Source organism: Quercus robur, chromosome 2 (assembly GCF_932294415.1).
Source record: "Quercus robur chromosome 2, dhQueRobu3.1, whole genome shotgun sequence".
NCBI classification, from domain to species: Eukaryota; Viridiplantae; Streptophyta; class Magnoliopsida; order Fagales; family Fagaceae; genus Quercus; species Quercus robur.
In genome coordinates this window covers 94,846,480-95,134,837 of record NC_065535.1, presented here as the reverse complement: position 1 = coordinate 95,134,837, position 288,358 = coordinate 94,846,480, and the positions used below count along the sequence as shown (strand labels likewise).

Sequence of the window (288,358 nt, the reverse complement as noted above, 5' to 3'; positions counted from 1 at the left end):
CAGCCCTAGTTTTGATCAGTATTTGGCAAATTATAGTAAAACTACATTATAGTTTTGGATTTATAAAGCATGAATAATTAATTCAGCTTTAAGAATTTGCATTTGATAATTTTAACTAAAAGTGTTTCTTTTTTTTTTTTTTGAGAGAGAAATTTTTTTAGTAAAGAGAGCTTCCCTTTAAAAACAAAACCATATAGAATTGAACACTTTTTTGAGTTAAACAATAATGTTATGGGATTCCGTTCATACTTGTAAATTACCATCAAGTCAAACCTATAATGTATAGTATTAATTTTCTTTTTTTAGAATATGCTACTGTTTGGCTGATTGTTAAATTACCTAATGGTTTGGTACAAAGCCTACATAAAACTTCATTTTCTTATATTTTATTTTCTTTTATATATATCTGGAATTTGAAAACATGGGTGTACCAATTTAATGGGTTTTCCTTTTATCTTGGTTTTGAAAACAGGTCCTATGAGAGAGGTGCAGGTCCAGGCATGCTCCGCCGATCAAACTATCAACATTGTGAACTGTTCAAAGGAGGCATGTGTCAATAGCTGCGTTTCACAACTGAGTGGATGTATTAATTGTATTTGCACCGATGAAAACGCTTGTTGTTGCCAAATATAGAGATCATGAGACTATTAAGATAAGATGAAAATCCTACCTCATGTTGTTATGTTGAAATGAATATGAAAAAATAAAACTAGTTTAAATGAAACCATATCGTGTGCTATGTTTTGAGTTTTTAATTATTGATGGAGTAGCCTACACAGCTACACTACGAATACTTTTTTTTTCCCCAATTCTTCTATAAAAAAAGGAAAAAAAGAAAAAGAAAAAAAAAAGATAGATGTCTTGAAACATTGGTTATAGAATTTCACTTAGAGTAAACTTATGTTAACAATGTAAATTTAGTCATAGTCTAGCAGTCTACCATGGTGAAAGTATGCTGTATAAGGGTTTTTTTTTTTTTTTTTTTTGATGGAATGCCGTATAAGGTTTTGGCATTTCTTCTCAAAAAAATAAAAAGGTATTGATGCTTATGTTAATGCACATGGAGCTCAATTTAAATAAAAAACGATTGATTTTACTCTAACTTAATACTAAGTGCGGAATAGAGTAAATGCAAGCAAATAGACAAACGAGCTACTCTAACTCATAATCATTATAACACATCAGTAAAATGAAAGGTAAAAGAGTAGGGAAGAAGAATGCAAATACAAGATAACACGCCGATGTGTTATCGAAGAGGAAATCGAAGAACTCAGCGAAAAACCTCTCTGCCGCCCTCCAAGCGATAATCTATCCACTAAACAATCAGTTGGGATACATGGGTTAGCAAGAAACCCTCCAAGCCTAATTTACCCGATGTACCTAAGCCCTCCAAGCTCCTACTCCAATAAGGCTTCTTGGAACCGTGTCTTGTCTAGCTCGCCAAATCCCACAATACGCCCAATTACATCTGCCAAAGCATGGCTTCTTCCAATGCTTCCCAGCAGCACCAAAACCTCACTTCACACTTTGAAAGGGTGTGGTAAGTTTTTGGGCTATCAACCTCTCAATGGTATGGAAATGGAGAGGTAGGAGTTGAGGAAAATCCACAAGAAATTGTGTAGAGAGATGTGGGTATAACAATCTCTAACTCTCAAGATTTGTGGCTAGGGTTTTCTCTCTGAAGCACTCCTCAACATCTGTGGATAATATGGGTATATATAGTGTGGGTACAAAAAGTGTGTATTAGATAGGATAATCTAGCAAAATAGAATGTTTTGCGAGTGTCTCGCGGGAAGGCCTTACCCGCAAGCTACTCACAAAACACAGTTGTCTCCATTTGTCCTGACTTTTTGCATTCCAGTCATGTGCAGGGCACATGCATCATTTCGCAAGATGCTTAGTCGCAAGCTACCCGCGAAAACTTTCAGTCTTCAATTTGCTTGAGTCTTCATATTCTCTCTCTCTCTCTCTCTCTCTCTCTCTCTCTCTCTCTCTCACACACACACACAACCTTTACAATTAAATCCCACATTAAATACAAGGTACAAAAGATTGAACATAATTACAATCAAATTCGGCATGGAATTAAAGCCAACAAAACATATAGTTGCAAATTACAACTTTACAATATATATATTATAGGAGCCCAAAAACGCAAAGCCCACTTAGAATAATGGAGTCAGATTCTTTAGGCCCAGTGCAATTAATTTGTTAGAGTATGGACTTGCAAGGTCAACTTTGATGCGTAACTATGATCTAGCTAGAGGGTCAATGGAGTTAGAGCATTAAAGGAAACAAAAGAAACACAACGATAAAGGAATAACACTTCCTCGAATCTAGCTGAGGAGGTAATGTATAAAAGGAAAACTTAAGTGTTTAATGCAGAGTTCAGTTCTTCAGTTTCTGTTCTTTTCTTTCAAGTTTTCATCCCCCTTCTTGGAAGTATTCCTTTCCTTTATATAGTCCTTTGGGTTGTGTCCTAGCTCTCCACTTATACAGCTAGGGTCCATCCTTTGGATGCTTGTCCCATCAGAGTTATGCTAAAGGTGGTAAACTGTGCTGCAAGCTATGAGGCCACTGTTCAAGGGTCATTCCTTCATTAATACGGCTACCTAAGTTGGTACAATGCATTTAATGCAGAAGTGATGGTTGCTTTATCTAGATATTTCCTTTCTTCTTTGTTCACTTGTCTTTTCTTCCTTCCTCCGTTTCATGTCTTGTAGCACCATCAGCTTGCTTGAGAATTCTTGAGGGACGCTTGCTTCTTGGGATCCTCAGGGGGGTCAGCCTCCATATCTCTCCTCCTCGGGCTCAAACCTATGGATCGGGCCAGGATCTGATGTGCGTGTGGCCCTTTTTTCCTCCTCGGGTCGGGCTTACAGTTCCTATTCCATACTCGATTCCTCCCCTCCCACACACACACACACACACGCACACACACATATATATAATTTAAATTTGTAATTTAAGGGTTCAAAATCAAAATAAAAATTTAAATTTGCACTCATAAAGTTTTGAGTAGTTTAGATTTTGTCTGAACCACATATATACAACATCATGAATGACACTACTATCACTATGCTATCACTTGAACCCATATAATTAACTGTTGCGATAGTTTACCATATTGCACTCAATTTACAAATATATATATGTATTATAATCTGATAGTTAGAGAAATGAGAATTTGAGGCATGAATGTCTTCATTGAAAATATCAGGAGGTGTTAGTTGCATTGCAGGACTATTGATCAATTACCAAAACATCAAGTGATTTATTAATTTTTATAATAATCTACTTTATTAGGTTGTAGTTAGTTCAATCATTAATTTTTTTTTTTTTTTTTTTTTTTTTTTGGTGGTTGAATGTCGAACATGGATTGGAATCCTACCAATGGGCAATGGGTACATATTTTTGAATTAATTGGTTCAAATTTTGTGTATACCAAAAACTAATTAATATCTTGATTAGATGATAAAGAGTAGTTATCTACTTCAACTATAACATTATTACATAAAATAAAGTATAAAATTTTAAAATAAATCTATTATTTTTTTATATACAAGATAGAAATTTTTCTTTAGCCTAATCAAAGTGTATATGAGTGTGAAACTCTCTCATGGAGAGTTGAACCCTGGCCCTTGCCCCCCATAATCTACAAGCACTTATACTTGTGGAGTGATCATTGCGCCAATGGTACACGGTGGTTATTATTCATTTTGATTACGTATTGTAGGGACTGGGTTTGAGCACTTCTTCTATTAGATGAGTGGACTTAAGCCCAACTAGCCCAATACAATAAATTTATAGAGAATGGGTTTAAGAACTAGGCCTTAGTGAGGGTTACAACAACTAGACATGGTTATGAGTGGGTTGAATAACAAGGACGTGAACTAAAGTATGAAATTCTGTCCTCGGGCATTTCTTCCAAGGAACTTGTTGCTCTTATTATTTCTTCAGTGCTTGATTACAAAGGTTTCAAAGATCATACAAATTGCTACCGTATTTTCTCTTTCTAATTCCCGATCCCCCCCTTTCCTGAAGGATTTCTCACGTTATATATCCCCTTCCAGTTGATCTTGGCCCTTCATCTGTTGATCACGCAAGTCACTACTCGAGTGCTTGTCTCATCAGCCGCCTTCCCAAACCTTCTGTGAGTTGCAACAACCAAGGCAGCACTGTTCTGGGATCATTTTCTCATTAATGCGGCCAGAACGTTAGTTGTGGGCATTTAATGTGGAGGAGACAATTTCTCCTTGAATTGCTCCTCCACTATGCTCCCATGGCTGACCCACTGTACCTATCCTTTTTCTTGGGATGCTTTGGGAGGTTGCCTTCGATGGCATGCTGCCCTTCCCTTCTATGATCTCGATTGGCTGAGAACAAGATTGTCTTTGGTGATGTTTCTTGGCAATTTGGGCTTTCTTCGTTCGTCCTCGGGCATTTCTTCCTCCTCGGCGTGGGTCTTGGGCTTAGTATAAAGTGGGTTGGGGTTGCTAAATTCCTTGACCCCACAATAGCCCCTCAAAATCCTACTGTTCGGCTCCTCGAACGAAGAGGAGGATTTTGATATCCTCAAGGCTTTATCATGCCTTGTCAAGTCTTGTCCTCCATCAGTGCCAGAGCCTTTTCACTCGTCCAAGGCACGTTCCTGGTGCTTCGATATACGGAGCGTGCCCTCATTAAATTCTAGCGGCTCTGTGCTCCCCTCGTTCAACGGTGTGATGGTAATCTAACGGTCGGGATTTCTTTAACTTTATGGGCGAAAAAACCCACACGGTTATTTTTAATTGGAGGTATAAATACCCATTTGAACCGATTTGCCTCTTTACTTTTACATTCAAGAGTTCTTGCGCACATATCCTGAGTTAAATCAAATCTCTAGCCAAACTCATGTCTCTTTTCAGCATAAAAAGCATGTCCGAGGAGCTTTTCCTCATTTTTGTAAGTTTTCTTCTCTCTCTAACTCATGTTTTCTCTCTTCTAAGTTTCTTTTCCTCTTATTCGTCTCTTTCTTTCGTCCTTCCCTGAGTCTTTTAGCCATTTCTAGGGATGGGTAAGTTAAAAAAGTTGGTTGAGTCCGAAGAGGCAATGGAGAAATTCATCGCCAATTATAGGATACCCAGTAATGTAGGTTTGAGATACTGTGAAGAAGGGGAGTGGCATTTTAGGAGGCAAGAGGGTGAAGTAGTGATTCCCATAATCGCCTTCATAGAAGGTGGTATGAGAATCCCTATAGGGCCAGTGATGAGGGACTACCTTAGGCATTTTCGATTAGCTCCCACCTAGTGCGCCACCAACGTGTTTAGGATCCTGGGTTGTGTGGACGCCTTAAACGAGAAAATGGAGTTGAGGTTAACCCATCACGATGTAAACTGGTGCTACAACCTCCAACACCTAAAGGGTAAATCCTATTATATGAAGACGAGGGATGATAAGGTTCAGCTTATTCAGTGCCTCTCCAAGACCAGCAAGGGGTTAAATAAGGACTTTCTCATCGTGTCTGGGGAGTGGCACGACGGTCTTCATTTTCCGACAGAGGAGGGGGAACCAGGTGGGGTATTCAGAGTAGGAGAGGGTTAATCTTTTGTGTTATCATAGTTTGCATTGTTTGGTTGCTAATATGAATATGCTTTCTTTTTTACAGATCCACATGCCTTTGAACGACACTTTCACTTGTCAACCGGGAAGATTTGGAAACCATCCTTAAGGCGGAGGTTTTTGTGAACGAAGCAATCAACCAAGTTAAAGCCGCTCACAAGATCCTCGGGTACGATCCCATCTAAAAATCATTCTCAGGTCCGAAGTACGTGATTAGAGCTAAAGATCCTCGGCTTCACAAAATCACAGTAGCAGAACATGGGTTCTTGCTTCTCAAAGGATCTCCTGTCCCGAAAGGCGTTCCATTGGCAGGCCCTTCTTCATCCCATCAAGCTACAAAGGCCAAGGGAGGAAGAGTAGAAAGCGAAGAAGAGGTCGCTGATTTGGGTCCGTTCGAGGACGAATTTGGTGTATTCGGCCAAGTTAATCTATCCAAGGATCCCTATGGTGACTTAGGTGACCCTAGTTTGATTGAAGCGGATCTCCTATCAGTGGGGATTTCTTCTCAGGCTGAAATGGGTTTTAAGAGAAAACCTCCAACCAATTTGTTCGACCTAATTAAAGGCCAATCAGGGAAGGATGCGCCGAGGAAGCCGCAATCCCAGCTTCCTCCTCCTCCACCCAAGCTTCATCCTATTCAGACCAGGTCATCTTCCACCCAATCGAAGCCAACATCTCCACAGTCCAAACTTCCTCCTCCTTCTCAGCCGACTCTGCCTCCTCAGCCCGAGCCCGCCGATCCAAAGAGGAAAAGGGCTTCCAAAGGCAAAGAGCCCATGGATGGGAGGAGATCTCGCTCCTTTCAGGAGGAAGATGAAGCCCGATGAGCTTTAAAACAAATAAAAATCAGGCACCAGGGCCAAGAAAAAGAAGTCGCCACACAGGCCGAGCCCCAGGCTAGCTCCTTACTCCAATGCTCCATAGGGAGCCTTTGATGGAAAACGCCTCCTTCAGGGACTTCCGGGGGGTGAAGGCACCTATGTGGTCGATGCGCTGGAGGGGTCCCTGCTACTTCCCGTCGATATGGCCGAGTTGGGGAATTTGAGGAGGCAGGAGGTCTTCCTTAACATCAAAAGGTACTTGGGCATGGTAAGACTTCTAACACTTGTGACTCCGTTGATTTTTGTTCTTTGGTTTCCAACTTATCATGTGCTTGTTTCAATTGGCAGGCTATCTAGGCCACTTATAGATTGGAAGAGGCAGCCAATAACCAAAGCAAGGCCCTGGAGCTCGAGCATGACAAGCGCCTGGATGTTACGCAAACCCTTAAAAACTTTGAGGCCGATCTCTTGAAAGCAAGGAGGATCTGAAGGAGATGACAAGGGCCAGAGATAGTGCTGAATCAGGCCTGGTTGGCACTCAAAAACAGGCCGAAAACCAGACGAGGTGCCTACTCGAAATTGATGATCAGCTGAAGATTGCCAAGGAGCAAATCACTGATCTAAAGAAGAAGCTGGCCGAGGCAGAGGGGGCCAAGAATGTCATGGAATGGGCCAGGGATGAAGCCTTGAGGGCTAAGGAAGAGGCAGAGTTCGCCAGGACAGACGCTAAGAGCTCTAAGGAGAAAGCCAAGGAGGAGGCCTATGCCTTAGAAGTGGCTGAGACCCAGGCCACTCTCAAGGCTTAAGTACCTGGGGTATGTAGGCTCTATTGTTCCCAAGTTTGGAATGAAGCCCTTAAACAAGTTGGGGTTGAGGCGTCATCAAATCTGTGGAAGGTGGAGAATGTATACTACCCTCCTGCCATTTAGGAAACTGCCCCCTCTAGCTCCGAGGTTGAGGTTGCTCCTAAGGAGGCTGAGACTGCTCGACCTGAAGCTGCTCTGGCTATAACCGCTCCAGATGAGCCAACCAAGGAGAGTGAGCTTTCTGGGGTGATAGAAACAAATGAAGGCTTGAACCCTGAAGCGCCCCGGAAGACTGCAGAGTCTACAGCTGATGCTCAGGCCCCTCATGCCAAGGAGTCAACTCTCCCTATTGAGCCCTTTCAGACTATTCCCCCAAGTAAGGGCTTCAAGGATCTTGAGACCGTTTCTACTCAACTCTCCAAGGAAGGAATCAAGATAAATCTGAAGAAATAGGCCATCTTGGCTAGCTTCTATTTTAGTTTTGCCCCCTCCCTTTTTTTTACCATTGGAATCATTGTAATGAGACCTTTAGATTGAATGTATGAAGTTCCTTTTTTACATTATATGTTTATTGTTATTATTATTATTATTAATGTGAATCTCGTGTCTCATGAGTTGGTTATCCTAATGGGTAAAATTAGTTATGTACATACCATATTTGAAATTATACCTTTAAATTCTAACTCACCGGCATTAAGGGGACACTTAGTTTGCGTTTGCTCACATCTTTAGGGGGCTGGGGCCGAGTAGATGATCCGAGGTACTGAGCGTATACTTAGGCTATATTTGCAACTTACATGAATGCTTGATCTTGCTAATTTCTTCAAAGGTTGTGGTCCGAGGATCCGCCCAACATTTGGATTCTACTTGCCACCTAAGCTCTTGCTGGAAGTAGTTAGTTTCCCCATAGGCTTGAGTCTGAGGATCATGCAAGACTTCGGTTCTGTCTAGTACTTAGGTTCTTCTTGAAATAACTAGTTTCCCCATAGGTTTGAGTCCGAGGACCATGCAAGACCTTGGTTCTGTCTAGTACTTAGATCTTTCTTGAAGTAACTAGTTTCCCCATAGGTTTGAGTCCGAAACCATGCAAGACTTTGGTTTTGTCTAGTACTTAGATTCTTCTTGAAGTAACTAGTTTCCCCATAGGTTTGAGTCTGAGAACCATGCAAGACCTTGGTTCTGTCTAGTATTTAGATCTTTCTTAAAGTAACTAGTTTCCCCATAGGTTTGAGTCCGAGGACCATGTAAGACCTTGGTTCTGTCTAGTAATTAGATTCTTCTTGAAGTGACTAGTTTCCCCATAAGTTTGAGTCCGAAGACCATGTAAGACCTTGGTTCTGTCCAGTATTTAGATATTTCTTGAAGTGACTAGTTTCCCTATAGGTTTGAGTCTGAGGACCATGCAAGACCTTGGTTCTGTCTAGTACTTAGATTCTTCTTGAAGTGACTAGTTTCCCTATAGGTTTGAGTCTGAGGACCATGCAAGACCTTAGTTCTGTCTAGTACTTAGACTTTTTTCTTGAAGTGACTAGTTTCCCCATAGGTTTGAGTCCGAGGACCATGCAAGACCTTAGTTCTGTCTAGTACTTAGACTTTTTTCTTGAAGTGACTAGTTTCCCCATAGGTTTGAGTCCGAGGACCATGCAAGACATTGGTTCTGTCTAACACTTAGGCCTTTGGAGTGTCTAGTTTCTCCATAGGTTTGAGTCCGAGGACCATGCAAGACCTTGGTTCTGTCTAGCACTTGGCCGTTAGAGTGTCTAGTTTCCCCATAGGTTTGAGTCCGAGGACCATACAAGACCTTGGTTCTGTCTAGCACTTGGCTGTTAGAGTGTCTAGTTTCCCCATAGATTTGAGTCCGAGGACCATGCAAGACCTTGGTTCTGTCTAGCAGTTAGGCCTTTGGAATGTCTAGTTTCCCCATAGGTTTGAGTCCGAGGACTATGCAAGACCTTGGTTCTGTCTAGCACTTGGCCGTTAGAGTGTCTAGTTTCCCCATAGGTTTGAGTCTGAGGACCACGCAAGACCTTGGTTCTGTCTAGCACTTGGCCGCTGGAGTGTCTAGTTTCCCCATAGGTTTGAGTCCGAGGACCATGCAAGACCTTAATTCTGTCTAGCACTTGGCTGTTAGAGTGTCTAGTTTCCCCATAAATTTGAGTCTGAGGACCATGCAAGACCTTAGTTCTGTCTAGCACTTGGCCGCTGGAGTGTCTAGTTTTCCCATAGGTTTGAGTCCGAGGACCAAGCAAGACCTTGGTTCTGTCTAGCACTTAGCCGCTGGAGTGTCTAGTTTCTCCATAGGTTTGAGTCCGAGGACCATGCAAGATCTTAGTTCTGTCTAGCACTTCAAAAGATTCCGGTTTAGCCCTCGGCTTCCCTGTCCGTAGGGGGTTCAGCGAATCGAAGTATTAGGGGTCTCAAGAGTTAGCCCCTCGACAAGTGCATGGAAGCGCGTATCTGACGTCTGAAGCCCCTTGAACTGCGAAGCATGACCCAAAACGGAGGCTGAGCTATGATAATGGTGGTGTGCTCCTGGAAATGATGGGGGGCTTTCGTGCAACTCACACCACTGCCAAAATGGTCCTTTCGAGGGATTCTTGTTGATAGGAGCTTGATCGTGACTAACTGTCATATTCGCCAACGCATAAGCTCTCCCCACAGACGGCACCAATTGTAAGGTCCGATTTTATCCAACGTATATAATTCAAATTTTTTTTTTTAAACAAAACACATCTCTATAAACAGAAAATTAAAAAAAAAAAAAAAAAAAAAAAAAAAAAAAAGAGAAGATGCAACGTCAGTTGTTGGAAGCACGAGAAAACTTCCGATGTCGGAGGTTGGAATTTGGAAACAATGAGAAGAAGAGATGGTTTTGGGCATTTTCCAACAAGACAAAGGTCGTTCTCGTAGGAACTGGTAATGTTTAGTGATGTATCTCTAAATCCAGCGGTGGTGCTAAGTAGTGGCTGTTAAGCTTTGGAGTTGAGAGAGAGAGTACATGGAGGTGCAAGGTGCTGGTGTGTGCAGTTGTGCCAAAGAGAAGGAGAAGATAATCTTTTGATTTTACAGAAGTGTAAAGCATGTAAAAGGGGCGGGAGTTTGAAAATTTTCAACGGCATTTCTGTACTTTTAATTTAAGTGAGCTAGTATCTGACCTGTCATTTTATACAGGTGTCAAGTTTTAATTGGACCATGAAACACCAACTAGAGTCTGACTTGGTATTCTAGAAACAACATATACTTTCTCCTAGAGGATACAGTTGAGAAGAAATTATTAGGTCCACTAAAAAGACTGATGAAGTGGTCTTCTCTAACCTCTCAATCAATAAAATACTGATATATATACAAATGTGACATCATATACTAATCTTTATTTTTTATTCCTTGTGCTGATTAAGAAGCTCACATATATATTTGCATAAATGACATCATTTCATTAGTCAGGGAGGACCATATCAACAATCCTCCTAGTGTAAATTGAGGGGTTGGTGTGCACATTAGTATGAGTTGTGTAACAATATTCAATCAAGATGAATTAGGAAGGTTTCCATAATAAAGAAAGAAAAAAAATAGGAAGTATATTATGATATTATCTTCAATAAGAAGTGATTTTCGCTCCGTTTGTACATACATGCAACCTAAAATCATGTTTTCAAAACATCATTTCACAATTATAACTAAATCAAAACACAATTTTACAAGACAACTTGCAATTAGCTATGACATCTAACAATAATTAACCTTCTCATATTGAGAGCGAGCCTTGCTTTCATTTTTTTTTTTAATGATTCCCGCTGGCTCATCCAAAAGCTTTACAAGTTTCTCTTTGGAATTTTTAATTGCCTTTCTTTCTTTCAATATGTTACCAAGCGCAAATTTACTACTAAAACCACGCAGATGGAGTTGGATAATTGTGGATGGGGCTGGATGAGCATCAAAAGCAATAGCCAAAAACAGCATAGTTGTGTACATAAAAAGAATTCCAAATTAGCTTCAATGCTCTAATACCAATGAAGCTAATTTCAAATTCTTTTTAAATTTTAATATTGATATTATTATAAAAGTCTTGTTAATTGGTACCTTTAGAGCAATTGTTAAGAAATCATTTTAGGTAAGTTCTGACACTACTTTTATGTGAAATAGAAAAAGTTGTCAAAACATTTTTTTTTTCTTTTCTCATAACAAATTTCTTAAAATGATTCACTAAGAAATGTTCTTAGAACATTTGTTAACATTTTCATTTTTTATAATTATTTTTATGCACAATAATTGTCTGTTTATTATCAATGTAAATAGGTTTTTTTTTTTTAAGCATCAAGGTGTTATTGATTTATATATAGAGTCCTAATTTAGCAAGGATGAGATGTAAAACTCATGTTTTACGGGTAATTATTGGGTACTCTCAGAGTACCATAAATGCGTACTCCCTCCTCTCACATAACTGTGGGTCTCACTAATTAAATTTATGATGAGACCCACAATTCATGTAAGAGAGGGGAGTACACATTTATGGTACTTCCGGAGTATTCAATAATTTTCCATGTTTTACATCATACAATAAGAGATTATCATATCAGTATTTTACTTAAAATTCAATACATCCTACCACACCTAATAACATCTCAATAAACTCCTAATTTGGTTGGAATTTTTCTGGCTATTAGAATTAATTGGGTGTAGTTGTGCCTATTTTTAAATAAGTGATAAGAAGATGTGTTATGTTGAGATTGGATGAGGTAAAACATGAATTTTACACTACATCCTTACCCAAAAAAAAAAAAAAAAAAATTTGAGAAAGACATCCTTACAAAATTTAATCTCCTATATATTATATATTATCAAGAGATTAAATTCTATAAGAACTTGGTGTAAATAAAGACATGACACATAAATATTACTAAAATATAATACATTTGATTTTTTTAAAATTATTGGTTTAATATGTCATCTCTCCCTTTGGAAGTTTTTTATTTGGTGGTAGTTTATGAATTGTCACAGGAATATTTTTGGTAGTTTTGTTTTTGTAGTTATTAGTTATTATGCATTTAATGATAATTACCAAATGACATTATCGAAGGAAATCATTAGTTTAATCTTCTTTTGGAAGTTTTGTTTTTTAATTATTAGTCAATTAATGCATTTTCAACAAAAAATATTAAATAGACGTTGGAAGGGGGATGTATAGAAAATGAATAATAGTAGAGATACAAACTTTTTTACAAAAAATTTTACAAACTGTTAATGTGGTGAGTTGTTTTTGGTAAATGAAAAAGTGATGTTAATGGTAGGCCTAGATAAAAACCAATAAAAAGTTGGCCACATCAACAGTTTGTAAAAATGTTATAAAATAATTTGTAATTGTAGCATTATTCTAGAAAAATAATAAGCAAATAACAAATTATTAAAAATTAATGGTCATAAAGAAGAATTAAAATATAAACATAAATACCATACTAAAGAAATGCATTTGATTCATTCAAATTTTAAAATTAGGTCTAGATTCCAATATAATGGCATACATATCGATATGATAATTATTAATTAAATCTCATTTATTGATTTGCCTAATCTGGTAAAATTAATATTCCATATTACTTATATGGCATAAATTAGGATTGGCTTATAAAAACGAGATTCTTGAGGTTGAAAGCATCCAGCATTTTTCTAAAAAAAAAAAGAAACACAAAGGAGGTGTATTTTTCTTTTTCAAGATGAAGTGCTTTTATTGTTTCGCTCTACTCATGGTGTTTTTCTTGGTTTTTTCTAGTGCTAATTCTGATGTTATCTTAGGTAAGTGGAATTCCTTCGACCTTTTTCTTTATAAATAAAATTTTTACATACATCAATTGTTGAGAGAGAAACAAATTTGAACCTTAAATATCTCTATTAATACCAAGTGGGTTACAAGACTCGTAGTAAGAGTTAACTCTTTTATATAAATAAATATATATAGGGTAATTCTACAGTACCCCCTCTTTTTTTTGGGGGGTACGGTACCTACTAGTAGGCAACCTGCTATATCAAGTTACCAAAACATCACATTTGATGGTACCATCCTCATATTGTGTAGTACTAACATCATATGTGATTGTACTTTTGTCACATTCGGTGGTTCCCTTATTTTTTCTCACATTTGATTGTACTTTTCTCACATTTGATTGTACTTTCCTCACATTATGCAATACTAACATCACATGTGACTGTACTTTTGTCATATTTGGTGGTTCCTTTATTTTTTTTCTCACATTTGATGGTACCATCCTCACATTGTGTAGTACTAACATCACATGTGATTGTACTTTTGTCACATTCGGTGATTCTCTTATTTTTTTTCTCACATTTGATGATACTATCCTCACATTGTGTAGTATTAACATCACATGTAACTGTACTTTTATCACATTCGGTGGTTCTTTTATTTTTTTCTCACATTTGATGTCACCATCCTCACATTGTGTAGTACTAACATCACAAGTGATTGTACTTTTGTCACATTTGATGGTTCCCTTATTTTTTTCTCACATTTGATGGTATCATCTTCACATTGCGTAGTACCAATATCGCATGTGACTGTACTTTTATCACATTCGGTAATTCCTTTATTTTTTTTCTCACATTTGATGGTACTATCCTCACATTGTGCAGTACCAACCTCACATGTGATTGTATTTTGCCACATTTCACATTTGGTGGCTCCTTTATTTTTTTCCTCACATTTGATGGTACTATCCTCACATTGCGCAGTACCAACATCACATATGACTGTGCTTTTGTCACATTCGATAGTTCCCTTTTTTTTCACATTTTATGGTACTATCCTCACATTGCGCAGTACCAATATCACATGTGATTGTACTTTTGTCACATTCGGTGGTTCCCTTATTTTTTTCCTCACATTTTATGGTACCAGTCTCACAAAGCACAGTACTAACATCACATGTGACTGTACTTTTGTCACATTCGGTGGTTCCCTTATTTTTTTTCTCACATTTTATGGTACCAGTCTTACATTACGCAGTACCAACATCACATGTGACTGTACTTTTGTCACATTCAGTGGTTCCTTTATTTTTTTTCCTCATATTTTATGGTACCATCCTCATATTACGTAGTACCAACATCACATGTGACTGTACTTTTGTCACATTCGATGGTTACCTTATTTTTTTCTCATATTTGATGGTACCATCTCATATTGCATAGTACCAACATCACATGTGACTATATTTTTGTCACATTTTGTGGTTCCCTTACTTTTTTCTCACATTTGACGGTTTCATCCTCACATTATGCAGTTTTAACATCACATTTGACAGTTATTTTCTCACATTTGGTGGTTCCCTTATTTTTTTCTCACATTTGACGGTTTCATTATTACATTGTGCAGTTCCAATATCACATTTGACAGTTTTTTTTGTCGCATATAGTGGTTCCTTCTTTTTTTTTTCTCAAATTTGATGGTTTTATTGTCATATTAAGCAGTACCAACATCGCATCTGCTCTGTTTTTGCCACATGTGACAGTTCCTTTGTCATATTGGGTGGTTCTCTTACTTTTTTCTCACATTTGACGGTTTCATTCTCACATTGTGCAGTTCCAACATCACATGTGATAGTTATTTTCTCACATTTTGTGGTTTCCTTACTTTTTTCTCACATCTGACAGTTTCATCCTCACATTGTGTAGTTCAAACATCACATTTGACAGTTATTTTGTTACATTTAGTGGTTCCTTTATTTGTTTTTCAAATTTCATGGTTCCATTATCACATTGTGTAGTTTCAGTATCAAATTTAACAGTTCTTTTGTCACATATAGTGGTTTCTTTATTTATTTTTTCTCATATTTGATGGTTCCATTGTCATATTAAGCAGTTCTAACATCACGTGTGACAGTTATTTTCTCACATTTGATGGTTCCCTTACTTTTTTCTCACATTTAACTGTTTCATCCTCGCATTGTGCAGTTCTAACATCACATTTGACAGTTATTTTGTTACATTTATTAGTTCCTTTATTTGTTTCTCAAATTTAATGATTTCATTATCATATTGTGTTGTTCCAATATCAAATTTGACAATTCTTTTGTCACATATAGTGATTCCTTTATATTTTTCTCAAATTTGATGGTTTTATTGTCACATTAAGTAGTACCAACATCACATGTGACTGTACTTTTGTCACATTTGATGATCCCCTTCTCTTTTTCTTACATTCGATGGTTTCATTGTCACATTAGGCAATACCAACATCACATTAGACCATAGATTTCTCACATTTAGTGATACTTTTGTCACATTTGATGGTTCTTTTTCTTTTTTCTTTTTTCTTTTTTCCTCATCAATTACCATACCTCTGAAACCTAAAAAATGATTGAAATACTCTTAGAATAGGTGGTTCAAATTGTTGTTGTTCTTCAATATGGGACTAACATGACTAACAATATGGTAAAAAAAATTATTAATGAGTAGCTTAAGATGCTACGTGACCTCTCCAAGTAACTCTTTGGAATAGGTGGTTCAAATTGTTGTTGTTCTTCAATTTTAGTAAAACTCATGATAGTGATCTCCTATGAGTTTCAAAATATCAAGAATGACTAAAAAAGCCTCATTAACAGGAGAAAATGGGCAAATACCCTTTTTCTCGAAATTAAACATTCGTTTGCCCTCTTTCTGAAACTAAATAGGGAATTGCCCCTCTTTTGTAACTCGACAATATAGAAATCGAGTTTTAATGAATAACTCGATATTATTATAGTCGAGTTAGTCTGACCTTTCGAATTTTCCCGAATAAAAAAATGTTTGTGTAGACGGCCATAACTCGGGAAACTGGAAATCGAGTTATGTTCAGCGGTTTGAATCAATAGGACCCTAACGTCTCACAACGCTATTCAGTCACTCACTCTCTCTGTACACTCTCTTTCCCTCGCTCTCTGCCATCACTCTCTCTCCACACTCTGTCTCTCTCGCTCTGCGATCAGGCTTCCCCACTCTTCCTCGAGTCTCCATCAGTCGTCGTTGGTTCCCGCCGCCGCTGATTACAGGTACGGTCCTCTCCCTCTGAAATATTTTCTGACGTTGGTTAATGTTAGGTTGCGTTTTGTGTGGGATTTTGATTATTTTGTTGAAACTTAAGGAAGTAGTAAATTTACTAATGAAGATGAGAATTTTGTTGTCTTTTATATGCTGCAATGATGATTTTCTCATTAATGAGTTTAAATGTGCTTGGGGTTTTGATGAGGGGTTTTGGCAAATCGAGTGGTGTTATAACTTATATTTTCATAAATAGTTAATTAATAATTATCCGAAGCTTTAAGAAGTGATTTAAATAGTTCTGAAATAATTTTTTTTATGGCAAGTTCTTATTTATTTAAGAAGTGATGTTGAAAATCTTGTGCTCAAAATATAATGTCTTACTGAATCTATGCTTTTATTTTATATTAAATGTGGTTTACTTGTTAGAAAATTGCTAACAATGTATTTGCTGCCATGTCAGATATGCAGGCACTAGATAGAGTGCGGCCTGGACCCGATGTGGATACCCAGTTGGCCCAGCAGCCGAATCATCGGTCAAGTCCACTTTGGAGGTGCGCCGCTGACGAGGTATGTAGTAGTATTATTAATACATGTTTGTTTTATAATTACCTCGTGTTTAATCTCCTAACAGAATACTCGTCCGTGTGCAGGAGGCGCCTGGCATGATAAAGGTTCGACGCCGTAAATGTGTATTGCCACAGGGTGGGTTAGATCCACGTATCATGCAACACATAGATGCAGCAGGGTTGACTGGTTTATTCAAGGTTCCTGATATGGAGGTCGACCACGCCTTGATCACGGCGTTGGTTGAGCGGTGGCGTCCGGAGACGCACACATTCCACTTACCCCATGGAGAAATGGGTATCACCTTGCAAGATATGGAGGTGATGCTGGGGCTTCCGGTGGATGGGTTGCCTGTCACTGGGAAGACAGACTACAAATGGAGTGAGCTGTGCGAACAGTTGTTGGGCCATAAACCTCCACCCCCGATACCAAACTCAAACAAGTCTACCCTTGCTGGGGCGAGGATAAGATACACCTGGCTTGATGCACAGTTTGCCGCTCCCTTAGTTGTGGACGCTGCTGACGAAGTCGTGCAGCAATATGCCCGCTACCACCTACTTGTACGGATGGGGGCCCTCTTGTTCATGGACAGGTCTGCGGACCGGGTCTCACTGCTGCCTCTGCAATTGCTCAACCCAGTCAGCAATGCGAGACGGTATAGCTGGGGTAGTGCAGCATTGGCCTGGCTGTATAGGCAACTTTGTGGTGCATCGAAGAAGGATGCGATGCAGATTGGAGGAGCACTCTTGTTGGTGCAGCTATGGGCCTATTCAAGGTTCCCACAATTATGCCCTGTTGTGAGGCCGCCTCTACCGCCAGTGCACTCAGGGCCCCTTGCCATTAGGTACGTTCATTGAGTTCTCGTTATTTGTCTCTTTCATATAATTAAAAATATGCCAAACTAACAAACGAAAGAAACTTATCAATGCTTAGTATATGGATGTGAAATATAAAAGCAAAGTTTGTTAAATGTAAGGTTCAGTAATGAGCATTTGTCGACATCTCATGTTTGGTAGGTGGAGCGGGCCAAAATGCACCGCAGAGCATGCCACACACGTCCTTGCTGCGTACCGGGCGTCACTGGCTACAGTACGGGCCGAGCAGGTATTCGGTTAATTTAGTTTGAATTCTTATGACCACGTTTCCCTCAATTCTTATAACTACGGGCCCAGCACGTTTTCCTCAAATGCACCGCACATGCTTTTATTTTCGTTTCCCTCAATTTTATATTATTTTGAATTCTTGGATTGTTGTAGGAATGAGTTGATTTCATAATACCATCCAATCATTTTGTTTGGTACTTGGATTTCCATCCCATCATTTAACTCAATTGGAATGTCCATCGTGAAGTACTTCACATTAGAACTTCCATTTGTAGCACCTGCATGAATACTTGCTCGTCCTTACATAAAGTAAAACAAAAGTAAAAAATTCTTGAATGCTAAATCAAAGGGTTTTTTCCAAATTGGGTTGGATTGAAGGGTTTTTTCCAATGCAACCCAACTAACATGACTCAGGTTAAGTTGGGTTAAATCAATGGGTTATATATAAATTTAGTCATATATATATAAAGTAGAATTTGGCTATATTCTTCATTATGTACGGAAACGTTTGTGATTTACACGGAAAAAAAAAAAAACACAGAATAAATTGTCCCTTTTCCAAGATGTTTGAAGCATGTGCAACATGCGCAAAACATTGAGCATGAAGTCTTCGTTTAGTGCAAGGCAGTGAGTTCAAACTTGTGTTGCAACCAAAAAACAAAAACTCCACCAATTGTTACAAATGTCATTAAGCTGATGCAATGAAGAGAAGACGCACATATTGGATTATGTAATTGGTTATAATTCAATGAGAAATGAATTTACCTAATAGTATACCAAAGATGATCAGATTTGTCTTTGGTTGTATTTGTGTGCTCAAGTAATTCATTTGATTTTAATGATGCATCTTCGAAACTGACGATGACATCTTTAAATTCTTTCCAGCTACTAACTGAATCAAAAGTTTGTGTTCATTTTCTAATTATGTTATTATACACCGTTTCAACCTACTTAACATGAGAAAATAGAACTTTTAGCCTGCTATGAAAATGAACTAAAAATTTTCAAAACAATATTTCTTAAGACTTTATATAAGGCGAATGATTGTAAACGCAGAACCACCATGGTCAATTAAATTCTAAACAACAAATTTCTAACTATAAACTTGACAAATATGGGTCTTTTCAGAACAAGGGAATCAAGGCATATTAGAATACAAATGATATTTTCAAAACGCATGGCCCCTGCGCAAGGATGACACGCATAAATCGAGAAATGGTCCAAATTTTTTTCTTTCCCTAATCCTTGTGTGAATTCTGCTTCACTGTCTTCTTCGTTGTTTTTGCACTTTCTGCTTCTTTACATGCGTTTTGGAGTCTTGCTCAACAGGTTAGCCCAGACTTGTGCTCATAATTCTTTTAGAGAGAGTTTGAATCTTTGATAGTTGTTATACTTCAATATTAAAGCTTTAAAATAGAAATTTTTTTTAGAACTGTTGAAGCTTATTAATATTTCACACCTTCTGGATTCGCTATAGTTTTGGTGGTTGACTTAGATATTACCACAATTATATTCCAGATTTTCGTTGAATTAAATTTGCTGAGTTAGAGCTGCTCTTCACTGTTGTAATATAGTTGGCTGTTAAATCTCATAAAATGATAAAATTCTTTAAATTTAGAACGTTGGGAAAGCTGCAAATGTTAAACTACGAAAATTTTATCTAATTATTGTGTAATCATGACATGAGAGCAAAAATATAACCCAAGTTTGCATTTTTGGCCTAAGTACAGAAACAGAGGGAATGATGACATTATTGATCATTGGCCCGTAAAACACATGATCACTTCTCTGGCTTTCATTGAAATTTGAAATTAAGCAAACTAAAGGATGGAGTTACTCTGACTTGAATGTCATAGAGTGACCATAGGCTAAGCCATTGCCATAGCTTGTCCTTGTCCAATGCTGGATGGTTGTCATTGCTTGGGTCCACACTGTGAAATTTCCAAAATACAAAGCCATTAGTGCCCTCCCAGTAGGAACTCGAGAGTCCAGGGTATAGGTGAAACCCTTTGTGAGATTTGGGGTTGTTTAGGATGCCAGAGTGAGCACCGAAGATAGTCTCAATTGTTGCTTTGCCTTCAAAAACTTACTAATGTTTGGAGTTTATGCATTTCACTACCCCTGTGACAGAACATAGCAATATTTAGTATTAAGTGACCATCTAAGGTTAATATAAACTTTTATGTTATCTAAACATCTGTTTGGGATGTTCTAGTTGATGGTGTTTTCATAGGTAGTCAATGTGAATCTAAGCTCTTTACAATTCATTGGTGCCACTGGTGCTGCAGGTGGTTTGTAATTTAAGCTTGTACGGTTTGTAATTAAGCTTGTGAAATCACTTGTAATTAATTAATAAAATGTTATGAGCTTAAAACCATAGTTATTGCTCTGCCTAATAAGTAGACAATTTAGTATTTCTTCTTCTAACATAGGGGTATCCAGGATTACAAAAATTGTTATTGTGATGCAAAAAACATTGTTACATTGTACGTTATAAATTACCTTTGCTGAATTGAAGGTTATATTTTTACAGTCTAGTAGAATACTGTTTGACTTCGATTTACGTATTCAAGTGGTATATTTTGAATATGCACAGCCTCGATTGTCTTCTTGGAAAACAATGGCCTAAGTTTAAAGAAACAAATAATTGTTAATCAGTGATATATGAGAAAACATAAAGACGCTTGACACATTACCTCTTGTTGTTGACCTAAATGAAAAGTTAGTTCGTGCTCCTTGCACCAAAGTTGGAGAGCACAATTTAATTGCAGCATGCAACTCCTTAAGTTGTCCCCACTTTAGCTGCCTTAATAGTCCTAAAATTATTAAAAGCTATGGATTATTAACGAGTACTTTATTCATATAATTTTAGAAGCGTGCAAAATATGCTGATCACCATATTCTTCAAGAGGAATGTAATTTTAGACATTGACATGATTAGTTTGAGATAACTAAAAGGCTTACGTAATTTCCAACACTAAAATTTATAAGAAATATATATTTACATAGAAATATAATAACAGTATTTGATGAGGATTATACCATGTAATAATTTACATAGCTTCCATTTCTTGCAATATAAAGTGGTACTTGAAATGCAATGTCTTCAGTAGACCTTATAATAGTCATTTTGTTCTCATTCATTGAAACATTGTTAATGACTAATGCAATTAATGTAGCACAATATTTCTATTACGATAAAAAGATTTTGCGAAATCATCAACTTGGATTCATCTTACAGCCATAAGGATGCTGTAGTACCCTCCTCTAAGTTTGGTTCAGATTGAAAACCCTAGTATTTGATGGTGTCAGTTAGCTTTGAACCCTGTCCAGCATATGAACATGGGGCTGAAAATGGTGGACATGAACAACCTAGATCTTTTAATATTTTTTGCAGGTCAATTTTGTTGTTCTTTTAGTTTCTGCCCAATAATCCCTGAAGATTTTGTGTACGACTAGAAGCTAGAAATTCCATGCTTTGCATATTACATATCACAAACATAATGTTAAATTAGTATGATGTCTCACTATCACAAACATAATCTACTTATGCAGATTGTATGGGAGCCGTACACGCATACGCTAGGCTCCCTACCTGCGTATTGCACTGCTGGGCAGCATATTTGGAGGGCCGAGGTGCCGTTGATTTTCTTTTGGATAGTGGAGTGGCATCATCCTGAGCGAGTCCTCCGTCAGTTTGGGATGAAGCAACCAGTTCCAAGTGTCGTGGATACGTCGACTACCCTTCACAAGATATCCCTTCAGGGTAAATGGGAGAAGAACTGGGAGGTAGAACATGATCCCTTTATTCGGCAATGGGCCAACCGAGTGAATGTAGTTCGCGGGTCCGATCTCCTAGACGATGATGATACGTATCTCGTTGAGTACATGATGTGGTACAATCGCCACACAAGGCGGTACATAACACCAGAGTCTGCGTATTGGGAACTCATGGTGAGGCAACAATTCCTATTTTATGGATGAAACCATTGTTGGATTAAATATCCTCAGCAGATTTATCATGCATATTTTGAAGTCCACAATAGTTATTGTTGTTACATCTCTATAAGTTTCTCTGTCATTTTGTTTTAAAGTGAAAAAATACTGCATGACATGTCATTATGTTTTAAAGTCAAAATACTGCATGATTTAAGTTGTTCATAACAAACTGAATTTGTCTTGATCCAATTTGTTTGCATGAGGAATGGTTAATGGGCAATGACTAATGATGACCACACCTTTGTTCATATAATTACATTCAACTTTTAAAAAGGGTAGGTTGGGTTGGGTTTTATTGTATTTTATTTTAATTTTATTTTATTTTTTTTTGTTTTTGGTTGGCTTGTACTTTAAAATGGACGGTGCAACTCTGTGTAGTAGTGATAAATTCGCATTTCATGATAGTTTAGATAGCCTTTCCTCCAGGACTGATTAATGTATTACATATTCCTTGATAGATATTACCTCTAGGATTGGGAAGTCCCTTACTAAACTGTTGGTAGAATGCAATTCCCAACAGCTTAAAGGTCATTTAAAATCTTGCAAGTATGCAGCAAGGAGATGTGCATTTATACTAGATTCAAGTATGATATATGTTCTAAGTTTTTGGTACTTCCCTTAATTGAAACTTGAAGCTTGCGTTTGATATTTTCAATTCATTTGATTTGGGCGTGTACGTTAGGAAATAATAACTTCAAAATATGTGTCCTGATTGCAATGTGATATTAATGGAGTTGTAAATCTCGTGAAGCCTAGATACAGAAGTGAAATTCTGATATTTTCACTTATGCTAAGATTGAACTTATGTACAACCAACTATACGTGTTTTTTAGAAGTATTATCTCAATGTTTAGATTGCGTAGCGATAAACATAACAGGAAACATACAACCTCTTGAGTGTTGGGTTGGAACTATAAATTCTTGCACAGGGGGGGCCAACCCCTATTTTTATACACTGTCTTTTTAAAGATGCTTCATAATTATAAGTAATATAAGGATTTCATTAGCTATGTTTGCTACTTTTTCTTTTGATTTTGGAACAGATTTATCCAAGTTTTGCATCATACTTGCGTTCTTGCTTTTATGACGCCCTTGTTTTGTAGGTTCGGACGATGATTAGGTCTATACCGAGGTGCGATGAAGGTTCTGACATGCACACTGACCTTACATTTACACTAGAGCTTGTGGAGGAGCTAGGCCGACTTAAATTGGCGAATGCGCTTGCAGAAGCAGTTGACATTGATAGACAGGCCCCAGTTCGTGGCAGGCAACGTGGTGGGTCTCGTGGGGGTGGACATCGTGGAGGTGGTCAAGCTGGTCGCAGCCGTACGACCGAGTCGGCTCCCATCTACGAGGAAGGGAATGAGGAGGGTGTAGAAGAGGCATGGCTTGGCACTGATTGGGTACTGTCTGATGACGACGGCAGGACACCGCGATGCATGCCTGGCGATGGTGCTGGGCCATCCCATAGCGTCGATCATCAGGGCACTGTTCCAGCCCACACTACATCCCATGGTGCTAGCACGGACTTTGAGGGCCCTCCTCGTATGTCGCCCCCAGTTTTCAGTGGATCTGCCCATGATGGTGGATGCATATTTGTCCCCACACCAGGCATGCCCACCCCACCTCTAGTGCAAGTGGACCCCACCATGTCAGCTCCATCTCAAACCGCCCACGGAGAGGCTGTACAGATTGAGCAGATACCGGCTGAGGACATTGAGCCGGTGGAGGCTTTGCGGAGATCGCGACGCCCGCGTGCGCATGCTCCCGATTGCGGGACCGGTGATGGTATGTACTTCGTCTACACTTCCCATCTTCTTGAGCTACTTGTACTGTGCATTTGATTGATTATGTTAATTTAATTATGCTGTTGTGTCTGATGAAACAGGTAAGATTAGACCTGTCAGGGCATATGGGCGGAAACGAAAAGATCATTAAATGCCTTAGTGTATGCTTATACTTCCTGCCTATAGGTGACTGCATAGTTACGTTTCACTTTTCTTCTAAAGTCGTATTTTTTTTTTTAGACCTAACTGCAATGGTGGACACGAAAAGGCCATTGAGCTGGATTGTCCTTGTGTGCTTATTCTTCATGTGTATAGGTGACTGGAATAAGCATGCAAAATGTTCTACTAATTGGGGAGAATCTTGGTGGCTGTGCATCTATTTCTGGATCATTGCTTGGGGAGAATACTGGCTGTCAATGTGTTTGTTGTCAAGAAATTGATATTTTGGAGAAAACCCATAAGGCGTATTGTATTTATTGATGTATTAGGAAGTTTTTCTGCACTTGGAGTTTTGATTGCAATTTGACAAATGTCTGGATTGGTATTCATTTGAAGCCAAACTTTCTTGTGTTTTTGTATGTTGTTAGCTACAGTAAAGTGGGTTGTAAGAGAGTAATTTGTTTTTTTATTTTTGTTAGTTTTGTGAGAAACAAATGTGTGGTATTGTTGATAAGCAAGAAGAAGTAATTTGATACTTTCTGTAAAAGAGTTTGATGACGAAGTTTATGCGGATCAATGGCAAAACCAACTCCTTTGTAGCAAATCATTTATCCGAGTCTCTACAATGCTTGGCTAGGTATGTGTCTCTCTCCTAATTTTCTGATTCGCCTTCCCTACAATTCCTAGATTGGTACATCCTGCTTCCCATTTTATTAATTTTAATCTTCTTTAAATCCCCTCCTCTCTAGAATGATTAGATCTGTGTACATTTGATTACAAGTTCGTTAGTAGGAACTTTGGAGAATAGAATTTATATTTTTTTCTAGCATTGTTCTAGAGCAGCTCACAATATAACTTACCCAAAGCTGAAAACGGCAAAAATCTTAGTTATGTGTGCATGTTTTGTTCCTTTTGCTTCTTGGGGTTTGTAATTGTTATTTATCATTGTATATATTACCTTTTCATTTTGGTAGCAAATTGGGAACCCAATGATTGGGTACATTTAATTGATTATTGATTTTTTCATCAATTAGCCTTCTTATTTTATGATTTTCAGTATATATATATATATATGTTGTGTGTGTCATTGGCCAATGAATCAAATCTTGTCCATCATTTGCTTTAATGAAATGATGGAGGCATTAATGAAAAATTTGCATACTGTTTGAATGTTACTTTTATTGTTTGTGTATTGCCGTTTTTTGGGTTTGAATTATTATCTATGCTTACAAAGGTATATGCATTTTTCTCAATAATTTTCGGTTAGTATCTAATGTCTCCTTCACCACAGCACATTAAGACGTTGGAGAAGTGGCCAACCTTCAGAATCCTGGGAGGCTCATAAGGCAGCAATCCAAGCACTCATAAAGCTGCCTTCAGGCGAGCTTGTTACAGGTATAATATGATTCAGTAGATGACTGTTCTGCTAGATATTGTTTTAGATTTTGTTGGTAGTTGGAATTGGTTACATCAGATTGGAATGCATTATCAACTACGAATGTCTTTCACTATGAACTTATGGGGTTCATTTTTATGCTACCACGATTTTAGGTTCAAGTGATACAACTTTAAAACTTTGGAGAGGAAGCAAATGTACACATACTTTTGTTGGGCATACAGGTATTTTTTCCATTTATTTGCCTTCATTGTGCTTTATATATATATATATATATATATATATATATATATATATATCCTTATCTGCAATGTGTTGAAATCATGTGGGAATGAAAATAATTGTAGATTTTGCAAACTAACGATGCTGTAAAATTTTCTTCTTACATGTCTGTTTGGTGATCATCAAACATATTTTCTTTGAGCTTCCTATAAGTTAGAAGTGGAAGAAGCATTTAATAAGACTTCTGATGTATAAGTTGGCATTAATTGACCAAACTGTTGACATGGGTAATCCTCATATGTTTAGTGCTTTACATGGTTTGATTGCTAAAAAATTTAGACATGATGATACCGAGTTTGTCTCTTGTGGAGTATTTAGTGGGAAAGGAATGCTTGCACTTTTGACGGAAGTGCAAGCATTCTTGATTTGAAGTTCTTCCGGACTTTATCTAAGCGGACTAATGCTTTGGCATTCATTACCAATCTGACTGGTTTTCTATTTATCTTCACATGATTGAGAGTTGTGTTATTTGCTTCAAACTTGGCTTTATAATATGGCTTTATATATCATTGATAAAACAGATCAAATATAGGCTGATGCACTTGTTCTGAGGGGGATCAGTTGCACATTTGAGGAAGGGCACAAAATACGTATTGTTGGCAGAATTGGCAGTGGCAAGACCACTCTCATAGAGATGAACCTGTTTTGTCCAGTGGAGCTAGCTAGAGGGACCATTGTAATGTATCTATTGAAACCTGTAGTATTCCATGTAATGTTCACGAGATTACGTAACTTTTAAATTTTAAGTGTTCATTTTTTTTCTAATTCAGAATAATACTACAAGGTACATCATAATTTTAGGGTTTTATTTACTGTGTTTGGGATTCAAGAACCTTTATATAGCTGTGTTATTTGTTTTTTTAGTTGGTTGGTGTCAATTTTTATTCATGGTCATTTTGTTCTGGACTTTCTATATTGTGGCTATTAAAATTTTCAGAATTGACTTGAAGAATTTAGATAATTTTCTAATGTTGGACGATTTATCATGTATGAATAATTCCAATCCTATCTTTTTTAAACTTTGAATTTTCTTTGATTGGTATGGATTGCAGTGAATCCTCCAACGAGGAGGATTTCCAAATCGTTCATGTAGAGGTTATGCAATTCATTGTTGTTTTTTACGTCATGTACATTCGTTAATCGTGGCTCATTGTGTATAGGCTGATGTAGTATTTTGTAAGTACACAATAATGGACTGCAGTGAATCAAATAGACGGGGTACGACCAAAGGTGACTGAATAGGATCAAATAGAGTAAATAGAATGTAGTACACCGATTTTCCTAGAAACCACAGTGGACCGAATAAGACCAAAGTAGATATAATGGACCGAATAAGACCAAAGTAGTCCAAAAACAAAAATAATAAGGTTATTTTTCCATATATACATATCTGCCAGAGAAACAATTGGAAAACGATGACACTTCTACTTAAAGCACACATGACAACAGATGGTACTTGGAAGTATACATATCTTACTAAATACCACAACAAGAAGTCGTACTTTTGCATTCATGCATCCGTACGTTGTCTCGTGGGTGCATCAACTTCATCATCCCCCACAACGTGAGCCACCACTTCATTCAACATGTTTGCACTCAACGTTGCGATCCTCCTTGCGTGGTCACGCTCCTCAATGGCAACTTCCAATTGATACCTTAACAAAGTGTGCCTAATGTCTCCACTGCCATAGTTGGTTCCTTCGCTTTGAGAAGTGCTAGGTGGAGTTGAGGTTGATATGTTTGGAGTTTCCCACGACGTAGACACACCACCATGCACGCCCATACCATTACCATGCAAATACTCCATGTATGCAGCTTCGGCTTCCCTTCGATCTTTATATGATTTGTGATTGGCGTTTGGGAATTTATGAACTTGTCTACTCGCATCTAGCCAACTGTCGTATATGCCTGGAACACGACCGTTAAACACAACATAGGTTCGTCCCATCCTGCTCTACAAAAACGCAATGGTGGGAACTCTTTGCACTAGAATAACATGGCTGCACCTTCTAACGTGTGAAGTGAGCTTTTGTAGTGGAAATGGGGCCACAACTCGATTCCATAGAAATCGAGTTATAGCATGCGGAGTTACATGTAACTCGACTTCTCATTAACCGAGTTTCTGAAATGCCGTCATTTCAATACGTCTTGTCAACAGTAACTCGATTTATGTGGTATCGAGTTTTATATAAAATCGATGTACTTAATATCGAGTCATGTTGTCCCCCTCCCCACATTTCAGAATCCATGCACGTGTCTGGCTCTATCTGTGTTGAAAACCTTCACTGTCTGGTCTCTGAAAAAGAAAGCCTATGAGGTGAACAAAGTTTGCTAACTCTTCTGCCATTTTCCTTGTCATTATTGCATCCTCACCAGGCGTGCTGTTGCTGTGGTCCCCTTCTTCTTTGTTCTGGCACATCTTCCCTGACAGGTATATATTCACTTACATAACTACTTATAAATGGATTGACTTACATAACTACTTAAGGGTTTGGATTGCTTTCTACAACTGTTAAGGGTTTGGATTGCTTTCTACAACTGTCTTATTCTGACATTATGTGTGTGTATATATATACATAAAGAAAACATTGTATAGATATATGTATATATAGACAAACGTACTTACCCATATAATAAGATGTATATGTGGCATTCCCAAATATATGTATATATATATACACACACATACACACACACATACACATATAAGGGGAAATATATATATATATATATATATATATATACATGTATGTATGTATGTATATGCAAATATATGTAAATATAAACAAAGCTACCTACCCATATATGATCACATGTATATATATATATATATATATACACACACACACATGTATAGGTATGTTTACATATAATGTATGTGCTTAGGGCACCAATTTTTTGAAACATTTTTGTTAGGAATTGCAAAAACTGTTAGTGCATTGAAAATCCTGCAAAAAATTGTCCAAGAAACGATTAATTATTGTGTGCTCTTATGACTTATGTGAGAATAATCTTATATGTGTGTATGTGTGTGTGATAGTGACATTGTATACATATTGTTCCTAAATATGTCGAGTTTTATATAGTAATGTATATAATACTTTTTTTTGAGAACTCTTTTGGGAAATATGTATATAATCATTCTAAATAAACATATATATAAACAAACATTGTACGGTGAATTCATATGATGACATATGCATTCATTCGTAACTACACACTAATGATGTGTAATGTATACTGAGGTTTAAATTGTATGGCTCTTTCAGTTCTGAAAGTCTTTGCTGTGTGGGTTCTGAAAAAGAAAGCCTGCGAGGTGAACAAGTTTTGCTGACCATGTTTGCATTTTCCTACTCCATATTGCATCCTTACCAAGCGAGTTTACAAACACCCTAATTCTTTGTTGTGGCACGTCTCCCTTAAAAGGCCAATGTTTGTGTTCAAACGAATCAAGTGTGTACACCTATAATTAGGATAGCATCATAGTGCATCTGTAAAAGAGTAATTACTGTTGCATTAACATAACCCCCTATCTTCTGCATGATAACCACAATTAATTGTCCTTATCCAGGTCTGCCATGGGTCGTCACTGCTTCTACGTTTACTATGATGGGGAACAGTATTTCCATGACTTGCATGGGCTGTCCTATAAAGGCGAGTCAGTGAAGCAGAAGTTCATTGAGTTGAAATGGGGAACACACTTGAGAAAAATGCACCGGAAGATAATGGAAGCTCTACGGTTGGACAAGGAGTCACATAAGATATCCATTGTGTACCGTGCCCCCCAGATACTTGTGAGTACTCAGGTTGTCTACAACTCAAATCCGTTGGGTTGCGATGCTGACGTGGACATGATGTGGGCAGTGATTAAGCGGACCCCCCAGTTCATAGCGTCTGACTTGTATGTAACTGTTGAGGCTGTTGGGTTCCATGGTAGTGCAAGTTCACAGCATGCCAGTGGGGTGGAAGAGCCACACTCATTGTCGGTTGACGTGCATCCTCCCTTTGCCTATGCCACGCCTTTCCCCTACAATAATCAACCATGTGCAATAGATCATTTGGACAACACCGAAGTGGTGGGCGCCACCAATACACATGATGTGGGAGGGTCTACTCACACATATGAGCATGTCCAAGCTGATATGGACGGGGGAATTGATATTGATGCCAGCCGAGATGTGTATGAAGAGTTCATTGATACAGATGGACCAGTGGACGACGCGGAGGTCTTAGATGTACCACTGATTGAAAATAACGAGGAAGATTGCCTTACAACAGTTCCTCTCCCAGAATGGTTCACATCAAACACATGGGACAATATTAATGACCCATCACCTGCATTGGGTACAGGACATCTTACAAGTTGGCATAAAGATGACCACCCAGCAAGGGGGATGCTATTCAAGAATAAAGCCTCTGTTCAATATGTGTTGACCCTCTACTCTGTGGAGCATAACAAGCAATACAAGGTCATCAAGTCTGACACCAATAGGCTGGTAGTGCGGTGTAAGAATGAGGCATGTCTGTGGTCAATTCGGGCCAATTGCAGCAAGAAGCACGGGATGTGGGTTATCAGTACATGTAAGGGTCCCCATAGTTGCTCATCCCTCCAGCTACCAACTGATGGGCGGATGATGGATTCAAAGTTCATCTCCATTGCACTTGAGAAGTATGTACGGGAAGACCTAACCCGAAAGGTAAGGGACTTGCGTAGTATGTTGCATGCAAGGCATGGGCATGATGTAACTATGTACAAGGTTTGGGAAGCCAAACAGAAGGCAGTTGCACGTATTTACGGGGATTTTGACGAGTCGTACGCAGAATTGCCACGATTTCTAGCTGCATTGTCTGATGCAGATCCGGATACTGTGACCACATTAAAGTGTGACCCCAATGTCCCGGGGACTTGTATATTCAACTCCGCGTTTTGGGCTTTCGGTCCGTGTATTAGAGGGTTTAGGCATTGCAGGCCGGTGATAAGCATAGATGCAACGCACCTTTATGGCAAGTACAAAGGAAAGCTGTTGATAGCAATGGCAACAGATGGTAACAACGAGGTTTATCCACTCGCATTTGCCGTTGTCGAAAGCGAGAGCACGGAGACATGGGGATGGTTCTTGGCATGCCTGTTGACCTATGTTACAGACCGCACCAATTTGTGTATAATATCCGACAGGCATCGTGGGATACAATCATGCTTCGATGACACCACTAGGGGCTACTTGCAACCGCCCTTAACCCATCACCGGTATTGCCTCCGCCATTTAGTAAGCAATGTTAACACTAACTTCAATAGTGTGGCCTTGAAGAACTTGGTATGGAACGCAGCAACTGCAAATCAAGTTAGGAAGTTCGAGAACACCATGGATTGCATCAAGAATGTCAACCCGGCTGCGTACGACTATCTTAAGGAGGTAAATCAAGAAAAGTGGACACTTGTACACGACCATGGGCACCGATATGGGGCAATGACAACCAACCTGTCAGAGTGCTTCAATGGGGTACTTAAGGGCGCACGTAGCTTGCCCATAACTGCAATGGTGAAGTTTACATTTTACAAGGTGAACTCATACTTTGACGAACGTCGAAACAAAACCCTAGAGAAGTTGGAAGAGGGGCAAGTGTGGTGCAAATATGCCTATGACAAGTTCGAGGAAAATCAAGAGAAGGCGAAGCTCCATATTGTTAGAAGGATGAGTGCGCAACAACGGTTATATACAGTGGAGACACAGTCTTCACTGTTGAACACTGGCGGGGGAGATCACACCCATAGGGTTTCCCTCATAGACATGACATGCACGTGCGGCAAATGGGAAGCAAACAAGATCCCTTGTTCCCACTTGATAGCAGTTTGTGCCAAACACAACCATGATGCCACTGAGTATATGGATCATTTCTACCGCCTTGAAGAACGCTATCACAGCTATGAGCCTATATTCCAACCACTAAAAGATAGGTTAGAATGGCCGGAGCCAGCAGAAAGGAGAACCGTAATGCCAAACCAGCGGTTGATCCGTGAAAAAGGTCGGCCCAAGTCCACGAGAATCCGCAATGAGATGGATGACGAGGATAGGGAGTTGCCAACCTCATTGTGGATTGAGAATGGACCAAAGTTGAAGTGTGGGTTGTGTCGCCAAGAGGGTCATAACCGTCGTACATGTCCAACTCGAAATGTGGCTTCAACAAGCCATGGTGCTATGTAGCAGGTAAGAATTACAAATCTTAGTAACAAGGGGGTATCATAAGTTATTCTTCTTTACATGTTTAGATATTACATTATATGAGTTATAATTAAGATGTGGGCAGTAATTTGTAGTATTCTTTCAATCTTATTGTTTGTGGTGTACATATTCTAGTATTCATGAGGTCTCTATTTCCCTAACTGTATATGTTTTGCTGCAGATTTGTATTCAATCCGCAAGGTGTAACTGTAGATGCTCCTCATTTAAGCAGGCAAGCTTGAATGCTCTTCTATATTTGTCAATTCAATTTATTGATTACCATGGGTTGTATACTAATTTGTGTGTTGGCTACTCCTCAGAAAGGAGGCAACTTCTGAAAAGAACAAAAAGAAGGTGTCACTCAAATGCTATGACTCCATGTTTGCCTAAAACCATTGTTGGCGGATGCTGTCCAAGTTTCAACTTACAATTGCTATGACTGTTTAAAATGCAGAAATGGAACTTTTTATTTTTGTACATCAACTGATTAAAGCTTTAGAGGCTCTTTACTTACAAATAAGCTTGTATATATGGATGATTTTTTCATTCGCGTAATGCAAATGGGGGAATGTTACTGATGGATGTGGTTGGTTATGATTTGTATGGATGACTTGTTGTTCACAGCATGGTTGTCAGCAGGTCCACTTTAACCATGAATAAGCACGATACTGAATGCGTGTGAACAGTGCAAGTAGCAAGCAAAACTACAAGTAGAAAGGTTATACTAAATGAAACTCGATTTTCTAGATAACGAGTTACGTTGCAGTCCATTTTCAACCCCCTACGACTGTATCCACTCTCAATTGTCAAGTATTTGAGTTACTCGATTTCTAGATATCCGAGTTACCTTCAACATACCTCGATTTATAGGGTACCGAGTTACGTTGGAGATTCCTCTTGGACTGTATCTGGACCAGTCCAAATAGCTGGACTGGGTGATTGAGCCCAGTCACGGAAACCCGATTTGCTTATCACCGAGTTCTGTTGAGAGTAACTCGATATATATAGAATCGAGATAAGTTGAAGACCGTTGTCTGCACTTAGATTCCTCTTGGACTGCCTCTGGACCAGTCCAAATATCTGGGCTGGTGCAGGAAGCCCAGTCAACTTAACTCGATTTCGTCGTTACCGAGTTATGTTGAGAGTAACTCGATATATATAGAATCGAGATACGTTGAAGACCATTGTCTACAATTGTTGCCGAGTTATTCCCAATTTGCCATGTAACTTAACTCGATTTCTTTATAAGCGAGTTAGTCCCATATAACTCGATTTCTTGGGTATCGAGTAATTCTACTTTAACCTGATGTTCAGGATATCGAGTTACTTCAAATGGACTTCCAAACCACCACACACAACATGGATTCCTCTGAGATACACTGCGCACAGCATGGACTCCTTTTAGTCCCAGTACACATAACTCGATTTCTGAATAGTCGGGTTATGTGTATGACCAACCCACTATTTAGTGCTCAAACGTACGAAGCAGCAACTGTTCAACTTCTTCTCAGCGAAAGTTTGGAGAACCAGAACAATGGCTTCTCAATGGCGGAGAGACAACGACGATGGTCCTGCTGATCGGTCCCCACACTTTTTCAAGATTATTCTGCAGAATGCTGTTCAGGAAGGAAAGCTTGTAAGTATGCTCAAATTTATAAATTCTATCATTGTCTGAAAATCATATGCTAATACACTTCGAACACTTCATCTTCTTTATTTGTGATTGTTGAAATATGTACATTTGTTACATGTAGTCAGAAAAACTTTCATTTTGCAATACGTAGGTTACACTTTAAGAAGAACACAGTCACATAACAGAGTACTTTTGCATCGTACAAGTAGATATGAACAAAAAATGGAACAGGGATATAAGCGCATGGTAGAGATTGAGGAAAAATATGAAGGAAATTCACAGTTTAATATATATTCTTTTGCAGTGGACCTGTCAAATGTACAACATTTCCCCAAAATTTTTTACATTTCAACAACAACAGAGAAATGTAAAAGTGTAGAGGTTGATGGTTATTTTGGTTATAAGATTAGGTTGTATAAATTGGTTTCAAAATTCATAAGAGTTGTTACTGTTATAGCTATTAAATATAACGTCAATGTTGCAGGATTACATTTTATTTTGTTTGATTTTCTTTTCTTTTTTGTGTGGGGGTGGGGGGCTGTAACTAAGAAGTATAAGAGGGTCATTCAAACTTTTATTTTCTAGCATTGTGTATAAGGATTGATTGCATGTGTTTATTTCCCTAGCCTGCATTTATGTTATGGAGATTCTTTTTACAGCGGATTCCAGATAAGTTCGTGCAGAAATTTGGAGTGGACCTGTCAGATATGGCCTTTCTCACTATTCCAAATGGTAGAAAATGGAAAGTCAAGTTGGCACAACATGTTGGGGGGGTTTGGTTTCAAAATGGTTGGTCCGAATTTGCAAGCTCTCATGGTGTAGCCGTGGGGCACTTGCTGGTTTTCAAATATGAAGGAAATTCACAGTTTCATGTACTCATATTTGATGCCACTGCAACAGAAATAGACTATACTTTAGACGACGAACAACATGTACATCATAGGATCGAAGATGATGAGAGTGATGACAGCTCTGTTGAAATCATCAAACACTTTTATAGGGGAGAGGGTTCAGGTTTGAATGTTACACTTTTGTAAGCAACTGCTTGATTTGTTTAGCTTCTGCTCTATTAATTTTATGTGCATGACTTCGTATTTTCAACTTCTTTCAGGATCAGCCCATCCTAAGAAAGACGGTGGTGTAGCTAAAAATCTTGTTATAGCCAATGCTTTTAAATCAGAAAATCCCCTTTTCACTGTTACCATGCGTCCATCCTACATTAATGGCAAGGATCGTGCGGTAAGCTTTTAGCTTCAATAAAATGGAATATTTTTGTAATTTAGAAATGCAACTCCCATTAACTGTCATTTTTCATAGATCAATTAGAAAGATTGTCACACTAGATACTTGTGGCTGGACATTTTGTTGGTAATGATTTTTTCTTATTTGTGTTTTTAGGTGAAAAGATGTAGATCAATTAGATACTTGTTGCTGGAATATATTTGTTAAATATCTATTATTGTTCCTTGTACAGAGTTTACCCCAACACATTATCAACTACTTACCAAGAGACGGGTTTACCAAGGACTACACCAAAGCAAGTATACTCCCTGTCAAGCTCCAGATTGTGGACCGATTATGGCCTGTGAAGCTATACATTTATGAACGAAGTGGGGGTTTATCATGTGTCGTATCAGCTGGTTGGTCTGCGTTTGTGAGGGAAAATAGTTTGCAAGTAGGAGATGTTTGCGTATTTGAGCTGATTATGAGGGACGGTGTTGTGTTAAACGTCCACATTTTCAAGTGCCAAGACTAAGTGGTTAGGGTGGATGCAAAGTGATGATAATATTATGTGATGTTTAGAGTGTGTTTACTTTGCAACTTTACTATTCATCCCTATTTTGTTCATCCCAGTTTGCAACTTTATTGATTGGGTACTTTTGTGATGTTTAGAGTTTCACTCTTGGGAAATTTTTAATTACTATGATGAACTTTCATATGTATTTTAAAATGAATGTGATGCTGTATTTTTTTCTACGGTTTTGTTTGGATTTTGGCCTTTTTTGCATGGCGACTCTTGGATTTTATTTTAGGGGGGTCAACATTGTTATTGCTATAGGATTTTGTTCTTTTCAGATGACATTGTTGTATGTTTTGTATATATTGTAACACTTTAATACAATAACACCATGTGCAATAATTTGTAGTCATTATTATAGATGTTTGCAAATTTAGATGTTTATAAAATAAGTGAGAAGTTAATCCATCAATTGTGTCAATCAATATAATGTGGCAACTTGAAAAGCTTGATAGCTAAATTTTCAAAATTTCACTTGGTAGCAATTTTTCAAATGTTATAGATGAAGTTGGAGGAACGTTACTTCAGTTACAACTCCTGGAGTAACGCCCTCATTAATGCTGCCCTCAGCCACGCAGCTGGATTGGGCTTCAGTGTCTGCAATTATTGAGGATTTAGTGCTGCCAAAGTCCACGCCAATTAGCAATAAGTCCAACTCAATTAATACACCTTCTATTTCGGTGGAGGTATTACAGGAGGATACGTTTTTGGCAAATATAAATAATAATGAAGAGTTATTATTGGCAAGAATTGTTACACCCAATTTGGAGTCTACCAGCCAGCTAGCATGTACAATTGGAGTTAATCCAATTAATGCCTTGAAAAAATATTCCAAGGGAAATCAATTTCAAGTGGCGGCAATAGTGGTAATTCGGGATAATAATGGAGTTGTGATGGCTTCTTGTTCAGAAAAAATTCATCAAGCTTACAAGCCTGATGAGGTTGAGGCGCTGGCTGCTCTGAAGGCAGTGACATTTGCGCGTGAGTTGGGTTTTCAAAGAGCTACTCTCGAAGGAGATTCTCTCGGTCAGATTAAAGCTTTGAAGTCAACAGAGTGTAGCCTATCTCCAATAGGTCTACTGGTAGATGATGTGAAAAGGGTTGCTAATAGTTTTGAACGATTGTTGTATTCTCATGTTAAGAGAAACGACAATAGGGTTGCTCATAGTCTGCCGAAAAATGCATTACGCATATCAAATTTTCAAGTATGGATAGAAGATGTCCCATCGCATATTGTTTCGATTTTAGATTTGGATGTAATTGTTTCAAGTTAATAAAATAAGTCAGCTTCTTTCTCAAAAAAAAAAAAAAAAAAAACTTGATGAATCGTTGCTCAAAGAAAAATATCATTGTTTCCTGAAAAATCTTTGCTAATATACAAATGAATAACACAAAATACTGGTGAAATATGTACCAATACGCTATTTGCAGCCAAATTTTCCACGGCTCCTTTGCCAGCTAAAAAACCACGAACAAGAGGACTGTATGGAACTATTCCAATGCCAAGCTCCCTGCATGTACAAAAACATTAAAATTCGAGAGACCATACTCATGCTTCTGGATAAGATAATTAAATTATATTGAAATCAAATCTACACAAAATGGATGATATTTTTTTTTTTTTTTGTTGCAGTAGTCCTTCAAAAGAACAGTAGTGTTGCAAACGCAAGGATGAATATAAGGGGAAAATAAAAAAGGAGAGAGATTTAGGATACACGGAAGCATTCAAAACACCAAAATTTATAGAAAAACATCATCTTTGAACTAAACAAACCTGCAAACAACATCTGTCAAACTCCTATCATAACTGCTGCCATTAACTGCTTATGAAAGTGGGTCATCCACACGGTAGAAATGCAAGTAATTCTATCATTGTCATAAGGAATCATGAGTCTGGATTATTTCTAAATCCATTTTCTTGCTGAAATTTTCATAAAAAGTGTGAAACTTACATTTTATTGAGAATCATACCACTAAAAAATAAGTAAATAAAAAATATTTAATAAAAAGGCTCCGCATGATTTTTGGAACATGTATTAGAAGACTACTTGTTATTGTCAATTAATGTTGACAAATGATTACACCTAACAGGAAGATTAAGGGAGACCAGTGAAAATAACTCAAGTTCTACAAAATTGAGTAACTCTGCAAATAACTCGCTTTATGATGTCGCCATTTATATGCAAGCCATTACACACAGAAATTGCATTCTTGAGATATTCTACTGCAAATAACAGAGTACTATGTTATTTGTTCGGTTTTGTGCGAGGTAGCCATATACAGTTGGATTCCTCTTGGACTGCATCTGGACCAGTCCAAATATATGGGCTGGGTGGGTGCATGTGTACAATGTAACTCGATTTTCCAAATCTCGAGGAATTTGATTTCTTGTGAGTGTCCACTGCACAGAACTCGATTCAAGTAGAATCGAGTATTGTCGCAGGCCTACCTTTAAACTTCGATTCGTCTTGGACCGCATCTGGACCAGTCCAAATACCTGGGGGCCCATAAAAATAACTCGAGTTCTGTATAATCGAGTTATTTGAAATTAACTCGTTTTCTGCAACATCGAGTTATGGGAAAGCCGTTCCACCGTTAACTGGATTCTTGTTATTTGTGCTACACATAACTCGATTTACGGACAGTCGGTTTATGTGCAAGCCCTTGTGCTGAAAATTTGATTGCATGTAACTCGATTATAGTAATATCGAGTTATATGGACATTACAATCTATTACCCATTTTTATTAACTCTTCCCCAGTTCTACAGAACTTGCAGCTGTCCGAAATTACATCTTCGATTGCTCTCGCTTCATCCGGCTAGAACCCACAATTTCCCGCGCAAATTCGTCGAGGATTTTACATAGTAAGACTCTTTTAACGGTTGCTGTCTTTGAAATTACACATTGTTGGTGCATTATTCTCAAATTTTGCATTTTGATGCTTCACACTTCTATGTCTATGTCTATGAAGATTGTGATGAAATTGGGTGTTTGCCTAGTCAAATGCATTGTTGTTAGTAAGGTTGCCTATGTCATAGGTTGTCTTCCTTCCACAAAATGAACTTGCCAGTGGCTCCATATGTGTGTGGTATAGATATATGCTGGTTGTATGTCTGAACTGTACATTGTGCAATTTATTTTCTGTTTTTTGTAGAAGCTGGTGAAACTTACTACATGTAGCTACGATGGTATGATATATGTCAGTTCCTAAATCCACTTGTATGTTTCCTATATGATAAGACTTCTGTTATATACTCTAGGTCTCTAACTTCAAATTATTGACTCGGACCAAAATGCATTACAATTATTGCACCAACTAAACAACCCGTGAATAAGAATATTTGGTTTTCATTGTGTTGTTGTAAACTGCTCTAGACAGTATATTGTGTGCATGATTTTCTACACATGGTAGCTGGTTACTCTTCAATTTTTGTTCTCTGCTTCAAACTTCATTTTGGTTCTGTTTTTGTGTGAGCTGATCGTGTTTGCACTACTGACCATCGATTAGTTATGGGTCCGAAGAGGACTAAGAGGGGAAAATGCAAAGCTGCATCCGAACCTGAAGTGGTGTTTGATCAATTAAGGTTCCTCACGCCAGAAAATGAGCAAACCTTTGAAACCTTGATTAAGCGTAGGCGTATTTGGGGAGAAAGGCAAATCAATTTACAGGAGCTGCATCCTTTTGTTCGTGAGAATCTACAGTCTAGGCATTGGCTGTCCCTATGTACAAACATACAACCCCCTCCAGCTAACTTGATTAGAGAATTCTATTCGAATCTATCGGTGCATGAGGATCTTGGTGGTCACAAGGTGGCATCGTCCATACGTGGTGTACCGTTTACAATAACTAGGGAGCACGTATCTAAAGCCCTTGATGTACCTATAATTTGTACACCTACTTATCCAAACTCTATGTCTCCTCGTATTGATGATGTTATGGATGTTCTTTGTGGACGATCAAACATTCGGGATTCTGGCCGAAGTATTAGCTCAAGTGAGTTGACTGAGCTTAATTATATCTTCTTTAGGATAGCTTGTCACAATATTTTCCCTATCTCTCATATCCATACAATCCCTGTAGACAGGTGTATCTTGCTTTACGCCCTTGTCACCAATAGTTCCATTTGTTTTCCTTCCCTTTTCATCGAAACCATTGTCAAGGTGCGTAGGAGCAAGTATAAGAGGCATGCTTTGTTTTTCCCAGTTCTCATCCATAGGGTCCTCAAATATTTAGGATTAAAGAACTTTCCTTCCCACGAGTTGGTTCACATCCAAGCCCCTATAGGAGCCAAATTTCTGAAACAGCGAACTGCCCAAAAGAAGGTTGTCGACCTCAGTGTTGGTCCATCCAACAGACCACGAGTACGGTCTACTACTGGAGATGTTCAAGATGAGGACATGCATGGGGATCCCACATCTGTTGTTGCCGAGGATGGTGATGATGAGATAGATGTTGACACTGTTGATGCAGCGCATACATGCCCTCTTCCTCCCTCTCTTCATGCTATGATGGAGACCATTATGACGACTCAGGCAGCCCATGGTCAGCTTCTACATGGTCTTCTTGCCGAGGTTGGAGCTATGCGAGCGGACTTAGCTCACTATAGACGTCCTGTTCCACCTTCTACACCATCTGACTCTTGATGATTCCCATTGGGTATTGTACCCAAGGGGGGGACGATTTTCAGTTCGTGGTTGCTATAACATATTTGGAGAATTGTATGACAGTTCTATATTTTTTTATTTTAGTGGCAATTTGAAGAACATGGTATCCGTTGAAAGTAATTTGATATATTAATATGATGGTTAGTTTCATGCCCATCGTTACTATCATTAGTATTATTGAAATGGATGTAATGGTCTAAGAATTTTTTATGTTATTATGTGATTCTATATAATATCAAGTAGATCCAAGTCTGTGTGTAAATAACATTTATTTCATAATTCTGTACGACGCTCACGTGTTTTTAGATTATAGTAATTATTAATACAAATGGAAGGTTTTGTGAAAGCACAATTCATTTACAGGTTTTGATATTAACGATGAACCACCTAGGAGATTTTCCTTGGAACAATGGCTGAAGCTATATCTTGACTTCAGGCAACTATTTTTATTGGAGGTTTTGCTGAGCTTACATGTATTTTCCACTAATTGGATATTTTTGTCGATCTTAAATCAGCAATTATATTATTCTGAATTTGATCCTCGCCTGGACTATTCCTCATGCATCATATTTTCATTACAAAATTTATTGATGAAACCTTGCAGTGCAGACTCGTCGAAAAAGATAAAAGCGACACTTGGCATGACCTCATTCACTCTAGCATTAGGTCTAACGGATTTTTTTTAATCAAATATGAGGAATCCAAACCTGAAGTGGTTTGCTCTTCCCATGTATATTAGATAACAGTGAGCTGAAGATAATAAACATCGTGAAGTTTAAGTATGTTGTGAAGGACCAACCACGATTAAACAGATATAACAGTGACCTCAAGCCACTAACATCAAAGTTCTAAGAGCAAAGTGGTGCTTTCAACCTGTAAATTATTATGGCACGCGTTTGTTTGAGAGCTTAGTTTCAGGGTTGAACATGGTTTTACCTATATGCAATCTCTTCTAACCAACAGTCACGAATTATGGGAAGAGCGTTTTGACTACCATCCTTGAAAATGACCAACGACAATGACTAATGATGTTTAAGATTTTGTAAAGGTAAAGTTCACAATTAAACAGATATAACCAGGAGCTCAAGCCACCACCAACATCTACGGTATAACAGATGTGGTATTCAGACCAAATTGGGCCTCGCTTCAAACCGACAAGTCTTTGACCACGATGTTTGATCGAATAGTCGAGTAAGTAGGTATTCCCTCAAATGCAGTCTCACATCAATTGGCTACGATTACAAGAGAAAGTACACTTGTACATGACCTATGGCGCTACGTAATTTGTAAGAGTGATGGTTCTGAGACCAAAGTGATGCTTTTAACCTGTAAATGTTTAATGACCAAAGATAATGAACACCGTCATATTTACACACCATCATGTTTACAGACATTCAAAATGACCAAATCACAGAAAACACTGTGATCTTCATAATTTATTTTGTGAAAGACCAAACATAATTAATAAATTAATATTGCGAACTTGCTGGTGAAAGACAAAACACAATTAATATAGCGAAGTTTGAAGGTGACCAAGTTCCAACTCTAAACACACGTCACCAGCCTGCTTCTGTAGCACCAACTGTAGTCATATCAAACTCCTTCAATCGCAGCACATGTGCCAACAGACGCTGCTGCTTAGTCAAGTCATGTTCGGTGCTCTACACGATGTGGATACCCAATTCGACACTGTTTCACACCCACACTCACGTGAATACAAAATTGTGAAATTGGATGCACAAATGTCTCATTTACATCTACTGTTGCAACTACTGCCCACCTTTGATGTGACATTAGGAACATTTAAAATCTTGTTCATATAGTGTTTTTCCTGAAGGGTTTGACATGACAGGCCCTAATAAGTGAAATTGTAATGCCTGGACCGTGAAATGAGGTTATAAATGCACCAGTGATATAATGTTAACTTTCTACCCCGCTAACTTCGTAGATTGATTAAGCTATGAGTCGCAATGCCTCAACATCAAATCGTACAATGCGAAACAAGTTTGGACCTACTTCAACAAATGCATCATCACAAGTTCCAACAGATCAACAACTACATACATACACAGACCACTATGGAGGAAAATGGGTTGGAAAGAAGAGAGATTTCGTTAATATGCCAATATACACGTATGAGAGTCTTGGAAGCGTCGGACACATCATGGTCGGCAAACCTACAAAACTAAGTACAGATACCACCGCAATAGAGTTCACTATAGCAGAACCACCATGGTCAACCCTATACGAGAAGAGGTGTGAGTTAGAGGTGTATTGTCGATGGCACGGGTTACGAGTTCCTAAGGCACGCTCTGCCGAGTTACCTAGAGATGAACCTGCCAACATACTTGCTCGTCTTGAACAAGAGAACAATCAAATGCAAAGGCGACTAGACCGTTTTCACGCAATCCAAAAAGCTAGGAAGCATCTAAAGGGGAAGGCGCAAGAGCGAGCCATGAAGTCTATTAATGAAATTACAGCGTTAGATGATGAAACAGATATTTCAGACTTCTCAGATTCAAGCAATGATGATTTCCAAAAATTTCTACCTACGAACATTAGACGTTGTTGTTAATGTCTACACATTATGTGCAATACATGATGTTATTGTTAATGTGTGACAAATGATGATTATGTATGTTCAACTTTTGCAACTCTAAAGATTAACTGTTTATTACTTTTGGCTAAGTTTATGTGAAATCACTTTCTCATTTTTTTCATACGTGTTCTTTGTTGCTACATTCAAGTAATGTGGGTCATGGACGAACAATGTCCTTTGCTTTGTAATGTAGGGAAAACCTTAGGAAGTGAAATGCCTCCAAATTATATTTATTGCACATTACTTGTAGGAAAATTTAATAGATTCAATACATACAAACTGATCCAAACCACATAGACCAACCGCGCATATGATTCAATAATTCGAATAATTCTTTTATATGAGTTCTTTGAGTCACGATATAATATGCACGTATCTGTGTATCTTAGTTGTAATAGTGTCCTACTTTATATAGATACATTACATAAAGACTCGTCCAAACCAGACTAACCACTCACTCACTGAAAATCCATATGGCTCACCCAACACACTCTCACAACGATATTTGGTTTGCTTAAAAATAGAGTAAAGGCCTAAAAGCCTGATCAGCCTTTGAAATATTTCATTCAAGTTATTGGTTTGTTGTAGCATTGCTTGAAAGCTCCCTAATATTGCAATTGTGATGATCGGAAGCCATTGATGTAAAACTTGGAAGCATAGTTTTCTTCATGTAATTTTACATTGATGTTGACAAAATGTAACTACATTTTCTACCTGCAAAGACTCCCTGAAAAGTTTGTAGGGAAACAGGGGGATAAAACTCTCTACTGTTGCTACACTCACTGCTCGTAATACTAGCATTTGGCAAGTGAGGTTGGAAAAGGCTAACACAGCTCGGCACTGTTCGGCGAAGTCATGTTCGCAGTTCTGCATGTGCTGCTCAACAACTCGACGGTAATGAACCCTGTCCAGTCATATCATCCATGCTCACGTGAATAAACAGATATGCAACATTTTGCAATGCACTATTTTCAAGGATGCAGAGGACCCTTCAAAAGTGTAAGCAAATTTTTGGGGGTAAGCTGTCCATCATTGCTACACTTGATTGATGTAGTTCTGCATGTGATACTCAACATCTCGAAACTATTGAACCCTGACCACACGTACCCATCCCCACTCACGTGAATACACATATGTGCAACCCTTTGCAATGCACCATTTTCGAAGAGGCAGAGCATCCCTGAATTGGCTATGCATCAATTTTGGGTGTGAGCTGTCCAACATTGGTACACAGATGTTGTTCGTAGTGCTACATGTGCTGCTTAACAGCTTCGCACTGTTCAACCCTGTCCAGTCAATACACAGATATGCCTTCTTTTGCAATGCACCGTTTTCAAGGATGCAGAGCATGGCTGAAAAGTTTATGATACATTGAACACAGCTCAGTACTGTCTCAACAAGTCATGTCAGATGAAGCACAGGAATTCTGAATAGTTTTGAACAAGACATACCAAACTGGTCAGAGAAATAAACCATAGTACTGATCAAAGTCCCTAATTAAATATAAGCATAAACATCACTAGTTTAAATTTTAAATAGGTTATCCTTGTCCAAACTCTGATGGTCAACCAAGTGAAATATTGAGACACTAATCACAACAGGAGTCCTTTCGATCACCTCATTGGCAGTGACATCTCCTTTTTCTAAATTATTGTCTTTCGAAAATGCAACCCAGCCTTCCCCGAATCTCATTGCTTAATAGGTTTTGATGGAGGGTAATAGCACAAGACATTGATGTGTGACAAATTGCTTCCCAATAATATACTTGCTTCCCATATATGTTTCCAAGCCATATTTAAGAGAACATCATAATCACATTATGTATAAAGGCTCACCATATTATGTGGCCACGAGATACCCATGAAAGAAGGATTTTTAGGCTTCAATTTTTTGGCTGCTTGGATTGCTCTCTCTCTCTCTTCCTCTGGACATAATCTGTAATTTTTTAAGAACAAACTTTTCTCTGACTTCATGTTTTATGGGTTTGTACATTAAGGAAGAAATGTTTGTATGATCTTCATCTAAGTTTTTGATATTTTTACCTGATGATCTTCCAATTTACAATTCTTCCTACGTGGATATTGAATCTCAATGGCAGTCTTATCAAATATAACAATATGGAAGCTTGAATTTCCTTCATATCTGAAGACTAAAAAATAACCATAACAGATAGAATGGTATTCAGCGAAATCCTGCCAACCATTACAAAACCTAATGTTGTTATCAGCTTTCTTCAATCACACTTGCCAAATTCCACCATAGGGAGCAATGACTGTAGCTACGGTGGATAGCTCAGTATTGTTGAACCCTGACCAGAAGTACCCATCCACACTCACGTCAATACACATAGCAACGCAGAAAATTTTGTGCATCAATTTCGAGTGTTATTGGTCCTATTGCTACATTGATGTTCGTAGTGCTGCTCAATAGCTTTGCACTATTGAACCCTATCCAGTCATATCACCTACACGCACGTCAATACACAGCTATGCATCCTTTTGCAATGCAGCATTTTTAAAGGATGTACCTATAGCATCCCTGAGAAGTTTATGATACATTTAACACAGCTCAACATTGTCTCGTCAAATCATGTCAGATGAAGCACATCAATGTTGAATAGTCTTCACGTGAATAAATACGCAACCTCTTTTGCAGTACACATCACCAGCCCGCTACTGTAGCACAAGCTATAGTGTAACTCGACAGCTACCTCAACGAATCACATGCACCAACAGACGCCACTGAACAATATACTGTCAACTCATATCATCTTTATTCACGTGAATACTTATACTCACATCCACCTGAATACTTGCCCTTGCAAAACCCCTATATAAAGTCCCATTTACATCTACCCTTGCAAAACATCTACACATACCGAAGTCCCATTTACATACATCTACCCTTGCAAAACTTCTACACATACCGATCTAAAGTCACATTTTCCAATGTCAATGCGTAATTGGATGCTACCTCGTTTTCCAAATAACTATAGAACGCAAAGAGATTCTGACGAGAGGGAATACTATGCCGGATTGCAACAGGAGTGGGACTTTCGCGTGAACGAGTCCAACGCTCTGCACAATGATCTCCTGCAAATCGGAGCGCCTCTTGTCGAGCGTAGCTCGCTCACACTGCCACGACAAAACATGCACCAATATGAGCGTGCAGTGACGAAAATAAAAAAAGAGAACAATCTTATGATACTTCGTAGGTCCAGGTATCATATGCTACAATTGGCGAAGGAGCAAGCCGTTGCAACAAACAGGCAACTCACTCCGGCAGAACGTAACAATGTCCTCAACTACGAGGACTACCTATCAGAATGAATGCCACTGTGGTGTGTGTGTGTGTGTGTTATGTCTATGGTTAAGTTAATAATGTTAGTGTAAGTTATTTTATGTTTTCTGTGTTATGTCGTACGTGCTTATTGAAAAACATCATGTGTGAGAATATTTGACTTTTATGACTTATGTGAGAATAATCTACATTACGAATAACGTGCATGCTTCTCATAATCAATAATAAGGTTTACATAGTACAAATGCAACCATACATATAACACATAGTTAAGCAAAATAGTTCTCCAACAAAATCTAATTACACCACGACACAACACGATTACTCTTCATCTGACATCTCCACGTCTGACTGATAAATGGGATCAGCAAGAAGTGATTGCATGAACTGTGCATGCTCGTACCACCCTTCCTGCACTGACTCTCGAATCTCAACTTGGGTCCGATATCGATTAAGACGTATCTTCATTCGATTATTTTCTTCTCTTATGCGGTTCAATGCTTTACGAAGTTCGTCGATGCTGTCTCTGGGCATTTCTGATGCGAGTCGCCGAGGCACTGGCAACTTAAAACCAACCAACTCATCATAAAACATTTGTTGTTCACGAAATAACCAAGCCCACTCCTGTCTCATGGTATTGTGAACGTAAGCACTATTTCGCAAATTCGGATTGATTGGATAGCTGAACTCATCTTCCAATACCCAACAACGACCCATAGCAGTGAACACATCATGAGGCCTATAGAGTTGTGGGTTGCCAAAACCAGACATTGACACTGAATACAATAACACCAAATGATCAAGTTAACAGTGTGTATCAACTGTTGCTAAATAATGTAATCCTGCATAGAATGGTATACAACAAAGACATTCATAAACAATAGACATTGTTGGTAATGTCTACACATTGTCTTCAACACTAAATGTTGTTGTAAATGTCTGACCAATGATGATTATGTGCAATACAAAATGTTGCTATAGTAAAGAAATTATTTCATTCTCTTCTCACCAACGTTTACTACAACAAATAACCAAAATCACACCAATGTACTTACTTCACATTCATTCAACCTAAAAAATCAAAATTTAGTACAATATCAAATGAAAATAACATTGCCCTAAAATTGTGATGTGAATTTTTTACCTGAGGTGATACAAATTTCAATTGAGTTTGAAGAAAGCTGCTGTTGATCCGTGGAGGAGTTCCAACTCAGTTCAGCAGAAAGTCCTCAGTTCAGCAGAGAGCAAGGCACACTGAGTGGGAGAAGGTGTGCAGAAATTATAAGAGAATAACTCGACTTTACGGATATCAAGTATACTTTATAACTCGATATTCCAGGAATCGAGTTACATTGAAACACTCCACCTGACACAAAGACAGTACGAAATCAGGGTTTATAACAGTATAACTAACTCGATTTTTAAATAATCGAGTTATGTAGAGATTCAAAACAAAAAATGCCAGCAGTGCGGGAAAAACCTGTGTATAACTCGATTATTGAAGTATCGAGTATTTCATATAACTCGATTTTAGTATCATCGAGTTACAAAAGAGGGGCATTTCCCTATTTAGTTTCAGAATGAGGGCACAAAGATGTTTAATTTCCGAAAAAAGGGCATTTGCCCATTTTGGCCCTCATTAACATATAGCTAAGATTGCATACATCATATGTTTGTTTGGTTTTCAATTATAGGTCTTTCATCATTTGCAACTCCTTTCTCCAGACCCAATATGACCATAAGCACTGCTTATCTTCTTGTCAGCAATATGACAAAGCCGAGTCCTTTAGCACCACTTCAATGAATTAACTCCCAATGGATTGTCCTTGCTCTATTTCATAGAATGGTATTATCAAATCAGAACTGAAGGGGGAAAATATCAAGGAGGTGATAACAACATTATGAATCATTATAAAATAGTTCAATTATAATTACTAAAAGGAAAGTTCTAGCATCAAGATCACAGATGGGGATTCTCGTAGACAAGTAAGATGAGAGAAGTTTAGCATTACAACCTGCAGACCAAATAAGAGAAAGGATAGGTATTTCAGCACTATAAAGGGAAGGAAACCATCTTAACGGAAACTTCTCTCTTGCCACTCTTTGAAGTTTGAACTTTGATGCCAAAGGAAAAACTGATATTTGTTTAATGTATTAGTTTCAAACCCCTTCAGATAATTTTTAAAATTTATATCCAAATCTTATCAATATATGCTCTATTTCTTTATAAATAAAAAAAATAAAAAATAAAATTACTTCAAAGCTGCACCAACTAATGCTTACTAAAAATAAAAATAAAAAAACCCCTAGTGGAGTTCATCATCTCTCTATTAATTACAAAGATAATTGATACAAGCCCATAAATCTATAATATTCCATCTTCATTGGGGTTGGAGACTTGGCATAAAATATACATGATATCATTGTTAAAACTCTCTTATCAAAATTTAGAACTATAAATCAGATTCTTCATAACTACCTAAGAGAACAAAGGATGACACCCATAAATTATAAGGAAATGAGCATGTAATGGAAACTAAGTACTTTCTCCAAGCTTAACTTGTGCCAAATTGCTTCCGACAATTTCATGCACACTGCTCTTTTTACTAGTAATAAAATGACAAAAAAAAATGTTATAATGGAAGTGTAAACCTAAAATCAATGAAATACTAAAAAAGCTTCCCTTTGGTACAGAACATAATCAACACGGTATTTTTTCAAGCTCTCACCTCCAATTTCTCTTTCAATCTCATCTCATCCTCCAATTTCATCGTTCCCAAATCCTACTGATGCAAAGTAATAAGGTTCCCAATACCTAAAAACAATTCAATTTTTCAGACAATAGTAAAAAAAAAAAAAAAAAAAAAAAAAATAAAATTTCAATTACAGAGAGTCAGACTAACTAATTTTTGGCACTTCAGACTTTTGTGAAAGAGAGGTCAAGCTACATGTTATGAATCACCAATTGACAACAATATGATGTATCCACCTAAAGAGAGCAACCCTTTAGCATTGTAATTCTCATAACAAATAAAGAGGACCTTTATTATTTAAATATAGCAATATGAGCTATCTAATACAGAGGACCTGAGAGGTCCAACCTGTATTGTTTAAATAGTAATATGAGCTATCTAATACATACCTTTAGTCATAGGTGCTTAGCTAAAAAGAGTAGGAACTAAATTAGCCAAGGTTACTCTTACAATACACTTCATAAAATTCTGTTAAATAGGATGGAGTGCAATGTTCAACATAGACTGTTTATAGCCATAAACTTTAATGCAGTAAGCTACGCAAAGCTTACTGTCAAATAAGCACACGGAGAGGTTCCATATGTCAAAAAGAGTGTGTTTTTGAACGCCATAGGACATGCTACTGAAAAAGGCAAGCAAAAACATTATAATACATCCCTCACATAAAAGAAATTCAAAAACTAATACATCCATCCCCTGAATTGGATCCTTATTTTCTATGAGTGGGTAGGGAAGGGAATTAGCCAATTTAGAGAGCATCCTGGTGCATTTCTCAATCTAACAAATTACCCTCAAGACTGCACAACATGCATAAAAAATAGCTTAACGTCACTTCAAAGTTTGTAATAGACAATTTCACAAATATCTCCTATGCATTCCCAAAATTAGTATTAAAATAAAATATATTTATGTATCTAATGTATATAGATCAATGCTAAGATTATACGCACACCAAAGTTAAACTAAAATCAGGAATTGAGATCTTCGCAACAAGTGCACAAAATTCTACAAAACAATGTTACTTTGCTTTTACAAATAATTTTTTTGAAAACTCAACAATACAAATTTAAATAAAAGGAATGTGCAGGGATAATAATCAACATGTCCACTAGCAGGTTAAAAAATAATTAATAGTATAATTACATGAATGACTTAATGAAATAATCAAGCAACTTCTGGGCATAAAACAAAGCCAAATGATAATTTTGTAAAAAAACAAAAGAGAATCCCTTACTAGTTAAGAAAAAAAAATTGTAAGAAAAACTTACAAGTTAAGAATTGCTCCTAATTTTCCTGTAAATTTTCTTTTTCATTCTTGGTTATCTTGTCTAATTAAAATTAAAATTAAAATACAAATCATCCATCTGGTGCTTTGACCTTAGAGTACTAAATGAAAAGAAATGAAAATTTAGTATGTATCTTTCAAGTTCTATAATTTATTTGTGTATCAACTTGCTGGACTAAGGACAAAACATAACTAATGGCATTAGAAATGTTCTCAACAACATTTGCCGAGGGATCCTGCTCTCTTTATTTCATATGAACAAATTTTCAAGAAATAAAATAAGCATCTGTTGATATGAAGATATGAATATGATACAACTCAATTTACCTAGCGAGAAAGTCATAAAGAAAACCTTGCCATTAAGTAAGCACTAACATCAAAAGTAGCAGTCCATTTTACCCTAGTTAGCCATCCGAAAATGCTATTGACTGATTCAATATGTCAATATAAAATTACAGGATGTTTAAAAAAATTTCGTTATTTTCATCTACAATCTCTTTAAAAAAAATTTGATAAATCAGAAAATTTTATTAGCACAGACACCAGAAACAACCTGAGATGCTATTCTCAAAACAAGACAAATAGCGAGCAAAAGTACAAAAAACCAAATTCTATACTAGCCAAAATGCAACACAAAATCTCTCAAACTTTAAAACTAGAAAACACTCAAAATTTGATTCCAAGATGTTGTAACAGCTACAGAATTACAGCTTAGATGTACATCACATAGAAAAGAAAAGAAATAGAAACAAAGAAATAGCAACTCTATAACCGTCTATTTCTTTATAAAAACCCTTCCACCTTGAATACACTAGTGTTGCCTTTTTCCTCTACTAACCAATAAAATAAAAAATAAAAAATAAAAATAAAATTTGAACACCACACTAACAAGAACCCACACCCCCCCCCCCCCCCCCCCCCCAATGAGCAGAACACACACAAAGCCACGACAAGAAGTTTTGGAAAAACTAAATCCCTAAGAAGCATTTCAATAAATACTTTCTGTGCCACTTATAAGAAGGAACAAAATTGGTACCTCACCAGCGTAGAAGTGTGCCAACGTTACAGTGAAATGAAATTTAAGAGCGAAATTCCAAAATACTTTCAACAATTTAAAAAGAAAAAGGGGAACAAAACAATGACAGAGAAATTAGGGATTTGCTTGATACTTACCTTAAACAAAATCAAAAAAAAAAAATGATCCTTTAAGAACCCTCAACGGTCAGCTTCCACCTCTGAAACCGAAAACTGACCTTGCAGGAATTTACCACAAGCTGCAATAACTGCACCACACGAATCCCGAATAACAGCACCAACACTAGAGTTTCGTCCATCCTTAGATGTTGCCCCATCAACATTTATCTTCAAAACTCCAGGCGATGGAGGAGTCCACCCTTTCTTCTTCTCTGCTGGATTCATGTTTAAAGACACCAAAGCACCTTTATAATCATGTAGAAAACTCCTAGCAAACCTCCAGATCTGATCCGGCATTTGGCACTTTGATTCAAAGGCTACTTGATTCCTATTATACCAAACAGACCAAGCAACCCCAAAGAAAATCTCCAAGTCACAATTAGTGCCATTCCTCAAAATATCCAAAGCTACATCAGAGATGTCCCCAAGCCCCTGCTAGCTTTCCATAGTACTTGCTTCCAACTTGTCCCAAACTCTTCTAGCCACTTCACAATCAATAATTGAATGAAAAAGAGTCTCTGACTAAACACCACAACAAGGACACAAATCACAAGTCCCAATGCCTCTTTTGTATAAATTCACCATTGTTGGAAGGGCATCTATACATGCCCTCCAAGCAAAGATTTTAATCTTTGAAGGGATATGTAAATGCCATAACTTCCTCCATAACAGCTCCCTTGGGTCATTATAATAACATTCTCCCTCCTCGGATGATTCCACCAAATTAAGTGCAATATAGTATGCACTTTTGACTATGAAAACACCCTTATTGTTGCCGACCCAAATAATTTTATCTTCCGGAAGATTATACCTAATAGGGGTATTAAGGATAGTCCTTGCTTCAAAAGGTAAAAAAAGAGACTTTACAAGATCTACTTTCCATCTTCTGGAATCATAATCAATAAGAGTTGAGACCATAGGAAAATTATCAAAATTTTGAGGAGGAGGAGAAACAACCTTATACGTTGTGGGAGTGGACAGCCACTTGTCATCCCAAATATGGATCAATCTTCCGTTACCAAGTGTCCATCGCGTTCCTTTCCTCACAACTTCTAGCCCCTGCATTATGCTTCTCCAAGAAAAGGAAGGACTAGACCCCAAACCAGCTTTAAGAACATCACCATGGGGATAGTACTTAGCTCTATAAATTCGAGCTACTAATGAGTTTGGGTTCTCAAGGAGCCTCCAACCTTGCTTTGCTAGCATGGCAAGATTGAACGCTTGGAGATTTCTGAAACCCATCCCACCTTTAAGCTTGGAATTGCATAACTTCCTCCAGCTCACCCAAGAAATCTTGGACTCCTGACCCCGTTGACCCCACCAAAACCTTCTCATCATGCTTTCAATCTCATCACACAACCCTTTAGGAAGCTGAAAACAACTCATAGTGTACGTAGGAATAACTTCGGCCACCGCTTTGATCAAGATCTCCCTACCACCTATGGAAAGAATTTTTTCCTTCCATCCAAACAATTTCCTTGCAACTCTTTCTTTGATCTCTGCAAATACATCCATCTTTGATTTGCCAATGATGGAGGGAAGACCAAGATACTTACTATGCCGAGAATCCTGCATCGGCCCAAGAATATCCAAGGTCTCAACTTTCATCTCCTCAGGAGTATTGGCACTAAATAAAACCAATGATTTGTCTATATTGATTTTCTGACCCGAAGCAGCCTCATACAATCGGAGAATATCAATTAGATGCTGGCATTCTTGGCTGTTGACCTTGCAGAAAAGCAAACTGTCATCCGCAAAAAAGAGATGTGATATCATAGGGCAGCCTCTGCAAATTGAAAGCCCACTCATAGCTTGCCTTCTAATAGGCTTGTTAATGAGAGAAGAGAAACCATCTGCACATAAAAGAAACAGATAAGATGAAAGAGGATCTCCTTGACGAAGTCCCCTTGAAGGCATAATATTACCATGAGCTACCCCATTTATAAGTACAGAGTAGGAGACAGTTGTTATATATCTCATTATCAAGCCAATCCACCTTTCATGAAAACCTAATTTTCTCATAACATGCTCAATGAAGCCCCATTCCACCCTATCTTAAGCCTTACTCATATCCAATTTAATTGCCATACAACTATCCTTACCCTCCTTTTTATGCTCTAAATAATGCATCATTTCAAATGCAATAAGAACATTATCCGTTATAAGCCTCTCGGCAATAAAAGCACTCTGATTTTCTGATATTATTTGGGGGAGGATCAACTTGAGACGGTTAGCCAAAACCTTAGCAATAAGTTTATAAATAACATTGTTTAGGCTAATTGCTGACCTAGCTTACCTGTAACAGGTTTCAAACTAAACTTAAATCAACGGTCACTATTAAAATAACAGTAATTCATGGTTTAGATTTAGGTGGGTACTATACCCACGGAAAAAAATATATATATAAGGGTACAGTAGAATGACCCTTGAATTTGTTTTTAGCTTTATATACCCCTTTTAAAAGCCTAAGGAACATTTTTAGGAAGCTCCCAAACACCATAAAAGCAAATACTGTCACTGAAAATATTTTCAGTGTAAAATATTTTACTTTGAAACATACGGAGCTTAAAAACTCTTCTAAAAGCAAAACCAAACAGTCCCTAGAGTCTTTGTTTAACACTTTTTTGGGTCAAGCCAAATAAAATATGGGATTGGCTTCAGAGTTTTAAATTATTCTCTCAAGTCAGGTAAGATCTATAATGCAGTTACTGTATTAGTTTTTCTTCGAATATGTGCTATTTATTGTTAAACTAACAAATGGTCTTGTACAAAGCCTACCAAAATCTTCATTTGCTACAATTTTTACGTGTTCTATTACATATCTAATGGGTTTCCTTTTTTGATTTGGTTTTGAAAGCAGATGAGACACTAGGTGAAGGTTGCTATGATGTTGAGAACTGTGACATGGATAAATGTTATGCACGCCATGGAGGTGATAGTGGTAATTGCATCCATAAAAATATATGTTGTTGCACAGAATAGCAAGGAATGTGACAAGTTCAAATCTCCCTCCCTTGCTGTGGAAGCTCTGCATTTTGATTCTTCTCATATTCAGTTTTACTAAAAGTTTAAGTTTCAAAGAATAAAAAAAATCTAACTATTGAATTATCAAAATAATAATAATAATAAAAGGATAATTTCAAATGAATAAAAGAAGTACAATATGTTTTTATTTTAAAGAATTTCAACCTATAGCATACACTCCTGATTATTGCTCTTTATCATCAGACCAAACACCAATTGACAAAAGAGACTTTATTAATTGAGCTAACTGGAACCGTTAGAAGTATATTATGTTTGTGTGTTCAAGTTGTCAGTTGATAATTATTCGTGGAGTAACCCACACTAAAACAAAATAATAATAAAAAGTTGTTGTAATTAAATAGAGAAGAAATTCTTACATCATTTAGTTATTTTGAAGAGATTAAATTCTGTAAAGATGTGTAAAACTCATGTTTTACCCCGCCAATCTCAATACGTCTCATCATCTTATCACATATTTAAGAATAAGTATAACCGCACTCAATCAATTATAATATCCATATATAAATCCAATTAAATTGGAAATTTATTAAAATGTTATTATGTGTGGTAGGATGCCTTGAATTTAAGTAAAATGCTAATATGGCAATCTATTATTAGACAGTGTAAAACATTGGTTTTACACCCCATCCTTACTAAATTTAGACTTTACTTCTTCTTTTTTTTAATGAAAACATAGCAATACTTCATTCATTGAAACTGAAGAGAGTCAACGTACAATGCCTCCAAGGCTGGTGGTGGAGAGTCCTCCAACCAGAATACTTCATCAACTTTAGTTTTTGCGTAACGCGCTAGAGAATGAGCTACACAATTTGCATCCCTTTTCACCAATTTCACTTCTGCCCAATGTAAACCAGCAATCAAACATTGTATATCAGCAAAGATATGACCAAGCCGAGACAAGTTTGTATCACTGGACATAAAGGAATTTAGCACTTGTGCACTGTCTCCTTCAATCACCAATTCAGAAAATCCAATATCAATGGCAAATTCTAGAGCTCTGCGGCATGCAAGGACTTTAGCTTCCATGCTATCTTGTACCTGAGGACCCTTGGCAGACATTGCTCCCATTACTTCACCCTTTTCATTACGAATGATAGCTCCTATACCAGAGCACTTAAGGTCAGAGAAAGTGGCTGCATCAAAGTTAAGTTTGAACTTTGAATTTGGTGGTGGGCACCATCTACTCTCTATGCTGGTTCTGCTGACTATAGTTAGCTGCTCTTGAGCTTGCTGAAATTCTTCTAGGAGATCAGATGCTCGTTTGTTCACTTGGGTTGGTGCCTGAAGCTTTCCCCCATGGATAATCATGTTCCGTTGGGTCCATATGAGCCAGGCTTGGACTAAGAATAGCTCAAATTCTTCCCTTGACAACCAGTCCTGCAACTCCTCAAACAATTGCATTAAATCCCGTTGACCCCCCAACATGTTTTTGTAACCTCACTGAGCTGCTTGCCCATACATCCCTTGCCACTCCACACTCCCATAAAGCATGAACCCCTGTTTCCGAAGCACTCTTGCAAAGTTCATATGTATCATCCACCATAATTCGTGGATGGACTAAATTTTCTCGGGTAGGAAGGATGTTTTGACACTCCCTCCAACCAAAGACTTTGATTTTATTAGGCACCTTGAGCTTCCATAACTCTACCCAAACTTTAGTACCACTGTGCCCTCTTGAACTTTCTGCCCAATCTGCCGCCCTAAGTATTTGTGTTGCCACATAATAACCTGATTTCACATAATATATTCCCCTGGTTGTGTAAAGCCACATCACATTCGGAATCTACATTGAAATCTATATCAAGGAATAAAATAAGTTCAAGTAAGTAAAAGAAATATATTTTGTTCTCGCACATAATTGTTAGTAGATAATTATTGACAGTGTAGCCACACTAAAAAATGGAAAACTAATCTCATGGAACATTGTTTATTCCTCTCACATAAATAATAATGGATCTCTCAATGAATTTGATTAATGAGACCCATTATTATGTAAAAGGAGCATTTTTTACTACTAAATAATCACTCACAAAAAAAGTTTTTTTTTTCGTCTTTAGTGTGACAAGGCTGTGTCATTTTCTTAAAAATGTTTTTTGAAAAACTATCATATTTTCCTATGTTTGATATGCACAAAAAAGTAATAACATTTCTTGTTTAATTCAAAATATGTTTATTATGTAAACCAACTAATGTAAAAAATTTGAATTGAAAAACAAGCATGAATTCAGTTAGGAATAAAATTTTGTTGGGTTTGTCTCAAATTTCTCATATTAAAAAATTTTTTTACATATCAAAATTTCTATTAGACACCATAATTACGCTCTCTAAGGCTAAATCATAAGAATTTTCTTTTGCTAGTACAAAATCTAATGTAAATTGTTGGCTTGAATATTTAGATAACATCGTCATATGGTTCAAAAGAAAATATTAATTTATATTTTTCAAAACAGAAACAAACAATTGGATTGGTTATATATATATATATATATATAGAGAGAGAGAGAGAGAGAGAGAATTCAAAGAAACTTCAATTAGAATTTGAAATTAGAATTCAATTTTGCGCCATGTGTCTAAATTTAGGTGGGGATCATACCATAATTATCCACTTAAGTTTTTTAATCTTTGTGCCAAGTAAATTAATAAGTGCAAAATACTAAGAATTTAATATTAATGAACTAAAAAAAAAAAAAAAAAACTAATCATATATACTCAATAAAAATTAGTACACAACAAAAATTACCACACATTTTATCTTATTAAAAATTAGAAAAATAAATGATCATAAGTAATATTAAATTTTGGTAAGAACTTTAATATGTGACTAATTACGTTTACTTTTTCAAAAAAATAATTTGAATAATTATTTATATTTTTATGATAAAAATTGTGTTTAATTCTAAATGTATCCATATGTATATATGTACTACATGCTATCTTTTTTAATAATTTGATAAATTATTTACATTTTTATAATAAAAATTGTATTTAATTTTAAATGCATTCATACGTTTGCATGGATTACATGCTAGTTTTATTAATTACGAAGAATAAACATCTAGCATAAAATATTTATTTCAATAGCCTAAGTATGGGAGAGAGATATTTCTATCTATATGGCATAACATTAACGCCAAACTTGTGAAATATCTATGTTATGCCAAACTTGTGAAATATCTATATGGCATAACATTAACGCCAAACTTGTGATAGTGGGCATGCCACTCTGTCTCCGTGAGAGAAGAAGAAGAAGAGCAAAAGAAGAAAGATAAAGTAAAGGGAAGAGAAGAGATGAGAGAGAATGATAGAGCAAGAGCAAGAAATGAGCGTGGGATCTGTTTATGTTTTATGTAGAAAGAAGAGATTATTTATTTATGTGTTTCTAGCAACATGAGATAAGAGTTGTTTTTCAAAAAAAAAAAAAATTGGAAAGCGACCTCTAAAAAAATTAAAAATAAGCTATATTTTTAGTAAAGTTTTCCGTTAACTAAAAATAGTTTTCCTTTGACCTATTTTCCTAGTATTACCAAGCACAAAAATACACAGAAAACTATCTTTACATAATGTTTTCCGCCAAAACAAACAAAAACAAAGCCCCACTAAACGGTGGACATCCTAATCAAACTAAATTAAATACTACTTCTTAGTATTGAAATTCTAGTGAAATTATTCAATGCACTCCATATATTATTTTTTCTTTTTACATAAAGGTGTTTTGTATATGGGCTTCTTACATAAGACCCAAATTTATTTTAGAGAAAGATGTAATATATCAAGTATATGAAATAATAGTACCTATTTTTTTATTTATTTCTTTATTTTTTAAAGGCACAACTCAAAAATGATGGGGGTAGAGAGTTAATTACATGGAGCGAGACTGGACAAAGCCACATCAGAGAATAGAAGACCATCTCCCACATTGCATGATTTTTCTCTGCAACCAAAGACACAAGTAAGAGTTTTTTTTTTTTCTTTTTTTTTTCTTTTTTTTTGAGAAATGACACAAGAGTTGTTTATTAATTTTAAGGGCGGTTTTTAAAGTAAATCTTAGAGTTTTGAATTTTCAAAATTTAAGGTTTAATTTGTTACCATCATAAATTCCAGTACTCAATTTGAAAATTTTGAAACTATAAGTTTTCATTTGAAAGAAACCTTTTTTAAAATAGTAAACTACATATTTAGTCTCTATTCTTTACAACATTTTTCAATTTGGTCTTTAACTTTTCAATTGTGTCAATTTAGTCCCTGTTGTTATATCTTAGATAAAAATTGATGACATGTCAAATGGCCAAAATAAAAGTATAATGTATTGTCACATCAACGAGGGAGGTTTTAAAGTAAATCTTATAGTTTTGAATTTTCAAAATTTAAGGTTTAATTTGTTACCATCATAAATTCCAGTACTCAATTTGAAAATTTTGAAACTATAAGTTTTAATTTGAAAGAAACCTTTTTTTAAATAGTAAACTATATATTTAGTCCCTATTCTTTACAACATTTTTCAATTTGGTCTTTAACTTTTCAATTATGTCAATTTAGTCTTTAACCTTTTAGTGTCTTGTCAATTTAGTCTTTATTGTTATATCTTGGATGAAGATTGATGAAATGTCAAATGGCCAAAATAAAAGTATAGTGTATTGTCACATCAACGAAAGCTAATTTTTTATTTTGACCATGAAATGCGTAATTAATTTTCATCCAACAAATAATAGTAAGGACTAAATTGATACCGTACTGAAAGATTAAATACCAAATTTATATAATTGAAAAGTTAGGGATCAAATTGAAATATGGCATATAAAATATAGATCAAATACATGGTTTACCCTTTTTAAAATTTAAATTAAAAAAAAATTAAAAAAAAAATAAAACACATAGGATTTAAAATGTAACTTACCAAAAACAAAATCACTATTACATTACCTAACAGTTGGGAGGCTGAAGGAGACCTTTAAACCACCCTTGAATCCTTAGACAAATGAGAAGAGGTTCATGTGGACCTTTTTCTTTTTTTTTTTTCTTTTTTGGGAAGAGGTTCATGTGAACATTGAGTATTGACAGGACAGCATAGAGCATTCTGAAATTTCCTTGCTTGTTAAGTGGGCTTGCATTAGTTTCGTTGAAAAGGCCCATGTATTAGTTGACGACGTTGACTTGCCCACTTACAACCTTGGGCCTTGTTTTGGACTAGGCTTTATGAATTCTTTTGTCATTTTTTGCCTAATATTATATGTACTATTAAATTAGCATTGGCTTATAAATATTGAAATGACAAAGTTTAGATACAAAATTGATTGTAGTTTAAAACTATAATCTTATTCAATATCTTTTTATTAGAGATGAATTTTGACAAATCCACCATTAGCTAGCTATGTTGTCAATAAATTTTTTAAATTGCAAGTTTTTGTAATTTAAAATTATGCATAAAATATTAACTTCTAAATCATATAGAAAATAGAATCTGATTGATACAAAATTTGAAATGTGTATTAAGAGCGTAAAGAACATGCAATTCAATGGTTAGATTTTCAAAATCTGTAGTAATGTTTATTTTATTGAGTAAAGTTGTAACTTTAGGCTACAACTAATTTTGTAGCTCAACTTTGTCCATAACGAAATAGTCAACTTTACATAAATCAACATAGATTAGATTTGACTAAAAAAAAAAACATTGAGCTGTATTTTTCTTTTTACAAACTGCTAATGTGGCATGTGGTTTTTGGTAAAGAAAAAAGTGATGTTAATAGTGAACAATAATCACTCACTACATCAGCAATTTGTAAAAAAATTTGTAAAATAGTTTGTATCTCTAGCATTATTCCTAAATAAAAATCAATAAGAAGTTGGCCACATCAACAGTTTATAAAATAATTTGTAACTGTAGCATTACTCTAGAAAAATTAATAAGCAAATGACAAATTATTAAAAATGAATGGTCATAAAGAAGAATTAAAATATAAACATACATACCATACTAAAGAAAGGCATTTGATTCATTCAAATTTTAAAATTAGGTCTAGATCCGAATATAATGGCATACATATCGACATGATAAATATTAATTAAATCTCATTTATTTATTTGCCTAATCTGGCAAAATTAATATTCCATATTACTTGTATGGCATAAATTAGGATTGGCTTATAAAAACGAGATTCTTGAGGTTGAAAGCATCCAGCATTTTTCTCAAAAAAAAAAAAAAAAAAAAAGGGAAAGGAAACGCAAAGGAGGTGTATTTTTCTTTTTCAAGATGAAGTGCTTTTCTTGTTTCGCTCTACTCATGGTGTTTTTCTTGGTTTTTTCTAGTGCTAATTCTGATGTTATCTTAAGTAAGTGGAATTCCTTCAACCTTTTTCTTTAAAAATAAAATTTTTACATACATCAATTGTTGAGAGATAAACAAATTTGAACTTTAAATGTCTCTGTTAATACCAAGTGAGTTACAAGGCTCTTGGTAGGACTTAGCTCTTATATATATATATATATATATATATATATATATAAACTCTAAATTTTAGTTTTAATGTTGAATTTGTTTTTAGCTTTATATACCCCATCTAAAAAGCCTAAGGAACATTTTTAGGAAGCTCCCAAACACCATAAAAGCAAATTATATATATATATATATATATATATATATATATAAACTCTAAATTTTAGTTTTAATGTTGAATTTGTTTTTAGCTTTATATACCCCATCTAAAAAGCCTAAGGAACATTTTTAGGAAGCTCCCAAACACCATAAAAGCAAATGTTGTCACTAAAAATATTTTCAGTGTAAAATATTTTACATTGAAACATACGGAGCTTAAAAACTCTTCTAAAAGCAAAACCAAACAGTCCCTAGAGTCTTTGTTTAACACTTTTTTGGGTCAAGCCAAATAAAATATGGGATTGGCTTCAAAGTTTTAAATTATTCTCTCAAGTCAGGTAAGATCTATAATGCAGTTACTGTATTAGTTTTTCTCCGAATATGTGCTATTTATTGTTAAACTAACAAATGGTCTTGTACAAAGCCTACCAAAATCTTCATTTGCTACAATTTTTACGTGTTCTATTACATATCTAATGGGTTTCCTTTTTTGATTTGGTTTTGAAAGCAAATGAGACACCAGGTGAAGGTTGCTATGATGTTGAGAACTGTGATACGGATAAATGTTATTCACGCTGTGGAGGTGATAGTGGTAATTGCGTCCGTAAAAATACATGTTGTTGCACAGAATAACAAGGAATGTGACAAGTTCAAATCTCCCTCCCCTGCTGTGGATGCTTTGCATTTTGATTCTCCTCATATTCAGTTTTACTGAAAGTATCTGTTTCAAAGAACAAAAAAAATATCTCTCCCTTGTTGTAACTATTGAATTATCATAATAATAAAATGATAATTTCAAATGAATAAAAGAAGTATAGTATATTTTTATTTTAAAAAATTTCAATCTATAGTGTCCACTCCTGATAATTGTTCTTTATCATCAGACTAAATACCAATTGGTATAAGAAAATTTATTAATTGAACTTACTAGAACCACTAGAAGTATATTATGTTCATGTGTTCAAGTTGTCAGTTGATAATTATTGGTGGAGTAATCCCCACTAAAATAAAATTTTTTAAAAAAGTTGTTGTAACTAAATAGAGAAAAAATCCTATTCTTACATCGTTTATTGACTTTGAAGAGATTAAATTCTATAAAGATATGGTGTAAAACCCATGTTTTACTCCTCGAATCTCAACATGTTACATCATCTTATCACATCTTTAAAAATAAGTACAATTACACCCAATCAATTATAATTCCTTTTTTTTTAGAGTGAGTTTTAACCTATGGCATCTGCTCCTAGTAATAGCTCTTTATCATCAGATCAAGACACCAATCAATTTTTGGTGTAAGCTAAAATTGAACCTCAGATCTTTTATTCAACTATCAGAAACATTACCAGTTGAGCTAACTGAAACTCACAATACCCATATACAAATCCAACTAATCTGGGAATTTATTGAGATGGTATTTGGTGTGGTAGGATGTATTAAATTTTAAGTAAAATGTTAATATGACATTCTATTATTGGATAGTGTAAAACATTAGTTTTACATCTCGTCCTTACCAAATTCGAACTCATCTTTGAAATGTACACCAAGGAATAAAATAAGTTCAAGTACATAAAAGAAATATATTTTGTTTTCGGGCAGAATTGTCAGTTGATATTTTAGATAGTGTAGCCACACTAAAAAATGGAAAACTAATCTCATTGAACAATGTTTGTTCCTCTCACATAAGTAATAATGGATCTCTCAATAAATTTGATTAATGAGACCTGTAAGGGCTGTTTTTGGGGCCTTGGCCCAGCAGGCAAGCGATTCTGGCCCAAAAAACCCTCAACAATGAATTTATAGAGAGTGGGTCACAGAACTAGGTCTTGACAGAGTAAACGTAGTTATAAGCAAGCCATGTAACCATTTGAACATGGGGATATTCCATTAAGCTTCCTGGGATAACAGTTTGTGGGGTTGTATCTTATGCTTTGTTTACAGAACTCCCTTCTCTTTTTCTCTTTTTCTTCCTTTTTTCTCTCCCCCCTCCGATCCCCTGGTCATGGGGATTTTCTTCTCCTATATAGCATCCTTCGAACGATAATGACCCTACACTTGTTAATCATCTGGGCCTCTACTTGAGTGCATGTCCCATAGGACATCCTCCTTCTTTTCTGTGAGTTGCACTGGCCAAGATAATTCTGTTCTCCTGTCCTTTCCACATTAATGCGGCTGGAAAAGTAACTTCCTTGCATTTAATGCGGCAGTTGTGATTGCCCCCTGAACGTCCTGCATTTTCCCTTGATCTTGGATGACCTTTCACCATGTAAAGGGTGTGAATCGGACTCCCATTTGGTGCGTCTGAGGAGGTACTCCTCCTCGGACACCCCTTAAGCAAGCCCGGCCCAACATGATTGGGCTGGGGGGTCCTCTGCCCGTGTCTTCACTTCCTATTATGGTTGGGCTTCGTACGAGTACCATGGCCCAACGTTGACTAGCGAATTTTACCCCCACAAGACCCATTATTATGTAAAAGGAATGAGCATTTTTTTTTTTTTTTTGTCTTTAGTGTGACAAGGCTATGTTTGTTTTGACATTAATATTTTCTAGAAAATGAGTCATTTTCTGAAAAATGTTTTCTGGAAAACTATCATATTTTCTTGTGTTTGATAGCGATATTGAAAATGAGTTGGAAAACATTTTATGATGTTTGGCAAGCACGAAAAGTAATAACATTTCTTGTTTAATTCAAAACATGTTTATTATGTAAACCAATAATGTAATCAATTTAAATCGAAAAAAAAGCATGAATTTAGTTAGGATTAAAATTTTGTTGGGTTTGTCTCAAATGTCTCATATTAAAAACTTGTTTTACATATCAAAAGTTCTATTAGACACCATAATTACGCTCTCCAAGGCTAAATCATAAGATTTCTCTTTTGCTAGTACAAAATCTAATGTAAACTGTGGGCTTGAATATTTAGATAACATCTTCATATGGTTCAAAAGAAAATATTAATTTAGATCTTTCAAAATAGAATATATATATATATATATATATATATAAATTGGGTTCAAGTTACACCTGATATAACTTTAAGCAATATTACACTACTTAATATTTTTTAATTGGATGCAAATTTTGATAAATCCACTGTTAGATTACATTATCTTTATATATTTTCCCTACTTGCAAAATTTCAAGGTAATCAAAGATCAATAGCCATGTAAATAATGCATAAAATTTGAGTTTATGGATCAAATGACAAATTACATTTGATCGTCTTGAAAATTAGCATGTATATTAAGAACATATAGAACATGTAATTCAACAATTAAATTTTCAAAATATGATTTTAATATTAAGTTATTGAATTGTGTAATATTGCTTAGAGTTACACCAGGTGTAACTTAAACCCAATTTTGCGCCATATGTCTAATTTATATGGAGACCACACCATAATTATCCACTTAAGTTTTTCAATCTTTGCGCCAAGTGAGTAAATGAATGCAAAATACTAAAAATCTAATATTAATGAACTTTAAAAAAAAAAAAAAATATATATATATATATATATATTTATATATATGCTAAATAAAAATCACCAAACAACAAAGATTACCACATGTTCTATCTTATTAAAAATTAGAAAAAAAAAAAAAAAAAAAAAAAAAAAAAAAAAAAAACTCATGAGTGGTATTAAATTTAGGTCATAATTTTAATATGTGACTAATTACATTTACTTTTTCAAAAAAATAATTTGACTTATTATGTATATTTTTATGATAAAAATTGTATTTAATTTTAAATATATCCATATGTATGTATATGTTACATGCTATTTTTTTTAATAATTTGATAAATTATTTATATTTTTATAATAAAATTTGTGTTTAATTTTAAATACATCCATGCGTTTGCATTGGTTACATGCTAGTTTTATTAATAATAAAGGATAAACATCTAGCATAAAATATTTATTTCAATAGTGTAGTGGGCATGCTGCTCTCAGAGAGAGAGAGAGAGAGAGAGGGAGAGAGTAATGAGTGCAAAAGAAGAAAGATAAAGTAAAGGGAAGGGAAGAGAAGAGATGAGAGAGAATGACAGAACAAGAGCAAGAGCAAGAGATGAGCATGAAATATGTTTATGTTTTATGCAGAAAGAAGAGATTATTTATTCATGTGTTTCTGGCAACATGAGATAAGAGTTTTTTTTCAACCAAAAATAAATAAAAATGGAAAACAACCTCTAAAAAAATAAGCTATATTTTTGTTGAGGTCTAAAAAATCACAGCACCCAGGCCCAAAGAAATAACATAGGGGCCATAGAAAATGAAATTAAAAAGAGGTGGTAAGCCCAAAAAACTTGAAGCCCAAAAGCCATAAAGAGACAAGCCTTAAAGCCTATGAGAAAAGAAGGAAGAAAAAGAAAAAAGGCTCAGATCAAAAGATTGGAGAAAGACCAGCGTAAAGAGCTGAGTCGGGATCCCCAGGGGCTGCCAAAGGCTCGGGATCCCCGAGGCGTGTAGCACAGCTAAGACAGGATTAAGACAGCTCAAAGGAAACACCAAAAACAAAAATAAAAAATGAAGGGCAGATATGTCCTTCTCAAGTACCAGAGATCCAACAAGAAAAAGGAGAAAACCTAGAGTAACCATTCACAATGCAAAGGAACAGTACCTCAGGGAACCAAAATGAGGAGCTATAAAAAAGGAAGTAGCAGTAAAAAACTTTCGAACCAACAGAGTTGGATTCCGTTCACTTGGGAAAAATGACAAAGAAGAAGGACGGCCAAAAGCTGGACCATAAGGAACGTGAAATTAGGAACAAGCGCACTCCGGAATGGAAAGTCAACCATGGGCTTTCAAAGAAACAGCACCAAGAGGAGGAAAATATGAGAAACAGGGAAAGACTCAACCTTCTGGGTGATAGGCACAAAACGGGCTCTGGTACCCAGGGAGCAAAACAGGGGAATCAATAGTTCCCCAAGACCCTTGAATAACACCATAAAAAAGGGGGAAAGCAGTCGGCAAAAGGGAGGAATTTTTTGTGAGAAAGCAATAGAAAATCACAACAGAATCGTTGAGAAAGCTCTATCAAAAAACTCAAAGAAAGTAGTGAAATATCTCCCAGTATCCTAAAAACAGCCACTATAGCACATACTTGGATTCAAAGGGATTCAAACTTTGCAAGTCTTAGAGGCTCGGATAGCCATCTAAGTCTGTAACTTTTGAGCTTATTTGAACCTTGTATCACGTCTTAGTCAGCACATTGTAATCATAATTAAGAAAAAATAATGAAGTATTTCTTATTAATTTGAGGATCCTTAACAATTGTTTTGTGTATTTCCTGATTACTTTGCATCTCTTTTGCTGTTTTCATTGTTATTCAATACAAATATTTTTGTTTGCTAGTTTATGTGTATTGTAGGAAACATGCCATGTGCACCACTTGGTTCTTAAACCCCTTAGCTACGATAAACCAAAACCCAGTCCACCAAACTACAACTATTTGGCCCAGAATCCTTGAGCCTGAGTGCTAAAGAAAAAGGCACTCTCACAATTTTTAATAAAGTTTTCCATTGACTAAAAATAGTTTTCCTTTGACCAATTTTCCTAGTATTACCAAACATTAAAAAACACGGAAAACTACCTTTACTGCTTTACATTAAGTTTTTCATTTTAAAAAAAAAAAAAAAAAAAAAAAAGACAAAGACAAAACCCCACTAAACGGTGGACATCCTAATCAAACTAAATACTACTTGGTATTAAAATTATCCAATGCACTCCATGTACTATTTTTTTTCTTTTTACATAAAGGTGTTTTATTATGTGGATTTCTTACATAAGACCCAAATTTATGTTAGAAAAAGGTGTAATATATCAAGTATATGAAATAATAGTACCTATTTTATTTATTTCTTTATTTTTTAAAGGCACAACTGAAAAATGATGGGGGTAGAGAGTTAATTACATGGAGCGAGACTGGACAAAGCTACATCCTTGAATAGAAGACCATCTCCCACGTTGCACGATTTTTCTCTGAAACCAAAGACACAAGTAAGAGTTGTTTATTAATTTTAAAGTAAATCTTATAGTTTTGAATTTTCAAAATTTAAGGTTTAATTTGTTACTATCATAAATTCCAGTACTCAATTTGCTATTTTTTAAACTATTAAGTTTTAATTTGAAAGAAACCTTTTTTAAAAGGGTAAACTACATATTTAGTCTCTATTCTTTAAAACATATTTCAATTTGGTCTTTAACTTTTCAATTATATCAATTTGGTTTCTAACTTTTTAGTATCGTGTCAATTTAGTCCATGTTATTATATCCTGGATGAAAATTGATGACATGTCAAACGGCCAAAATAACATTATAGTGTATTGTCACATCAACGAAAGCTAATTTTTTACTTTGACTATTAAATGCGTCATCAATTTTCATCAAAAAAATAATAATAAGGAGTAAATTGATATGGTACTGAAATATTAGAAACTAAATTGACACAATTGAAAGGTTAAAGACCAAATTGAAATATGGTATATAAAATTAAGACCAAATATGTAGTTTACCTTTTTTAAAATTTAAATAAATAAACATAGGATTTAAAATGTAACTTACCAAAAAAAAATCACTATTACATAAGAGTTGGGAGGTTGAAGGAGACCTTTAAACCACCCTTGAATTCTTAGATAAATGAGAAGATGTCCATGTGAACATTGAGTATTGACAGCATAGGGTATTCTAAAATTTCCTTGCTTGTTAAGTGGGCTTGCATTAGTTTCGTTGAAAAGGCACATGTATTAGCATTGGCTTATAAATAACAAAAAGACAAAATTTAACTACAAAATTAGTTGTAGTTTAACACTATAACATTTTTCAATATTTTTTTATTGGAGGTGAATTTTGACAAATCCACCATTGGATTAAATCTCCTTCTTATATCCTTCATGCTTGTAAAATTTCTAGAAAATAAAGATCAATAGCTATGTTCTCAATAAATTTTTTAAATTGCAAGTTTTTGTAATTTAAAATTATGCATAAAATATAAGTTTCTAAATCTTATAGTAAATAACATCTAATTGACACAAAATTTGACATGTGTATTAAGAGTGTAAAGAACATGTAATTTAATGGTTATATTTTCAAAATATGTATTAATGTTTATATGTGATTAAATCTCATATATCTTGGAGTTATTTAATGGGACTTATAAATTATATTTCATAATAGGTAATATTAAGAGAGCATTGGTTTAGAAAATATTTTTGCTTTCAAAAAAAAAAATTAGAAACTTTTTTTGGGGAAAAAAAAAAAGCAACTGAAATTTTTTTACGGCCTTTTTTTATTTCCCATGAAAGTAGTATTAAAATTTTTCTAAGTCCATTCACAAATATCCCAAGAGCATTGTTACCAAACCCTTCATAATAATTAAAATCTCATTTATTGATTTTGCCTTAGATTAGAATTTTCTAATCATTTTAGATTTGAGTTGCCTAATCAAATTAGAATTATCTACTTTATATATGTCATATTAGATTAGATTTATAGAATACAAATCCTTTATCTCACTTTTTGTATTTGACTTTATACTTCACCATTCATGGCATGTCATGTATTCATTTTTTTTTTTTCCATATTAAATTTGAGTATTTTATAGGAAAAGTAAAACGAATACATGACAAATTTTGGTTGGTGAAGCAAAAAGTGGGATAGAGGATTTGCATTTAGATTCGTCTAATCCGATTAGTTTTTATTTGCCTTATTTGGAAAAATTGATATGTTCTTATATTATATGGCATAAATTAGCACTTGCTTATAAATAACGAGATTGATGAGGTTGAAAGCCTGAATAACACTAGGGTGCATTTTTCTTCTAAAAAACAAACAAAAAAAAAAAAAAAAACTAGGTTGCATTTTTCTATTTCAAGATAAAGTGTTTTTCACCTTTCGCATTGCTTATGGTGTTTTTATTGGTTTCTTCAAGTGGTAATTCAGTTCTCACTTTCTTTCTTTATGGTAAAAAGAGTTCCTTCTAATTTTGAAGTTTGGGGTGGTAATATTTTATAATCCAAACATGACTATTGATAATTCAAATTTTAGAAAACATGCCTTTTTTTAGAAAAAGAAGAAAAAAAATGTTTGAATTGCAAACATGTGATAGTAAAATCTTAATTGTCGAGCTTTAGTACCAGAGCTATCGAAAAATAAAATTATCACTGACAAATATATATATATATATATATATATATAGTGTGATTGAGTTCTTAGTACTAAAATTCTTTTCAATTTTTAAGGACCCCTTAAAGCTCTTTAGCAAAATTGCCAAACAATTGGTAGTAAAAAAGCTTTAACCACACCCCCCCCCCCCCCCCCCCCCCCAAAAAAAAAAAAAAATCAAAACACTTTTTAACCCTTCCAAAGCAAAATCAAATAGGTCTTAAAGTCTTTTTCACATTTTTTTGGGTGAAAAGTAAAGTACGTTGCGGGACTTTTTTTTAATCATTTTTTGTATGTCTGTAGACTTTCTCTTAGTAAACTAATTGACGGTCTAGTACAAAGACTACATAATATTTCATTTACTTTTTTTTCATTTTTTTTCAATTTGAGAAGGTGTACATATCTAATGGTTTCTATTTTTAATTTGGTTTGAAAACAGGTCCTACATTAGGAGAGGCAGGTCCAATACCCTGCCAATGTCCTTTTGTGCTCCAGCCTGTTGCTTCCTGTTCAGATGCAGTATGTGTCACAGCCTGTGAAAATCTAAAGGCAAACGGCTGCCTCGACCGAACAACTTGCTTTTGCGAAATATAGAGAGGGAAATCCCTAAGCTAGGCCTAGGGACTTGTTTTCTGATTATATGTTGAGTTATGTGTTAATAATTATTGATGGAATTAATGTGTAAAACCCATCAAAAATAATATTCCCTTTCTCTCACGGTGAATGAATCTCATCAAATTCTATTTTATCAAATAATTTTCTTGTATTTTTTTTTTTCAAGATGAAGTGCTTTCCCTATACTTATGGTGTTTTTCCGTAGTTTTTTCAAGTGGTAATTAATTTGTTTCTCATTCTGGTAAGTCAAGTTCCTTCTATTTTTGAAGTGTGGGTGTTAATATTTTAGAGAACAGACCTAGCATTTAAACGAATAAGAAAGGAAATATTTGAAGTCTAAACATATTATAGTTCTTTTTTTTCCCCCTACCCCAAAGATTATCCATTCATCTTCTTCATGCTCATTTGGTGTTGCTATAGGCCTATAGCCTATAGGAAGTAGAAATTTAATTGTCGAGCTTTAGAACTAGAGCTTTTGTAAAATAGAATTATAAGTTTATAACTACAATATATTTGGTGTTTTTGAGTGTTAGGGGAATGGTAGTTAATACTTAATAGTGAAACAAAGTTTTGGATATATTGGGTTCTTATAGTTTTGAATTTTCAAAATTTAGGGTTTAATTTGTTACCTTCATAAATTCCAGTACTTAATTTGAAACTTTTGAAACTATGAGTTTTAATTTGAAAAAATGCTTTAAAAAATATAGGAAGTAGAAATTTAATTGTCAAGCTTTAGAACTAGAGCTATTGTAAAATATTATAACTACAATATATTTGAGTGTTTGTGCTCAATTGCAATTGTTGTAGGAAGTTGAATTTTAACTAAAACGTTATTTAGTGTTTTGAGGGTTTGGCGCATCACAAAGTTGTGAATTTATACATCATGAAAAGTAAATTATAATATAAAGATTTGTCCTAAAAAGACAAACGATTGGTAAAACTTTTTTTTTGAGAAAGAACGATTGGTAAAACTTGATGATAAAGAATAGTCATGATGAAGTAGATGCCATAAATTTCAATTTTAATGTTAACACTGTTTTTTGCTATAAAGACCCCCTTAAAGTTCTTTAATGAAATTGCCAAACTTTTAGTAATTTCAATTTCAGCTAAAAGTCTAAAAAAAGCTTTAATTACCCTTAAAGCACTTAAACCCTTCTAAAGGCAAAACAATATAAAGAATGGGATTGGCTTCATAGTTGATAATAGACTTTTAGTTTGAATAGAATTTAAATTTGTTAAAGTTTAATATAATAATTTTTATCTAAATTAAACAATTGCTAAATATTATCCCTTAATTTGAGGAATTATATCATAAAAAATAATAAAAAAATTAATTTATTAATTAGTTGTTCTTAAAATATTGATAATAGAGTTTTAGTTAGAGTAGAAGTCAAAACATGGGGGATTTTTTTTTGGCAAACTACATATTTGGTCCTCGACTTTTACAGCATATGTCAATTTGGTTATTAATCTTTCAAATGTGTCAATTCGGTCCCTAACTTTTTGATATTGTATCAAAATAGTCACTGTCATTAAATAATGGATGGAAAATACTACCGTAGCTAACAGCCAAAATAAAGTATAATTTTCTATGTCACATAGACTATCATGTGTAATGCCTTATCAGCATAAATTAAAAAAAAAAAAATGTAGATCAAACAAAATCCCTAAATCTCAAACAAATATCTTTGATTCCGCCTCAGTAAAACTTGATGACAAATTCAAAGAACATTAATAGAAAAACAAAATCTACCACAAAAATTCCAACTTGAGCATAAATGCGTAATAACAATCTTCCATAAATGTTTTTAAATCAAATGGGTAATTGTTAAACAAATTCCAATCTTTCCATCAGAGTTTCTGAGAAGAAGAAGAAGAAGAAGAAGAAGTAATACCCAAATCAATGGAGACATAGATGAAGAACAATATTGGAGTTTTTTTTCTTAACAAAAAAAGGGGTTTCTTTTCCAGTATTTTCGTCGGAACCAAACACAGCAGAATCAGTACCTAAAAAACTTGAAAAGGCAGATATGGAAGGTGAAAACGCAAGGGTGACAGAGGTAGAGAGAATATTCACTAAGAAAGGAGAAAGGGGAGACCATCAAATAGCCTAAGCCTCTAGTTTAGTCCTCACTGTGACAGACCCAACAAGTAGTCTCACCTCTATGTACTCACGCCACAACTTTACAACAAAACCCAACAGAGAAATTGGGCTATTCAACTCACAACCATAAACAAAATGACTTCATTGCACGCCTCTTATATTAGGTAGTCCCCACCAAATGATGGACAATAAATTTTGGGACAGTGATTGTGGGTTTTAGGATGCCATTGCAAAAAATAGGCTAACAGAGAGAAAGTCAGAGTAATTCCTGGGTTGTTGTTTGATAGATTTTCAAATATCTTTGTTTTTGTTTGAAGTATTTTGCTAATGGTGACGGTAGATTGAGGGGTTCCATTCTTTGGCAAGGTGAGGAGATGGGGATTGATTAAGAATGGGAACAGAGAGAGATTTTTATTTTGTATTTGTTTAATCTTTAATGATGTGGGGATCTAAGTGTCAATTTAATGACGTGGTTTTTTTTAAGGTTCTGCTGATGTGGTAGTCCATGTAGCAGTTATGTGGCAAAAAATTATACTTTATTTTAATTGTTAGTCACGTCAGCATTTTTCATTCATCACTTAACGATAAGGACCATTTTGACCCAATATCAAAAAGTCAAAGGCCAAATTGACACATTTGAAAGGTTAAGGACCAAATTAGAATATGACGTAAACGTTAGAGATCAAATATGAAATTTACCCTTCTTCTTCTTTTTTAATAGAAAGAAAACATGGTTTGTTGTTTGGAATTAAAGTTTATAATTTTTTATAATAGACTTTTAGTTTAAATAGAATTTGAATTTGTTAAAATTTAAATAATAAAATTTTACCTAAATTAAATAGTTTTTAAAGATCAAAGATCAACTGTTATGTCATCAAACAAATGTTAAAATTTCATATTTTTGTGATCTAAAATTATATATAAAAAATAAGTTTATTGTTCAAATAGTAAATATTATTCGATTTGAACGAAATTTGATATACATGTTAAAAACTTAAATAACATAAAATTCAATTGTTAGATTTCCAAAACTCACACACAAAAAAGATACATATAATATATATATATATATATATATATATATATATATATGAAGTTTGGAGAGAAACTTTGTTCAAGTGTGAGTGAGAAAGCGAGAGAGAGAAGAGGGGTCTAATGAGGCTCATTCATTATGTGTTTAAAATCTCATATATTTAGGAGTTGTTTGATGAGATTTATATATTATATTTTGTTAGGTTCTAAATATTTAGGAATTAATGTTTAGGTTTTAATTTTATGTATGTTGGCAAACCGAGAACAAAAATATGTCTAGTTTAAGATTTCTAAGTCTTAGAATTGTGTTAGACATTGCTCATGTTGGTTCAAGTCAAGATTCAAGAACTATCAAGCTGTAGAAAGAAAAATTTAGAATCTGCAAGGCTCGACCAATCGAGAGATAGGCTTGACCGATCGAGAATCATATTCTGCAGAATTTTAATTAGGCCTAAAGCTCGCGAAAACATTAAGTGTTTGTGTCCATCACTACCGAGTATAAAAAGAAAACCCTAAATACGTTTTAGAAGTACAAAGAAGACTTGTGAGTTACTCCTGTGAGATTTGCGAGGTTTTGTAACCTTCTAACTCAACAAGCATCTACTGGAAGGAAGATCCATATACAAGAATCGGTGGAGATAAGTTGTTGCATACAAGATCGTACATAGCTGATGATTTAAAGTTTTGAGTGAGATCTCAAAGTCACAAATGTGGGTATTTGTGTGCAACAAATTCAGATAGAAGAGTCCATGGATTCAGAGCTGCATGTGGTCACATGAGTAAGTACTACAAGAGGTAGCTTTAGATTTAGGGAAAAATCTATTGTAAAACTTCATTCTATCATAGTGAATTTAATTGTTGCCTTGAGGATAGTTTAGGTTAAATCCTCTCTAGGTTTTTATCTTAAAACTGGACGGTTTCATTGGTTTTCCTGAGTCATTATATCGCTTGTCTTCCTTATTATTCCACTATATGTGTTATGATTGTTTGTGTTTAACCTAGATTTGAATAATAAACCTAAGTAACAACTTGGTAAATTAATTAGGTTAAACAATATGAGTTTATAGGGATCTAAATGAACAAACATATTTTGTATCAATCAGATATTACATCATAAAAAAGTCTAAACCCATCCCTACCCCGCCCCATGGTGCAGGACTAAAATCTCGCCCCATCCCCGCCTTACCACCTTTGCAGGGCAAGAAAAACTCGCGTGGGGCGAAGTGGGGAGGGGTGGGTCAAGTGGGGTGGGATAAAATTGCCATCCCTAGGGTCAGTAAGAAGATGCATTTTAGGTAAAAAAATGAATCTTGTGGTCTACGTGATTTTCTTAATATAAATTTATCCATAATAGGTACTAGCAAGAGAATAAAAGATATGAAATGTTGCATTCACAAAATTTTCACAATACTTTTCCAACAAATCTTAGGTGATAAGTTGTTATTTGTTATAATTTGAACCCACTGCTGAAATTACTTTTTGCCTATTAATAACAATCTGTCACTTGGGATTTGTTGTAAAAGTATTGTGACCACAACGTTTCTCATATAAGATAAACTATAAATTCATTGTATATTGTTTCTTAATACAATAAACATACTTATTATTATTACTAAGATTAAATCATTGAAATTATCTATTGTTTTTAAATACAAAAAACCTTTTAATTATTGTTGTTAAGTGAACTCCAAGCGAGATCTAAATGGTTTTTTTTTTTTTTTTTTTTTTAATATTTAAGATGAACAAATGTATACTTTTGTTGTTAGGCTTACTATTTTTTTTTTTTCCATATTTTAGATCAAATTGGTTTCTTATGGGATTTTTTTTTTTTTTTTTGTGTGTTTAAAAAGACCAAGATATTGTCAAGATGATTATGTACAAGTTTATTTCAGTTGGGCTTAAAAAAAATTAGGTTCAGGGTTCAAAATTTTATTTTAAGAGGGTCAAAGAAAAAAATTATATATATTTTTTTGGGCCCAACTGAGAGGGTTCATTTGAACCCCCTGGACTGTACCTAGAGCCGCCCATGGGCTATAAGCAATAAACCTAGGGAAAAGTTAACGAATGCCCTAAAGGCATTAGTTTATGAAACATATTTAAAAACATTTTATAAAAAAAAAAAATGATTCTTTTTCATAATTTTTTATATTTTCCATAAAAATGGTATCAAAACTTTCCTCAAATAGCCCATTAAAAAATTCCTAAATCCCTAAGGACACCTGTTAACAAGACTTATAAACCTAATAGACAACAAATGTGTGTGATGTGTACAAATTGTTGTTTGACATTTGGCATTGGTAAGTTATATCATTCTAAACAAAATGAGAAACTAGAAAATGCAAAAACCTTTACAAACTAAAGTTTATTATAAAAACCTTACAAAATAACATAATAATGAATGTGATTGGTTCCACTTCAACAATTAAAAAATAAATATATGAATAAAATTTTTATAATTGGTAACAGTAATTTGTTGTAAGACTTATGAAGTAATTTGTAGTATCATTTTATATATATATATATATATAATTGGATATAGGCTTTTCGATTTTTACACCCAATAATTCACTTACTATAAAAATTAATAAATTTGATGAGAAACATGACGCAAAATTAAATTTAGACTCTTTAATTTTTGCATCTAATAATTTACTTGGCACACAAATTTAAAAATCAAATAATACACATAGAGCAAAATTAGACTCCAATTTAAAATTTGATTGAATTTCCTCTTAACTTTGTCCATTAATATATATATATATATATATATATATATATATATAGTCAAGACTTAGATACAGTACTTAGGTGTTGTTCCTTAAATTCCCTTCCTAAGATTATGCCATGTTGATTTTCTCTCATGAAATGAAAGTGTATTTTTTAGTTAAACAACCACATGGCTAAATCCTAAGAGAGGAATCTAAGGAACAGTACCTAAAGTACTGTATCTAAGTTTTATCCTATATATATATATATATAGGCTCCTTGATTTTTGTATCCAATAATTCACTTGTCACAAAAATTAAAATATTTGATGAGATACATGGCGCAAAATTGAACTTCAATTTAGAATCTAATTGAATTTAGACTCTTTGATTTTTGTATCTAATAATTCACTTGACACACAAATTTAAAAATTAGATAAGACACATGGCGCAAAATTAGACTCCAATTTAATATTTGATTGGATTTTCTCTTACTTTTGCCTATTAATATATATATATATATATATAGATGTGGGGTTATAATATTTTATGGTCAAAATTTAGTTACAAAATTGGTTGTAACTTAAGAGTACGACCTTACTCAATATCATTAATATTACAACATATTTTGAAAATCTAACTTTTATAGGCTAAAGCAGGTTTTGAGTCTTTTGACCACTCTAAAAGCAAAAACAAACAAACCTCAACATCTAATTATCACTTCATTTTTGGGTCAAACCATAAAGTTGTGGATTCCCTTCATAGTTGCAAATTAATAAAATTATTATCAAGTCCAGCCTATAATGCAGTATGAAATTTTCATAGAATGGGTTACATTTCTCTCTGTTTGGCCAATTGTTAAATTAACTAGTGGTTTAGTACAAAGCCAACATAAATCTTCATTTGTTACATTTTTGTTTGGAATTTGAAAACATGTATGTACATATCTAATGGTTTCCTTTTTACTTGGTTTTGAAAACAGTTCCTCCGGTATACTCAGCTGCAAATACTTTCAATGTCATTCCTCCCTCTACACCTAAGATATGTTCCAAAAAATGCTCTGAGAAGTCTCCAAAATACACCGATAGTTGCTGCTTGCCCACTTCCTAATTCCATTGCTGTTGCAAAGTTGCTGTGTCAAAGTGAAACTATATAGAGATGGAGATCCTGCCTCTTTTATACTTTTAATTACTTTGAAATAAATATTTGGGGGAAAAAAAAGATCAAATGAATAAAATAAATACATTTCGTAAGTGTTCTGATTTTTCAGTTGGTAATTATTCATGATGTAACCCACACTAGGAAGGGAATTTGTCTTTTTGATATCCCAAAAAAAAAAAGGAAAATTAATCCATAATTAAAAGATCAATTTTTTTTAATGGTTATAATTATATAATTTGCACATGTTGCTGAAACAAATTTGACCACATAAATATTTAATAGGGATGTTTTAATTTATTTTGAAAGATATTTGTTCAAGAAATTTTAGAATTTGCTGCAAGACTTATGGGAGTTTTTCTATTTTACATTATGAAATTTCAAAATTTGAATTTTACTTCCTAAAATTATATTTCATTTGCATAAGGAACCTCTCTATTTGAATTTTTTTATTAAGTACCATATAAGTTTGCTACACGTGTTTAATTCATTCAATAAAGTCCATGTTGATTTGGGATTTTAGATCCTCGTAGTCAATAAAATGAATGAATAAAGTTAAGGATACAACATTTTTACAACAAATATTAAGTGGTAAATTATTAGTAGTAGGTAAAATGCGATGTCAATGATTGGTCTAGATGAGAGCCACTAGCAAATTGCCGTCTAAACTTTGTTGTGAAAATGTTGGGATGTAGCCCTACTAGAACATTGAAGTTTAACTTTCTTATAAATTAATCTCTATAGTTTCTTTAATTTTAAATAAAATCAGTACTTTAAAACCATATTAATTTATATCCTATCTATTTTGGAATAAATTTAAAACTAGTGAAACTAAAAGGTTTAATTAGTAATAGTCTGATTTTTTTTTTTTTTTTTGAATTTGTAGGTTTTAATTTGAAAACTATCCTTAAAATATAGGATTTAAAATGTAATATACCCAAAAAAATCACTAATACATAATCGCAAGGTTGAAAGGAGACCTTTAAACCAGCCTTGAGTCCTTCACAAGCTAAAATTATTTGTTATAGCTAAAATGTAAATTATTTGTTATAGCCTTGAGTCCTTCATAAGCTAAAATTATTATATACCCAAGTGGTAGATTTAAATAAGTGTATAATTTTTTTTATATCAACAATTAAGTTGTTGCTTCTATCCATAGAATTGATAATGAAGAAGAGGAAAACTATTTGCAATTTGGTGCAACCATTTAACAATTTATCATGACACTCATTTGCTGCAACCACAATTTCTAAATCCAACTTTTATTACACAGTATATGATATATGATATGATAATGTCTTAGCCTAATCATAGGTTAAAATTATGAGAAATGCTATGTCCACAATATTTTCACAAAACTTTCACCACAAATCCTAAGTGGCAAGTTATTACATGTTATTAGTGGTGAGGCAAAATAGTAATTTCAATGATAAATTCAAATTAGAACCAATAACAACTAACCACGTATGATTTGTTGTGAAAATATTGTAAACGTAACACTTTTAATTACAAACTATTTTACAACATTTTTTCAAAATGTTGTTATGGCCAACTTCTTATTAGTTTTTATCTAGGCTAATGACTAATAGCATTTTTTCATTTACCAATAATCACTCACTACATCAGTAGTTTGTAAAAAAGTTTGTATCTCTAACATTACTCTATGGGCATGTTTGGTAGACTGTAATAGGCGCTGTAATGTAATAGTTATTCTTATGGTTTAGTTATTCTTTAGTTTGGTTATGTTTTTATTACTATGAATAGTTATTCTTCAAAATGAAGAATAACTATTCATCTTTAAAAGGTTGTATTAGTTATTCCTTAGTAAAAGTAATAATTTCAAAACTTAATATATTTCCAAATAAACAAACTTTCCATATACATCTAACAATTATAAAAATAAAAAATCATAAAAAATAACACATATCTCTCTTAAATTTAAAAATAACAATTTTTAAAGAGATATAATTGTATAAGTAAGAAATTTCCTAAAATAAATGTTAAGTTTCATTCTAATGTTATAACTCACAACCAAACTAATGAATAGGTTTAGTTATTACATGACAACACATTTTATTACTAGTAATAAAGATTACAATTCCTATCGTAATCCTTATTCAGTGTACCAAACGTACCCTATATCTTATTTATTAAAGAAATGATGTATTAAGATTATATTAGATTTGCCAAACAAGTTAGATTTTATTTGCCTAATTTGGCCATAATAGTCCAAACTTGACAATAAATTAGTTGAGAAATTTTAAAACAAGATGCCATAATTGAAAAATACCACATATATGAAATTAATTAGCATTAATTAACATTAATTAGCATTGACTTATAAATAATGAGATTGTTGAAGTTGAAAGCTTACAAAACACTAGGGTGCATTTGAAAAAAAAAAAAAAAAAAAATTATTTTTCAAGATGAAGTGGTTTTCAGTTTTCTCTCTACTCATGGTGTTTTTCTTATTTTGTTCAAATGGTAATTCATTTCTCACTCTCTCATTTTGGCAAACGAACTTCTTTCTATTTTTGAAGTGTTGGGTGGTAATAGTTTATAGTCTATATATGACTATGGACAAGTCAAAATTTAGAAAACAAGTCTAACATTTAAATAAATAAGAAAGAAAATGTTTGGAGTGTAAGGATGTTATAGTGTTTTTTTTTTTAGGCAATCCATTGTCTTCATCGTGTCCATTTGACATTTCTGTAAAAAAAAAGGTACAATTTCTATTATAAAGCTTTTGAGAAATAGAGTTTTATGTAAAAAGTTATTTAGAGTTTTGAGTAGGGATGTCCACAGGTAAGACGAATCAGGTTTGAGGTCAACTCGCCACTTGACCCGCTCAGATCGGGTCAAAGAAGTGACAACCTGCAACTGACCGGCAACTATCGTAGGTCGAGTTAGATCAGGCTATAGTAGACGATCGATCAGTTCGGTTGAATTGATGGAGCGGCGATGGTGGTAGATCTTCATTGGATCTGAGAAGAGGAGAGAAAGATTTGGTTGGAGTTTGAGTGGATCTAAGCTAAACCTTGCCAAATCCAAGCCAAACTTCGTCGGATCTGAGCAAGATTTGGTTTCTGAGAGATTGGCCCATAGCCGACTGACGAATGGATCGAATCAGGCCACCGACGGTCGGTTCCGGTCAATTTGGTCGATTCTGTTAGGTGGCTGGTTTGCTTGGATAGCCCTAGTTTTGAGTATTTGGCAAATTATAATAAAACTGCATTATAGTTTTGGATTTATAAAGCATGAATAATAATTCAGCTTTAAGAATTTGCATTTGATAATTTTAACTAGAAGTGTTTTTTTTTTTTTTTTTTGAGAGAGAAATTTTTTTAGTTAAGAGAGCTTCCCTTTAAAAACAAAACCATATAGAATTGAACACTTTTTTGAGTTAAACAACAAAGTTATGGGATTCCGTTCATACTTGTAAATTACCATCAAGTCAAACCTATAATGTATAGTATTAATTTTTCTTTTCTTAGAATATGCTACTGTTTGGCTGATTGTTAAATTAACTAATGGTTTGGTACAAAGCCTACATAAAACTTCATTTTATTATATATATATATATATATATATATATATATATATATATATATCTGGAATTTGAAAACATGGGTGTACCAATTTAATGGGTTTTCCTTTTATCTTGGTTTTGAAAACAGGTCCTATGAGAGAGGTGCAGGGCCAGGCGCAGGCATGCCCCCCCGGTCGAACTATCAACATTGTGAACTGTTCAAAGTTGGCATGTGTCAATAGCTGCGTTACACAACTGAGTGGATGTATTAATTGTGCTTGCATCAATGAAAACACTTGTTGTTGCCCTACATAGAGATCATGGAACTATTAAGATAAGATGAAAATCCTACCTCATGTTGTTATGTTGAAATGAATATGAAAAAATAAAACTAGTTTAAATGAAACCATATTGTGTGCTATGTTTTGAGTTTTTAATTATTGATGGAGTAGCCTACACAGCTACACTACGAATACTTTTTTTCCCCCAATTCTTCTATAAATAAAAAATAAATAAATAAAAAAGATAGATGTCTTGAAACATTGTTTATAGAATTTCACTTAGAGTAAATTTATGTTAACAATGTAAATTTAGTCATAGTCTAGTAGTCTACCATGGTGAAAGTATGCTGTATAAGGTTTTTTTTTTTTTTTTTTTTTTTTTTTTTTATTTTATGGAATGCCGTATAAGGTTTTGACATTTCTTCTCAAAAAAATTAAAAGGTATTGATGCTTATGTTAATGCACATGGAGCTCAATTTAAATAAAATCCAACATTCAGAACATATACTACATACAACATACTCTCTTAAAAGTTACCATGACATTTGGTCTCTAGCTTTAAGATTAGCTTAATTTTGGTCTTAGTCAAAATTTGACTAAATTACAAATCATACCAGCTAACTTTTTCCAAGTTTCAATTCAACCCTAAGGTTTTTTGTTTTGATTTTTTACTATGTGACTAGGAATGATGAGCACAGTCAACTGGTCAAGCGGTACCTTTAGAGCATCCACATCAGTCCGTTTAAATTTTCTGTCAATTTTACACGAAAAAACCTACTTTTTCTATTTTACACATTCACTTTTACAAAACACCCACATCAGTTAATCTATTCTACACATTTATTCAATAAAATATTAATTATTTTACTATTTTTTATAATTTTCTTTACATCCCTCTCACCCACTGCCTATCTCTCTCTCACAGACCAACTGCCATCACCAAGCAACCAACCTCCACCATCATCAACCCATCCAGCCAAACATCATCAACTCACCCAACCATATCAACCCACATACCCGAAACCCCATTCAACCCAAAGAAAGCCAAATCAACCCAAATACCCAAAATCCCATTCAACCCAAACAAAAGCCGAATCAACCCCATTCAACCTGAAACCTACTGATCAAACAACTAGAAATAAAGGAAAGCAATCAGATTGGTGGAGAGATCAGTGATCGGTGGCGGTGGCAATCGGTGGTAGTGGCAGCGAGAGATTGGTTCGCTGTTCTGATTTGATGGAGAAAACGAAAGAGGGTGAGAGACAATTAGATCGAAGTTGGTCGGCTCGATTGGAGGGTATGATGAAGCATCTTCGCTTATGGCAGCAAGTGTGATGGACTTGATCGGTAGCAGTGGAGGCATGGTTTGACTGGCGGCAGTGGTGAGAGTGAGAGCAAATGAGGAAAAGAGGGAGTGAGGTGAGGTGAGATGAGAGCAGAGACAAGGAGAGAGTCAGGTGAGAGTGAGAGTGAGAGTAGAGATAAGAGAGAGAAAAAACTATTAAAGAATTAAATACACATGCTACAGTGCCCGTGTAAATTTACATGGGCACTGTAGCTCGTTGAAAAATTTAAAAGACTTTACACATTTTTAAACGGACTGATATGGGTGTTTTTTGGTTCAAAATGTGTAAAAGTTGTACTTTTTTATTTTAGAAGACTATAAACGGACTGATGTGGATGCTCTTAATGGTTCTTTTTAGCAATTGTACCACTTTCCTTACTTTTAGTGCACGTTTGGATATAGAGTCTGTGTTTGCGTTTGTGCACTCCGTGCGTTTTGTGTGGGTCCCATGCATTGTTCACGGGACCCGCAAGTACTTTTTTCAACAAAAAAAACTTTAAAACTGGGTCTCACGGTACTATTCACACATTTAAAAATTATTTTGCTACAATGTTTTCAGTTTTCAACAATAAGTGGAATCTAAACAAACCCTTAGTGTGTTTGAACAAATCATTTGAATTTTCGACTGTGGCAAATCAAATCTATCCAAAATTTAAAGGAGTAAATTGTAAACTAATGATTAAAACGACGTAGTTTTGAATAAAAGGATGGCATTATTTTGAGCTTATTGACATTTAACTGACACCTCATCATAACACATTGATATAAAAAACTTAAATCCAAATCACATATAATGTTAGAGGTATAAATCCAAAATTTGAACTTTTAGAAAGCAAAATTAAAATTATCCAAAAATTTAAGGGTGAAATTTTTCAAATATGGTTTATATATATATATATATATATATATATATATTATAGGAGCCCAAAAACACAAAGCCCACTTAGAATAGTGGAGTCAGATTCTTTAGGCCCAGTGCAATTAATTTGTTAGAGTATGGGCTTGCAAGGTCAACTTTGATGCGTAACTATGATCAACTAGAGGGTCAATGGAGTTAGAGCATTAAAGGAAACAGAAGAAACACAACGATAAAGGAATAAGACTTCCTCGGATCTGGCCGAGGAGGTAATGTATAAAAGGAAAACTTAAGTGTTTAATACAGAGTTCAGTTCTTCAGGCTGAAGGTGGTAAACTGTGCTACAAGTTGTGAGGCCACTGTTCAGGGGTCATTCCTTCATTAATGCGGCCACCTAAGTTGGTACAGTACATTTAATGCGGAAGTGATAGCTACTTTATCTAGATATTTCCTTTCTTCTTTGTTCACTTGTCTTTTCTTCCTTCCTCGGTTTCATGTCTTGTAGCACCATCAGCTTGCTTGAGAATTCTTGAGGGATGCTTGCTTCTTGGGATCCTCGGGGGGTCAGCCTCTTTATCTCTCCTCCTCGGGCTCGGACCCATGGGTCGGGCCGAGACCTGATGTGCGTGTGGCCCTTTTTTCCTCCTCAAGCCGGGCCTACAGTTCCTATTCCATACTCAATTCCTCCCCTCCCACACACACACATATATATAATTTAAATTTGCAATTTAAGGGTTCAAAATCAAATAAAAATTTAAATTTGCACTCATAAAGTTTTGAGTATTTTAGATTTTGTCTAAACCACATACATACAACACCATGAATGATACTATTATCACTATGCTGTCACTTGAACCCGTATCATTAATTGTTGCGATAGTTTACCATATTGCACTCAATTTACAAATATATATATATATATTATAATCCGATAGTTAGAGAAATGAGAATTTAAGCCATGAACTTCTTCATTGAAAATATCAAGAGGTGCCAGTTGCATCGCAGGACTATTGATCAATTACCAAAATATCAAGTGATTTATTAATTTTTAGAATAATCTACTTTATTAGGTTGTAGTTAGTTCAATCATTAAAAAAAAAATTCTTGGTGGTTGAATGTCGAACATGGATTGGAATCCTACCAATGGGCAGTGGGTACATATTTTTGAATTAATTGGTTCAAATTTTGTGTATACCAAAAACTAATTAATATCTTGATTAGATGATAAAGAGTAGTTATCTACTTTAACTATAACATTATTACATAAAATAAAGTATAAAAATTTAAAATAAATCTATTATTTTTTTATATACAAGATAGAAAATTTTCTCTAGCCTAATCTAAGTGTATTTGAGTGTGAAGCTCCCTCTTGGAGAGTTAAACCCCAGTCATTGCCTTCCACACTCTACAAATACTTATACTTGTGGAGTGACCATCGTGCCAATGGTGCACGGTGGTTATTATTTATTTTGATTACATATCATAATTTTATTTTAATTAGTTTGATAATATCATGTAGTATAGTTGTATACTATCCAATACAATAGAGTTGGGTCTTAAAAACTTTTTTTTTTTTTTTTTGAGGGGGGTCTTAAAAACTTTAGTTGCCCAAAGGGACTATTTCTTTCTATGATAAGTGATTTCGTCCTCATTAATTGTTAAATTAGTTTTATATATCTTATTATGATAGTTTAATGTAGCTAAAACTCTATTATTTAAGTTAAAGAAATTAAAATTTTGACTTCAACTAAAATTATATTTATCCTTTTAATTTTTTTTTTTTTTTTTGATATTTTGATCTAAACAAAACTCTATTATCTAAGTTAAAGAGATTTAAAATTTTACAGTAACTAAAATTCTATTACAACAAAAATTGAAGAAACTTAAAATAAAATTTAAGATTTATATTTAATTATTTTAATAACATACCATAATTGCTGCCAAAAAAATAACATATCATAATTTTGTATTTACCTATCATGTTGGAGTCAAGTAACTATAATTAGTTTAAAAAAAAAAAAATCAAAGTACTCACAATATATATACATATATATATATATATGTATTATATAATTAACTCCCATTTATTTAGGAATTCATTAATCAAGCTAATATTAATTATATCATTAAATATAAATATATAAGGCTATAAGCCATAAATTTAGGGAAAAAATTAATGAATGCCCTAAGGCTATTAGTTAATGAAATATATTTTAAAATTTTATTTGGAAAAACAAAAAGACAACTTTTTTTTTTAGAGTAAACTATGTATTTGGACCCTATTTTATACACCATATTTCACTTTGGTCCCTAACATTTTAATTGGGTCAATTTGGTTCCTAATCTTTCAGTACCGTGTCAATTTAATCCCTATCATTATCTTTTGGATGAAAATTTATAACACATCAAATGGCCAAAATAAAATTTTAGTGTATTTTCACATCAATGAAGGCTAATTTTTTATTTTGGCCATTAGATGCGTTATCAATTTTCATCCAAAAAATAACAAGATAGATTAAATTAACGTGATACTAAAAGTTTAGGGACCAAATTGGCACAATTGAAAAGTTTGTGACTAAAAATTGAAATATGGTGTATTGAATAGGGACCAAATACATAGTTTATCCTATTTTTATAACTTTTTTTATATTTTCTATGAAAGTGGTATCAAAACTTTCTTCAAATGATCTATTTACGAATGCCCTAAAGACACCTGTTAACAAGACCAATGAACCTAACACACACCAAATGTGTGTGATGTGTACAAATTGTTGTTTGACATTTGGCATTAGTAATTTATATCTATCTAAAAAAATTGAGAAACTAGAAAATGCAAAAACCTTTACAAACTAAAGTTTATTATAAAAGCCTTACAAAATAATTGACCAATTTTTGTTTTATATTAAGAGTTTCATGATATATTTCTACTTATACGTATCAAGATAAATTTGATTTGTCCTAATTTGGTAATAATAATAATAGCTCAAATTTCATTCTAAAAAAAAAATAGCCCAAATTTTACAATAACACTTTAATATAAGTGGAATAAGTACACCATTATCGTATTCCCAAAATATTATAGAATTATTGGTAATTAATTGTTGGGAAATTGTTTTTCTTAAAATAAAAATTGGTTGGGAAATTTAAGATCAAAATTGATATGTACTATTTATATGCAATAAAATTAGCATTAATATATTATTTTTTTCTTAAATGAATTAGCATCGACTTATAAATAACTACATTATTGAGGTTTAAAGCCTGCATAATACAGAGGTGCATTTTTCTTTATCGAAATGAAGTTTTTTTTTTTTTTGCTTTCCCTATATTTATGGTGTTTTTCTTAGATTTTTCAAGTGGTAATACGGTTCTCTCTACCTTTTATTGTGGTAAGTAGAAGTTCCTTACATTTTTTTGAGAAAAAGGCCGGTTAGGCCACTTTATTTAACTAGATTCAAAATCAGAAAAGTAGAAGTTCCTTTCATTTTTTTAATGTGGGGTTATAATATTTAATAGCCCCTATACAATTATTTATAGATCAAATTTTTGAAAACAAACATAACATTTAAACAAATGAAAAAGAAAATGTTTGGAGTACCGTAAACAAGTTATAGTTTTTTCTTCTGGTTTTTGTTTTTATGGAATCCCTTTGTCTTCTTTGTGCTCATGTTGCATTGTTGTTGGAAGTATAATTTTAATTAGTGAGTTTTAGCGGTATATAGCTTCAGTGAAATAAAGTTATAACTAAAAAGATATATAGTGAATCTTAAAGTTCTTTAGTGCAACCAAAAAAAAACCACTTTTAAAGGCTAAAGCAGGTTTTGACAACTCTAAAAGCAAAAACAAATAGACCTCAAAATCTATTTATCACTTCATTTTTGGGTCAAACAATAAAGTTGAGGGATTCCCTTCATAGTTGCAAATTTTTTTTAAAAAAAATTATTATCAAGGCAAGCCTATAATGCAGTATGAAATTTTCATAGAATAGGCTACTTTTCTCGGTTGGCTGATTGTTAAATTAACTAGTGGTTTAGTTCAAAGCCAACATATATATATATATATATAAATCTTCATTTGTTACATTTTGATTTGGAATTTTAAAACATCTATGTATATATCTAATGGTTTCCTTTTTACTTGGTTTTGAAAACAGATCCTCCAACATGCTCAGATCCAAATCATATTATTGTCCTTCCTCCCTGTTCAAATAAGTATTGTTCCCAACGTTGCACTAAAACGGCTGGAAAACCTGTCGATGGTTGCTGCTTTTCCTTATTCAATTGCTGTTGCAAATTTTAATTTGCTATGTCAAATGAAACTATATAGAGATGGAAATCCTACCTCTTTTAAACTTTTGATTACTTTGAAATAATTATTAGTGAAAATAAACATGGATAAAATAAATACATTTCGTATGTGTGCTGATTTGTTTGGTAATTATTGATGACGTAACTCTCTAAAAAGGGTAATTTTCTTATTTAGATATCCCCAAAAAAAATTTCCTCAAAAAAATAAAAAGCCAAAATTAATCCATACTTAAAGAGCAAATGTTTTTTTACTCCATGCCCCCATAAAAAAATTTAGGCGAAAGTGGGCCCTCAAAAAAAAAATTAGGCTTAAGTGCAAAATTTTGGGAGTTTTTTGTATTTTACATTATGAAATTTTAGAAATTAGGCTAAAGTTATATTTCATTTGCATAAGTAGCTCCTCTATTTGAATTTTCATTCTCGGTTTGTTTTAGCAATGATGTTTTCTAGAAAATGAGTCATTTTTCAAAAATGATTTTCTATAAAACTATCTCATTTTCCAATGTTTGGTAGCAATTTTAAATGAGTTGAAACACAATTTCCTAACTTCCCTTATTTAGCTTGCTATGAGATAAAGTTGCTTTCCAAAAAATTTTAATGGAAAACAATGTTTAAAAATAAGACAAACTTTTTATGTTGACCAAAGATAGTTTTCCTTTGACTTATCTTTTTTTATGCTACCAAATATTGGAAAACACGGAAAACTATCTTTACACAAGGTTTTTCATCGAAACAAATGGAGCGTAAGTACCACATAAGTTTGCCCCGCATGTTTAATTCGCCCAATAAAATCCATGTTGATTTTGGAGTTTAGAGCAGCATCATAGACAATAAAATGAATGAATAAAATTAAGGATACAACATTTTCACAAAAAATATTTGGTGATAAATTATTGGTAGTAGGTAAAAAATTGTTGATGCCCATTTTTGATAAAAGGGCCAATGGCAGAAGAAACCCAACAATATGGAAAAGATGAAGAAAGAAAACAGCAAAGCAAAGACCATTGGGCTAGAATGGCGGGAATAATGGTCTACAGGCCTACAAAATAGTAAAATGGCCTTATAGAAAGCAAGTGGGCCCAAGGGAGCCCCAAATAATGAAGTAATAAGCCCATGAAAATCATAAGAAATAGAAAGAAAGAAAGAAAAAACAGGCTGGAGGAGCCCAAAGAAAGGAATTAGTAAATGGGATTGGTTCAAAAGCCAATAAACCCAAAGGTAAAGGATGTGGTAATTGGGCCGAGAAAGCCCAAAAGATTTAGTAAAAGTCCATGAGAATGTAAGAAGTAGGAAAGAATGAAATGGGTCAAAGATGTCCTAAAGAATGAAACGGGCCAAAGATGCCCAAGGAATAAAATGGGTCGAGGAAGCCTGAGATGTTATATAGATTGACCCAACAAGAATACTGGACAGTATAAACTAGAAGAAGGAATAACATATGAAATTGGCATGACAGACACTTCAACCTGTAAGCCCAGTAGTGGTACAGTAAACAGGGGTAAACAACATCATAGTAGGAACAATGCAATGGCATGGCAGGAGCACCAACTAGCTCACGAACCAGAAGTGAAAGGAGACATGGCCCGAATTAAAGAAGAGAAAACCCACACCCAAGCAATGCTCAACTCAAAGAAGAAATGAGATGCAAAGAATGAAGACCCAAGAACTCATCCATGCCACAAGAGTTAAACAAGCACCAGAACGTGTAGCAGAGTCAAGGCAATGGCAAGGACGGACCCAGATGGGAGCCTAAAGGACCCGGGCCCCCCTGGGCCCAAAAAAAAAATTAGTAGGTAAAATTTTCCCAAAAAAAAAAAAAAAACTTAGGCCCCCTTAGTTTCATGAATGGATGAACCACAGCCGGCTAGCCCAGTCAACAGCCCATGTAATTCTTAAAAAATAAAAAAATAAATAAAAAACCAATGGCCCAAAATGGCAAAACCAGACGAAACAAGCGAAAAAGTGAAAAAAAAAAAAAAAAATCAGGCTAGACTTAGAGAGATTCATGCCGTCATCTGGCCCAATAATCAGCCCACGTTCCTCAAAAACCCCTTATTCACCTTTTATAAATTCCAAATTTGCAACATATATAAACTCAAAATATATATATATATATATATATATATAGGTTACTGTGTACTGTCCCAATTGCACTGCTTGCCATGGCCAGTTAACCACGCCGCCAGTGTTCTTGCTGGGAGTTTGTAACGCCACTCCTTGGCAGCAACACTGGTACACCTCTTTCTCTCTTGCTGCTTTGTTGTTTGTTTGCTCAATACTGCTGTTATATTTGTTAATAATTGCTTAACACTGCTGTGAAGCAATTCACTTCGACCGACTAGTAAGCTTCTAGACCGAGTAATGAAGTGTTATACAGCATTTCACATATAATACTTTTATCTTTCTTTCTTTTTTTTATTATAATAAGATATATTAGTTTTGTTTCGGTGATTTAATGTTCTTTACACAGCACACTACAATTAATAATAATAATAATAATAATAATATATAATAATGTGGTTTATATTAGAATATTAGAAAAATAAAGATCAATAGCTATGTTCTCAATAAATTTTTTATATTGCAAGTTTTTGTAATTTAAAATTATGCATAAAATATAAGTTTCTAAATCTTATAGTAAATAACATCTGATTGATACAAAATTTGACATGTGTATTAAGAGTGTAAAGAACATGTAATTTAATGGTTATATTTTCAAAATATGTATTAATGTTTATATGTGATTAAATCTCATATATCTTGGAGTTATTTAATGGGACTTATAAATTATATTTCATAATAGGTAATATTAAGAGAGCATTGGTTTAGAAAATATTTTTGCTTAAAAAAAAAAATAAAAAAAATTAGAAACTTTTTTTGGGGAAAAAAAAAAGGCAACTGAAATTGTTTTACGGCCTTTTTTTATTTCCCATGAAAGTAGTATTTAAATTTTTCTAAGTCCATTCACAAATATCCCAAGAGCATTGTTACCAAACCCTTCATAATAATTAAAATCTCATTTATTGATTTTGCCTTAGATTAGAATTTTCTAATCATTTTAGATTTGAGTTGCCTAATCAAATTAGAATTATCTACTTTATATATGTCATATTAGATTAGATTTATAGAATACAAATCCTTTATCTCACTTTTTGTATTTGACTTTATACTTCACCATTCATGGCAAGTCATGTATTCATTTTTTTTTTTCCATATTAAATTTGAGTATTTTATAGGAAAAGTAAAACGAATACATGACAAATTTTGGTTGGTGAAGCAAAAAGTGGGATAGAGGATTTGCATTTAGATTTGTCTAATCCGATTAGTTTATATTTGCCTTATTTGGAAAAATTGATATGTTCTTATATTATATGGCATAAATTAGCACTTGCTTATAAATAACGAGATTGATGAGGTTGAAAGCCTGAATAACACTAGGGTGCATTTTTCTTCTAAAAAACAAAAAAAAAAAAAAAAAAAAAACTAGGTTGCATTTTTCTATTTCAAGATAAAGTGTTTTTCACCTTTCGCATTGCTTATGGTGTTTTTATTGGTTTCTTCAAGTGGTAATTCAGTTCTCACTTTCTTTCTTTATGGTAAAAAGAGTTCCTTCTAATTTTGAAGTTTGGGGTGGTAATATTTTATAATCCAAACATGACTATTGATAATTCAAATTTTAGAAAACATGCCTTTTTTTAGAAAAAGAAGAAAAAAAATGTTTGAATTGCAAACATGTGATAGTAAAATCTTAATTGTCGAGCTTTAGTACCAGAGCTATCGAAAAATAAAATTATCACTGACAAATATATATATATATATATATATATATATATATATATATATAGTGTGATTGAGTTCTTAGTACTAAAATTCTTTTCAATTTTTAAGGACCCCTTAAAGCTCTTTAGCAAAATTGCCAAACAATTGGTAGTAAAAAAGCTTTAACCACACCCCACCCCCCCCCCCCCCCCCAAAAAAAAAAAAATCAAAACACTTTTTAACCCTTCCAAAGCAAAATCAAATAGGTCTTAAAAGTCTTTTTCACATTTTTTTTGGGTGAAAAGTAAAGTACGTTGCGGGACTTTTTTTTAATCATTTTTTGTATGTCTGTAGACTTTCTCTTAGTAAACTAATTGACGGTCTAGTACAAAGACTACATAATATTTCATTTACTTTTTTTTCATTTTTTTTCAATTTGAGAAGGTGTACATATCTAATGGTTTCTATTTTTAATTTGGTTTGAAAACAGGTCCTACATTAGGAGAGGCAGGTCCAATAACCTGCCAATATCCTTTTGTGCTCCAGCCTGTTGCTTCCTGTTCAGATGCAGTATGTGTCACAGCCTGTGAAAATCTAAAGGCAAACGGCTGCCTCGACCGAACAACTTGCTGTTGCGAAATATAGAGAGGGAAATCCCTAAGCTAGGCCTAGGGACTTGTTTTCTGATTATATGTTGAGTTATGTGTTAATAATTATTGATGGAATTAATGTGTAAAACCCATCAAAAATAATATTCCCTTTCTCTCACGGTGAATGAATCTCATCAAATTCTATTTTATCAAATAATTTTCTTGTATTTTTCTTTTTCAAGATGAAGTGCTTTCCCTATACTTATGGTGTTTTTCCGTAGTTTTTTCAAGTGGTAATTAATTTGTTTCTCATTCTGGTAAGTCAAGTTCCTTCTATTTTTGAAGTGTGGGTGTTAATATTTTAGAGAACAGACCTAGCATTTAAACGAATAAGAAAGGAAATATTTGAAGTCTAAACATATTATAGTTCTTTTTTTTCCCCCTACCCCAAAGATTATCCATTCATCTTCTTCATGCTCATTTGGTGTTGCTATAGGCCTATAGCCTATAGGAAGTAGAAATTTAATTGTCGAGCTTTAGAACTAGAGCTTTTGTAAAATAGAATTATAAGTTTATAACTACAATATATTTGGTGTTTTTGAGTGTTAGGGGAATGGTAGTTAATACTTAATAGTGAAACAAAGTTTTGGATATATTGGGTTCTTATAGTTTTGAATTTTCAAAATTTAGGGTTTAATTTGTTACCTTCATAAATTCCAGTACTTAATTTGAAACTATGAGTTTTAATTTGAAAAAATGCTTTAAAAAAATATAGGAAGTAGAAATTTAATTGTCAAGCTTTAGAACTAGAGCTTTTGTAAAATATTATAACTACAATATATTTGAGTGTTTGTGCTCAATTGCAATTGTGGTAGGAAGTTGAATTTTATCTAAAACGTTATTTAGTGTTTTGAGGGTTTGGCCCATCACAAAGTTGTGAATTTATACATCATGAAAAGTAAATTATAATATAAAGATTTGTCCTAAAAAGACAAACGATTGGTAAAACTTGACGATAAAGAATAGTCATAATGAAGTAGATGCCATAAATTTCAATTTTAATGTTAACACTGTTTTTTTGCTATAAAGACCCCCTTAAAGTTCTTTAATGAAATTGTCAAACTTTTAGTAATTTCAATTTCAGCTAAAAGCCTAAAAAAGGCTTTAATTACCCTTAAAGCACTTAAACCCTTCTAAAGGCAAAACCATATAAAGTATGGGATTGGCTTCATAGTTGATAATAGACTTTTAGTTTGAATAGAATTTAAATTTGTTAAAGTTTAATATAATAATTTTTATCTAAATTAAACAATTGCTAAATATTATCCCTTAATTTGAGGAATTATATCATAAAAAATAATATAAAATTAATTTATTAATTAGTTGTTCTCAAAATATTGATAATAGAGTTTTAGTTAGACTAGAAGTCAAAACATGGGTTTTATATATATATACATATATATAGAAAGAAAACATGGTTAGTTGTTTGAAATTAAAGTTTATAATTTTTTATAATAGACTTTTAGTTTAAATAGAATTTGAATTTGTTAAAATTTAAATAATAAAATTTTACCTAAATTAAATAGTTTTTAAAGATCAAAGATCAACTGTTATATCATCAAACAAATGTTAAAGTTTCATTTTTTGTGATTTAAAATTGTATATAAAAAATAAGTTTATTGATCAAATAGTAAATAATATCCGATTTGAACAAAATTTGATATACATGTTAAAAACTTAAGTAACATAAAATTCAATTGTTAGATTTCCAAAACTCACACACAAAAGAGAGAGAGAGAGAGAGAGAGAGTTATGAAGTTTGGAGAGTTTATCTCCAAACTAGTTTAGAGAGAAACTTTGTTCAAGCGTGAGTGAGAGAGCAAGAGAGAGCAAAGGAGTCAATACCGTACCGGAGGGTGTACCAGTCTAACCACCGGTACGATATATTTCGGGTACCGGTCAATACCAGTGTACCGTTTCAGGTTTACCACTATTTTATATATTTAATATATATATATATATATATATATATATATATATATAACTAACAATAAATGTGAATTTTTGTTTAATTGACTAGACATTTAAAATAAATTATAAGGCAAATTCTAGATCTCTTTTTTACTCAAATCCGAAGTTGTTGCACATGTACAAGCCAAGGTATACCTGCCAACATTTGTTACTACTTTTTTTAGTTTTTGTTCTCTTCCACTATTTTTAGTATCTTTTATTATTATTATTATTAATATATATATATATATATATATTTTTTTTTTTTTCCTATATCTAATTGCTCCTTCTCTCGTTTTTATCACCTTCAATTAATTTTCTTTCACACCTTTTTTTTTTTTTAATGCTTCACAGGCAGGCCTAATTGATAGCTCTTCCCATTTTGTTTTCTTTTTTTCTCCCCCACATCACAAGCCTATCCTAGTCACCTGACACTTACCTCCAATTTCCAAGAATGCTTTATCTTCACACGTTTAAACTTAACTCTTCAGTTTTCAAAGTTCATTCAGTTATTTTTACTTCTGATCTATCTCCTTTAGTTTCACTTTCACCTCACCTCTCTCTCTAGTTTCATCTCCTCTCTCAAGTGCCACCGTCCATCACCACTCAAGATTCAATGAGAGGCCGTTGGCTTCAGTGAAAAAAGAGACGGTGAGTGCATGAGGTGATTCTAACTTCATTTTGCAAAGCTATGGTGCATTTTTCTTTCTTTTTGCTGGGTTTTCTTAGCTTCCTCAGATTTGCACCATTTTACCCTTAAAAAACTGCCAAAATTACCACAAAAAAAAAAAAAAAAAAGAAAGAAAGAAAGAAAGCATTTCGTGTTTCGGCCTGGTATCCATTTACCGGCCGAAACAGCCGGATTTCACCGGTACGCGGCCGATACGGCCGATATTTTTTTCGGTACGAAACAAGGGGGTTATCTGTACCGGATTACTGGCCGGTACGGTATATACCAGCCGTACTAGCTAGTACGGTACGGAATTGACTTCCTTGAGAGAGAGAAGAGGGGTCTAATGAGGCTCATTCATTATGTGTTTAAAATCTCATATATTTAGGAGTTGTTTGATGAGATTTATATATTATATTTTGTTAGGTTCTAAATATTTAGGAATAAATGTTTGGGTTCTAATTTTATGTATGTTGGCAAACCGAGAACAAAAATATGTCTAGTTTAAAATTTCTAAGTCTTAGAATTGTCTTAGACATTGCTCATGTTGGTTCAAGTCAAGATTTAAGAATTGTCAAGCTGCAAAAAGAAGAATTTAGAATCTGCAAGGCTCGACCAATCGAGAGACAGGCTTGACTGATTGAAAATCATATTCTACCGAATTTTAATTAGGCCCAAAGCTCGTGAAAACGTTTAGTGTTTATGTCCATATCGAGTATAAAAAGAAAACCCTAAATACGTTTTAGAAGTACAAATAAGACTTGTGAGTTACTCCTGTGAGATTTGCGAGGTTTTGTAACCTTCTAACTCAACAAGCATCTACTGGAAGGAAGATCCATATACAAGAATCGGTGGAAATAAGTTGTTGCATACAAGATCATACATAGCTGATGATTTAAAGTTTTGAGTGGGATCTCAAAGTCACAAACGTGTGTATTTGTGTGCAACAAATTCAGATAGAAGAGTCCATAGATTCAGAGCTACGTGTGGTCACATGAGTAAGTACTACAAGTGGTAGCTTTAGATTTAGGGAAAAATCTATTGTAAAACTTCGTTCTATCATAGTGAATTTAATTGTTGCCTTGAGGATAGTTTAGGTTAAATCCTCCCCAGGTTTTTATCTTAAAACTGGACGGTTTCATTGGTTTTGCTGGGTCATTATATCGCTTGTCTTCCTTATTATTCCACTATATGTGTTATGATTGTTTGTGTTTAACCTAGATTTGAATAATAAACCTAAGTAACAACTTGGTAAATTAATTAGGTTAAACAATATGAGTTTATAGGGGTCTAAATGAACAAACATATTTTGTATAAATCAGATATTACATCATAAAAAAGTCTAAACCCATCCCCGCCCCGCCCCATGGTGCAGGGCTAAAATCTTGCCCCATCCCCGCCCTACCACCTTTGTAGGGGGGGGGGGGGGGAAACTCGCTTGGGGCAAAGCGGGGAGGGGCGGGTCAAGCAGGATGGGATAAAATTGTCATCCCTAGGGTCAGTAAGAAAATGCATTTTAGGTAAAAAATGAATCTTATGGTCTACGTGATTTTCTTAATATAAATTTGTCCATAGTAGGTAATAGCAAGAGAATAAAAGATATGAAGTGTTGCATTCACAAAATTTTCACAATACTTTTCCAACAAATCTTAGGTGATAAGTTGTTATTTGTTCTAATTTAAACCCACTACTGAAATTACTTTTTGCCTATTAGTAACAATCTGTCACTTGGGATTTGTTGTAAAAGTATTGTGACCACAGCGTTTCTCATATAAGAAAAACTATAAATTCATTGTATATTGTTTCTTAATACAATAAACATACTTATTATTATTACTAAGATTAAATCATTGAAATCATCTATTGTTTTTAAATACAAAAAACTTTTTAATTATTGTTGTTAAGTGAACTCCAAGCAAGATCTAAATGGTTTTTTTTTTTTTTTTTTTTTTTTAAGTTTTAAGATGAACAAATTTATACTTTTGTTGTTAGGCTTACTATTTTTTTTTTTTCCCCATATTTTAGATAAAATTGGTTTCTTATGGGATTTTTTTTTTTTTTTTTTGTGTGTTTAAAAAGACCAAGATATTGTCAAGATGATTATATTCAAGTTTATTTCAGTTGGGCTTAAAAAAAATTAGGTTCAAGGTTCAAAATTTTATTTTAAGAGGGTCAAAGAAAAAAATTATATAAATTTTTTTTTGGCCCAGCTGAGGGGGTTCAAATGAACCCCCTGGACTGTACCTAGAGCTGCCCATGGGCTATAAGCAATAAACCTAGGGAAAAGTTAACAAATGCCCTAAGGGCATTAGTTTATGAAATATATTTAAAAACATTTTATAGAAAAAAAAAAAAAAAAAAAAAAAAAAAAAAAACAACAACAACAACAACAACTTATTCTTTTTCATAATTTTTTATATTTTCCATAAAAGTGGCATCAAAACTTTCCTCAAATAGCCCATTAAAAAATGCCCTAAGCCCCTATGGACACCTGTTAACAAGACTTATAATCCTAATAGACAACAAATGTGTGTGATGTGTACAAATTGTTGTTTGACATTTGGCATTGGTAAGTTATATCATTCTAAACAAAATGAGAAACTAGAAAATGAAAAAACCTTTACAAACTAAAGTTTATTATAAAAACCTTACAAACTAACATAATAATGAATGTGATTGGTTCCACTTCAACAACTAAAAAATAAATATATGAATAAAATTTTTATAATTGGTAACAGTAATTTGTTGTAAGACTTATGAAGTAATTTGTAGTATCACTCATGAGGAATTTTCTACTTGTCAAGAATTGGAAGCACCAAATATACCAAATGGAAGAGTTCACATTTTTTTAATAATATTTTTTGACCAATTTTGTTTTTTATATATTAAGAGTTTCATGATATATTTCTACTTATATGTATCAAGATACATTTGATTTGTCCTAATTTGGCAATAATAACAGCCCAAATTTGTTGATAACACTGTAATATAAGATGAATAAACCATTATTGTATTTCCAAAATATTGTAGAATTATTAGTAATTAATTAGTTGGGAAATTTAAGAAAAAAATGACAAAATTGATATGTACTATTTACATGCAATGAATTAGCATTGATTTTTTTTTTTTTCTTAAAGGAATTCGCATTGACTTATAAATAACTACATTATTGAGGTTGAAAACCTGCATAACACAGAGGTGCATTTTTCTTTATCAAAATGAAGTGTATTTTTGCTTTCCCACTACTTATGGTGTTTTTCTTAGTTTTTTCAAGTGGCAGTACGGTTCTCGCCTTTTCAAGTGGCCATCCGGTTCCCAATGCCGCAGTTTGTTGTAAGTAGAAGTTCCTTACATTGTTTACCAAAAAAAAAAAAAAAAAAAAAAGTTCCTTACATTTTATATATATAATTGGATATAGGCTTTTCGAGTTTTGAACTCAATAATTTACTTGCTATAAAAATTAAAAAATTTGGTGAGAAACATGGCGCAAAATTAAATTTAGACTCTTTGATTTTTGTACCTAATAATTCACTTGGCACATAAATTTAAAAATTAGATAATACACATGGAGCAAAATTAGACTCCAATTTAAAATTTGATTGAATTTTCTCTTAATTTTATCTATTAATATATATATAGGTAAAACTTAAATACAGTACTTAGGTGCTGTTCCTTATATTCTCCTCTTAAGATTATGTCATGTGGATTTTTTCTCATGAAATGGAAGTGTATTTTTTAGTTAAACAGCCACATGGCTGAATCTTAAGAGAGAAACCTAAGAAACAGTACTTAAGGTTTATCCTATATATATATAGGCTCTTCGATTTTTGTACCTAATAATTCACTTGTCACAAAAATTAAAATATTTGATGAGATACATGACGCAAAATTGAACTTCGATTTAGAATCTAATTGAATTTAGACTCTTTGATTTTCGCACCTAATAATTCACTTGACACACAAATTTAAAAATTAGATAAGACACGTGGCGCAAAATTAGACTCTAATTTAATATTTGATTGGATTTTCTCTTAGTTTTGCCTATTAATATATATATAAATGTGGGGTTATAATATTTTATGGTCAAAATTTAGCTACAAAATTGGTTGTAACTTAAGAATACGGCCTTACTCAATATCATTAACATTACAACATATTTCGAAAATCTAACTATTGGATTGTATGTTCTTTACGTTCTTAATACACATGTCAAATTTTATGCCAATCGGATATTATTTACTATATAATCTATAAAATTGTATTTTTTGCATAATTTTAAATTACAAAAACTAGCAATTTGAATAATTTATTGATGACATAACTATTGACCTTTAATTTTCTAGAAATTTTGCAAGCATAGAGAACAAAAGAAGAAAATGTAATCCAATTATGATGGATTTGTCAAAATTCACCTCTAATAAAAAGATGTTGAGTAAGGTTGTAGTCTTAGGCTACAACTAATTTTGTAGCTAAATTTTGTCCATATTTTATAGTCCCTATGATTATTTATAAATAAAATTTTAGAAACAAACCTAACATTTAAAAAAATTTTAAAAAAAATGTTCGGAGTGTAAACAAGTTATAGTTTTTTCTTCTGGTTTTGTTTTTAAAGGAATCCCTTCGTCTTCTTTGTGCTTATGTTGCATTTTTGTAGGAATTATAATTTTAATTAGTGGGTTTTATTAGTATAGCTTTTGTGAAATTAAGTTATTACTAAAAGATATATAGTGAATATTTGGTAGATTATGATGAATAGTATATCGAAGTTATGAATTTATAAATCATGAACATTATATTATAAAGTGTCGTCTTAAAAACTCTTAATTTTAACTTTGGTCTTAATATTGTACGTAGGCTTTATAATACATTTGCACACTCACTAGCACGGAGAGCTATTCTTTCTTCCCATTTGGTAGTCTAGATGGAAGATGTTCCACCAAACGTTTTTTTTGTACTTCAGGATGATATGAACAGTCTTCCTTGATATTATGATGTAATATATTTCTTAAAAAAAAAAAAAAAAAAGTCTTAATACTGTTTTCAGCATCAATGACCCCTTAAAGTTCTTTAGTGCCAAAAAAAAAAAAAAAAAAAACTTTTATAGGCTAAAGCAGGTTTTGAGTCTTTTGACCACTCTAAAAGCAAAAACAAACAAACCTCAAAATCTAATTATCACTTCACTTTTGGGTCAAACCATAAAGTTGTGGGATTCCCTTCATAGTTGCTGTTAAATATTAGCATAGAGATGTGTTATACCATGTTATGTATGCTAGTATGGATGCGGAAGAAGAAGCATATAAGAGGAACACTGAGAACACGAGGGTTACGTGGTTCAGCCTTACGGCCTACATCCACGGAGGAATCCCTTAAGGGCTACATCTTTATTGTATGAGAGTGTAGTACAATAACTTCCTGTGTTACAATGAACTCTAACATGAGTATATATAGGCGACTAAACCCTAGACTACTAGTACAAGCAGGAATGGGCTTGGGCCTATTACATTGGGCTAATATGTCTAATATATATCTCTAACAGTTGCAAATTAATAAAATTATTATCTAGTCCAGTCTATAATGCAGTATTAAATTTTCATAGAATGGGTTACATTTCTCTCCGTTTGGCCGATTGTTAAATTTACTAGTGGCTTAGTACAAAGCCAACATAAATCTTCATTTGTTACATTTTTGTTTGAAATTTGAAAACATGTATGTACATATCTAATGGTTTCCTTTTTACTTGGTTTTGAAAACAGTTCCTCCGGTATGCTCAGCTGCAGAAACTTTCAATGTCATTCCTCCCTGTACACCTAAGAAATGTTCCAAAAAATGCTCTGAGAAGTCTCCAAAATACACCAATAGTTGCTGCTTGCCCACTTCCTTATTCCATTGCTGTTGCAAAGTTGCTGTGTCAAAGTGAAACTATATAGAGATGGAAATCCTGCCTCTTTTATACTTTTAATTACTTTGAAATAAATATTTGGGATAAAAAAAAGATCAGATGAATAAAATAAATACATTTCGTAAGTGCGCTGATTTTTCAGTTGGTAATTATTCATGATGTAATCCACACTTGAAAGGGAATTTGTCTTTTAGATATCCAAAAAAAAAAAAAGGAAAATTAATCCATACTTAAAAGATCAATTTTTTTAACGGTTATAATTATATCATTTGCACATGTTACTGAAACAAATTTAACCACATAAATATTTAATGGGGATGTTTTAATTTATTTTGAAAGATATGTTGTTCAAGAAATTTTAGAATTTGCTGCAAGACTTATGGGAGTTTTTCTATTTTACATTATAAAATTTCAAAATTTGAATTTTACTTCCTAAAATTATATTTCATTTGCATAAGTTACCTCTATATTCGAATTTTTTATTAAGTATCATATAAGTTTGCTACACGTGTTTAATTCATTTAATAAAGTCCATGTTAATTCTCAAAAAATAAAAATAAAAAATAAAAAATAAAGTCCATGTTGATTTGGGAGTTTAGATCCTCGTAGTCAATAAAATGAATGAATAAAGTTAAGGATACAACATTTTTACAACAAATATTAAGTGATAAATTATTAGTAGTAGGTATAAATGCGATGTCAATGATGAGTCTAGATGAGAGCCAGTAGCAAATTGCCATCTAAACTTTGTTGTGAAAATGTTGGGATGTAGCACTACTATTAAACATTGAAGTTTAACTTTCTTATAAATTAATCTCAATAGTTTCTTTAATTTTAAATAAAATCAGTACTTTAAAATCATATTAATTTATATCCTATCTATTTTGGAATAAATTTAAAACTAGTGAAACTAGAAGGTTTAATTAGTAATAGTCTGATTTTTTTTTGAAATTGTAAGTTTTAATTTGAAAACTATCCTTAAAATATAGGATTTAAAATGTAATATACCCAAAAAAGTCACTGATACATAATCGCAAGGTTGAAAGGAGACCGTTAAACCAGCCTTGAGTCCTTCATAAGCTAAAATTATTTGTTATAGCTTGTGTCTGCTTGGGTTATATTATTGTTAATATTGAAATGGAACTTAGCTAATACAATCCAATTCAAGCGTAGATTAGAAGTATATAATTCAATTCAATGATAAAATTGGATAATGCTTAGCATTTTCTAATTCCTTAACCAAAACAATCTTCCATCTATCTCAATAAAAAAGTTATCGATGAGCACTCAGTTAAAATTTAAAAGAAAGAAGACAAAAGTAGATATGAACCAAAAAAAAAAATCCTTTGTTTAAAAAATGTTAATGAAAAATTAGTCATAAAAATTATCCTTAAAAGCAATATACCCAAGTGGTAGATTTAAATAAGTGTATAATTTTTTTTTTTTTTTTTTATATCAACAATTAAGCTGTTGCTTCTATCCATAGAATTGATAGTGAAGAAGAGGAAAATTCTTTGCAATTTGGTGCAACCATTTAGCAATTTATCATGACACTCATTTGCCGCTACCACAATTTCTAAATCCAACTTTTATAACACAGTATATGATATATGATATGATGATGTCTTAGCCTAATCATAGGTTAAAATTATGAAAAATGCCATGTTCACAATATTTTCACAAAACTTTCACCACAAATCCTAAGTGGCAGGTTATTACATGTTATTAGTGGTGAGGCAAAATAGTAATTTCAATGATAAATTCAAATTAGAACCAATAACAACTAACCACGTATGATTTGTTGTAAAAATGTTGTAGATGTAGCACTTTTAATTACAATCTATTTTACAACATTTTTTCAAAATGTTGTTTGTTATGACCAACTTTTTATTGGTTTTTATCTAGGCTAACAACTAATAACACTTTTTCATTTACCAATAATCACTTACTACATTAGCAATTTGTAAAAAAAAAGAATTGTAAAAAAGTTTGTATCTCTAACATTACTCTATATCTTATTTATTAAAAAAAAAATGATGTATTAAGATTATATTCGATTTGCCAAACAAGTTAGATTTTATTTGCCTAATTTGGCCATAATAGTCCAAACTTGACAATAAATTAGTTGAGAAATTTTAAAACAAGATGTCATAATTGAAAAATACCACACATGAAATTAATTAGCAATGACTTATAAATAATGAGATTGTTGAAGTTGAAAGCTTGCAAAACACTAGGGTGCATTTGAAAAAAAAATTATTTTTCAAGATGAAGTGGTTTTCAGTTTTCTCTCTACTATGGTGTTTTTCTTATTTTGTTCAAATGGTAATTCATTTCTCACTCTCTCTCATTTTGGCAAACGAACTTCTTTCTATTTTTGAAGTTTATAGTCTATATATGATTGTGGACAAGTCAAAATTTAGAAAACAAGTCTAACATTTAAATAAATAAGAAAGAAAATGTTTGGAGTGTAAGGATGTTATAGTTTTTTTTTTTTTTTTAGGCAATCCATTTGTCTTCATCATGTCCATTTGAAATTTTTGTAAAAAAAAGTACAGTTTTTATTATAAAGCTTTTGAGAAATAAAGTTTTATGTAAACAGTTATTTAGAGTTTTGAGTAGGGATGTCCACGGGTAAGGCGAATCAGGTTTGAGGTCAACTCGCCACTTGACCCGCTCAGATCGGGTGGAAGAAGTGACGACCTGCGACTGACCGGCAACTTTCGCAGGTCAAGTCAAATCAGGCTATAGCAGACAATCGGTCAGTTCAATTGAACTAGTGGAGTGGCGGTGGTGGTAGATCTTCGCTGGATCTGAGAAGAGGAGAGAAAGATTCAGTTGGAATTTGAGTGGATCTAAGCTAAACCTTGCCGAACCCAAGCCAAACTTCATCGGATCCACACCAAACATCACTGGATTTGAGTAAATCTAAGCAAACATCGTCGAATCTAAGTGAATCTAAGTGGAGAAAGGCCAAACATGGCCAGATCTGAAAGGCGAAGGTCTAAAAGTAGCCGGATCTAGGTAGAATCTGATAGTCACGAAGGTTCGTTTCTTCAGACAGGTCGCGTAGCTTAGGTTTTAGTGGAGGACACCTGCCCCTCAACTAGTTGAAGTTGGTTTCTGAGAGATTGGACCCGTAGTCGACTAACGAATGGATCGGATCAGGCCACCGACGGTCGGTTCCAGTCGATTTGGTCAATTCCGTCAAAAGGCTGGTGTGGGGATAAAGGCCCAGAATGACATGTTGGGCCTTGGGCCTTTGTCCGGGAATGCTGGATTATCCAAGGAGAAGCAAGCAGTTATTAGAAGCCTCCAGTGAAAGTCTTATAAGTGAGGAACGAACAGAAGGTGATCCAAGGAGGAACTCCTCCTCGGATATGATGAATGTAGCTCAAGCATGCATTCCAACAACTAAGGTAATCCTCCAAAAAGCTCCAGCAATAAGAACGTGTCTCATGAATGTGCAAGAAGGAAGGAAACTCAACATATCTAAGGGAAAGCTATTACCACCGCATTAAATGCACTACAACTACTTTTTTGGCCACATTTATGTGGAGAAGACCTCTAAACAGTACTGCCTTGGCAAATGCAACTCACAGAAAGTCAAAGAAGGTGTCTGATGGGACAGGTACTCAAGTAAGGGCTTAGATGATCAACAAATGTAGGATCAAGATGGTCCAGGGAGGGCTATATAACGTGAAAGACCCTCCATGAAAAGAGGGAGGAAAAAACTGTAAATAAATCTTTAATAAAGCTTCAAGAGTAAATATTTAAGAATCAGTGTCCTTGGACCAGTCCGAGAGCGTCATTCCTTAACAAACTTCTGTTATCTTTCTCTTTTTAGCATAAAAATCTGTTTCTCTATTATTGGATTCATGAGAGCCCAGTTTTCCAACCCATTCTCTACAAATTTATTGTTTTGGGATACTTTAGGCTTAAGTCCACATACACGTTAGGCTAGTAGTCTAAATCAGGTCCCTACAATTGGCACCGTCTGTGGGAAGGAATACTTGGGTATTAGTGAGCGCAACGTTCAACCATGGCAGGTTCAGATCTACGACAGGCAGAATCCATAGGATCCCAACGTCAAAATCGTTTCGTCAACCTCAAGCGCAGAAGGGATCGAGAGGGGACTGTGCATAGTGCCCGGACCGGAAGAAGCCAGTCACGAGGAAAGGGTCATCCCTCTCAAGAAGAGAATACTAGGGCACTGCAACTGGAAGTCGACCAGCTGAAGAGAAAGCTACGCCATGCACAGCAAAGGCGAGCCTCCTCTAGCTCGGACGCCTCCCTGACGGTGAAAAGGATGGTAGCTACAAACGAAGGTCAAAGACCCCACCCAGCGAGTCTTTCTCCTACGAAGAGGAGCACCATCACAAACGTAGGCATAAGAGCCCTCCTCGAAAAGGTGTGGGAAACGACGCTATAAGCAAGGCGCTAGATCAAATCTCCAAGTCGCCTTTCACATGAAGAATTGAGTGAGCAGAACTCCCCCGGCAGTTCACTCAGCCTACGTTTACCATATATAATGGCAAGACAGACCCCGTAGAGCATGTGAGCCACTTCAATTAGAGAATGACCGTCCATTCCAGAGACGAAACCCTGATGTGCAAAGTCTTCCCATCTAGCTTGGGACCCGTAGCAATGAGATGGTTTGACAGCTTGAAGGCCGACTCCATAAGCTCCTTTAAGGAGCTCACCCAGGCATTTGGTTCTCGCTTCATCACCTGCAGCAGAGTCCCTCAACCCTTATCTTCCCTACTATCTTTGAGTATGAGAGAGGGAGAGACCCTTAAAACATACTCGAACAGATATTGGGAGATGTACAATGAGATGGACGACAACTTTAAAGATGTCACCATCAATACCTTCAAGAGCGGCATCCCAACCGAGCATGGCTTAAGGAAGTCCCTAACGGGAAAACCTGTCACCAATTTGTGCCAACTCATAGATCGTATTGACAAGTATAAGAGGGTCGAGGAAGACCAGTAAATGGGTAAAGGAAAGAATAAGGTTATCCCTCAGGAAAGGAGGGATTTCAGGTTGGACCAATACAATAACAGCCGGCCATGGAGAGATTTTGTTGGTCAGTCAAAACCTACCAACACTCAGGTGGTCAATGCAGTGTTCCGAGAACCGATGCACCAGGTTTTAGAGAAGGTTAAGAACGAACCGTTCTTCAAATGGCCAAACAAGATGGCTGGGAATCCCCTGAGACGAAACCAAAACCTTTATTGCCAGTACCATCAGGACCAAAGGCATACTACAAAGGATTGTAGGAATTTGTGGGACCAGCTGGTTCGAGAAGGGAAGCTGAAACATCTGTTGCATCACTCCAATAGCCGAGGAGGCCAAACAAATTCAGAACCTAGGAGGGATGATTCTTCAAGACCGCCTTTGGGAACGATCAATGTCATTTTCGCTACTGATAATAGCTTAATTTTGCACATTTATATCATTATTAGAAAGCATTATTATACTTATTTTGAGTTAATTCATGCATTTTATAATTGGTTTTGGAATAATGCTAAATAATCAATTTTGTGCTTAATTGAATTTTAATGCGTAAATTTGTCTTTTGTAGGATAATGAAATTAAATAAATGGATTTGTGCAAAGAAGAAAGCTAACGGACTTTAATTTTACAAGGGCCATGATGAAATCAAAGAAGGCCAACCCAATTAAATTCAAGTCCAATTGGAGTAAGGAATCAAAGGAAATTTGCACCTAATCCAAGTCCAATTCGAATTAGGATTCCAGCTTGCACACTAGTTAGTATTTAGAGCATAACTTTTGGCTCTGATGTCCAATCAAGATGATTGAAGTTGGAATGGAAATATAACTTAAAGGGCTACAACTTTGTAGTTTACAAAAAGTCCTAATTCGGAAGTTAAATGGGCCAAAAATGTCGGTTAAGTGAGGCCTAAAAACCTGAGATTTCCTCCAAACGGAAATTCAACTTGTAATAGGATTCCTTGACCTATTTATAAGTTCTTTAGGGCAAAATTCAGAGAAGAGCTGCTGTAGAACATAATTTAGGTTTTCTTAAAGTTTCTTTATAGTTTTTAGAGTTTTATTTGTGTTATGGCTTGCTAGAAGCCTTGCTAAGGTAAGGGGTGAAACCCAACCGTTTATTGGTATGTTCTTAAAAATTATTTATTGGTTTTAATCCTAATGTTTTTATGTTTTTGATTGTTTTACTCATCTATAAAATTGTTTAATTCTGTATAATCCTTTGATTTATCGTAGACTTCGGGCACGTTAAATGCTTAGTATTCCCTGCGAACTAATTCACTAGTTTTGTCTTGCCAAAAATCAATCAATTGCATGAAACTACCTTAGACAATTAATTCTTGAGTTTTTATTGTTAAATCATCCGACTAAAATCATCTTTCGTTTGAATTTTAGTTGAGTTATAAAATAAATATTGTTAAGACTACCAGTAGATGTGTTGTGTGTGGATCCCTAAACCTTAGCACCTTAATATATTGTTATTTTCACTCAATTTAAATTACTTTCACTAAACTATTAAAAATCTCTTCAATTAAACTTTATTATTTTAGTTTTATTCTCTTGTGGTTTGCTAATCAATTCCCTTTTCCCTGTGGATTCGATCTCGGACTTACCGAGTTATTACTTCGCGACAATCCTACACTTGGGAGCATTATTTAAGTCACAGCAGCTGCTTCCAGTCGGACCGGCTCTTGTCCCTCCAGAGTAATGTCCGTAGCTCGGCTTCCCGCTGAAAGCAATAATCCGAAGCCTAAAAGAGCCAAAGTGGAAATCCGACCAGTTCTGGGCTTCTCGGACGAGGACAAGATCAAAACCATTCAACCCCATAATGATGCTCTAGTAGTCACACTCATGATAGGAGGGTATGACGTGAAGAGAGTGTTAATGGACCAGGGTAGCATTGTCGAGGACATGTACCCCGACCTGTACAAGGGGTTGAGGTTAAAACCCGAGGACCTGACAACCTACAATTCCCCTCTGATTAGTTTCGAGGGGAAGACTGTTATTCCAAAGGGTCTGACCAGACTACCCATACAGACTTGTTCGGAAATGGTGGAGGTAAACTTCATCGTGGTGGATGCCTATTCCCCCTACACAGTTATTATGGCCAGACCCTGGCTCCATGCTTTGGAAGCCATTTCATCCTCCCTGCACTAGAAAGTAAAACACCCCTTGAGGGGCCGCGTCAAAGAAATTGTGGGAAATCAACCTGTGGCTCAGCAATGCCTTGTGGCTGCCATCTCACGACAACACGAAACTAGCTCCTTGGCCTCTGCCGAAAGGGACTTATAGCAATCAAAAACTCTAGAGTCGCAATCCCATGGACCAGCCGAAAAGCCCAAATGCGAGGATTTGGAAAAATTTGTAATCGGCGGTGATCCGGAGATGTTCTTTCAGGTCAGGCTCAACTACCCCCTCAAGAGAAGGAGGAGCTGTTAGTATTCCTCAAAAGAAACATTGATGTGTTTGCATGGGACGCTTATGAGGCTCTGGGGGTGGACCCAAATTTTATCTGCCATCATTTGAACGTTAACCCATCCATCATTCCAAAGAAGCAACTACCTCGGCGCCCCTCCAAAGAACATGCAAACGCTATCAAGGAAGAGGTGGTGAAGCTCAAAAAGGCAGGGGCAATCAAGGAGGTCTTTTACCCCGAATGGTTGGCCAATACTGTAGTAGTGAAGAAGAAGAGCGGGAAATGGCAAGTATGTGTGGACTTCACGGATTTTAATAAAGCCTGTCCAAAAGATCCCTTCCCTATGCCTCGAATAGACCAATTGGTGGATGTAACGGTAAGCCATCCTCGAATGAGTTTCTTAGACACCTTTCAAGGGTATCATCAGATACCGCTTGCCTTGGACGATCAAGAAAAAACAACATTTGTCACTTCCATTGGAAACTACCACTATAAGGTGATGCCATTTGGTTTAAAGAACGCAGGGTCAACCTATCAAAGGATGATGACAATAATGTTTGATCCCCAGTTGGGCAAAAGTATTGAGGTCTACATAGACAACATGGTGGTGAAGAGTAAGGTGGTGTCCGAGCACGTTACAGACCTCGGAAGCATCTTTGAAATCCTAAGGAAACATAGGTTGTGCCTAAACGCTTCCAAGTGCTCGTTCGGTGTCGAATTAGGCAAGTTCCTGGGATACATGGTGACTCATAGGGGTATTGAGGTCAACCCCAATCAAATCAAAGCCATTAACAGTTTACAAACACTCTGGAATCCCAAAGAGGTCCAGAAGCTTACCGGAATGGCTGTCGCCCTGAACCGATTTATTTATTGGTCGGCGGATAAGTGCAGACCTTTCTTCCTCTTGATGAAAAGGTGGAAAGGATTTGAATGGACCAAAGAGTGTGTGTTGGCTTTCCAACAACTTAAAGAATATCTATCGCGGCCACCTATCATGTCCAGTCTTGAGGTGGATGAGGTCCTGTTCGCATACATCTCTGTGGCCCCTCACGCTATAAGTTTGGTATTGTTACGAGTTGACAATGGCGTACAACGGCCAGTTTACTATGTAAGCAAATCACTACATGAGACCGAGGTTCGGTATCTACCACTAGAAAAGGTCGTCTTGGTGGTGGTACTCGGCACACGAAAGCTTTCCCATTACTTCCAAGCACATACAGTTGTCGTCCTGACTCAGCTCCCGCTCAAAGCTATACGTCGAAGTGCTAGTTACACGGGGAGAATTGCTAAATGGGGCATGATCCTAAGGGCTTTTGATATCAAGTACATGCCTCGTACCTCTGTCAAGGGCCAGGTCCTCGCGGACCTGGTGGCCGAGTTCGCCGAACCCCCATTAGAAGAAGTGACAGAAGCACAACACATGGATGGAAAATCGATTGGCATGATCTCCCAACAGGACCCCCTATCTTGGAAAGTGTACGTTGATGGCGCAGCAAACCAAAAGGGGTCTGGGGTGGGGATAGTACTAATATCCCCCGAGAAAATCACTATTGAGAAATTGCTAAGACCGGGATTCTCGACCACAAATAACGAGGCCAAATATGAGGCCCTTCTAATGGGAATGACTATGGTTCAGAAAATTGGCGGGAAGGCAATAGAGATGTTCGCAGACTTAAAATTAATCGTTGGCCCAGTAAAAGGAGAATTTGAGGCGAGGGACGAAAGAATGCAGAGGTACTTAAGTCAGGTGGAACACCTACGGTCAGGATTCGAATCTTTAACTTGTTGCACATCCCTAGAAGTGGAAACACCCATGCTGACTCCCTGGCCACGCTTGCTACCTCCTCGGCACAAGGTCTTCCTCGGGTCATCCTTGTGGAAGATTTGTACAAACCTACAGGGGTGGAGAAAGAAATGGTCCATGTTCACCATGTCAGGGTAGGGTCTAGCTGGATGGACCCCATAATATCATTCTTAAAGGACAACATCCTGCCTGAGGAAAAATCAGAAGCAATAAAGGTGCATAGGAAGGCTCCTCGATTCTGGTTGTCCGAGGACCAAAAGTCATACAAACGCTCATTTTCCAGGCCTTACTTGCTGTGCATCACCCTAAGGCAACAGAATTACTGCTGGAGGAATTACATAAAATAAAGTATAAAAAATTTAAAATAAATCTATTATTTTTTTTTATATACAAGATAGAAATTTTTCTCTAACCTAATCTAAGTGTATATCAGTGTGAAACTCTCTCCTGGAGAGTTGAACCCCGACCATTGCCCCCCACACTCTATAAGTACTTATACTTGTAGAGTGACCATCACACCAAGAATGCACGATGGTTATTATTTATTTTGATTACATATCATAATTTTATTTTAATTAGTTTGATTATATCATGTAGTATAGTTGTATACTATCCAATACAATAGAGTTGGGTCTTAAAAACTTCAGTTGCCCAAAGGGACTATTTCTTTCTATGATAAGTGATTTCGTCCTCATTAATTGTTAAATTTGTTTTATATATCCTATTAGGATAGTTTAATGTAGCTAAAACTCTATTATTTAAGTTAAAGAAATTAAAATTTTGACTTCAACTAAAATTATATTTATCCTTTTAATGTTTTTTGATATTTTGATTTAAACAAAACTCTATTATCTAAGTTAAAGAGATTTAAAATTGTACGGTAACTAAAATTCTATTACAACAAAAATTGAAGAAACTTAAAATAAAATTTAAGATTTATATTTAATTATTTTAATAACATACCATAATTGCTGCCAAAAAAAATAACATATCATAATTTTGTATTTACATATTGTGTTGGAGTCAAGTAACCATAATTAATTTTTTTTAAAAAAATTCAAAGTACTCACAATATATATACATACATATATATATATATATATATATTTATATATTATATAATTAACTCCCATTTATTTAGGAATTCATTAATCAAGCTAATTAATTATATCGTTAAATTTTATCCAAAAAAAAATTATATCATTAAATGTAAATATATAAGGCTATAAGCAATTAATTTAGGAAAAAAAAATTAACGTATGCCCTAAGGCTATTAGTTTATGAAATATATTTTAAAATTTTATTTGGAAAAATAAAAAGACAACTGATTTTTTTTAGGGTAAACTACGTATTTAGACCATATTTCAATTTAGTCCCTAACATTTTAATTGGGTCAATTTGGTTCCTAATTTTTTAGTATTGTGTCAATTTAGTCACTGTCATTATCTTTTAGATGAAAATTAATAACACATCAAATGGCCAAAATAAAAATTTTAGTGTATTTTCACATCAATGAAAGCTAATTTTTTATTTTGGCCATTAGATGCGTTATCAATTTTCATCCAAAAAAATAACAGGATGGATTAAATTGATGCGATACTGAAAAGTTAGGGACCAAATTGACACAATTGAAAGGTTTGTGACTAAAAATTGAAATATGATGTATAGGATAGGGACCAAATTCGTAGTTGATCCGATTTTTATAACTTTTTTATATTTTCCATGAAAGTGATATTAAAACTTTTTTCAAATGATCTATTTACAAATGCCCTAAGGACACCTGTTAACAAGACCAATGAACCTAATACACACCAAATGTGTGTGATGTGTACAAATTGTTGTTTGACATTTGGCATTGGTAATTTATATCTATCTAAAAAAATTGAGAAACTAGAAAATGCAAAAACCTTTACAAACTAAAGTTTATTATAACAGCCTTACAAAATAATTGACCAATTTTTGTTTTATATTAAGAGTTTCATTCTTATCAAAAAAAAAAAAAAAAAGAGTTTCATGATATATTTCTACTTATATGTATCAAGATAAATTTGATTTGTCCTAATTTGGTAATAATAATAGCTCAAATTTCATTCTAAAAGAAATAGCCCAAATTTTACAATAACACTTTAATATAAGTGGAATAAGTACACCATTATTGTATTCCCAAAATATTATAGAATTATTAGTAATTAATTGTTGGGAAATTGTTTTTCTTAAAATAAAAATTGGTTGGGAAATTTAAGAACAAAATTGATATGTACTATTTATATGCAATAAAATTAGCATTAATATATTATTTTTTCTTAAATGAACTAGCATCGACTTATAAATAACTACATTATTGAGGTTTAAAGCCTGCATAACACAGAGGTGCATTTTTCTTTATTGACATGAAGTTTTTTTTTTTTTTTTTGCTTTCCCTATATTTATGGTGTTTTTCTTAGATTTTTCAAGTGGTAATACGGTTCTCTCTTCCTTTTATTGTGGTAAGTAGAAGTTCCTTACATTTTTTTTTGAGAAAAAGGCCGGTTAGGCCACTTTATTTAACTAGATTCAAAATCAGAAAAGTAGAAGTTCCTTACATTTTTTTAATGTGGGGTTATAATATTTAATAGCCCCTATACAATTATTTATAGATCAAATTTTTGAAAACAAACATAACATTTAAACAAATGAAAAAGAAAACGTTTGGAGTACTGTAAACAAGTTATAGTTTTTTCTTCTGGTTTTTGTTTTTATGGAATCCCTTTGTCTTCTTTGTGCTCATGTTGCATTGTTGTTGGAAGTATAATTTTAATTAGTGAGATTTAGCGGTATAGCTTCAGTGAAATAAAGTTATAACTAAAAAGATATATAGTGAATCTTGAAGTTCTTTAGTGCAACCAAAAAAAAAAAAAAAAACTCTTTTAAAGGCTAAAGCAGGTTTTGACCACTCTAAAAGCAAAAACAAATAGACCTCAAAATCTATTTATCACTTCATTTTTGGGTCAAACCATAAAGTTGTGGGATTCCCTTCATAGTTGCAAATTAATATATATATATATATATATATATATATATATATCAAGTCAAGCCTATAATGCAGTATTAAATGCTGATTGTTAAATTAACTAGTGGTTTAGTACAAAGCCAACATATATAAATCTTCATTTGTTACATTTTGATTTGGAATTTTAAAACATTTATGTATATATCTAATGGTTTCCTTTTTACTTGGTTTTGAAAACAGATCCTCCAACATGCTCAGATCCAAATCATATTATTGTCCTTCCTCCCTGTTCAAATAAGTATTGTTCCCATCGTTGCACTAAAATGCATTGACAACTTTAGGAATTTTTTCTAGAAAGGTCATTAAAAAACTTAAATTTAACAAAAATTTAATTTAGAAAAAAATTTTGAATATATTGAGTTATTGAAAACAAAAATACATGAAATTTTACAATTTTCTTTTACGAGTTTTCATATTTTGAAATTGTCTCATGATAGTTTATTATCAGTTTTCATCATCTATAGTCAATATAAGTATGACAATTTTATTTTGTTAAGTTTATATAATATTTTTGTTTTTATGCAATTGTGGTTATATATTTGTCATTTTTTTATAAAAATATTTTAAACTAAATGAAAAAACTCAACTCCACTTGCACTGTATAACTATTAACTCACACAACCACACTCATCCATCCATAAATAATACAATAAGTTGTTGTTTGATTGTGAGATAAGTTGACATGTGATCAGAGTGTGTAAGATTTAAAACAAAGTGTGCAAAAATATTTTTAAAAGTATTAAATTAGTAAAGCAATATATATATATATATATATATATATATATTTATATATTTTCAAGTCTAGGGGTTCATTTGAACCCCCTGAAATGTATGTGTAGTTGCCCCTGCTAAAATGGCTGGAAAACCTGTCGATGGTTGCTGGTTTTCCTTATTCGATTGCTGATTTGTATGTGTGCTGATTTGTTTGGTAATTATTGATGACGTAACTCTCACTAAAAAGGGTATTTTTGTTATTTAGATATCCCAAAAAAAGAAAGCCAAAATTAATCCATACTTAAAGAGCAAATGTTTTTTTTACTCCACGCCCCCATAAAAAAAATTAGGTGAAAGTGGGCCCTAAAAAAAAAAATTAGGCTAAAGTGCAAAATTTTGGGAGTTTTTTGTATTTTACATTATAAAATTTTAGAAATTAGGCTAAAGTTATATTTCATTTGCATTAGTAGCTCCTCTATTTGAATTTTTCATCAAGTACCACATAAGTTTGCCCCGCATGTTTAATTCGCCCAATAAAATCCATGCTGATTTTGGAGTTTAGAGCAGCATCATAGACAATAAAATGAATGAATAAAATTAAGGATACAACATTTTCACAAAGAATATTTGATGATAAATTATTAGAAGTACGTAAAAAATTGTTGATGCCCATTTTTGACAAAAGGGCTCAATGGCAGAAAAAGTCCAACAATATGAAAGAGATAAAGAAAGAAAATAGCAAAGTAAAGACCATTGGGCTAGAGTGGTGAGAATAATGGTCTATAGGCCTACAAAATAGTAAAATGGCCATAGAGAAAGCAAGTGGGCCCAAGGGAGACCCAAAGAATGAAGTAGTAAGCCCATGGAAATCATAAGAAATAGAAAGAAAGCAAAAACAGGTCGGAGGAGCCCAAAGAAAGGAATTAGTAAATGGAATTGGTTTAAAGGCCAATAAACCCAAAGGTAAAGGATGTGGTAATTGGGCCGGAAAAACCCAAAAGATTTAGCAAAAGCCCATGAGAATGAAACGGGCCGAGGATGCCCAAGGAATAAAATAGGTCGAGGAAGCCCAAGATGTTATATAGACTGACCCAGCAAGAATATTGGATAGTATAAACTAGATGAATGAATAACATATGAAACTGGCATGGCAAGCACTTCAGCCCGTAAGCCCAGAAGTGGTACAGTAAACAAGGGTAAACAACATCTTAGCAATAACAATGTAGTGGCATGGTAGGAGCACCAGCTAGCTCATGGACCAGAAGTGAAAGGAGACATGAGCCGAATTGAGGAAGAGAAAGCCCACACCCAAGCAATGCTCAACTCAAAGAAGAAATGAGATGCAAAGAATGAGACCCAAGAACTCATCCAAGCCACAAGAGTTAAACAAGCACCAGAACGTATTGCAGAGTTAAACAAATCTGTAGGCAATGGCAAATGCATGAATGCCAAAAAAGCAATGGACTCATATGGAAGTGGAGCACGCACAAGGCTCAGACACCACTTACCAGTACCCAGCCAATACAAGGGAGGTTGGCCATGGGTCCGAGGTAAAAGAGGGTGTGGTCTGGCGGTGGGAAAAAGGGGGGTGCCTATTTTGGAGTTCTCACTCAAGCTCTTTTGGGGGAAATGTCCTGCTGGGATGACATACCTCCCAAAAGAGGCAAACATGAGCTAGAATCACTAGTTGCATGCTATAGGGGTTGGTAAGAGAGAAACCCAGCCCTTATCCAGATGGGAGTGCCAAGGGAAGTAAAAAACAAAACAAAAACTACTTTTGTCTGGGAATGAGTCATGGCACGGCCAATGTAGTGTAGTGGTGGTGGCTGGACAACCAGCAGACCAGTGGGCAGTCCAAGAAGGACACTCACAACAGGCCAAAAGTAGTTGAAGGGTAAAAATGGTAAATCTTGTCATGGTAGGCAATATAAAAGGTCATAGCCGTGTGATGTGCATAAAATATATACAATGAAATACCCTCATATTTGCATCTTTGGCCTCATTATTATGGTATTTTGTGACTGGTTATAATATATTTTTGTTTTATAGGTTATAAGGGCTTTGCATGCTAACAAGAATTATTGGAAGATAAGAAAAATGAAGAAGCAGAGCAAGTGAAGTGTAATTGACTATACCGAAACTACGAGGTGGGCCAACTGATTCAAGAAGGCAAATTGTAGAGAATTGTAATTTGCAAGCCTGGAGACATGTGAAGGAAATAAAAATAAAAATAAAAAGAGTTGGATTAATGCTAAGTTGTTGTGATGAAGAAATATAAGTTTAATTATGTGGAGTCTACAAGTGGGCTTGTGGTCTTTATGTATAGTTGTTAAGTGGGCCTCTTTCTTACTTAAAGGAATTGCACATTAGATATATACAGCAGAGGTATTTTTGGCCATTCGGTTTATACCTTGTGAAACTCCTCAAGTCAACGCGTGGTCCGAGCATTAAAAGCTCTAGTTCCACTTGTATTAGGATGAGGCATAATTCATCATAAAAAATAAAAAAAAAAAAGGATGAGGCATAGTATCAGGCAGTGTAAGTATACGTATAGAGAGCAGAACAGAAAAATAAGGGTGTGCTAGGGCTAAGGGCTGAGGGCTGAGGTCTGAGGGCTGAATGTATAGAGAGCTGTGATTGTGGCTACTTCTTTGGTTTTCTTCCATGATAGTTAGTTTAATTTTATTTGTTTAGTTTAATGTTTAGTATTTTGTTTTTGTGTTTACTTTCAATTACCATGAGTAACTAAATTTATAATTAGAGTTGAGGATGAAACCTTGTTAAGGATTATCAGTAATATTTATGTAATTTGATTTTTCCCACAATAGTTGTTCTTTAATGATTTAAATTGTTCTTACTTTACATCAATTGACTAAGATAAGATTCTAGATATGAGTTCAATCATGTTTTTCTCATGATTTATTATTTATCTTAATTAATTGAATGCTTGGTGTAAGGACACGTTCCGCAACGATTCGCAGTAGTATTGGGTTCGCGCATGAATGGGCCCAGACAATATCATTTGTAGAGAGTGGGTTCGAAAGGCTAGGCGTTGGTTACCCAGCGGTGGGTTTTTGTGGTGCTCATGTGTGATTAAGGTGTCTTCACCCTTGGAGTCTTTTTCCTGGAGGTGGACTGGAGGCCCTTCCTTTTTGGCCAGTCTCCCCCAGCCCCCTTTCCAGATTACTTATTTTTTCTTTTATACTAGCCTGCGTTCACTTTCCTTCGTCCACGTGTAGGGTCGACCTTTCCAAGACTGATACTTGTCCCGTCAGTCCCAGACCAAAGTTGTTGGGAGTGGTTGATAAAGCTAAAGAATACGGCTCTGTTAGGTGCAGAGCTATGCATGGGGAAGGTAGTAAGGGCAGCCTTTCCTAGATATTTTAGATTTTCTTTCAAGTTTGTCCCTATACCGTTTTTGCCCCTCTTCTTGATGGAGCTTTGGGCCAGCCGAGGACTGCACTGTCCTCGGCTGCTTCTCCGGGCCAGTTTGTGCTTTATGTTATTGAGTTTGGACTATAACCTTCTTCGGCTTGGGCCTTAGGGCTCCCCATGAACGAGTGGGCCTGACCCATAAATTATTGGACCCCACAATAGCCCCTCAAAACCCTGCTGTCCAACATCTTGGTTGGAGAAGGGGGTTTTGGTAATACCGAGCCTTTATTATGGCTTAATTAATTCAGCCCTTGACTGACGCCGGCGACTCTTCACCTGCCTAGGAAGTGTACTGGTCTACAAGATGTACTTCTTAATTCGTGCACGATGCGCGTATGCCGTTTGGTTATCCGGAGCGCGTCTTTAATATCTTCCCTTTACGAGACCTCCCAGATTTAACGGTTATTGATGGCATGGGGGAACAGAACGGGCGTATTCATGTTTGTAGATTTCTTTGGAGATCTGAACACATTAAATACCCTCTTCTTCGTCCCCTATATAAAGAGAAGGAACAAGAGTTGTTTCTCCCACAGATGAATCCCCTTAATCCCCCAAAATTTGAAACCCTCAGATTCCTTCCGGAGTTTATTTTCACTCTGGTTATACCTTAACCTGAAATACACTCCCCATAGTAATAAGCGATGAAAGAATCATTCCCCTCCCAGAAACACCATGTTCTGACAAAGCTCGAAATGGCTCGGTCAGGGCAGGGATGGCGGAGACTCAAGATTTGTCTCGCCTTCCTTTCAGCCAAAATCCGAAGCAGGGACTCGTCACGTCACACTTTCGGCATGACTGAGCCGAGGACACACATCATCGTTACTACCCGCTCTCTTATGAGCATACCTAACATGGCCCCAGTGTGTTAGGAGTCAGGACTGGGGCAGGGACTAAGTATCCCTGCTTCTTCCTCTCTTCGTTCACTGGCGCCTCCTTTTGCCTCTCCTTCTTCCTTCTCATCTTTTCCCTCTTCTTCTCCTCCTTCTTTTACTCATGTCCTCCATCTTCCTCATTCATCTCCTCCATCTTCTTCTTCCTTCTCCTTCATCTTCTTTTTCCTTCTCCTTCATCTTTTTCTAAAGAAGGTTCTTCTCAAAATATGAGCAATACTGAGGCAGAGATTGGAGAGACTTTGAAGACGAGTTTAAATGACACCTGACTGTTTACTTGTCTGTATTGCGGATGTTATTGTTGCTTCGGCAGTTCACCTTTTGTATAGGCTTATTTAAGCCCCTCTTTGTACGTTGTAATAATTTTTCATATTAATAAAAATCGTTGTTATTTTACTTCGCATGTTTTGTTTCTATGTTTTTACAAATTTGTAAGCACTGCTCGGCACAATAATATAGCATTTGAATCAATGACAACTAAGGCCAAAATACTTGCTAATAAAAAGATGTCACCATAACTTTACTAGAATTGTTTGGCACAACAATGCCGACCTGTGAAGAACGATACTTACCCCAAAACTAACCGAGATGAGAACTGAGTACTTGATGCGGTGTAGGAAGTAACCATCCGAAGGCATATTACCCGCAAAATGAACAGCCTCCTTAGGTTACTGTACAGTGGGGCGTTTCGCCATCTTCTTATCACTCTTACAGGCCTTAACCTTTTACAGTATTTGAGCCGAGGACCTTCCCCATCCGAGTAGTTGGTTTCCCAATAGGCTTGAGTCCAAGGACTTTGCAACGCCTTGGTTCTGTCCAAAACCTAGTTTGGCCATCCAGGTAGTTGGTTTCCCCATAGGCTTGAGTCCGAGGACTTCGCAACGCCTTGGTTCTGTCCAAAACCTAGTTTGGTTATTCAGGTAGTTGGTTTCCCCATAAGCTTGAGTCCGAGGACCATAGTTCAGTTTCTCCCTTTTCTCAGGTATTTCACGAGGAGCCGAGCAGGAGGTTGTCCTCGGCAACGGCTATTCCTCGGCGTGGGCCTTAGTCTCTAGGCCCCCATGCAGAACGGGCCTGGGCCGCGCATTCACTAGGCCCACAAATTAAGAGGTATTTCTGTAGTCTTTGGCCACGCGGTACTCTGTGACGTCCCAGTGTTCAAGGTGCGCCTTTACGAGGCTCCTTCAATCTCATGGTTGCAGGTGGCGTTGGAAATTGAGCCAGAGCCATTTTGTCTGTAGGTTTCCTTGTGACGCTGCATGAATTAAATGCCACCACCTTATCTTTTTAAATAAATAGGAGAGAGAGTTGCTTTATCTACGCACAAATCCTTCAGTTTTCTCCCACATCATAACTCCCATATCCGGTGCTATCCCCCCTTAGCATAACATGTTTGAGGCGAGGGTTGGGGAGAAAGAACTCTCTCCACCACAGAGGCGTCGTGTCCTCCTGAGACTCAAAATAGTGAGGTACGGGCAAAGGAAGCATAAATTCAAGAGAATATTCCGTTTTGACAGAGGGGAAAGGGTGTTTCTCCCTCTTTTAGTCAAAATCCGAAGCAGGTTCTGTTCATGCCAGAATTTTGGTGTGTCAGAAGAAAGATTCTCCGCCATCATCGCCTCTGCCCTGTCGCAGGCAAATTTTTGGTGAAGGCTCCTCAACTTCCGGCTCCCTGCACCTTTCCTTCAGCGGTGTGAGGCTCAAGTTGGGTTTCTTTTGCTGCCTGAGTTATGGGCATGTAAAAGCATTGAGGAAGAACAAGGTCTTGGAGCAGTAGCCAACCTCTCCTCTGTGCCACTTCCTCGACTTTGTCTTATTCTCTTGTATCTTTCTTTTTGGTTATGTGGTTAGCTTCAGAAGCCAACCTCTCGTCTGTACTGCCTCTTCGGCTTTGTCTTATTCTCTTGTATCTTCCTTTTCAATTATGTAGTGAGCTTTGACATAAGCTGATTCCAGCTTTTCATTATACGCTGTACTATTTCTTTGTTTTAGTAAAAATGGAAATTTATTTACTTGTTTTGAATACTGTTCTTTTGGCAACACCACTTTGTGAATGGGTGTGCTCCATGTGTGTGTTTCTCCTCAGCGATATTTAGAGCAAGAACCCTTGAAACACAATCCAACTAATTCTAATTTACCGACACTACCAGGCATAATAATAACAATTCATAGTAAGTTAAACTTAGGAAACTAACCGAGATAACGGTTGAACGTTCGGTAATAAGTGCGAGAATACTTTCCGAGAACGATAAATTCTAAATAATTCATCCGAGGGGGTGACCGAGCATTGAGTGACTTCAATTATGCCTTTGGAAACATGTTGCTCCATTCCGTACTGGTCCCTTTGGTGTTGAGGATCCGAGGGCAAACTAGAGAATCCATGTAGTTCAGGAGTTAACCCAATTGTTAATGGAGAGTTTTCCTTGGGGAGATTCTAAGATCCACGTAACGTAGTTTTTCCTTTTAAGTAGTTGGTTTCCCCAAAGGCTTGGGTCCGAGGACCATACAAGGCCTTGGTTCTGTCCAAAACTTGTGTTTTCTTTGTAAGTAGCTAGTTTCCCCAGAGGCTTGAGTCCGAGGACCATACAAGGCCTTGGTTCTGTCCAAAACTTGTATTTTCTTTGTAAGTAGTTGGTTTCCCCAGAGGCTTGGGTCCGAGGACCATACAAGGCCTTGGTTCTGTCCAAAACTTGTATTGTCTTTGTAAGTAGTTGGTTTCCCCAGAGGCTTGGGTCCGAGGACCATACAAGGCCTTAGTTCTGTCCAAAACTTGTATCTTCTTTGTAAGTAGTTGGTTTCCCCAGAGGCTTGGGTCCGAGGACCATACAAGGCCTTGGTTCTGTCCAAAACTTGTATTGTCTTTGTAAGTAGTTGGTTTCCCCAGAGGCTTGGGTCCGAGGACCATACAAGGCCTTGGTTCTGTCCAAAACTTGTATTTTCTTTGTAAGTAGTTGGTTTCCCCAGAGGCTTGGGTCCGAGGACCATACAAGGCCTTGGTTCTGTCCAAAACTTGTATTTTCTTTGTAAGTAGTTGGTTTCCCCAGAGGCTTGGGTCCGAGGACCATACAAGGCCTTGGTTTTGTCCAAAACTTGTATTGTCTTTGTAAGTAGTTGGTTTCCCCATAGGCTTGGGTCCAAGGACCATACAAGGTCTTGATTCTGTCCAAAACTTGTATTTTCTTTGTAAGTAGTTGGTTTCTCCAGAGGCTTGGGTCCGAGGACCATACAAGGCCTTGGTTCTATCCAAAACTTGTATTGTCTTTGTAAGTAGTTGGTTTCCCCAGAGGCTTGGGTCCGAGGACCATACAAGGCCTTGGTTCTGTCCAAAACTTGTATTTTCTTTGTAAGTAGTTGGTTTCCCCAGAGGCTTGGGTCCGAGGACCATACAAGGCCTTGGTTCTGTCCAAAACTTGTATTTTCTTTGTAAGTAATTGGTTTCCCCAGAGGCTTGGGTCCGAGGACCATACAAGGCCTTGGTTCTGTCCAAAACTTGTATTTTCTTTGTAAGTAGTTGGTTTCCCCAGAGGCTTGGGTCCGAGGACCATACAAGGCCTTGGTTCTGTCCAAAACTTGTATTCTGTTTGTTTATTTATCTACTTCCTAAAGGTTAGCTCTTCGAATAAGGTGGGGGAAGCTAGCTTGATGTTTAAAGCCCCTAGACTTGCCATGCCACTGGCATTACGAGGCGTAGCCCCTAGTGGGAACTTGTGTTGGAATAACAACAATGTGTCGCCGGTCATAAAGGCATCGTCGTAGACCCTTGTTCGACAGAAGCTCAACTCCATCGCCGCTCGAGCTAACGCGCAAGCCTTTCCCACAGACGGCGCCAATTGTAAGGACACGTTCCGCAACGATCCGCAGTAGTATTGGGTTCGCGCATGAATGGGCCCAGACAATATCATTTGTAGAGAGTGGGTTCGAAAGGCTAGGCGTTGGTTACCCAGCGGTGGGTTTTTGTGGTGCTCATGTGTGATTAAGGTGTCTTCACCCTTGGAGTCTTTTTCCTGGAGGTGGACTGGAGGCCCTTCCTTTTTGGCCAGTCTCCCCCAGCCCCCTTTCCAGATTACTTATTTTTTTCTTTTATACTAGCCTGCGTTCACTTTCCTTCGTCCACGTGTAGGGTCGACCTTTCCAAGACTGATACTTGTCCCATCAGCCCCAGACCAAAGTTGTTGGGAGTGGTTGATAAAGTTAAAGAATACGGCTCTGTTAGGTGCAGAGCTATGCATGGGGAAGGTAGTAAGGGCAGCCTTTCCTAGATATTTTAGATTTTCTTTCAAGTTTGTCCCTATACCGTTTTTGCCCCTCTTCTTGATGGAGCTTTGGGCCAGCCGAGGACTGCACTATCCTCGGCTGCTTCTCCGGGCCAGTTTGTGCTTTATGTTATTGAGTTTGGACTATAACCTTCTTCGGCTTGGGCCTTAGGGCTCCCCATGAACGAGTGGGCCTGGCCCATAAATTATTGGACCCCACACTTGGATTATGATTGTTTGATTTTAAAATTGGATATCTTTTGTGATTTGTTTGTTAATAGATACAATTGATGATTTAATTTTAAACTTAAGAAGCGAAGAAGAACATGCTTTTGATTTTTAAAATAAGGACTTTAATGATAATATTTTCCATGGTAACAAGATTGATTTCTAGATTATCATGTAGTGGTTGGGAAAAATCAATGATCATAAATATTTGCTGATATTACTTATAAGGCAGATTCCAAAACCTTAATTCATTTCTCTAGATTGTTTACGTCTCTTTACTACTTTATATTGTATCTTTGCTTAGTTTAATTATTTTGTTAGTATATTTAATTTCAAACAACCAATTTTTATTAAACTAGATTAAGATTAATTTGGTTAAAATTTGGTTAATTTTCCTACGTTCATTCAAGTCCATGTGGGTTTGACCTCGTTCTTGTCAAACTATACTTCGGTACAGTTCGTACACTTGCGAGTACTTTAAAATTTCACAACATCGTGCACAGTAAGCAACAACAACGAATAGGAGAAAACATGGAAAACGGATAAGAAAAACAAAGAAAACGAGGAAACCGAGAGTGAGGGAGAAAATAGGAGTGATAGGAGTGAAAAGCATGCACCAATAGGCTACCCACTTCTCTCCCTCTCAATAGCCCACTCTCTAGCAAGTTAAGAATCTAAGATTAAGCCACTTCAGCCAATTTTCCAAAGTGAGTAACTTCTATGGCAGGATTCCCCTCTAAGTAGGGGTGAGCAGAAAGTCACTGGCACCGATCCAACCGACCGGCGCCGATTGTCCTATACCACCATTGCAACCGACCGATGAAGCCGATGCCGGCGATCGGAGCGCGAAGGGAGTTCCGATGCCTGTGCGGTGCAGTCACCGAAGCTGGAAATCTGAAACTAAGAAGTCACCGAACCGAACCGATACCTGCATCTCCACTTCTCAGTTTTGTTTAGATATGATGTCATTGACTCGTTGTACAAGTTCTCTTCTCTTTTTTTTTGAAAGCGTACAGGTAACAGGTTCTCTTCTCAGAATCTCATTTGAAGTTTTATATATATATATATATATATATATAAATGTCATCGTACTCGTACGGGTGTTATTAAAAAAAAAAAAAAAAACAAAACAAAACGGTGCTGTTTAGGCTAGGTTTTCAGATTCTACCCTAGTATAAATTCACTCTTTTGTCTCTCATAACCCTTTAACTCTCTCTCTCGCTCTCGCCAGACTATGACGCCTCACCTTGCCTTTGAGCTCTCGCCTCGCCAACGGTAAGCCACCTCTGAGCTCTCATTTTGTTGAAGGTGTTTTGATATATGGGAAATGTACAGTTGGTGGTTAATATTTTGATTATGATGTGAAATGTGACATGTTTATGTAAAAAGTTGCAAATTTGAGATATGGGTTTTTGTCATTGTTGGATTAGTTTAAGGAATATTGTGAAAGATTTGCAAAAGACCCAAGTTGAATATTTGAATAGAAAAGGATGGTGTGGGTTTTAGTAAGTAAGAAAATTTGGTCATGATTGCGTAATGTGTGAAAATTCTGGAATTTATGTAACTATGAAGTCTATGATTGTGTATTGACTGGATTGCACAATATTTATCTGGCATTATATAAGAATTTCATTACAAATGTCATATATGATATATGTTATGTGTTACAGCTTTAATTAAATATGAAGGCTGATTTTGCAGGCATCGTTTTCCATGGGTTCAACTATAATTAAATATGAAGGCTGATTTTGCAACTAAGCTAAGTGTTGTATTCTTCAAAATTTTACTGGAATGTAATGTCCATAGTTGTTCTTAACCTAATATCTGTGCATGTCATTTATTGATCCTTATCAGTGTCTCCTCTTTTGTTTCTTTTCTTTTCTTTCTTTTTTTTTTTTTTTTTTTTTTTTTTTTTTTTTTTTTTTTTTTTTTTTTTTTTTAAGTTAAGTCTACCAACCCATTTATATACGTGAAGTGGATTGCCTTGGTTGAAGAAAACTTGGCACGGAAATGTTTCTGTTGAACAAATTTTTATATATATATATATAAAAAAAAAAAAAAAACAAAAACAAAAACAGATTGTTAATATTTCAAATCAAATCGACCAAACCGATTAAACCGAATGAATCAAACTGCACCGCTATAGGTCGGAAAACCGACCTTAATCAATATGCATCGGTTTTAATTATTACAAAACCGATCCCTATAGGTTCGGAAACAAATTTGGAAAAAAACCAAGCCGACCGAACCACGCACACCCCTACCTCTAAGGTTACCCACATTGGAGATTGGTTCCCTTCTTGGACTTAAATCTGCCAAGAAGCCAAGTTTGTTTCTTTAGTAGACTAATCCTCTTTTTTGTTATTGTTGATTAAGGACTAGCGCTATCTTCTTGTTATTAATCTATTCTTGCCATAATTACATTATCATATTTCTCCTTTGTGGAACTGTTTAAGCATTATCGTTGTCAGTAGAAGGTACTTTAGTTAAAATATTTTAGTTATCTTGTTGTGTCATGTTTCTCCTGCTATAACGTTTATTGTGATAGCATTTCCTGCCGTAGGCACGTGGCTCCCCCAAGATTCTTGCTAGGGCTCTAACTTGCACACAAGTTGGCCTAAGGTGTATTTCAATTAGGCCAGTCCTGGCTCTCCTCCCCCAAAATTATAGGGTCGTAGTACGGCAGGGGTGATCCAGCCCGAGACGCAAAAAAGGCCCACCACAAAAATAATGTCAATGATGAGTCTTGATGAGAGTGAGTAATAAATTGCTGCCTAAACTTTGATATTAAAATATTAGGATGTAACACTACTCTTAAACATTGAAGTTTAACTTTCTTTTAAATTAAACTCTATAGTTTTTAGTTCCCTATATAGTTTCGAATAAATTTGAAACTAATGAAACTAAAAGGTTTAATTACTAAGTCTGAAATTTTTTGAAATTGTACGTTTTAATTTAAAAGCCATCCTTAAAATATAGGATTCAAAATGAATACCCAAAAAAATCACAGATACATAATCGCAAGGTTGAAAGGAGACAACCAGCCTTGAGTTGAGTCCTTCATAAGCTAAAATTATATGTTATAGCTTGTGCCTGCGTAGGTTATCTTATTGTTAATATTGGATATTGGGACTTAAAATGGAACTTAGCTAATACTATCCAATTAAAAAATGGGCTTAAAATGGAGCTTAGCATATTCTGATTTTTTAACCGGAACAATCTTCCGTCCATCTCAAACAAAAAGTTCCCAATGAGAACTCTTTTAAAATCTAAAAGAAAGAAGATAAAAGTAGATATGAACAAAAAATACTTTGTTCAAAGAATGTTAATGAAAAATTAATCGTAAAAATTATTTTTAAAAGCAATATATCCAAGTGGTAGAATAAAATAAGCATAGATTTTTTTTTTTAATCAACAATTAAGCTTTTGCTTCTATCCATGGAATTGATAATGAAGAAGAAAATTTTTTGCAATTTGGTGCAACCATTTAGCAATTTATCATGATATTCACTTGCCGCAACCATAACTTCTAAATACAACTTATATTTCATACACTTTCATAGTTTATGATACATGATATGGTGTCTTAGCCTAATCATAGGTTAAAATTATATCTTATTTATATATATATAAAAAAAAAAAAAAAAAAAAAAAAAAAAAGATGTATTAAGATTATATTAGATTTGCCTCTTTAATTTTCTAGAAATTTTGTAAGCATAGAGAATATAAGAAGAAATTATCATCCAATGGTGGATTTGTCAAAATTCACCTCTAATAAAAAGCTATTGAGTAAGGTTGTAACTTAAGACTACAACTAATTTTGTAACTAAACTTTGTTCATATAAAATTGTGTGTGATAGTGTGAAAGATAGAAGGGAGGAGTTAATGAGGCTTATTTATTATATAATTAACTCCCATTTATTTAGGAATTCATTAATCAAACTCATTTATTATATCATTAAATGTAAATATATAAGGCTATAAGCAATAAACCAAGGGAAAAGGTAATGAATGCCCTAAGGGGATTAATTTATGAAATATATTTAAAAAACAATTATGGAAAAATAAAAAAGACAACTGATTCTCTTATATAACTTTTATATTTTTTATAAAAGTGGTATTAAAACTTTCCTCAAATAGCCCATTAAAAAATGCCCTAAAGACACTTGTTAACAAGAATTATAAACCTAATTCACTTCAAATGTGTGTGATGTGTACAAATTGTTGTTTGACATTTGACATTGGTAAGTTATATCATTCAAATGAATAAAATAAAGAGTAATGCTACAGCCACAAACTATTTTATAAAATGTTGATGTGACCAATCTCTTATTGGTTTTCATCTAAGCTTACCATTAATATCACTTTTTCATTTACCAATAATCACTCGCCACATCAGCAGTTTGTAAAAAAATTTGTAAAATAGTTTGTATCTCTAGCTTATTCTAGAATAAATACATTTTGTAAAATAGTTTGTATTTCTAACATTATTCTAAGTGTGTTGATTTTTCAATTGGTAATTATTCATGATGTAATCCACACTAGAAAGGGATTTTTTGTCTTTTAGAGATCCCCCACCCCCCCCCCCCCAAAAAAAAAAGGAAAATTAATCCATACTTTGAAAGTTCATTTTTTTTTTTAATGGTTATAATTATATCATTTGCACATGTTACTGAAACAAATTTTAACCACATAAATATTTACTACGGATGTTTTAATTTATTTTGAAATTCTACGAGTGTTGTTCAAGAAATTTTAGAATTTGTTGCAAGACTTATGGGAGTTTTTGTATTTTACATTATGAAATTTTAGAATTTGAATTTTACTTCTTAAAATTATATTTCATTTGTATAAGAAGCCTCTCTATTTGAATTTTTCATTAAGTACCACATAAGTTTGCCGCACGTGTTTAATTCATTCAATAAAGTCCATGTTGATTTGGGAGTTTAGATCCTCATAGTCAATAAAATGAATGAACAAAGTTAAGGATACAACATTTTTACAACAAATATTAAGGGGTAAATTATTAGTAGTAGGTAAAATGTGAAGTCAATAATGGATTTAGATGAGAGCCAATAACAAATTGTCATCTAAACTTTGTTGTAAAAATGTTGGGACGTAGCACTACTATTAAACATTGAACTTTAACTTCCTTATAAATTAAACTCTATAGTTTCTTTAATTTTAAATAAAATCACTACTTTTAAAATCATATTAATTTATACCCTATCTATTTTGGAATAAATTTAAAACTAATGAAACTAAAAAGGTTTAATTAGTAATAGTCTGATTTTATTTTGAAATTGTAGGTTTTAATTTGAAAACTATCCTTAAAATATAGGATTTAGAATGTAATATACCCAAAAAAAAAATCACTAATACATAATCGCAAGGTTGAAGGGAGACCTTTAAACCAGCCTTGAGTCCTTCATAAGCTAAAATTATTTGTTATAGCTTGTCTCTGCTTGGGTTATATTATTGTTAATATTGGATATTGGGGCTTGAAATGGAACTTGGCTAATACAATTAATCCAATTCAAGCGTAGATAGAAGTATATAATTCAATTCAATGATAAAATTGGATAATGCTTAGCATTTTCTGATTTCTTAACCAAAACAATCTTCCATCTATCTCAATGAAAAAGTTATCGATGAGCACTCAGTTAAAATTTAAAAGAAAGAAGAAAAAAGTAGATATGAACCAAAAAAAAAAAACTTTGTTTAAAGAATGTTAATGAAAAATTAGTTGTAAAAATTATTCTTAAAAGCAATATACCCAAGTGGTAGATTTAAATAAGTGTATAATTTTTATTTATTTTTATATCAACAATTAAGTTGTTGCTTCCATCCATAGAATTGATAATGAAGAAGAGGAAAATTCTTTGCAATTTGGTGCAACCATTTAGCAATTTATCATGACACTCATTTGCCGCAACCACAATTTCTAAATCCAACTTTTATTACACAGTATATGATATATGATATGATGATGTCTTAGCCTAATCATAGGTTAAAATTATGAGAAATGTTATGTCCACAATATTTTCACATAACTTTCACCACAAATCCTAAGTAGCAGCTTATTACATGTTATTAGTGGTGAGGCAAAATAGTAATTTCAACGATAAATTCAAATTAGAACCAATAACAACTAACCACGTATGATTTGTTGTGAAAATGTTGTGGATGTAGCACTTTTAATTACAAACTATCTTACAACATTTTTTTAAAGTGTTGATATGGCCAACTTCTTATTGGTTTTTATTTAGGCTAACAACTAATAACACTTTTTTATTTACCAATAATCACTCACTACATCAGCAGTTTGTAAAAAAATTTGTATCTCTAATATTATTCTATATCTTATTTATTAAAAAAAAATGATGTGATTATATTAGATTTGCCAAAAAAGTCAGATTTTATTTGCCTAATTTGGCCATAATAGTCCAAACTTGACAATAAATTAGTTGAGAAATTTTAAAACAAGATGTCATAATTGAAAAATACCACACATATGAAATTAATTAGCATTGACTTATAAATAATGAGATTGTTGAAGTTGAAAGCTTGCAAAACACTAGGGTGCATTTGAAAAAAAATATTATTTTTCAAGATGAAGTGGTTTTCTGTTTTCTCTCTACTTATGGTGTTTTTCTTATTTTGTTCAAATGGTAATTCATTTCCCACTCTCTCATTTTGGCAAACGAACTTCTTTTAGATTTAAATAAATAAGAAAGAAAATGTTTGGAGTGTAAGGATGTTATAGTTTTTTTTTTTTTTTTTTTTTTCCTAGGCAATCCATTGTCTTCATCATGTCCATTTGATATTTCTATAAAAAAAAAAAAAAAAAAATACAGTTTTTATTATAAAGCTTTTGAGAAATAGAGTTTTATGTAAAAAGTTATTTAGAGTTTTGAGTAGGGATGTCCATGGGGAAGGTGAATCAGGTTTGAGGTCAACTCGCCACTTGACCTGCTCAAATCGGGCGGAAGCAGTGACGACCCGCGACTGACCGGCAACTATCGCAGGTCGAGTCGAATCAGGCTATAGCAGACGATTAGTTAGTTCGGTTGAACTGATGGAGCAGCGGTGGTGGTAGATCTTCACTGGATATGAGAAGAAGAGAGAAAGATTCAGTTGGAATTTGAGTGGATCTAAGCTAAACCTTGCCAAATCCAAGCCAAACTTCGTCAGATCCACACCAAACATTGCTGGATCTGAGCCAATCTAAGCAAACATCGTTGAATCTGAGCGGATCTAAGTGGAGAAAGGCCAAACATGGTCGGATCTGAAAGGCGAAGGTCTAAAAGTAGCTAAATCTAGGTAGAATCTAATAGTCACGAGGGTTTGTTTTTCGAACAAGTCAGGTAGCTCAGGTTTTGGTGGAGGACACCTGCCACTCGACTAGTTGAAGTTGGTTTCTGAGAGATTGGACCCATAGCCAACTGACGAATGGATCGGATCAGGCCACTGACGGTTTGTTCTGGTCGATTCCGTCAGCTGGTTGATTTGCTTGGACAGCCCTAGTTTTGAGTATTTGGCAAATTATAGTAAAACTACATTATAGTTTTGGATTTATAAAGCATGAATAATTAATTCAGCTTTAAGAATTTGCATTTGATAATTTTAACTAAAAGTGGTTTTTTTTTTTTTTTTGTTGAGAGAGAGAGAGAGAAATTTTTTAGTTAAGAGAGCTTCTCTTTAAAAACAAAACCATATAGAACTGAACACTTTTTTGAGTTAAACAATAAAGTTATGGGATTCCGTTCATACTTGTATATTACCATCAAGTCAAACCTATAATGTGTAGTATTAGTTTTCTTTTCTTAGAATATGCTACTGTTTGGCTGATTGTTAAATTACCTAATGGTTTGGTACAAAGCCTACATAAAACTTCATTTTCTTGTTTTTTATTTTCTTTTATATATATCTGGAATTTGAAAACTTGGGTGTACCAATTTTAATGGGTTTTCCTTTTATCTTGGTTTTGAAAACAGGTCCTATGAGAGAGGTGCAGGGCCAGGCATGCTCCGCCGATCAAACTATCAACATTGTGAACTGTTCAAAGGAGGCATGTGTCAATAGCTGCGTTTCACAACTGAGTGGATGTATTAATTGTGCTTGCATCGATGAAAACAATTGTTGTTGCCAAATATAGAGATCATGAAACTATTAAGATAAGATGAAAATCCTACCTCATGTTGTTATGTTGAAATGAATATGAAAAAATAAAACTAGTTTAAATGAAACCATATTGTTTGCTATGTTTTGAGTTTTTAATTATTGATGGAGTAGCCTACACAGCTACACTACGAATACTTTTTTTTCCCCAATTCTTCTAAAAAAAAAAAAAAAAAAAGAAAAAAAAAAAAAGATAGATGTCTTGAAACATTGGTTATAGAATTTCACTTAGAGTAAATTTATGTTAACAATGTAAATTTAGTCATAGTCTAGTAGTCTACCATGGTGAAAGTATGCTGTATAAGGGTTTTTTTTTTTTTTTTTTTTTTTTTTTTTTTTTTTTTTTTTTAAATGGAATGCCGTATAAGGTTTTGACATTTCTTCTCAAAATTTTTTTTTAAAAAAAAAGGGTATTGACGCTTATGTTAATGCACATGGAGCTCAATTTAAATAAAAAACGATTGATTTTACTCTAACTTAATACTAAGTGTGGAATAGAGTAAATGCAAGCAAATAGACAAACAAGCTGCTCTAACCCATAATCATTATAACACAGCAGTAAAATGAAAGGTAAAAGAGTAAGGAAGAAGAATGCAAATACGAGATAACACGCCGATGTGTTATCAAAGAGGAAACCAAAGAACTCAGCGAAAAACCTCTCTGCCGCCCTCCAAGCGGTAATCGATCCACTAAACAATCAGTTGGGATACATGGGTTAGCAAGAGACCCTCCAAGCTTAATCTACCCGATGTACCTAAGCCTTCCAAGCTCCTACTCCAATAAGACTTCTCGGAACCGTGTCTTGTCTAGCTCTCTGGATCCCGCAATACGCCCAATTGTATCCGCCAAAGCCTGGCTTCTTCCAATGCTTCCCAACAGCACCAAAACCTCACTTCACACTCTGAAAGGGTGTGGTAAGTGTTTGGGCTATCAACCTCTCAATGGTAGGGAAATGGGTAAGTAGGAGTTGAGGAAAATTCACAAGCAATTGTGTAGAGAGATGTGGGTATAACAATTTCTAACTCTCAAGGTTTGTGGCTAGGGTTTTCTCTCTGAAGCACTCCTCAACATCTATGGGTAATGTGGGTATATATAGTGTGGGTACAGAAAGTGTGTATCAAATAGGATAATCTGGCAAAATAGAATGTTTTGTGAGTGTCTCGCGGGAAGGCCTTACCCGCGAGCTACTCGCGAAACATAGTTGTCTCCATCTATCATGACTTTTTGTATTCCAGTCATGTGCAGGGCACATGCATCATTTCGCGGGATGCTTAGTCGAGAGCTACCCACGAAAACTTTCAGTCTTCAATTTGCTTGAGTCTTGACATTCTCTCTCTCTCACACACAACCCTTACAATTAAATCTCACATTAAATACAGGGTACAAAAGATTGAACATAATTACAATCAAATTCGGCACGGAATTAAAGCCAACAAAACATATAGTTGTAAATTACAACTTTACAATATATATATTATAGGAGCCCAAAAACGCAAAGCCCACTTAGAATAGTGGAGTCAAATTCTTTAGGCCTAGTGCAATTAATTTGTTAGAGTATGAACTTGCAAGGTCAACTTTGATGCGTAACTATGATCCAGCTAAAGGGTCAATGAAGTTAGAGCATTAAAGGAAACAAAAGAAACACAACGATAGAGGAATAACACTTCCTCGGATCTGGCCGAGGAGGTAATGTATAAAAGGAAAACTTAAGTGTTTAATACAGAGTTCAGTTCTTTAGTTTCTATTCTTTTCTTTCAAGTTTTCATCCCCCTTCTTGGAGGTATTCCTTTCCTTTATATAGTCCTTAGGGTTGTGTCCTAGCTCTCCACTTATACAGCCAAGGTCCATCCTTTGGATGCTTGTCCCATCAGAGTTGTGCTAAAGGTGGTAAACTGTGCTGCAAGCTATAAGGCCATTGTTCAGGGGTCATTCCTTCATTAATGCGGCTACCTAAGTTGGTACAATTCATTTAATGCAGAAGTGATGGTTACTTTATCTAGATATTTCCTTTCTTCTTTGTTCACTTGTCTTTTCTTCCTTCCTCAGTTTCATGTCTTGTAGCACCATCAGCTTGCTTGAGAATTCCTGGGGGACGCTTGCTTCTTGGGATCCTCAGGGGGTCAGCCTCTATATCTCTCCTCCTCGGGCTCAAACCTATGGATCGGACCAAGATCTGATGTGCGTGTGGCCCTTTTTTCCTCCTCGGGCCGGGTTTACAATTCCTATTCCATACTTGGTTCCTCCCCTCCCCCCCCCCTACACACACACACACACACATATATAATTTAAATTTGCAATTTAAGGGTTCAAAATCAAATAAAAATTTAAATTTGCACTCATAAAGTTTTGAGTAGTTTAGATTTTGTCTGAACCACATATATACAACATCATGAATGATACTACTATCATTACGCTGTCACTTGAACCCGTATCATTAATTGTTTTGATAGTTTACCATATTGCACTCAATTTGTGTGTGTGTGTGTGTGTGTGTGTGTGTGTGTGTAGTATAATCTGATAGCTAGAAAAATGAGAATTTGAGGCATGAATGTCTTCATTGAAAATATCAGGAGGTGTTAGTTGCATTGCAGGACTATTAATCAATTACCAAATTATCAAGTGATTTATTAATTTTTATAATAATCTACTTTATTAGGTTGTAGTTAGTTCAATCATTAATTTTTTTTTTTTTTTTTTTTTTTTGGTGGTTGAATGTCGAACATGGATTGGAATCCTACCAATGGGCAATGGGTACATATTTTTGAATTAATTGGTTCAAATTTTGTGCATACCAAAAACTAATTAATATCGTGATTAGATGATAAAGAGTAGTTATCTACTTCAACTTTAACATTATTACATAAAATAAAGTATAAAATTTTAAAATAAATCTATGATTTGTTTATATACAAGATAAAAAAATTTCTCTAGCCTAATCAAAGTGTATATGAGTGTGAAGCTCTCTCATGGAGAGTTGAACTCTGGTCCTTGCCCCCCACACTCTACAAGCACTTATACTTGTGGAGTGATCATTGCGCCAATGGTGCACGGTGGTTATTATTCATTTTGATTACATATCATAATTTTATTTTAATTAGTTTGATTATATCATGTAGTATAGTTGTATACTATCCAATACAATAGAGTTGGGTCTTAAAAACTTTAGTTGCCCAAAGGGACTATTTCTTTCTATGATAAGTGATTTCCTCCTACTTATAGTATAAAGATCGAAGTTCTAATGTATTCAAAATAACAATTAAATCCTTGCACCAAGAAGTTTCTCCGACCTAGAGTCATGGCAGCGCCAGACTCCCTGTCAGTAGAATCCAGTTCCTTACGTAGGACTTAGTTCCTTTATGTAACAACATTACATATAGGGCTTGTGGGTACTTTTTTTGTGGGACCAGGGAAATAGTGTGAGCCATGGATTCTTTAACTAGAGAATGGAACCGGTTGTCTCTCTCAGAACAAGAGGGGGATACTTTTGATTTTGTGAACCAAAACCTTAAACCAGGAAGCATGCTAGCGGCTAAAATCTTTACAAAATGAGCTCTCAGTATCGAAGTTGGGGCTCGGACTCTCCGACCACTGTGGAAGACAAAACACAAGTTTCACATCAAAGATCTAGGAAATCATCTGATTCTTCTCACTTTTGAGGACGAGTTGGATGCAGAGAAGATACTACTTGGTGCGCCATGGAGTTTTGACAAATACTTGATTGCTCTGTGTCGATACGAAACTGATCAGTCCCTCAAAGATCTTCGTTTCGATACGGCAGTTTTTTGGGTCCAAATACATGACCTTTCGGCTTGGAGAATGACGTTAGAAGCAACGGAAGGCATCTGTCAACCTCTTGGGCGCATAATTCATTGCAACGATGAGGATGAAACTGATGAAGGGGAGTTTATGAGGGTGCGAGTGGAAATCGACATTACGAAACCACTTAGTCGAGGGAGGCGAGTGCAGTTTGGCCCTGCTAGTGATGGATGGGTTTCGTTTCGATACGAACATCTCCTAGTATTCTACTACTGGTGCGGGAGACTAACGCACGACGCAAAGGACTGCGATGTCTGGCTTCGCAATAAAGGAACTCTCAACATATAGCAGCAACCATTTGGAGATTGGATGCGAGCACCCCAAATGAGCATGTAAAGGCGGAAAGTCATATCGGTGGCAGGACAAGAAGTACAAAGAGAAAGAGGTCCTCAAGATAATGGTGGACCACTTCTCCAACATACCACTCAGACGACGGTGTACGACAATCCGTCAACAGAGGTCAAGACGGAGAGTAGTATGAGAAAGGAAAGTGCGAATATTGAGGATTTTTCGAAATCTGGGGATAAGGCGAAAATCACGGAGATTCTCACAGACAACAAGAAATTTTAGGCGCACATCAAGGAAATTGATATTGCTCTCAATAATGGCCCTAATATCTCTGAGCTAACTAATATCTTTGATGATGATATTGATTGCAGGACTGTCGAACCGGCTGACAAGGCACTGACTGACATGAACATTAGTGGACCCATTGTGGAGGAAATGCTAGACCAAGGCCCAAACGCTAAGGGCCATCTGGATAGTGGGCCTGTTATTAATAATCCAAATTCCAGAACTTGGAAAAGAATCATCACAGGGCCAAAGGTTGCTAACCCAAACTCTGAGGAGAACCATGCAAGGAGTAAACGTGGGACCCAAAACCATGCAAAGAATGAAATGAACACTACGTTAAAAAAGAAGAAAACTGAAACAGAGGTGGCTGAAGTAAGTAGGTTGATGGCTATGGAGTTTACTGAAAAGGCGGTGGCTGCGAGGCAGCACCGCCAAGATCAATGAGTGCATTAAGCTAGAACTGTCGGGGGCTTGGGAACCTCCGAACAGTTCGAGCACTCCAGGAGGTAATTGCCTCTGAAGATCCTATCTTAGTTTTCCCTATGGAAACTAAGCTATCCAAAGAAGAGATGACTAAAAAGAAGTATACTCTTGGGTTTACAGAAGGTTTGATTGTGGCTAGCAATGGTAGCAAGGGTGGGTTGGCATTACTGTGGAAGAAAGAGATAATGGTTGATGTTCAAACTTTTGGCCCGTGGCACATAAATGCTGAGGTGGGTAGAGCAGATGGATCAGGGAAGTGGAGGTTCACGGGGTTTTATGGGCAACCGGATACGAGTAAGAGAGAGGAGACATGGCAGATTCTTGAGAGGCTAGGGACATCCAACTCTCTTCCCTGGTTATGTATAGGGGACTTTAACGAGATAGTCAATGATGCTGAGAAGCTTAGTGGTAATCCGAGAGCACCAAAACAGATGGAACGATTACAGGATGCTATAAACAGATGCTGTTTCAGAGATTTGGGTTATGTGGGCCCAAATTTTACCTGGAACAAGATTTTTGCAAATGGAGATGGTTAATGGGTTCAACTTGATCGAGCACTGGCTACTCAGAATGGTACTCACGTTTCGCAAATGCGAAGTTACACCATTTTTCAACCACTGCTTTGGATCACTACATACTTGCTCTTCGGTGGAATCAGGGTGAGAAACGGAAGTCTAAAGGTGCGAAACCTTTTAGGTTTGAAGCCATGTGGCTTCATGACCCTCGATGCGCGGAGGTTGTACGTGATGCATGGGAATTCGGCCTATGTGTACCTACGAGTCATCCACTTCAGAATTGTATTTCATCATGTAACGAATGCCTCACCCAATGGAATAAAAGAGAGTTCGGTCATGTTGGCCACCAGATCAAGAATCTCCGGAATAGACTCCAAGTTTTGGAAACCTCCCCTGAACTCAATATGGACACTATTCGACAAGTCAGGCAGACTCTTAATTCTTGGCTTGACATGGAAGAGGTTATGTGGAAACAAAGATCCCGAAACAACTATCTGAAGGAGGGTGATTGTAATATAGGTTTTTTCCACACCAAAGCTTCAAACAGAAAACAACGGAATTGGATCTAGGGACTAGAGGATGAGAATGGTCTTTGGTAGGAGAGCTTGGATGAGATTGAACATGTAGCTACACGGTACTTCTCCACTCTATTCACTTCTTCTTAGCCAGGAGAGATGACGGAGCTCTTAAATGCCATTTCACCTTCAGTTACTGATGCTATGAACCAACTCCTTGCTAGAGATTTTCAAGCTTCAAAGGTCGCCCAAGCTTTACAGCAAATGCACCCTCATACTGCACCAGGACAGGACGGATTGCCACCTTTATTTTATCAAAAATTCTGGTCCCTCACCGGCACCTGTGTCACTCAAGCTGCACTGGACTTCTTGAATCATGGTATTGTTCCTCCTAACTTTAATGACAATTAGATTGTTCTTATTCCTAAGTTCCAAAGCCCTAGGAAAATTACTAAATATAGGCCTATCAGTTTGTGTAATGTGGCCTACAAAATAGCATCTAAGGCTGTAGCTAATAGATTGAAAAATGTTCTATCAATCATTGTTAGTGAGAACCAAAGTGCTTTTACCAAGGGGCGTTTTATAACTGATAATGTCTTGGTTGCCTTTGAAACCATGCACCATATTAGCCAAAAGAAGTCTGGGAAAGTGGGGGAGATGGCTTTAAAACTAGACATGAGGAAAACTTATGATAGGGTAGAATGGGCCTGCCTGGAGAATATTATGAGAAAAATGGGTGTTCATCAGAGAATGATTGAGGTGATTATGAGGTGTATCACGACTGCCACATTTTCTATCCGTATTAATGGGCAATCTCGAGGCAGAATTGTGCCCTCTAGAGGCCTCCGCCAAGGAGACCCATTATCACCTTATTTATTTCTCTTTTGTGTAGAGGTTCTTTCAGCTCTTCTCCGTCATGCAGCAGAAGGGCAAGCTATCCATGGAGTTTCCATGTGCCAGAAAGCTCCAAGAATTTCCCATCTATTCTTCACTGATGATAGCTTGGTATTTTGTCGAGCATCATTGGAGAAGTGTAATGAGCCACAACGTATCTTTACCCTATATGAATCTGCTTTAGGTCAGCAGCTTAATAAAGCCAAGACTACTCTGTTCTTCAGCAAGAATACCCCACGTGCAATACAAGAAGAGATCAAGACTAGATTTGGGGCCCAAGTCATTCGCCAACATGAAAAATACCTGGGCCTACCTTCTTTGGTTGGAAGGTCCAAAAAGAATACTTTCCATGATCTCAAAGACAAACTTGGCAAAAAATTATCAGGGTGGAAGGAAAAACTTTTATCGAATGCGGGTAAGGAAATACTAATAAAAGCAGTAGGCCAAGCAATTCCCTCTTACACTATAAGTTGCTTCAAACTCCCAGATTCCTTATGTGATGAGCTTGCTGGTATGGTTCGCAAATTCTGGTAGGGGCAAAACAATGAGCCAGACAAGATGGCTTGGCTTAGTTGGAAGAAGATGTGCACACCTAAGGAGACTGGCGGTATGGGTTTTAGAGACCTTAAGGCTTTTGACTTGGCATTACTTGCCAAGCAAGGGTGGCGGCTTCAAACCTGCACTAATTCCTTATTTTACCGCGTCTTCCAAGCCAAATATTTTCCAGATGGAGATTTTCTCTCAGCCACCTTAGGCACTAAACCATCGTATGCTTGGAGAAGCATACTCGCTGCACAACAGATAGTCCGGAAAGGAAGTCGCTGGAGGATAGGAAATGGAGCAAAAGTTCGAATATGGGGTGACCGTTGGCTTCCCTTGTCATCCACCTACAGAGTGGTCACGCCATGCCCAAATGTGGGTACTGACTTACTAGTGGCAACGTTGATTGATGATCAGAGAGGGGAGTGGGATTTGGATGCCCTCCAAAGCACCCTCATGTCCAAGGATGTCAAGTATGTCCTCTCCATTGCACTCAGTCTGACTTTACCTGAAGACCGTCTCATTTGGGCCCTTACTTCCTTGGGGAAATTCACGGTGAAATCGGCATATAGACTTGCATTGGATGAGAGAACTGACCATGGAGCTGAGGAAAGCTCAAATGCTACGTGCATGAAGGAGTTCTGGAGGTTTATTTGGCGATTAAGGGTCCCTAATAAAATTTAGAGTTTTACGTGGCGTGCATGCAGAAACATTCTGCCCACGAAAGCCACCCTTTTTCGTCGAAAGATAACACCGGACAACATCTGTGAGGTGTGTGGCAATTTTGAGGAAACAATAAGTCACGTGCTCTGGCACTGTTACCATGCGAAGGAAGTGTGGAAGGAGTTTGGTTTGGACACAAACAAGGTCATGGACAAATGCCCCGAGTTCCTAGACTTGGTGTGGTATGCCAAAAAAGTGAAACAATGGTCGGAGGAGGATATTGGGTTGATGGTTACGACGACGTTGGGTATTTGGACAAACCGGAATGGGGTGCGCCATGGAAAGAATAGGAAGCCTGCATTTGTTCTTGCTCAGTGGACAAAAAACTATTTTGAGGATTATTTAATGGCTAATCATTCCACTAGGCCCTACAAGGAATCAATGGAAGCAACATGGCAACTCCCCAAGCCTCCATGGTTCAAAGAAAACATGGATGGTGCAGTATTTGCTCAGCAGAGGGAGGCCGAAGTTGGGGTCATGATCCGGGACCACTTCGGTGCAATGGTGGCGGCATTAAGCAAGAAGCTGAAAGCTCCTCTAGGCGCTCTCGAGGTGGAAGCTAAGGCAATGGAGGAAGCAGTTACCTTCGCATGGGATATGGGGATCCAAGACTACATCTTCGAAAGTGATTCTCTACCAGTGGTGAATGCTATGCTTCGCCTCACAGACCCACCCTCGGCCATAGCTAATAATATTGTTGGGTCCTTGTCCCATCTTTTCAAGTTTCGTGCTGTCAGTTTCAATCATGTGCCTCGGTCTGGGAATAAAGCTGCCCACACATTAGCACATGTTGCTAGAGGCTTGTCAAGTCTGCATGCTTGGGTTGAAGAAACACCAGGTTGTATTAAGAATGTGGTGTCCCAGGATGTATTGTTTTTGTCTTAGTTTGAATAAAAGTCATGGTTTTCACATCAAAAAAAAAAAAAAGTGATTTTGTCCTCATTAATTGTTAAACTAGTTTTATATATCTTATTAGGATAGTTTAATGTAGCTAAAACTCTATTATTTAAGTTAAAGGAATTAAAATTTTGACTTCAACTAAAATTATATTTATCCTTTTAATTTTTTTTTTATTTAAACAAAACTCTATTATCTAAGTTAAAGAGATTTAAAATTGTATAGTAACTAAAATTCTATTACAACAAAAATTGAAGAAACTTAAAATAAAATTTAAGATTTATATTTAATTATTTTAATAACATACCATAATTGCTGCCAAAAAAATAACATATCATAATTTTGTATTTACCTATTGTGTTGGAGTCAAGTAACTATAATTAATTTAAAAAAAATTCAAAGTACTCACAATACATACACATACACACACACACACACATATATATATATATATATATATATATTATAATTAACTCCCATTTATTTAGGAATTCATTAATCAAGCTAATTAATTATATCATTAAATGTAAATATATAAGGCTATAAGCAATAAATGTAAAAAGACAACTGATTTTTTTTTAAGGTAAACTACGTATTTGGACCTTATTTTATACACCATATTTCAATTTGGTTCATAACCTTTTAATTGGGTCAATTTGGTTTCTAATATTTCAGTATCGTGTCAATTTAATCCCTATCATTATCTTTTGAATGAAAATTGATAACACATCAAATGGCCAAAATAAAATTTTAGTGTATTTTCACATCAATGAAAGCTAATTTTTTATTTTGGCAATTAGATGCGTTATCAATTTTCATCCAAAAAATAACATGATGGATTAAATTGACGCGATATTGAAAGGTTAGAAATCAAATTGACACAATTGAAAGGTTTGTGACTAAAAATTGAAATATGATATATAAGATAGGGACCAAATACATAGTTTATCCTATTTTTATAATTTTTTATATTTTCCATGAAAGTGGTATCAAAACTTTCTTCAAATGGTCTATTTACAAATGCCCTAAGGACATCTGTTAACAAGTCCAATGAACCTAATGCACACCAAATGTGTGTGATGTGTACAAATTGTTGTTTGACATTTGGCATTGGTAATTTGTATCTATCAAAAAAAAATTGAGAAACTAGAAAATGCAAAAACCTTTACAAAATAAAGTTTATTATAAAAGCCTTACAAAATAATTGACCAATTTTTGTTTTATATTAAGAGTTTCATGATATATTTCTACTTATATGTATCAAGATAAATTTGATTTGTCCTAATTTGGTAATAATAATAATAGCTCAAATTTCATTCTAAAATAAAATAGCCCAAATTTTATAATAACACTTTAATATAAGTGGAATAAGTACACCATTATTGTTTTCCCAAAATATTATAGAATTATTAGTAATTAATTGTTGGGAAATTGTTTTTCTTAAAATAAAAATTGGTTGGGAAATTTAAGAACAAAATTGATATGTACTATTTATATGCAATAAAATTAGCATTAATATATTATTATTTTTTCTTAAATGAATTAGCATCGACTTATAAATAACTACATTATTGAGGTTTAAAGCCTGCATAATACAGAGGTGCATTTTTCTTTATCGACATGAAGTTTTTTTTTTTTTTTGCTTTCCCTATATTTATGGTATTTTTCTTAGATTTTTCAAGTGGTAATACGGTTCTCTCTTCCTTTTATTGTGGAAGTAGAAGTTCCTTACACTTTTTTTGAGAAAAAGGCCGGTTAGGCCACTTTATTTAACTAGATTCAAAATCAGAAAAGTAGAAGTTCCTCAGATTTTTTTTAATGTGGGGTTATAATATTTAATAGCCCCTATACAATTATTTATAGATCAAATTTTTGAAAATAAACTCATTTAAACAAATGAAAAAGAAAATGTTTGGAGTACTGTAAACAAGTTATAGTTTTTTCTTCTGGTTTTTGGTTTTATGGAATCCCTTTGTCTTCTTTGTGCTCATGTTGCATTGTTGTTGGAAGTATAATTTTAATTAGTGAGTTTTAGCGGTATAGCTTCAGTGAAATAAAGTTATAACTAAAAAGATATATAGTGAATCTTAAAGTTCTTTAGTGCAACCAAAAAAAACCACTTTTAAAGGCTAAAGCAGGTTTTGACAACTCCAAAAGCAAAAACAAATAGACCTCAAAATCTATTTATCACTTCATTTTTGAGTCAAACCATAAAGTTGTGGGATTCCCTTCATAGTTGCAAATTTTTTTTTAAAAAAAAAATTATTATCAAGGCAAGCCTATAATGCAGTATGAAATTTTCGTAGAATAGGCTACTTTTCTCGGTTGGCTGATTGTTAAATTAACTAGTGGTTTAGTTCAAAGCCAACATATATATATATATATATATATATATATATATATAAACCTTCATTTGTTACATTTTGATTTGGAATTTTAAAACATCTATGTATATATCTAATGGTTTCCTTTTTACTTGGTTTTGAAAACAGATCCTCCAACATGCTCAGATCCAAATCATATTATTGTCCTTCCTCCCTGTTCAAATAAGTATTGTTCCCAACGTTGCACTAAAATGGCTGGAAAACCTGTCGATGGTTGCTGCTTTTCCTTATTCGATTGCTGTTGCAAATTTTAATTTGCTATGTCAAGTGAAACTATATAGAGATGGAAATCCTACCTCTTTTAAACTTTTGATTACATTGAAATAAATATCAGCGAAAATAAACATGGATAAAATAAATACATTTCGTATGTGTGCTGATTTGTTTGGTAATTATTGATGACGTAACTCTTTAAAAAGTGTATTTTTCTTATTTAGATATCCCAAAAAAAAAAGCCAAAATTAATCCATACTTAAAGAGCAAATGTTTTTTTACTCCATTCCCCCATAAAAAAATTTAGGCGAAAGTGGGCCCTCAAAAAAAAAATTAGGCTTAAGTGCAAAATTTTGGGAGTTTTTTGTATTTTACATTATGAAATTTTAGAAATTAGGCTAAAGTTATATTTCATTTGCATAAGTGGCTCCTCTATTTGAATTTTTCATTAAGTACCACATAAGTTTGTCCCGCATGTTTAATTTGCCCAATAAAATCCATGTTAATTTTGGAGTTTAGAGCAGCATCATAGACAATAAAATGAATGAATAAAATTAAGGATACAACATTTTCACAAAAAATATTTGGTGATAAATTATTGGTGGAAGGTAAAAAATTGTTGATGTCCATTTTTTATAAAAGGGCCAATGGCAGAAGAAACCCAACAATATGGAAGAGATGAAGAAAGAAAACAGCAAAACAAAGACCATTGGGCTAGAATGGCGGGAATAATGGTCTACAGGCCTACAAAATAGTAAAATGGCCTTATAGAAAGCAAGTGGGTCGAAGGGAGCCCCAAATAATGAAGTAATAAACCCATGGAAATCATAAGAAATAGAAATAAAGAAAAAACAGGTTGGAGGAGCCCAAAGAAAGGAATTAGTAAATGGGATTGGTTCAAAGGCCAATAAACCCAAAGGTAAAGGATGTGGTAATTGGGCCGGGAAAGCCCAAAAGATTTAGTAAAAGTCCATGAGAATGTAAGAAGTAGGAAAGAATGAAATAGGTCAAGGATGCCCTAAAGAATGAAACGGGCCGAAGATGCTCAAGGAATAAAATGGGTCGGGGAAGCCCAAGATGTTATATAGACTAACCTAACAGGATTACTAGGCAGTATAAACTAAAAGAAGGAATAACATATGAAATTAGCATGACAAATGTTGAGAGCCATTTGTGAGAATCCAGGTAGAAAGAAGAAAAGCCCAATAACAAGGGTGACAAAGAATTGGCAAGCAGATAGCAAAACCATTAAACCCAAGCGGTAGGAATAATGGATCACAGGCCCATGAAATAAACAAATGGGTCTTGAAGAAGCAAGTGAGCTTAAAGAAGCCCGGAAAAAGAGAAATAGCATCCCATGGGCAGTGTATAATGTAGAAAAGTGAGAAAGGGTTGCCGCAGGCCCAAAGTAATGCAAATTAAGAAAGTAAGGGGTTTATGGCAGACCCATGAACCCCAAGGATGAGAATAAGGTAATTGGGCCGAGGAAGCCCAATAAAGTTAGTAAAAGCCCATGGGAATGCAGAATTAGCAAAAGGGCCAAGGAAGCCCAAAAAAAGCAAATGGGCCAAGGATGCCCAAGAGAAAAACAAAAGGGACATAGGAGCCCATAAGTAAGAAAAACCAATGGCCATACCAAGCCACTGGGGGAAAGAGTAAACGGCTAGCCTAAATAGGCCCAGCAGAATTGAGTCACTACAGTAGAAATAATAGAACAATATGGCAGGAAATGAGGGAAATCAAGAAGTGGGCCAAAGAAATATAAGGTCCATCATCAAATAAAGCTCAGCTCTTAAGAGGAGGGGGAAATCAAAAAGCAACCCACATAAAAGGTCAAAGAAAACGAACGGTAGGCTATGCAAGCAAGCCTCTAGACCACGGCAGATGAATGGGCAGCAAGCAGATTTTGGACACATATGGAAGGAAGGCACGCGCAAGGCCCAGACACCACCAGCCTATACCCAGCCAATACAGAGCATGGTGAGGTCGGGGGTCAGAGATTCAGAGGGCATGGTTTGGTGGTGGGGAGAGGGGAAAATCTATTTTTGAGGTTCCGGCTCAGGCTCTTTCGGGGAGATGTCCTACTGGGATGACTTACTACCCAAAAGAGGCAAGCTGAGTTGGAACCACTAAGTGCACGCCATGAGGGATAGGGAAAAAGAAAGAACCCAGACCGTAGCAGGAAAGGATGCCACGGTAGACAAGCAAACAAAATACTCTTCTTTGTTTGGTGATGGGGGGTGGCACCCAGACAGAACAATGATGGTCGGCCAGTACACCTAGACCAGACAAAGGAGGTTAAGGGCTAAAATAGTAAAATCTGGTCACGGTAGGTACTATAAAAAGAGAGTCTTGCCGTGAACAGAAAACAGAGGAACAACGGGAACTTTGACTAAGAAATAGGAATTTGAAAAGAGAAACTAAGAAATAGAAATAGAAACGAGTGGGAAAGAAAGAAAGAAAACAACCAGAAAGAAAACAAAGTGAGAATTAGAACGGCAGGCATGCACCGATAGATTGATTCCCTCTCTCCCTCATAAAGTCCTGCTCTCTATGAAAACCACAAGGAGCCTCTATGCATAAACCACTCAGGTTCGTTTCCCTCAGGGCAATTAATCTCCACAGCAGGATTTTTTCTGAGAGATTAATTGCGTTAAGAAGGAACGTTCTTTCCTCTCTGGCTTTGCTCCTACGAACCGGACTTTAGTTGATTTCCTAACATTCTGATTAACCCATACATATTAATACTTGTTCACTTCTGTTCTGTTCTTTCCCTTGCTGCTGTAATTGTGTTCAAGGGCTGTTTGGTCATTTCTCACTGAGTGGCCAGATATTTTATTTATTTTATTATGATTATGTCTGTTTGCCACAACTTGTCTGAAATAGTTCTGTCTGCCATAAGCACGTTCTTGGCAAACCTATCCTAGTTTGCGCACAAGCCGGACCAACTTAAGTTGCAGCTGGACCGGTCCCAACTCCCTTATCCAGAAAACTTGGGCCTAGTGCCGCAGGAAGCAGCCCAACACCACTAGCACAGCCCACCACCTCACAACAGACACTTCAGCCTGTAAGCCCAGAAATGGTACATTAAACAAGGGTAAACAACATCATAGCAGGAACAATGCAATGGCATGGCAGGAGCACCAACTAGCTCACGGACTAGAAGTGAAAGGAGACATGGCCCGAATTAAAGAAGAGAAAACCCACACCCAAGCAATGCTCAACTCAAAGAAGAAATGAGATGCAAAGAATGAAGACCCAAGAACTCATCCATGCCACAAGAGTTAAACAAGCACCAAAACGTGTAGCAGAGTCAAACAAATCTGTAAGCAATGACAAGGACGAACCCAGGTGGGGGCCTAAGGGGGCTCGGGCCACCCCGGGCCCAAAAAAAAAATTTAGTAGGTAAAATTTTCCAAAAAAAGACTTGGGCCCCCTTAGTTTCATGAATGGATGAACCACAGCCGGCCAGCCCAATCAACAGCCTTTGTAAATCTAAAAAAAAAAAAAAAAAAAAAAAAAAAAAAAAAAAAAAAGAGGCGAGACTTAGAGAGATTCATGCCGTCATCTGGCCCAATAATCAGCCCACGTTCCTCAAAAACCCCTTATTCACCTTTTATAAATTCCAAATTTGCAACATATATAAACTCAAATATATATATATATATATATATATATATATATAGGTTACTATGTACTGTCCCAATTGCACCGCTTGCCATGGCCAGTTAACCATGCTGCCAGTGTTCTTGCTGGGAGTCTGTAACACCACTCCTTAGCGGCAAGACTGGTACACCTCTTTCTCTCTTGCTGCTTTGTCGTTTGTTTACTCAACACTGCTGTTATATTTGTTAATAACTGCTCAACACTGCTGTGAAGCAATTCACTTTGACCGACTAGTAAGCTTCTAGACCGAGTAATGAAGTGATGTACAGCTGTACAACATTTCACATATAATACTTTTATCTTTCTTTATTTTTTTTATTATAATAAGATATATTAGTTTTGTTTCGGTGATTAATGTTCTTTACACAGTACACTACAATTAATAATAATAATAATAATATATAATAATGTGGTTTATATTAGAATATTAGATTATCTATTTATATCTGATAATAGTAGGAGGACGAATAATTGTTTAATTGTTTGATTTGATCTAATTGCACGTAAATAGTAATTTGCACTTCATTGTTCACACTTTTTTTAACAAAATTTATTGTATAAATCTTCAAAATTTCATACCTATTAATCAATTTTTTATCCTAAATGCTGAAACATTAGTTGTAACTCCTTAGAAAAGCTCTAAAATGTAAAAAGGTAAGTTCAAACCTAAGTACAAATAATTTAGTATAGTGAAAAAAATGTAGGCACAAGTTTACTTAAGGTTAGTTTATGAAATAAAGTAATTTATTTTTGGCCACAATTTGGGCCAAATTAACTTGAGTTTCTTTGCATTTTGAGCCAATGTAGGATGAATTAACGTAGGCTTAACCCATTAACACAATGTAGGCATAACTAACTTGCCCCCCTTAAGAAAATTTCCTGGCTCCGCCACTAACTATAGGGATGTGTATTTGATTTTTTTTTTTTTTTTTTTCGCTTATCTCCGGCCCCCCTAGCTTGAAATCTTGGGGCCATCCCTGGACAATGGCAAACGCATGAACACCAGAAAAGCAATGGACTCATATGGAAGTGTAGCACACACAAGGTTTAGGCACCACTTACCTGTACCCAGCCAATACAGAAGAGGTGGGCCACGGGCCCTAGGTAAGAGAGGTTGTGGTCTGACGGTGGAGAGAAGGGGGGAACCTATTTTGGGATTCCCACTCAGGCTCTTTTGGGGGGAATGTCCTGCTAGGATGACATACCATCTAAAAGAGGCAAACATGAGCTAGAATTACTAGGTACATGCTATAGGGGTTGGTAAGAGAGAAACTCAGCCTTTATCCAGATGGGAGTGCCAAGGGAAGTAAAAAACAAAACAAAAACTACTTTTGTCTGGGAATGAGTCATGGCACAACCTATGCAGTGTAGTGGTGGTGGCTGAACAACCAGCAAACCAATGGGCAGTCCAGGAAGGACACCCACAATAGGCCAAAAATAGTTGAGGGGTAGAAATGGTAAATCTTGTCACGACAGGCAATATAAAAGGTCATAGCCGTGCACTGTAAACAACAACAACGAATAGGAGAAAACATGGAAAACAAATAAGAAAAACAAAGAAAACAAGGAAACCGATAGTGAAGGAGAAAATAGGAATGATAGGAGTGAAAAGCATGCGCCAATAGGCTACCCACTTCTCTCCCTCTCAATAGCCCACTCTCTAGCAAGTTAAGAATTTGAGATTAAGCCACTTAGGCCAATTTTCCAAAGTGAGTAACTTCTATGGCAAGATTCCCCTCTGAGGTTACCCACATTGGAGATTGATTCCCTTCTTGGACTTGAATATGCCAAGAAGCCAAGTTTGTTTCTTTAGCAGACTAATCCTCTTTTTTGTTATGGTTGATTAAGGACTAACCCTATCTTCTTGTTATTGATCTATTCTTGCCATAATTACATTATCATATTTCTCCTTTGTGGAACTATTTAAGCATTATCGTTGTCAGTAAAAAGTACTTTAGTTAAAATATTTTAGTTATCTTGTTGTTTCATGTTTCTCTTGCTATAACATTTATTATGACAGCATTTCCTGCCTTGGGCACGTGACTTCCCCAAGATTCTTGCTAGGGCTCTAACTTGCGCACAAGTTGGCCTAAGGTGTATTTCAAATAGGCCAGTCCCGACTTTTCTACCCCAGAATTATAGGGCCGCAGTATGGCAGGAGCGATCCAACCCGAGACGCAAAAAGGCCCACCACAAAAATAATGTCAGTGATGAGTCTTGATGAAAGCAAGTAATAAATTGCTACCTAAACTTTGTTATTAAAATATTACGCTCTGTTTGTTTTAGTATTAATGTTTTTGGAAAATTGTTCATTTTCCAAAGAGTATTTTTTAGAAAACTGTCTCATTTTCCAGTGTTTGGTAACGACCTTGAAAATGGGTTTGAGAATGTTTTCTAGTGTTTGATATGCAATTTTTTTAAAATATTTCTTGTATAATTTAGAACATGTATATTATATAAATCAACTAAAGTAATCATTATAAATAAAAAACCAAGAATGAATTTGGTTTTCATACTAAAATTTTGATAATAGATACAATCAAAATTAATTAGTTGTCAAATTTTCATGATCTCTACCACTCCTCTTTGTCATATATTTGGACAGTAACGTACGTACTTATGTACACACACATATCAACCATTTGTCTATATATATATATATATATATATATATATATATATAAATTTGATAGGGGAATACATTTTCAATAAGTGTAAATAACAATAATTTTTAATTGTTTACTCTTTTTGTTGGTATACTAATTGTCTATTGTGGTCAACCACAAGTCTTCAATATTAATCTAAATTATGTATTCATATAATGCTACAGAATATATCATCACTACATAGTATCTGCCAATAATAAAAGTATTTGCCAACAAATACAATTTCCCTAAACAATTATCATTCATTATATAACAATATTATTACTCCAAGGTAAGTTTGTCCCATGTAAAAGCAATTTAGAGCAATATAGGTACTATGTTCGAAAAAGAAGTAACATATGCCTGGAATCCATCAAACCAAAAAAAATTTAGAGAAAAAAGAAAATCAAGCTTGAAATTCAAAATAAAGAATTGGGATTTTGGTAGAGAGGAATGAAATAATTACCACTACAAATTTATTCTCCTTTGCAAGTTGGAGTTATTGACCGATCAATGAAGGAAAAAAATATATATAATTAGAGAATTGTGTTGCAGAGGGGAAGAGAAACATGGAGAAAAGAGAGATAGTTAGAGAAAGAGCTCTATGGGAAGAGGAGACACTAGAGTTAGTGACAGTGAGGGTGTAAGGAGAGAAAAGTAAAGAGAAGAGAGAAAAAGTAAGAAATCTTGCCAGGAGAGAGGGAAGGCGCCAAAAAAATATGTTTCCCACAGCTACAGACAAAAATAATATTTATAGGAGATGCAATGCATGAAAGAGAGATTGTTTTCCAAAAAAAATTTTGGAAAACAACCTATAGAAAACAAGTTTTATTTTTATTAGGGTTTTCTGTTGACCAAAGATAGTTTCCCATTGACCCTTTTTTTTTTTTTTTTTTTTTTTTTTGCTATCAAACACTGGAAAATGTGAAAAACTATTTTTATAGAAGGTTTTCCAGTTAAACAAACAAAGCGTTAGGATGTAACACTACTCTTAAACATTGAAGTTTAACTTTCTTATAAATTAAACTCTATAGTTTTTAGTTCCCTATATATTTTGGAATAAATTTGAAACTAATGAAACTAAAAGGTTTAATTACTAATAGTCTGAAATTTTTTGAAATTGTAGGTTTTAATTTGAAAACGATCCTTAAAATATAGGATTCAAAATGTATACCAAAAAAATCACTGATACATAATCGCAAGGTTGAAAGGAGACAACTAGCCTTGAGTTGAGTCCTTCATAAGCTAATATTGTATGTTATAGCTTTTGCCTGCGTAGGTTATATTATTGTTAATATTGGATATTGGGGCTTAAAATGGAACTTAGCTAATACTATCAGTTTCTCAAAAAAAAAAAAAAAAACTATCCAATTAAAAAATGGGCTTAAAATGGAGCTTAGCATATTCTGATTTTTTAACCGGAACAATCTTCCGTCCATCTCAAAGAAAAAGTTCCCGATGAGAACTCTTTTAAAATCTACAAGAAAGAAGATAAAAGTAGATATGAACAAAAAATACTTTGTTCAAAGAATGTTAATGAAAAATTAATCCTAAAAATTATTTTTAAAAGCAATATACCCAAGTGGTAGAATAAAATAAGCGTAGATTTTTTTTTTTTTTAATCAACAATTAAGCTTTTGCCTAATCATAGGTTAAAATTATATCTTATTTATTAAAAAAAATAGATGTATTAAGATTATATTAGATTTGCTTCTTTAATTTTCTACAAATTTTGCAAGCATGTAAAATATAAGAAGAAAATGTCATTTAACGATGAATTTGTCAAAATTCACTTTCAATAAAAAGTTATTGAGTAATATTGTAGCCTAAAACTACAACTAATTTTGTAGCTAAACTTTGTTCATATAAAATTATGTGTGACAGTGTGAAAGATAGAAGGGAGGAGTTAATGAGACTTATTTATTATATAATTAACTCCCATTTATTTAGGAATTCATTAATCAAACTCATTTATTATATCATTAAATGTAAATATATAACGCTATAAGCAATAAACCAAGGGAAAAGGTAATGTATGCCTTAAGGGCATTAATTTATGAAATATATTTAAAAAAATTTATGGAAAAATAAAAAAGACAACTGATTCTCTTTTATAACTTTTTATATTTTCCATAAAAGTGGTATTAAAATTTTCCTCAAATAGCCCATTAAAAAATGCCCTAAAGACACCTGTTAACAAGACTTATAAACCTAATACACTCCAAATGTGTGTGATGTGTACAAATTGTTGTTTGACATTTGGCATTGGTAAGTTATTTCATTCAAATGAATAAAATAAAGAGTAATGCTACAATCACAAATTATTTTATAAAATGTTAATGTGGTCAATCTCTTATGGGTTTTCATTGAGGCTTACCATTAATATCACTTTTTCATTTACCAATAATCACTCATCACATCAGCAATTTGTAAAAAATTTTGTAAAATACTTTGTATCACTAGCTTATTCTAGAATAAATATATTTTGTAAAATAATTTGTATCTCTAGCATTATTCTAAGTGTGCTGATTTTTCAATTGGTATTTATTCATGATGTAATCCACACTAGAAAGGGATTTTTTGTCTTTTAGATATCCCCCCCCCCCCCCCAAAAAAAGGAAAATTAATCCATACTTTAAAAGATCATTTTTTTTTTTTTTTATGGTTATAATTATATCATTTGCACATGTTACTGAAACAAATTTAACCACATAAATATTTACTTGGGATGTTTTAATTTATTTTGAAATTCTACTAGATATGTTGTTCAAGAAATTTTAGAATTTGCTACAAGACTTATGGGAGTTTTTGTATTTTACATTATGAAATTTCAGAATTTAAATTTTACTTCTTAAAATTATATTTCATTTGTATAAGAAGCCTCTCTGTTTGAATTTTTCATTAAGTACCACATAAGTTTGCCACACGTGTTTAATTCATTGAATAAAGTCCATGTTGATTTGGGAGTTTAGATCCTCATAGTCAATAAAATGAATGAATAAAGTTAAGGATACAACATTTTTACAACAAATATTAAGTGGTAAATTATTAGTAGTAGGTAAAATGTGAAGTCAATAATGGATTTAGATGAGAGCCAATAACAAATTGTCATCTAAACCTTGTTTTGAAAATGTTGGGACGTAGCACTACTATTAAACATTGAACTTTAACTTTCTTATAAATTAAACTCTATAGTTTCTTTAATTTTAAATAAAATCAGTACTTTTAAAATCATATTAATTTATACCCTATCTATTTTGGAATAAATTTGAAACTAACGAAACTAAAAGGTTTAATTAGTAATAGTCTGATTTTTTTTTTGAAATTGTAGGTTTTAATTTGAAAACTATCCTTAAAATATAGGATTTAAAATATAATATACCCAAAAAAATCACTGATACATAATCGCAAGGTTGAAAGGAGACCTTTAAACCAGCCTTGAGTCCCTCATAAGCTAAAATTATTTGTTATAGCTTGTGTCTGCTTGGGTTATATTATTGTTAATATTGGATATTGGGGCTTGAAATGGAACTTGGCTAATACAATCCAATTCAAGCGTAGATTAGAAGTATATATCAATTCAATGATAAAATTGGATAATGCTTAGCATTTTCTGATTTCTCAACCAAAACAATCTTCCATCTATCTCAATAAAAATGTTATCGATGAGCACTCTGTTAAAATTTAAAAGAAAGAAGACAAGAGTAGAAATGAACCAACAAAAAAACTTTGTTTAAAGAATGTTAATGAAAAATTAATCGTAAAAATTATTCTTAAAAGCAATATACCCAAGTGGTAGATTTAAATAAGTGTACAATTTTTTTTTTTTTTTTTTTGACATCAACAATTAAGCCTTTGCTTCTATCCATAGAATTGATAATGAAGAAGAGGAAAATTCTTTGCAATTTGGTGCAACTATTTAGCAATATATCATGACATTCATTTTCCGCAACCACAACTTCTAAATCCAATTTTTATTACATAGTATATGATATATGATATGATAATGTCTTAGCCTAATCATAGGTTAAAAACTTAAAATTATGAGAAATATTATGTCCACAACATTTTCACAACACTTTCACAACAAATCCTAAGTGACAGGTTGTTACATGTTATTAGTGGTGAGGCAAAATAGTAATTTCAATGACAAGTTCAAATTAGAACCAATAACAACGAACCACTTATAATTTGTTGTAAAAATGTTGTGGACGTAGCACTTTTAATTACAAACAATTTTACAGCTTTTTTAGAAAATGCTGTTGTAGCCAACTTCTTATTGGTTTTCATTTAGGCCAACACCTAAATATCACTTTATCATTTATGAATAATCACTCACTACATCAACAATATGTAAAAAAATTTGTAAAAAGGTTTGTATTTCTAGCATTACTCTATATCTTATTTATTAAAACAAGATACCATAGTTGAAAAATACCACATATATGAAATTAATTAGCATTAATTAGCATTGACTTATAAATAATGAGATTGTTGAAGTTGAAAGCTTGCAAAACACTGAGTTGCATTTGAAAAAAAAAATTTATTGTTCAAGATGAAGTGGTTTTCAGTTTTCTCTCTTCTTATGGTGTTTTTCTTATTTTGTTCAAATGGTAATTCATTTCTTAGTCTCTCATTTTGGCAAAGGAAGTTCTTCTATTTTTGAAGTGTCGGGTGGTAATTTTTTATAGTCTATATATGATTGTGGACAAGTCAAAATTTAGAAAACAGGTCTAACATTTAAATAAATAAGAAAGAAAATGTTTGGAGTGTTAAAGATGTTATAATTTTTTTTTCTAGGCAATCCATTGTCTTCATCGTGTCCATTTGACATTTTTCTGTAAAAAAGTAGAGATTTTATTATAAAGCTTTTGAGAAACAGAGTTTTATGTAAAAAGTTATTTAGTGTTTTGAGTAGGACTATCCACGGGACAGGTTGATCAGGTTTGAGATCATACCGCCTCTTGACCCGCTTAGATCGAGTGGAAGAAGTGACGACTCGCAACTACCACAGGTCGAGTTGGATCGGGCTCTAGCAGATGATCGGTTGGTTCGGTTGAACCAATGGAGCTGTGGTAGTGGTAGATCTTCACCGGATCTGAGTAGAGGAGAGAAAGATTTGGCTAGATTTTAAGTGGATTTAAGCTAAACCTCACTGGATCTAAGCCAAACATTGCCAAATCTAAGCAAACATTGCTGAATCTGAGCGAATCTAAGCAGAGAAAGGAAAACGTGGTCGGATTTGAAAGGTGAAGGTTTAAAAGTTGTTGGATCTAGGTAGAATCCGGTAGTCATGAGGGTTCGTTTTTTGGTTAGGTCGGGTAGCTAAGGTTTTGGTGGAGGACACTCGCCACTTGACTTGCCAAAGTCGGTTTTTAAGAGACTGGACTCGTAGTTGACCGACGAATGTATCAGATCAGGCTATTGGTGATCAGTTTTTCTATTTTGTCAGGTGACTGGTTAGCTTGGACAGCCCTAGTTTTGAGTATTTGACAAATTATAGTAAAACTGCATTATAGGCTTAGATTTATAAAGCATTAATAATTAATTCAGCTTTAAGAATTTGCATTTGATAATTTTAAATAAAAGTTTTTTTTTTTTTGAGAGAGAAAATTTTTTAGTTAAGAGAGCTTCCCTTTAAAAAACAAAACCATATAAAATTGAACACTTTTTTTGATCTAAAAAATAAAATTATGGGATTCCGTTCATACTTGTAAATTACCATCAAGTCAAACCTATAATGTATAGTATTAATTTTTCTTTGCTTAGAATATGCTACTGTTTGGCTGATTGTTAAATTACCTAATGGTTTAGTACAAAGCCTACATAAAACTTCATTTTCTTAAATTTTATTTGGCCCATCAAAGAAACAAATATACATACATACATACACACACATATATATATATATATATATATATACATCTGGATTTTGAAAATAATGGGCTTTCCTTTTATCTTGGTTTTGAAAACAGGTCCCATGAGAGAGGTGCTGAGCCAGGAATGCCCTTCCGATATTATTGTCAAGATTGTGAACTGTTTTAAGTCCAGAGGACGCGCATGCATCACTAGCTGTATTGCACTAATTGGTGAAAGTTTTTCTGGTTATTGCATCGATAAAGACACTTGTTGTTGCCATTACCATATATAGAGGATATGAAACTATTAAGATGAGATGAAAATCCTACCTCATGTTGTTATGTTGAAATGAATATGAAAAAATAAAACTAGTTCAACTGAAACCATGTTGTGTGCTATGTTTTGAGTTTTTAATTATTGATGGAGTAGCCTACACTACGAATACTTTTTTTTTCCCCTAATTTTTCTATATAAAAAAAAGATAGATGTCTTGAAACATTGGTTATAGAATTTCACTTAGAGCAAATTTATGTTAACAATGTAAATTTAGTCATAGTCTAGTAGTCTACCATGGTGAAAGTATGCTGTAAATGGTTTTTTTTTTTTTTTAATGGAATGCCGTATGCAATACACTCTCTTAAAACTTACCATGACTTTTAAATGGAGTTTGTTGTGTGCTTTTGTGTTAGAACATCTTTCTCTCTCTTGTGTGTATGTTTGTTTCTCAAAAAAAAAAAAAAATGCAAACTAATAAAATATTTTAAATTGAATAATAAAGTATATAATAAAAATTACACTTAAATATATTTTTGGTCTAGCTTTAAGATTAGCTTCATTTTGGTCTTAGTCAAAATTTGACTAAATTACAAATCATACCATCTAAGTTTGTCCAAATTTCAATTCAACCCTTTAAGGTTTTTTGTTTTGATTTTTTACCACGTGACTAGGAGTGACGAGCACAGTCAACTGGTCAAGCGGTACCTTAATTGGTTCTTTCTTTTTTTTTCTTTTTTTTTTTTTCTTTTTTTGGTAAGAAGGAAAATATCATTAAAAACTATACGACGATCATAACAAACCCCTGCATAATCTAGAGCATTGGCGTATTTGCCTCTCTATAGCAATGCTGAATTTGGACTTACTTTTTAGTATTTACATTTTAGCAATTGCCACTATCCTTACTTTTAGTGAGTCTGTACAATCATTTGAAATTTCGACATCCGTTTGGATACCGCTTATTTTATTGAAAACTGAAAATACTGTAACAAAATAATTTTTAAAGATGTGAATAGTGCTGTGAACCCCATTTTTAATGTCTTCTTTTCTGAATAAAGTATTTGTGGGTCCCGTGTCACGAGACCCATTGAACAATGAGTCTAAACAATCATTTGAAATTTGGACGTTTGTTTGGATACCACTTATTTTGCTGAAAACTGAAAATACTGTAACAAAATAATTTTTAAATGTGTGAATAGTGCCGTGGAACTCATTTTTATTTTTATTTATTTTTTTATTTTTTCTGAATAAAGTACTTGTGGATCTCGTGATGGGACCCACTGAACAATGCATAGTGTCTTTTGAAATGTGTGTATCAAAAAAAAAAAGAAAAAAAAAAGAAAGGAAAACACAAACACAGAGACGAAATGCAATCCAAACGCACAATAAGGCAATTCCAAATTTATCCAAAATTTAAAGGAGTAAATTGTAAACTAATGATTAAAACGATGTCGTTTTGAATAAAAGGATGGCATTATTTTGAACTTAGCGACATTTAACAGACACCTCATCGCAATGCGTTGATGTAGAAACTTAAATCCAAATCATATATAATATTAGAGGTATAGATCCAAAATTTGAAATTTTAGAAAGCAAAATTAAAATTATCCTAAAATTTAGGGGTAAAACTTTCAATATAGTTTATATATATATATAGAAATTTTCACTTTAATGGTTCAAAATAAAAAATAAAAAAATAAATATGCACTCATAAAATTTCGAGTTTTTTAGATTTTGTCTGAGCCACATACATACAACACCATGTATGATACTATTACCACCATGCAGTCACTTGAACCCTTATCATTAATTTTTGCGACAGTTTACTATATTGCACTCAATTACGAATAATAATAATAATAATAATAATAATAATAATAATAATAATAATAATAATTGTAGTAGTAGTAGTCGTAGTTAGGGATATGAGAATTTGAGCCATGAACGTCTTTATTGAAAATATCAGGAGATGTTAGTTGCATTACAAGACTATTGATCAATCACCAAAATATCAAGTGATTTATTAATTTTTAGAATAATCTACTTTATTAGGTTCTAGTTAGTTCAATTTCAATCATTATTTTTTTTTTTTTTGGTGGTTGAATGTCGAACATGGATTGGAAATTTGGAATCCTACCAATGGGCAATGGGTACAAAATTTTGAATTAATTGGTTCAAATTTTGTGTATACCAAAAACTAATTAATATTTTTTTTTAGAAAGAACTAATTAATATCTTGATTACATAATAAAGAGTAGTTGTCTACTTCAACTATAATATTATTACATAAAATAAAGTATAAAATAATTTAAAATAAAGTCTATTACTTATTTTAATTAGTTTGTATACTATCCTATATAATAGTGTTGGGTCTTAAAAACTTTAGTTGCTCCAAGGGACTATCTTCTTTCTATGATAAGTGATTTCGCCCTCATTAATTGTTAAATTAGTTTTATATATCTCATTAGGATAGTTTAATGTAGCTAAAACTCTATTATCTAAGTTAAAGAAATTAAAATTTTGATTTCAACTAAAATTATATTTATCCTTTTAAATTTTTTTTTTTGGATATTTTGATTCAAACAAAACTCTATTATTTAAGTTAAAGAGATTTAAAATTGTACAGTAACTAAAATTCTATTGCAAAAAATTTTTGAAGATACTTAAAATAAAATTTAAGATTTATATTTAATTATTTTAATAACATATCATAATTTTGTATTTACTTATTGTGTTGGAGTCAAGTGACTATAATTAATTTTAAAAAAATTTCAAAGTACTCACAATTTCATCCCAACAACATCACATATATAGGCTGATAGGCCCTGCGCTTATTTTGGCCCATTCTCATCGAACGGCCCACATTCTTTGTACTCCAAAGTTGGAAAAAATCCTAACCGTCCATTCCACCGTTTAAGGGTTTCTCTCTTTCCTAACCCAATTCTTCTTCTTCTTCGTCTTCGTCTTCGTCTTCACACTCTCTCTCTCTCTTTCTCTCTTTCTCTCTTTATATATTTATTTATATATATAAAATATTTGTTATTTGGAAAACCGCTTTTCGCAACCGAAGCGGTTTTCCGATTCTTTCAGATCGGTCCCTGCCGATTCGATACGCGTTTTTTTTTTCTCCCAATTCTGTTTCTTAGGTTCGTTTCGGTTACTCTCTCTCTCTCTCTCTATATCTGTTTGTGTGTGTGAAGTCTACTGTGTGAAACACGTTTTTTTTTTTTTTTTTTTTTTTTTTTTTAATTTTTATAATAAATTTATATCAGAAGCTTAGGATTCGTGAATTGAAACGTTTCTCTCTCTCTATGCAAATTCGCTTTTTTTGTTTAAATTCTTTTGCTTTATGTATAGGTTTCGGGAAAAATATGAGAATAGAGCTTAGAAAATACCTAAATTCTATATATATATATATTTTTTTAATTTATGAAATATCTAAATTGATTATTATTATTTTTAATTTATTTTATTAAATTTTCCTGGTGAGAAAATTTTTAAAGGTTATGTTTTTTTAAGAATGAAAAAAAATATGAAACGCACGAGTCGCTGTCGATGTTGGATTTTTCTATTTAAGAAATTAATGTTTTTTTGTTTTTGTTTTGTTTAAGGTTTCCTTAGGGTTTAAGTAAAATTTTTTTTAAAAATAGTAGTATTTCCTTTATTAGAAAATACAGCTTGACTTTATATAAAAACTTAGACTAACCCTTTTCGTCTTTTTCTTATTCATTGCTGGACTGTAGGTGAGTTGTGATTTATTTTTTCGAAGATTGAAACAATGGCTGGAGAGAAGATATTGGAGAAACGTATCCTATATTGTTTTGTGCTTTTGAAGTAGTATTTGTATGTGGGTTTGTGTTGTTTTATTGGAATATGTGGTGCAAATAGTTTTAAAGTTCTTGTTTTTGTGAATTAAATCGATAAATACGATCTGGGTTTTGTCTGTTTTGCAATAGAATTTGCTTTATTATAACAATTATAGCTAGTTAGTGCTTAAAGATTGAATTTTTTTATGTGTAGATTGAAAATTTCATCAAGTTTGTGAGTTCAGGGGTTACTTAGTGGGAATAGTGATTATTTTTTTAAAGTGTCAAAGTAATTACTGTGTTGGATTTGATTGTCTGAATGGCTTATGTGGGTTTGATTCTTTGGATTGATAACATACTAGGGTCAATTTTAGTTTTATGTTTTATGGATAAGATTTATTTGGGCTGTTACTGGATGTTTTACTTTACCGTGAATTCCAGCTGAGCTTTTGGCTGCAGGAATGAAGCCAGAATCTGTTGCTGAATTGAGTGAGCAAGATGCGGTATGTCAGAGTTAACAATTCTTTATTTCCCCCTTTGTTGTCTATGTTTGCTTCTAGTTCAAGTTGGTGTTTTGGGGCGTGGATTTGAATGCCATTGGGGTTCAAAGCCTTAAATCATTGAGTTGGCAGCATGCTATATTGTTAGTCCAAGATGTTTCTTTGTACAATGAGATATGGAGTTTTCGGGTTGTAGTATTTTTGTATTTAATCTATATCTATATTATCATTTAAGGGGCTTCCCCTGTTTGGATTCCTCATTTTTTTAGTTCAAAAATGCCCCTACACCCCTATATTTAACTAGAGACAAACTAAATGACAATCCGGTAAAAATGCAACTCTAACTCCCACTAAAACATTGCCTAAAAAATAGGGTCATTCTCCTGTAGATTTTCAAATTTCTTTATGCACTTATAAATTAAATTCTCAAAATAAAAATTATATATATAAAATAAAAACACAGATTTTTTTTTTTGGGGGCTACAAAATAGGACCACTAAAAAAAAGTCTCATCGCACACGCGAAGTGCGTGTGAAGAGGCTAGTATTACAATTATTTTTCTGCTCTTCTCTCTCGAGCAGGAGGAATGATATTGCTGTGTATCACTGAAGCCAAAATTAGTGTTTGTTCATTGTATCAGTCATATTCTTGAGCTTATGCATCAATCTGTGTGTAATTTGGATATTTTATAACGCAATGAGATCATGCATTCATGCTTTTTTTTTTTTTGTTTAGTAGTAGTACACTGCTTTAGACTTTCCTAGTCTGTGCATACGAGATGTTTTAATGCAGTAACCTATTTCTGGTTTTCTATTTGGCTGGGGTTAGGGTTTTGATTTTTATTCAAGGGGGTGGTGAGGGGGGGGGGGGGTCTTGGTTCATTTAACATCACCTTTCTTTCTATCACTCTTGAAATTCAATTGGACATTGTTTTAATGTTTCTTGCAGGCATCTGGGAAAGATGGGATTCCATCAGATTCTACCTCCTACGTCTCCTCTACTATGGATGCTACCTCTAGCACCAAAGGTGAGACTGATCACAAATCAGTTGGAGAGCATGGTGAATACCATCCACCTACTAGCTGTTACAATTATTATTTCCCAGGTTAGATGTTAAAATGGTTCTTTGTCCACAAACACTATTAATAGAACTAAAGTTGATTCAGCAGAAAATCATGACAATTGTTGAAAATTAAAAATCATTAGTAAATGGGAATCTGTAACTGAGGATCCTACCCACTGCCATTTCTCGGCTTAATTAAAGAGTAGATCTTTTGATTGGTGACAGTAACGTTCTTTTTGTTGACCCTATTTTAGCATAGCTTATAGGATTTATTGTTGGACATGCATTGTTCTGAGAAGGGCTAATTTTAGTTGTGGTAATATAGCGATCCAGTGGAAAGGAATGCCTAAAAAGATTTCCTAAAAGGAGACCCTGATGTCTTCTAGTATGAATGGTTAAAGCCAATTTTATGTAGTTAAGGCTTTGATGCCTTAAATTATCATCTTGTCATGATTTGATGAAGTCAAGTTTCTGATGTCCTCTAACTTACCTAAAAAAAAAGTTCTCTGATGTCCTCTAAAGTTGAAAAATTGTAATGTTGTGTATTTTTCTATTCATGGGCAATTTGAAGGCGTGTTTAGCAAAGAAAACATTAGTGTCAAGTTTGTGGTATGGACTGGTTAATCTGGTAGGAAAGTTATTCTAATGTTTGAACCCAACTTGGATTGCCAACAAGGATACTTTATTATTGAAGTTAAGGTCGGAGAGATAGGCTAGGCCCCAAAATGAAAATCTTGGCTGATGGGAATTGACCTTTGAATAGGTGTTGCTGTATTGGTGAAGTTGATAGTGTTGCAGTTGTGTTTATGGTGATGTGGTTAGTATGATTTGCTATGTGGCTTTGGTTGCCCTATGCTGAAGGGATGACCTGGTTATGCTGATTAGTTTTATGAGTGTTTTTCTTGATCAATTTGACACTTGTGTGGTAATACCATATCTAGCTAGATACTTGACCCGAAAACATCCGAACCCCTTAAACATACATGTGTAGAAAGATCATTTTCTCTCTTTGTTCCTCATTCTTTACTAAGGAAGTTTTATATAAAAGCATGGAACTTTGCTTGATAGTTCCATTTTTTATTGTTCAGTTTGCAGTTGCATGTAGAACCTTTGCTAAAAGAAAATGGCATTTTAGAATTAATCAGCTGTTCTATCCATTCTTATCGTGGAAATTTTGTTTACTTTGTCATTTTGTAGGATTTAATGGATCCTATAATCAGCTAGGTGATCATTATAATCTTCAAGCAGATGGTTCTCATACGGTATGTGCTGTTCCATGTTTTGTGGAAATTACTGATGAAATTGACCTGCAAATTTGGCATTACTAATTGAAATTGGTGATTGTTCCGTCATTGGATGTTGCTCCAGGGTATGCAATCCGACAATGCTTCAATGGTCTATTATCTGCCTGGCTACCCATATCCTTCGGGGACTCTTGTGGGTGCTGATGGGCAGTGCGCTGGTCAACAGCAATATTTGGCTTCCTCAGGATATCTTCAGCAACCTGTTCCCTATGGATCTGAAGCAATGCCTTGTTATTCATGGGATTCACCATATGTTGGGGATGCTCCAAATGGAAGCTCTGCTGGTTTTGCTAATGGAAAATCTTCCCCGGGTTCAACCACTTTTGCAAAGTCTAATAGCTCCTACTCAATGAGAACAAATGGCAATGTTGCTAGCAAATTTTCAAAGTCTATTCCTCATACACAACCTGTCAGAACATTTAACAAGGTACTTAATGTTTGAAGCAACCCTCATTTGAAGAGCTTAGTAATTTTGATATCATGATATTGTTTGAGCAAAGTGTTCCGTAAGAAGAGATAAGACTTAAGATTATAGTAATTGCATTACTGCACTATGTCTATCTAACATTTGAGGTTATGTTTCTTTAAATTTGAATCTGCCTTTTTCAGTTGCAGTCAATAATTTTATTATACTACTATTTGCCATGCCTGTTGTTAGTCATTATAGAATCTTTTAAATGTGTAGGGAGGAAATACTTTGTTTGAATTGATCTGTTAAGGTGTTAACTTTAATCATGGTCTCTCTTACCTGGTATAATTGTTTTGATTATGTGACTTTATAATGTTACAGGTGCCTCATTTAAGTTCTGACTTCTCAAAAGGCCTTTTGAAAGGTTACAACCCAATGGGGAAGTTGTCGCCGTTTACTTACCAAAAACAAGGTCTGTTCCCTCAGAATGGTCAAGTGAATTACCGACCAAATGGGAGAGCATGGAATTTAAATGATAGAAGTAAGTTGAGAGATAAATACAACAAGAATGGAGAATTCGAAAACTCAACTGAATTAACTCGTGGACCTAGGGCATACAACAAGAGTGCTTCTTCAGACTCATCTGGCGAAATTGTGGATTTGGGGCTTGCAGTTCGTAGTGACGTATACAACCTTCAAGATTTCCCAACTGAGTATGAAAATGCAAAATTCTACATCATCAAGTCCTACAGTGAAGATGATATTCACAAGAGTATTAAATATAATGTTTGGTCCAGTACTCCAAATGGAAATAAGAAGTTAGATGCAGCATTCCGTGATGTTGAAGCAAAAGCAACTGAGAAAAATTCCAAGTGTCCAATGTTCCTCTTCTTCTCGGTGAGTCGATATTATATTTTTTTTTTTTGTAAGAATTCTTGGTGATTTTTTTTTGTTAGGTAAATAACATGTTTTGTCATTCTCATAGGTTAAAATACATCTTATAGATGAGCTTATTAAATTCCCCACCCCCTCTCCCCCTCCAAAATTTTCTAATGTTGTAAATAGAGTGCATAAATAAGCTAGCTTTATGCTTTTGCAGTTTTGCTTGATTTTAATTTCTTTGGAGAATTATTTGCTAAACAGCTGGCTAGATTAATGTGGCAGCATGGTCAATTATCAATTTTATGGCCATGGTTAGGGAAGATCAGTTTGTGATCATTTATCTATGTACTTGTGTTACTGTTAGCAGACATCAACTGTGGGAGTGGGCATCTGTGTAGTCTATTAATTATTATGCTGTACAGCATTGTCTAAAGTTATATAACCAAATATGTGGTGTATCCTTCTATAACTATCACTCCCATTTTCCAGGTTAATGGAAGTGGACAGTTTGTGGGCGTTGCTGAGATGAGTGGACAGGTGGACTTTAATAAAGACATGGAATTTTGGCAACTTGACAAGTGGAATGGGTTCTTTCCAGTAAAATGGCATATAGTAAAAGATGTTCCTAACACACAGCTGCGGCACATTATCCTAGAAAACAATGAGAATAGGCCTGTAACTTTTACCCGGGACACTCAAGAGGTATCACTTCCTTTCTTTGTTGACAGCACTCCATTTGTACTTGCTAGTTTAGCAGTGAACCTGATCTAATGATCTATGATACATATAATTGTTGTCTTTTAGTATTTTATTTTGAAAAGTGGTGTTAAGTTGGTGTTGCGTGTGTTTAAAAAATAGAAATAAAAAACTGCTTCATCCCCCTAGAATGGAATTATTTGGCAATCTTTGAGTGTCACTTAACAGCAAAGAAAGTACTATGAACGTCCATTTTCCTCGCTCCATTTGCAAACTCAGACATTGATGTGAATCATTACTATTTAAATTTTGAAATAAACTGTATGTTGGTATTTTATGTGTTTTTTTTTTTTTAATCATTATTAAGATTATGCATAATGCTGAGCTCAACTTAATTTAAATTAAGGCTGGTTAGATTTTTGCTTTTTCTTAAATCAAGGCTTAGTTGAGAGTTAAGTTGTTTTTATTAAAAAAAGAAAGATTATGTGGTTTTACCTAAAATGTAGAATTTACCCAAGTGTCGGGTGGAGGTTCTGTTATCAAATGTCATTTCATAGTATCTTTATTATTTCAATCTTGAATTTTGGTTTCTATTTTGGTTTTTTTCCTAGTGACAATTAGGATCAAGAGAATTGTCCATATTTTCTGTTTGTTGGAATCATTAATGAGACATTTATTTTTATTATTATACTTTGCAGGTTGGGCTCAAGCAAGGTTTGGAAATGCTGAGTATTTTTAAAAGTTACACAGCAAAATCATCATTGTTAGATGATTTTAAATTTTATGAAAATAGAGAGAAATCTCTTCTTTCCAAAAGCAACAAGCCTACAACTCCACAAATGGAAATGTACAGTAACGTTGATATTCCTGTAAGTTTCAATTCCTTCTTCCCTATTAATTTTAAAATTTCTATTCCTATGGAACGGAACTACCTTTTCAATTGATAGTTTCTATTGATTTTTTTATAAGTAATTCATTTTTTTTTTCTGTAAAATACACCCAATATAGTTTCTTGAACTGGGACCTTGAGAATATAAATGGTGTTTGCTTTACTTGCCTTCAAAGCCATCATGTTGAAATCAACTAGCTGTAACCAGGCTTGATTTTCGCTGTATTTGGATACTTCTGTTTATTGCACATAATTAGGTGGTATTGGCTTATGTGGAGATTAGGATATTGCGCACTTAGTAATTTATTGCATGTTATTAATTATTGGCTACTGAAATAGAGGTAGTGACTTTCTGCTTAACTCTTTCATGTCATTTCTTGGTGGATAGCAATATTGTTTAGAATCCATTGTGAAGGCAAATTTTCACTGCAAGTTTATGTAGAATCATGTTATAGTTTGCAGATCCTCTTATTCATGTTACTATTACTAGCATTAATGATGGTTACCTTTGATGGTTCTTTTTCTTCTCTTTTCCTTTTCAATTCCTTCTTCTATTATCTAGTGTTTTGGCTCCCTTTGAAATTCTATTGCACCAATCTCACCCCTTTTATTTTTTGTTTTCGGCAGGATAACACAACAGGAGAAAGGAAAATTGAGGTGGAATTAGGGGCTGCCAAGAGAACTACAACTACCGATTCCAATACTCTTATCCATCTCACTAAAAATCTTTCCCTCAATGGTTCCCCTCTGAAGAGTAGTTCTGTAAAGAATCCTATAGGAAATTCCGCAACATCAGCTTTTTAGAGTTTTCAGGTTATTAGGTTAGACAACCCCCCCCCCCCCCCCCCCTTCCTTCTCTCCATCTCTTTCGATGTCTTTATCCCTCCCTTCTACATTTCAATTTTTATTCTATTCCTAAGTTGGTTTGTGTGTTTATTTTCTTAGTTTCTTGTTCAGGTTATTGAGTCCTGGTTTGATGTCTCTCTTTCTGGTTTAGTTGGAGTTTGGTTTTCGATACTGATTTTACAGTTTTGTGCTTGATTCCAGTTTATGAGAGTTTAGCATTTCTATTTTTCAGTAGGCTCAAAGACTATGTGATGAGGTTCCAATTATTACTTTACTTAATAGGCTGGAAGAGAGAGATATTCAGAAAACCCGATTTCTAGAAACGAAACGCCATTAGCGAGCTGCTAATGCGTCAAACATTTGCTAATTTAATATGGGTGATGGATCTTATGCCAAATTTTAATTAAACGTTACCGTTTGCCCCCAGAGGATGGAATGTGGAGTTATGAACTCATGGACCATGGCATTTGCTCTATAGATATCTAATTGTATCAATTTGAAATTTCAGGGTCAACCTCATTAAAGGAGAAGACTGACCAATTTTTTTAACTAGAAATCTAAACGTATCTATTGAAGACTTGAAGTGGCTCAAGTGTTAAACAAAAATGGGAATAAAAAAGAAAAAGAAAAAAAGGAGACTAAAACCCAGATCCAAGTAATTCACAAAATCATTAAATTGTTTTATGTTATTAACTGGAGAAATCAACAAATCCATAATCTTACTTCGTAGTAGACTTGAAATGGTATGAATTCCCTTGAGATGATGGTAAATTACCGCTAGAAAGGTTTGACTTAAAATTGACACATGAGCTTCTCTTAAGATATGTAACAAATGTTGGACACTTTGACAAAGCCAACAAATTTGGTTTTCAAAATATACATATATACTACATACTCTACTTAATTTGAAAAAAAAAATACACCTATTTGGTATTGATGTATTTTTATTCGAAAATGTGTGCTTCAAATAATGCTCTATTAGAATATAATAGGGTGAGAGGTGACTAAGATTCATTCTAATCAATTTGTTTCTAGTCTGATGACACCCACCCCTCCATAAGAGTGATCAACTGGCAGCAGCCCACATAATTTGATTCATTTGTCCGACTTGAAGGGTTGTGAATGGTTATGAACGAGCAAGCGATCAGTTAGATGCGGGTTCCTTGTTTATTGTAATCATTTGCTACATTTATGAAAATAATGGATTCAAAGGTGATCGATTGAAATCAACTAAGAACTAAAATAAAATTGCGTTAGAACGAAGAATCAAAACTGGAGAAAGAGTTTCTGTCCAGATTTGAGAAGTCAAAACTAAGATAAAGTTACATTAAAAAAAAAAAAACTGAAAACAATTTTGATTATTCTCTTACATAACAAGTCTATTCATTAAAAAAAGTCTATTTATAATCACTAACTACTAGGAAATAAACTAACTAATAGTAACAGCTAAGCTGACTCAAAACCATAATTCAAAGCTGAAATTAAAGACAATACATGATAGATTTGAATAGTCAAAATAGACGGTTGACTGTTTGACCAAGAAATCAGAAGGGGTGGTTGGCTGGTTTGGCTTAAGAATAGTGTGATTGGTTGCCAATCATAGAATAGAGAGAGGGTTGGTTGGCATAAGGGTAGAGGGTGGCTACATCTTGTGATTTATATGAAGAAGCTGTGGAAAATAATAGGTTCAAGATCAATTCAACGAGCCTGACTGCCCACCTGAAGGTGGGTAATGGACAGCTTCATTCACTTTGTTAGTTGGCAGCATGTGGGAGAATTAGTCACTTGGAGGGATTTGGTTAAGTATTGGTTTAAACCCCAACTTGAGCATTGACCAACCCATAATCATATGATCCTTGTCCCTGTGTCTCTCGTGTGGCGAGTCAATCTCACCTCCCTACTTTAGTCCCAAGAAAAGTGTTTTCATGACCCATCACCATCCACGCAGAAGTGGGTGACAAGTAGTTTCATCCAATCTATCGATCAAAAATGAGTGGAAGAATTTGCACGTCGAAAGGATCATGTCAAAACTCAAAACCCCCCATTAGGAGCATGATTGACGATTGACCATGATCATGCCTGCCCCTCTTTATTCTTTTTTGTTGGACCCCTCCTCCTCTCTAACCCACCCAAAACAAGTAATAGAGAAAGTTTATAGACACAAAATATTTACAACTATTGATGTTACAAATTGTTAGTAGAAGGTAAAAAAAAAAAGGTGATGTCAATGGTGTCCACATACCAACCGAACTCGTTGGAATCGTTCGATCCACTACCATCTAACCCAAACTTGACCTATCCGATGAGCATGGTAGTCGATGGCAGTTTAGAAGATGAAGATTCGATAAGGTTGGTTCAAGTGATGTGTGAAAGAGATTCAAACCTGACGAACTCGACTTGCCTAAAACTCCTATTTTCCACCCTTTTTTTTACTAGTTCTCCATCCATATGAGGGTCTTTTTGTCATTCTCCACAATATTCCAGTCAGATTTCACCTCTATTTCAGTAAGTTTTAGATTTTTCTCTCCATCGATATAAAGAGATCTTAGCCAGATCCAATGAAAGTTTGGCCGATTTGGTGAAATTTACTCCACTGCCACAAACCTGAATTCGACTAATACTCGCCTTTCACTTGATGAGGTCCGATTCAACATTCCTTCGTGGTCAATAGTAGGTTCCATTCTTTCCCACCTGAATTGGCTAGGTCGACTCTATGTTTGGTACCAATCCGACTTGCGGACACTATACAAATAAGAACTAGTAAAAGTTTGTTAACTCAATTATTGTTAAAAATATCGTGAAACGTTTCAAATTTGTAGCATTGCTCAAAGCCTCAAAGTAATATACTAATATTCATTCCAATTGAGGTTGGGAACAACACAACCGTGCACCCAAACACCAGCTAAAACCCTTAAACCCTATGCCCTCAACATTTCAGAACCAGAAGAACCCCTACTACGGTACTGTTTGGAAGCTGGGAAAGCAAGAGAGAAAAAGAATAGTGACCCATGACGGAAAGTCCAAAGCACTTGCTAGACACCACCTCCGAAGCCCCTCAACGACCCTCCAAAATAGCAAAAACCACCACCGACTCCGAAGACGAAGAGGAACATCAACAAGAACAAGAACAATCGGAAAAGCCCACGAATCCAAATCCTAGAATGCAACGGTACCTGGTCGCAATAGAGTACATTGGGACTCGTTTCTCTGGGTCCCAGCAACAGCTCAATTGCCGTACAGTCGTTGGGGCTCTTCAGGTACTTATTTATTTTAAAATTTTGTATTTTTATTTTTTGTATTTGTTTTTTTTTAGTTCTTTGGAGCCAAAGAAATTTCGAGTCTATGATTAAGGAACAGTGTGTTAGTTCCTGATTGCTAAAATTGCACTAATAAGTCTCTGTTTGATTGTTGACAAAATGGAGTTAAAATGAGTTTTTTTTCTTCCCGGAATTAATGAAGGTATCACATTGAAGAAAGTGGATTAAATGAGTTTTTAGATTAGTTCAATTGGGCTCGGTCACTTCTTTTATTATGTTTGGATGTTGAGAAATCAGAAGAAAACAAAGGAAAATGGAAACTTTTTGAGTTTCATAACTTAAGTTTTGGTGTCCAGAGTTATAAAATGTCCTATCTTTTGTTTATGAGAAGTGCTATGTTGTGGCGGTGAGTTGCTACTGGTTCTAATTTGAACCTACCAATGAAATTACTTTTTTGCTCACCAGGGACAACCAAAAGCAATTTGCCACTTAAGACTTGGTGTGAAAGTGTTTTGGTCATAGCATTCTCTTTGTTTATTGCTTATTATCTATTATTTCTATTTTTTATCGTCCTGGTAGCAAGAAAAATTTGAGTAATTTGTTGTTATTAATTGGTACAGTTCTTGCGTTTTCAGTTTTTCATGGATATACTTGGGATGAGAATGCTAATTTTAGTTTCATATTGGTTGTTTGGCTAATCTGGGGTGTTTTATGGCTTGTGTAGGAAGCTTTTCATAAATTTATTGGCCAGCCAGTTTCAATTTTTTGTTCAAGTCGAACGGTAAGTATACATTTTTCTTTCCAATTCTTTCTTTCATTCTTAAGGTTGCAACTGAACACAGGCAAACGAGTCATTTTCTGTAAAAATGTATCTGACTGTTACACAGTATAAAGAAAAATATATCAATATAAATGTTCTATGCAACGTAGAATTGCTTTGCTCCTTTGTCTATAATTTTATCTGCAACCATTTTTTGTGGGGTTCTACTAAGACTTTGGATCTGTTGATAGAAGTCAGTATGTGGATAAAAAATCTTTTTACATCTAACCTCGTAATAATAAATAGTTGGAGCTGGTAAGATAATTTGCTTCATAGTAGTCAAATAATTTATTTTTTATTTTTTTAAAAATTCTAAAGACTCACTTAATTATGTTTGTCACTACTTTGTCTATTGATTGATGTTATCGTCTGCTTGCTTGAAGTAATGCATTTGCATGCAGCAGAAATATGCTCTTCATCTTTGTAATACTCCTTCCAGACTACAATATATGCTATGCCTTCCCTTTTGGGTTGTTTCAAAATAAATGAGTATGTCTTAGTTATCTTTTAGCTTGTGCTATTTTTATCTAGGACATGATGTGCAGGGATATTCTCCTTCTCATTACTGCAGGATGCAGGAGTGCATGCCTTATCAAATGTTTGTCATGTAGATGTTGAACGCATAAGCAAAAGAAAGCCAGGTGAAGTGGTATGCCAACTATTAGTTATTATATAAGTCTCTTTCTAGAGAACATGTGATATGCTCATGGTGCCAATATAACTTGAAGTGAACTCCTATTTGTGTTTTTTGTATAGCAATGAATAGGAAAAAATATACTCATAAGTCTATGTAGGACTATTTTAGAGTTGCGTGTGTGCGCATGCATGTGTTTCAAAGCGCTTTAAAGTTTCTAGTATTTACTGTAATCTAGTTTTTGTTTTTGTTACTTGGTTGATAAAAATGAATGTGTTTCTTGGCATTGATTTTAAAATTTTTGAAGTCAATAACATCATAAGTTAATGATGCTTTATTTACATGACATATTAACACCTTCTTTTAAGCTCTCTGTAACACACGCAAATTTTGATTTTTTGCGTGACTTTTGCTGTTCAATTGAATTTCTGAACTGCTGTTTCATTCCTTTTCAAATGCAGTTACCACCTCATGAACCTACAGTGGTCAAAAAAGCTGTGAACCATTTCTTACAGGTGTGGTTTCTTATATTTAGCAATTTTTCAAGAATTGTGGCTGCATGCATCTTCTGTATTCTCTTTGCCACAGGCCCTGGTTGACCTGCTTCGCTCTTCACATTATAAGCAAACAAAGTCACAAGGAGATTTCCTGTTTGCATCACCATCATTTCCCTATTTTAATTTGTGTGTTATATCTGGATTTTCACAGGAAGATATACTTCTACAGCTATGAATTGATTATCCCTGGAATTGTCTAAACATCGATAAATCTCATGAAGTTTTTGTATGCTCTTAATTTTAGGATTTTTCTTTATAAAAAGTTGGCCAAATTATACTAATCTCTTAATATTTTACAGTACCAAGAATCACATTACACATAATGTTTTCTATACCATAAAATTTTCAGCAGTGAGGCGGTGATGCTTGTTGTGGCTGTTACAATATATTTTGTTCAAATTTTATTGAATGTCATTCTAACTTCACTCTCATTATGCTCTGTATTTTTTAGTGTGGTCCAAACCATTGTTTAAATCCTAGCAGTTAGGATGTGGATGATTTTGTTTCAAAACATCATATTCATTGAACTGCCTTAATCTGTGATGGAGGTCTCAACTTGCTATATATCTTCTTAGGTTGTGGAACACAAGAGAAACCATTTAATCTGTTTTGATATAACTTTCTGCATCTGGGTGTATGTATATGAATCTGTGGATCCAAAACACACCAAAATGTATACTTTAAGTTTAATTTATGAATTGGGGTCATTCTGCCCATCTCTTGCATCATTGTTTATAGGATCCTGACACATTGTTCATTTTTAAAATTTATTTTTATTTTTTTTATGGCAGAAGAATGAAGGTGATGTAACGGTGATTGATGTTCGATGTGTTCCAGCTGATTTTCATGCCAGGTTCAAGGCTAAAGAGCGCACGTAGGTACTCATTAATCTAAATTTTGTTGATACAAACTGCAGCTAATAAAAGTGGACATTCACAATTTTATGTTACTTCCAACTAAGCTTTAGCTTATACAGTAGTCTATTGGATGGATGTATACCCTGTGTTGCAACTGCCTGCCATTTTGAACATTACAATGGTATCAACCAGAGAGGGATTGCTTAGGTTGGAATTTTTTGGCTGTATATGTTCCGGTTTTTTGATTGTGATTAGTATTTTTTATATACTAAAATTCAACTCTGGAGTACTGTCAGAAGTGCACCTGTGGTTTCACTTTGTTTAAATAAATGTTTTTATATTTTGGTGTTTGATAATTTTTAGAACCTGAACTAACTATTTGGAATATTGCTAAACATCTTGTTTAGGTACTTTTACCGTTTGCTTTGTGGGCCAGAATCTTTGTCAACCTTTGAGAGAGACCGAGCATGGCATGTTCCTGAGTTAGATCTTCTTGCTATGCAGGTTGTTAACAAATTTCAATAGATTATGTTTGCCAAGTTATACCCTATTGTTTGTTTGTTTGTTTTTTTTTAAATCATTAATCTTGCAGGAAGCATGCAAAGTTCTTGTTGGGCATCATGATTTTAGTTCCTTTAGAGCTGCTGGTTGTCAGGTTGTTCCTAATCTACAAGGATAATAGTTGGCAAATACTGTTTTTTTTTTTTTTTTTTTTGAATATTCTTTCAATATAAATTTCTCCTGCCTATCTTAACAGCTGTGAAATGGCACTTCAATTTTCAGGCTAAATCACCAATGAGAACTTTAGATGAACTAGATGTTTCCGAGGTAGTTTCAAATCCATATTTCCCGTCAATAATTGAAAGGAGACAAAATGATCGAACCCAGGAAGATCTTCATGCAAGCTCCAACACGTCTGAGACTGACCTGCCTCTTAGTTCTATTTCAATTGATGAAAAGGCAAGAGGCTTCAATGGTGGAACTGATCTTGGATTTGGCATAAGAAGAAGGCATCGTTGCTTTGTAGTAACAGCACGTTCATGCTCTTTTCTTTACCACCAGGTTATCTACCTTTTCCACATGTTGTATATTTGGTGTGCTGTTTATACGCTCAGGATTTCTTAATTCATTGCTTTTAGTTAATTGTTCATGTGTTGTTATTCATATGGACTTAAAATAGTCTCGAAATTTCAGTATTCCAGCACTTAAGTTTGTACTTATGTCCTCTAAAATGTATTACCCTTTTGTCAATTAGTTCATGCATTGCAAGATATCCTCTGAAATCATGATCAGGTTTGTTGGCATCCAAATTTTAATTGTTTGAGATAATATCTATAAAGCTTTATAAAAGCCAAAAGCCTTTTATAGCTCAGGGCATTCAAACCCTGGTTCCCCTCATAAAGGAGACAAGGTAATATCACTAAGCTATAAAAGGCTTCCGGCATTTAGAATGATTTCAAACAAGTTGTCTTACTGACTATAGTCTTCAAAATTTCTAGTGGAAGTTTAGGTTATTCATGACCGGTCCATCTGAAACTGTGTAATTTTTCCCAGGTTAGACTGCTTGTTGGTGTTCTAAAAGCTGTTGGAACTAGAGAGTTGACAATTGCAGATGGTGATCTACTTTTCTATAGCTCTCTTTATTTTGTTTATTTTAATACAGATTGAAAACTGTTTGCTTTCTTCATTTGGACTGAATTCTGTCTTTCTTGTACCGAATAATTTCAGTTGAGAGAATCCTAAATGCAAAGACTGTGACTGCTGCAAGTCCCATGGCCCCTGCATGCGGTCTCTACCTTGGTCATGTGAAATATGATCTGCCCTGATAGTATAATGGATTTTTGGTTTCATCAAAACATGCCACGAACTTCTGTGTCACCAGAACATACAGTACAGCAAATTTTCCATCTGCAACGTTGCCAATATCCATGCGGTTGTTGACATAGGATGAAGACAGCTTACAGATGTATAATCATATATTTGCACTTATGCTATGACAGATTGGTGGTCACTGAGGCATGAGAAGAGCAACTTTACAGCAATGTAATTGTCTGGAATTTTTAACTGCCTGGATGTGCCCTTTTTTTATAGAGGGTTGGATCTTGAAAATGAATGACATTGATTGAAAACTAATCTTCTTTGGTCTTAGACCTCTGCATTGTATTATTTATTTATTTTTGTTAGACTAAAAAAATTTAAAAAGAATACACTTAAAAGTAAGTTTATAAAATGATTATATAATAAAAATCTATATTGCAAGCTAGTTTACTTTATACGGGCCGAATGGCTTATAATGAAAAGTGAACATGACACTGTTAGAAGAATTAGCACGCACAAAGAGCTTCTGCTTACAAACTGTTTGCATGGGGAGATCATTCATCTAAATAGGGGTATTGGCTGACATACGTTTTGCCTTGATCTGAGGTACAACTGTACAAGCTGTTTGCATGACTCCTGTTTCACTACAATACTATTCTAAAAGCGACATTAGTTAGCCTGGTTGTCAAGTACAGACTAGGGAAAAGCGCAGGATCCAAGCATTGCCATAAACCATTTGCAATCTAACTCATCATAAAACATAAACTGAAAATGTGCTTTTACAAGTTAGAATTGTCATTTGCAGATACACGGTGAAGAACCAAATTCTTGAATCTTGCTAGATCATGTACAATCTCACATGTAATATTATATCCCTCCAAGTAACTCCTGAAAACCATTACATTGATGACTCGAAACTACTTTTGAAATCATTTGACCAGCAGCTTTTGTGAGAGAAGTAATTCTAAAACAAGCGTCCAGCTGTGCATGCTCATTCTCCTTTGACACAGCATGCATCCTATAGTAAGTGCAAGGAGAAGTACACTTCAGCATCAAACACTGCAAAAAGGGCATCCATGTCATTCAGCAGTTTTTCAATTTCGCTTTGATCCTGTACTAGGTAATAACTATACAATAAAATATTTAGGAGTGTAAAATGGAAAACAAAACAACACCTCAGATCTACGCAACCAATGTACATGCATCAGAACAAGCACCTATTTCATGAAAGTTGCAATAGCTGCATGGATGGAACTAGTACGAGCAGAACGATGATGCTGATTCAGTGAATGGGGTCCACTCCAGACAGACTTATGGTTGTCAGGGAAGAGAATTCCGCATAAGTCCAAAAGCATGGGATTTTCTAGCTCGAGGTTCTTACACACTTTAGATTTTTTGTGCTTTTCTTGTAATTCCTGTGACAAAATCAAACTGTAAGTAAAACTTGCATATACAAGTGTCCAGCATTTAAAAGGTTCAGCATCTAAATTATGAAGTTCTAGTCCAGTGTAAGTTAATGAAACAAATACATAATTAAATAAAATTCAAATCTTTGGGTCTATCTTGAGCTCAAGTCTGTTTATAGCTTGAAGAAAGTTCCATTGCATCCTATGTGAAATTTTTGTGTCTTAACAACACCTCCCATATAAAACAAAAATTTTAATATTTCCTTTCACTACTAGGTCAAAGTAAATTAATTTTGAAAAAAAACTTTTGAGCCTGCTAAATTGCATGCATAGAATCTTAAATTCCAATTCAAAGTAAGATTATTGATATTTTACAGAAATGCCCACTTGACAAGGATATTTTATAGATATGCCTGCATTAAGATATCTATTTTCATAACTAAGGAAGGATTCCCCCCACAACAGAAATCTGGTGATCTAGCATTAATGTAAGGTACATTTAGCTAATAGCAAATACATCCTTATTTTTTAAGCATGCCTGATAAGCTCGAAGATTACCCAATAATTATAAGGCACATTCTGATATATATGCACCAACATTGAAATGATTTAATGATGATACCTCTTATAGTTTAATTCTGTACTTTTGAAATTACAGGTTAGTGGCAAGGTAAATTGGTGGTAAAATGAAGGAAAGCTATGCCATTCTCCATCATGAATTTGCAGAACAAGTTGTTATGTATATTTAAATTAAAGATCACACAATTGATGCCAAAACGATTATTCAAAATACCTTATGTTTCTGTTGTTGTGCTGCAGCAGTTTTGGCTTCCTGCCTCATTAATATATCCTCTTTCTGAGTATCAACTCGGACTCCAACTCCTGACTTCTCCACAATTCTTAGCTTAGGCTGTCTCTCATGCTCCTCCTCTGATCTATCACCAAACTGTGGCTGTTCTGGAGTTTCATTCTTGTGTTTCTTTTGAGTCTCTAACTCATTCTCTTCCTCCTCCTCCTCCTCCTCCTCTTCTTCTTCGTCTTCTTCCTCCTCTTCCTCCTCCCCTTGCTTCTCCTCCAAAGGACCATGCTGCTCCTCAGGAACATCCAATTTCACCTCATCTACTTTCTGTTGTACCTCAGCATCTGCATCTGGGTCTAGTGATTCATCATTTGATGATGAATCTTCAGCACTAGGACTTTCCACATGTTGACCATCCTTTAACAGCCAATGCAAAAAAAAGTTCATAATGTTATACAATAACTAAAATAATAATAATAATACATCTATTGAAAAAAAGAAAAAGAAAAACACAAAACTTTCATATATGTTGTCTCTGTTAAATTTTTCAAAAATCAGAAACCTAGTAGTCATAAAAGAGCATATCAGATCTGTCAAAAATATTTGATATCCCAAAAGTTGCTATTTCCTGGGATCCCTTTCAAAATATGTATACCTATACTGCGTGTATGTGTAATAAGTAAAAACTTCTCTACATCTACACATAACATTTGCAAGACTACAAAGTGAAAATCCAATCACAGTCAAGAAAAAGTTGGATTAAGTCATTAGTCAAACTCATTGTACCTCTTGCTGGGTCTCCTCAGTATAATTATTATCAGTAGCTCCTATATGGCCTTTTGCAAGACGAGCATTCTCCTCACGCTCCCTCCTACGACGCTTTAGAACACATATTGCACATAAACAATCATTTTTATGGCGCCTTCTGCAAATGAGAACTTCACAATATAAGAAAAGTTTTTGAACCATTTTTGTAAGAATAATAAGCCAAAACTCTCCAATGTGCATGTGAGCACACACAGAACTCTAATGATGCACACAGGCACCCGCACAGAATTCCAATGACACACAAACACACACACTCCTACTTAAGTTTCAAGCCACTCTTTTATAAAGTCACTATAAAAAGCAAATGAGAGCATCCAGAGATGCACCTGATATCACTGTCAAGCATCTTAAAGCAATTGTAAAAAATGATGACAATGATACCTGCTATGCTTCACAGTGCTTGTCACAAACCTTTACTTCTTCTTGGGGTTATCTCATTGGGATCACTTCTTGGTATTTTGACAATGAAAGTAATCACTCTCAAAATCCAGAGAAGTAAATCCCCAGTTCCCTTACTGAATTATCATTTTTAATTACATATATACACACACACACACATGTAATTTTTAGGAAAAAGTAATTACAGGAAAAATACACAAAAAAAAAAAAAAAAAAAAAACTAAATTCCTGTCCTCACACTATCCGTTGTCAAGAAGTGGCAAGCTTCTGGTGCAAACCACATTAAGCATAAAAAAGAGGTCCTATATGGGGCCTGCTGGCAACCCATGGGTCCTATTGTAGACGTCACACAATAATAAATTTCCTCTGGTTTTTTATAAATTAACAAAGTACTAACAGTCTAAAAAACATTAAAATCTGAAGATAAGGGGCACATTTGATAATTTTACTGATTCGAGTATTTTCCTTGAGTCTTATTTGGGTTATTCAGTATCTAAGTTAGTTGATGATTTGGTAGAAAGCTATGAGTTATCAATTGATTTTCAATTTGAACTAGGCTGACTGTAAATTATTATAAAGTGCTCCACTCCTTCAAATTTCCATCACTTATCTGAAATTCCTGTTCATTTGCTTTTGCAGAAATACAACCTAAAAAATACCAGAAATGATAGCCTTTATCAAATGTGCATCCTAACATTAACTCTGCTTTTCGCTCAATAAACCATATGATACCCATGCTGATGATTTTGGCTGTAGACAGGCCCTACAACCATAATTGTCAAAAAGACCCAAATATTATTTATTGCATTGTTCCATTACGATGTTTCTATGCTGCTATTTTACTACTTACTCCATATAGAAATTTACCCTTGGACGAGGGAGTATCTGGGGAGCATTCCCATATGAATATAATAGCAACTAAATACAAGAAGTTATAGGCATAAAAATACCCATGACGTTTTCCTGTCTTCTGCTTTGGTTGACTGCCTTTTACATGCACTTTTCCCTGACTGGACACAGAAACATCCTCCACTTGAATGCTTTCAGCCCCTAACACAATGGAAATAAATAATGCTCAGACTGCTGTCAGGAAAATGAGAGCTGGCATCTTTATACCAGCAATAAGGCAAGATGATTGCATAGTGGGCCGTTATTCAATATACATAACTTTTTTTTTGATAGATAGAATTTCAATCTATGATATCTGCTCCATGATGATTGCTCATTATTATCACACCAAGACACCAGTAGGCAAGGTTCAAACCCCAAATTTCTTATTTAATGACAAGAGACTTTACTATTTGAGCTAATTGAAACCCGCCAATATACATAACTCTAAAGTTCATATTAACTTGGCAAGCAAATAACTACATCACAACATAGTATGAAAAACGGATATCATATGCATCAGCAAGAACATATATGCATAAAAAAATCAGCAGAGGCTTACTGCAAGAAAAAAGTACCTATCAGCTGTGTGTGCAAACCTAGTCATAAACACTTTGCCTTAATCACCAACAGTTTTTCTTCTTCCTCACTTGATTTTCTTGACTCTCTGAATATTAAACTACAATTTTTAAACAATGCTCCTGTAAGCTTCCTGTGTACTTGAGTGTGCCCTTTTTGTAATAAAGCTTCTATTTATCCAAAAAGTCTAAGAACAACAACTTTAAGATCACTATTAAGGGATAGACCATGCAAGAAATTTGGACGCACATAATTCAACACATATTTCAAGGCAATTAGTTCCTGAATACCCAAGAGAAGGCAAAAATATTTAAAAAAAAAGGGCAGAATTTTTGCCAATGACCACAATCATAACACACATGATAAGGAAAACTCATCAATTGCATTGCTCGTCAAATTTTTATCTATATTCACTAGACTCACAGAATAAGGAATGCACAAACCAAATTCAGCTTGATGAAGAAAATTGAAAGGAATTAACTGGAAGAGAGCATAATCACAGAAGTCTTACCCTTAGTTCCCCATTGTTGTTCACTGTATAACCCAGCAGCTGTCCAATACTTCATAAAATTCTTCTTCACCCGCTTCATAAGGTCCAAAATATAGTCACCTTTATTGTTATACTTATTGCAGTTCTCCCAAATGTACTGTACATCCTTATAAACATCCTCCGAGTTCATATACTTCACACCATTTTCAAGATTGCCACATATCGTTCCAAAATCCATTGGTGTATCTATGACATCAAAGTAATCCTGGTTCCAAACAAACACCACCCACCCCAAGGGAAGAATTTTATTAGTCAAATAAAAGAGATAGGGTACAACAACATGATGGTATAACCTAAGAAATTACCATCCATTGTGGACTATAAATAATTTTAGTGTTTGACCCTAACTAAATACCGTATTTGTGCATATTCATACTTACGGGAATTCCCAGAGCTACAGGATCCACAGGGACATTGAAGGGTTCTGCTGCATCCATTTTCATTACCTTCTTTATCACCTGTGGAAGGATAAATGAAGACAAAGAATATGCTCATATGCAGATATTTAAAAAAGAAAATAGCAACAAGATGTTAAAAAGTTTGCATAATCAGAAGTTTAAACAAAGATTCATCTTAAACAATCCAACATACCGTCAAGCAATCATCAAGTTCTTGCTTACTAAATTGAGCATCCTGATGAGGTATCTTTAGCTCTTTCTGGTGTGGACTCTCACCCTGAGCAACAGCAGCACTACCACCACTTTGATAAACACTTGGATTACCCAAGATCATCGACGATTTAATCTTGATACTCCCAGCTTTCTTAGCTGGATTTCCTGAAACACCAATAGGCAATGAGTTTGCACTATCTTCCATTCTCTCCAGACCTACACCTTGCCTTTCAAAACCCATTTGCTGGCTACTCTTATCAGTGTCACTGTGCGTGGGTGCATCGGAAGAAGTATGTTGAGATTCCAACATCTTACTTGTCCTCAGTTTCACTTTCACACGCCCAACTGACTTTCCCATTGCCTTATCAATGGAACCATCGGGATTAATACTTGCAACATTGTACGGCTGGTCAGTCCCCGTTGAAGAAGGTGTATCAACCTCCATTCCAGATTCATATTTGTTATCATTCCCAAAACCATCCAAACCCGAATTATCTTCTGTATTTGCACTCACCAAATTTATGGATACCTCATTCTTACTCACCACAGGAGCCCCTTTTGGTTTTCCTTTCTTGTGCCCTCGCTTACGCTTCATATTCTAACCCCAAAAGTAATTTATTGTTTCCTACACTAACATCATCCAACAATAAGTTTCACTACAAAAATACTAGCATTCCATGTCACATTACAACAGGGCATAACCAGATTCTATATATATAAAGAAGTCCAAAGATTATGCATTCATTATACCTGCAATCAAGTAGTATGCATATTTTACCATTGGATTCCTAGCTCCAATTTCATAACCCAAAAAAGGAAAAGAAAAATTATTTTCTTCTATATCTTACATGCCACCAAACATTGAGCATCATTATAACAGTTGTCCTATTGATTAGTTGAGCAAAAACCAATTCTCTTGAAGTAAATTAAACCCAGATTATAAAAAGAAATAAGCTCAAAGATTACATATTCATTATACCTGCAATCAAATATTGTGCATATTTACCATTTAACCCCCAGCTCCAATTTCATAACCCAAAAAGGAAACAGAAAAGAAAATCTTCTAAATTACAAGCAACCAAACAAGGAGTTGAATTGAAAAATCTTCTCCTTTTAATTCATTTGAACAAAAAACTGATTCTTCAGAAGAAAACTAAACCCAGATTCTAAAAAATAACAATTTTCCAAGAAAATATATATATTTGACAGGATTCTTTTTTCTTTTTTCAAGAGAAGTTAAAATTCAATAAAGAAACTTTTCACACCACAAATTTAGAATATAGAACAAATTCTTAAACCCCCAAAACCCCAACCCCCCCCCCCCCCCCCCCCCCACAACCCACCCCCACAAAAAAAAAAAAAAAAAAAAAAAAAAAAAAAAACCAATGTGTAAATTTTTTCATTTAAAGAAGGAAAATTTAAAAAGAGATAAACTTTCGCTGAACCCACTTCATAAATCAATAAAATTATAACTTCTATAAAGTATAAACCCTTGGAAGTGAAAATTTTTTCTCCCAAGAAACTATTTTCCGTCAAAACAAACACGGAATAGAAAGCAGAGAAACCCTAAAAACGAGTCTGAAACATTTAAAAAAAAAAAGAATTAGATTTAGAATGATTATCATAAGATTCATAACTAATATGGGATTTGGGTTTTTATTAATGGTGAAGTAAATCTAAAATTTAAGTCTTTTTTAGATGTTATTGAAAAACCCGATTGGTCTGTCAGAAAACGAGAATGACAGGCGTTTGTTAATCAATTATCATATAACAAAAATTTACACAATATTGAGAGAGAGAGAGAGAGAAAAGAGTAAGAGTACCTCTGATAAATCTGAGCAACAACGTTGTTTGTGTTTACCAAAAAAAAAAAACGACGTTGTTTGTGTTTTGATGAGTGTTTTTTTTTATATATAAATGTTTTGGAGCGGGAGTTAGAGAGAGTTTTCACTTAACACGAACGGGAGACAAAAAGTCACTTATAGTGACGTTTTAAATACAAAATTGAGAAATAATAATAATAATAATAAAACCTCGCAAAATATAATAATAATAGTAATAGTTAAAAGTAGGTTTAATTAGCACTTTGATTCCAAACTAGGAGTGTTCATGGGTTAGATCGATTAGATTTCTGCTCAACCTATACTAATTTGATCATATCAAGTGAAAGGGAACAAAACTTAGGGTACGTTTGGTACACTGAATGTAGATTACATTAGGAATATTAATTTTTATTACTGGGAATAGAAGACATTGTAATGGAATAACAATTACTATTCATAAGTTTGGTTGTTATATATGGAAAGCTTGTAAAAGATGATGTATAAGGAAACTTTATATTTTTGGAAATATATTAATTTTAAAACCTATTATATAGACTAAGGAATAACTATTACATCCATTTTAAAGAGGAATAAATATTCTTCAATTTAAAGAATAGTCATTCCAATGTAATAACTAATCCATGTAATAAAGATGCAACCAAATGATCGAATTGCTATTACACATGAATAACTATTCCATTACAGGAGCTATTACAGCATACCAAATGTACCCTTACTATTAATTAATTAGAAACAACATCTTGACCCTGCAATTCTTCTTGTATGGTAGATAGATTTGGTCAAAATCGATTAATGATGAAAATAAAGAGTAGAAGCAATGGGAAGAGACAGAGATTGGTTTCCTCAAGATTTGGTTGAAGATCTTAAATTCTTTGCCAGATCTAGTTGGAGAACACCATATCTCCGCTATATATGGGTAGAGAAATCGTGAGAAACACAACTAGGTTTGAATGAGTTGATTTTGTTGGATTCCTAAGTGGGGAAACCGACACTCGGCCCGTTTGAGGGGGGTTTTGAAACATTAGAACTGTCATCGTTTGCTACTTGCCTTGCCATTGAAACCACTAGAATCCTAGTGGGTCGGCTCAAGCCAAGTAGGTTAGTTGGTTTAGCAGGTCCTTGGAAAATTTGATTCTTAATGTTTACCTAACATGTTAATTTACTTCCTACCCTTTTGGTATTGTTTCAAAATAGTTGTTGCAAATGTTTTTTTTTTTTTTTTTTTTTGATAAAGAATAGTTGATGCAAGTTGCAACTACATATGTGTCAATTCTCTCTTTTATTTGCTCAAAAAAGACAACTTCATGGAAAATATGGGCCTTAGAATTTGATCATTCTCAACGTAACATTCTTTCCGCTACCATTATCGGTGCCAATGCCCGGCCCAAGTCATCACTCATCCTTCAGACCCATGATTTTATTCTTCTTCTTTCTTTGCGTTGCCTTTGCATAACTGTAATTTTTCAACTAGTTGGAACTTGGAACATTGGTGTGGGCTTAACGAGATAAGTACTTCAAATGTCATGATTCTCTCTACCCCATCATTTTTTTACTTTTTTTTCTATAATAATAATAATAAAAATCTATAAATTAAGTACTATTATTATTTTTAATGACAATGGGTTGGTCTCATGTCCTCATTTACTTAAAATTATTACATATACTAGCTAGTATATTATATCTTTCTTTCACGCAAATGTTAATCTTATACATGATACTTACATATAAAATTCACCTTTATGTAAAAGAAAAAAAAGTAGTACATTGAGTACATCGAATAATCTCATCATAATTTTGATATCAAGGAGTGTAATATTTAGTTTGCTTAGGAGGTCCACCGCTTAATGTTATTAGAACTTAGAAGCATAGTGGGGGGTTGTGTTCGAGTTAGTGCTTAATTCACATAATAAAAGGTCTTAAATGGTGAGATCCAAAATGATACGAGAGAAATCATCAATGTCCCATGAGAGTAATTTTCCTTATTTATTTATTTTTTATTATTTATATTTTTTGGTGGGGCTATGTTATCAAGAATTATCAACTGACAACTCCACGCACAAACAAAATATAAATTTATTTTTTTTGAAGTTGTTTTATTCCCTGAAATTCATTTCAACATGACCACGTAAGTTGCTTTATTTATAGTTTCATTTGCTCATTATTTATCCATAGTGGCAACAGCATTTGGTGTTGGTAAGATCGGGATAGCAACCGGGAAAACGAAGTGATTTATGTGCACTAGTGCAGGCTTCTTCACATCTCTCATCTGTACAGGGAGCAGCAATAGTGATGAAATCTCTGCATGGTCCAACGAGGCCCTGTCCGAACGTAGGACCTGTTTTCAAAACCAAGTAAAAATGGAAACCCATTAGACATGTACACTAGTGTTTTCAAATTCTACACAAATATAGAGCAAATGAAGATTTACGCAGTCTATGTACCATACCATTATGGTGTGTTTGAATGACCAGATTTGAGTGATTAAAATCCAAATATCTTGTTTGGATAATTTACAAAGGGTTGAGAATTTGGATTTGGCAAATTTGCTAAGAATTTTAAACTTTAAAATTCTTGAATTTGAAATAACTTCTAAACCTATAGAATTTTAGAAATCCATATATATGACATATGTAAATATTTATGGATTTGGAATTAAGGCATTTCAAATTCTTCACTTTAAAATTCAAATCCAAATCTAAATTCAAGTATCCAAATGCAATCTTAGTGAATTTCACAATAAGCTAAATAGATAAAAGTAGCATATTTTTGAACATTGGATCTCATGGAAAGACAAGGAGGTGCCAACCAAATGACAAATTATACTTTCTACCACTATGACAAATAAGCACAATGAAAAAAAAAAAAAAAAATTGGATAGCTTTGAAGGAAAAGAAAAGAAAAAAATACTGTGACATATTTACAGTTAAAACATTCTTAACTATTTAAATAGGACGTATGTTTTTTTTTTTTTTTTTTTGAGTAATCAATGATTATATATAGATGAAAAATATTTTACACCCCAAACTTCAAATTAGAAGTAACTTCGTTTGTTCTCAGCCAAAAAAAAAGAAAAAAAAGAAAAAAAAAAAGGAACTTCGTTTGTTAAAACGAGAGGAAGTGATAATCGACTTACTACTACTTGAAAAAACTATTAGAAACACCATGAACAAAGCGAAAGGCGAAAAGCACTTCATCTTAAGCAAGAAATGGACCTCGGTATTATGCAGATTTTCAAATTTCAACTCCAAGAAACTTGTTATTTATAAGCCAATGCTAATATTTAAGCCAAATAAGTAATACTTATGAATTTTTCCAAATTAGGCAAATCGAATTATTATAATTTGATTTGGCTAATCCGATCTAAATCTAACATGATATATGTAAATTGACAAATCTTATCTAATCTAATTGACTAACAAAGTAGATGAATCTAAATATGAAAAGGAAATTAAAGTCCTAATCTTATGCGACCTATCCTAATGTTGGACAAGGTAAAAAGTGTTTAAAAGGGGGTTAAAGCCTTTATTTTTATTTTTATTGAAATTACCATATGTTTGGCAATTTTTCTGAAGAGTTTTAAGAGGTCTTTAATAGCTGAAAACAATTTTAAGATTAAAGTTGAAAATGAAGAAATTATAACTAAGCTTTATAATTTACTATTCATGATTTATATATCCAAAACTTTGTGGCACTATTAACTATCCTTTACGAAACATTTAAACACTAGGAAAATTCTTAGTTTACATTGTACTAGCAATATAAGATTTACATTATTAGTTTCTTTGTTTTAAATAGTCCCCTCTTTTATTCTATTGCAACTTCTAAATTATTATATGAAGATCTTTAAGCTTTTCATAAAATTAGAGTCACGGATCTCCATACACATTGCCAAGATAAAGACCAAAAAAAAAAAAAAACTCTTTTTTTAGTGTCTAAATTTTTAGTACTCAAGAGAGTAAGCATCCATTCTCTTACATAATTTTGGATTAAAATTACAATAGGGTCCATTATTTATATGAGAGAATGGAGCATTACTCCTTGAGAATTGATTCCTGGTTGTTAGAGATATTATAGAATTTTTTACATAAACTTTACAAATTAAAGTGTCACCAATTTCAAAAAAGTAATTCAAACCATCACTCATTATTTTATTTAAGTAACATTAATCATATTATTGCCCCATCAATTTGTAAATTTTTTGTAATAAAATTTGCAGTAATTTTAGCACTTTTCTATTTTAAGCAAGTGTTTTGCCATTAATAAAGGTACGTTTGGTACGCTGTAATAGTTCCTGTAATGAAATAGTTATTCATGTGTAATATCAATTCGGTCATTTGGTTACATCTTTATTACATGGATTAGTTATTACATTGGAATAATTATTTTTTAAATTGAAGAATAGTCATTCCTCTTTAAAATAGATGTAATAACTATTACTTAGTGCATATAATAGGTTTTAAAATTAATATATTTCTAAAAATATAAAGTTTCCTTATACATCATCTTTTACAAGCTTTCCATATGTAACAACCAAACTTATGAATAGTAATAGTTATTCCATTATAATGTCATCTATTCCCAATAATAAAGATTACTATTCCTAATATAATCTACATTCAGTATATTAAACATACCCTAAATTATCAACAGAAAACTCAATTCATAAACAAAAAAAAAATATATATATATATATATATATTTTTTTTTTTTTAAGAAAAGATTCTTTTATTTATATGAACTTTTTTCATTCCATGATATTAATTTCATGCTACTTTTAAGGGCCGCAGCAGCAAGTGAAATATCCGTATGGCTGTGCAATGCAAGGAACAATGGTTAGGTTGCATACTTGCATTGATCGTAGAACGTATGACTTATTTTCAAAATCAAGGGTACGTTTGGTACACTGAATGTGAATTACAACAGAAATGGTAATGGAATAACTAAACCTATTCATTAGTTTGGTTGTGAGTTATAACATTAGAATAAATTTTATGATCTATTTTAGGAAATATCTCATTCATACAATTATATTTCTTAGAAAATAATATATTTTAAATTTTAGAGAGATGAGTTATTTTTTGATGATTTTTTATTTCCATAATTGTTAGGTGGATATGGAAAGTTTATTTATTTGGAAATATATTAATGTTAGAAATTATTACATTTACTAAGGAATGACTATTTCCTTATAAGGAATGATAGCTATTAAATTATTAAATAATAGCTATTTATAAGGAATGACTATTTCCTGTAATAAAAATATAACCAAACTATTGAATAGCTAAACCATAGGCATAGCTGTTACATTACAGTGCCTATTACAATTTACCAAACGTGCCCTATGTAGAAAAGTAAAAACCCATTAGTCAGATATGTAAAAATGTAATACACCCACGTTTTCAAATTCCTGACTAAAATATAGCAAAGGAAGACTTTTATACGTAGGGTTTGTATTAGACCATTAGTTAATTTAACAATTACCCAAGCAGCGGATAGTAGCATATTCTAAGAAAGATTTAGGGTTGCATTATAGGTCTTACTTGACTATAATTTTATAAATCCAAACTTTAATTCACTTTTTATTGTAATTTACCAAACTATATATATGTGTGTGTGTGAGAGACCAAATCCCAATCTCTCTCTTCTTCTTTATATCTAGGAGGTTGATTACTCTTGAAGCAATCTTCACCATCTTCATCAATTTACTTCTTTGAATTGGCAAGATCTTACAACTATCTGGGATTAAAACGATGGTCGAACTAGTAACGTCATAATTAATTTGATAAATAATTTTAAAAATTTTAAAGGTGTAAAAAATTGGTTAATAATTATGTGTATACCTTTGATAATATTAATAATGTAAATAATCATTTAAGTGTATATTTTTAATAATGTAAATAATCATTTAAGTGTATATTTTTAATAATGTAAATAATTTAAACTTTTTAGAAATATACTTCTAATTCTAGATTTTCTTTCCCACAAGCATTAAATGATTGTTTTGCTGTCTCCTTAAATTCCCCCTCTCCATAATTTTTTTTTTCCAACAAGCATTAAATAGCTAGTATTTTGAAAATGTTCACAACATTTTCAAAACACTTTTACAACAAATCTTAAGTGATAGATTGTTACTCGTGGACAACAAAGTAATTTCAGTGGTAAGTTCTGAATTAGAACTAATAACAACTTATCATTTAGGATTTATTGTGAAAAATGTTGTGGATATAGTAATTTTCAAAAAATACAACTTAAAATCAGGTGGTGCCACATTAAAGATTAAACTGCATAAATATCATGAATCATGATACCTAAAATAAAATAATAAATGTTCTACATATAAAATAGAGTAATTATAAAATGTTCCTAGAGTACTTTAAATGTTCTGCATATAAAATAGAGTAATTAAATAGACTACTCCCGGAGTACTTTAAATGCATACTCCCTCATTTTATAAAATAGTAGATTCCACTAATTAAATTCATGGTGAGACTCACAATTAATGTGGGAGGCAAAGTACGTATTTATAGTACTCCTAAAATATTCAATAATTTTCCTTAAAATAATGTTATATATGTTTCTAATAATTTACCACAATGCATCCTTGACATAATAGTCACCCTAAAAGTAAAAAGTTCTTGTGGGGTGTGAGGGGGCAAGGGCTAGGGTTCAAATCTCTTAGAGAGAAATTCATACACATACTTAGGGCATGTTTGGTAGATTGTAATAGGTACAGTAATGTATTAGTTATTTTTATGATTTAGCTATTCTTTAATTTGGTAGTGTTTTTATTATAAGGAATGATCATTCTATATCAATAGCTATTCTTCAAAATGAGAAAAAACTAGTCATCTCTAAAATGGTTATATTAGTTATTTCTTAGTAGGTGCAATAATTTCTAAAATTAATATATTTTCAAAAAAAAAAAAAACTTTCAATATTTATGTAACAATTATAAAAAAAAACACATATTTGTCTCAAATTTTAAAAAATAACCATTTATGGAAATATAATTGTATGAGTAAGATAGTTCCTAAAATAAATCTTAAATTTTATTTTAATCTTATAACTCAGAACCAAATTTATGAATAGATTTTCCTCTAAAAAAAAAAAAAAAACTTATGAATAGATTTAGTTATTACATTACAATACATTATATTCTTAATAATAAAAATTACTACAATTCCTGTTGTAATCCTCGTTCAGTGTACCAAACATACCCTTAGATTAGACTAGAGTAAAATTTTTATCTTGTATAATATATATATATATATATATATATATATGTGTGTTTTTTTTTTTTTTTTTGCTTTTAATGCATCAATGTGATTTCCTAATAAATGAACCTCATTAATTAAATAACACCTAAATAAATGGGAGTAATTTAATGAATAAATGAGCCTCATTTCATTCAATATGAATTTTCTTTTGAAATTGTTTTTTATTCCTTGAAATTCATTTCAACATGACTACATAACTCATAAGGTAGCATTTCCAAGTCTACTTAGTTTCATTTGTTCCTTATATAGCCGCAACAGCAAGCGGTGTTGGAAATGCAATTAGGATATAAAATATGTTGATGTGCTTTTTTGCAGGCTGTGATACAGTTATCCGTTGTACAGGGAGGAGCAACAGTGACTTTTCCAAAGCACTGTTGAGAGTAGGCCTCTCCAAACGTAGGATCTGTTTTCAAAACCAAGTAAAAAGGAAACCCATTAGACATGTACACTCATGTTTTCAAAATTCCAGACAGATGCATAGCAAATGAAGATTTATGCAGTCTATGTACTATACCATTATGGTGTGTTTGAATGGCAAGATTTGGTTGATTTGGTCAGAATTCCAGAAAAATATATAGCAATGAAAATTTATGCAGTCTATGTACTATACCATTATGGTGTATTTGAATGGCAGGATTTGGTTGAATGGCAGGATTTGGTTGACTAAAATTCAAATACTTAGTTTGCATAATTTAAAAAGGGTTGAGGATTTGGATTTGACAAATCCTCCAAGAATTTTAAATTTTAAAATTCTTGAATTTGAAACAACTTCTAAACCTATAGAATTTTAGAAATCCATATGACATACTTGAATATTTATAATTTGGAATTAAGGTATTTCAAATCCTTCATTTTAAAATTCAAATCTAAATTCAAGTATCCAAATGACAAATTATACTTTCTACCACACTGACAAATAAGCACAATGAAAAATATTGGATAGCTTTGAAGAAAAAGAAAAACTAGGACGTGTATACAGTTAGAACATTATTAACTATTTAAATAGGAGGTAATTTTTTTTTTTTTTTTTTAAATTGAGTTATCAATGATTATATATAGATTAAATATATTTAACACCCCAAACTTCAAAATTAGAAGGAACTTCACTGGTTAAAACGAGAGGAAGTAAGAATCGACTTACCACTTTAAAAAACTACCCATGAACAGAGCGAAAGGCGAAAAACACTTCATCTTAAGCAAGAAATGCACCTTGGTATTATGCAGACTTTCAAGTTTCAACACCAACAGTCTCGTTATTTATAAGCCAATGCTAATTTAAGCCATATAAGTAATACTTATGAATTTTGCCAAATTAGTTAAGGCAAATCTAATCTAAATCTAACGTGATATATGTAAAGTTGACAAATCTTATCTAATCTACTGACAAAGTAGACAAATCTAAAGATGAAAAAGGAAATTAAAGTCTTAATCTTATGAAGTGTTTAAAGGGGGGTTAAAGCCTTTTTATTTATTTATTGAAATTACCACATGTTTGGAAATTTTACTAAAGTGCTTTAGGGGGTCTTTAAAAGTTGAAAACAATCTTAAGATTATAGTTGAAAATTGAAGAAATTAGAACTAAGCTTTGAAATACTATTTATATTTTATTTTTATTATTATGCATTTTATTAGTTTTTCTATCGTTCATGATTTATAGATCCAAAACTTTGTTGCACTATTAACTATCCTTTGCCAAACACTTAATCGATAGGAAAATTCTTAGTTTACATTGTACTTGCAATATAAGATTTACTTTCTTAGTTTTTGTTGTTTTAAACAATCCCCCTTTCTTTTTTATTGCAATCTCTGAATTATATTATATGAGATCCCACAACTTTCTGGGTTTGACCCCCCAAAAAAAAGGTGTTAAAAACACTTTAAATGCCCATTTGGTTTTGCTTTTGGAGAGAGAGAGAGAGCCATTCTCCATGCTCCGAAAGTACCTAAAAATTACTCGAGAGAGAAAGAAAGGGGTGGGGTTAAAGTTAAAACTCTTTTAATTGAGCTTACAAAAATATTTGACAATTTCGCTAAGAAGATTTAAGAGGATCCTTAAAGCTGAAAATTCTTCTAAGGTTAAAGTTGAAATTTAGAGATTTTAGGATGAAACTTTATGATTCACTATTCATGATTTATAAATTCCAAACTTTAATTCACTATTCATTATAATTTGCTAAATGCGGAAAACAAATATCTTTTCTGTTATAGCTTCATTTCAAAAAAGCTTTACTACTAAATTAAGCTCAAAGGTTAAGATTCTACTTTCCACAAAAATGCCCAATAAGCAAGAAGAAGGCTAATGGAAAGCCTTGAAAAAAAAAAACATATAGAACCATAACATATTTACACTCCAAACATTTTGGTTCTTTTTTTTAATTATTTTTATAAGCATTTTGGTTCTTGTTTGTTAAATGGAAGGTCTATTTCTAAAATGGAGTCATCCAAAATCATATATGGACTATAATATATTAACACCCAAAACTCCAAAAACATAAGTAACTTGACTTACCAAAATGAGTGAGAAACGAATTTCCACTTAAAAAACTAAGACCAACAACATAAGCAAAGGGGAAGTAAAAAAACACTTCATCTTAAATAAGAAAAATGCACCTCAGTATTTTACTGACTATCAACCTCAGCAATCTTGCTACTTTTTTTTTTTTTTTTTTTTGGGTAATTGTTTATTGCGGGGGATAGAACCCCACACTAACGGTTACAAGTGGAACTGGGTATCACTAGGCTACAAGGCCCAGTGGTCAACAATCTTGCTATTTATAAGGCAGTAATAACTAATAATGTATGTCATCATATAAGTAATTCATATAAATTTTACCTAATTAGACAAATTTAATATTTTTTTTTTAGAAACAGACAAATCTAATATTTATATATACACACAGATACAAGTAGAAATAAATGTTGAGGCGTTGCCATTTGTGATTTGCATATTTGGAGTTGGAGGTTCGAATGCTTGACAAGTAGCAGCTACTTGTCAAGCACTGGAACCTCCAAATACGGCAAGTGGCAAAGTATATATATTATCATATTAGCATCACTCTTGAAAAATTTTGCTACTTGTCAATGTCAAGTACGGGAAGCTCCAAATATGCCAAATGGTACATTGCTAGACTCTCAATTCTACTTAATTTATATGAGTGATGGTAGAGATACTAAAATTTTTACTATATTAAACTTACAAACCGATGATGTGTTACTAGTCATTAAAAGGTAATTCATATATTTATTTAATTATTTTTTGAAGTGACATCGATCACAGTGCTTGCTTGACATGCTTTCCTCTTTATATCTATCCACCAAAAGATTTGTTTCAACCCATTTATCAAGTAGAATGGCATTTTCATTCTCAATCCTTCTTAACCTCTTTTGGAATATTTTAGCTTGATTTTGCCAATTCTCTAAAAATATATAAACTCATTCCATACCAAAAAATTAATATTTGGCCTGCACGCATAATTAATAAACTCCATACACATGAACTAAGTGTCAATTAGTTGAGTTTTATAACTCAACTAATTGACACTTTCTAGTGTTTCAAATGTAAACATCTGGCGTTTAAACCTCCGCTCCTCTTATAACTATCCAATTATCAAAAAAGAAGAGAAAAAAAAAAAAAAAAAAAAAAAACCCTATGTTTATGACATTTACATTAAACCCTAACTCATAAAGGGATATAAACTTATTCCATACTAAAAAAAAATCAATATTTGGCCTGCACGCATAATTAATAAACCCCATACACATGAACTAAGATGCATCAAGCCCAAAAACCAATAACTAATCACAAAGTTGGGGAAAGGCTGTTGAAGAATACCTAAGATAATGTTTCTTCTTAGATTATTTGAAGAATTAATGTTGCTAATAACATTAGGAATAGAATTTTGTGTTGAAATTGGAGAGTGGTCGTGTCTTAGTAAGCATAAAAAACTTAAGAAAAAAGAAAAAACATAGGAAAAAGAAACTAAAAAAATGTACACCCCTTTATATTTTTTATTTTTTCCCAAATAATATCGTGCTTCTTAAATTTTCATATATTTTAGTAAAACTATTTAGACATGATGTTGCTTAAATATTTTTCAACAAGGGTTGGAATTGCTAAAAATAGTTGTCTGATTAAAAATATTTTGTTATTAAAAAAAAAAAAAGGCAAATCGAAAAAAAAAATAAATAAATACTGTCATGACGGTTGTAAAAATCTGAGAAAAAGATATCATTTCAAAGGAGACTTGAATAAAATTAAAAGCTACTATATATAAAATTTCGAATGAATTATCTGTGCAGCATTGGCAGTTATGAAGTTTATATGGAGACCTTATTCATTACATTCTGATCATAATCTTAAAAGAAAACCATATTCATGAAACTTGTTTACAACTCAAGCATTATTATCAACAAAATCCAGTAAGTTCCAATCAATTCAATAGGACAGTTCCTGCTAAATGGCTCCATTGGTTTCAACCATCACTGCCACTCTGTTCATCCTGCAAACAGAATGAGAATGTAAAAGAAACTGAATTAAGATCTGTACAGTTAAGATTTTGGTTAGTGGCATAACCGCACATGTGAATAACTAGCAAAGCTAAGCTAATGTATAATGAAACAGGTTAGTAGACGACCAAGTCACATCTTTAATTGCTTCAAAACATAAACAATGTTAGACAGTTAGACATCTTTCATGAAATTGATACATCAAACCACTAAGAATACCTGAGCAAAAATGCAAGAAAGTATGAAGCTTTAAAAAAAAATAATGTCCCTATACACTACCCATCATTGAGTCAACAATCAGCAAATCGGTACAGATTTACAGGCATGAGAGGCCACATTTCAGAATGTATAGATTGATTCATTCCTCACAGTGTCACAAATTGAACTAGAAGTCTAGAACACATTTTCAGATCATTATAAAGCAAATCATCAAATGGCTATACAAAATGGCTATACCAAACTTTCAAATCATTATAAAGATGTTTTTGCTTCCACTAATTAAAGGGGAGCAGGAGCGGGAGCAGGAGCGGGAGCAGGAGCGAGAGAGGGACAGCAAGAGGTACAGGGACATGGGGTGGGAGAGGAAGAGGATTTATGAGCTGTGAAATCTGCTTTATCTACAATCTGGACGAGGGATAAACTGACGGAGAAACTGGATGATGGCAACGCTTAATATCATCCAACCTAAGTAGCCAATGTTGCTGAGAACAAGGATAAACAGAACTCTGAACCACTTTGACCGATAAAAACGATTGACAGCTTCAATTTTCTCAGTTATGCAGCAGTCATCTATGTCAAACTCAAGGTGTTTACTGAGACTATTAAGAAGATTCACCACTTCCTCATTGCCACCCTTCACTTGTTTGATAATCCCAGCCTCACGAAGAATATCGATATCTTCTATCGTGTCCACTAAGCTATCCAAGAGAATTGCAAGACAGGAAAAACATGGAGCTGGATATCTGTCGCTCTGTTCATAAGCTATCAAGTTCCTCAACAAAGGGCCAGTACTATCATCGATGAATAGAGTGGGAATCTTCAACTTTCCACTTTTAAACTCCATACCAAGAGGGTTACCAGATTTTTTGCGGAAACGAACACCAGCATGTTTTAGTGATGTGGCATTATGTACCCAACCCTTGCCAGGAAGTTTATCATATTTTTTCCATTCTTTAACCCCTTTTACTGGTGAGGGTTGTTTTTTGTGATCCCTAGAAATGAAAGTAGAATGAAACAAAGCCAAAAGATGTGGATACTTGCCTTTTGTTTCAAGTATATCTGTTTTCAATTTGTCCTTCCCAGGTCTCAACGGTTCAAAAAATTGGAGAGCAAGCATGTTCAGAGTAGCTTCTCGCTCGATGATAGTAAGCTCAAATATTTTCTGCAGCACGAACATAGGAAGCTGGTTCTCAAGCATAAGCAAATCATGAGCAATTGTTGGCAACATCCAACGCGTTTCAAAAATGGGCTCCTCCATATCTTTTCCCTTAAAAGAGAGAAGAAAAAAAATCAATTCATATAGTATAACTTCGCATGGGTCTATTGAGTTCTAAAAGATAATAAAACAGACAAACCATATCTAAACATAGCTGATTATCAAAATAAAGAATAAAAAAAATCTAAACATAGCTTGATGCTGCATTCCTAAAATTACCTGGTAACTCTGCAAGAGCTCTACAATGAAGCAGCCGTCGAGGGTCATCATCTTGACAAAATCATGACTATTTATATTCTCAAAATCCTCCAAATAGCATTCTCTGGTTTTTCCCTCCAATTCTTTCATGGCATTTTCAAGACTTTGTTCACCAGTAAGCCCTCTTATTTTCTGTAAGAGGCGATTGTAAAACCGCAACTTTTGAGCTTCCATGAATCTCAACCCTGGTTCATCATGATGAAATGGACCAATGGAAACAACCTTGGGGTTGTAAGCTCTTTCGTCAACTTCACGAACATGTGCAGGAACCTTGAATATTAAACATTTAAGAGGCTCTTTGGCCACTGCATTAGTAGGAGTTTCTCCTTCGCTATCTTGCACACTTGCTTCAGTTATACTTTCACTTCCTTCTTGACTGGATGCAATTGACAGCCCTTCAATAATGGTTCCTTCTTGACTGGATGGACTTGACAGCCCATCAATAATGGTTTCTTCAACAATATCCTGTACCGCTCGTTCCATATCTTTTAACAGCATTTTTGCCTTTTGGTGCTTATTGAGTACAAAAATGCGGCAACTTGCACAGTAGCTGTCCTCTGTACTCTTTTGATGAATAAGAGATCTTATAAACACAAATCCAAACACCCTATAGCAACAAACACTAGAATTCAAATAGAAAATATGAACACTAAGCAAAAATATTACTAATCGTATGTGAAAGGCTAATTAAGATCTTTTGCAGTCTAATCTCTACATGCTTAATTTTTTTTTTTTTTTTTTTTTTTTTTTTGACAAAACGATAGAAATATATTTCTTATTTTTAAGTGGTTAATCTTTTTCCTAGTTTTGGCCCCCAAAATTTTAATTCGGTCCCATCCCTTTATCAACAGTATTGAATCTATTGATACAATTACAAAACCGTATAGGGCTCAACAGTATAGGGTTCAATTTTCTGAAATAATGCTACAATTACAAAACCGTACATACTTTCGTCCAACAAAATCTGTAAGAAGAGAGACTATAGAAGAAATAAAAGATGTGAATGCATGCATTACTATTTTTGTGTGTACTCTAATAAGTATTACTGTTTACTAAATATATATACCTACCTGAAGAATGGCTGAAGTCAAATGGATTAAGGAGCTTCCCTCTGGATAGACCACCAAATGTTGTTAATTCTTGAAGGCAATTTCTCTACACTAGAAGAGTGGAATAATTGTTGAAGGGAAGAAAAGTTTGAGAATCAATGGAATGGCGGATGATTTGCAATGCCATGAAAAAACCCAAAACAAATCATTGAAAGTACCATGAAAAAAGATGCACAAACAAATCAAACAAAACCCACAAACAAATCAAATGAAACCGAAACAAACCCACAAATAAAAAAATCAAATAAAACCAATACAAAAACCTGAAGTTGAGAGAAACAAACCTGAAATTGCCGAGACAGTGAGGGCAGGGGTTGTGGTGAGTTGCGGCTAGGAAGAGAGACACGGAGAGAAGTGGGTATAGTGGGGTTGGGGTTGGGTTTGTGATTGTGTGTTTGAATGGGTCGGTGGTGGCCGGTGGAGTGGAGATGGAGAAGGGAAATGGATCGAGAGCGAGAGTTTTTTTCAATTTAGAGTTTTTTTCAATTTAGGTTTGTGGGTATTGAGCTTTGTTTAGACGCTGACGTGAGGTTGAGAGCTTCTTCTTTCTTCTTTCTTTCTTTCTTTTTTTTTTTTTTTTTTTTTTGAGAAGGCGGGAAGCTTTTTTTGAAAGGTCTGTGAGTATTGGGTTTTGTTTAGTGGTCATTCTACCGTATCCCCTCAAAAAAAGAGGGGGTATGGTATCCCCTAAATTTGAACCCTTCATTTAGTATTATTTTAATCTTGATCGTTGATGTAATTTCAATGCGTTTTGGTTACCGGCTAAACAAGTTTTATATATAAACCAAAAATTAAAACATTTATCAAACTTTTCTCCTCTCACGTTTGCTTCTCTACCTTTGCTTTGTTTCAGTTTGCCTTTCTAAACAAAACCCTCAAATCACAGCTAAAACCATACAAGAACAAAACAACCGCACACCCACAACCTCAAACCAGCGGCGCTTCTTCTCATCCAATCCAACTCGTTGACATTGCTCTCTAATTTCGTCTCTTCCAATCCATCCTCAAATTGGCAGTGCACTTATATCCAATCCAACTCGGCGGCGCTTCAACTCTTCCCGTACGACTCAACGGCGCTTCTTTTCTGCCATTCTAAATCAGCGGAACCATCCACTATCTTCAGGTTCTCTCTTTACATATGATTAACGCTGATTTGGGTTTATATTATTTCTCTAAACTTTGTGGGTTTATGCAATTATTGTTTTGTTTGAGTTTCGATTCTTATATATTTGACAAATTAATCTTTACACTAAAGGGCTCGATAGTCCACCATTGATTGCCTGGATCACTACTGCCATGCGAAACGAAATTGTAATAAGGTTGCCAATGCTTTGGTAAAGAAATCTTGGGTTGGGCTAGAACTTCAGGTTTGGGTTGAAGACTTACCTGGGGACATTATCCCCCTTGTTCTATTTGATGTTCATAGTTTTCTTATGTTTTAATAAAAGCATCGGTCTGTCTCACAGACTGATTTCTAAAAAAAAAAATAATAATAATAATCTTTAGTAGCTGATTTTGTCCAATTTTAAGTTTTTTCTTTAAATGCAAGTATCTTCTTCTCAAACCAAAAAAAAAAAAAAAAAAAAAAAACATTTTGATGTTTCTAATTAATGGAGATATTTATAATTTGAACTTCCCCTCCCGTTAAAATATTATCTAACCAATTTGGTTAAACTCTCCAACACTTGTGTAAAAAAGCGAGTTGCAAGTTGTGAAAATTTTCGTAATTTTTTTGTGATATCTCTCTGGCGATTTACATTTGATATTCACGAATGAACACTCTTTTTAAAGGAAATTGAAATATCTACACTCAGACCAACATTCACTTTGATAGGACCATCGAATTTATGGGTCAAACTTGGCTAGATATTGCATTTTGCTATAAAACTTCTAGATTTGGCTTAATTTGACTATTATAACCAGTTGTTTTTCCGACTCAAATTTGATTTTTCTCGATTTTCTTGTCTATTCGAAGAAAAAATATATTATTTTAGGTAGAGAGTGTAAAAGGGGTAGTGACACCGACAAACCAAATTAGAGTCCTATCCAAGCATTAAATAGAGATCAAATGAAATCTTAAACGTACAGTTTAATCTCGTTTTATATGGAATTATGATTAACAAAACTGAGGGAAACACTAATATTTGGCTTACCGGGTTGGATTTGGCAGGGGAAGAAGGTTTATGTATCATACATTAATACATACACCTGTTATATATCAGCAATATTTAAAGATTTTGTGTTGTTTAGATACTTCAAGTAAGCATTGAGCCAAAAAATAAAATATAATTACGAAACTGTATATAGTATATACATGCCAGTGCCATCCAGCTTTAATTAAGAATATCCGAATCCTAGTACCACAAACTAAAACTTTTCAAGCTCATCTAGATTTAAGAATGACTTAACTTGAGAGAAGTGATAATCTTTCGTATAGTATAATACCTTCTTTTTTTTTTTTTTTTTTTTTAAACCGTATAGTATATTACTTTATTCCTCCAGCCCCAAGAAAAAACAAATTTTATATATCCATACGAATATAATGGAGCCTGCAACTTTGGAATCGTTTACCAATTTTTAAAAAAAAAAAAGAAAAAGAAAAAAAAAGTGAAAGCCCGATTATATTATTCTGACATGTTGATGAATAAAAAATTATCACTTCGAAAAAGAATTCTGGGCTTCCCCAAAGTTTTGTATTAGTTGTGATTTGTGTATACACTACGGTTGTGTTTGGTTCGTGTAAAAGCATTTTCGGAAAATATTCCATCTTCTGGAAATGCTATTTTCCGAAAAGGAAAATGTTTTCATATGTTTGGTTGCATTTCAAAAAATTTTCCGAAAAATATTTTCTGGTGTTTGGAAAAGAAGAAGGAAAAGACAAACCTAGAAAAACAATGACAAAACCTAGAAAAAAAAAAAATCATCAACGATCGATGCTCGACTGGCTAGTTCGACGAGGGGCGAGATCGCGATCGACTGGGTTCGACGGCGCGGTGCTTCGCGATCGGTGTGAAGGCGAGATCGCAATCGATGGCGCGATCTCGCGAAGCACCGCGTCGATCGACGTTTCGCGAGATCACGATCGGCGCGGTGCTTCTCGAGATCGCGATCTCGGATCGTGATCGACGGCGCGGTCGTCGGACTGGAGCTCGCGAGATCGACTGGTGCGTGCGATCGGCGCGGACTGGAGCTCGGGGTTCGCCGGCGATCGTCGGACTGGACTGGAGCTCACCTTCCTCTCGCGCGCTCGCTCTCTCTCTCTCTGGAATTCATTTGAAGTGAAAATAGGAACGAAAATTCATTTCCGTAATCAAAGCCTTTTTTTTTTTATCAACAGAAATCAATTTCTGGAAAATTCTATTTTCCGGACCAACCAAACAGCCTCATTTCCGGAAGTGATTTTCACCAAAAACAAACACACCCTACACCTTTTTTTGACGGAGAATACATTACACCTTTATTAATTGTATGGGTTGAAAAAGAGAATATCCAAACCAATTATGTTGCAACTCCTCTCTCACACACACATATATACTAGCCTTTGAGCACATTTTCCAATCACAAAAAAAATCTAAGAGCGTAATGAGAGTATTATGTGTGGTGAAATAATTTTTCAGAGGCTAGTCATGATTAACAATTATCTTCTAGCTTGTCATATATTTTCTCTTTCTACTTTTATTTCTTTTATTAAATAGATATTTTTCTCAAAAAGAATAAGAGATTTTCTCAAATTATCATATTATCCGAACAAAAAAAAAAAAAATCCCTCTTTTTAGATGTGGAAAATGAGATTGAATTAATAATTAATGACTGCATATTTATGAATACCTTAAATAAACCATCGCCACTCATTCTTGATAACGTGAATATTCCAAGTTTCCAACCCTTCCCTACCAAATCCATCAAACTCAAAATCTATCTATATTTGTGTCCCCAAGAACCCCACAACCATTTCTAGCTACTCCCCTTCTCCAAAACTCTCAAAAAAAATTCCTTAATTCACCTTCTCTCATCACACACCAAACTACATCTAGATCGATATTGATCAAGAAGTCACAGCATCAGCACCACCACCACACCATCATCAGCTATAAGGAAAAAAAAGGTTTGTAACAATTGTGACAATCTCATCAAATTGAAAATCTCATATCATCATCGCCACCAAAATAACCATTATCTATTTTGAAACCCAAAATGGCTACACCTACAATTAGATCAAGAACTACCGTGCCCACCAAGGAACCATCAATAAAGGCCACCGCGGCCGCCACCCCCAATGTTGACCAAGACGCCCTAAACCCCCCACTACAACGCCAACCATCTAAACAACAACGAGCAACACAAAGCCTAACAAGCACGGTAGCCAACCTACTCCCCACGGGGACCCTTCTAGCATTTCAACTTCTCATGCCAGTCTTCACAAAAAATGGATCATGTGACTCCGCCACACGCGCCATGACGCTCGTCCTCCTTGCCCTCCTCGCCCTCTCATGCTTCCTCGCTTCCTTCACTGACAGTGTCAAGGCCTCGGATGGACAAGTCTACTATGGCCTTGCCACCTCCAAAGGGTTGTGGCTGTTTGATTGTCCAGCCTTACTTTTAAAGCCTCGGCAGCAGCTGATGTAAATAAGAAAAGAGAGTTTCGTGATTGGCTTCATGCTGTTTATCTGTATTGGTGTTTGGTGCTGTGGCTTTGAGAGATAAGAATGTTGTGCAATGCTTTTACCCAACGCCTGGGAAGGAGACTCAAGAGGTTCTAAACATTGTTCCAATTGGTATTGGGATCATTTGCAGCTTGTTGTTTACAGTAATTCCCACCACAAGGCATGGCATTGGTTACCTTGTTACACCTGGCAAATAATTCTTCATTTTTTTTCTATAATTATTTTTATTTTCTTGACCATTTTAATTTTGTATACTTGCTTTAGTTGGAAGAAAGTGTAAGAGATACGATTACTTTGTTTCATTAACAACAATAAATATTAGTTCAACTAATTGAATTTTGTATTCTTGTCCTTGTTTTATATATATTTGTCATTCATAAGTTTGGCTGACTTTGAGTTACTTTGTTTATGGTCAACTAGGAACGTGGGGGAAAATAAATCATTAAATTGCATTTTGCCTGTAACAAATAAAAAATCAGCCAACTATTCCACAAGGAAATTATCAATCAAAATAATGAGATGATACACCTCCAAATTAATCGGGTCAAATGTTGTCTACAACACACATTTCCATTTTTTAAAATGATAAATTAATTAGTTCCCACTAGCCGGTTCAATTTATTATTTAATGAGCCACTTGTTAATTTTTTACTAGTGAAATCTTTCTTAATGCATTTCTTGCTACAATTAACAATGTTTAAAGATATAGCATTAAAATAGTTTTTTTGTGATTGGAGTAACAGCACTTTCATTTGAATTCACTTCTGACATCACTTTTATTATGCACCAATTACATCAGACTATATCAGTAAGCGTGAAGAAAATAAAATTGATGTCCTCAAAACTTCTTGAAATATTTTTGTTTGAATCATTGGAAGAAGCTGAAGACTAATAAGAGGTATGCATTATCAAGCAGTGCAAGAAAGGGGTCATTCTTATCCAACCCCACATGAAGAAGCAGTTTCTGTAGCTTCAATGGCAACAGAATCTAGTGACAAAGAATCTCAAGGCACAAGCTTTGGCAGTACTACTGATTCTCAATACAATCCTAGTGATGTAGAAACCGATAGTACAAGCTCTAGTGGTACTGATGATTCAAACAACAACGTGGCACATAGCGTCTGGTTAGTGATGCCTTTTGGCTCACTAATGCCCAGCCTTAGTACCTTCATGAAGGTCATGACTTAATTGCTGCAGCCACACCTAGGGGTTTGTGTGGTTGTATCCTTTGATGATATCCTCATCTACAGTAAAGCCTGAGAGAACATTTGCATACTGCATTTGAGAAAAATGTTAGTTTGAACTTTGAAGTGCTGAGAAAACAAATATTCTATGCTAATTTGTAGAAGTGTATACTTGCAACCAATAGGGTAGGCTTCATGGGCTATGTGATCTATGATTTATGGATTCATATGGATAAGGCCAAAACTATCCTTAAATGGCTTAAACCACATAGTGTGCAGGAAGTAAGGAGCTTTCATGGTTTAGCTATTTTCTATGGAAGATTTATCAAAGGCTTAGTACTATAACAACAACCCTGATTGATTGTTTTAAAAGAGATTATTCTGAATGGACTGATGTAGCTAGCAAGAGTTTCAAGGACCTAAAACAAGCCTTGACTATAGCTCCCATATTGGTTGTTCCACGTTTTGAAAAGGTCTGTGAGTTTGACTGTGATGCAAGTGGAGTTGGCATAAGGTGACTGTTAATGTTAGGTCAGGATAGTATATCTCTAGCCTATTTCTATGAGAAGTTGAATGGTCTTATGGCTCGAATATTGGACCTATGACCTAGAGTTTAATGTGCAAGCCATTAAGCACGGGGAATATTATTTAGCCTACAAATGAGTTTTTTTTTTTTTTTTTTAATTAATTAATTAATTAATTTTTTTTAATACAGATCCCTAGGCCTTGAAATTTGAATGGTTGCTTTCTTGCAACAATTCAAATTTTCAATTAGGCACAATGTTAGGGTGCATACTAAAGTTGTAGAACATAATGGTGTGCCTTTTAAATTTAATGCATTCACAAGTGGTAGGATTTGATTTCTTTAAGAACAGCTATAGGCATATAACAAATATTGGAAGATCTTGCAAATATTGATTGAATGACATAAACTGCTTCTCTTGAGCTACTTGTATAAATGATCTTGAACAGTGACCTGTTATAATAGACTCATTTGATAGTAATTCACCATCTAAATTCTAACGCACCTTGTCTGATATTATTAGATGGTATCCCTTTTCTCAAATGTAAAAGGAATTTTGTATAGAAAAAGAAAAAAAAGTCAAATTTATATGCTATAGATATCCTATCATAAAAGATTTAGGAATGCTCTTAATAATCGTTGCATGGCCCAAAATTAACTAACACTCACTTCGTTAGGGCCTAGTTCTATAACCCACTCTCTACAAATTCATTGTCTAGGGCTCTTTAAGCCAGAATCACCGACCTGCTGGGCCTGGGCCCCAAAAATTGACCCTACAAGTATCATAGAATGACTATTTTATCTTATCAAAATTATTAATTTTAGAGAATATATTTCACAACATTTTCATAATATTTTTACAACAAATTTTAATTAACAGATTGTTACAGGTTTTTAATTTAAATCTGCTATTAGAATTATTTTTTTGCCTACTAATAATAACAAATAACAATTTATCATATAGAATTTGTTGTAAAAATGTTATAATCATAACATTTTTTTTTAAAAAAAAATTTAGTCCATTTCAATTAAAATGGTTTGAACATATTGTACCTATTAAGCCCCTTATCAAATTGATATATATAGCATAGTTATCAAAAGTGTACCAATCCGATAGTTGTACTCGGCCCAACTCAAGGCGTCAGAGTTGATTTCATTGAGTGACAAGTGGAACAAAGACCTGCCCAAACTCAACCCATAGACACTCATACATATATCAATTCTTTTTCAAGATCCAAATGTTAAATTTATGAAGCCAATGGAGTTACAATCCGATGGCACCCTCTCTTCTTTTTCTCTCCTTTGTCGTGGGTTTGATCATGGAGTCATGCTTCTCACCCCACCCCCAAAGAAGTGTAATTTATATAACATATATAAGTTGAGTTTTACACGTGGGCTTATGGGTCTTTGTGCTTAATTTGTTTTTGATTAATTGTTCAAATTTCCAATTTATTTTTCGTAAAAATAAATTCACCAGAGAAATTATTTACTCCCACCTTTTTTGTTGTAAGTAAATATTATGAAACATGACATCTTATTTTCCCATCATCTTCTCTTCTCTTTCATTCATTTACTTTCTCTTCCCCTATATTTTACCAATCAAATTAAACTCTACGTTTCTTTCAAAAATTTTTTTTTTCTTTCTCCCCTCCATTTCGTCAAAATATTTTAACTCAAATTTTGAAATAAATAATGTTTTAAAAAAAAAATTTCAAAATTTATTAAGTCATAAATTATGATTTAAGCAACATCACATCATCATTTTGTCTTATTTATATAATTTTTATTAGGGTTTTATTAACGTATATTTTAGAACATTCATTAATAAAATATTTTTAAAAACTTTTTATGAAAAAAATAAAAAAAATAAACTAAAATTTTTAACAATTTTTTTAATCTTTTATAAATAAATTCATAAAATTAATGACTAATATATACTCTAACAGGGTAAGGAGTAAACATTAACCAAATCCATTTTATTATCAACTAATTACAACATTTCATAGTACGCAGTATCATTTTGCATTACATTGCATGGACTTCTGTCCGTTCTTTGGAATATTGTAATTGTTACTATAAGCCTTTGTTAATCTGAACAGTTTCAGGAAATTAATTAAATGGGAATACGTTATTGAATTGAATATTTAATTGGGAGATAAGTCAGCCAACATATTTTCTGCATATAGTTCCATAAATACTAACGCCTAAACTCTTTTGCTTGTTTTCCTTAAGGCTGCATTTGCATTTAAGGAAATATGTCTAGTGATAGCTTGCAATCATTGGGATGGTTATAATTGATACAAGTTCATTTTAAAAGACTTAAATCCACTACATTACTTGATTTTATTTTAGTAGTAGCAGCACACCCCCCCCCCCCCCCCCCCGGCTTTCAAGATCTAGATACTTAGAAGCTTGACAAACTGATTGTAGTGTTGTTGAAGCCAAATGAATTGAGAATCCATTATAATTTGGTAATTCAGTTAAATGGATGGGGATTTTATTTCTAATTGATATGGAAAGTTAAATAAATTACGTCTAGAACGCAAGGTCTTCACTTTTATGAGATTCCAATTTACTTCTGTTTGTGTATTGTTTCAGGTGACCTTGATTGCTCGAGGGGATGTTCCATTGTCTATTATCGTGACAGCGTGCACTACTCTTGGAGCAGTGCTTCTGACTCCTTCTTGACAAAGATACTATCAGAAACTTTAGTTCCTGTAGATGCTATTAAACTTTCCATCAGCACCCTGCAGGTGAACTGAAATCTAAATAAGCTTCAATTATATAAAATCATGTATGGATGACATAGTGGTCTTTATTCATCCTGTCTAGGTGGTGGTCGCACCTATTCTGTTAGGTGCTTATATACAGAGTGCATTTCCTGCGGTTGTGAAAATTGTGACACCTTTCGCCCCACTTTTTGCTGTTTTGGCTTCATCATTACTCGCATGCAGGTTTTGGTTTTTTACACTTAACCAGTTGTCTTGAAAATACTTCGTTTTAGATGTGATCCCTCTGATGCATGTAACCATGCTTTTTCGAGGGGCAGTGTATTTTCAGAAAATATTGTTCTGCTCAATTCAATGGTTGGTGCATCATTGACATCTGATCTCTCTCCACTACGCCAAGCTCAAGCAATATTATCTGGTGAACTGGGGGTTGTAATGCTTGCTGTGGCATTATTACATTATGTTGGTTTCTTTGTGGGGTAAGTGTTACCCCTCATTTGGTGACTTTAATCTGTTAATGTACACTTCGTTCGTCAATATGATAGTGATGCATATATTTGTTTCAGTCAGTAACAAGTGCAGGTCTGATTAGTTTTTTTGAGCTTTGTGTGTGTGTGTTTTCTTGGCATAACATATGGTTTGCTTCATGTTCATGTTAACTATAGTTTCATTGAGTACAAAAATGTCTCAGGAAAAAACCCACTATTTAATGAATTTGAGTACTCCAATTTACTAAAACCAAATAGTCTAGACCTGCGATATATCCCTGTGAAGTGCAACATCATTGCAATAAAATGCAAAGTTTAATTAGATTCATGTTATATCTCTATCCTTTTCTTCATATGTGCATTTCTTATTTGCCATTAAATATATGATGCAAGATATAGATGGTATTTTTGACTACCATAGAGGTTCATAAATTCGGCTAATATAGATAACTTAAAATTATTATTTATCATGTAAAATTTGTGTTAGTGTTAACCACCTTTGGTTGCTTCAATGGTGATAGCATACAATTGATGGGGCTTTTAACTGCAGGTATATATCGGCAGCTATTTGTGGGTTTAAAGAACCCCAACGGCAATCAATATCAATTGAGGAATATGCAATAGAATATCAAACCGGTTGCATTTAAAATTCTTGCTTTTGTTCCCTGCTCAAGATTGATAATTTTAAATGTCACAATATTTTCCTTGTGTTCTTTTATGGAACAATTTTTTAAACTTCATTTCAAGTCTTCAGTTTTTTTTTTTAAAGATCAGAATGGAATGTCTAAGTCTAATGAAAAAAATTGTAATTAAGCAATGCCTCCAGTGTATCTGTAATGGCAATAGCTTATGGTAATACCAATCAATAATTTTCATTGATTGACACTTCCTTGCAGGTTGGCATGCAAAATTCTTCCTTAGGTGTGGTTTTAGCAACCTCCCATTTTTCCTCGCCAATGGTTGTGGTACCTCCAGCTGTGTCTGCTGTGATAATGAATGTGATGGGTAGCAGTTTGGGTTTCCTTTGGAGATACAAGAACCCCTCAGATTCTGAAAGTAGTCCTAAAATTGATGATAAGTGACTATGAAACTCCTTTTGAGTGTACTCCATTGGAATTGTTAAAAGCTTAAGTTTACTCATCAATTAAAAGTGTGTATACAAGATGGCAAAACTTTGATACAATTCCTTAGATGTTTCCAATTAAGTTTAACCGTGTGGTTGTATTGACTTTTATGCCACACAAATAGTGTTATTTTTGCCAAGGACAATTTACCACATAGCTTGTTAGCAAAACACATGGTTAAATTTAATTAGGAAACTTAACATACAATCTTAAGGAGTTATATCTAAGTTTTTTCCAAAATTTTACCTTAATCCTCCCACAACTCAAAGTAGGAAGTGCTCCTTAAAATTTCGGTGGCTTATTATGAAACTAGGCTGTGGCCTGGATAAAAACATGGATGATACTGGGAGCCTCTTAGTGAATGCTAATTGCTAAGCCCATTTTTCTCATAAGGGCTAAACAATGAGAGCTCATAAATACCCAAAATGTCTCATTCCTTGGTTAAGGGATTAATTCCCCATTCATCAGAGGAAAAACAAGTGATTAATTCGTAAGGGTGTGTTTGGAATAGAGCGGAGGGAGACGATAGGAGAGTCGGGGGAAAAGTGACTAATGTACTAACATTACTATATATCGGTTTCCTTTCATTCTATGCTCTTTTTCTCTATCTCCATCCAAACATCTGGTAAAATTCCGTCTTTTTGAGGTGATCTTCTGAAGTCCATATTCTTGGCTAAGCATTTATCCAAGTTCAAGTTGGGAGGTCAGCCTGAAAGCAACTTGATGAATGGTCCACATATTTGTATAGGATTGTAGGGATTTATTTTTAAATCTCTACTATCACATGCCCTTTTCATGACTGGAACGAAACTTTCATGAGGCATCTTAATTTCCTAGCTGATTGTGTATTGTTATAGAGTGGGCTACAGAACATAATGATTAGATGATCTTACCAGTTTTTATTTATTTATTTATTTACTATTTATTTGTTAATGGTTTTTTTTTTCCCTCTTCAGCTTGATTTAGACCAAGCTAAGTTGGCTTGTGATCCTTCAAGACACTGGGTCAATTTTCAACCTTTTGCTTATGGTGATTGAAAATGATAGGCCATATTTTTTTGGGCAAGTGTAATATATGCAATAGGCATTCCAACTATAGGTAGAATTTCTGTAATTGCCATTGTAACAATCTTAATTTTCAATGGAATTAACTAGGCCCTATCAAAAAAGAAAAAAAAAAAGGGAATTAACTAGGTATCATTTGTCACTTTGGTTATCTTGTGTGCTCTTGAATGGGTTTGTTTTTATCAGTTTATAACAGCTTATTTAGTTATTGTGTAAAAGTACAATTATATTTTTAAAGTTCATTCCATTTTAAAATTTATATATATCAGGGGCATTCTTGAATTGCCCGACATGAATTCCTTGTGCATTGTCATTTTTCATATAGATTTTTTTGGGAAGCTGTCTTCATATAGATGAAGCCAATAAAATACGCCAATTTATACAAACTAAGTTATTATAGATTTTAGGAGGTGTCTTTCTCGTTGGCCCTATGATTATGGGGACATGAAAAACACATTTGAATTTCACGTGCGCGTTCTTTTCAATACCCTCAAAATCAAAACGGTTCATGGATATTAAATTCTCTCACAATTACCTCCCAAAAGCTAGAATTGCTGCAAAACATGACAAGGAATTTGTTTTTCTCACTAGGAAATGCATTGGACCTTCTAGTGTGCTTTGGAGCTTTCAATGACATAGAGAAATGTCAAAAAGGCGAACATTTACAAATATTTTTCACAACCTATTGGCAGAGAAGATATCTCATTAGACTGTTTCATGAAACATCTTTTTCACAATATGTGTGAGATCTACACAGTCTAATAAGATATCTCTCACAATTTGTGGAATTTACATATATTGTGAGAGAGATGTCTTGTAAGACCGTCTCATAAGATAATTTTTCCTGAAGAGGTAAATTATTAGTGATGCAATATCACATTTACATGATCTACTACTAACATCATTTTAATTTGATTTTAATTGACTCAATTAGTAAAGTTTGTAAAAAAATCTATCATATTTATAAAAAAAATTATAAAGTCTCTTATCATTGAATAAATGACCATGGTTGGAATTTTGCTTACACCAAAAACCAATTATTATCTTAACTTGATGATAAAACGTAATTATCAATTTAGAGTAAACATCAACTTATATATTAAAAATTAATTTTATTGTAATGTATACCAGTCACAACATCTCACCTTATTAATTTTAAAAGAAACCTTATTAATTTTAAAAGATTTTTTGTGCTCATTCCTCATGTACTAGACTTATTGTTATGGTAAATATACCCTTCTGTTTTGTTGTCTACCCTTTAAATTACATGGAAAAGGGTGGACTCAGAGGTGACTAGTGACTACGCCAAGTTTCCACATTGATACATCTATATGGGTTAAATTTGATTAGAAGACATCGAAAGCATTCTCAACCTAATTAAGCTTACTCTCTTCCTCAACATACACGTATTAATATACAGACACACACTCACACTCACACTCACATGATCCTCTTCCAGTTGAGCAAGAATTCTTAGCACTGAGACAACTTGTCCTCCAACTTGTTCAGGTGCATTTCTCTCTGTCTCTCCTAACTCTCTATCATTTCCTTTCATAAGAACCATTGCATACTTACTGGCTCGATGAGAACCATGGCAAAAGGAACATGTAGGCATCAATAGGGAAAATGTTATATAACATGTGGTCCAATTTGTATTGCACTGCCTTTTGGTAAAGCTGAATATTCTTTCAATCATTAATGTCAAGGAGCTTAGGAAGGATTTTGCTTCCTATGACTTCTCTAACCTTATGTTTGGATGATGGGAGATAATGGAAGGAGAGAAGAGGAAAGGGAAAGGGGGGCTGGATGATCTTTCTCATCTTCCTCCGTTTCAAACATATGTTAAAATGTATGGTGGCAAATTTAGCTGCTCATGAGCTTGGTCAATAGGCCTCAAGATTTTTGTATTTTCGGCTAGTTAACCCAACCCATTTTTCTAAAACTATAGACCTTGTTTTTTTTTTTTGGTTGGATAAATAAGGATTATATTAACTAAGAGAAAAAAAGAAAAAAAGAGAGGATTCAAAACCATCTTTAGAGCCCAAAGAAGAGACCCAATCAGGAAGAGAAGAGATGTTTATAGGCCCATCCCACATCTCACACAGCTATGAGATTTACAAGAAAGATGCATATATTTTATAATAATGTTATAATAATTGAAGTAGGCTTCTATAATACTTCATTTTGTTATACTAATAACTTTAGAGAGAGAGAGAGAGAGAGAGAGAGAGAGAGAGAGAGAGAGAGAGAGAGAGAGAGAGAGAGAGAGAGAGAGAGAGAGATATGTCTAATAAGTCTTATATATTTTTCTTATAATAAAGGAATTTCAAAAAATAATATTAATTTAGAGGTGGGGTGGGAGTGGTGTAACTCTTGAGTCCAAATCTAATTAGATATATATTTTCTTAATTTTTCTTTCAAATATTTTAGAAAAATTACTTTTATTGAGTCTTCAAATTATCCGTTGGATGTAATGGTTGTACTAGAAGCTGTCTACATACACGCAATTATGTAAGGGGGTGAAGGAATTTAAGCATACTGCATATGATACCAAGTCTAGTCTTCTTCACTCTTACTGCAATTTATAGATGTCTTTGATAATAGAACTTCTCTCTGGCATATATTTTTGAGCCATCACATCTCTCTCTTGCTGAACTATGGTATTACAATTTAATCCCAAGTGATCTCCTTAGTCTGTGATAGCACATATGAGGGAAAAAGTATATTACATTTCAAAATCCAGAAACTGGAGAGATTACTATAAAAATATATATGTATATATATATATTATGTCCAGCTATAGTATTACAATTTTAGATTATTATCATTTACTTAAAATAAATGATAATTGATTAGTTCTAAATTCTATTTAGTTTAATTGATAAAATCTTTTGCCGTGAAAACTTTTGTACCATGTTATCATATAAATATATATATATATATATATATATATATATATATATTTTAAATCATCTTTTTCAATTCCTGAACAGGACTAAAGGATTCTCCTTGTTTTGGGTGGACAAAATGTCTTGCAGCACTCCTAGAACAAAGGATTTCATGAGAATAGAAGATTCAAACTCAGATGTTGAATTCATCACTGAAAATCATCTTTTTCAATTCCTGAACAGGACTAAAGGATTCTCCTTGTTTTGGGTGGACAAAATGTCTGCAGCACTCCTAGAACAAAGGATTTCATGAGAATAGAAGATTCAAACTCAGATGTTGAATTCATCACTGAAAAAAATAGGACCAACCCAGATACATCATATGACATGTCTCAAACTATTTGCTTGTTTAAAAAATATCTCACCAGATTTCAACAGAACAAACGAAAATCAAACATGGAAGAGTCAGAAGTCTTCAAGAGGAGAACTTCACGCCCTTTATTGCCACCTAAATTTGGTTCTAATTTGAATCGACCTGCTTCTTTACTAGAACAAGCATTACTTCCTGTACTTAGGTACATTTTTTTTACCACCGCACTCCCTTGGTGCGATGGTCACTCCATAAGTATAAGTGCTTGTGGAGTGTGGGGGGCAAGGGCCGGGGTTCAAGTCTCCAGGAGGGAGCTTCACACACATATACACTTAGATTAGGCTAGAGTAGAATTCTATCTTGTATAAAAAAAAAAAAAAAAAAAAAAAAAAAAAAAAGGTACATTTTTTTTTTTTTTTTCATTTGTTAAATTATTTGTATAACAATTTCATTTGTCAAAAAAAAAAAAAAAGATCTATTTCGTTACTTCTTATGTTTATAGGACTGATTCATTACAATCAAATTCTCTGGATGGGAGGTCTTCAACATCACAACTCACTATATTCTACAATGGAGCTATTAATGTCTATGACAATGTTTCTGTTGCCAAGGTATGCAACTTATATATACTTTTCAAGTCCTCCAAAAAAATTTCACTAGATCAAAGTGTTTGTTTTAGCTTTTTAATTTGGGGAGTTCATTTAACTTGTTTGTTTATGTTTTCTTTTTAAAGTATCATATTTTATGTTTGATTTTTTATTTTATTATAATTAATTAGCTTTCCATAAGAAGTCGAGTCACTTTTAATTTAAATAGTATTTGTTTATTGGTTTTTAAAACATCCTTAACGAGTGCACAAAGGTACCCATTAAAATTTTTCTTTTTAATTTACAAGTGCATATTTTCTATTTTCAAAAAAATAAATAAGTAAAACTAATCCAAACGCACTGATTTGAAGACAAGTATTTTTCTCTTTATACACAAATTATTTACTCACACATTTTCATTGCAGGCCCAAGCAATTATGCTCCTTGCTGGTAATCAAAGCTGTTTGTCAAAACCTGTTGTCACGGAAATGCCAAAAACAGAAGTGAGAACACCATCTCATCCATCCAACTTACCATCAATTAATAGCAAGTTAGAAAAAGGTATCATAATTTGTAGCACAATCATTAATGATTAATTAGGTCATGTTTAGTAAAAAATTAGTGACGTGATCAAGTTAGAGCATGCAAGAAATGTTCAACCATATAGTTTGTGTTAAAAACTTAAAAATTTTATAGAGAACATACCATACGTATTTCTCAAGAGAATGAACCAATCCCAAACTATTTCCCTACAGTGCTAATAGCATATATTTTATTTAACTGTTGTGCTTGAACTTTCAAGTTATTGCTTTTTTAATAGTTCACGATTTCATTTGCAGATTTTGAAAATTATTATTGACATTAAACCACATGTAAATGACATAGTTTTCTTCTAATCTTGTACTTTGTGTATGGATGCATCATTAAATTACATTCCAAACACGTTTTATATTTTTTATTTCAATGTCACAGCTTAGAATATATCTAACAAAGTCTAAATTTCATTGCCATTTTCAGGAATTCCAATGGCAAGAAGGTTTTCCATCCAATGTTTTCTTGAAAAGCGCAGAGAAAGGTAACAGCAAAAAAGGGGAAAAAATGCTTAAAAATTGAGGTGGTAATGAATGTGATTAGTAACAAATTAAATCAATAATATATGAAATAATTTTTTTTTAAATACTTTTTGTTTTGTATTTAAGAGTTAACATATAGTATAAGATTTCTAAAGTAGAATTTATAGTATCCTAATATTACTCATAATTTAATTTTCCCTGTATCATATTAAAAATACATATTAATTAGAATTCGAGGTACAGGCCTAGAAGAGAATCAACCATTATCAAATTCGCCATTATTCTATCTTTGTCAACTAAACGTAGCTCTTTCTACTAAATATTGAAATTAACAAAATGGAATGTGTATGGCTTCACAAATTGCCACGCATGGGTATCATTAGTTGTTATGATTTTGGAAAAAATATAGCATAAATTTTTAATATTTTTATGTTGTTCTTGTATTGAGGAGGTAATTAAACCTAAAATATAATAGAATGATAGAAAAAAAAATACGTATGATTGACTCTAACTAATTTGCTGAAGGTTCATAGCCAGCCCAAAAATTCTAAGATTTACAATTTTTTTTTTTTTTTAATGTTTCTTGGCTTTTCCAATAAAATTAGAATTTTGTTATCTTATATATTTAGGTTCCGCTTGGGAGGAGGGAATGGAATAGAATGAAAATGAATAAAAAAAATAATTTTAAAATATTCTTCCATTCTCTTGTTTGTGAGTTTTAATGGAGGAAATGAAAATTCATTCCCTTGTTTGGGAGTTTAAGTGAGAGGAAATGGAATGGGTAGGAGGGAACACTCATTCCTCTCTATTCCCTTAAAACCTCAAATTTTCATTCCCCCCGAAATTGGGAGGAATGGGAGGGAATGAAATTAGATTTAATGATTTTTTTCCTAAAACTCCCAAAATACCCCTATATATTCAACCCTTTATTTTAAAATAGGGGTATAATAGTAATATTGTCGTAAAATGATTCCATTCTATTCTCTCCATGTTGCTCCTAAACAGGATTACTTACATTCTATTCATTTTCATTCTTTTCCATTCCTTTATTTTAAAACATCCAATTAATGTTACTTAATTCCATTCCATTCCATTCTTTTCCATTCATTTCCCTTACTTATATACATTTCATTCCATTCCATTCATTTCCATTCCCTTATGACCATCTCATTCCATTCCATTTCATTCCTTTATGAACTCCCAAGCGGAGCCTAAGAGTTTGTACTTACAAAAAGAATAGGTTGAAAATTTATAAAACAACCCTTATGAATTTTAGGGTTTGCATTTAGCTAGACCGACTACCACACATTTTGCACAGCAAAAGCACTCAACTAGATCTTGTTAACATAAAGTACTTAATTAATCTCTACTCATTACATGGTTTGTGTTTTGCAGGGTAATAAGTAAATGTCCTTATGCTCTTCCCATCACAAAAGATGAGGAAGAAGACAATGAGCCAACACTAGACAATGTCGATGAGTCCAATCAAAATCATAGCTTTACTCTTTCACCTTTTCCTTCTCGTTTAGGTTATTTTTTACCTGTATCAACTAATAAAAACTGTTAAAGTTGGTACATTAATTTTATGGCAAAATGTTATTTCAGTATCTAGCCACAAATCCTGCCAATCAATTGTATCTGAAGTTCTAAGTGGAAGTTATGCATATATCTTAGTAAAAAGTTTTGTAACTCAACTGTCATCTTTTAGTGTTTTCAACGAAAATGTTCAAAGTTGAAATATTTCCTTTCCAAGTGTAAAATTATCCATGCAAGAAAAAAAAAATAAAAATTTTAGACCTAAAATTTTATTCCTACAAATACGTAATTGTATAAAAAATAAAATAAAATAAAGCACTAATAATTCTGCTCTATATTCTGCTATATATCAAGTTGGAAAGTGTTATACACAAAAGCATCGTGTAGTACTTGTCGTGACATGTGTGCTTTATTTATTTATTTATTTATTTTGATAAATCGCAATTTTTATTAACAACAAAAGGCTGAGCAATGATCTGACTTTCAAGCCTCCATGTGTGCTTTTGCGATATTGAGTGATAGACTGCAAATTCTAAAATGCAATTTAATTATCCAAATTGATAATCTATAATGGAAAAGGTTTACATTCTTTTTCATTTTCACCCCCTCTTCTGTTCTCTTTCTCTAGGAATTTATGGTGAAATCGTGTCAGGTTAGTGTTGCTATCCATCTCATAGGATTTTGTATGGAATGTGAGAGTCGTGAAGCAATAAACTATACCAAAATTTCATGCTGCCACATCTTCTAAAATTTCATTACCAAGATAACTTATTTTGAATGGCATAGACTCATATATATTTTTAAAGTAGTAGAAATCTAAATCTTAACTATAAAACAGGGAATCTTTATCATTTTTTCTACGGACATAACTTTTTTTACAATTTATTGAAGTGATTAACTAGTAATGTACAATTTGCCACCTACTTTCACATGAATGATGAATGTACTTTTTTTTTTTTTTTTTTCTTCTACTTGCAGTCCTCTATTTCAAAAAGTTGTAGCAATTTACGCTTTCTCTATCTTTATTTGTCTTAAAAGAGAAAAGATGAAGTTAAGGATGGCCAATCAAAGTCAAAAACTACAAGACAATGGACTTATTTCATATTTGGGTATAAAGTAACAAAAATTTATGTATGGCATATATGCTAGCTGCCAGGGCGTCTATTTAATTTGGTGGGCAATCAAAATCAAAACATCCTCTCTTGTAATTTAACTAGACCAATATATGTCACCACCACCAATTTGATCCCTATCTTTTTCATGAGTCATGTGTGGAATCCACACGAGAGAACATGATAACTAGATAAGGCCATAGCCTTCATCATTGAATTTGAAGACATGAAAGATTAGAAGATGACGTTGACAGCAAAGTTAATTTGAAAAAAAATATTAACTAATAAAAACTCTAATTAATTAATCGTCATACAAAATATAATATAATATAAATGGTAATTGATGAGAATTTAAAAAAAAAAAAATTCTAAAGCAAGGATCATCATCAAGATTTAACATATCTGTCATTTAGTTAAAATCTAGTTGAACAGTGTTTTGTTGCCCAGTTTTTTATTTATTTATCCTCCCAGCAATATATCATGTATAATAACAAAGAAAAATATATAAATTTATATGTATGATGTGTTAATTTTTATATTATTTAATGAATTTCTTATATATTATGTAACAATGAAATAAAAGTCAATTTATATAAAGTATATTTATTTTCCTACTTTTCTCTTCAACCAAACAAAAAAAAATTTCTACAATCACTTTTTTACCCCTCCAACTTATATATTATGTAACAATGACATAAAAATCAATTTATATAAACTACATTTATCCTTCCACTTTTCTCTGTAACCAAACAAAAAAATTTTCTACCCTTTTACAGTAGTCTCAGTTTTCCACCCCTTCAACCAAACATACATGTGGGAAAACTATATATATATATATAATTTTTTGTAGAGAGAGAGTTTCAATCTATGGCGTCCGCTCTTGATGATAGCTCTTTATCATCAGACCAAGACACCAATCAGTTTTTGGTGTAGGCGGGGATTGAACTCCAGATCTCTTATTCAACAATCAGAAACTTTACCAGTTAAGCTAACTAGAACCCACATGTAGGAAAACTAAAATTTTTCTATCATCTTACTTTTCTATCATCCCACTAATTTTTTATCCTCCTATTTTTTCACTCATCCAACCAAATAGACCCTAAAATTAAAGGACAATTAACCATTTTTTTTTCCACTTATTTTATCATAACATGTTTCAAAATATCTTTTTTACAGCAACTTCGACGAGCATTCCAAATAAATAGTAGAAATATTCTGCCACACTAAAAATTGATTGATGTCTTGATTTGATGATAAAGAACTATCATTAGAAGCAGACACCATAAGTTGAAATTCTCTTAAAAAAAAATTCTGCCACACCTTTTGTGCTCTACTATATGTTCTACTAATTAAAATTTGCCACGTGTCCACTTATTTCATTAATGCCTAATTTCATGCCTTTTCTCCTTTCATTTACCTAAAATAAAAAATAAATTAATAAACAAAAACCAATACATCACAGCATGGCAGCAGCTGAACATTCTTTGATTTTTGTGGGTTATTCCAAGAGGAGAAGAATCGTAGATTGGGTTTGATCTAATTGGGATGTAAAGAACAACCATTTGTGTTGCAGTTTTAAGCAATGAAAGTGATTGCCGATCAAAATTGGTGAGTTTAGTGCGCCATGATTAGCAGCACTGACGACCTGTGTCGGCAGAGGTTGGTGCTGCTGCTGCTGCTGCGCTGTGATGTACTGGTTTTTGTTTATTAATATATATATATATATTTTTTTTTTATTTTAGGTAAATGAAAAGAGAAAGGATATAAAATGGCAATCTTCAAGTGATATCTAGATTTTCCTTTAACTTCTGGATATTGTTAAGATTGTAGTGTTGGGGTGATTGGTAAATACTGGTTTAGCTTTGGGAAGTTGTTATGGAACTTTTGAGATGCTGCTAATTTTTAGTTACATATAACCAAAATTTCATCTTTCAGCCATTAAGAAGTTGTAGAAAGCATGAACTAAACTGTTACTGGAATTTCATGTCTAATTATGGTTCTTGAGGTCCATTAGAAAAGGAAAATGAGTTGATATGAATAACTGAGTGTTGCCTTTTAAGTGAGTTTGTGTTTGAAGGTCAAGAATGTCTGTCACATGTGAACCTATTTGTGCATACCTCATTAAAGGTGTTTAATGCATGTTTGTGGTATCTTGACAGTGGGTGTTCTCGCCATATGACAGGGGATAAGTCACTGTTTAAGTCACTCAAAGAAAAGGTTGGTGACTATGTGACCTTCGGTGATGGAAGCCATGCTCAAGTCCTAGGCAAAGGAACCATTGAGATACCCGGTTTGCCTCTGTTGAAAGATGTGCTGTTCATAAAAGGGCTGAAGGTGAATTTGCTGAGCATCACTCAAATTTGTGATGACGATTTCCTGGTACAATTCTCTAAGAAAGGATGTTTGATCATCAATGAAGAGGGGATTCAGGTTTTGGAAGGAAATCGGACTACAGATAATTGTTATGGAATAGTTCCCACGGCACCAATATCGTGTAGAAGTGCTCGAGTGGATATGTTGGAGCTGTGGCATCACAGATTTGGGCATGCCAACTTCAAACAAGTAGCAAAAGTCTCCAAACTTGAAGCAGTCGAGGGACTTCCTAAGTTTGGAAAAGTGAAGAAGACCGTTTGTGGTGCATGTCAAATGGGGAAGCAAACTAAGGCAAGTCATCACAAGGTAAATGTGATAGCCACCTCTCGGTGTTTGGAGTTACTTCATGTTGATCTGATGGGGCCCACCAGAACTGAAAGCCTAGGGGGAAAAAGATACATTATGGTCATTGTGGACGACTACTCAAGATACACTTGGGTTGAATTCCTTAGAGAAAAATCAGAAGCTTGTGAGAGGTTGGAGATTCTGTGCAAGAAACTACAAAATGAAAAGGGGATTCCGATAGCCAAAGTTAGAAGTGATCATGGGAGAGAATTTGAGAATGCAAGATTCGAGTCCTTCTGTGAGAAGAATGGTATTAAAAGAGAGTTTTCAGCTCCCAAAACTCCACAACAAAATGGAGTGGTAGAGAGAAAAAATCGTGTGATTCAGGAGATGGCAAGAGTCATGTTGTTTAACAAGCAAATACCTCAAAAATTTTGGGGAGAAGCTGTCAACACCTCGTGTCACATTGGCAATATGATTTTCTTTCGAATTGGGACAAAGAAGACTGCATATGAGATATGGAATGGGAAGAAGCCTAAAGTGAAGTATTTCCGGGTATTTGGAAGTAAATGTTATATCTTAAATGATCGAGAGAATCTTGGGAAGTTTGATGCAAGAAGTGATGAGGGTATCTTTCTTGGATACTCTACTACAAGTCGAGCGTATAGAGTGTTTAACAAGAGAACAAAGGCTGTGATGGAATCCATAAATGTCAAGATTGATGATGCCCTACCTAAGGTGGAAATGATTGATGATGTAGAAGGGCCGAGCATCGAAGAGCCTGATGTTGAGATAGAAGCTTTGGATATAGAAGGTGAAGAACCTATACCAGAAGTAGAATCGACTCCCATCAACCCAAGAAGGGAAACGAGATCGATGTCTAGAACTTCAAGTCCTCTTACTCCTCCAGAAGTTCATCCTCCTATCTCTCGTAGTGATGAAGTTTCCACTTCAAAAAGGCCATCTTCAAGAGTTATCAAGAATCATCCGGAAAGTAATATCATAGGATCACTTGATGACGGTCTTCGCCTCAGGAAAGGAAATATTCTGCTAGCCAATCATGTAACATATCACTGTTATCTTGCACAGTTTGAACCAAAACGGGTTGAAGAGGCTCTTCAAGATGAGAATTGGGTTGAGTCAATGCATGAAGAGCTGAATCAGTTTGTGAGGAATGATGTGTGGGAACTTGCTCCACGGCCTGAGAACGTTCATGTTATAGGCACAAAGTGGATTTTTAAAAACAAAACTGATGAAGATGGAGAGATAATTCGAAACAAGTCTCGGTTAGTGGCTCAAGGATACACACAAGTAGAAGGGGTGGATTTTGATGAATCATTTGCTCCGGTGGCAAGACTCGAATTCATTCGAATCCTCATGTCCATTGCGTGCACTTTGAATTTCAAACTTTATCAAATGGATGTTAAGTGCGCTTTTCTGAATGGGTATTTAAATGAAGAAGTTTTTGTTGAGCAACCAAAAGGATTTGAGGATCCTCATTTTCCAGATCATGTATTAAGATTGAAGAAAGCACTTTATGGTTTAAAACAAGCGCCTAGAGCCTGGTACGATCGTCTTACACATTATCTTCTAGATAGAGGTTTCAAGAGAGGGTACGCCGATCGAACTCTATTTGTCAAAAATGATGAAGATTATCTCCTTGTGGCACAAGTCTATGTTGATGACATAGTGTTTGGGGCAACTATCGAAGATCGTGCTACTGAATTTTCTGAGGAGATGAAGAAGGAGTTTGAGATGAGCATGGTGGGGGAGCTCACATTCTTTTTAGGTCTTCAAGTCAAGCAACAGAAGGAGGGTATATTTGTATCTCAAGAGAAGTATGCCAGAAACATTGTCAAGAAGTTTGGCCTAGACTCCAAAAAACATGCCTCTACTCCCATGAGCTCTTCCACTAAACTGAATGTGGATTCGTCGGGAGTTGAAGTAAGTCCTACATTGTATAGGAGCATCATAGGAAGTTTGCTCTACCTTACAGCCAGTAGACCGGACATTGCTTTCAGTGTGGGCGTTTGTGCCAGGTACCAAGCTAATCCGAAGGAATCTCATCTGACTGCTGCTAAGCGAATCATTCGATATGTGAATGGTACTGCAAACTATGGTCTGTGGTATTCAAAAGACTCAAATGCCTGTCTTGCTGGGTATTCAGATGCTGACTGGGCTGGCAGTGTAGACGATCGGAAAAGCACTTCAGGCGGCTGTTTTTATCTTGGTAACAATCTTGTTTCATGGATGAGCAAGAAGCAGAATTCAGTGTCTCTATCTACTGCAGAAGCAGAATACATCGCTGCTGGAAGTTGCTGCACTCAGCTTCTTTGGATGAAGAAATTACTTCATGACTATGGAATTCCTCAAGAAACGATGTGTGTCTTCTGTGACAACACCAGTGCCATCAATCTTTCCAAGAATCCTGTTCAGCATTCAAAATCCAAACACATAGAGATACGTTACCATTTCATTCGGGATTTGGTAGAGGAAAGAGTTGTGTGTCTTGAGTTCATACACACCGACAATCAAAAGGCGGATATCTTCACCAAGCCTCTCGATGGTCCACGGTTTGAATCACTCCGTAAGACCATTGGTGTTGGTACAATTCCTTGACTCTCTTGTGTGTTGTGTGCTTCACATATTTATAATATGTTAAATCTGTCTGTGTTGGGGCACACACCTTTTTTATTAGCCTTTTTGTGCAACATGTTTCTTGTTTATTTGTCCATTTGTGAATACTGTTGTTTCTTTTTATGTTTGTTCAATCATTTTTGTTTCTTGTGTCAAAAATCCAAAAATCACATAAAAATTAGAAAATCAAAAAACTTGATTGACTTTGTTGAGTTTTGTCTCAAAACTTGTTTTGCCTTGTACCTTTGTGCTAATGGCTTTGTGCATTTTCGAGCGTTGCTTGTTTTCATGCACTTTTATCTCAGTGGGAAAAATCTTGAAATCTATGTGATTGTTGTAAATAGATCTTCAATCTTGTCATGAATGATTAGTGAATGGTTATGTTGATCTTGAGACATGCATAGACTTGTGTCTATATATCTTCCCACTTTTTATTTTTGTTTTGCTAAAATGAGCTCACCAAATGTAAATCTCCAAATGAAAAGAGATCTTGAGCTGCAAAAGCCTGTTGCACATTCTAGTATTTGACTAGGAAAAAGGGTAAGCGACCTTTTATTAAAGTGTTTGTTCATTCAAAGAGCCAAAGGCTTGATCATTAAAGTGAAATGTCAAATATCACTCTCACAATGAGAGATGATTGCCTCAAAAAGATCAAAAAGATCAAATGTTATGACTAAAAGTGGAGTAAAATGTAAAGCTCCAAGTTATGTTATCAAGTCGTGTGGGAGGTCATATATACATATTTCTATAATTGAGATTGGTCACATGATCTAGTGCTAATTGTGTATGCCTTGGTTGAATTGATCATTGAAGCTTCATATTAGACGAAGGACTATCTCATTGTTGGTATCCACACACAACACACAAGTTTATGTTCAATAAATGCCATATTCATTTGTGTGATTGTACTCGATAAAATGTGTTTTCACATGCTCAATCTTTGTTAATTCAAGCACAAAAAGATTTTTGAGTGTTTTAGGTGTTTTTGGAAAGTATTTTGTTTGAAAAATCTGAAAATTTCAAAAATACAGTTTTGCCCTGTTTTGGCGGCTCAGTCGCAGGTATGTCAAGTCGCGAGCCTCAGTCGCATCTTCGTTGGTCAATTTTGGCGACTTGTTCGCGAGTGGAAGGTCCAGTCGCGAGGTTCACTCAGAGATTTTCGCGGCTCAGATCGCGACTCACTCGCGGGTAGACCTTCCAGTCGCGAAAAACACTTAGAAAAATTTTTCAAATTTTTGTCCTTCAGTGTTTTGGCGGCTTGATCTGGCGATTTTTTGGCGACTCGTTCCAGTCGCGAAAATCGCGTGTTTTGGATAAACAGGGGCAGTTTTTAAACTTTTTATTTTTCCCTCGATCTTTTTGTGACTGTTCATTGTCTTTCTCATCTGCTCTTACACTGTGTCACCGTGCCTCCATTTTCGATCTCCCATACTTGTCTCTTTTCAGCTCAAAATCGTCGACTAACAGGTATGGTTTTCTGTCCTGCACTCTATTTTACTTGTTGTTATGGTTTTCCCTCTGGTTCATTCACATTTGATTGTGATTTTGTGATGTTTTTTTTTAGCTCAACTATTATTCTTTGTTCTAGCTTCGCTTGGATGCTTGTGTTTCTGTGTTTGAGCTAGTTTATGTTGGTGGTTGTGTTCTTCATCATTTGCTTAGCTAGAGTTAGCTATTTCTGTCTGATCTGCTGTTGATATCTTGTTTCATTATGATCCTGTGTGGTATCTTGTTGATGTGTTGTCGAATTTGGTCCTTTTTCAGCTGATTATGTGGTTGTATTTGGTCTCCCTATACTGTGTAGTTCAAATTTGGGCCTTTAGTGTCCCTCATTGCTATTTTCTGACCATTCTCATCCAGCTTTTAGGGTTTCTTCATTGTCCCTAAAATTCCACTAACCCACTGCTAATTGAGTTTGTTGGATTGTGTTCTGTCATTTCCTTTGTTCATAATGCAGACTAGTCATGTCGCCTTTCAAGAAAGCTGCTGTGAAAGGAGGTAGTTCCAAAGGGAAGGAACCAGTAATTGATGTTGATGATTATCCACCTCAGCCAAAGGGGACTCGCTCTTCCTCAAGGAGATTCGATCCTAACAAGTTCAGATCTTATGCAGCCTATCAATCTTATGAGAATTTCTTTCTACATGCCACACCATTACTAGAAAGAGCCTTGGATCAGTCCTCACTTCATGACACTGACATTCCGAAATGGTTTGCTCACAAGGATTGGAATTATCTGCTATCTGATCCGGATGACGTGTATGAAGAGTTAGTAAAAGAATTTTATGCTAACGCAATTGTGGAAGGAGATGAACTTAAGTGCTGGGTTCGGAACAAGAGCTTTTCTGTCTCTCCCACATATCTGGCAGAAATTCTTCACATCAACAGACCCATTTTCCGACATTCACCGGTTTATGATGATCTCTGTCCTGATGAGGAGCTTCTCAAAGAAAGTCTTGGTCAAGACTTGGAGTTCTCACCCAATGGCAAATCCATCAGTGTTTCCTCCCTTTCTCCAAAGCTGAGAGTGCTTACAATTGTGATGTTTCACAATTTGTACCCTTTATCAAGCACTGGGTATATGAACCTTGGACGTGCTTTGTTTCTTCATGATCTAATCTCTGATGAGGAAATAGACATCTGTGCTCATATCTTTCATGTTCTGCGCAAAACGGTTCTTCGAAATGAGTCTCGGATATGTGTTCCTTTCTGCAGTCTTATTTCACGGATCTTGAAGCTCAAGGGAATTTATCCAACGACTGATGAAACTCCTCTCCCCAAACCAAGTCCAATCAACATGCGTACATTCAATGCAAGCGTTGGACATAGTCGGAAGAGAGCCAAACCAGAATCGTCTGCATCTCACAGTGACTCTCAGTTTAGCACTCTCTCCCTAGATGAGAAACTTGGTCGCATTGTTTCTTCTGTCCACGAGTTGAACACAAAGGTGTCTGGACTCACAGCCTCTCTACACCATCACAACACTCGCTGGGATATGAAGCTTACTTCTCTTCAAGCTCAATTGGATCAAATTCAGAGAAAGCTGGAAGAGGATGACTAGCCTATTCCATGACAAAAAGGGGGAGTGATGGGCATTATCAAAGGGGGAGAATATTACTTAAGGGGGAGTGTCTTTATTTTTTTTTTCAGTTTCATTTGTTTTTTTCTTTAAGTTGATATATTGTGTTTTGTAAACTGTTATTCAGGATGTTATTGGTTTGTACCCATGTGCTTTTGTAAGCTTTTAGGGTTAATGTTTTATGCATAGTTTGTAGGCTTTATGGTATGTACCTTGCTTAGTGCAGCCTCTATGCTATGTTGAAATCAGTACTTTAATCTAAATGTTCTGCATTTTGGGTTATGTACTGTCACTCTTGTGCCCTTGTAGGATTGTTCCTAGATGCATATGCCTTGTGTGCTATGCATTGGTTGAGTGTTGAGCATACAAGTGTCTTGCCTTGTGCTTGTTAACTTGTATGTCCGTGTGTTCATTCCAAGTGTGAATGAGCACTGTGATCACTACCTTGTGGTGTTCACTTGGTTGATCAAGCCATGGTTTGTTTATTAACTCCATCTTTGCTTGATCACATATTGCCTGTTTCATATGCATTTATAATTTTCTTCTTACAATGATCATGGTGTATTGTTGTGTTTCAGGAGTATTATGTTCATATGATTCAAGTGCTTCACAGCTTCTAGAGTTAGGTGTGAGTGAGTTTTGTTCAACTGTTCCCAACTCACATGTTAAGTCTAGAGTCTGTTTTAGGGTTTTGTCACGGAATAGCCAAAGGGGGAGATTGTAAGGTTGAATTTATTCAACCATCTAATTGGCTTTATTCCGTGCCAAATTTGCTTGTAATTCAGCATTTAGTAACCCTGTATTTAGGTGGGTTTGTTGTAAGGGTAGTGAGTGAGATAGAGTGAAGTTTGCTCAAGAGTGTGCAAGAAAACAGAGACTCGTGGCTGGGACTCGCGGGTGGACTCGCGGCTGCAAGCCGCCAGAAGCAGCACACGTGCCAAGCATGCTGGAAGATGAACAGTCATGCTAGCTGGAGCACTACAGGACAAAACAGGACAACTGGCCATACGGTTAACTCGCGACTGGATCTCGCGACTTGGTCAAGCCGCGAGGTCAAGCCGCGAGCCACCCCTGTTTTGTAAAACCTGACGTTTCACATTCCTCTCCCACTCCAGTATAAATACCCCTTTAACCCACGATTGAAAGAGAGCTTCTAGAGAGAATTTTGAGAGAGAAACCCTAAAGAAAAACCAGATTGCTTCACCCACAATCTATACCTTAGAGTCTCTTCAAATTCCCTTACTCTCTTCCTCTCCATTGTCAAATCCTTGAGAGGCATTATACCAAACCTGGTTCTCACCATTATCATCTCTGTGAGACAGTTGTTTGGAGTTCTGGGAAGCAGTTAGGAAGGAGCCAATCTTCATTGGTTGATGCTACGGTCTAGTAGCGGAATCCGGGAAGCTAGAAAAGAAAAAGGTTCGACGCAACCTCGTTGGAGCAAGAAGCTTGGAGGGCTTTGGTGCACTGGGTAGATTAGGCTTGGAGGGTCTATTGCTGTCCTTGTATCCCAACTGTATTTTCTAGTGGATTGATTACCGCTTGGAGGGCGGCGAAGAGGTTTTTCGCCGAGGACTTCGGTTTCCTCTTCGATAACACATTGCGTGTTGTCTTTGTGTTTGCATCTTCCTTCCTCTCTATCTTTGCCTTTATTTTATCTGCTGTGGTTTTATTTTGTGATGGCTTAGATAGTTGTTTAACCAATTTCATATTATAGCATGTGTTAAGTTTCCGCACACTTGTTGTTTGACATATTGCTTGATTTGGTTAAGTTGTATTTTGGGGGTCTAAACGTTCAAAGGTGTTTTGTACACGTTTTTGAACTTTCAAAAGTTAATTTATGATTGTTGGCTATAGGGTCCACTCTTGAAGCAGCTTGCAATAGCAAACAAGAGCATTGGTGGTGAGTTGTTTTGGTACTTGCAGAACGAGACAAGGAGGAAATGGAGATAGACATAGCAAAGCTAGAATTTGACTTCATGGGGACAACTGTTATATGCCGAAGTGGCAGTCCTCTTATACTGGCTGACTTAAAAGCTGGGCTTTCTGCCTTATTGGACACCTTCCATATATAGAGGATTTTATCATTCTCAACGGTTGCACTTGAACAAGCTCTTACAGTTGTTCTTCAGCCTAATAGTCACAAAACGAGTAAAACTTTTTTGAGTGAGACAAAATTGCAACCAAGCTGGTCTTTGAGTTCAATTTTTGGGAGGAAAGTCACAGGAAGATGCGTTCTCGCAAAGACTAGTAATGTTTACCTTCAACTTGAGAGAGGCTTAGTCACTGAGCTTGAGAATCTGCAGAAGGACAACACGATAACTGGGCCTGATCATGTTAATGTAGGCTCTGGAGGGTTGGAGGATAACCCTAGTTTTGAATTGTCTGTTAGGCCAGACAAGATGTTTAAAGAAGTAAACAGCTTGCATAGGAAGAGCTCATCTGTTCTTTATGAATATTCAATTGAGAGGTACAGTACTTTTTGGTATCTAAGATTCCTTCTCCCCCACTCCTTTTTTTTTTTTTTTTTTTTTCCCTGATCCCTGTAGTTGCTTGCTCTTTTACTTTCATCATCTTTTAAAAAATACATCTTTCATTCAGATTTTTTCCCTCTCCATATTCACAGGTCTCAGTTTCAAAGGCACGTGCTATCATTGTATTAGTGTCACATGAAAATTTTGATCTGGTTACTACCAATTCTCAATGTCCTTATGCTTCTCAGTGATTTATATTGTTTCTTTGAAACAAAATAACTTATATGTTCATATATTTGTTAACAGAGTGATGCACGTGCTTTGAGGGTTGTGCTCAGTCTCACTGGAGTGAAAGAGGGTGTAAGGGGTCATGTTGTTGTGGAGATGAGTGACATTGATAATGAGCCCCTGGTGAAACTTGTTGGAGGGGATCTTATTGAAACAGTAGTTGCACGTGATGTAATTGGGCGCTTGATGATACAATGTGCTCTACAACCAGGCCTTGCACAGGTTACTTGCTATGCTATAGTTACATTTCTCTCACAAATTTGAAGCCAGTGACTTAGCCAACCTCCCCCCACCCCCCCCCCCCCCCTCTTTTTTTTTTTTTTTTAATTTCTAACTTATCTTTGCTGGGTGTGTGCATGTGGGAGGGGGAGGGGGGGTGTTTAATTGCACTCCTAGGTTCTTCTAAATGTTTTGCATCAAACTACTTTCATGCTTGTGTAACAAATTTTCTTTAGTGAGCTCCACTCTTAGTTTCAAGTTCTTATAAATTTGACATTGATTGTTCTTAATTAGAGCCAGACTCAAATGGGGAAAAAAAATGAGAGACCTCTGCCTTTCCATAGTTACCTATAATCCAGCATTCTGCTTTGTGTACATCAGCATGTTTTCTCAGTTCTCTCTGTTTAACTTCTCTTGAATGCGGTGGTGATACAAAATCAATTTTAAGTAATCTTGTCATTTCATTCTTGGGCCAATTATTCTGGTCTGTTATTTTGTGCAGAATGTGTTCACTTTGTGGGTCTCTTGTAGTTGTAGGGGGTTTAACATGTAAATCCTTGTCTGCTATTCTGTCAGTGTAGCATCATACTGAATTCCAAACTAGCTTGTAAACCTGTTTGACACACATGTTTTTTTTATTTAAATCAATTTTATTAGTCATGTATTTAATTTAAAGTTGAATTACAGTATATGTTATTTAAGACCAACAATAATAAATAATTAGTGGTGAAGTTTATGCAAGGTAATAACATTATGTCTTTAAACAAATTGTCTGTACATAAAGATGACAAGCAAATGTGAAAAGATTGGTATCAACTTGGTAGATTTTTTAGAAAAATCTCAGTTAAATTACTATCTTAAGTTGAGATGGTCAGGTTATTTGAATTTTCTGTTCTCAGTTAACTAAATTAAAATGTTAAATGACTTTTAAAAATGAAAAAAAAATTCTTAGTATGAATTGCAAATCAAATAGGCATGTAGCGGTTGTAATCTTAATTGTAAATAACTGAGCCGTAGTGCTTGTGTAATTTATAAATAATACAGTAGAAGTTAAATACGTCCTTAATGAGAGAAAGGAGATGATTCATTGGAAAAGTCAAGTAGAGGCAGTTATCATGAGGAGATGTCTAATAGGACAGTGATGAGGCTAATTAATGAGACTCAATTAACAATACTAATTATTAGATTGATGAGTCTCATCAACAGATTTTGTTTAAAAATTCTTCAGAAAGAAAAGCACACAGAAAACATGGCTGTCTTGTGGTCATAAGTACTAATGTTTTTCTATTCTGTTTCTAATTATATGAATATCACATTTGTCATATTGTATGACATGAAACCTATGAATTATACAGCCTCTCTTCTACAATTTTAGGTCCCCTTGAATTCTAAATTTAAACTACATTTTTTTGATCTATTCAATTCCCCTTCTTTTGGCAGATATGGGAGGATATATTGGGGTTTGAGAATGCTGAATTTTATATCAAAAGGTGGCCTGAGTTGGATGGTCTGCATTTTAAAGATGTTCTTATTTCATTTCCTGATGCAGTTCCCTGTGGAATTAAGGTGGCTGCTGAAGGCGGAAAGATAGCCATAAATCCAGATGATGATTATGTTTTGAAAGAAGGGGATGAAGTCCTTGTTATAGCTGAAGATGATGACCCTCCAGAGGTAATTTTTCCATCTTGTTTTCTTTTCTAAATCCATGTAGCAGCGAACCGTGTACGTGTTTTTTTTTCAAATTGATAGTTGCAGCTTAGGAAGTTACAAAACTTTATGTCTGACTAAATTCTTACATTTGGCTTTGTAATTTCATGATGTTCGTTTGGGAAATTGAAAAGATCCAGCCATCATTAGCCTTCTGTCCAAGTGTTACCACTCTGTTTTAAAGTGGGCAGGTCTGGGATATGAAATTGGGGTGCAGGTTTTTTGGTGTCAAGAGGGCCACCCCTTTTGTTTGAGCTGCTATTGGATTTGATATGAAGCTCAGAAGCACAGATGTCCAACGTTTATATGTCATGTAGTATAATCTATTTGTAGTAGATAAATTTTATGTTGAGTTTCTATTGGTGATATGTCACTATAATATAGTGAAAGAAATCAATGTGAACAAGTTGATCTTTCCATGTTGTGTTTACCTGTAGACGTGTATTTATAGATTGACAGAAAGTGGTCTATTGATAACCACTGGGTCTGATCTTTATTATATTTTCATATTTTCACCTATAGGTATATGAAAAATAATGATTATGTTTTTATGTTCATCATGTTTGATGGTTTGTTGTAGAAAAAAAAATTTCAGTTGTCTTTCCTTATCTCATTCATGCTCTGTCCTTTTTGCAGGTACGTAGGGGTCTTTTTCCAAAAATAGCCAACCCTCCAAAATATCCTGAGTGTATATTGTTTTGTGGCTGGCGTCGTGACATTGATGATATGATTATGGTAACTTGCTTACACATATAAAATAAATTTTGTTTATAATTTAATTTTTAGTGTTAACTTAAGGTGCTACTTTGTCACATGATTCAATTCATTTTTACTATAACCTCCTAGCTTTTTTAGGTAAGTTGTGCATGGTGAACATAGTATAAGAAATCTGAGGTTTTCATACTAATATACAAAAACAGAGACAAGTTACCAGTTAAATATTAAAGAAATAAATAAATTAAGAAAATTAAAATAGTCATCAAGCAATATGGAAACTGGCTCTGTAACCCTTCAATATGGAGCTCCAACTTTATCAGTGGTTTGCCATTTTTCAGGTTCTAGAGGCATGTTTGGCTCCAGGTTCGCAACTGTGGATGTTTAATGAGGTTCCAGCAAAAGAAAGAGAGAAGAAGCTGGCTGATGGTGGACTTGATGTATCTAGATTAGAGAACATAGAACTTGTCCATCATGAGGGGAATGCTGTCATTAGACGGCATTTAGAGAATCTTCCTTTAGAGAAATTTGATTCTGTAAGTCTTCTTTGGTATTCCCTGTGTGTGTGTGTGTGTGTTTTTTAGTATAACAACATTGGAAAAAAGAAAAATTAGAGGACTTAAGGTAAAGAAAGATTAAAAATAACATCAGTAGAAGTAATTATAAGGACTTGTCAATTAAGGAAGTAACGAAAGCTATGACTTTGGATTGAATAGAATGGAGGAAAAGAATATGTATAGCCGATCCTGATTAATCTTGTTGAGGATCCATAGCCAACCCCAAAAAAATTGGGATTTAGGCTTTGTTGTTGTTAAGTCTGGATGGATTGGAAGTTTGTGTGTAACATTGGGTTTTGAAAGTGCAAGATCATGATTTGCAGGTTAGGCTTATAGTGAGGATTCTTGGACTACCATGAGATTGATGGATATTGATGGAGGTTGAAAAAACATTAGGATTCTAATATATGTGTGCTTTTTAGAGATGGCTTCTAATATAATTAATGTAAATTGGTGAATCTTGATGATGTTTGAAAGTTGAATGAATTTAGGGCCTTACTAGACCTAACAGTTAACTGAATTAATGGCTTTAAAAGATAGGTGAACAGAACCGTTCTGCAGTTAGGTTGAAAATCATGGAAACAAATCTGAAATGTAGAATGTATGTCTCTGGAAACAGAACTAGACAACTCATTTTGCTTGGAATTTCAGTGTATGTAGAATTTTTCCCTAAACTTCATCATACAACCAATCCTCTTTCTAACATATTGATCTGCTACAAAATACTTATGCCAAAATTAAAACCGGGGGCTTCTATGCCGCATCCATACATGCTACATCCATACATACTAACTTATATAAGCTATTCACAACATCTAATTAGCATGGTAGTTAATTTACAAAGCAGATTTTCCCCTTTTTGAGTATGAACAAAAACTTCTGGAAATTTCTTTTGTTAATTCTTTAATAACTTACTAACTCTAAACGGACAGATTTTAATTCTTGCAGATGAATTGCTGGAGGACTCTGTTGTGCAAGCTGATTCACGATCTCTTGCCACTCTTCTTCTTATACGAGATATACAGGTAGCTACAATTGCAATATTTTGTTTTGAGTGTTCTAGTGTTTTAAGTTTGTGATTGTCCTTTTTGTTTATAGCTCAACCAAAACTTTTATAACCACCATACATTGTCATTGTACATACGGATTTCTCACTTCTGACTGCTGATAAAATCTGCGTGTTATCTCATGGATTGCAGTCAGAGCGTCTTCAACACAAAGATAGAAATTCACCTTCTTTACGGTTCTCTGGGTTCTCTCACAGCTCTTGGATCCGTCAAATGCAGAATGCTTCAGACAAATCAATAATTCTTAGTGAAATCCTGGATTCTAGGACGAGAAACCTGGTGTCAGTGTCCAGAATTAGTGACTATGTGTTATCAAATGAACTGGTCAGTATGGCACTAGCAATGGTGGCTGAAGACAAGCAAATAAATCGCGTTCTTGAGGAGCTGTTTGCAGGGAAGGTACCTTTCATGCTCCATCCTTTATTTATTTATTTCTGGTTTGATGAACACAATAATGTTGTTGATAATGGCCAGGAATTCATCAGTCCACAAATGTCTTCTTTTCTGATAAATAATTTCACCTTTCTGGAGACATAGAATAGAAGTGCTAATGCAATCTAATTAGGAAGAGAGCAATATGACCCAGTCCAAATTTCTTTGTTAGATTCTATTACAGTAGATAGAAGAGACTAAACAATAAGAACATTAGTAGTCCTTGTGTAAGAATTTTAGTCTTTGATACCATATGAGCTGATGCATATAAAAGTTAGTTGGCTTGCTTATTCAAAATGGGTGATCATAATCCCTATTCTTTCAATTTGTCATACTTATTAGCAGTCTTGCTGTTGACTAAGCCTATATTCAGTATGCTTAAGCAGGGCAGAGAGTTTGGTTAATCATAATATTAGATGTATACTTCTTGTATAGCTATATTTCAGAGTGTCAACCTTCAGAGTAATTTGAGAATAGAACACATTATTAGTTGACATAGTAATTTGTCTCTCCATAAAAAGACTCAATGAAATGGATTTTCAGATACAGGCATTGTTGAGTTTGCTAATACTTTCCAAAACTAATGGTGGTCAAACTTCTTCCCTTGACGCTTGCAATGCAATATCATATGAAGCACATGAAAATTGTTTCTCATGCTACCTTGTGCTAAGGATTACGTTGCCAATGATTTAAAATGTGAAGGCATTGTGGAGTCGTCACTGCATTCCACATTGCGTATGATATACAAGTGATTACTAGAAGTTCCAATTACAACTAGTCCACTTTAAGTTATTACATGAGTGAAGCTAGTTTGTCTTTGGGTTGTGATCAATAGTACAAAGTAACTTGGTAGCTTCTAGTAGCTCAGGAGAACTGCAACATAATGTGGACTGATCAGAAATTTGAGTGCAGGAGATTGTAGCACCCTAAGACAACGATTTGAAATGTGAGTTGCCAATGATTTGAAACTTGGAAGCATTTTGTGGGCATATGTTAACTGTTAATTCCCACATTGAGTAGGTACTAGATCTGTCTGAATAATACTACACTGCGAGCCTACACTGCTCGTAGGATATAAACTCCCTATAGTACTTTCTTTTCCCAGAAAATTTTGTAAAAGATAGAATATTTTTGTGAGTAGTAAGAAGCAATAGATGGTAAGTGTTTTGGACAATAAATAAAAAATAAAAAGAATAAAAAATTGTTTTTGAAAAGTCTGGAGCTTTCTAATTCAAAAATAAAAATGTGTTTCTTTAAATTTTTATTTCTTTCCATATATATATATAGAGCAGGACCTATAACTTGTCCTTAGCCAAAGAATCAAAAGGGTTTGATATCAATTAAATAGTCATAAAGTTGTTGAACTTAATATATATAATCAATAGCTTTCTTTTTATATATATATATATATATATATATATATATAATATAGACCGGATATCAAGACTCAAGGGTTGTCTTTGCCAAACTTTTGTACGTTGAGAACAAAAAGAAAGGGCATGATGCTATGAATTTAATGGCCCATTATTACAAAACCTTTTTGAAAGTTTCTGAATATATATTACAAAAATTGCTAGCTGTTTTGACCACTTTCCATTAAACCAAATAGTAAATACTTGTGTATATATGGTAACATAAAATAATTCAGCAATAGTTGTACATTTAAGTGCTGAAAAATCTTCCATATATGATGTTATTATGTTATATTCAAATAAGAACGTTTGAATACAAAACGTTTAGAATGGAAAGTATATATTTGTAATAAAACCAAATATGCTGGCAATTATGGTATTAATATCACGTTAATGTTCATAAATTTCCTGATTAAAACCATTGACAAAAACTATTCAAATTTTGAATTATATTTGAATTTCAAAATTTAGCAATCAACGTATCTGACATTAAGGGATAATTGATACACATAAATGAGTATTAAAATAAATATAATATTTTTTATAAAATATCCAACAATATCTCTCATTTATTTAGGGGTAATTATTTTTATACACGTCTTTCATTTATTAGATTTCTAGTTCAATTTTTTTTCTTCAAATTAATTTTTATTTTTGTTAAACTTGATATGGACTCGCATTGTGCTAATATTTTGTCACCGACATGGTGCTAATATTTAGGAAAACCAAATACCTTAAGATGCCGTAGTCCACATAGAACAAGTAATCCAATTCCAAATAGAATTGGTAAAGAGAAACCTTAAAAAGCCATAGTTGTGTTGATTTATATAAGATTGAAGACCCTGATCTCTCAGTCTCTCTCCTATGTATGAATTTTTCTTGAAGCTTTAACTAGGTCCTTTCAAGATGAGTGATGAGTTTAGTAACTGTGATGATGACTATACTAGTAATTGAGATTGTAGTTGTGACGGTGGCTCATGTGATTCTTGTTGTTGTTGTTGTGGTGATCAAGGAAATTGTTGTGGCGAAAACTCGGTAAGTATTTGTGCTTCTGTTTATTATTTGTATACATAATTTACATTGATCACTAACCTTATTTTTGAAAACAAAGCACACGTGAAATCACTACAGTTTGAGTTTTAATTTTTTATTTTTTATTTTTATTTTTTATAAATAGAGCTTAAATTTGAGGAGATCTTTAGTGATTTGGCAAAATAGTGTAAATATAGCATATTAAAATTTTGGATTTATAAAACATGAACAATAAATTGTAGAAACTTTCTTAAAAGTTTCAAAATTTTCCTTTAAACTTAAAAATTGATTTCAATCTTAAAGAACTCCTTAAAGCTCTTTAGCGAAATTGTCAAAAGAGCCCTTAAAGTACAAGAGCGTTAACCCTTAAAGTACTTTTTGAGCCCTTCAAAAACAAATTATAGTGAATAATGTTTTAAAGTTTTAATTTGGATTTATAAAACTCGAACAATAAATTACTTATCATTTTTCTTTAAAGCTCCAAAATTTCAACTTTAACCTTAAAAAAGTTTTCAATTTAAAGGCCTAAATTTTTTTATTATTGAAATTGACAATATCAACTTAAAGAGTTTTTAATCAATTTTGCATGGAGCTCGATCAAGTAATGCCTCTCCAACCATGTTAATCTAATCTCTTTTCTACCACCAATGTCCTTTGTTTGATTGGTTAACCATATGCTACTGTTGGTTTTGTGCAGAATAGTGTCAACAGCAACAACGAGAACGATAATAGCGGTCAGTCTGACTCTTGGTTTTTATTTTTATTTTGGAGAAACAAACATGATGATGGTAAACCATCAAAATCATTTGAGCCTTCATTCAATTCATCAAAACAAAAGAAAGAAGAATTTGAGCCCAAAGCCAAGGACAAAAAAAGGCAGGAAGGAGAGAAGGCAGCACAACAGGGAAAGCAAGCATCAAAAAAAGAAATTTGTTGCTCATGTAATGGGCCAAACTCGTCCAAATATAAATGCACAGAGTGTTATTTGAAAGCTAAAGCCAATATGTTACCTCCAATGCCACAAGAATTTTCGCCCCTGGATAAAGAGAAATATTTACGCTATGGGATGTATTGAACATATTTCAATTTGGTTTTCTTCTCAAAGAAAAAATATTTCAATTTGGTTTTCAATTTAAAAAATAAAATAAAATAAAATTCAGGTTTGATTCTATCTTATACTTTTGATCAGATTTATATATAAATGGATTACAATTTGTCAGGTTTGGTGCATGTTTTCCGTCTCTCACTTTTTTTTTTTTTTTTTTAATGAAGGTGATTTTTTTTTCTTGAAAGGGAGATAGTTTTTTTATATGTATTAATTAAAAAAGAGATTAATTTATTTATAAATACATATAGTAGTGTCCACTGGGAGTTCCTTAGAGTTTAGACTACCCATGCCATAAGGTCCCATACAAAATAAGAGATACAAAAGTGGCACTGTAATCACATTAACACACTATAGACTGAACGAAAAGCTAAGGAGAGACATGGCCACAACCCAATTTCAACCTAAATCAAACCCCAAAATCAATATCAAAATATTTAAGGTTAAAATTGATATAATTTAAAATTTTAGGATTTAGTTTGAAAGCAAGGAGACCATAAGTCTATAAGGTCTAAATTTGTAACAGTTTTAAATCGAAACTTTTAAATTTATATGTTTAAATTTGAAATCGCCCGTAAAGTATATTATTTAAAATGAAATTTACCAACCAAAAAAAAAAAAAAAAAAATCATTGTTATAGTCCTGAGCATAGACCCGGCCGATCCGACCCGACCCGAAGGATCTTGGGTCGGTTGAATGGATGCTTGGGTCGGTTCGGGTCCAATATTCGGGTCTGCCTTGGGTTCGGGTTGGTTTCGGGTCCGACCCGACCCGACCTATCTTAAAAAAAAAATAAAAAAACACTGTCCATCTTTCGTCTGTGAATCCGTTTTTTTTTTTTTTTTTTTTTTTTTTTTTTTTTTTTTTTTTTTTTTAAATTCTAGCATAATTTTCTAATGACAATACTTTCCATCCAAATGAAGGTGAAAATGATAATAAAATAATTGGAATTTACAAAAAAGGAACAACTCTAACAATAATATTTTCCATAGTGAAAGTCAAATTTTTGTTTAAAAAAGATTTTATTTCGGTCCTAATTATATCAAGGATCTTGTTTCTTATTGGAAAGTATATTTCCAAACTAAGCTAGTGCTGATGTAAACAAAAAAGGTAAATTTTATTTCTCATTCAATGAGGAACTCGAATCCGGGCTCAGATATTGCTGAGCTTCAGCAGGCATCAGAGGGAAGCCCTCTATATTTTTTTTTTTTTTTTTTTTTTTTTTTGAGAATCAAGAAGCCCTCTATTAGGTATAATTACTTAATGCATGTGTTATATTTAGTCTTTGGTGCTCTTTGTTATGTTTGTCAATGTCTTGGCTTCATGTTCCTTCGAATATTTGAAAAAGGAATTCAATAGTTTTGAGACTACTATGTTGGGTGAATTGATGATAGATATTGTTAGAAGTAATTAAATAGGCATGTGATGTTGTTATAGCTTTCCCATAATCCAGTTACCGGAAAAATGTTTCCCCCCGTCAAGCACTAATATATATTTTTTATTTTGATTAGATCAAGGAATCATTCAAAACATGAACAAAAGCTTCTTGTTTTTTTCTGTTTAATAAATTTTTTGGGTTTCCTATAATTGGACTCACGATTTTTGTTGCCTAATCAAGAAATCACGACCATTAAGCCTATATGACAATAAATAAATTATTCAATTTAATTTTTCACATTAATGCAAATCACTAAATTAGTAAAATAATTTCAATAAAAATATTGCCTAAACAGGCATGCATTAACTTGATAAAGAAAAAGGAATTAACATTTATTATCATAAAAAGTGGAGATCCTTCATACATGGAAGTTTAAAAAAAAAAATAAAACCATGACAATTTTTAAATGGCAAGTTTGAGTAATAGAGTAAATAATTTTTTTCCTCATTAATAGCTCATTAAAGTGGTGGCTATTTCAATGTTTCTTTAGGCCTTTCACAGTTTCACCTTCACACAATTTGAAAAAAAAAGGACAGACCTGACCCAATACCCGACCCAACCTAAGACCCGTACTTTTCGGGTTGGGTCAGGTTTCACCCTGATAAACTCGATTTTTATCGGGTCGGGTTGCTGGTGGCAATAAAACCAACCCAACCCGACTTGATATCAGTCCTAGTTATAGAAGAGTTGATAGAGGTTTAAGAAGACCTTTAAACCACAAGTAATGTTAGGGACACATAAAAATGCATAACTTTGTGCCACAACTCGCCATGTGGCGAGTTGCGATTGGTGGATATGTGATAGTGAGTCATGTGAAGACACACTTCCACTATTCACAACTCGCCACATAACAACCAAAAAAAAAAAAGGTTGATAGAGCCATAGAGGTTTAAGAAGACCTTTAAACCACGAGTAATGTTAGGAACACATAAAAATGCCCAACTTTGGGCCACAACTCATCATGTGGCGAGTTGTGATTGGTGGATGTGTGATGGAGGGCCATATGGGGATACACTTTCACTACTCATAACTCGCCATGTGACAAGTTGTAGTATAAAGTTGTACTTTTTTACGTGTCACTAATATTACTTTAAAATCACGGTTGAATCCTTAGATAAATGACAAGGCCCAAATCCTAAGTGAACATTGAGTGTTGACTACATGGGCCATTCTAAAATTTCCTTCCGGTAATGTTTTAGGAAAGGCCCATGTGCCAGTTGAACGCATTGAACAATAATTGCCTTTTGCTTGCCCACTTTAATACTTTGTGCCCAGTTTAGGCCATATCGTATTAATTCTTTTGGCCCAAATTTCTACTGACTTAGGGGGGATCAATGACTTGAAATCTCATCAATTTGAATTTGTCACGGTTATTTGTGAATAAATAAACTATTCAATCGCAAAGAGTCTAGAGGATACGGTTGAGAAGAAATTATTAGGTCCACCAAAAGGACTGATAAAGTGGTCCTCTCTAACCTCTCAACCAATAAAATACTGATATATATACAAATGTGATATCATGTAGTAATCTTTATTTTTTATTCCTTGTACTGATTAAGAAGTTCACACATATATTTGCATAAATGACATCATTTCATTAGTCAGGGAGGATCATATCAGCAGTCCTCCCGGTGTAGATTGAGGGGTTGGTGTGCACATTAGTATGAGTTGTGTAACAATATTCAATCAAGATGAATTAGGAAGGTTTCCATAATAAAGAAAGAAAAAAAACTAGGAAGTACATTATGATATTATCTTCAATAAGAAATGATTTTCGCACCATCTGTACATACATGCAAGCTAAAATCGTGTTTTCAAAATATCATTTCAAAATTATAACTAAATCAAAACACGATTTTACAAGACAACTTGCAATTAGTTGTGAGATCTACCAATAATTAACCTTCTCATATTGAGAGTGGGCCCTGCTTACATTTTATTTTTTTTAATGATTCCCGCTGGCTCATCCAAAAGCTTTACAAGTTTCTCTTTGAAATTTTTAATTGCCTTTTTTTCTTTCAATATGTTACCAAGCGCAAATTTACTACTAAAACCACGCGGATGGAGTTGGATAATTGTGGATGGGGCTGGATGAGCATCAGAAGCAATAGCCAAAATCAGCACAGTTGTGTACATAAAAAGAATTCCAAATTAGCTTCAATGCTCTAATACCAATGAAGCTAATTTCAAATTCTTTTTAAATTTTAATATTGATATTATTATAAGAGTCTTGTTAGTTGGTGCCTTTAGAGCAATTGTTAAGAAATCATTTTAGGAAAGTTCTGACACCACTTTTATGTGAAATAGAAAAAGTTGTCAAAACATTTTTTTTTCTTTTCTCATAACAAATTTCTTAAAATGATTCACTAAGAAATGTTCTTAGAGCATTTGTTAACATTTTCATTTTTTATAATTATTTTTATGCACAATAATTGTTTGTTTATTATCAATGTAAATAGGTTTTTATTTTTTTTAAGCATCAAGGTGTTATTGATTTATTTATAGAGTTCGAATTTAGCAAGGATGAGATGTAAAACTCATGTTTTACAGGTAATTATTGGGTACTCCCAAAATATCATAAATGCGTACTCTCTCCTCTCACATAACTGTAGGTCTCACTAATTAAATTTATGGTGGGACCCACAATTCATGTGAGAGGAGGGAGTACACATTTATGGCAATCCAGGAGTATTCAATAATTTTCCATGTTTTACATCGTACAATAAGAGATTGCCACATTAGTATTTTACTTAAAATTCAATACATCCTACCACACCTAATAACATCTCAATAAACTCCTAATTTGGTTGGAATTTTTCTGGCTATTAGAATTGATTGAGTGTAGTTGTGCCTATTTTTAAATAAGTGATAAGAAGATGTGGTATGTTGAGATTGGATGAGGTAAAACATGAATTTTACACCACATCCTTACCCAAAAAAAAAAAAAAAAATTGGAAAGACATCCTTACAAAATTTAATCTCCTATATATTATATATTATCAAGAGATTAAATTCTATAAGAACTTGGTGTAAATAAAGAGATAACACATAAATATTACTAAAATATAAATACATTTGATTTTTTTTTTTAAATTATTGGTTTAATATGTCATCTCTCCCTTTGGAAGTTTTTATTTGGTGGTAGTTTATGAATTGTCACAGGAATATTTTTGGTAGTTTTTTTTTTTTTTTTTTTTTGTAGTTATTAGTTATTATGCATTTAATGATAATTACCAAATGACATTATTGAAGGAAATCATTAGTTTAATCTTCTTTTGGAAGTTTTGTTTTTTAATTATTAGTCAATTAATGCATTTTCAACAAAAATATTAAATAGAAGTTGGAAGGGGGATGTATAGAAAATGAATAATAGTAGAGACACAAACTTTTTTACAAAAAATTTTACCAACTGCTAATGTGGTGAGTTGTTGTTGGTAAATGAAAAAGTGATGTTAATGGTAGGCTTAGATAAAAACCAATAAAAAGATGGTCACATCAACAGTTTGTAAAAATGTTATAAAATAATTTGTAATTGTAGCATTATTCTAGAAAAATAATAAGCAAATAACAAATTATTAAAAATTAATGGTTATAAAGAAGAATTAAAATATAAACATAAATACCATACTAAAGAAATGCATTTGCTTCATTCAAATTTTAAAATTAGGTCTAGATTCCAATATTTTTTATCCAACAATATCTCTCATTTATTTAGGGGTAATTATTTTTATACACATGTCTCTCATTTATTAGATTTCTAGTTCAATTTTTTTTCTTTAAATTAATTTTTATTTTTGTTAAACCTGATATGAACTCGCATTGTGCTAATATTTTATCACCGACATGGTGCTAATATTTAGGAAAACCAAATACCTTAAGATGCCATAGTCCACATAGAACAAGTAATCCAATTCCAAGTAGAACTCATAAAGAGAAACCTTAAAAAGTCATAGTTGTGTTGATTTATATAAGATTGAAGACCCTGATCTCTCAGTCTCTCTCCTAGGTATGAATTTTTCTTGAAGCTTGAACTAGGTCCTTTCAAGATGAGTGATGAGTTTAGTAACTGTGATGATGACTGTACTAGTAATTGTGATTGTAGTTGTGACGGTGGCTCATGTGATTCTTGTTGTTGTTTTGTGGCGATCAAGGAAATTGTTGTGGCGAAAACTCGGTAAGTATTTGTGCTTCTGTTTATTATTTGTATACATAATTTACATTGATCACTAACCTTATTTTTGAAAACTAAGCACACATGTGAAATCACTACAATTTGAGTTTTTTTTTTTTTTTTAAATAGAGCTTAAATTTGAGGAGATCTTTAGTGATTTGGCAAAATAGTGTAAATATAGCATATTAAAATTCTGGATTTATAAAACATGAACAATAAATTGTAGAAACTTTCTTAAAAGTTTCAAAATTTTCCTTTAAACTTCAAATTTGATTTCAATCTTAAAGAACACCTTAAAGCTCTTTAGCGAAATTGTCAAGAGAGCCCTTAAAGTACAAGAGTGTTAACCCTTAAAGTACTTTCTGAGCCCTTCAAAAACAAATTATAGTGAATAATGTTTTAAAGATTTAATTTGGATTTATGAAACTCGTACAATAAATTACTTATCGCTTTTCTTTAAAGCTCCAAAATTTCAACTTTAACCTTAAAAAAGTTTTCAATTTAAAGGCCTAAATTTTTTTTATTATTGAAATTGACAATATCAACTTAAAGAGTTTTTAATCCCGTCAAAGTACTTTTGGACCCCTTAAAAAAAAATTAAATAAAAAAAACCAAAATCAATTTTGCATGGAGCTCAATCAAGTAATGCCTCTCCAACCATGTTAATCTGATCTCTTTTATACAATCATGTATAACTTCAAGGTGGTAAAGGGTAGGAAATATCTATCCAGGATAGATTATATTATTATACAACTCTTTCATGTGATTACATTATTCGCATGCATTTGACAATAAACACAAGAAAAATACAAACTACATCACACTAAATTTATCATGGTCCACCCCAACAAATTTGATTACAAGGGATGAAGTATATTGTTCATAATCAATGACAATGCTTTCTGTGCATCCTATCATCAGTCCTTTCTAGCAAACCAATAACTGCTCCAACTTCAGTCTTTCCTATTGCAAATCAGCATAAAGAAATAACACAAGTTAATAAACAAAAACAGGTCTAGAAATGGACTTACATCTAATTACAAACATCAAGTTTAGATTGAATTAAAACTCAAATTCAAATTGACTCAAGCCAGAACCACTTTTTCTTAATTAAAGTGACATACATATGAAATCAACCAATGGTTAATTCAAGATAATATAGGATACTAAGGATATGGTATGTAGACTTTGGAAAATTTGATCGAAAAGAAAGTTAAACAGAGCAAATACATCAATTTGGATATGATAAATTTTTGGTAACTGTTAAAAGTATTTGTCCACCAAAATTTCGAAAAAAAAATATATATATACATACTCAATACACACACACACACAAGATTTTATTAGAATTTTGCCCCCTGGCCCTAACATAGATCTGCCAATGCAGATGCCATTGCTTTAGGGACAAAGCACAGGGGTTGTCATTGTAATTTATCCTTTAGGCAAGACCCTTGTCAATTCACAAAGTACAAAGAGGTGCACATTACTGCTCAAAATAGTACATCTCTCTCAAGCCCAATTCATCAGTATGGCATTTGGATAGCCCCTAGAACGAGTTCAAATGCTCTGCTCTATTGAACATAGCGAAGTCCATCCCCACCCCTCCCCCCCAATAGTACATTCATTTTGTTTCTCATAGCATTTGGAAGGACCATTAACTATAAATTTCAAAATTAATGAGAATTTGGTACAAGAAATGGAAATGATAGTGAACATTAATTATTTTGTGATGACCACTACTCCTATTTTGATAATGGACTGGTGCCTCCAAATGCTATGGAATATGATATGGATTCATTTGATTCCAGGAAAGCCCAAAACCCTTTATGAGAAGAACTTATCAAGCAAAGTTTATATATCTAGACAAAATAGTTGTAAATGGAATACGTGAACACAGACCTGCAATTGAGGCCAAACTAAATGCAGTAGGCACACTGGTTTCTGCCTCAACAGCAGCTTTGGTTGCCACAATTCCAACTGCCACACTCTACATAAGATTTAAACCTGCGCAAATGGAAGCAAGCATCCCATATTACTTATATGGCATAAATTAGGATTGGCTTATAAAAACGAGATTCTTGAGGTTGAAAGCATCCAGCATTTTTCTTAAAAAAAAAAAAAGGAGGTGTATTTTTCTTTTTCAAGATGAAGTGCTTTTCTTGAATTATATTTGAATTTCAAAATTTAGCAATCAACGTATCTAACATTAAGGGATAATTGATACGCATAAATGAATATTAAAATAAATATAATATTTTTTATAAAAATATCCAACAATATCTCTCATTTATTTAGGGGGTAATTATTTTTATACACATGTCTCTCATTTATTAGATTTCTAGTTCAATTTTTTTTCTTTAAATTAATTTTTATTTTTGTTAAACCTGATATGAACTCGCATTGTGCTAATATTTTATCACCGACATGGTGCTAATATTTAGGAAAACCAAATACCTTAAGATGCCATAGTCCACATAGAACGAGTAATCCAATTCCAAATAGAACTCGTAAAGAGAAACCTTAAAAAGTCATAGTTGTGTTGATTTATATAAGATTGAAGACCCTAATCTCTCAGTCTCTCCCCTAGGTATGAATTTTTCTTGAAGCTTTAACTAGGTCCTTTCAAGATGAGTGATGAGTTTAGTAACTGTGATGATGACTGTACTAGTAATTGTGATTGTAGTTGTGACGGTGGCTCATGTGATTCTTGTTGTTGTTTTGTGGCGATCAAGGAAATTGTTGTGGCGAAAACTCGGTAAGTATTTGTGCTTCTGTTTATTATTTGTATACATAATTTACATTGATCACTAACCTTATTTTTGAAAACTAAGCACACATGTGAAATCACTACAATTTGAGTATTTTTTTTTTTTTAATAGAGCTTAAATTTGAGGAGATCTTTAGTGATTTGGCAAATTAGTGTAAATATAGCATATTAAAATTCTGGATTTATAAAACATGAACAATAAATTGTAGAAACTTTCTTAAAAGTTTCAAAATTTTCCTTTAAACTTAAAAATTGATTTCAATCTTAAAGAACACCTTAAAGCTCTTCAGCAAAATTGTCAAGAGAGCCCTTAAAGTACAAGAGCGTTAACCCTTAAAGTACTTTCTGAGCCCTTCAAAAACAAATTATAGTGAATAATGTTTTAAAGATTTAATTTGGATTTATAAAACTCGAACAATAAATTACTTATCGCTTTTCTTTAAAGCTCCAAAATTTCAACTTTAACCTTAAAAAAGTTTTCAATTTAAAGGCCTAAATTTTTTTATTATTGAAATTGACAATATCAACTTAAAGAGTTTTTAATCCCCTCAAAGTACTTTTGGACCCCTTAAAAAAAATTAAATAAAAAAAACCAAAATCAATTTTGCATGGAGCTCGATCAAGTAATGCCTCTCCAACCATGTTAATCTAATCTCTTTTCTACAACCATGTATAACTTCAATGTGGTAAAGGGTAGGAAATATCTATCCAGGATAGATTATATTATTATACAACTCTTTCATGTGATTACATTATTCGCATGCATTTGACAATAAACACAAGAAAAATACAAACTACATCACACTAAATTTATCATGGTCCACCCCAACAAATTTGATTACAAGGGATGAAGTATATTGTTCATAATCAATGACAATGCTTTCTATGCATCCTATCATCAGTCCTTTCCAGCAACACTAATAACTACTCCAACTTCAGTCTTTCCTATTGCAAATCAGCATAAAGAAATAACACAAGTTAATAAACAAAAACAGGTCTAGAAATGGACTTACATCTAATTACGAACATCAAGTTTAGATTGAATTAAAACTCAAATTCAAATTGACTCAAGCCAGAACCACTTTTTCTTAATTAAAATGACATACATATGAAATCAACCAATGGTTAATTCAAGATAATATAGGATACTAAGGATATGGTATGCAGACTTTGGAAAATTTGATCGAAAAGAAAGTTAAACAGAGCAAATACATCAATTTGGATATGATAAATTTTTGGTAACTGTTAAAAGTATTTGTCCACCAAAATTTCGAAAAAAAATATATATATATACATACTCAATACACACACACACAAGATTTTATTAGAATTTTTCCCCCTGGCCCTAACATAGATCTGCCAATGCAGATGCCATTGTTTTAGTGACAAAGCACAGGGGTTGTCATTGTAATTTACCCTTTAGGCAAGACCCTTGTCAATTCACAAAGTACAAAGAGGTGCACATTACTGCTCAAAATAGTACATCTCTCTCAAGCCCAATTCATCAGTATGGCATTTGGATAGCCCCTAGAACGAGTTCAAATGCTCTGCTCTATTGAACATAGCGAAGTCCATCCCCACCCCTCCCCCCCAATAGTACATTCATTTTGTTTCTCATAGCATTTGGAAGGACCATTAACTATAAATTTCAAAATTAATGAGAATTTGGTACAAGAAATGGAATTGATAGTGAACATTAATTATTTTGTGATGACTGCTACTCCTATTTTGATAATGGACTGGTGCCTCCAAATGCTATGGAATATGATATGGATTCATTTGATTACAGGAAAGCCCAAAACCCTTTATAGAAGAACTTATCAAGCAAAGTTTATATATCTAGACAAAATAGTTGTAAATGGAATATGTGAACACAGACCTGCAATTGAGGCCAAACTAAATGCAGTAGGCACACTGGTCTTTGCCTCAACAGCAGCTTTGGCTGCGCAATTCCAACTGCCACACTCTGCATAAGATTTAAACCTGCGCAAATGGAAGCAAGCATCCCACCAACCAAGCAATCACCAGCCCCTGTGAGCCTAACAACTGATGCAGGAAGTGCTGGAAAATGCACAGCAGCGCGCAAAAGAACAAACACAGCAGTGCAAGACCGGGGATAAAATACAAAGAAAAACCCCAAAAAGAAGAATAACAATGACATTTTCTTAGAGAAATAGCATAAGTTCTTCAGAGCTTAGAGTAGCTGAAAGACATGCCAAAGCGTAATTGATATAGATTCAAGCAAAGCGTTACTATGGTTAAGTAAAGCCAAACTTATGATAGGCTGAGTTCCATAAACAGATAATTACAGCAAGAACTGCACATTATTTCATGAAAGAATGGTTTTTTCTTATAGCAATTTTCCTACAATTCTACTATTTATCTTCCTGTTTATATTTGAATATTTTGGTTTTATAGTTAACTGTGATAATTTCTTGATCTAAATTGGCCCTTATTATGAATCACCCAAATAACAATGACATTTTCTTTTGAAGCTATAGAAGCTTGACAATCCAAAAGCTTTAAGGGACATGTAGAAAATAAGTATGTCACTCTGATGGTTAATATCACCAAAGATCTCAATGCAAACATAATATATGATTTATTCATGTAAGAACTTGAAATACTAACTAAATAAATCCAATCAAAAGAACAAACACAGTAGCCAAGACTGGGGATAAAATACAAAGAAAAACCCCAAAATGTTTCTTCCTAAAAAAAATCATGATTTGAAACCCAAACAAAATTAGTTGGAACATGAAAACAAGATTCTCATAATAGACAAATCAGATTTGTTTAGGGTTGAACTTAACCACTTTGGAATCCAATCAAAAGGCACCAAGGTACCAAAATACAGCAAAACCCATACCAAAGCAAGTGATTAACGTCCAAAAAACCGAACCCATCAAAATTTTGAAACCTAAATATTGGGGAGAACACTAATCAAACAATAAAGGGTTAATCGGAACAAACCGAAGCATTTGGGTGCGTGGGCGCCGGCTCCAGCGGCGGGGAGGAGCTCCGTTGGTCAGAGAAGAGGAGGCGTTGGTGCTGGTGCTGTTTTCTCCAAGTAAGGCTTCTAAACACGTTCTGTTTGGTGATTTTTGTTTTATTTGAGCTACAATCCGTTGTGATAGAGTGTACTGAGTCCTCATTGAATATCTGACGTGGCAGCTCCTCATTGGTGGCGTAAAACCTCTCGTCTCTTTTGTTAAACCTGATATGGACTCGCATTGAGCTAATATTTTATGAGTTTAACTTCTGTCCGGAGGTAACTTTGGTGAATTCTATTTTTCTCCTCTCGTAGGAGTATTTCCTCTCACCAAGGGTGAGCCCTCCTTCTCTTATCCTCTGACCGTGGCTCTACCGGTGGAGAGTAAGAGCGAACGTATTCGTAACTTTTCCTCCTCATACAATATACTTCTTTTCCCCTCCCTCTCTTCTTCCTAAATGGATTCTGACTTCATTGAACGGATCCAAAACATTTCATTAACATCTGAAGAGGAGGAGCTTATCACCATACGAGCAGCCCGTAGGGACGAGATTCTTGAGGAATACTCCCTTAGCCTCATCGGAAAATTCATGACCACTCGCCCATTCAATGCAAGAGCTGCAAAAAACCTCCTACGGTCTGTGTGGAAAATGGGTAGCAACCTCAAAATCGTAGACGTTGGGGAAGGACTGTTTCAGTTCAGGTTCTCATTGGAAAGCCAACTACAATGGGTGTGGGACAACGATCCGTGGAGCTTCGAGAACAATATGTTGGTGTTGCAGAGATGGGAGATGGGTTTGACAGCCAGGTCAGTTCGGTTCACGTGTTTGCCGATATGGGTCCAGGTATGGGGTCTGCCTTTCGACCTCATCAACGAGGAAGCGGGGCTGGATATCAATCGGGGTATCGGGCGAGTGGTGGAAGTAGACTGTAAGGCACTTGCGTCGAACCAGGCCCGCTTTCTACGGATTAGAGTGGAGATACCGCTTGAGAAACCAATACGGAGAGGCGGTCAGGTGGTAAGTCTAGAAGGCGACCGAGTCAAGGTTGCTTACAAGTACGAGAGGCTCATTGGAATGTGCTTTCAGTGTGGTAGAGTGGGTCACGATGCAAACCGATGCCCTCATCTGTACGAAGGAACCACCGAGAGCAGGCCATACGGAGAATGGCTTCGCACTGGGATTCGAACAAAACCAGGCAGTCCACGAAGTACCGAGGACAGCCCTCCACGGCACAGACCAGCGCTGGCGACTTTCACGCCACCAAGGGACCCACAGGTCACAAAAACTCCAAGGTTGAATCTGAGTGACGTGATCGACAACACCGATTTTCGAGGCATTGTAAACGCAGACACCTGCGAAGGCGAAAAATCCGAAACTCATGGGACTGACAAAGACGGTTTTTCTCCACAGATCAAGCAAAAGTTGCCACCAGAACCTGACACCTTGAAACCAAATCCCATAGAAGCCGACCATACACCGAAACAGACCTGCCAACCCCATGACAGCCCACACCGACACTCTATGGTTTCAGACATTCCAACACATGACCTTTTCACTGTACCTATATTATATAGTATGGATAAACAAGAAAGTAAAGAAGGTCACGTGACCCAATTCGTGCCAAAAGTGAAACCACATTCACGTGCATGGGAGAAGGGGTCTGCTAGTAATTTTCCACAAAAAGCAACTACGTGGAAAACAACTTCACAAACCCAATGCAATGAAAAGAAAGACAAACCCACCAACTCTTTCACTCGGGTTGGTACTAAGAGAGTTGAACGAGACCACAAGCACAAAGAAGTTTCTAACGCAGAGAAGGAGAAGAATAAGCGGCAAAAGGTTTTGCCCGATGAAACTAAACCAACTATTCCAACGGCGGCGGCTGCCTTTCAGCCCCGCCGAACACCATGATCATCATGAGCTGGAATTGCCGGGGGCTTGGGAACCACCGGGCAGTTCAAGTACTTACTGATTTGGTAAGAAAAAAAGGACCCACAATTTTGTTTCTTATGGAAACAAAATTGAAAGTCAGTGAGATGCAATCCGTTAAAACGAGGTTGGAGTTTCCCTCGATGCTAGTTGTGCCTAGTGTGAACCGTAGTGGTGGGCTTGCTTTGCTTTGGAAGAATGAAGTGGTGGTCTCTACCCAAACCTACTCCCCTAACTACATTGACGTCCATATTTCTTCCCCATCGCAATTACTTTGGCGACTGACAGGGGTTTATGGGCACCCTGAAGAAAGGCTAAAGTGTGAGACATGGCGTTTAATGAGGCATCTAGCGGGTCGGGCATCACTTCCTTGGGTGTGATAGGTTCTATTTAAATATATTTCCAATCGTATGATCCTCTTTTGTATACTGAAACCGCGACAGGTTTTATTGCAAATGTATTTGCAATCCTGTGATCCTCTTTTTGTACAATATATCACGACAGCTTTCATTTCAAATGTATTTCCAATCTTGTGATCTTCTTTTCGTACAATATATCATGACATGTTTTATTTGTTTCAAATGAATGTATTTTGAATTAGAGACAGTTAAATAGAATTATGACAGGTTTTATTTTCAAATATATTCTCAAACTATGTGATAGGTTATACTTTAGATTAAACAATAAAATTAAAAACTTTTCAACAATTGTATGGAGTACTTATCAATCTCATGATCCTTTAAATATTAAATTGTGACAGGTTTTATATTACTGGAAAGAAATGATTAAAAGTTTTTGAGATGTGTTGATAAAAATTTAAAGTTTTATTCACCTTCTTGTAAACTAGCCGATTCCTTCAACAATTTAATATGGAGAAATAATTGGTGGAAGTCTATTTTAGTGATGTCGAAAGATTTAATAGAGAAACAATTGCCATTTGCCACTAGATAGATCTCTAAAAGATTACATCGCGATGCCAAAGGTACTATTTACACAACTTCTGTAATAAGTCAATTACCACTTGCAATATGCCAATTGCATGATTTATAAATTCAATTGTTCTCAAAAATACAAGGTTTTGCTGTGAAAAGAGCAAGAAGTAGAGAAAGTTCAAATATAAAATTTCCTCATTTCAGGGCTTTATCCCCTCCACAGTTATTTAAATAGAAAACCAAATCTAGGAAGTGACTTTTGCTGATTCAATTGTTCTCCAAAATACATGATTTTTAGGCTTTATTTCCATGCTAGCATTGGATGACAGAGTGTTCACTAACTCTAGCCTCATACTCCAAGATTTCAATCAAGATAGTAGGGCAATTTTCCTTAAAATATTCAAAACCACCTGTCTGCATCATAGTTCAGAAAAAAGAAAAACATAATAAGTTGCAGCTAACATTAACAAAAGAAATTAGACAATATAAACACTTAAAAACCCACTTGAATCTTGAGAAGTCATTTAAAAAAAAAAAAAAAAAAAAAGAACAAGAAGTCATATACATCTTGAGAACACTCGTAACCATCAACAAAAACTTTGTTGGCTAACTCGTGAACTTAGCCGATACAAAGCCATATGATAGCACCCATTTGGCAGTTCAATCTATAATTTATCATTCATGGACGTTGATAAGCTAACACACTCAAAAGTTAGCCTTCATAAATCTTTATGTACAAATCTAGAATTGCATTTGTAGAAACTAAAATGAAGTGATAAAGACATCCTTTTTATGAAAGTATGTTCAATGCAAGACTATTTTGTGTTAGCAAGACAGATATCAAATGTGATTGTTATGCTCAATAATACAGGCAAGTTACCCAACCTTAAATATACTGCATTATTTGCATTCTACCAATCTCGATACCCTTCGTTGCCCTGTGGTCTAATTTTGTTTCATTGTTCTTTTTCTCCAACGATTTAAACGTGGTTATAGAGCTGAAACAAAATTAGACCAAAGCTGGTGCTACCTTGGTTTTACTTCATTGCATTTAATCAATCTCACTAACTCACATTCCCTCAGCAAATTCCCACGGTATATATTATAAGAACATGAATGGTATGTATTAACTATTAACATAAAGAACGATTCAACTAACTAAATGAATCCTTTCAAAAGAACAATAACAAAGCAATACAGGGGATCCAAATACACAGAAAACCTCAAAAAATTTTCATAAATTAAAAAGGAAGCCCACAAGAATCATGATTTGGAGCTGAAACATAATAAGTAAGAACCCAAGCTAGCTGGAAAAAAAAATGAAGAACCCCAATCAGATTTTTTTTAGGCTTTGAACCTATAACTTAATAATCCGATCAAAACCCATGAAAATACAAAAACCAGGAAAACCCATACCAAATCAAGTGATTGATATCCAAAAAATACCTCAAACCCATCAATATTTCGAAATCCAAAATTTGGGGAAATAACAAATCTTCAAAGAACACACCTTGAGGTAGTGACACCACACTTGCGAAGGCTCCGACATAATTTTCAGACGCAGGAAGCGACGCGTGCGGCGGTGTATGTGGCGGCGTAGAGATCCGGTGCTAAGAAGAGAGGAGGAGAGAAGATTTGGGGTTTAGCTCCGGTGCTATGATTGTGTGTGCTGGGTGTATTGATTTGTCTATAAAATGATGACGTGGCTTTCATTAATTGGGTGAGGTAAATCACTTCTTTTTCGCCACCTCCGCACAGAAGTTAAACTCAAATATCACCGACGTAGTGCTAATATTTAGGAAAACCAAATACCTTAAGATGCCGTAGTCCACATAGAAATAGAACAAGTAATCCAATTCCAAATAGAACTCGTAAAGAGAAACCTTAAATAGCCATAGTTGTGGTCACAGATAGACTTCCATTTGACGGCGCAATTCGTTCGGATGCTATTGGCTTCACTGGTGGAATCTGGCTTTTATGAAATTCAGACAGAGTGGAGATCAATGTCCTTGCCATCACTGAGCAAGAAATCCACGTAGACGTCAAGGTACGGTCCTCTGATTTTGCTTGGTTATTGTCTGCTATCTATGCTAGTCCTAGGAGTGCAGAGAGATGTGTCTTGTGGGATAATCTGATAAAAGTTGCTGATTTACATAATAAGCCATGGATCATGGCAGGGGATTTCAATGAACCTCTTTTAGAGGAGGATAAGTTTGGGGGCAGAGGGGTTAACATTAACCGGTCTCTTCTATTTAAGGACTGTCTAGATAGGTGTAATATGCTTGATATGGGATTCTCTGGTCCAAGGTACACCTGGACCAATAAAAGGGATATTAACAACTTAATTCTTGAAAGAATTGATCGCTTCTTCGCGAACCCTGATTGGTGCTTATCGTACCCTGAGGCTAAGGTCTCTCATCTTCCTAGATGCCACTCGGACCACTGTCCTATCCTCATGGAAACTCAGCCTACAAGGTCTGTCTTACTCAATCGGCCTTTTAGATTCCAAAGCTTCTGGCTCTCTGATTTGTCTTTCCCTGGTATTGTTTCACATGCTTGGACCAACACTAGGAATCTAGAGGAATCCATCACCCGTTTTACTAACGAAGCAACCTCTTGGAATAAGAACCATTTCGGGAACATCCATAGCAAAAAGAGGAGAATCTTGATGAGAATTTATGGTGTTCAACGCGCCATAGCTCTCAGCCCCAGTAATTCTCTAATCAACTTTGAGAGCCAGCTTCATAGGGATCTCGAAATTATTCTAGACCAGGAGAGAGACTTGTGGGCTCTTAAATCAAGGATTAATTGGATGATTCAAGGGGACCGAAATACTTCTTTCTATCATGTCTCAGCCTTAGCTAGAAGGAAAAGGAACCACATTGCCTCGATTAAAAATGAGGTGGGGGAGTGGATTACGGAGGCAGGGGCTGTCATGGACTATTTTAGAAATGGGTTTATTTCTCTGTATACTACCTCACAGAGAATGGTTCATCGAAACCCTATTCTAAACCTCCAGTGGCAAGCCCAACTCTCTGATGAGGATAAGAGAGGTTTAGATTTGTCGGTCACCAAGGAGGAGATCAAGGATGCCCTCTGGTCCATGAAAGCTTACAAAGCTCCTGGCCCAGATGGGTTACATGCCGGGTTCTTTCAAAGATTCTGGCTTACTGTTGGAGATTCAGTAGTGGAGGAGGTCATGAAAGCTTTTGAGAATAAGAGAGTGCCTCAATATCTCAATGAAACCCATATTGTTCTCATTCCTAAAATCCAAGGGCCTGAGGTCTTGGGAAATTATAGACCTATTAGTCTTTGTAACACCGTTTACAAGATTATCACTAAAATCATTGTGGCTAGGTTAAGGCCACACCTGGAGAATCTGGTTTCTCCTTATCAAGCTGCTTTTGTCCCTGGTAGAAGAGGTGTGGATAACACTATTATAATTCAAGAGCTTATTCATTCCATTGGTAGAGTCAAGGGGAAGAAGGGGTATATGGCTATTAAAATCGACCTTGAAAAGGCGTATGACAAACTTGAGTGGGGGTTTATTAGGGACATGTTGACTAGATTTAACTTCCCTCCCAATCTCTCTGACCTTATCATGAGCTGCATCTCTACTGTGTCCACTTCCTTACTGTTTAATGGAGGTAAACTTGAGTCCTTTTGTCCTTCAAGAGGCATTAGGCAAGGCGATCCTCTCTCCCCGTACTTATTTATTCTTTGCATGGAGTTTTTAGGAGCTCTAATTGAGGAAAAATGCAATTCCAAGCTATGGGTCCCAGTTAAGGCCTCTAGAAGTGGGCTAGCTTTCTCTCACCTCTTCTTCGCAGATGATCTTATCCTTTTTGCCAGGGCTGACCCAGAAAATTGTGCCACCATTAAGGGTGTGCTTGAAGAATTTTGTGCTAGTTCGGGTCAAACTATTAGTGCAGAAAAATCTCGGGTGTATTTTTCTCCCAATATTGATCCGGATCAAAGAGAGGTGCTTGCTGATCAGCTGGGTTTTCATGCAACCTCCAACCTAGGCAAATACCTAGGTTTTCCTCTAAAGCACCCGGGTTCTCGTAGGCAAGATTTTGGGTTTGTGCTTGATAGAGTGAAGAAGAAGCTTGCAGGATGGAAAGCAAATCTTCTCTCGATGGCGGGAAGACTTGTTCTAATCCAATCCTCCTCTTCCACTATTCCAGCCCATGTCATGCAAAATGTGCTCCTGCCTAATAAGATTCTTGAAGGGATAGATAGGGTTAATAGGAACTTCTTGTGGGGTTCCACGGAAAGCACAAGAAAGATGCATTGGGTAAATTGGCATAAGGTCACCAAGCCAAAGGAGTTTGGAGGGCTCGGTTTGCAATCAGCCAAAGGTAGAAACACGGCCCTTTTGGCTAAGCTTAACTGGCGTTTCCATACGGAGAGTGACTCTCAATGGGCAAGGGTTCTTAGACTGAAATACTGCACTAGATTGAGAGTGGAGTCCAGGAAGGATGCGAGGCTGCCTTGCTCTCCCACTTGGAGAAGTATGATAAAAGGAGAAGAAGTGTTCCAAAATGGTGTGATGTGGATCCCTGGGCATGACAGTAGCCTAAATTTCTGGTCAGATCGTTGGTTAAACAGTGGCCCAATTAGACACCTCATTCACGGCCCCCTCCCCCGTGACATAGGGAATCTCAGAATCAAGGATGTGGCTGCCCCGTATGGCTGGGATTGGTCAGTAATCCCCTTTGATCTTCCTGATAACTTAAAAGCTGAGATTCAAGCTATACCAACTCCTATTCTCACTAGAGGAATTGATAAAATAGCCTGGAGTCCCTCACCAAAGGGCACTTTTGATTTAAAGAGTGCTTACTGCTTTGCAATCGACCCCCTAAAGACTGAAATGTTTGATGGAAAATGGATATGGAAGCTTAACACCCTCCCTAGAATCCAAATGTTTGTGTGGAAATGTATGCATGGTAGCATCGGAGTAAAGGAGTGTCTTTTGGGTAGAGGGATTAATCTGGATCCTACATGCCCCTTGTGTCATTTAGAAGCTGAATCCATTGCTCATGCTCTCCGTGACTGCATCTGCATCAAACCTATATGGGCTCAGCTGCATCGACAAGCTCTCAACCCCTCCTTTTTCACTCAATCTTCCAGGGAATGGCTTCTTTCTAACTGCCATGACAAGACCAGCTACATGGCAGACCTGCTACCTTGGAATTCCATTTTCCTATTTGCCATTTGGATTATCTGGAAGCAAAGAAACCTGTTGGTTTTCAAAAACAAAGGAATTAACCCAAACATTGTGCAGGAGATCATTATGCAGTCCAACGAATTTGTCCACTGTGCAGGAAGATGGAAGCATCGCAGACAAGGGGTTGTTAAAAACATTTGCTGGGGGAAACCTGATATGGGGTGGCTGAAGCTCAACACAGATGGGGCTGCAAATGGTGTGCTGGGTTTAGCCGGGGGTGGAGGTGTTGTAAGGGATGAGAATGGCAACTGGGTTATAGGCTTCTCTAGGAGATTAGGGAAAGCTAGCAGCTTTTTGGCCGAGCTTTGGGCTCTTAGGGATGGCCTCCTCTTGTGCCAACAACTAAATTACCCCAAGATCATTGTGGAGTTGGATGCTAAGTCTCTTGTAGATGCTTTTAACAATCCTAATTATGCTAATACTGTCATCTCCCCTCTCTTTGAGGACTGCAGACAGCTGCTGCTTCAATTACCCCACTGTCGGATCAAGCACATTTTTCGCGAAGCCAATGGGTGTGCAGATAGGCTAGCTAATATTGGCTGTGTGCAAGCTATAGACTTTACTGTGTATTCAAGTCCACCTGTGGACGTTTTATGTTTTGTTGAGGCTGATAGCCACGGCATTTGTACAAGCAGGGTTTGTCCTGCAGGCTAGTTTTCTTTAATGAAGTTTCCTTTCTACCAAAAAAAAAATAGCCATAGTTGTGTTGATTTATATAAGATTCAAGACCCTGATCTCTCAGTCTCTCTCCTATGTGTGAATTTTTCTTGAAGCTTTAACTAGGTCCTTTCAAGATGAGTGATGAGTTTAGTAATTGTGATGATGACTGTACTAGTAATTGTGATTGTAGTTGTGACGGTGGCTCATGTGATTCTTGTTGTTGTTGTTTTTGTGGTGATCAAGGGAATTGTTGTGGCGAAAACTCGGTAAGTATTTGTGTTTATGTTTATTATTTGTATACATAATTTACATTGATCACTAACCTTATTTTTGAAAACAAAACACACATGTGAAATCACTATAGTTTGAGTTTTTTCTTTTTTTTTTTTAAATTGAGCTTAAATTTGAGGAGTTCTTTAGTGATTTGGCAAAATAGTGTAAATATAGCATATTAAAATTCTGGATTTATAAAACATGAACAATAAATTGTAGAAACTTTCTTAAAAGTTTCAAAATTTTCCTTTAAACTTAAAAATTGATTTCAATCTTAAAGAACTCCTTAAAGCTCTTTAGCAAAATTGTCAAAAGAGCCCTTAAAGTACAAGAGAGTTAACCCTTAAAGTACTTTCTGAGCCCTTCAAAAACAAATTATAGTGAATAATGTTTTAAAGATTTAATTTGGATTTATAAAACTCGAACAATAAATTACTTATCGCTTTTCTTTAAAGCTCCAAAATTTCAACTTTAACCTTAAAAAAGTTTTCAATTTAAAGGCCTAAATTTTTTTATTATTGAAATTGACAATATCAACTTAAAGAGTTTTTAATCAATTTTGCATGGAGCTCGATCAAGTAATGCCTCTCCAACCATGTTAATCTAATCTCTTTTCTACCACCAATGTCCTTTGTTTGATTGGTTAACCATATGCTACTGTTGGTTTTGTGCAGAATAGTGTCAACAGCAACAACGAGAACGATAATAGCGGTCAGTCTGACTCTTGGTTTTTATTTTTATTTTGGAGAAACAAACATGATGATGGTAAACCATCAAAATCATTTGAGCCTTCATTCAATTCATCAAAACAAAAGAAAGAAGAATTTGAGCCCAAAGCCAAGGACAAAAAAAGGCAGGAAGGAGAGAAGGCAGCACAACAGGGAAAGCAAGCATCAAAAAAAGAAATTTGTTGCTCATGTAATGGGCCAAACTCGTCCAAATATAAATGCACAGAGTGTTATTTGAAAGCTAAAGCCCATATGTTACCTCCAATGCCACAAGAATTTTCGCCCCTGGATAAAGAGAAATATTTACGCTATGGAATGTATTGAACATATTTCAATTTGGTTTTCTTCTCAAAGAAAAAATATTTCAATTTGGTTTTTCAATTTAGAAAATAAAATTCAGGTTTGATTCTATCTGATACTTTTGATCAGTTTTATATATAAATGGATTACAATTTGTCAGGTTTGGTGCATGTTTTCCGTCTCTCACTTTTTTTTTTTTTTTTTTTTTTAATGAAGGTGATTTTTTTTTTCTTGAAAGGGAGATAGTTTTTTTATATGTATTAATTAAAAAAGAGATTAATTTATTTATAAATACATATAGTAGTGTCCACTGGGAGTTCCTTAGAGTTTAGACTACCCATGCCATAAGGTCCCATACAAAATAAGAGATACAAAAGTGGCACTGTAATCACATTAACACACTATTGACTAAACCAAAAGCGGATTGGCTTCAGAGTTTTAAATTATTCTCTCAAGTCAGGTAAAATCTATAATGCAGTTATTGTATTAGTTTTTCTCCGAATATGTGCTACTTATTGTTAAACTAACAAATGTTCTTGTACAAAGCCTACCGCAACATTTTCACAATAAATCCTAAGTGACAGGTTGTTACATGTTATTAGTGGTGAGGCAAAATAGTAATTTCAATGACAAGTTCAAATTAGAACCAATAACAATGAACCACCTATGATTTGTTGTAAAAATGTTATGGATGTAGCACTTTTAATTACAAACCATTTTACAGCATTTTTACAAAATGCTATTATGGCCAACTTCTTATTGGTTTTCATTTAGGCCAACACCTAAATATCACTTTATCATTTATAAATAATCACTCACTACATCAACAATATATAAAAAAATTTGTAAAAAAGTTTGTATTTCTAGCATTACTCTATATCTTATTTATTAAAACAAGATGCCATAATTGAAAAATACCACATATATGAAATTAATTAGCATTGACTTATAAATAATGAGATTGTTGAAGTTGAAAGCTTGCAAAACACTGAGGTGCATTTGAAAAAAAAAAATAATTTTCAAGATGGAGTGGTTTTCAGTTTTCTCTCTTCTTATGGCGTTTTTCTTATTTTGTTCAAATGGTAATTCATTTCTCAGTCTCTCATTTTGGCAAAGGAAGTTCTTTCTATTTTTGAAGTGTTGGGCGGTAATATTTTATAGTCTATATATGATTGTGGACAGGTCAAAATTTAGAAAACAGGTATAACATTTAATAATAAGAAAGAAAATGTTTGGAGTGTTAAAGATGTTATAATTTTTTTTTTCTAGGCAATCCATTGTCTTCATCGTGTCCATTTGACATTTTTCTGTAAAAAAGTAGAGATTTTATTATAAAGCTTTTGAGAAACAGAGTTTTATGTAAAAAGTTATTTAGTGTTTTGAGTAGGACTATCCATGGGTCAGGTGGATTAGGTTTGAGATCATACCGCCTCTTGACCCGCTTAGATCGAGTGGAAGAAGTGACGACTCGCAACCACCACAGGTCGAGTTGGATCGGGCTCTAGTAGATGATCGGTTGGTTCGGTTGAACCAATGGAGCTATGGTGGTGGTAGATCTTCACTGGATCTGAGTAGAGGAGAGAAAGATTCGGCTAGATTTTAAGTGGATTTGAGCTAAACCTCACTGGATCTAAGCCAAACATTGCCAAATCTAAGCATATCTAAGCAAACATCGCCGAATTTGAGTGGATCTAAGCGGAGAAAGGACAAACGTGGTCAGATTTGAAAGGTGAAGGTTTAAAAGTTGCTGGATCTAGGTAGAATTCGGTAGTTATGAGGGTTCGTTTTTTGGTCAGGTTGGGTAGCTCGAGTTTTGGTGGAGGACACTCGCCACTTGACTTGCAAGAGTCGGTTTTTAAGAGACTGGACCCGTAGCCGACCAACGAATGTATCGGATCAGGCTATTGGCAGTTTTTCTGTTTTGTCAGGTGACTAGTTTGCTTGGACAGCCCTAGTTTTGAGTATTTGACAAATTATAGTAAAACTGCATTATAGGCTTAGATTTATAAAGCATTAATAATTAATTCAGCTTTAAGAATTTGCATTTGATAATTTTAAATAAAAGTTTTTTTTTTTGAGAGAGAAATTTTTTTAGTTAAGAGAGCTTCCCTTTAAAAAACAAAACCATATAGAATTGAACACCTTTTTGAGTTAAACAATAAAATTATGGGATTCCGTTCAAACTTATAAATTACCATCAAGTCAAACCTATAATGTATAGTATTAATTTTTCTTTTCTTAGAATATGCTACTGTTTGGCTGATTGTTAAATTACCTAATGGTTTAGTACAAAGCCTACATAAAACTTCATTTTCTTAAATTTTATTTGGCCTATCAAAGAAACAAATATATATATATATATATATATATATATATATATATATCTGGATTTTGAAAACATGGGTGTACCAATTTAATGGGCTTTCCTTTTATCTTGGTTTTGAAAACAGGTCCTATGAGAGAGGTGCTGAGCCAGGAATGCCCTTCCGATATTATTGTCAAGATTGTGAACTGTTTAAGGTCAGAGGACGCATGCATCACTAGCTGCATTGCACTAATTGGTGAAAGTTTTTCTGGTTATTGCATCGATAAAAACACTTGTTGTTGCCATTACCATATATAGAGGATATGAAACTATTAAGATGAGATGAAAATCCTACCTCATGTTGTTATGTTGAAATGAATATGAAAAAATAAAATTAGTTCAACTGAAACCATGTTGTGTGCTATGTTTTGAGTTTTTAATTATTGATGGAGTAGCCTACACTACGAATACTTTTTTTTCCCCTAATTTTTCTATATATAAAAAAGATAGATGTCTTGAAACATTGGTTATAGAATTTCACTTAGAGCAAATTTATGTTAACAATGTAAATTTAGTCATAGTCTAGAAGTCTACCACGGTGGAAGTATGCCGTAAATGGTTTTTATTTTTTATTTTTATTTTTATGGAATGCCGTATGTTTTGATACTTCTTCTCCAAAAAAAAAAAGTTATTGCCGATTATGTTAATACACACAGTGCTAAATTTAAATAAAATCCAACATTCAAAACATATGCTACACGCAATACATTCTTTTAAAACTTACCATAGCTTATAAATGGAGTTTGTTGTGTGCCTTTGTATTATAACCTCTTTCTCTCTCTTGTGTGTATGTTTGTTTCACAAAAAAAAAAATGCAAACTAATAAAATATTTTAAATTGAATAATAAAGTATATAATAAAAATTGCACTTAAATATATTTTTGCTCTCTAGCTTTAAGATTAGCTTCATTTTGGTCTAGTCAAAATTTGACTAAATTACAAATCATACCATCTAAGTTTGTCCAAATTTCAATTCAACCCTTTAAGGTTTTTTGTTTTGATTTTTTACTACGTGACTAGGAGTGACGAGCACAGTCAACTGGTCAAGCGGTACCTTAATTGGTTCTTTTTAGTTTTTTTTTTTTTGGTAAGAAGGAAAATATCATTAAAAACTATACAACGATCATAACAAATCCCAGCATAATCTAGACTAAGCAACAAGGAGACTTCTACTGGAGGGTCTAAGAAAACAACAAAATCTTGGGAAAGCAAGACCCCCGTCTAGCTAGAGCATCGGCGCATTTATTTGCCTCTCTATAGCAATGCTGAATTTGGACTTACTTTTTAGTATTTACATTTTAGCAATTGTACCATTTTCCTTACTTTTAGTGAGTCTGAACAATCATTTGAAATTTCAACGTCTGTTTGGATACCGCTTATTTAACTGAAAACTGAAAATATTATAACAAAATAATTTTTAAATGTGTGAATAGTGCTGTGAAACTCATTTTTAATGTCTTTTTTTCTGAATAAAGTACTTGTGGGTCCCGTGAATAGTGCATCTATATGCCATTTTGAACATGACAATGGTATCAACCAGAGAGGGCTTGCTTAGGTTGGAATTTTTCGGCTGTATATGTTCCAGTTATTTGATTGTGATTAGGATTTTTTATATACTAATATTCAACTCTGGAGTACTGTCAGAAGTGCACCTGTGGTTTCACTTTGTTTAAATAAATGTTTTTATATTTTGGTGTTTGATTATTTTTAAAACTTGAACTAACTATTTGGAATATTTCTAAACATCTTGTTTAGGTACTTTTACCGTTTGCTCTCTGGGCCAGCATCTTTGTCAACCTTTGAGAGAGACCGAGCATGGCACGTTCCTGAGGAATTGGAACTAGAGAGTTGACAATTGCAGATGGTGATCTACCTTTCTATAGCTCTCTTTATTTTGTTTATTTTAATACAGATTGAAAACTGTTTGCTTTCTTCATTTGGACTGAATTTTTTTTCTTTCTTGTACCGAATAATTTCAGTTGAGAGAATCCTAAATGCAAAGACTGTGACTGCTGCAAGTCCCATGGCACCTGCATGCGGTCTCTACCTTGGTCATGTGAAATATGATCTGCCCTGATAGTATAATGGATTTTTGGTTTCATCAAAACATGCCATGAACTTCTGTGTCACCAGAATATACAGTACAGCAAATTTTCCATCAGCAACGTTGCCAATATTGGTGGTTGACATGGGATGAAGACAGCTTACAGATGTATAATCATTTATTTGCACTTATGCTATGACAGATTGGTGGTCACTGAGGCATGAGGAGAGCAACTTTACTGCAATGTAATTGTCTGGAATTTTTAACTGCGATGTGCCCATTTTTTGTTATAGAAGGTTGGATCTTGAAAATGAATGACATTGATTGAAAAGTAATCTTCTTTGGTCGTAGACCTCTGCATTGTATTATTTATTTATTTTTGTTAAACTAAAAAAATAAAAAAGAATACACTTAAAACTAAGTTTATAAAATGATTATATAATAAAAATCTATATTGCAAGCTAGTTTACTTTATACGGGCCGAATGGATTATAATGAAAAGTGAACATGACACTGTTAGAAGAATTAGCACGCACAAAGAGCTTCTGCTTACAAACTCTTTGCATGGGGAGATCATACATCTAAATAGAGGTATTGGCTGACATACGTTTTGCCTTGATCTAAGGTACAAGCTGTTTGCATGACTCCTGTTTCACTACAACACTATTCTAAAAGCGACATTAGTTAGCCTGGTTGTCAAGTACAGACTATGGAAAAAGCGCAGGATCCAAGCATTGCCATAAACCATTCGCAATCTAAATCATCATAAAACATAAACTGAAAATGTGCTTTTGCAAGTTAGAATTGTCATTTGCAGATACACGGTGAAGAACCAAATTCTTGAATCTTGCTAGATCATGTACAATCTCACATGTAATATTATATCCCTCCTCCAAGTAACTCCTGAAAACCATTGCATTGATGACTCGAAACTACTTTTGAAATCATTTGGCAGCAGCTTTTGTGAGAGAAGTAATTCTAAAACAAGCGTCCAGCTGTGCATGCTCATTCTCCTTTGACACAACATGCATCCTATAGTAAGTGCAAGGAGAAGTACACTTCAGCATCAAACACTGCAAAAAGGGCATCCATGTCATTCAGCAGTTTTTCAATTTTGCTTTGATCCTGTACTAGGTAATAACTATACAATAAAATTTTTAGGAGTGTAAAATGGAAAACAAAACAACACCTCAGATCTATGCAACCAGTGTACATGCATCAGAACAAGCACCTATTTCATGAAAGTTGCAATAGCTGCATGGATGGAACTAGTACGAGCAGAACGATGATGCTGATTCAGTGAATGGGGTCCACTCCAGACAGACTTATGGTTGTCAGGGAAGAGAATTCCGCATAAGTCCAAAAGCATGGGATTTTCTAGCTCAAGGTTCTTACACACTTTAGATTTTTTGTGCTTTTCTTGTAATTCCTGTGACAAAATCAAACTGTAAGTAAAACTTGCATATAAAAGTGTCCAGCATTTAAAAGGTTCAGCATCTAATTATGAAGTTCTAGTCCAGTGTAAGTTAATGAAACAAATACATAATTAAATAAAATTCAAATCTTTGGGTCTATCTTGAGCTCAAGTCTGTTTATAGCTTGAAGAAAGTTCCATTGCATCCTACGTGAAATTTTTGTGTTTTAACAACACCTCCCATATAAAGCAAATATTTTAATATTTCCTTTCACTACTAGGTCAAAGTCAATTAATTTTGAAAAAAAAACTTTTGAGCCTGCTAAATTGCATGCATAGAATCTTAAATTCCAATTCAAAGTAAGATTATTGATATTTTACAGACATGCCCACTTGACAAGGATATTTTATAGATATGCCTGCATTAAGATATCTGTTTTCATAACTAAGGAAGGATTCCCCCCACAACAGAAATTTGGGTGATCTAGCATTAATGTAAGGTACATTTGGCTAATAGCAAATACATCCTTATTTTTTAAGCATGCCTGATAAGCTCGAAGATTACCCAATAATTATAAGGCACATTCTGATATATATGCACCAACATTGAAATGATTTAATGATGATACCTCTTATAGTTTAATTCTGTACTTTTGAAATAACAGGTTAGTGGCAAGGTAAATTGGTGGTAAAATGAAGGAAAGCTATGCCATTCTCCATCATGAATTTGCAGAACAAGTTGTTATGTATATTTAAATTAAAGATCACACAATTGATGCCAAAACGATTTTTCAAAATACCTTATGTTTCTGTTGTTGAGCTGCAGCAGTTTTGGCTTCCTGCCTCATTAATATATCCTCTTTCTGAGTATCAACTCGGACTCCAACTCCTGACTTCTCCACAATTCTTAGCTTAGGCTGTCTCTCATGCTCCTCCTCTGATCTATCACCAAACTGTGGCTGCTCTGGAGTTTCATTCTCGTGTTTCTTTTGAGTCTCCAACTCATTCTCTTCCTCCTCCTCCTCTTCTTCTTCGTCTTCTTCCTCCTCTTCCTCCTCCCCTTGCTTCTCCTCCGAAGGACCATGCTGCTCCTCAGGAACATCCAATTTCACCTCATCTACTTTCTGTTGTATCTCAGCATCTGCATCTGGGTCTAGTGATTCATCATTTGATGATGGATCTTCAGCACTAGGACTTTCCACATGTTGACCTTCCTTTAACAGCCAATGCAAAAAAAAGTTCATAATGTTATACAATAACTAAAATAATAATAATAATAATAATACATCTATTGAAAAAAAGAAAAAGAAAAACATAAAACTTTCATATATGTCGTCTCTGTTAAATTTTTCAAAAATCAGAAACCTAGTAGTCATAAAAGAGCATATCAGATCTGTCAAAAATATTTGATAGCCCAAAAGTTGCTATTTCCTGGGATCCCTTTCAAAATATGTATACCTATACTGCGTGTATGTGTAATAAGTAAAAACTTCTCTACACCTACAAATAACATTTGCAAGACTACAAAGTGAAAATCCAATCACAGTCAAGAAAAAGTTGGATTAAGTCATTAGTCAAACTCATTCATTGTACCTCTTGCTGGGTCTCCTCAGTATAATTAGTATCAGTAGCTCCTATATGGCCTTTTACAAGACGAGCATTCTCCTCACGCTCCCTCCTACGACGCTTTAGAACACATATTGCACATAAACAATCATTTTTATGGCGCCTTCTGCAAATGAGAACTTCACAATATAAGAAAAAATTTTGAACCATTTTTGTTAGAATAATAAGCCAAAACTCTCCAATGTGCATGTGAGCACACACAGCACTCTAATGATGCGCACAGGCACCCACACAGAATTCCAATGACACACACACACACACCTCCTACTTAAGTTTCAAACCACTCCTTTATAAACTCACTATAAAAAGCAAATGAAAGCATCCAGATGCACCTGATATCACTGTCAAGCATCTTAAAGCAATTGTAAAAAATGATGACAATGATACCTGCTATGCTTCACAGTGCTTGTCACAAACCTTTACTTCTTTTTGGGGTTATCTCATTGGGATTTCTTGGTATTTTGACAATGAAAGTAATCACTCTCAAAATCCAGAGAAGTAAATCCCCAGTTCCCTTACTGAATTATCATTTTTAATTACATAAATATATACACACACAAGTAATTTTTAGGAAAAAGTAATTACAGGGAAAATACAAAAAAAAAAAAAAAAAAAAAAAAAAAAAAAAAAAACTAAATTCCTGTCCTCACACTATCCATTGTCAAGAAGTGGCAAGCTTCTAGTGCAAACCACATTAAGCATAAAAAAGAGGTCCTATATGGGGCCTGCTGGCAACCCATGGGTCCTATTGTAGACGTCACACAATAATAAATTTCCTCTGGTTTTTTATAAATTAACAAAGTACTAACAGTCTAAAAAACATTAAAATCTGAAGATAAGGGGCACATTTGATAATTTTACTGATTCGAGTATTTTCCTTAGTCTTATTTGGGTTATTCAGTATCTAAGTTAGTTGATGATTTGGTAGAAAGCTATGAGTTATCAATTGATTTTCAATTTGACCTAGGCTGACTGTAAATTATTATAAAGTGCTCCACTCCTTCAAATTTCCATCACTTATCTGAAATTCCTGTTCATTTGCTTTTGCACAAATACAACCTAAAAACTACCAGAAATGATAGCCTTTATCAAATGTGCATCCTAACATTAACTCTGCTTTTCGCTCAATAAACCATATGATACCCATGCTGATGATTTGGCTGTAGACAGGCCCTACAACCAAAATTGTCAAAAAGACCCAAATATTATTTATTGCATTTTTCCATTTACGATGTTTCTATGCTGCTATTTTACTAGTTACTCCATATGGAAATTTACCCTTGGACGGGGGAGTATCTGGGGAGCATTCCCATATGAATATAATAGCAACTAAATGCAAGAAGTTATAGGCATAAAAATACCCATGACGTTTTCCTGTCTTCTGCTTTGGTTGACTGCCTTTTACATGCACTTTTCACTGGACACAGAAACATCCTCCACTTGAATGCTTTCAGCCCCTATCACAATGGAAATAAATAATGCTCAGACTGCTGTCAGGAAAATGAGAGCTGGCATCTTTATACCAGCAATAAGACAAGATGATTGCATAGTGGGCCGTTATTCAATATACATAACTTTTTTTTTGATAGATAGAATTTCAATCTATGATATCTGCTTTATAATAATTGCTCATTATCATCACACCAAAACACCAGTAGACAAAGTTCAAACCGCAGATTTCTTATTTAATGACAAGAGACTTTACCATTTGACCTAATTGGAACCCACCATTATACATAACTCTAAAGTTCATATTAACTTGGCAAGCAAGTAACTACATCACAACATAGTATAAAAAACGGATACCATATGCATCAGCAAGAACATATATGCATAAAAAAATCAGCAGAGGCTTACTGCAAGAAAAAAGTACCTATCAGCTGTGTGTGCAAACCTAGTCATAAACACTTTGCCTTAATCACCAACAGTTTTTCTTCTTCCTCACTTGATTTTCTAGACTGTGTGAATATTAAACTACAATTTTTAAACAGTATGCTTCCTGTGTACTTAAGTGTGCCCTTTTTGTAATAAAGCTCCTATTTATCCAAAAAGTCTAAGAACAACAACATTAAGATCACTATTAAGGAATAGACCATGCAAGAAATTTGGATGCACATAATTCAACACATATTTCAAGGTAATTAGTTCCTGAATACCCAAGAGAAGGCAAAGATATTTATAAAAAAAAAAAGGCAGAATTTTTGCCAATGACCACAATCATAACACACATGATAAGGAAAACTCATCAATTGCATTGCTCGTCAAATTTTTATCTATATTCACTAGACTCACAGAATAAGAAATGCACAAACCAAATTCAGCTTGATGAAGAAAATTGAAAGGAATTAACCGGAAGAGAGCATAATCACAGAAGTCTCACCCTTAGTTCCCCATTGTTGTTCACTGTATAACCCAGCAGCTGTCCAATACTTCATAAAATTCTTCTTCACCCGCTTCATAAGGTCCAAAATATAGTCACCTTTATTGTTATACTTATTGCAGTTCTCCCAAATGTACTGTACATCCTTATAAACATCCTCCGAGTTCATATACTTCACACCATTTTCAAGATTGCCACATATCGTTCCAAAATCCATTGGTGTATCTATGACATCAAAGTAATCCTGGTTCCAAACAAACACCACCCACCCCAAGGGAAGAATTTTATTAGTCAAATAAAAGAGATAGGGTACGACAACATGATGGTATAACCTAAGAAATTACCATCCATTGTGGACTATAAATAATTTTAGTGTTTGACCCTAACTAAATACCGTATTTGTGCATATTCATACTTACAGGAATTCCCAGAGCTACAGGATCCACAGGGACATTGAAGGGTTCTGCTGCATCCATTTTCATTACCTTCTTTATCACCTGTGGAAGGATAAATGAAGACAAGAATATGCTCATATGCAGATATTTAAAAAAGAAAATAGCAACAAGATGTTAAAAAGTTTGCATAATCAGAAGTTTAAACAAAGATTCATCTTAAACAATCCAACATACCGTCAAGCAATCATCAAGTTCTTGCTTACTAAATTGAGCATCCTGATGAGGTATCTTTAGCTCTTTCTGGTGTGGACTCTCACCCTGAGCAACAGCAGCACTACCACCACTTTGATAAACACTTGGATTACCCAAGATCATCGACGATTTAATCTTGATACTCCCAGCTTTCTTAGCTGGATTTCCTGAAACACCAATAGGCAATGAGTTTGCACTATCTTCCATTCTCTCCAGACCTACACCTTGCCTTTCAAAACCCATTTGCTGGCTACTCTTATCAGTGTCACTGTGCGTGGGTGCATCGGAAGAAGTATGTTGAGATTCCAACATCTTACTTGTCCTCAGTTTCACTTTCACACGCCCAACTGACTTTCCCATTGCCTTATCAATGGAACCATCGGGATTAATACTTGCAACATTGTACGGCTGGTCAGTCCCCGTTGAAGAAGGTGTATCAACCTCCATTCCAGATTCATATTTGTTATCATTCCCAAAACCATCCAAACCCGAATTATCTTCTGTATTTGCACTCACCAAATTTATGGATACCTCATTCTTACTCACCACAGGAGCCCCTTTTGGTTTTCCTTTCTTGTGCCCCTCGCTTACGCTTCATATTCTAACCCCAAAAGTAATTTATTGTTTCCTACACTAACATCATCCAACAATAAGTTTCACTACAAAAATACTAGCATTCCATGTCACATTACAACAGGGCATAACCAGATTCTATATATATAAAGAAGTCCAAAGATACACATTCATTATACCTGCAATCAAAGTAGTATGCATATTTTACCATTGGATTCCTAGCTCCAATTTCATAACCCAAAAAAGGAAAAGAAAAATTATTTTCTTCTATATCTTACATGCCACCAAACATTGAGCATCATTATTACAGTTGTCCTATTGATTAGTTGAGCAAAAACCAATTCTCTTGAAGTAAATTAAACCCAGATTCTAAAAAGAAATAAGCTCAAAGATTACATATTCATTATACCTGCAATCAAATATTGTGCATATTTACCATTTAACCCCCAGCTCCAATTTCATAACCCAAAAAGGAAACAGAAAAGAAAATCTTCTAAATTACAAGCAACCAAACAAGGAGTTGAATTGAAAAACCTTCTCCTTTTAATTCATTTGAACAAAAAACTGATTCTTCAGAAGAAAACTAAACCCAGATTCTAAAAAATAACAATTTCCAAGAAAATATATATATTTGACAGGATTCTTTTTTCTTTTTTCAAGAGAAGTTAAAATTTAATAAAGAAACTTTTCACACCACAAATTTAGAATATAGAACAAATTCTTAAACCCCCAAAACCCCAACCCCAACCCCCCCCAACCCCCCCCCCAAAAAAAAAAAAAAAAAAAACCCAATGTGTAAATTTTTTCATTTAAAGAAGGAAAATTTAAAAAGAGATAAACTTTCGCTGAACCCACTTCATAAATCAATAAAATTATAACTTCTATAAAGTATAAACCCTTGAAGTGGAAATTTTTTTTCCCAAGAAACTATTTTCCGTCAGAACAAACACGGAATAGAAAGCAGAGAAACCCTAAAAACGAGTCTGAAACATTTAAAAAAAAAAAAAAAAGAATTAGATTTAGAATGATTATCATAAGATTCATAACTAATATGGGATTTGGGTTTTTATTAATGGTGAAGAAAATCTAAAATTTAAGTCTTTCTTAGATGTTATTGAAAAACCCGATTGGTCTGTCAGAAAACGAGAATGGCAGGCGTTTGTTAATCAATTATCATATAACAAAAATTTACACAATATTGAGAGAGAGAGAGAGAGAGAAAAGAGTAAGAGTACCTCTGATAAATCTGAGCAACAACGTTGTTTGTGTTTACCAAAAAAAAAACGACGTTGTTTGTGTTTTCAAAAGTGTTTTTTTTATATATAAATGTTTTGGAGCGGGAGTTAGAGAGAGAGTTTTCACTTTACACGAACGGGAGACAAAAAATCACTTATAGTGACGTTTTAAATACAAAATTGAGAAATAATAATAATAATAATAAAACCTCCCAAAATATAATAATAATAGTAATAATTAAAAGTAGGTTTAATTTGATCATATCAAGTGAAAGGGAACAAAACTTACTATTAATTAATTAGAAACAACATCTTGACCCTGCAATTCTTCTTGTATGGTAGTTAGATTTGGTCAAAACCGATTAATGATGGAAATAAAGAGTAGAAGCAACGGGAAGAGACAGGGATTGGTTTCCACAAGATTTGGTTGGAGATTTTAAATTCTTTGCTAGATCTAGTTGGAGAACACCATATCTCTGCTATATATGGGTAGAGAAATAGTGAAAAACACAACTAGGTTTGGATGACTTGATTTTGTTAGATTTCTAAGCAATGTTGTCAATTCTGTACTGTACCGGCCGGTACGGCCGGAATATACCGTACCGGTCAGTAATCCGGTACGCTAAACCCCCCTGTTTCGTACCGGAAAAAATAACGGCCGTACCGGCCTCATACCGACCAATTTCGGGCAATATCGGCCGGTATTGGGCGTACCGGCCGGTACAGAAAAAAGTTTTTTTTTTTTTTTTTTTTTTTTTTTAAGTTTTGTAATTTTTGAATTTTTGTTAGGAAAGAATGGTAACTTATTTGCATTAACTTATTAGTATTATTTGTTTTCTTAGTATGCAATGGTAACTTTTAAGCTTTCAATTTTATTTTTTTTATTTTTTTTCCCTTTTAATTGATACTAAAGTTTAAAACCATGAATAATTAGTTCTGAATTGAGGAAATGTTTTATGGTAAACTTTTATATTTATTATAATATATATATATATATATATACACACAAACACATACATACATATATATATATATATTTATTTATTTATAAATATAAAAAATAGCGGTAAACCCGAAACGGTACACCGGTATTGACCGGTATCCGAAATATATCGTACCGGTGGCCAAACCGGTACGGCCTCCGGTACGGTATTGACATCCTTGTTTCTGAGTGGGGAAACCGACACTCGACTCGTTTGAGTGGGGTTTTGAAACATTCGAACTGTCATCGCTTGCTACTTGCCTTGCCATTGAAACCACTAGAATCCTAGTGGGTCGGCTCAAGCCAAGTGGATTAGTTGGTTTAACATGTCCTTGGAAAATTTGATTCTTAATGTTTACCTAACGTGTTAATTTACTTCCTACCCTTTTGGTATTGTTTCAAAATAGTTGTTGCAAATGTTTTTTTCATAAAGAATAGTTGATGCAAGTTGCAACTACGTATGTGTCAATTCTCTCTTCTATTTGCTCAAAAAATACAACTTCATGGAAAATATGGGCCTTAGAATTTGATCATTCTCAACCTAACATTCTTTCCGCTACCATTATCGGTGCCAATGCCCCATGTCATCACTCATCCTTCAGACCCACGATTTTATTCTTCTTCTTTCTTTGCGTGGCCTTTGCATAACTGTAATTTTTCAACTAGTTGGAACTTGGAACATTGGTGTGGGCTCAACGAGATAAGCACTTCAAATGTCATGATTCTCTCTACCCCATCATTTTTGACTTCTTTTCTATAATAATAATGATGATGATGATAATAAAATCTATAAATTAAGTACTGTTATTATTTTTAATGACAATGGGTTGGTCTCCTGTCCTCATTTACTTAAATTATTATGTATACTAGCTAGTATATTATATCTTCCTTTCACGCAAATGTTAATCTTATACATGATACGTACATATAAAATTCACCTTTATGCAAAAGAAAAAATAAGTAGTACATTGAGTACACCGAATAATCTCATCATAATTTTGTAATAGGCACAGTAATGTATTAGTTATTTTTAAGATTTAGCTATTCTTTAATTTGGTAGTGTTTTTATTATAAGGAATAATCATTCTATATCAATAGCTATTCTTCAAAATGAGAAAAAACTAGTCATCTCTAAAATGGTTATATTAGTTATTTCTTAGTAGGTGCAATAATTTCTAAAATTAATATATTTTCAAAAAAAAAAATTCTATATTTATGTAACAATTATAAAAAAAACACATATTTGTCTCAAATTTTAAAAAATAACCATTTATGGAAATATAATTGTATGAGTAAGATAGTTCCTAAAATAAATCTTAAATTTTATTTTAATCTTATAACTCAGAACCAAATTTATGAATAGATTTTCCTCTAAAAAAAAAAAAAAAACTTATGAATAGATTTAGTTATTACATTACAATACATTATATTCTTAATAATAAAAATTACTACAATTCCTGTTGTAATCCTCGTTCAATGTACCAAACATACCCTTAGATTAGCCTAGAGTAAAATTTCTATCTTATATAATATATATATATATATGTTTTTTTTTTTTTTTTTTTTTGCTTTTAATGCATCAATGTGATTTCCTAATAAATGAACCTCATTAATTAAATAACACCTAAATAAATGGGAGCAATTTAATGAATAAATGAGCCTCATTTCATTCAATATGAATTTTCTTTTGAAATTGTTTTTTATTCCTTGAAATTCATTTCAACATGACTACATAACTCATAAGGTAGCATTTCCAAGTCTACTTAGTTTCATTTGTTCCTTATATAGCCGCAACAGCAAGCGGTGTTGGAAATGCAATTAGGATATAAAATATGTTGATGTGCTTTTTTGCTGGCTGTGATACAGTTATCCGTTGTACAGGGAGGAGCAACAGTGACTTTTCCAAAGCACTGTTGAGAGTAGACCTCTCCAAACGTAGGATCTGTTTATGTAGTCTATGTACTATACCATTATGGTGTGTTTGAATGGCAAGATTTGGTTGATTTGGTCAGAATTCCAGAAAAATATATAGCAATGAAAATTTATGCAGTCTATGTACTATACCATTATGGTGTATTTGAATGGCAGGATTTGGATGACTAAAATTCAAATACTTTGTTTGCATAATTTAAAAAGGGTTGAGGATTTGGATTTGACAAATCCTCCAAGAATTTTAAATTTTAAAATTCTTGAATTTGAAACAACTTCTAAACCTATAGAATTTTAGAAATCCATATGACATACTTGAATATTTATAATTTGGAATTAAGGTATTTCAAATCCTTCATTTTAAAATTCAAATCTAAATTCAAGTATCCAAATGACAAATTATACTTTCTACCACACTGACAAATAAGCACAATGAAAAATATTGGATAGCTTTGAAGAAAAAGAAAAACTAGGACGTGTATACAGTTAGAACATTATTAACTATTTAAATAGGAGGTATTTTTTTTTTTTTTTAAATTGAGTTATCAATGATTATATATAGATTAAATATATTTAACACCCCAAACTTCAAAATTAGAAGGAACTTCGTTGGTTAAAACGAGAGGAGTAAGAATCGACTTACCACTTTAAAAAACTACCCATGAACAGAGCGAAAGGCGAAAAACACTTCATCTTAAGCAAGAAATGCACCTTGGTATTATGCAGACTTTCAAGTTTCAACACCAACAGTCTCGTTATTTATAAGCCAATGCTAATTTAAGCCAAATAAGTAATACTTATGAATTTTGCCAAATTAGGTAAGGCAAATCTAATCTAAATCTAACATGATATATGTAAAGTTGACAAATCTTATCTAATCTACTGACAAAGTAGACAAATCTAAAGATGAAAAAGGAAATTAAAGTCTTAATCTTATGAAGTGTTTAAAGGGGGGTTAAAGCCTTTTTATTTATTTATTGAAATTACCACATGTTTGGAAATTTTACTAAAGTGCTTTAGGGGGTCTTTAAAAGTTGAAAACAATCTTAAGATTATAGTTGAAAATTGAAGAAATTAGAACTAAGCTTTGAAATACTATTTATATTTTATTTTTATTATTATGCATTTTATGAGTTTTTCTATCGTTCATGATTTATAGATCCAAAACTTTGTTGCACTATTAACTATCCGTTGCCAAACACTTAATCGATAGGAAAATTCTTAGTTTACATTGTACGTGCAATATAAGATTTACTTTCTTAGTTTTTGTTGTTTTAAACAATCCCCCTTTCTTTTTTATTGCAATCTCTGAATTATATTATATGAGATCCCACAACTTTATGGGTTTGACCCCCCCAAAAAAAAGGTGTTAAAAACACTTTAAATGCCCATTTGGTTTTGCTTTTGGAGAGAGAGAGAGCCATTCTCCATGCTCCGAAAGTACCTAAAAATTACTCGAGAGAGAAAGAAAAGGGTGGGGTTAAAGTTAAAACTCTTTTAATTGAGCTTACAAAAATATTTGACAATTTCGCTAAGAAGATTTAAGAGGATCCTTAAAGCTGAAAATTCTTCTAAGGTTAAAGTTGAAATTTAGAGATTTTAGGATGAAACTTTATGATTCACTATTCATGATTTATAAATTCCAAACTTTAATTCACTATTCATTATAATTTGCTAAATGCGGAAAACAAATATCTTTTCTGTTATAGCTTCATTTCAAAAAAGCTTTACTACTAAATTAAGCTCAAAGGTTAAGATTCTACTTTCCACAAAAATGCCCAATAAGCAAGAAGAAGGCTAATGGAAAGCCTTGAAAAAAAAAACATATAGAACCATAACATATTTACACTCCAAACATTTTGGTTCTTTTTTTTAATTATTTTTATAAGCATTTTGGTTCTTGTTTGTTAAATGGAAGGTCTATTTCTAAAATGGAGTCATCCAAAATCATATATGGACTATAATATATTAACACCCAAAACTCCAAAAACATAAGTAACTTGACTTACCAAAATGAGTGAGAAACGAATTTCCACTTAAAAAACTAAGACCAACAACATAAGCAAAGGGGAAGTAAAAAAACACTTCATCTTAAATAAGAAAAATGCACCTCAGTATTTTACTGACTATCAACCTCAGCAATCTTGCTACTTTTTTTTTTTTTTTTTGGGTAATTGTTTATTGCGGGGGATAGAACCCCACACTAACGGTTACAAGTGGAACTGGGTATCACTAGGCTACAAGGCCCAGTGGTCAACAATCTTGCTATTTATAAGGCAGTAATAACTAATAATGTATGTCATCATATAAGTAATTCATATAAATTTTACCTAATTAGACAAATTTAATATTTTTTTTTTAGAAACAGACAAATCTAATATTTATATATACACACAGATACAAGTAGAAATAAATGTTGAGGCGTTGCCATTTGTGATTTGCATATTTGGAGTTGGAGGTTCGAATGCTTGACAAGTAGCAGCTACTTGTCAAGCACTGGAACCTCCAAATACGGCAAGTGGCAAAGTATATATATTATCATATTAGCATCACTCTTGAAAAATTTTGCTACTTGTCAATGTCAAGTACGGGAAGCTCCAAATATGCCAAATGGTACATTGCTAGACTCTCAATTCTACTTAATTTATATGAGTGATGGTAGAGATACTAAAATTTTTACTATATTAAACTTACAAACCGATGACGTGTTACTAGTCATTAAAAGGTAATTCATATATTTATTTAATTATTTTTTGAAGTGACATCGATCACAGTGCTTGCTTGACATGCTTTCCTCTTTATATCTATCCACCAAAAGATTTGTTTCATCCACCAAAAGATTTGTTTCAACCCATTTATCAAGTAGAATGGCATTTTCATTCTCAATCCTTCTTAACCTCTTTTGGAATATTTTAGCTTGATTTTGCCAATTCTCTAAAAATATATAAACTCATTCCATACCAAAAAATTAATATTTGGCCTGCACGCATAATTAATAAACTCCATACACATGAACTAAGTGTCAATTAGTTGAGTTTTATAACTCAACTAATTGACACTTTCTAGTGTTTCAAATGTAAACATCTGGCGTTTAAACCTCCGCTCCTCTTATAACTATCCAATTATCAAAAAAGAAGAGAAAAAAAAAAAAAAAAAAAAAAAAAAAAAAAAAAAAAAAAAAACCCTATGTTTATGACATTTACATTAAACCCTAACTCATAAAGGGATATAAACTTATTCCATACTAAAAAAAAATCAATATTTGGCCTGCACGCATAATTAATAAACCCCATACACATGAACTAAGATGCATCAAGCCCAAAAACCAATAACTAATCACAAAGTTGGGGAAAGGCTGTTGAAGAATACCTAAGATAATGTTTCTTCTTAGATTATTTGAAGAATTAATGTTGCTAATAACATTAGGAATAGAATTTTGTGTTGAAATTGGAGAGTGGTCGTGTCTTAGTAAGCATAAAAAACTTAAGAAAAAAGAAAAAACATAGGAAAAAGAAACTAAAAAAATGTACACCCCTTTATATTTTTTATTTTTTCCCAAATAATATCGTGCTTCTTAAATTTTCATATATTTTAGTAAAACTATTTAGACATGATGTTGCTTAAATATTTTTCAACAAGGGTTGGAATTGCTAAAAATAGTTGTCTGATTAAAAATATTTTGTTATTAAAAAAAAAAAAAGGCAAATCGAAAAAAAAATAAATAAATACTGTCATGACGGTTGTAAAAATCTGAGAAAAAGATATCATTTCAAAGGAGACTTGAATAAAATTAAAAGCTACTATATATAAAATTTCGAATGAATTATCTGTGCAGCATTGGCAGTTATGAAGTTTATATGGAGACCTTATTCATTACATTCTGATCATAATCTTAAAAGAAAACCATATTCATGAAACTTGTTTACAACTCAAGCATTATTATCAACAAAATCCAGTAAGTTCCAATCAATTCAATAGGACAGTTCCTGCTAAATGGCTCCATTGGTTTCAACCATCACTGCCACTCTGTTCATCCTGCAAACAGAATGAGAATGTAAAAGAAACTGAATTAAGATCTGTACAGTTAAGATTTTGGTTAGTGGCATAACCGCACATGTGAATAACTAGCAAAGCTAAGCTAATGTATAATGAAACAGGTTAGTAGACGACCAAGTCACATCTTTAATTGCTTCAAAACATAAACAATGTTAGACAGTTAGACATCTTTCATGAAATTGATACATCAAACCACTAAGAATACCTGAGCAAAAATGCAAGAAAGTATGAAGCTTTAAAAAAAAATAATGTCCCTATACACTACCCATCATTGAGTCAACAATCAGCAAATCGGTACAGATTTACAGGCATGAGAGGCCACATTTCAGAATGTATAGATTGATTCATTCCTCACAGTGTCACAAATTGAACTAGAAGTCTAGAACACATTTTCAGATCATTATAAAGCAAATCATCAAATGGCTATACAAAATGGCTATACCAAACTTTCAAATCATTATAAAGATGTTTTTGCTTCCACTAATTAAAGGGGAGCAGGAGCGGGAGCAGGAGCGAGAGAGGGACAGCAAGAGGTACAGGGACATGGGGTGGGAGAGGAAGAGGATTTATGAGCTGTGAAATCTGCTTTATCTACAATCTGGACGAGGGATAAACTGACGGAGAAACTGGATGATGGCAACGCTTAATATCATCCAACCTAAGTAGCCAATGTTGCTGAGAACTAGGATAAACAGAACTCTGAACCACTTTGACCGATAAAAACGATTGACAGCTTCAATTTTCTCAGTTATGCAGCAGTCATCTATGTCAAACTCAAGGTGTTTACTGAGACTATTAAGAAGATTCACCACTTCCTCATTGCCACCCTTCACTTGTTTGATAATCCCAGCCTCACGAAGAATATCGATATCTTCTATCGTGTCCACTAAGCTATCCAAGAGAATTGCAAGACAGGAAAAACATGGAGCTGGATATCTGTCGCTCTGTTCATAAGCTATCAAGTTCCTCAACAAAGGGCCAGTACTATCATCGATGAATAGAGTGGGAATCTTCAACTTTCCACTTTTAAACTCCATACCAAGAGGGTTACCAGATTTTTTGCGGAAACGAACACCAGCATGTTTTAGTGATGTGGCATTATGTACCCAACCCTTGCCAGGAAGTTTATCATATTTTTTCCATTCTTTAACCCCTTTTACTGGTGAGGGTTGTTTTTTGTGATCCCTAGAAATGAAAGTAGAATGAAACAAAGCCAAAAGATGTGGATACTTGCCTTTTGTTTCAAGTATATCTGTTTTCAATTTGTCCTTCCCAGGTCTCAACGGTTCAAAAAATTGGAGAGCAAGCATGTTCAGAGTAGCTTCTCGCTCGATGATAGTAAGCTCAAATATTTTCTGCAGCACGAACATAGGAAGCTGGTTCTCAAGCATAAGCAAATCATGAGCAATTGTTGGCAACATCCAACGCGTTTCAAAAATGGGCTCCTCCATATCTTTTCCCTTAAAAGAGAGAAGAAAAAAAATCAATTCATATAGTATAACTTCGCATGGGTCTATTGAGTTCTAAAAGATAATTAAACAGACAAACCATATCTAAACATAGCTGATTATCAAAATAAAGAATAAAAAAAATCTAAACATAGCTTGATGCTGCATTCCTAAAATTACCTGGTAACTCTGCAAGAGCTCTACAATGAAGCAGCCGTCGAGGGTCATCATCTTGACAAAATCATGACTATTTATATTCTCAAAATCCTCCAAATAGCATTCTCTGGTTTTTCCCTCCAATTCTTTCATGGCATTTTCAAGACTTTGTTCACCAGTAAGCCCTCTTATTTTCTGTAAGAGGCGATTGTAAAACCGCAACTTTTGAGCTTCCATGAATCTCAACCCTGGTTCATCATGATGAAATGGACCAATGGAAACAACCTTGGGGTTGTAAGCTCTTTCGTCAACTTCACGAACATGTGCAGGAACCTTGAATATTAAACATTTAAGAGGCTCTTTGGCCACTGCATTAGTAGGAGTTTCTCCTTCGCTATCTTGCACACTTGCTTCAGTTATACTTTCACTTCCTTCTTGACTGGATGCAATTGACAGCCCTTCAATAATGGTTCCTTCTTGACTGGATGGACTTGACAGCCCATCAATAATGGTTTCTTCAACAATATCCTGTACCGCTCGTTCCATATCTTTTAACAGCATTTTTGCCTTTTGGTGCTTATTGAGTACAAAAATGCGGCAACTTGCACAGTAGCTGTCCTCTGTACTCTTTTGATGAATAAGAGATCTTATAAACACAAATCCAAACACCCTATAGCAACAAACACTAGAATTCAAATAGAAAATATGAACACTAAGCAAAAATATTACTAATCGTATGTGAAAGGCTAATTAAGATCTTTTGCAGTCTAATCTCTACATGCTTAATTTTTTTTTTTTTTTTTTTTTTTTTTTTTTTGACAAAACGATAGAAATATATTTCTTATTTTTAAGTGGTTAATCTTTTTCCTAGTTTTGGCCCCCAAAATTTTAATTCGGTCCCATCCCTTTATCAACAGTATTGAATCTATTGATACAATTACAAAACCGTATAGGGCTCAACAGTATAGGGTTCAATTTTCTGAAATAATGCTACAATTACAAAACCGTACATACTTTCGTCCAACAAAATCTGTAAGAAGAGAGACTATAGAAGAAATAAAAGATGTGAATGCATGCATTACTATTTTTGTGTGTACTCTAATAAGTATTACTGTTTACTAAATATATATACCTACCTGAAGAATGGCTGAAGTCAAATGGATTAAGGAGCTTCCCTCTGGATAGACCACCAAATGTTGTTAATTCTTGAAGGCAATTTCTCTACACTAGAAGAGTGGAATAATTGTTGAAGGGAAGAAAAGTTTGAGAATCAATGGAATGGCGGATGATTTGCAATGCCATGAAAAAACCCAAAACAAATCATTGAAAGTACCATGAAAAAAGATGCACAAACAAATCAAACAAAACCCACAAACAAATCAAATGAAACCGAAACAAACCCACAAATAAAAAAATCAAATAAAACCAATACAAAAACCTGAAGTTGAGAGAAACAAACCTGAAATTGCCGAGACAGTGAGGGCAGGGGTTGTGGTGAGTTGCGGCTAGGAAGAGAGACACGGAGAGAAGTGGGTATAGTGGGGTTGGGGTTGGGTTTGTGATTGTGTGTTTGAATGGGTCGGTGGTGGCCGGTGGAGTGGAGATGGAGAAGGGAAATGGATCGAGAGCGAGAGTTTTTTTCAATTTAGAGTTTTTTTCAATTTAGGTTTGTGGGTATTGAGCTTTGTTTAGACGCTGACGTGAGGTTGAGAGCTTCTTCTTTCTTCTTTCTTTCTTTCTTTTTTTTTTTTTTTTTTTTTTGAGAAGGCGGGAAGCTTTTTTTGAAAGGTCTGTGAGTATTGGGTTTTGTTTAGTGGTCATTCTACCGTATCCCCTCAAAAAAAGAGGGGGTATGGTATCCCCTAAATTTGAACCCTTCATTTAGTATTATTTTAATCTTGATCGTTGATGTAATTTCAATGCGTTTTGGTTACCGGCTAAACAAGTTTTATATATAAACCAAAAATTAAAACATTTATCAAACTTTTCTCCTCTCACGTTTGCTTCTCTACCTTTGCTTTGTTTCAGTTTGCCTTTCTAAACAAAACCCTCAAATCACAGCTAAAACCATACAAGAACAAAACAACCGCACACCCACAACCTCAAACCAGCGGCGCTTCTTCTCATCCAATCCAACTCGTTGACATTGCTCTCTAATTTCGTCTCTTCCAATCCATCCTCAAATTGGCAGTGCACTTATATCCAATCCAACTCGGCGGCGCTTCAACTCTTCCCGTACGACTCAACGGCGCTTCTTTTCTGCCATTCTAAATCAGCGGAACCATCCACTATCTTCAGGTTCTCTCTTTACATATGATTAACGCTGATTTGGGTTTATATTATTTCTCTAAACTTTGTGGGTTTATGCAATTATTGTTTTGTTTGAGTTTCGATTCTTATATATTTGACAAATTAATCTTTACACTAAAGGGCTCGATAGTCCACCATTGATTGCCTGGATCACTACTGCCATGCGAAACGAAATTGTAATAAGGTTGCCAATGCTTTGGTAAAGAAATCTTGGGTTGGGCTAGAACTTCAGGTTTGGGTTGAAGACTTACCTGGGGACATTATCCCCCTTGTTCTATTTGATGTTCATAGTTTTCTTATGTTTTAATAAAAGCATCGGTCTGTCTCACAGACTGATTTCTAAAAAAAAAAATAATAATAATAATCTTTAGTAGCTGATTTTGTCCAATTTTAAGTTTTTTCTTTAAATGCAAGTATCTTCTTCTCAAACCAAAAAAAAAAAAAAAAAAAAAAACATTTTGATGTTTCTAATTAATGGAGATATTTATAATTTGAACTTCCCCTCCCGTTAAAATATTATCTAACCAATTTGGTTAAACTCTCCAACACTTGTGTAAAAAAGCGAGTTGCAAGTTGTGAAAATTTTCGTAATTTTTTTGTGATATCTCTCTGGCGATTTACATTTGATATTCACGAATGAACACTCTTTTTAAAGGAAATTGAAATATCTACACTCAGACCAACATTCACTTTGATAGGACCATCGAATTTATGGGTCAAACTTGGCTAGATATTGCATTTTGCTATAAAACTTCTAGATTTGGCTTAATTTGACTATTATAACCAGTTGTTTTTCCGACTCAAATTTGATTTTTCTCGATTTTTTTGTCTATTCGAAGAAAAAATATATTATTTTAGGTAGAGAGTGTAAAAGGGGTAGGGACACCGACAAACCAAATTAGAGTCCTATCCAAGCATTAAATAGAGATCAAATGAAATCTTAAACGTACAGTTTAATCTCGTTTTATATGGAATTATGATTAACAAAACTGAGGGAAACACTAATATTTGGCTTACCGGGTTGGATTTGGCAGGGGAAGAAGGTTTATGTATCATACATTAATACATACACCTGTTATATATCAGCAATATTTAAAGATTTTGTGTTGTTTAGATACTTCAAGTAAGCATTGAGCCAAAAAATAAAATATAATTACGAAACTGTATATAGTATATACATGCCAGTGCCATCCAGCTTTAATTAAGAATACCCGAATCCTAGTACCACAAACTAAAACTTTTCAAGCTCATCTAGATTTAAGAATGACTTAACTTGAGAGAAGTGATAATCTTTCGTATAGTATAATACCTTTTTTTTTAAACCGTATAGTATATTACTTTATTCCTCCAGCCCCAAGAAAAAACAAATTTTATATATCCATACGAATATAATGGAGCCTGCAACTTTGGAATCGTTTACCAATTTTTTTTAAAAAAAAAGAAAAAGAAAAAAAAAAGTGAAAGCCCGATTATATTATTCTGACATGTTGATGAATAAAAAATTATCACTTCGAAAAAGAATTCTGGGCTTCCCCAAAGTTTTGTATTAGTTGTGATTTGTGTATACACTACGGTTGTGTTTGGTTCGTGTAAAAGCATTTTCGGAAAATATTCCATTTTCTAGAAATGCTATTTTCCGGAAAGGAAAATGTTTTCATATGTTTGGTTGCATTTCAAAAAATTTTCCGAAAAATATTTTCTGGTGTTTGGAAAAGAAGAAGGAAAAGACAAACCTAGAAAAACAATGACAAAACCCAGAAAAAAAAAAAATCATCAACGATTGATGCTCTACTGGCTAGTTCGACGAGGGGCGAGATCGCGATCGACTGGGTTCGACGGCGCGGTGCTTCGCGATCGGCGTGAAGGCGAGATCGCAATCGATGGCGCGATCTCGCGAAGCACCGCGTCGATCGACGTTTCACGAGATCACGATCGGCGCGGTGCTTCTCGAGATCGCGATCTCGGATCGTGATCGACGGCGCGGTCGTCGAACTGGAGCTCGCGAGATCGACTGGTGCGTGCGATTGGCGCGGACTGGAGCTCGGGGTTCGCTGGCGATCGTCGGACTGGACTGGAGCTCGCCTTCCTCTCGCGTGCTCGCTCTCTCTCTCTCTCTCTCTCTCTGGAATTCATTTGAAGTGAAAAAGGAACGAAAATTCATTTCCGTAATCAAAGCCTTTTTTTTTTTTATCAACAAAAATCAATTTCTGGAAAATTCTATTTTCCGGACCAACCAAACACCCGCATTTCCGGAAAAGTATTTCCGGAAGTGATTTTCACCCAAAACAAACACACCCTACACCTTTTTTTGACGGAGAATACATTACACCTTTATTAATTGTATGGGTTGAAAAAGAGAATATCCAAACCAATTATGTTGCAACTCCTCTCTCACACACACATATATACTAGCCTTTGAGCACATTTTCCAATCACGAAAAAAATCTAAGAGCGTAATGAGAGTATTATGTGTGGTGAAATAATTTTTCAGAGGCTAGTCATGATTAACAATTATCTTCTAGCTTGTCATATATTTTCTCTTTCTACTTTTATTTCTTTTATTAAATAGATATTTTTCTCAAAAAGAATAAGAGATTTTCTCAAATTATCATATTATCCGAACAAAAAAAAAAAAAAAATCCCTCTTTTTAGATGTGGAAAATGAGATTGAATTAATAATTAATGACTGCATATTTATGAATACCTTAAATAAACCATCGCCACTCATTCTTGATAACGTGAATATTCCAAGTTTCCAACCCTTCCCTACCAAATCCATCAAACTCAAAATCTATCTATATTTGTGTCCCCAAGAACCCCACAACCATTTCTAGCTACTCCCCTTCTCCAAAACTCTCAAAAAAAATTCCTTAATTCACCTTCTCTCATCACACACCAAACTACATCTAGATCGATATTGATCAAGAAGTCACATCATCAGCACCACCACCACACCATCATCAGCTATAAGGAAAAAAAAGGTTTGTAACAATTGTGACAATCTCATCAAATTGAAAATCTCATATCATCATCGCCACCAAAATAACCATTATCTATTTTGAAACCCAAAATGGCTACACCTACAATTAGATCAAGAACTACCGTGCCCACCAAGGAACCATCAATAAAGGCCACCGCGGCCGCCACCCCCAATGTTGACCAAGACGCCCTAAACCCCCCACTACAACGCCAACCATCTAAACAACAACGAGCAACACAAAGCCTAACAAGCACGGTAGCCAACCTACTCCCCACGGGGACCCTTCTAGCATTTCAACTTCTCATGCCAGTCTTCACACAAAATGGATCATGTGACTCCGCCACACGCGCCATGACGCTCGTCCTCCTCGCCCTCCTCGCCCTCTCATGCTTCCTCGCTTCCTTCACTGACAGTGTCAAGGCCTCGGATGGACAAGTCTACTATGGCCTTGCCACCTCCAAAGGGTTGTGGCTGTTTGATTGTCCAGCCTTACTTTTAAAGCCTCGGCAGCAGCTGATGTAAATAAGAAAAGAGAGTTTCGTGATTGGCTTCATGCTGTTTATCTGTATTGGTGTTTGGTGCTGTGGCTTTGAGAGATAAGAATGTTGTGCAATGCTTTTACCCAACGCCTGGGAAGGAGACTCAAGAGGTTCTAAACATTGTTCCAATTGGTATTGGGATCATTTGCAGCTTGTTGTTTACAGTAATTCCCACCACAAGGCATGGCATTGGTTACCCTGTTACACCTGGCAAATAATTCTTCATTTTTTTTCTATAATTATTTTTATTTTCTTGACCATTTTAATTTTGTATACTTGCTTTAGTTGGAAGAAAGTGTAAGAGATACGATTACTTTGTTTCATTAACAACAATAATTATTAGTTCAACTAATTGAATTTTGTATTCTTGTCCTTGTTTTATATATATTTGTCATTCATAAGTTTGGCTGACTTTGAGTTACTTTGTTTATGGTCAACTAGGAACGTGGGGGAAAAGAAATCATTAAATTGCATTTTGCCTGTAACAAATAAAAAATCAGCCAACTATTCCACAAGGAAATTATCAATCAAAATAATGAGATGATACACCTCCAAATTAATCGGGTCAAATGTTGTCTACAACACACATTTCCATTTTTTAAAATGATAAATTAATTAGTTCCCACTAGCCGGTTCAATTTATTATTTAATGAGCCACTTGTTAATTTTTTACTAGTGAAATCTTTCTTAATGCATTTCTTGCTACAATTAACAATGTTTAAAGATATAGCATTAAAATAGTTTTTTTGTGATTGGAGTAACAGCACTTTCATTTGAATTCACTTCTGACATCACTTTTATTATGCACCAATTACATCAGACTATATCAGTAAGCGTGAAGAAAATAAAATTGATGTCCTCAAAACTTCTTGAAATATTTTTGTTTGAATCATTGGAAGAAGCTGAAGACTAATAAGAGGGATGCATTATCAAGCAGTGCAAGAAAGGGGTCATTCTTATCCAACCCCACATGAAGAAGCAGTTTCTGTAGCTTCAATGGCAACAGAATCTAGTGACAAAGAATCTCAAGGCACAAGCTTTGGCAGTACTACTGATTCTCAATACAATCCTAGTGATGTAGAAACCGATAGTACAAGCTCTAGTGGTACTGATGATTCAAACAACAACGTGGCACATAGCGTCTGGTTAGTGATGCCTTTTGGCTCACTAATGCCCAGCCTTAGTACCTTCATGAAGGTCATGACTTAATTGTTGCAGCCACACCTAGGGGTTTGTGTGGTTGTATCCTTTGATGATATCCTCATCTACAGTAAAGCCTGAGAGAACATTTGCATACTGCATTTGACAAAAATGTTAGTTTGAACTTTGAAGTGCTGAGAAAACAAATATTCTATGCTAATTTGTAGAAGTGTATACTTGCAACCAATAGGGTAGGCTTCATGGGCTATGTGATCTATGATTTATGGATTCATATGGATAAGGCCAAAACTATCCTTAAATGGCTTAAACCACATAGTGTGCAGGAAGTAAGGAGCTTTCATGGTTTAGCTATTTTCTATGGAAGATTTATCAAAGGCTTAGTACTATAACATCAACCCTGATTGATTGTTTTAAAAGAGATTATTCTGAATGGACTGATGTAGCTAGCAAGAGTTTCAAGGACCTAAAACAAGCCTTGACTATAGCTCCCATATTGGTTGTTCCACGTTTTGAAAAGGTCTGTGAGTTTGACTGTGATGCAAGTGGAGTTGGCATAAGGTGACTGTTAATGTTAGGTCAGGATAGTATATCTCTAGCCTATTTCTATGAGAAGTTGAATGGTCTTATGGCTCGAATATTGGACCTATGACCTAGAGTTTAATGTGCAAGCCATTAAGCACGGGGAATATTATTTAGCCTACAAATGAGTTTTATTTTTTTTAATACAGATCCCTAGGCCTTGAAATTTGAATGGTTGCTTTCTTGCAACAATTCAAATTTTCAATTAGGCACAATGTTAGGGTGCATACTAAAGTTGTAGAACATAATGGTGTGCCTTTTAAATTTAATGCATTCACAAGTGGTAGGATTTGATTTCTTTAAGAACAGCTATAGGCATATAACAAATATTGGAAGATCTTGCAAATATTGATTGAATGACATAAACTGCTTCTCTTGAGCTACTTGTATAAATGATCTTGAACAGTGACCTGTTATAATAGACTCATTTGATAGTAATTCACCATCTAAATTCTAACGCACCTTGTCTGATATTATTAGATGGTATCCCTTTTCTCAAATGTAAAAGGAATTTTGTATAGAAAAAGAAAAAAAAGTCAAATTTATATGCTATAGATATCCTATCATAAAAGATTTAGGAATGCTCTTATGCATACCTGCCAATAAACATAATTATTTCTATCAAAATGCAGCGGAACGGATTGAGATTGGCCACGATTCATCAACAATGAGGTCAAGGATCTCACTCAAGAATTTTAATCTTAACTAAGTGAATTTAACTTTGATACCAATTGAAAGAATCGGTTTAGACTCCAAAACAGTTATGCAGTGGATCAATTCACCAATTAATTCAATCATGTGATCTCAATTAAAAACAATGGAGCAATGAAACTAGTAAGTCACCAAAGCTATAAAGCATGTAAGGAAGGAAATAAACAAAGTTAAAAACCAATAAAAAAACACATATCCAAAAGAATGACCACTACAACTTAAACTAAAGAAATCCACTATATGGAAAGAAGTTTACAATCTAGTAAATCATTTATGCCCAAACTCTAGTGACTTGCTATAGCTCTAGAATCTCGAATCTCTAAACCTTACGATACATGGACGCTTTCATAAATGATGTATCCAAATTCATAACTAGAATTTTTGTTTGATTCCAAAATTTTCTTGAATGTATATATTTTTTAAAACAATGACGCATTGGACTCTGTGATTTTATTCTCGATCAGCTTGAAACCAGCAACTCCCTCTTGTGAATTTAACTGTGAATTCATGGGTTTTTTGAAAATTTAGGTTATACACCTGGTGGGATATTAGAGGATGGATATTCCCTTTTTCAAATGTAAAAGGAATTTTGTAAATAAATAAATAAAAAGCAAAATTTATATACATGTACATCATTATCATATTACTTATCACAAAACGTCACGCTGACATTACTTATCACAAAAAGCCACCTTTCAAGTCACGAAAGTAACCACTCTTCTAATTCCTTAACGCCAAATAGCCTTTCTCATTTCATCACATCTCACATTTCTCTTCCTCCACCTTCATCATTCACCAAAAACTCTCATTTCACTTCTACAATCCACCTTGCCACCACCACAAAAATCACCACCTCTAGTCAAATTTTCCAAAAATTTAGTACACAAAGCTTTAACTTTTGTAAGGATCAATCTTCATTCGTGGCAAACTCCTCTTGGCGGAAAACACTTGTTATCGCATCAAGATCCAACCTTCAATCTTAAATACCCACTTTATCATTCAGCCTCGCCCATTTTTTCCAAAACCCAAAAAATGTCTAATCTTAGGCCAAGATCCACACCCACCACAAAGCCACCGTCCACACCCAAAACCCCCAACACAACCACCAATACAGATCCTGATGACACCCCAAAGCCCCAACTCCAACGCCAACAATCTCTCTCACAAAGAGCAATCTCCCAAACCTTATCAACCACAGCCACCTTAGCCAACCTTTTACCCACAGGAACCCTCATGGCTTTCTAACTCCTCATACCAGTGTTCACACAAAACGGCACATGTGACTCAGCCACATGCCCCATGACACTCGTCCTCTTAGTCATCCTAGCTCTCTCTTGCTTGTTTCACAGACACAATCAAGGCCTCAGATGGACAAGTCTACCATGGCCTTGCCACTTTCAAAGGGCTTTGGCTGTTTGACTATCCCGGCACTGAAACTCAAGGCTTGCCTGATCTGAGTAAGTACAGTATAAAGTTCATTGATGTGGCTCATGCTGCGTTAACTGTGCTTGTGTTTGGTGCTGTGGCTCTGAGAGATAGGAATGTTGTGAGGTGCTTTTATCCAACGCCAGGACATGAGGCTCAGGAGGTTTTGGACATTGTGCCTGTTGGTGTTGGCCTAATTTGCAGCATGTTGTTTGTGGTTTTCCCAACTAGAAGGCATGGCATTGGGTACCCCGTCACACCGGGCAAATAAATTGATCATTTGTTGCTTGCTTTTTTTGTTTGATGGGTCATGGGTGTCATTATTTTTCATGATCTCCCTTCCCTTTGTTATTTTGCTTTAACTTTTTTTTCTTTTTCTTTTTTGGATTGAAAGATTGTAAGTTTGAATTGGGAGCATAATAAATTAGAAGAAATTTCAGTCATTTTATTTTTATTTTATGAAATCTGCCTCTGTATTGTCCATAGTCATAGTCTCCGAATTGTCCATTTGTGGTTGAAAAAAAATATTGATTAAAAAAAACAAAAACAAAACAAAAGAAGAGAGAGAAAAAATTCAGTGTAACTTGTCTTGCTATGGGCCCGCCTAAGGCATGCTCTGTCCTTCTCTATTGACTTTGTTTTATATAACATAACCACCGCACGTCTTGTGAATTGTGGGGAACAAAATTCGAGGTTGAAGTTTTTAAAAATGAGTTATATATATATATATATATATATATATTTTTTTTTTAAAATTATTCTAAAGTAGAATTTTTATTATATATATATAAAAAACTTTATTATATATATATATATATTTTTTAATAATAGATAAAATATATATGATACATTAAAAATAAGTGTAAATATAATAGGTAACCAACTAAAATGAGGTAGATATTCATATATCATTGTTATAAAAAAAAAAAAAAAAAAGATATTCATATGTCATTTTACATTAAAAATAAGTGTGTATCTGTCTTGTAGGGGTAAAGTTCCCAAATCAAACAATGGGTCTTGGGCCCCATACAGAGTCCAGCCCCGTCCGAGGAGAAAGTGGGGCGCCAAAAAGACTTCCAGCCCACCTCTTATGAGCCCAAACTTATTTAAAAGGTGGTGCCAAGAGGAATGTCTCCTCGGACGTGCCAAATATGGACCAAAGATGCATCCTACTAGCAATAAGGAATCACTCCAACGAATATTGGTAGCAAGGACGAGCCTCACAAGCCCGGGAAAAGGAAGAGAGTATAGGATGTCAAGGGAGAGATTACAGCTGCCGCATTAAATGCAGGGAAGCTACTTTTCTGGCCACATTAATGTGGAGAGGACAGGCGAACAGTGTTACCTTGGCCACTACAACTCACAGAAAGGTAGAGGAGATGTCCGATGGGACGGACACTCAAGTGAAGGTCTAGATGATCAACAAGTGTAAAGTTCTGATGACCTCAAAGAGGCTATATAAGAGAAGGGAATCCCCATGAAGAAGGGATCGACAAAAAAAGAGGAAGAAAGAACAGAAGAGAGAGAGAAAGACTATAGCCTTTGATCAGGAACAGAAGTGCACCCACACGTCTCCTCGGACCGAGCATCCAGTGGACATGAAGGAGATATTCTTACGTTTAATCGTTGCATGGCCCAAAATTAACTAACACTCACTTCGTTAGGGCCTAGTTCTATAACCCGCTCTCTACAAATTCATTGTCTAGGGCTCTTTAGGCCAGAATCACCGACCTGCTGGGCCTGGGCCCCAAAAATTGACCCTACAAGTATCATAGAATGACTATTTTATCTTATCAAAATTATTAATTTTAGAGAATATATTTCACAACATTTTCATAATATTTTTACAACAAATTTTAATTAACAGATTATTACAGGTTTTTAATTTAAATCTGCTATTAGAATTATTTTTTTGCCTACTAATAATAACAAATAACAATTTATCATATAGAATTTGTTGTAAAAATGTTATAATCATAACATTTTTTTTTTAAAAAAAATTTAGTCCATTTCAATTAAAATGGTTTGAACATATTGTACCTATTAAGCCCCTTATCAAATTGATATATATAGCATAGTTATCAAAAGTGTACCAATCCGATAGTTGTACTCGGCCCAACTCAAGGCGTCAGAGTTGATTTCATTGAGTGACAAGTGGAACAAAGACCTGCCCAAACTCAACCCATAGACACTCATACATATATCAATTCTTTTTCAAGATCCAAATGTTAAATTTATGAAGCCAATGGAGTTACAATCCGATGGCACCCTCTCTTCTTTTTCTCTCCTTTGTCGTGGGTTTGATCATGGAGTCATGCTTCTCACCCCACCCCCAAAGAAGTGTAATTTATATAACATATATAAGTTGAGTTTTACACGTGGGCTTATGGGTCTTTGTGCTTAATTTGTTTTTGATTAATTGTTCAAATTTCCAATTTATTTTTCGTAAAAATAAATTCACCAGAGAAATTATTTACTCCCACCTTTTTTGTTGTAAGTAAATATTATGAAACATGACATCTTATTTTCCCATCATCTTCTCTTCTCTTTCATTCATTTACTTTCTCTTCCCCTATATTTTACCAATCAAATTAAACTCTACGTTTCTTTCAATTTTTTTTTTTTTTTCTTTCTCCCCTCCATTTCGTCAAAATATTTTAACTCAAATTTTGAAATAAATAATGTTTTTAAAAAAAAAAATTTCAAAATTTATTAAGTCATAAATTATGATTTAAGCAACATCACATCATCATTTTGTCTTATTTATATAATTTTTATTAGGGTTTTATTAACGTATATTTTAGAACATTCATTAATAAAATATTTTTAAAAACTTTTTATGAAAAAAATAAAAAAAATAAACTAAAATTTTTAACAATTTTTTTAATCTTTTATAAATAAATTCATAAAATTAATGACTAATATATACTCTAACAGGGTAAGGAGTAAACATTAACCAAATCCATTTTATTATCAACTAATTACAACATTTCATAGTACGCAGTATCATTTTGCATTACATTGCATGGACTTCTGTCCGTTCTTTGGAATATTGTAATTGTTACTATAAGCCTTTGTTAATCTGAACAGTTTCAGGAAATTAATTAAATGGGAATACGTTATTGAATTGAATATTTAATTGGGAGATAAGTCAGCCAACATATTTTCTGCATATAGTTCCATAAATACTAATG

The 288,358-nt window shown here is 34.4% G+C and overlaps 14 protein-coding genes, 1 long non-coding RNA gene and 5 pseudogenes across 37 annotated transcripts; 14 read left to right on the top strand and 6 right to left on the bottom strand.

Moving 5' to 3' along the window:
* Nucleotides 1-15,863: 15,863 nt before the first annotated feature.
* LOC126705811 (serine/threonine-protein phosphatase 7 long form homolog) lies at nucleotides 15,864-24,268 on the top strand. The gene is made up of 7 exons (XM_050405029.1): nucleotides 15,864-16,269; nucleotides 16,722-16,828; nucleotides 16,912-17,669; nucleotides 17,842-17,929; nucleotides 21,484-21,882; nucleotides 23,031-23,715; nucleotides 23,816-24,268. The coding sequence occupies exons 2-7, from the start codon at nucleotides 16,724-16,726 to the stop codon at nucleotides 23,863-23,865; spliced, it is 2,085 nt and encodes a 694-aa protein (XP_050260986.1). The 5' UTR covers nucleotides 15,864-16,269; nucleotides 16,722-16,723; the 3' UTR covers nucleotides 23,866-24,268.
* LOC126716273 (U6 spliceosomal RNA) lies at nucleotides 19,048-19,158 on the top strand (annotated as a pseudogene).
* On the top strand, nucleotides 23,959-26,412 carry LOC126716000 (uncharacterized). Of its 3 annotated transcripts, none has more exons than XM_050416901.1 (4): nucleotides 23,959-24,510; nucleotides 25,165-25,268; nucleotides 25,425-25,493; nucleotides 25,870-25,910. In XM_050416901.1, the coding sequence occupies exons 1-4, from the start codon at nucleotides 24,428-24,430 to the stop codon at nucleotides 25,893-25,895; spliced, it is 282 nt and encodes a 93-aa protein (XP_050272858.1). In that variant the 5' UTR covers nucleotides 23,959-24,427; the 3' UTR covers nucleotides 25,896-25,910. The 3 variants fall into 3 exon arrangements, with proteins under 3 accessions (XP_050272858.1, XP_050272860.1, XP_050272859.1); XM_050416903.1 differs by lacking the exon at nucleotides 25,870-25,910 and adding an exon at nucleotides 26,084-26,412 and having other exon boundaries at nucleotides 23,962-24,510; XM_050416902.1 differs by lacking the exon at nucleotides 25,870-25,910 and adding an exon at nucleotides 26,073-26,412 and having other exon boundaries at nucleotides 23,965-24,510.
* Nucleotides 26,413-29,129: 2,717 nt separating this feature from the next.
* Nucleotides 29,130-30,898, top strand: LOC126705804 (uncharacterized). The gene is made up of 2 exons (XM_050405019.1): nucleotides 29,130-30,671; nucleotides 30,848-30,898. The coding sequence occupies exons 1-2, from the start codon at nucleotides 29,130-29,132 to the stop codon at nucleotides 30,896-30,898; spliced, it is 1,593 nt and encodes a 530-aa protein (XP_050260976.1).
* Nucleotides 30,899-30,912: 14 nt separating this feature from the next.
* LOC126707598 (uncharacterized) lies at nucleotides 30,913-32,019 on the top strand. Its single transcript, XM_050407330.1, has 2 exons — nucleotides 30,913-31,757; nucleotides 31,954-32,019. Exon 1 carries the CDS (start codon nucleotides 30,915-30,917, stop codon nucleotides 31,752-31,754), a length of 840 nt encoding a protein of 279 aa, XP_050263287.1. The 5' UTR covers nucleotides 30,913-30,914; the 3' UTR covers nucleotides 31,755-31,757; nucleotides 31,954-32,019.
* A 15,757-nt stretch (nucleotides 32,020-47,776) lies between these two features.
* LOC126715999 (uncharacterized) lies at nucleotides 47,777-48,650 on the bottom strand. The gene is made up of 2 exons (XR_007651990.1): nucleotides 48,498-48,650; nucleotides 47,777-48,374 (listed from the first exon to the last, which is right to left on the bottom strand). It is a non-coding gene; the product is annotated as an uncharacterized LOC126715999 (long non-coding RNA).
* Nucleotides 48,651-51,021: 2,371 nt separating this feature from the next.
* LOC126705795 (uncharacterized) lies at nucleotides 51,022-52,917 on the bottom strand. The gene is made up of 3 exons (XM_050405007.1): nucleotides 51,868-52,917; nucleotides 51,453-51,522; nucleotides 51,022-51,407 (listed from the first exon to the last, which is right to left on the bottom strand). Exons 1-3 carry the CDS (start codon nucleotides 52,915-52,917, stop codon nucleotides 51,022-51,024), a joined length of 1,506 nt encoding a protein of 501 aa, XP_050260964.1.
* Nucleotides 52,918-106,375: 53,458 nt separating this feature from the next.
* On the top strand, nucleotides 106,376-106,825 carry LOC126705791 (uncharacterized). Its single transcript, XM_050404996.1, has one exon. It carries the CDS (start codon nucleotides 106,376-106,378, stop codon nucleotides 106,823-106,825), a length of 450 nt encoding a protein of 149 aa, XP_050260953.1.
* A 49,771-nt stretch (nucleotides 106,826-156,596) lies between these two features.
* Nucleotides 156,597-164,263, top strand: LOC126715972 (YTH domain-containing protein ECT1). 2 transcript variants are annotated; one of them, XM_050416852.1, is made up of 10 exons: nucleotides 156,597-156,780; nucleotides 157,378-157,440; nucleotides 157,882-157,943; nucleotides 158,889-158,967; nucleotides 160,201-160,265; nucleotides 160,372-160,734; nucleotides 161,098-161,613; nucleotides 162,088-162,300; nucleotides 162,993-163,163; nucleotides 163,811-164,263. In XM_050416852.1, the coding sequence occupies exons 2-10, from the start codon at nucleotides 157,413-157,415 to the stop codon at nucleotides 163,985-163,987; spliced, it is 1,674 nt and encodes a 557-aa protein (XP_050272809.1). In that variant the 5' UTR covers nucleotides 156,597-156,780; nucleotides 157,378-157,412; the 3' UTR covers nucleotides 163,988-164,263. The 2 variants fall into 2 exon arrangements, with proteins under 2 accessions (XP_050272809.1, XP_050272808.1); XM_050416851.1 differs by having other exon boundaries at nucleotides 158,889-159,045.
* Nucleotides 164,264-166,252: 1,989 nt separating this feature from the next.
* LOC126715977 (uncharacterized) lies at nucleotides 166,253-172,302 on the top strand. 4 transcript variants are annotated; one of them, XM_050416866.1, is made up of 11 exons: nucleotides 166,253-167,286; nucleotides 168,011-168,067; nucleotides 168,678-168,755; nucleotides 169,202-169,255; nucleotides 170,089-170,171; nucleotides 170,562-170,658; nucleotides 170,747-170,809; nucleotides 170,938-171,216; nucleotides 171,410-171,447; nucleotides 171,709-171,769; nucleotides 171,883-172,302. In XM_050416866.1, the coding sequence occupies exons 1-10, from the start codon at nucleotides 167,038-167,040 to the stop codon at nucleotides 171,731-171,733; spliced, it is 1,023 nt and encodes a 340-aa protein (XP_050272823.1). In that variant the 5' UTR covers nucleotides 166,253-167,037; the 3' UTR covers nucleotides 171,734-171,769; nucleotides 171,883-172,302. The 4 variants fall into 4 exon arrangements, with proteins under 4 accessions (XP_050272823.1, XP_050272821.1, XP_050272822.1 ...); XM_050416864.1 differs by lacking the exon at nucleotides 171,410-171,447 and having other exon boundaries at nucleotides 166,258-167,286; nucleotides 170,092-170,171; XM_050416863.1 differs by lacking the exon at nucleotides 171,410-171,447 and having other exon boundaries at nucleotides 166,262-167,286.
* A 392-nt stretch (nucleotides 172,303-172,694) lies between these two features.
* On the bottom strand, nucleotides 172,695-267,015 carry LOC126715970 (uncharacterized). Of its 5 annotated transcripts, none has more exons than XM_050416850.1 (9): nucleotides 266,889-267,015; nucleotides 178,013-178,662; nucleotides 177,802-177,879; nucleotides 177,383-177,626; nucleotides 176,355-176,454; nucleotides 174,964-175,102; nucleotides 174,172-174,594; nucleotides 173,148-173,387; nucleotides 172,695-173,031 (listed from the first exon to the last, which is right to left on the bottom strand). In XM_050416850.1, exons 2-8 carry the CDS (start codon nucleotides 178,625-178,627, stop codon nucleotides 173,190-173,192), a joined length of 1,797 nt encoding a protein of 598 aa, XP_050272807.1. In that variant the 5' UTR covers nucleotides 178,628-178,662; nucleotides 266,889-267,015; the 3' UTR covers nucleotides 172,695-173,031; nucleotides 173,148-173,189. The 5 variants fall into 5 exon arrangements, with proteins under 5 accessions (XP_050272807.1, XP_050272803.1, XP_050272802.1 ...); XM_050416846.1 differs by having other exon boundaries at nucleotides 178,013-178,657; XM_050416845.1 differs by lacking the exon at nucleotides 266,889-267,015 and adding an exon at nucleotides 179,856-179,977 and having other exon boundaries at nucleotides 178,013-178,657.
* Nucleotides 191,403-195,036, bottom strand: LOC126715980 (UPF0481 protein At3g47200-like). 7 transcript variants are annotated; one of them, XM_050416883.1, is made up of 5 exons: nucleotides 194,746-195,036; nucleotides 194,423-194,512; nucleotides 193,314-193,974; nucleotides 192,920-193,145; nucleotides 191,403-191,652 (listed from the first exon to the last, which is right to left on the bottom strand). In XM_050416883.1, exons 3-5 carry the CDS (start codon nucleotides 193,848-193,850, stop codon nucleotides 191,648-191,650), a joined length of 768 nt encoding a protein of 255 aa, XP_050272840.1. In that variant the 5' UTR covers nucleotides 193,851-193,974; nucleotides 194,423-194,512; nucleotides 194,746-195,036; the 3' UTR covers nucleotides 191,403-191,647. The 7 variants fall into 7 exon arrangements, with proteins under 7 accessions (XP_050272840.1, XP_050272838.1, XP_050272839.1 ...); XM_050416881.1 differs by having other exon boundaries at nucleotides 193,314-193,959; XM_050416882.1 differs by having other exon boundaries at nucleotides 193,314-193,916.
* LOC126715992 (protein DMP3-like) lies at nucleotides 198,503-199,468 on the top strand (annotated as a pseudogene).
* On the top strand, nucleotides 200,026-205,214 carry LOC126705769 (uncharacterized). The gene is made up of 6 exons (XM_050404967.1): nucleotides 200,026-200,249; nucleotides 200,641-200,786; nucleotides 203,431-203,585; nucleotides 203,665-203,786; nucleotides 203,882-204,040; nucleotides 204,946-205,214. Exons 1-6 carry the CDS (start codon nucleotides 200,026-200,028, stop codon nucleotides 204,968-204,970), a joined length of 831 nt encoding a protein of 276 aa, XP_050260924.1. The 3' UTR covers nucleotides 204,971-205,214.
* On the top strand, nucleotides 209,582-233,246 carry LOC126705760 (uncharacterized). The gene is made up of 16 exons (XM_050404955.1): nucleotides 209,582-209,700; nucleotides 209,998-210,106; nucleotides 210,508-210,643; nucleotides 211,100-211,157; nucleotides 212,551-212,684; nucleotides 213,320-213,343; nucleotides 224,102-224,166; nucleotides 224,251-224,645; nucleotides 224,777-224,861; nucleotides 224,956-225,159; nucleotides 226,597-226,827; nucleotides 227,500-227,598; nucleotides 227,919-228,113; nucleotides 229,067-229,159; nucleotides 229,334-229,600; nucleotides 232,775-233,246. Exons 1-16 carry the CDS (start codon nucleotides 209,582-209,584, stop codon nucleotides 233,150-233,152), a joined length of 2,592 nt encoding a protein of 863 aa, XP_050260912.1. The 3' UTR covers nucleotides 233,153-233,246.
* LOC126705756 (uncharacterized) lies at nucleotides 245,009-246,463 on the top strand. Its single transcript, XM_050404942.1, has one exon. The coding sequence runs from the start codon at nucleotides 245,009-245,011 to the stop codon at nucleotides 246,461-246,463; it is 1,455 nt and encodes a 484-aa protein (XP_050260899.1).
* Nucleotides 259,782-265,864, bottom strand: LOC126705741 (uncharacterized; annotated as a pseudogene).
* Nucleotides 267,016-273,584: 6,569 nt separating the features above from the next.
* LOC126715979 (UPF0481 protein At3g47200-like) lies at nucleotides 273,585-277,210 on the bottom strand. Of its 7 annotated transcripts, none has more exons than XM_050416876.1 (5): nucleotides 276,919-277,210; nucleotides 276,596-276,685; nucleotides 275,484-276,144; nucleotides 275,090-275,315; nucleotides 273,585-273,834 (listed from the first exon to the last, which is right to left on the bottom strand). In XM_050416876.1, exons 3-5 carry the CDS (start codon nucleotides 276,018-276,020, stop codon nucleotides 273,830-273,832), a joined length of 768 nt encoding a protein of 255 aa, XP_050272833.1. In that variant the 5' UTR covers nucleotides 276,021-276,144; nucleotides 276,596-276,685; nucleotides 276,919-277,210; the 3' UTR covers nucleotides 273,585-273,829. The 7 variants fall into 7 exon arrangements, with proteins under 7 accessions (XP_050272833.1, XP_050272831.1, XP_050272832.1 ...); XM_050416874.1 differs by having other exon boundaries at nucleotides 275,484-276,129; XM_050416875.1 differs by having other exon boundaries at nucleotides 275,484-276,086.
* Nucleotides 277,211-280,582: 3,372 nt separating this feature from the next.
* Nucleotides 280,583-281,689, top strand: LOC126715989 (protein DMP3-like; annotated as a pseudogene).
* A 2,765-nt stretch (nucleotides 281,690-284,454) lies between these two features.
* LOC126715986 (protein DMP3-like) lies at nucleotides 284,455-285,607 on the top strand (annotated as a pseudogene).
* Nucleotides 285,608-288,358: the final 2,751 nt, after the last annotated feature.

Bases quoted from the DNA above. Each gene is read 5' to 3' on its own strand.
- LOC126715970 (XM_050416850.1), bottom strand. From the start codon at position 178,627: ATGAAGCGTAAGCGAGGGCACAAGAAAGGAAAACCAAAAGGGGCTCCT. The intron at 177,880-178,012 runs GTATGTTGGATT...ATCCTTCCACAG, and splicing joins AACTTGATGATTGCTTGACG to GTGATAAAGAAGGTAATGAA. The intron at 173,388-174,171 runs GTATTTTGAATA...ATTTTGTCACAG, and splicing joins CACAACAACAGAAACATAAG to GAATTACAAGAAAAGCACAA.
- LOC126715977 (XM_050416863.1), top strand. From the start codon at position 167,038: ATGACGGAAAGTCCAAAGCACTTGCTAGACACCACCTCCGAAGCCCCT. The intron at 168,068-168,677 runs GTAAGTATACAT...TCATTACTGCAG, and splicing joins TTTTTTGTTCAAGTCGAACG to GATGCAGGAGTGCATGCCTT. The intron at 168,756-169,201 runs GTATGCCAACTA...TTTCAAATGCAG, and splicing joins AAAGAAAGCCAGGTGAAGTG to TTACCACCTCATGAACCTAC.
- LOC126705811 (XM_050405029.1), top strand. From the start codon at position 16,724: ATGCAGGCACTAGATAGAGTGCGGCCTGGACCCGATGTGGATACCCAG. The intron at 16,829-16,911 runs GTATGTAGTAGT...GTCCGTGTGCAG, and splicing joins GGAGGTGCGCCGCTGACGAG to GAGGCGCCTGGCATGATAAA. The intron at 23,716-23,815 runs GTATGTACTTCG...CTGATGAAACAG, and splicing joins CGATTGCGGGACCGGTGATG to GTAAGATTAGACCTGTCAGG.
- LOC126705791 (XM_050404996.1), top strand. From the start codon at position 106,376: ATGTCCGTAGCTCGGCTTCCCGCTGAAAGCAATAATCCGAAGCCTAAA.
- LOC126716000 (XM_050416901.1), top strand. From the start codon at position 24,428: ATGACGAAGTTTATGCGGATCAATGGCAAAACCAACTCCTTTGTAGCA. The intron at 24,511-25,164 runs GTATGTGTCTCT...CCTTCACCACAG, and splicing joins TCTCTACAATGCTTGGCTAG to CACATTAAGACGTTGGAGAA. The intron at 25,494-25,869 runs GTATTTTTTCCA...TGGAGTATTTAG, and splicing joins TACTTTTGTTGGGCATACAG to TGGGAAAGGAATGCTTGCAC.
- LOC126705769 (XM_050404967.1), top strand. From the start codon at position 200,026: ATGCATTATCAAGCAGTGCAAGAAAGGGGTCATTCTTATCCAACCCCA. The intron at 200,787-203,430 runs GTGAGTTTGACT...GTATTGTTTCAG, and splicing joins TCCACGTTTTGAAAAGGTCT to GTGACCTTGATTGCTCGAGG. The intron at 203,787-203,881 runs GTTTTGGTTTTT...TTCGAGGGGCAG, and splicing joins TCATCATTACTCGCATGCAG to TGTATTTTCAGAAAATATTG.
- LOC126705804 (XM_050405019.1), top strand. From the start codon at position 29,130: ATGGGTCGTCACTGCTTCTACGTTTACTATGATGGGGAACAGTATTTC. The intron at 30,672-30,847 runs GCATGCCTGTTG...TAACTTCAATAG, and splicing joins AGACATGGGGATGGTTCTTG to TGTGGCCTTGAAGAACTTGG.
- LOC126707598 (XM_050407330.1), top strand. From the start codon at position 30,915: ATGGATTGCATCAAGAATGTCAACCCGGCTGCGTACGACTATCTTAAG.
- LOC126715979 (XM_050416876.1), bottom strand. From the start codon at position 276,020: ATGCTGTTAAAAGATATGGAACGAGCGGTACAGGATATTGTTGAAGAA. The intron at 275,316-275,483 runs GTAATTTTAGGA...CTCTCTTTTAAG, and splicing joins AGCTCTTGCAGAGTTACCAG to GGAAAAGATATGGAGGAGCC.
- LOC126715972 (XM_050416851.1), top strand. From the start codon at position 157,413: ATGGCTGGAGAGAAGATATTGGAGAAAC. The intron at 157,944-158,888 runs GTATGTCAGAGT...TGTTTCTTGCAG, and splicing joins AATTGAGTGAGCAAGATGCG to GCATCTGGGAAAGATGGGAT. The intron at 161,614-162,087 runs GTGAGTCGATAT...CCCATTTTCCAG, and splicing joins CAATGTTCCTCTTCTTCTCG to GTTAATGGAAGTGGACAGTT.
- LOC126705760 (XM_050404955.1), top strand. From the start codon at position 209,582: ATGGAAGAGTCAGAAGTCTTCAAGAGGAGAACTTCACGCCCTTTATTG. The intron at 224,862-224,955 runs GTTACTACCAAT...ATTTGTTAACAG, and splicing joins CACATGAAAATTTTGATCTG to AGTGATGCACGTGCTTTGAG. The intron at 225,160-226,596 runs GTTACTTGCTAT...TTCTTTTGGCAG, and splicing joins TACAACCAGGCCTTGCACAG to ATATGGGAGGATATATTGGG.
- LOC126705795 (XM_050405007.1), bottom strand. From the start codon at position 52,917: ATGCCTTCAAGGGGACTTCGTCAAGGAGATCCTCTTTCATCTTATCTG. The intron at 51,523-51,867 runs GTAAAGTCTCTT...TGTGGTGTTTAG, and splicing joins GAAGATGGAAAGTAGATCTT to TCAGAGACTCTTTTTCATTC. The intron at 51,408-51,452 runs GTACTATGGAAA...TCTCTGATGTAG, and splicing joins TTGGGACAAGTTGGAAGCAA to CTTTGGATATTTTGAGGAAT.
- LOC126705756 (XM_050404942.1), top strand. From the start codon at position 245,009: ATGGATTCTGACTTCATTGAACGGATCCAAAACATTTCATTAACATCT.
- LOC126715980 (XM_050416883.1), bottom strand. From the start codon at position 193,850: ATGCTGTTAAAAGATATGGAACGAGCGGTACAGGATATTGTTGAAGAA. The intron at 193,146-193,313 runs GTAATTTTAGGA...CTCTCTTTTAAG, and splicing joins AGCTCTTGCAGAGTTACCAG to GGAAAAGATATGGAGGAGCC.